A 282,977-nucleotide genomic window follows, 5' to 3' on the forward strand; every position below is an offset into this window, starting at 1 on the left:
TTATAGGGAAGTGAAGGCCTGACGACCTTTCTCTTTGCCTGTTCCCATTTTACAGGTGGTAAAAGAAGGTCCGAGATTGGCGACCTAACCAAGCGCACAGGCAGACTTCTTGGCAGAGTAGTGCTTGAAGCTGGCTTCCCAGATCCAAGCTGAACACACTCTCAGTTTCATTTTTGGTTTTACCCCAGAGGCACACACAGCGGGAACTGCTTTCCACATGTCCCAAGGAGGAGGACTATATCCGCAAACACTTTCCCTGAGGCACAATTTCAAGCTGAGAGCTGGAAATGGCTGGGGCAGCTAATTTTTCACCCTCTCCATTTAACTGCTGCAAGACAAGTAGAAGTTCAGGAAGTGAAGCAAGGGCTTTGAATGATTGGGAAAGCTTGGCCTGCTGCCATTTGTCCACAGGGAAGGACTCTGGCTCAGTCACAGAGCACCTGCTATGCAGGCAGAAGGTCGCAGGTTCAATTCCCAGCAACATCTCCAGGCAGCACTGGGGAAATAATTATATTTGAAACTGTGGCAAGCCACTGCCTGTCAGAATAGGTGTACCAGTGGTCTGGTTCGGTATGGGAAACAGACAGCATCACAGGTATAAAAAGTGATTTATAATACAATTTGGAAAAACCAAGCAAGAAGTCTCAGTGAGATCTGTGGCAGCCAACTGAAAGGAACTATCCAGTTTTATTTCTGATGGAGCGTGAAACAGGATGTAATCCAGGATATCTCATCTAACATTTCATATAGAATGGAATACAATTGTATACATAGAATTGTAGATTTGGGAGGGACCACAAGGGTCATCCAGTCCAACTCCCTGCAATGCAGGAATCACAGCTAAAGATTCCCTGACAGATGGCCCCCCAACCTCTGATTAAAAACCTCCAGTGAAGGAGAGTCCACAACCTTCTGAGGGCGTCCATTCCACTGTCAAACAACCCTTACTGTAAGAGAGGTCTTCCTAGTGTCTAGTCACAATCTTCTTTCTTGTTAATTGAATCCCTTGGTTTGGGTCCTGCCCTCTGGAGCAGAAGAAAACAAGCTCGCTCCATCTTCCATGTGACAGCCCTTCAGATGTTGGGAGATAGCTCTCATTTCACCTCTCAGGCTTCTCTTCTCCAGGCTAAACATGTCCAAGTCAACCCTTCCTCATAAGGCTGGGTTTCCAGACCCTTGATCATCTTGGTTGCCCTCCTATGTACAGATGTTTGAGATGTTTGGAGAAACTGTCACACAAACTGTGGCGTTCATATGCACACAGACACACAAACATTTTATATGTGGCCTTAAATTCTTCGCTTTGTTTTTCAAAATATGTTCTCATTGCTTTGGGAGGCTCCTGAGGTCTTGTGTCTATTGTTTCTCATATGCCTGGGGACCTTCTCACTTGTTTTTGTTGGCTCAGTGTAAGGCAAGCTTCCTGTGTTCCTTTGTCATGTAGATATCAAAGGAATGGCAGTCCCTGCCTGAAGGACATAAGCAGAGCCTGCTGGATCAGACAGGTGGCCCATCTAGTCCAGCATCCTGTTCTCACAGGGGCCATCCAGATGTTTATGGGAAACCCATAAGGCTAAGCAGCACAGGAGCACCAGAGCCCTCTACCCTCCTGTGGTTGCCAGCAAGTGGTATACGGAAGCAATACTAGAGCATAGCCTTCTGGCTACTAGCCATTGATAGCCTCCTCCTCCATGAATTTGTCCAATCCTCTTTAAAGCCTTCCAAGGTGGTAGCCATCACTGCCTCCTTCTATACTTTAGCTCTGTGGTATCTTACAATATTCAGTTTTATTAGATATCCATGAGTTCTGGTGTTATGGAGAGAGGAAGAACAACTCCAGCTGCACCGTGCATGATTTTATAAAGCTCTATCATGCCACCTCTTTGCTCACCTTTTCTCCAAGCTATAAAATCCCAAACTCTGCAACATTTCCCCTTAGGGGAGTTGCTCCATCCCTTCCATCCTAGCCAGTGTGGTGTAGTGGTTAAGAGCAGTAGTCTCGTAATCTGGGGAATCGGATTCGCGTCTCCGCTCCTCCACATGCAGCTGCTGGGTGACCTTGGGCCAGTCACACTTCTCTGAAGTCTCTCATCCCCACTCACCTCACAGAGTGTTTGTTGTGGGGGAGGAAAGGAAAGGAGATTGTTGGCCGCTTTGAGACTCCTTCGGGTAGTGATGAAGCGGGATATCAAATCCAAACTCTTCTTCTTTGATCATTTTTGTTTGCCCTTTCCTGAACTTTTTCTAACTCTGCAACATCCTTTTGGAAGTGAGGTGTCCAGAGCTGTGCATAGTATTCTATGTGCTGTCACACCATATAGTTGCATAACGGCATTATGATGTCAGCAGTTTTGTTTTCGATTCCTTTCCAAAGATCCCCTACCATGGGATTTGCCTTGATAGGAAAGCTGGCCATCCCAGAGCAAGAGACGGGACTTTCCAAATGGGCAGACAGGAATGCTTGGCTGCTCAGGCCTCAGGTCCACAACCTTTCAGTAAGCCAGGTGGCCAATGAATGCCTGGAGGCGGGGGTGTCTTCCAACTGGGCTTGCAAGTTACACAGCCAAATATTGCAGGATGCGAAGGACATTTTCCAACAGAAGGTAAAGTGGTCCCCAAATCAGACCTGAATGCAAATCCTAGGAGACAGACAGACAGACAGAAGAATGACACTCATCTAACCATTCAGAAGCAGAAGAGGCTTTGCTAGGAACATAAAACTTCTCAGGGCAGAAGCCTCTAGATGAGGGGTCAGCAACCTTTTTCAGCCGTGGGCCGGTCCACCATCCCTCAGACCATGTGGGGGCCCGGACTATATTTTGAAAAAAACCAAACTGAATGAATTCCTATGCCCCACAAATAACCCAGAGATTGATTTAAAATAAAAGGACACATTCTAATCATGTAAAAACACGCTGATTCCCAGACCATCCATGGGCCGGATTGAGAAGGTGATTGGGCCGCATCCGGCCCCCGGGCCTTAGGTTGCTGACCCCTGCTCTAGACATCAATGTACATAAGCACTTCCATTATATGCTAATTCATACGTACAGAACCAAAGTTTAGAATTTAAATGTCAAAGAAGGCAAGCAGGCTAATTCTCCCTCCAGCTTAATTCTTCAATTAATTTGCACCCCAGATTAGTTCCTCTTAGGTGCCCCAAACCCTCTCAATTAGTTTCCCAACAGATCCTGTTCCAAATGAATTCAATTGCTGTTGCCCCCAGTAACCATTAATTATCGTTCATTAGTCCTATTCATTCCCACCCCCACCCCAATATTTCAAGAAAAAGTCACCTTGAAGCAATTCATTTCCCAAACTAAAACCCTACCCAGTAAACCTCTCCCCCCAATCTAAAAGCAAGTTCCTTTGACTTTCCCAGCCAAAAACAGTCAGGGCACTTACAAAAAAGATGTAAGATACAACCCTCTTAAGCCCATTCCTAGCAATGTTCCTGAGAAGCAGTTCTGACCTGGATATTAAGACGGGCATGGATCAAAGTGATCACCTGGCATGGCCCCCACGCTTTGAGAATCTCAGCAGCAGAGGCCACTGAGGTTTCCCTCTGAGCTTCTCCACAGATACTGGTAAATCCAATTAGAGGGCCATAAGTGGGAGCTGTAGGCATCCCCCTTCTCCCCTCCAGCAATCAAGGTGCTGGAGACCCACATTGCTTTGCAAAGGGGAGTTTAGTGCAATGCAGTCCGAGGAGATTTGGTGTCACTGCAGAGTTCTGCTCAGGCGCGGTTGTCTGGCTTGCCAGGAGGGGGGACACAGCAGATGCCAAAAACAGGATTAATTTCAGCAGCAGCGGCAGCAGCAGCAACATGCTTAAAAGTGCAGTTCAGGACTCCTAATCTGCACACACAGTCCTGGCTGGGTTTCATCATTCCTGCGAGGCTACAACAGCAGCCTTCCCCAACCTGGTACCCTCCAGATGTTCTGGACTCCAATTCCCATCAGACCCAACTGTAGGATGGCGGGGCTGATAGGGGAGGCGAAGCAACCCCATCAAAACATTAAAACACCCTCAGTTAAAATGTGCACCAAAATAAGCCTGTCCAAACAGCACAACAGGTAAGACAACAATTTAAGCAGGTCGTTTAAGCCAGAAAACCAAAGGGATGTTTACCTAAACAGGTGCATCTTCAGGGGTCGGCGGAATGCCAATACTGATGGGGACTTTTCTATTTCAGCAAGGAAAGCATTCTGCATAATTAGTGCCACCACATTTTTGCAACTGCTTTTACCTTCTAGTGGGCAACATTTCCAGGTTGATGAGCCCCATCTGCCCCTCATTAAACTGAGGACCAAATTCTTTTACAGTGGCACCCTGGGTTAAGTACTTAATTCATTCCGGAGGTCCGTTCTTAACCTGAAACTGTTCTTAACCTGAAGCACCACTTTAGCTAACGGGGCCTCCTGCTGCCGCCGCGCCGCTGGAGCACGATTTCTGTTCTCATCCTGAAGCAAAGTTCTTAACCTGAAGCACTATTTCTGAGTTAGCGGAGTTTGTATCCTGAAGCGTATGTAACCTGAGGTACCACTGTACTCCTTTTTTATTTCTTCGTTTATTTTTTCCCCTCCCCCTCTTTCTTTCTGAATATTGCTTTATAGATGTATAAATAATGTTTATGTGTATATGTATGAAATTTGTTCTGTATTTCTTTTCTTATTTTATATTCTTTTTTTGTATTCATTAAAATTATTTCTAAAAATATAAACAAACAAACAAACAAACAAACTGAGGACCAAATCAGTTTTCTCTCCAATCTCTAACTAAGGCCCCTGTACCTTTGTGTATCAGGTTCACCAGTTCTTGAAATATTGAGGATACATGCGGGAAGTGCCGCATGGTGGAGCCACTACATGTCCATTGTTATCGTCACAACAACCCTGTGAGGTAGGTTAGGTTGAGAGAATGTGACTGGCCCAAGGTCATCTAGTGAGTGTCATGGCCAAACGGGGATTTGAACCCTGGTCTCCCCAGTCCAGGTTCAGCACTCTAACCACTACATCTCTGGTTCCTGCCCCTGACTCCACCCCCCAAGTGGTCTCAGTCCCACTGTGCCAAACACAATGCAATGCAAGCTCCCCTTTCTGAAGATCACAAACCCATCATGGCTTTCACAAAAAGAGTTGTCATCATCTGATATTTCTTTCTTCCCCCACCCCCACCGAAAAAGAAAGACAAGAAAGTAGTTTTCTTGGCGTTCCTTCCCTATCAGATCCAGGCAGATTTTATGAAATGTCTCAGCTCAGCAAGGATACACTTGGATCGTCTCCTTATGGAAAAAATACCCCTTTGTTTGCTGGCAAACTGAGGAGGGATTGAATGGACAGACAGAAAGGATTTAATTTTATTATTTTCTGTCCTCGGGCACTTCAGAATTTAGCACTGACAGTAAAAATAATAAAACCATTGTATGTTTTTATCAGAGGTATTAGTAAATAGATGGGCAATTGCCAGCAATCGCCATTCCAGACAATGTTCATTTAGCAAGATAAGAAAAAGAAGCCTAGGAACTGCTCACTTTACAATCGCTCATAGTTGACCTGGTGTGGCCTTGAATGTACTGGCTGGATCCTAACAGAAAGGGCATCAAGATAGCTGATACCATGAGCCAGTGTGATGGTAGCAGTTAGGGCAGGGTAGTCCAACACGTCAAGTCGCATGTGGCCCTCAAGGCCTTTTTTTGGCACCCCTCAACAACAATGGTGGCCCTATCTGCCTTCTCCAGTAGCAGGGGCAGCTGAGCAAAGGTTCTCCCTGTTACTCACCACTGCTTAGCAGGGTCCAGGGTGTCCCAGCCCAGCTGGTGGAACAGCAGTCCCAGCTTTGACCTCAAAGCTACCTTGCCAATGATCCGTCTCTGCAAACATCCTGCAAGGTGCCAGTGGAGTAATTGAGCTCCACCAGGTGCCGCCCGGAAGGGACGCACATCACATTCCCCGGCGGAACTGATGCTCTGATAACGTGCAACAAAGAACACAGCTTGTACTTTTCTAAAGTTGGCACGAGTGATTCCTCCAAGTTTTTCTCGGGCTTGCTATCTTGCAAACTCAAGAATCCCTCTCCTCTCTCAGTCCATGACTTTGGAGCCTGGACTTTGGAGCCTTACAGAGATGTCAAGTTGAACAGTGGGTTTGACAGCCACAGTTATCCCTGGACCAGAAAAGTTTGGCCATATTGTTCATGCATTGGCTACTTCAAGGCTGGATTACTGCAATGTGCTCTACGTGGGGCTTCCCTTGCGCTTGATCTGGAAACTGCAGTTAGTGCAGAATGCTGCAACGTGATTGCTGATAGGACTGAGATCTGTGCTCAGAGATCTGCACTGGTTGGCAGTTTGCTACTGGGCCAAGTTCAAGGTCTTATAATTAGTGTATAAAGCCCTTAATAACTTGGGACCAGTTTACCTATGAGATCTCCTTACCCCAAATATGCCCCCTCAACCGCTTCTACTGATGGAACTGGCCCTGTTGCAGGTGCCACATAATACTCTTCCTGTTTTTGTAACAACTCAATCATTCTCAAGCTTTGGAACTCCTTGCCACTTGATGTCAGGCAGGCACCTTCACTGGACACTTCTTGGCACCTGCTAAAAACATTTCTGTATAGCAAGCCAACTGAGATACTCAGAAATTTGGTGCGACTTTTAATCTTCCTTTCTTTTAGTCTATTGTTATTTTAACTTTTTGGAAGGCTTTAATCATTGATGTTGATTCTTCTTCTCTAAAATTATATTATTGGTTTATCCTTTTTGGAAACTGCTTCGAGGTTTTGTGTTGTTTTACAATAAGCAGTGCGTAAATTTTATGAATATAAAATAAAATAAAATAAATGCTCAGAAACAAAAGCTTCAGGAAGCGACTGTCTGGAGTGAGCAGAACTCCTCGGGGCCCTTCTACCATTTGCAAGCCATTCAGGTCTGAATCTAAAAAGAGAGAAACTGGATTAGACTAAGGATTTGATGCCCTTTTCTGGGATCCTGGTTGCAATACAGTGCCTGGGAGAGATGCACCAGTAGAGGGCAAAAAGCCACACACACACACACTGTGTGTTCCAGCATTGACTTTTCAGAGGTGGACAATACCTGTCCATGGAGGTTCCATTGATCTGCAGCTTGGCTCCCTCCAGATGTTTCAAAGCAGAATGCCCATCAGACCCAGCCAGAGACGGCGTATAGCAGCCTCCAGATGTTTTGTGCTGCATGCTGGCTGGGGCTCATAGGAGCTGAAGTTGAAAACAGCTGGAGGGCAATGCATTGAGGGAGGCTGCTATAGATAATCCCTTCTCCATGACTGTGTCCATTTCTAATCAGACCACAAGAACATGCATGTGTAGTCAAGGCTGGTAGGCTTGCCAGCTTTTAAAATGTCGGACCAGGACCTAGGAAGCTAGGGTTCAAATTCCTGCTCATTGGGTGACTTCAAGGCCAGTCACTGCCTCTCAGCCTAGCCTACCTCACAAGGTTGTTGTGGGGATTAAATGAGAAGGGGTGAGCTATGTGACCACCTTGAGGTCCTTGGAGAAAAAGGTGGGATATAAAGGTGACATATAAATGCAACAAACAAACAAACAACGCCCCCCCCCCCCGGCTCCAGGATTGGGGGAGCAGATGTGCCCAACCTTGGCACTGAAACTTGTGGGTGTCTTGTTCCTTCCGCCCTCCCTCTCTGAAACTGCATCGGTTTATCCTTCCATCCAGCTGCATCCACCAAGGCCAGTCTGGGCCTTTGTGGCAAGCCTTTGAAGAGCATCCTCAAATCCCGCTGCCCAGATATTTGGTCCATCAAGAGTTAAGAGGAGGGTGTCGCAGGGGAGGCTGAGTGTCGACCCCCGCCCTCCTGGGCTGCTGCTGCTTCTGCTCTCCCCCTGGAGTTTCATTTTGCTGGTTTCTCTCTCTCTCTCTCTCTCTCTCTCTCTCTCTCTCCCCGCTCTCTCTCTCTCCCCCCCCCCCCCCGGCTTGGCTCTTTCCCCCTTTTCTTTCTTCCTGCCTCTCTTCCTGCAGAGGAGGCTCCGTCCCTTCTTAGTACACAGTCGGACAGAATCACGCACACACACCCCGGAATAAACTAAGGGCAGCTTAACCAGATTGTGCCAAAGGGGAGGGGAGGGGGGAGGGGTGGTCCTTTGCTCTTCCTGTAACCACTGACGCTGATTCCTCTGCAGGGGAAAATCCAGAGGCGGTTTCTCCGAGCCACCCCGCCCGCCCGCCCGCGTGCTCTCTCTCTCTCTCTCTCTCTCAGGAGGGGGGGAATAGCAGCGCCCTCCCGCTTCCCCGCTTGCCTGCTGGAGAGCTGCCTCACTCCTCCTAGACAACTTTCTGCATGACTGTCTCTAAGGTAAGGACCTGCCTTCCCTTGCCTCGGCTGTCATCCAGAGGCGGTGGTCAGGGTGGGGTGGGGGCTCTCTCCGTCAGTTCAGCGCCCGTTGCTGGGGTCCTCTCGGCGGCTGCCTGCCCGGGATGGGGGTCCCTAGCAGAGGCGCCTTCCCGGCTGCAGACCGGCCTCCAGGTCCAGTCCTTTTCGCAGAGCTGGCATTGGGTGCCTCGTGATTTTCTGCAGCTCCCTTTTTCGCGAGGTTTTTTTTTTAAAAAAATTGCAAAATCAGGAAGGGTCTTTGGCCAGTTTTTCAAGGAAAGGCCCCCGAGTGTGAGCAAGCAAGGTGGTGTCGCTTGGGCTTCCTTACATCAGCAGAGCTTTGCGAGCGCCTTTGCACAGGGGGAGATTGTGCAGTAGATATACTGCATTTTTAACCCTTTCGGAAGCAGCCAGCGTGCCCGCTCCACAGTGGCGGCAGCTGTTGCCCGGTGTGGTACGTGCGTTTTTGCCGTGTGCAAGACTTCTTTGCTGCTCTCTCCGTTTGGCTTCCCGTGGTTGCTGTGACACGTCCCGCTTTGGCTTCGCATTAGCCCAGCAAGGGAAGGGAAAGCTCCCAGCTCTCCAAGTTCTGCTTCTGACGGAGATCCAGAGCGTTTTTCCCATTCCTGGGAGGGCGTTTTTGTAATATAAAAAGTCTTCTGGGTAGGGTGCTTGGGGAGCCCTACAGGTGGCTGTTGGGGAAGGAAGTCTAATGGGGGGGGGGCATGGAAGAGGGAGGGCAAGGGAGTTTGCCCTGGGATGGAGCAGCCTCTCACAGTTTAAACTAGCCTTGCCCAATCCTCCTGCTTCATTGGCACAAGTGTAAAACCTGCTCAGTTTTACATGCCAGTCAAACGATTAACTGCAGATACTTGGAGGTGAGTTCAAAATCCAGCCTTCCTGAGTTATAACCAGGGAGTCCCCCTGACCTCAGTTGATCAAAACTGCAAAATGGGATCATTCAGGGTTCTTATGACCTACGCAAGGATTGTATATCAGCACATTGAGTCCCAAAATATCTTAAGCAGTAACCAGTAGTTTCAAGGATGGTTCTGAGTTACTTTTAAATGTGTTTTATGTTGCTGTACGCTATCTTGATGTTTTGTGAGAGATCAGTATAGAAATAGTTCTATAAATAAAGACGAATAGTGCATCCCTCAAAATCTGAGGGTTCTTGGAGTCAGTTCCCTTAACCTGGAAGAGTTTGCCCACACGTGCGGAATGAGAAAGCAGGGAAGGGAATTTGAAGGGAGATGACCCAGAGGTCCCTGCTTTCTGGAGAGACTTTGCAAGGCTATACCATACAAAGGAGCCAGTTTTACTGTTTCAGTCTTGGGGATTTTTTATCACTTTCTTTGAGAGCGTGTGGTCTCTCCTCTCTGTTTATCAGGCTGAAAATTCCCTTTTCCTCACAAGTGAAAAGTTTTGCTTGGTGCATCGGTCTGACTGTTTACTGGGGTCTGTGGCTTCTGTTCCAACGTGATATGAGAGAGGCCAGGTTAGCTGGGGAATTAGACAAAGCTCTCTCAAATTTGACAGCCTTTACAGTGTCAGCAACCCTCCGGCCTTGTGCTAACTCTAGGAACACCTACTGAATTTAGTAGTTTTGTAGTCTTGTCTTCCGTTTTGCAGAGCTCTGCCCTTGCAAGTTGAGGGCCCTGCAAAGCAGTACCCAGCAAGGGACTAAAAAGCAGCTGTTGGAAGTTAAAATCAGCTACTAGCCTGCCACGTGCTCTGGAAAAGTGTTTTGCACATGCACAGAGGCCTCTGTAGCTCAGGAAGAGGGAACCTATCCCTTTTCACTCCTTTGCATTTCTACCCACACAGCATCACCGATTCTCAAGGTGTGACACACTGCTGAATGTCTCAGCTGGGCAATACTTTTTGTTGCCGCGAGACACAGTGCAAGTGGGCAGGTATTGTAGAACAGGGGAAGCAGTCATCTGTGATCCCATCATGTCCAGGTTCCTTCAGCATCTTTTCTGTATATGAGAGACAAGGAGAACCTGGATGTTGGGGGTGCCTGAGTCATATGTTCTGCCCACGCCCTGCTTCTTTTAATCTAAGTAGGGAACCTGCGGCACACCCTGCTGGCCAGCCTCAGTCTGGTGCCCTCCAGATATTTGGAACTACAACTCCCAACAGCCCCAGCCATCATGGGTCCTGTGGCCGATTGGGGCTGTAGTCCAAAACATCTGGAGGGCACCACCTATGGGGAGGTGGTGCCATGCCTGCCATTGCAGACATTTTATGCTGCTGCTGCACTATCCATTCAATGAGGTTTCTGCAGGTGAACTTCCTGGGCAGCTGAGCTCAACGTTTCACGGTCCTGTAATGAAGCAACTTAGACTTCTCTGCAAATGAAGGCCTTGTTTCCTTTCCAGCGAGGCTTGCATATACAATACAGTAGGTCTGCAGCTTACACAGGGGTTACAATTTGGAGATCATACCTGAAGCCAAAATTGCATATAGTCAAAACCTACTGGGTTCAATGGCAGGTGGGATTGCCAAAGTCATTTTCGTTTTCATTTTGCTACTCTCATAAAATTAAATGCATGCAAATTGCAGGCATAGTGTACCAATATTAACCCCCTCAGGAGAAATTTAACAGTTTGGCTTCTAAGTATTTACTTTTTTCATTTCTTTTTTTAAAGAGTTTACCCTGCCCATATTCTTTTCTTTCTTTATTTCAAAAAATGCTTTGTAAGCATTAACTACTTCCTCTCTGGTCAGATTATCTGTGGGCATATTTTCTTGTTCTTCGGGCCCAAAGGTGATCCTTGCATTTTCCACAATCTCGTTACTCCTCACATCTAATCCAAATGTTAAAATGTAAGAACTGAAGCTTTTTCTGAAGTGTGATGAAAGCATTTGCTTTAATCCACACATCTTTATCTTCTATGCTTTGGTGTCTGTTAAATTCCTTAAGCTGAGCAAATTATTATCTTTCACTTCCTTGGGTTAATTTTGACAGTTACCGCCGGTCTGGTCATATGCATGTTTACTTGGGAGCAAGTCCCACTGCTACATTCTTAAGGGGCTAAAAAGGACTGCACTTCTGTAGTCAAATGGGTGTGTAGTTTAGTATCAGGCACACACCTTGGAATCTTTATTTTCACTTTAAAAAACCACCAAGTTTCTAGCCCTTATGATTGAGGACAAAGCTTGAAAATGGGTGAGCAGTATCCAGAGAAGTCAAAGAATCTAGAAAGAAGCTAAGCAGGTATTTTGGTGGGTTCTGGAGTGGGGAAGCCTTTTAACACTTTATAAAGCTCTTTCCTCCTCCCTAGCAGAAAACACCTGAGAGGTGACCACACCGAGTTAAAACTGTTAAGATGTCACCTATGATTAATCCTACCTTGACCTGGTACTGATAGCACACAGATGCTAAAAATAGGAGGGCAACCTAGAATCTCTCAACAGAGAGGGTACTTCTATTGATGAAGCTCATTAGAAGAAATCTCCCAAGTTAAAAATGGAAACAGCCCTGGGAGATTGTCACCTAAACTGGCGGTGGGTGTGGGTGTTTGATGTGAGCGGGGTTTACAAGAAGAGCAAAACAGCCAGATTATTAGTAAAAACAGTTAAAACATTCAAAAAAACTTAGACCAGCAATAAACTAAAAACACACCCGTGTTCTAAATATCTGGGTTGTCTAAACAAAAATGCTTTCAGTAGGTGCTGAAAAGAGTACAGTGAAGGCACCTACCTAATGTCAAGAGGCAGGGAGTTCCAAAGTGTAGGTGCTCCACATTGATTTCTTGCAATGGAGAAAGGGTAGGGAAGGGAATCTCATACCCTCCAACATTTTTCTGATGACAATAGGAACGTTCTATTTAATAATAATTATAGTTTTATTTATAACCCGCTCATCTGCCCCAGCCACTCTGGGCAGCTTCCAACATTTGTTAAATATTAAAAACTTCCCTATACAGGGCTGCCTTCATGTGTCTTTTAAAGGTTGTATAGTTACTTATCTCCTTGGCTCGGGTGTCACATATCTCCATACCCTCCAACATTTCTCTGCTGAAAATAGGGACATCCCAAGAAGACGTGGGACATTCCAGGATCAAATCAGAAACTAGGACAGCTTCTGTAAAACCCCTGTCCTAGACTTTGCCTTTTCAGTGCTGGGGTTCAGCCACTGGTACAGATGAAACTGGCTTCCGATTGGCCACTGCAAGAACAGGATGATGAACTAGCTAGGACTCCTTTGGCCTGATCCTGCATTCAGGCCAGTGGCGTAGCGTGGGGGTGCAGGGGGGGCCGGCCGCACCGGGTGCAACATCTGGGGGTTAGGGTTAGGGGGCACAAATCCACGGGTTAGGGGGCGCAAATTACTTGCCTTGCCCTGGGTGCTGACAACCCACGCTATGCCACTGATTCAGGCTCTTCTAATATTCTTGTTTTGGGGGAAAGGGGCACCAATTGCTCTTCCCCAGTCAGCAAAATGAGCCAGCTCACGAGCTGCAGGGAGACCCACCCAGGGATGATGTCCTACAAAGCAGAGTAGGAATGGTGATTTATCAGAAATAGGAAGAAGGTTATCAGCAGTGCTCTACCTGGTTTGATACTGGGGTGGGGGCAGGGGAAAAGCATCCCATATGGGTAGGAAATGCATCCAGAGAAGCTGGATGTGTTACCTAAAATGTGCCCCACTAGTGGCATTAATCCATCAATGTTTAACTACTCATTGATCCATTAAAACTGCACCGTCAAAAGACCTAAATGGCATCCCAGTCTTTGGAACGCCAGCTTTCCCCTTTCCTCTTCTTATTTTGTAAGATGGGCATGTATGGAGAAAGGCGTTTTTCCAGTGCGTAGTTAAACTGTGGAACTCACTGCCACAGGAGGCAGTGATGACCACCAATCTAGATGGCTTTAAGAGGATTAAAAAAATTCATGGAGGAGAGGGCTATTGATGGCTGCCATCCATGATAGCTATGCTCTGCCTCTGCAATTGGAGGCAGTGATGCTTCTGAAAACCAGTTGCTGGAAACCACAGGAGGGGAGGGTGATTTTGTGCTTGAATCCTGCTTGTGGGTCTCCCAGAGGAGGCATCTGGTTGGCCACTGTGAGAAGAGGATGCTTGACTAGATGGGCCACTGGCCTGATCCAGTAGGCTCTTCTTATGTTCTTGTAGTGGGGAACCATGGTTTGCTCACTGACCCAAAGCTGTCAATGGGAAGGACCATGGCTCATTGGTAGAGCATCTGCTTGCATGCAAAAGATCCTGGGTTCAAACTCCTGCACTTCCAGGGAAGGCTGGGAGAAACCCCTGTCTGAAATCCCAGAGAGCTGCTGCCAGTCAGTGTAGACAATACTGAGCTAGATGGACCGATGATCTATCACACCCTATATATTGCAGTGAGCAGAACAGTGGAATGGGAAGCAATGGGGTTACTTTTCGTTCTTTTACAGGGGGGGGGGACACCCAAATACACAAGACTGAGGCAGAAATGTATGGAGCGCCTTCTGGGCAAATTAACATAGCTGGCAGAGGTATGTGTGGATGAATCAGTTTCTCTGAGTTTCTTCTTTTTCCAGTTCATTTCACACCATTTCTGTATTAACAAACTTTTTAAGACAGTGTTTTTATATGCATTTCTCCACCCTACGCATTTTTGCAAGCAATGTACTTTCCTCCCCCCCATAAATACTTGCATTTTTTGTGCAAACTTTCTTCTAAAGACAGTTCCCCTGATCTGCCACTCCCTAACACTTTCAGAAGTCTGTAGGAGAAGTGAGGTCCAGCCTTTTGCTTATTTGCATAAGGGGTGCACCATATATTGAATCTCTCTTTCAGAAGGAAGGAGAGGCAGTCAGTCCTTCAGGACAAGCAAAGCAGCCTGCATAACAGCTCTGAAAACTCAGTCGTCCTGCACCCATCTCAGAGCCCACCCATTACTCCACCCCTCTGCTTACTTCCCTGATTCCTCCTGGCAGCTTGCTTGCACTTCTGGCTTTGCGACTGGGTGTAGTGAGATATCTTATAAATAGAAAAGTCAGTTAAAGTAAAGGTAAAGGAACCCCTGACCATTAGGTCCAGTCGTGGCCGACTCTGGGGTTGCAGCGCTCATCTCGCTTTATTGGCTGAGGGAGCCGGCGTACAGCTTCTGGGTCATGTGGCCAGCAGGACTAAGCCGCTTCTGGTGAACCAGAGCAGCGCACGGAAACACCGTTTACCTTCCCGCCAGAGTGATACCTATTTATCTACTTGCACTTTGATATGCTTTCAAACTGCTAGGTGGGCAGGAGCAGGGACCGAGCAACGGGAGCTCACCCCGTCGCGGGGATTCGAACCGCCAACCTTCTGATCGGCAAGTCCTAGGCTCTGTGGTTTAACCCACAGTGCCACCCACGTCCCAGAAAAGTCAGTTACCATACAGTAAATTGCAGCTGGTGCTTCTATAAAGCTCTACATCTGTGCCAGCTTTGGAAAGTTTGCATCCTAAGCTTTGGATGGGCAATTGAACTTCTCTGGCTGATATTTCTAACAACTAGCCCAGACTCCAGTTCCCATCAGCCCCAGCATCATATGGTCCAAAACATCTGGAAGGCACCAGGAGGGTAGAATAGTCACTTCTCCAGAGTTTTCCTAGCTACGTTCTCACATTTGCATCACATCTTCCGTACCTGGCTTTTATAGTCCATTGTCGTGGCTGCCAAGAGGAGTTTGAGAGGATTGGGTGCACATCACCTGTGCCTTGTAGACTGAAAAACCAGAGAAAGGCAGCTTGGGGTTATTAGGGCATCCCAGCAGACCTAATATGGGCATGGCCAGATTTGCACACAGCACCCCTTCTGTACAAAATAGTACACTCTTCTTCTTCTTACTTGCCCGTCATATATCCGTACATATCTCAGTTGTCTGAGGGGATGGCTCTGAGCTTGGGGGGCCTGGTACAGTTCTCCACTCGTTGCCCCTCTTTCATCAGTCCTGACTGACCCATTGTAACTTGTACTTGTCAAATAATAGGCACAGTGTCTCCCTCCCATTCGGGCTGATCAGGCCTTTTCCTACACAGCCTTTGGGCATGGGGGTGGGGTGGACAAAGATCTCTGGGGAATCCTGCACCTTTCAAGTATGTTGAGAAGGATATACTCCAAGGACCTCTCCAGACTAGTGGGTGGTTTTTTTTTGGGGGGGGGGTGCAATCCGCAGCATGTCATTGTTGACGTTCTTCCTCCTTCCTTGGAGGTTTTTAAACAGAAGTTGGTCATCTGTCATAGATTCTTTAGCTGAGATTCCTGCATTGGAGGGGGCTGGACTAGATGGCCCTTGGGGTCTCTTCCAACTGCAATTCTATGATTGAATAAGAGGCATCTGGGGTGGGTTTATACAGGATCATCCACACATCAATCCACTTTACTGATAGCTGTGTGAATCTTTCCCCATTTTTACCACGTTGTTGTCATCTTGCACTGTAGTGTAACAAAAGTGGGACAACAGACAAACCGCAGAACATTTGTAGCATATAAATTTATAGATTGGAACTCTGGAACTAGACGATCAGATAATGTTGATAGTCTTTACTTGGATTTCGTTATTTCAACTCATGACATGAGCAACTATTTATTCTACATGCCTATTTTATAGTTTTGCTTTTCATATGTTAATTTTCATCTGTTGTTATAATTGCTCTTTGTTTTATATACATTATAAAATGAAACAATAATGATAATAATTACTCCTCCTCCCTGCCCTCTCCCCCCACCCCCGTTACAGGATTTTAGCAGGGAACTATGGGATGTGCACTGAACAGAAACAAAGCTGTGTGTCTGCCCTGAATCTTTTGCAGGCACAACTAGTATTGAAAGCAGGATTGTGTTCTCACATCCTCAATACTGTCATGAGCACAAATCATCATTGAATGCACTATAAAAAGGATGCCAGGAGGAGAGGCCCTGATTCAGCGGGCGTTTGTTCCTCCTTACACCTTCCTGAGTGGAATATTTCACAGAAAATGATGCTGTTTCTTTCTCTCCCTCAGTCTGTCCAGACTTTGTTATAAGCTGCTTTGTGTAGAAATGGTGGGGAGGGAGGGAAGACAACACCAACTGGGGACGAACAGGTCTTTCTAATCCTCAAGTGAAGAGAACAGAAGATGGATTCAGACTAGCAGGTGTCAGTTTCTAGCTCCTGCACATAACTAATGCAAGCTAAGGGTACATTCCATGCAGGAAACTGCATGAATTCATGTGTTGTCATGGGTAATGGGCATGCATGTACATCTCTCCCAGTGCGTCTTCCAAGCCTCTAAATTGCTGGTAGAGTTTCTGTGTATCTGTTGTTTTCTGCTCAGCTGCCCACGGAAAGGGAGAAAGGCTGGCCCAGTTAGATTCCCCAGGTGTTTGGGGAGGGTTCTCGAGGGACCGACCCCCATAAACGTAACTCTGTCCTGCTTATTTTCTCCTTCTTTAAAGTGGCTTGTAAATGGAACGTAGTGATGGGCCTTTGTTGAGCTGAAGTGTTTCATTTCTCAAGCAATTTTGAATGCACATGTTCTGCTGTGAAACTGACGATGAGTGGATGTGAAGTTCCACTAACATCAGCCTTCCTTTACCTACTGCCTTCCAGATGTGTTGGACTTCAACTCCCTTCAGCCCCAGCCAACATGCCTGGGAGTTGTAGTCCAACATAACTGGAAGGCGGCCGGTGGGGGGTGGGGTGGATTCCTGCCCTAAAAGTACAGTGCAAGTGTATTCATTAAATGAGGAATAATTTGTGGATGTACCATGAACAGCGATCCGGCCTCCAGCTCTCTGTTGCCAGCCCCAAACAAACGCTTTGCATGATCAGAGTTGCAGCAGCTGTAAGCTGATGTATGAGTGGCAGATGTGATAAGAGCCTATGAAGTTCCCGGCTGGATCAGGCCATTGGGGGCTCATCTGGTCCAGCATCCTGTTTTCACAGTGATCAACCAGATGCCCCAATGGGAAGCCTTCAAGTGGGACCTGAACCCAAGAGCCCTCTCCTCTCTGTGGTTTCCAGCTAGTGGCATTCAGACGCATTGCTGCCTCCAACCAAGCAGGCAGAGCACAATAGCCATTGATAACCTTTTCTTCCATAAATTGGTCCAATCTGCTTTTAAACCCATCACTTCCTCCTGTGGGAGAGGGCTCCGTATAACGGTGTACTACTGCGTGAAGATGTCCTTTCTTCTATATCTCCTGAATCTCCCAACGTTCATCTTCATTGGATACCCACGAGATCCAGTGTCATGAAAGAAGGAGGAGAACTTTTCTCTAGCTACTTCCTCCATGCCATGCATAATTTCATATGTGTCTATCATGTCACCTCTTACTTACCTTCCCTCTAAAATAAAAAAAAGGCCCAAACTGCAACCTTTCCTCTTAGGGGAGATTCCATCTCCTTGATCTTTCGGTTGCCCTTTTCTGAACTTTTCCAAACTCAACAATATCCTTTTTGAGGTGAGGCGACCAGAACTGTACACAGTATCCCAAATAGCAACCCAGTCAGATGGGTGGGTTATAAGAAATATTATTATTATTATTAATCATTTTTATTAAAATTTCTGTTTTGCAATTTAGAATACTCATTTAAACATCCTTAAAATATCAATGACTTCTCTTCTTCTCCTTCCATTTTGCATATCATGAATCCCTGCATATTTTACATAAAGTAAACCGTTCAGCATTCCATTATTACATCCATCAAAACTTATTTACACTGTGGAATTTATCTTAATGCTGCCAACATTTTCAAGTGTACACAATTTCCCTCCATATATTCAATAAACATTTTCCAGTCTTTTCTAAACGTATGTATGGGTGGGTAATAATAATAATAATAATAATAATAATAATAATAATAATGTCACTACATAGCATTGTATAATAGCATTCAGATACTGGCAGTTTTATTTTCAATTCCTTTTGTAAATATCCCCAGCATGGAATTTGACTTTTTCACTGGGTGGACATCTTCATCGAGCTATGGACTATGACCCCAAGGCCTTGTTCCTGACTTGGGGCTGGGAATCCCATTTCTCCCATTTTTATTTTGGTAGTTGCCGCTTCTGACACACCTATTTTGAAGGAAGCTCCCCAGCAAGTCTGTTGGCCATCTCTATCCTGTTGCCCCGGCAGCGATTCTGCTTGCCAGACTGAGTCTTTCTGAGGGATCTTTGGAGCAGCAGATCGCTGGCGCAGTTTGTCAAACCGCTTCTATTTAAAAAGAGAAAGGAAGGGAGAAGCTCCTCAAAGGAAAAGGCCATTTTTCTTCCTGCTCACACTGCCTGGTGCTCAGCTGCTAAACGTATCAAGGCAGAAGTTGTTCTGGGTTCAGCATGGGGCTCACCAGCCCTAAGCTGGGCCTCTAGAAGATTCTTCTTATCCGTGGTCCACTGTTGACACTTGAGCTGAATAATGGCCGTCTCCTGTTGAGGCACACAATAAATACACAAACAGAAGCAAACTTGGATGTTAAATTTGGGAGAGGCAGTGCTTGGCTGAAATCGCAGAGCTGTTTGTATAGTGCAGTCATTCACAGGCTGGGTTCCGTTCAGCCGGAAAAGATGCCCTTTGTAATACTAGCCAATGTTTTAACTGTACAGAGCGAATATCGGTAGAGACCAGGATAAGGCGGGTCTGTACTCAGCCTCTTTGTCTGCAATACAGTTGCCAGCATCTGTGAAGCAGGGGGTTGGCCGAGCATGCAAAATGCTAGCTTCTTCTGTTACCAGACCATTGGCTTATCTGTCCTGTATGGCCACACTCACAAGCATTTAAAGCGCTATGGTACCACTCCAAACAGCCATGGCTTTGTCCACTAATTGTGGGAGCTGTAGTTTGTTAAGGGTGCTGTTAGGACGCCCCTGTTCCCCCCAAAAAACTACAATTCCCAGAGTCAGAGGAGCCACTCCTAAGGCCTGAGGTCCCTTCACCTCCCCCCAATAAAATATTTTAGGGGACTGGCTCCCCCTCAAAGTTGATGAGCATTGCCCTTCAAATAGGGTGCCTGTGTGCCGCATCTTGTGATTGATTATACAGGATGGGCCTTACCTGCCTCCCCCCTATGTTATTTATGTTTGACACCCCTGCCCACAGTGGTTTAACAATCAATCCTTCTTTCCATGGAACTCTGGGAATTGTAGCTTGGGGGGGGGAACTGGGGTGCCCTAAGAACTCTCAGCACCCTTAACAAACCACAGCACCCAGAATTCTTTGAGAGAAGCCATGATTGTTTCATAGGATATCATAGTGCTTTAAATGTAGGGTTTAAATGTGGCCTAAATGCAGTATGTCCTGGCTGGGGCTGATGGGAGTTGTAGTCAAAAACATCTGGAGGGCACCAGATTGGGGAAGGCTGAAATATCCAGATTTGCAGAGGGGTCTCTAGGGTCATTCCTACCAGCTGTTACCTGAAGGCTAAATCAGGGCTTTCTACTTGCAAAGTGCAAGTGGAACTTAAACCCACAATAAACAGTGATAGCCATTAACCTGGTAAAGGTAAAGGTAAAGAGACCCCTGACCATTAGGTCCAGTCATGACCGACTCTGGGGTTGTGGTACTCATCTCGCTTTGTTGGATGAGGGAGCCGGCATACAGCTTCCGGGTCATGTGGCCAGCAGGATTAAGCCGCTTCTGGCGAACCAGAGCAGCGCACAGAAACGCTGTTTACCTTCCCGCCGGAGCGGTAACTATTTATCTACTTGCACTTTGACGTAATTTTGAACTGCTAGGTTGGCAGGAGCAGGGACCAAGCAACAGGAGCTCACCCTGTCGCAGGGATTCGAACCTCGACCTTATGATCAGCAAGTCCTAGGCTCTGTGGTTTAACCCACAGCTCCACCCGCAATCCCACAGGCCTCTGGCTGACTCCTGTGAGAACAGTGTGCTGGACTGGATGGGCCACTGGCCTGACCCAGCACACACTTCTAATGTTCTTAAAGCAAGTGCTCTGTCCTTAACTGTGGCTCCTTCTCAGAAGCAGGGGACCCAGTTTGTGTCTGTACATCAGGCCACTCTCTGGACCTCCTGGCGCATCTCTTGCAAATGCATCATCAGCCTTGCTGCTGAAGGCAAAATTAAATCAATGAGTAGTTGATGTGCATTTGTGTGCGTGCGCATGAGGTGTGTTGCCATAGGAACTGGGTTGCAGAGCACCCTAATTAACTCTGTCATGAACCTCATGCAACAAGGTTAGGAGGGCAGTTGCTGCAGGGGGGTGGGCAGGAGATACATGAGTCTGCAGCACGAATGGGGGGGGGGAATAGCCTTGCCCAGATAGGTCTTGTGGGAGGGGGAGATTCCTGGCCTTCTGCTGCTCACTGTTCTTGCTAGAAATAATGCTCTGTCTTTGATGTCTTTATTTTCCCACATTTCTTCCAACACGGAACTCGAAGCAGCGTATACATTTCTATATTTCCATTTTTGCATTTCAGTTTCCCCCTATTTATTGCATTCCTGCCCCACTTTTTCCTCCTGTGAGTTCATTTGCCGTTCTCTTCCTCCCACCCTCATTCTATGCTCACAAGAACCCTGTGAGGTAGAATAGGGTGAGAAGGGTCAGCTGGCTCAAAATATCATCACCCAGGGAGCTTCACGGCTCCCATTGGGATTTGAACCAGGGCCCCAGAGTCCAGCACTCAAACCACCATTTAAAAGGGGAGGGGGAATGGAAATGAAAATTGCAAGAAAGGAGATTCTGACTAAACATTAGGAAGAACTTCCTGGCGGTAAGAACTGCTGGATTTCCGAAAGGCAGAGCTTTGTCCTGGATCTTCGGCAAGTCAATTGAAATTGTCTATTTTTGGGGTTTCCTAAAAAAACAACTCAATACCTTTCGGGGTGTCCTGGTTTTTACTTTTTTGAAATATGGCATCCCCTAAGTGGAATGGACTCCCTCAGAAGGTGGTGGACTCCACTTCATTGGAGGGTTTTCCACAGAGGTTGGTCCCTCCCAATTCTACAATTCTGTGATGCAGGCCTGTTTGCTCATTTCCAATGGGCCCTGCATGGACTGCATGTCTTCAGGGTGAAGCTGGAGAATGCCTGCCAGGATGTTTGTTTCGCAAGCCCTGCAGCAGAGCTGGCTGCGTCTGCCCGTAGACTGGCAATGGAAGTGGCACCCACACCCTGAGCCCGTCTCATAGCCAGCTTGGCACAGGAAGTGGGGAATCTGTCCACTGGGTGCCAGCAGAGTGATGGAACCAGCCTCATCAAAATGGGCATCAGTGCCTTGGTGTATTAAGAAAACAATAGAAACATCTGCCCCCTCAAAAGAAGGGGGGAAAGCCCAATATGCAGTTGTCCTTTTCGAGTTCCTAAACAGGGCTGCTTCTTCCCCATCCCACCACAATCTTCGTATTACATTAAGGACTGGAATATCTTGAGTTGGAAAGTAAGCCTATTTGGCTACATCCAAATGCATCTGTAAGAATGTCGATGCAGCACATTCCTGTATGTTCAGGGATCGTTCCAGCCCTGCATGCACACCATTCATTTAAATCACACGGCTTTAAGGAGGATATTGACAAGCCGGAACATGTGCAGAGGCGGGTGACCAAGATGATCAAGGGTCTGGAAGCCAAGCCTTGTGAGGAACGGTGGAGGGACTTGGGGATGTTTGGCTTGAGAGAAGAGAATGATCTCCGTCTTCAAATATCCAAAGGGTTGTCACATGGAAGATGGAGCAAGTTTGTTGCCTACTGCTACAAATGGTGGGACCTGAACCAATGGGTTCAAATGACAAGAGAGGAAATTCTGACAGAACGTTCTGACAGAGCCATTTGTCAGTCAAATGGAGTACCTTGGAAGGTGGTGCACTCTCCCTCACTGGAGGTTGTTAAGCAGAGATTGAATGGCCATCTGCATTGCAGGGGGTTGCACTAGATGATACCAGATGCAGGAAACCACAGTGAGGGGAGAGAGGTCTTGTGTTTGAATCTCGCACACATCATGTTGGCCACTGTAAGAACAGGATGCTGGACTTGATGGGCCATTGGCCTGATCCAGCACACTCTTCTTATGTTCTTAGTTTTTAAAAATCCCGGAAAAGGTTCTCAAGTAGCTTACGAATATCCATGAGAGAGAGCCTACCCTCAATCTATTTGAGATTGCTTGTCTCAAGATGATACGTACCCAGTACTAATATTTGCCTTCTAATATTACCTCTGGAGTGAAACATTGAAGAGGGAACTGGGTAACTTACAAAGCAGAATAACAAACCAGAGCCAGCCTCCTGCAATGAGGATCTTGTTGTTTTCTTTTAATATTTAAATGGTTGCAGATCATGAAAGAAACACACATCAGCCTGCCCAAAGGACTTTGCACCCTTATAAACCTGCATAGTTCCCCTCTGCCAAAAGAAACAGAAAATTGAATTTCACGAAGACAGGATAACTACAGTAGTCAGTACTGTATCAGCCCATGACCGGGGAGGCTAGTTCCTTAGGCCCATGAAGGCCCATGAATGGTATCTGACATTTGCCCAGGAATCGGGGCCTCTCTCTCTCTCAGGCTGAAGGAGGAGGGAGGGAGCTTGAGAATAATATTTTCCACCATCTCTGTCTCAAGCTGTATACATGTTTTATTGTACAAAAGGCAGAAGGATTACAGTGAACTGCTGGAGGTGAAAATGCCTGTCAGAATTTGAAAAGCTGGTCTGACTGCATCAAGTTCATAAATTTTGTAGAATTAGTTAAACTAAACAGTTTTAATTGGGTTTTGAACAAATGTTGAATTAATTGTTTGAAATTTCATTGTGTTTTTATCTTCCTTAGTGTGTCATGCAAAATGCTGTTCTGAATACTGCTATTTGTAGAGTAGGGGAAACTAGGGAACCCAACGGGCGGTGATCCGAAAGTTTGCTCCTTCTGAATCTATTGCCCTTTAGTTCTGTGTAGACCCTGAATTCCAGCCTGATGAGAGAAAGAAATCCCCCCTCTGCACTGTTCATGACTATGGACCTCTTTAGTTGTATTTTTTCCTAATCTAAAAAGGCGCCACGCTTAGATTAGCCTTTGCCAACCTGGTGCCTTCCAGATGTTTTGGACTACATGTCTCCCGAGCCCCAGCCTGCATGACCATGCGCTTATCTGCCCCAGCATCATGTGACTGGTAGGATGATAGCCAGCGTTCAAAACTCCTATTGTTCTAGGTGCATTTTGTGACAGGGAATTTCATTAGGGTGAGCAGTTTCTGAGCTCTGGGTGCAATACTGCACCTAAGATTTCAGATTAAAACTGCAGAGTGGAAGGAAAGTAGGACCTTTTTCTACCTCCCCACTTCCAGCTCCTCTCTGAAGACTGGAGAAGAACCCCTCTTAAGAATATTAGGGGGTTGGGCAGGGGAAAGACTAGACCATGTGAAAAATGAACATAATATTTTAGCTGCAGTTCATTCATTTTCAGCTTTGAATTCTTGTTATAAAAAGGTGCGCTTGTTCCGTTGTTTCTCTCATAACCTAGGTTTAAGGTGCCATTTAGCTCCTAGCTTTCATATCTCAGTTTCTAACACAGATTATAGTGCAAAATATCTGGAGGACATGAGCTTTGCTTAACCAATAGTTTGCTGGACCCTGGGGGTCGACATCTTCTGCTTGCTCTGCCCTAGAATTGCTGTCGGGTCACCCTGAAACCTTCGCAATCTGTTTTCACAGGTTGATCTTTCAAAAGACATCACAGCTGCACGGGGGGGCGGTCTTTTCTTTTTCCTTGTGGGGTGGTGTGCATGATGCTGGTGGCCTCAGGGCTCTGTCTGGGGGCAGGGCGGGTTTCTACAGCAGATAGAGGGGGCAGTTGCATCAGGTCCACCCAGAGAGTCGGTTGCCTTTGCCCAGGCATCTCCCATCTGTCGTTCAAGGTCGCAGCATCAGATGGTGGAGACGCGGGCATTGTTGCGCAGACTGCAGAGCCAGCTTGGCGTGGGTAGAGTCACGTCGGCTTCCTGCCGACAGAGCATCTGGCTGTCTGTCACATCAGGAATGGTGGGGTTTCCTCCCCCTCCTCCTCTGCTGGGGCACTGGAGGCTGCCAAAGGATGCTTAATTGCTAAAAGGAGATACATTGCAGCTCAGCGCTGTCTGGAAACAACAGAATACTCCACCCTGCAATCTCTGCTGTGTGATGACTTTCTCTGCTTACTCTGTGGTATTGGAGAAAGACCTTTGAAGCTCTCTACAAGGCCCTTTTTCATCCATTCATATCCTCCAGAGTTCAAAGACCCTGGTAAGCCCAGGAACTGGAACCCCACTGCCCCAGACCAGGCAGGTATAGCCAACCTGTGTCCTGCAGATGTCATTGGACCACAACTTTCACCACCCCTGACCATTCATTGCCCATGGTGGTTGTTGGGGCTGATGGGAGAGAGGCTCCTTCCAGAGGACCTGTTTATTGAGCATCCATCCTGATTTGCTTGTGGGAAGATTAGAAGATACTGTAGCCAGCAAATTTCATCCCATACTTTCCAATGCATTGACCTGCCCCATTGCTTAGTGAAAAAAAGTCGGATATTTTGAGGAAGACTTCAGTGTAGATGTTGATCCCTGTGACATGCTTAAGCAACTTTAGCTGTGATTCCTGCATTGCAGGGGGTTGGACTTAATGACCCTTGGGATCCCTTTGTTGATCACACCTTCCAGCTCTACAGTTCTATGTTTCTATAAGTGCCAGCTGGCAAGCTATGTTTTGTTTTGTTTTGTTTTGTTTTGTTTTGTTTTGTTGTTTTGTTTTGGAGGGGGACAAATCCAGTAGCCCTGAGCTGTGTCTCTTTCCACACTAGCCCTCCATTACTCATCTCTCTTAAATGGCAGTCACAACCTGAATTCAATAAACGCAGATAAGCCATCGGTTTGCATCCACCTCCCCTGGGCTTTTGCTGCTGCTTCCCTCTCCGCTCCATCAGCCCTCGCCCCACCCCCAATGGCGATGAGATAATCCTTCTGGAACGTCTGCCCTGCCCGCCATGTCAAGCCAAGTGAAACAACAACAACAACACACACACTTTTTATTTGATTTCTTACCCCCCCACACACACCGCCTTCCCTGTTCCCTGATCAGCTTATAACATAAGCATGGGACAAAAGCAGGCTGGAAGGAGCTTTTCACAATCAGTATGAATGCAAGTCCCGTCACCCAGTGAGCGATGGACAAAGTGGGCAACAATCTGCCCTGCCTGGCAATGGGAGAGGACCCATGACTTCTTGCTGGCTCCAAATCTAGCCAGAGGGAAAATGTCTCCATGGGAGAGCTGTGCCAATTTGGGGAGGAGGGCCAGTTATTGGCCTGGAAGGTGGCAGTTTTGCGGTGAATTTCTCCCTCAAACATAAGGCAAATTGGAAGACTTTGCTCCGAAACCTGGCTGGCTGGCTGGCATGCATGCCCCTTTGCTCTTCCACTTCACGCAGTTTCATGGGAATGGAGAATCGCCCTTTTCCCACCCTGAGAATATTATCCTTTGTCCACACGGGTTGGTGAGAATTCCTGTTGCTTGCCAGCTGAGGCCTTTGTATACTTAGGTCTTTTCAAACCAGGTTTTTTGATCTCTCTTCAGCGCAGCCACAGTGAAGTGAGGCTGACAGAATTCAGAGCATCCCAAAGCCAGGCGTGTTTGGTGCCTCGCCCAATACAAAAGGTCAAAGTGACTTGGATTTGTGAAGCTAACCTGTGCGCTACTTTTTCCCATTGATGACAGCAAAATTTGACAGGGTTGGGGGGGGATAATAGCTTGCCTTTCATAGCCTCTTTTTCGATATTTAGTTCCTTATGTACACCAGTGTGGTTTAGTGGTTAGCACACCAGACTAGGACCTGGGAGAGATCAGGGTTTGATTCCCCACTTGGCCATGAAGTTCACTAGATGACCTTGGGCCAGGCACTGCCTTTTTTTCAGGAGTACGTGCAGGAGCCAGGCCCTGTGACCAGCAGGACTTTGCAGGACTGGGGCCTTCCTAAGTTTGTTCTGAAGAGGCAAGGTGCGGCCACACAGGTGAGGCCAATTGGTAACTCACAGCACCTGGTGGCAAGAGCTGGGAAGGGATATAAGGTCAGCATTTCCCTTCATCTCTTTGCCACAGCAACACGTTCCCTGCCTTGGGCTCCTTGACCCTCAGACCCTTGACTTCATGACTCCTTGCTTCCTGACCCTTGGGCCCTTGGCTACTTGACTCCCGGTTCTCTGACCCTCAGACTCTGGGCTTCCTGACTCCTGGCTTCATGGTCTCCCATTCCTGCTCCCACCTCACCATCTTGCCCCCGGTCCCGACATCCCCAGCCGGGACTTCAATTGCCCGTGAACCGGACTGTGACACTTTTGGCCTGACCTACCTCACAGGGTTGTGAGAATTAGGTGAGAAGGGGAAGGACAATGGACACTGTAGTGGCCTCCTTGGAGAAAAGGGTGGGATACAAATGCAATAAACATGAATAAGGTATAAAATGAATAAGGTTCTAGAATAAGGGCAACCACTTCAGTAGGGTTGGACAACATCTTTGTCCTGTCAGTATGGTCAGAGAAGGTGCAGAGAATACAGCCAGGCTTGACAGCGACTGAGGGGAGTTGTAATCCAATATACCAGGAGACCAACAGGTTAAGAACAGAAGAAAAGTCTGCTGGATCAGGCCAGTTGTCCATGTAATCTAGCATCCTGTTCTCACAGTGGCCAACCAGAGGCCTGTGCGAAGCCCTCAAGAAGATTCGAGCCCAAGAAGCCTCTCCCCTCCTGTGGTTTCCAGCAACTGGTATTCAGAATCATACTGCCTCCAACTGTGGAAACAGAACAGTAGCCCTCAATATTTCCTGCATGAATTTGTCCAATCTTTTTTAAAGCCATCCAAGCAGCTGGCAGCCATCATTGCCTCCTGTGGGAGTGAGTTCCACAGATTAACTATGCACCACTGTGTAAAGGCTTTCCTTTCTCCATTCTGAATCTTCCACCATTCAGCTTCATTTATGTCCACAAGTTCTAGTTTTACGAGAGAGGGGTGCAGAAACTGTTCTCCATCCACAGAGCCAGTGTGGTGTAGTGGTTAAGAGTGGTAGTCTTGTAATCTGGGGAACCAGGTTCGCATCTCCGCTCCTCCACATGCAGCTGCTGGGTGACCTTGGGCCAGTCACACTTCTCTGAAGTCTCTCAGCCCCACTCACCTCACAGAGTGTTTGTTGTGGGGGAGGAAGGGAAAGGAGATTGTAAGCCGCTTTGAGACTCCTTAAGCTAGTGATAAAGCGGGATATCAAATCCAAACTCTCACGTTCTCTATGCCACACATATATATTTTTTTTAAATTAATACTTTTATTTTGCTTTAAACAAATACAGATAAATATAAACAACTAAAATTACAAAAGAAAAATCAATAATGACGATGATGATGATGATGATGATAATGAAAAAAAGCTAAAAAAACTGCAAAAAATATCAAAGTACATGGCACAGAACATAAGCCATTATGGGAAAGAAAAAAGGAAAAGGAAAGAAGGAGGAGGAGGGGAGAGAAAAAAAGGGGGGAAAGAAGAAAAAAAGAGGAAGATGAGCCAAAACACATGAAGGCTCATCTATTGTATGCTTCCGTCAAGGTCACAACAGATCATTATTCTTATCAATTCTCTCTATCTGCATTCCATAGAATCCCTCATCTTGGTATCAGGGAACATTTCCCTATGCCATGCATAATTTTATAAACTTCCATCATGACAACTCTTACTCACAAGCTTTTCTCTGAGCAAAAATATGTCCCAAACGCTGCAGGCTTTCCTCAGGGGGGAGTCACTCCATTCCCTTGATCGTTTTGGTTGTCCTTTTCAGAACCTTTTCTAACTCTGCAATATCCTTTTTGAGGTGAAGTGAGACAAATGGCCATGCTTGGCTGGGACTGAAGGGAGTTGTGGTCCAATATATCAGGGAAAGGCTGGTTTAACCTCCAGCCCAGTTCTGAACTGGCTTCAAGATGGAGTGGATATTGTCTGCTTCCATGTTAGGACTCATTAGTGCTGCTGAGCTACTCATAGAATCATAAATTGTAGGCTCGGAAGGGACTCAAAGGGTTATCTAGTTCAACCGCCTGCAATGCAGGAGTCACAACTAAAGAATTTTGGCAGCCCACTGCAAATGTCTTCAGCCCCAGCAGTTTCACATGGCAATTAATGTAGTTCTCTGTCCCCCATCAAAATTTGGAAATGTCCTTTGCACAAGATGCAAATATATATATTTGTTCATAAGTCCCATTCAGCCATGTCAATGTAACATTTCTTCCTGTTACTACTTCTTCTTTTTTTAAAAGTGGCTAATTAGTTTCTTCCTGTTCATTTGCCTTGCTGTGGTCTTCCTGACTTGCTGCTAATTAGTCAGTTTCTCTTCCTTGCTCAGGATAGGGGACCTTAATTACTGGTTTCCTCTTTGCAGCCAGAACAATTGCTTGCTAATTCAATATATTCTATTTTGTAAAATTGCACTCATTTAAGGGGGGGGGGACACTGTTGCAAGGAAGAAGCAAATAATTAAAGCTAACACCCCACCCCCATGGAACAGGAACTGACTAATTAAGGGAAATTCGGAAATGCCGCAACAATTGCATAAGAAGCAACTAAATATCTAACTTAATGGAAAGGGGTAAGCAGAGACCTACTAATTAAAGCCCTGAAAAGTCTCAATAGCAATTTGGGCAGATAATTGTGTTTGAATTAAAATAATACAATCACCACTATCCAGGTCAGGAAAGTGATGAAAAGTCAATGTGGGAAAAGAGGGATGTGCAGGGATTGGTAGAGATGGCTACTTCAGATGACAACCTTGAGTTAGGTTAAGAAGAAATGTCACTAGATCCAGGGGCAGTCCACATTTATATTGGTCTATTCTGACCTCTTTTTCTGAATGGTGACATGGACCATTCACAACGTAAAGATATTCTTCACAACTGTGAGCAGGGCAGGGGGGTGGGGTAAGTGAAGACAAATACCGGTATATATATTGTTGTTCGCTCCTGCTCCTGGTCAGGCTGCAGGGAAAAAGCAACTTGGATCCTGGAATTCATTCTGATTGTGCAGATAAAATATGACTGATAGAATTCTATAGGATGTGGTGTTAGTGTGCGAAAACAGTCAAGATCCAGTGATCCCCAGGCATGCATCTCCAGATGACAGAGATGTGAGGTGCCATCCTGGTGCCCAGGCATCTTCACTTGTTTGCAAGGGGTCAATAGTCAGGTGCAAAATCCACCTGGTGCCTGGCTAATTTCGAACACTGGTTTTCACTATACTGTGGTCTATTAAGAAGCGTTTGGATTTGATACCCCACTTTATCACTACCCAAAAGAGTCTCAAAGCGGCTAACATTCTCCTTTCCCTCCCCCACCCCACAACAAACACTCTGTGAGGTGAGTGGGGCTGAGAGACTTCAGAGAAGTGTGACTAGCCCAAGGTCACCCAGCAGCTGCATGTGGAGGAGCGGAGACACGACCCCGGTTCACCAGATTACAAGTCTACCACTCTTAACCACTACACCACACTGGCTCTCCACAGCTGCAGGGGCAGGAGGCAAAAAACCTGGCTTTAGCCCTAGCCAGCAGCACTCCCTTGGCCAGAAGAAAGGTGGGCTTCTTTCCACTGGAAGCAGTTGAGCTGCCTGCAGCTGCACCCGCATCCTCGTAAGGAGCAATATCTTTGACACGCAATAGAGCAATGCACAATTAATAATAATAATAATAATAATAATAATAATAATAATAATAATAATTTATACCCCGCCCATCTGGCTGGGTTCCCGCAGCCACCCTGGGCAGCTCTCAACAGAATATCAACAACAACCATAAAAAAGCGATAAAATGTCAAACATTTAAAACTTCCCTAAACAGGGCTGCCTTCAGATGTCTTCTAAAAGTCAGATAGTTGTTTATTTCCTTGACATCTAATGGGAGGGCGTTCCACAAGGTGGGCGCCACTACCAAGAAGGCCCTCTGCCTGGTTCCCTGTAGCTTCCCTTCTTGCAATAAAACAAGATATGCCTTGAAACAGCTGTATAGAAGGCAATTAATAAATCAGTGATCATGGTGATAATGACAGTAGTAAGCATCTGAAGCAGCATGATCTTAAACTGTCAGTTACACCCTCAGGATGGAGTAGCACCCTCTTACACCAGGACAGCAAAATGGAACAGGAAAAGAAAATCCCCTGCTCTTGTGACCCCCATGTGCAAGTGGGACTCTGCCAGCACAAAGGAGGGAATCAGGTAGAGCTAGAATGTGTGGGAGACAGAGTGGGTTTCTGACTGCCTCCTCCCGAAGGTGACCAAATGCTACGCTGTTCTATTCTGAGTGATGGCCACAACAATCTGAGGGTTTTAGCTCAATCAGGAGGTTCATGGCATACTTTGAGGGCCCAGCGAAGCAGAGTCAGGTGAGACAGAGGACAGAGCCCAGATTTCTGTGAGGCTGAGCAAGGTTAGGCCAGGCACAGTCCAGCTTCTTCTGATGAAGCAAAGTAACTACTGTAAAGCAAGGCAGGTATTTAGGATGCAGGTAGCACCCTGGACAGCTCCAGAAAGAGCTCAAGCCCAAGACTCCTAAGAGCAAGTCTCAAATATTGCTTCAGCAACGCACACTCCCAGATCAAGCCTTAAACAGAGCTGAAGTTACCCTCTGGTCAGCTAAAGAGATGTGGCCTGCTTCAATACCTGCTGACTCTTAAGGATGCAGAGGAGCAGGAATTCCACTAGGGTTTCTGTGCTTGGCTCCTTGGGAATCTCTTGTGCTGGAGCTACTGGGGCCACGGAGGACATCCAGGGCCATGTCTGATGGCCATACACTCTCCCAGTTTGATACCTCCTCTTCATCCACAGCCTCTTCTTCTGAAGATGGTGAGTTGGACTGCAGGGCTATGGCATATAACCTCATTGGAGGTTTTTAGAAAGAGGTCAGAGATTCTTCAGATGTGATTTCTGCATTGTGGGGCAGGGGCTCTTGTGCTTGGGTCCTGCTGGCAGGTTTCCTGCAGGCATCTCATTGGCCATGTGAGAATAAGATGCTGAACTACCTGGGCCACTGGCCTGGTCCAGCAGGCTTTCTAGATGTTCTTAAGGCATCTTCCTTTTTCTCACTGGCACCTCTAGTCTAACAGGGGTTTAAAACAATGCAAAAACCTGCCAGCTCATTTGCCCAAAGCTGAAAATGGGGTGAGCTTAGATGCAATGAGAAAATATTCTTTCCCCAGCTACGTACAAATTGGTCAATTCCAGGATTGATTTGGTACCTGCCTGTGGCTTTATTAACTCACAAAAGCATGATAAATTTTCCGTTCCTCTCCATTTTGTAAGATGTACAGCTTTTAAAGCCGGAAGGAGGGCTTCATAAGCTGTGCTTTCTGCAAGTCTGCATGCCTGAGCTAGAGAGAGACACGTGCTGTTCTGAGGTTGCTAATGGTTCCAGTTCTGGTGGTTCTTTCTGCCAGAATTGCTTCCCAACCTGTTTGAAAAGGGAAGTGGGTGGCAGTGGTGCACAATTACAACACTGAAGTAGTTGCTGAAAAGCTGTCTCTCACCCAGGATAATAATGCAGTAGGATTGAGAGCGATTTCTGCCTGCTGGGAGGCAGAGCTGGCTCCGCAGGCTCCTTAAGAGCTTGCAGGCTTTGGCTTCGCTTCCCTGCCAATAAATCTGATTCAGCTAATGTGACATTTCCCTACAAAATGGCATTTGACAAGGTAGGGTGGGGCTCATTCAACACAGCATATATTGGTTGGACTGTTCATGTCTTGGGCAAGTGCTTCTCCATGGGCCCTGGTCACTTACTGGGTCTACCTTCCTACCACCATTATCTCCACCTCCTCCTCTTCTTCCTCATCACTGCTGTCGCTTGCTTGTCAGGCAGGCAGATGATCAAGGAGTGAACAAGCAGCGGCACCTCTTGCTCATATGATCTGGGCTAAGCCTGGTTGTCAAAAAGAAAGCTTTTGATTGGCCTGGCCCCCGAGCAGCCCTGGTCCCACAGTCTTTGTGCCATTCCCATTTTTTTATTAAATAACCTCTGTTGTTGTTTGGTTGGAGGGAGGTTTTGTAGGGGTTGCAGCCTGCTTTGTATGTGTGTGTTATTTTTTGCGATGGTGCAGGCGTTTTGCCTGCCACTCAAGGAGTGTCTCTGGGTATTGTCAGTTTTTCTTCTCTGAAATGGTTACTTTGTGGTGCCCACGACATTTTCTTAGGTTTCCAAATATGTGCCTAGGCCTAAAAAGTTTGCTGTAGTAGGAAGCCATGCCAGCATCTGTGCTGTTGCAGCAGTTCTTCTAATCTAGAGGTCCATGTGCCAAGATTTGTCTGTACTTGCAGCCTGCTTTAATTGGAAGCACAAGGCATTGATTGGTCCCAATTATTTTCGGTGGTGTTTGGAAGGTCTCTCCTTCCAGGGAACACTGGAGAGAAGCTGGATACTCTTTAGAACATGAATTCCCCTGTTCCACACCCAGGGAATACCATTATACACAGGATGCCATTGGTATAAGAAAGAACCAAGGAAAGAAAATGCCGTCAGGCTGAACACAGAGGCTGTCCCCTGCTGAGGATGCAAAAAGCATCCTCTGTGCTTTAAAAAGCAGCTTCTGCTCCCAAGAGCTTGCAATGGACCTGAACCCTAGAGGGGCCTTTTGGGGTTTCATCAGTGCAAGGGCTTTTCACAAGGGGGATTATATATATATATATAAAACAACAACCAAAAACTCACAGGGTTTTATGAACTCACTAAGCTGTTTGGCAGCTGGGTCCAGACAATGAAATATAGACAGTTGCCCAGCTTTGGACCAGGAGAGCATCTGTGCCTTAAGTTAATGAGCCTTAGCCATGTCTTGTCTTAAGGCTGTAGTTCGGTCTGAATGACCCACTGTCTCCAACCCCCAACCCTATAATCCAGTTAATAGAATTGGGTGGCTAGGAAAATGCCCAACAAGTGTGCATTCTCCCCTACTTTGCAATGCCAATAATCACAGAATCATATGATTGTAGAGTTGGAAGGGATCACAAGGGTCATCTAGTCCAACTCCCTGCAATGCAGGAATATTTTGTCCAACATGGGGCTTGAACCCATGACTGAGAGATTAAGAGTCTCATGCTCTACTGTCTGAGATGTACCAGGGGCATCATCAACACTCAGGATTAGCTGTCACCATCTAGTTCTCTGTAATTTTCTGTATTTTCTTGCCTTAATGTGTGTATATACTGCTGTTTTAGGCTTTTTAAATGCTTTAGTAACCTGTTGTTTGCCTTTTGGACTGTACACTGCTTTTGGAAATATTAAGCAATTTGTAAATGCCTACACGCACACACAGGGGACGCGGGTGGCGCTGTGGGTTAAACCACAGAGCCTAGGACTTGCCGATCAGAAGGTTGGTGGTTCGAATCCCCGCAATGGGGTGAGTTCCTGTTGCTCGGTCCCTGCTCCTGCCAACCTAGCAGTTCAAAAGCACGTCAAAGTGCAAGTAGATAAATAGGTACCGCTCCGGCGGGAAGGTAAACGGTGTTTCCATGCGCTGCTCTGGTTTGCCAGAAGCGGCTTAGTCATGCTGGCCACATGCCCGGAAGCTGTACCTGGCCAATAAAGCGAGATGAGCGCCGCAACCCCAGAGTCGGCCACGACTAGACCTAATGGTCAGGGGTCCCTTAACTTTTACACACACACTAAGAGAGAGATGAGAAATGATAGATGATAGATAGATGATTGAGATACATCTCCAGAAAGAGCTGCCTGTCTTCCACTCCAGCAGTGGTCTAGTGGAACAGGGACTTATTTCATAGCATGGGCCATGATGTCATCTCCTGAGATGCTCCTTGCCAATCTTCTGCATGCCAAGTGAATGAACATTTCTTAAAGAGAAACCCATCAGATAGGCTCAGCAGAGAAAGAGGCAGGTTACATCAGAAGGAATGGCTCAGGGCTCAAATGGCAATGACCACTTTTTGTTTTAAAAATCCCATTGTCCCTTTATGACGACCAACCAGAATGTCCCAAGCATTGGGGTCTGCCAAAACGCAAACGATAAAACAATCAAAACTTCTAAAATCAATTCCAGGACAGACACAGACCGGGCAAGATCTCTCTTCTTCTTGCTGGTCTTCAGTAGGTGCCAAAAATACAAAGGGAGCCTGTGTGGTGTAGTGGTTAGAGTGTTGGACCTCAATTTCCCCACTTAGCCATAAAGCTCAGTGGGTGTGACCTTGGGCCAGTCACTGCCTCTCAGCCAAACCTACCTCACAGGGTTGTTGTGGGCATTAAACAAGGAGGGGGAGGAACCATGCATGCCACCTTGAGTCCCTTAGAGAAAAAGGCGGGATATAAATGTTGTTTAGTCGTTTAGTCGTGTCCGACTCTTCATGACCCCATGGACCAGAGCACGCCAGGCACTCCTGTCTTCCACTGCCTCCCGCAATTTGGTCAGACTCATGTTTGTAGCTTCAAGACACTGTCCAACCATCTCGTTAATATTTAATGGGAGGAAATCGCAAAGGCTAGGAGGTGCCATAACACTAAAAAAAACACTATGGCATTTTGTCCAGGACAGGTACTATCTGTGCTGTGTGAGTATTTAAGACCTCAGTGGCTGTAGTGTTGTGAATGTTACCCCAGAAACAACTGTGGGACAGCATGCCTCACCCCATCCCTCTCGGTCACTCTCTGCTGAACATCACAGCGAACGTGACTTTTGCAAGGGAGAGTTATTGACCACCCCTACTGCCTCCATTGGCTAAATGGGTCAATCGATATCTCCCAATGTCACTCAGAGACGAGGCTGACCTTCCTCTTGAATGGAAAGTGGCTGGGATCCATTTCCATGGCCTGCGCGGGAGATGCCTCCAAACTTGTCAAGCCCTCTCCTCTGCAGACCCAGACAGACCTCTCAGACTCAAACGCCCCCCTTGGTTCAACGGAGCCGGGCTCTGCTTTCAGTCCCCCCCCCCCTTGCCTTAGGAATCGTATTGCACACCCTTTGCTTGCCTTGCAAGGAAGGCCTGCCCATTGCTGGGGCCGCCCTTGTGGGAAAGCACTCTGTCTGGCGCAATGAATAATTGAAGTGGTATAGATTCCTTAAAGTGCTTTTCTGGAGGGTGGGGAGGCATTTGTGGCGAGGTGGCAGCCGCCTGGCTCTTTCTGCCTGAAAGGTTTCGGTGGAGAGCACCGTAGTGCTTCGTGCTGTCTGTCCCACGGGCTGCAAGGTGAGCTGCCTGCCTGTTTAAAACGGGCAGATGCTCCGAGTTTCTTTTTTAAGTTGCCTTCCCAGACAAATCCAGCAGTTGCAGTGTGTCCCCAGGGCTATGGTTCTGTCAATATCCAAAGCCCCCCCCCCCCCCCGACTAGTGTGTTATTGTGGGTTTCTTGTACAACATGTTCCTGACACAATAACAGTGCATTAGCGGTGGATTTATTCTGCTTTATTAGTTGATCTCTGATGTTTCCCCAGTGATGCTACCATGTCATTGCTGTCTGGAAGGGCTATCAAAAGTCAGCCAACCCCCACCCACCCTCAGAAAATGTTCGGTATGCAAAGTTTCATATAATTGTAGAATTATAGAGCTGGAAGGGACCCTGAGGATCTAGGGTCCAATCCAGTGCAGGAATATGCAGTTGTCCCTCCACGCTTGAGACAGCAACGCTTCTGAATCCCAGGCGCTGGAAGATGGGAGATAATTGTGTTTGAATCCAGTGTTTGTGCCCAGCAGCATAGCAATGCTTTCAGCTTCTCCTGCTGTCCTGCAGCGCCCGTGTCGCCCAGCAACCCCCCTGCAGCCCAGCAACCCCCAGGCCACCCCACGGTCCCCTGTGGCACCTGGTGCACCCCTCCCCTCCGAGGCCTTCCTACGCTACTGCTTGCTCCTTTCCCACAGGCATCTGGTTGGCCACTGTGAGAAAAGGATGCTAGACTCAATGGGCCATGGGCCTGGTTCAGCAGGGCTTGTCATACGTTCTTAAGGGGAATCAGGCCTGCTGGGACAACTCCCAACAGCTGCATCTCTTGCCAAGCTGAACAGAAGAAGCTGCCTTGGACAGAGTCAGATCCTTGCATCAGCCAACTGCTCATTGTCTCCATGTTCAAAGCTCTCCAGAAAAGAAAAACTTCTCTCTCTCTCAAACGTGTGGTGTATTCACAGTCCTCCCCATTGCCCTCTCCACCTTCCTCTGGTCATCCAGAAGGCTGAAGAATGCAGTGTGTGCAACAATATAATCTGCGCCAGCATTTCCTTGTTGGCAAGAAGGAAATGGTAAGAAAGCATCAGCTGGAGAGAGAGAGAATAAGTGGTGTAAGGCCACAAACATCCCTTAATTAACATTCCTGAGTTCTGAGGTGTTTCTTCGGAGACAAAGCACGCTGGACTCTTTCTCTCTCTCTTTGGTCCAAGCCAAAAATGAGCCAGGATCCCAGAAAAGAAAGCCTTGCGATGTGCCTTCGATGTGGAAAGCGGCTGTTTCTCTTGGGAAATGGAGAAGGGGCAAAAAGGACAGAAGCGACTCCCAAGCTCACCAGAAAGTCTGCCTGGAAAACTCAGTGCAAGGAGGCAAGGGATAAATTGTACTATCATGCCACCTCCAGAACGTCCACATATTATCAGAAATATGTTTATTGGGACTGAAAAGCCCCCAAAGCCGACCAGGCACCAGATGGCAATTCTTAAAATATAAATGGGTGTTGATATAATCTCATTCCATTGAAAGAATCCATGGAAACCTTCTCTGTTGGGGTTGTGGGGAAGTTGGGGGCCTTGAAGTGAAACAACAAAATCTTATAAAAGGGAGTAAGATTACACTATGAGCTGTGAGTGGAGATAGATGACGCTGAGTCTGTTCTAGTTGTGGGAGCTTAGGTTGCCTCCAAACTGGCACTGTTTTGCAGGAAACACTCAAGCACATACCAGAAATGTGGGGGGTGTACAATCAAAGTGGGGTGGCACAAATCCATTTCTTTAAACAATCCAATTCTTCAAAAAGCCCAGACTTTTTGCAGAGAACAGTGATGGAGCAATGCACTGAAAAGTCTGGGATGAACAGGTGATTGATGAGAAGACTTATAAAGAAATCGGAATGAATGCCCATCGTCATAAATCAAATCAAGAGGAATGCTCAATAAAGATAGGACATTGTCTAATCTCAACGTAAGCTTTTGTGAAAGCAAATCAAGATGAACGATGCCCAAGAAACAGGCTGTCGAAAGAAACCCTCAGCAAAATGATCTTTGAGGTGGCTCTCTTACCTTTCCCCCTACCATATACCGTATTTTTCGCTCTATAAGACACACCAGACCACAAGACGCACCTAGTTTTTGGAGGAGGAAAACAAGGAAAAAAATATTCTGAATCTCAGAAGCCAGAACAGCTGCACAGTGAAAGCAGCAATCCCTCTTGCTGTTCTGGCTTCTGGTATAGCTGTGCAGCATGCATTCGCTCCATAAGACGCACACACATTTCCCCTTACTTTTTAGGAGTGAAAAAGTGAGTCTTATAGAGCAAAAAATACAGTATTTCACCCTGTACATAGATCAGCCTTCTCCAGCCTGGTGCCTTCCAGATGTTTTAGACTACAATTCCCAGACACCATGACTGAGGAATGCTGCTAAAGAGTAAACAGCTTGCTCTGGGTGTGTGCAACTGCCACATTCTGTACTGAGTGCCAAAATACATTTCTCATCGTTTGTAAGTTTCTAGTCCTTAATGACACTGGGAAAATGAGCTGGAGAAAGTGTGGACAATGCCTGTTGAGCTCTTGGGGCTGTGCAGACTTGATTCTGTTCAGCTTCTTGACCTTTCTAATATTTAGCAGAAATAAGCTATGCATAATTTTTTTGCTTCATATGCATAAACTCTTCAGGTTGCACAATCAGAGGCTTTTCTTGGCGTGCATTTTGGACGTGCAGAAAGTGAATCAGTCCAGCCCTGCCTCACAAGTGGCCAAGAATCCTGGTGGGGAGGTGGCAACAGGCAGAACTGGAAGGCTTCTATGGAGTTCTGCCTTCAGGCTCTTTGCCGTACATTCATATTTTTCTTATATAACGGGGTGGCACTGGAGAGAACAGCTTAGAAATCTGCCAGCGTGATGGAGCTCCTTTGTCCTCAGGCCCCTGCTGACTCACTGATGACAACTGACTTAAATGTCCTACTTCATAAAACTCCTCTGTGTCAAGTAAGGACAGCTTCTTCCCAGGATGGTCTTCCTGATGCATGGTGTGATTTTGGAAATGTTTGCAGCTGAAACATAGCCGGCAAGGAAGCTCCCACTTTTGCATCCTTCTAGCCACCAGAGAGTGCCTCAGAATCTCAGTTACTTTGGAACAGAATTTGAGATTTTTTAATTTAAAAAATGCAGCCCTGACACGCCCAAGGGCATGTAAAGAAACAAAGTACAGCTCCCATATTTGCAAAGAAAGGAGCATTTTAGCAGATGCAACTTGCTGTGGATGGGTAAGAAATGTGATTGGGTTGCTTTGTTCTATAATTTCCAGCCTTCCTTTCCAAATTAAGCTATTTTTATGATGATTTGCAACAGTGGATACAAGCCCTGTATTGTTTCCAGCAACTGGAAGACTCAAGACCAGACCTTATATTCTGTGGCTTCCCAGACTGCACCCTGACCCCAGCTGCTGGTAAAAAAGGAGTTCCAGGAATTGCTTACTCACAAGTAGGCAACATACTCAAGAGTGGCATGACAACTCTGGGCTGGAAGGTGCATGTCGTGCCATCACTCTGGCACCTGCGTTCTTGAAGCTCCAAGGCTTCTTCAGCAGATTTCCTGCTAGAGGGATCTCCCAGGGGATCCTCAGCAACTGGTCCAAGTGGAAGCTCTATCTGCTCCCCAAGGCCTTTGACCTGTAGAGTGTCTGGTTTGTCCTCCATGGACTCAACAATACACGTGGAAAGAGATCTTAGTAGATCACAAGCTTAACTGGAGTCAACATTGTGGTGCAACAGCAAAGAAAACTAATGCAATTCTAGGCTGCATCATCAGAATAGTGACCAGATCAAGGGAAGTCATGGTTTCATTCTATTCTGCCTTGGTTAGACCACACCTGCAGTAATAGGTCCAGTTCTATGCACCACAATTTAAGAAGGATATTGACAAGCTGGAACATGTATAGAAGAGGGCAACCAAGATGATCAAGAGTCTGAAAACTCAGTCTTATGAAGAACTGTTGAGGGAGTTGGGTATGCTTCACTTGCGCAAGAGAAGATTGAGATTGATATGGGAACCATTTTCAAATCTCTGAAGGGCTGTCACATGGAAAATAGGGCAAGCTGCTCCAGAGGGTAGGACCCAAACCAATGGACTCAAAGGTGGTGAACTCTCCTTTATTGGAGGTTGAGATTCTTTAGCTGTGATTCCTGCATTGCAGGGGTTACTCTTGTGGTCCTTTCTAACTCTACAATTCTATTACTTGGTGTCTGGCATCAGGTCAGGTCGAGGCATGACAGGCAGGTGGCAAACCGTGAATGGCCTGGGCAGAGCCATGTTCCATTCACTTTGGGAGTGCAACAGTTTTACAAGGCAATGTGGATGAAGTTGCTGAATGATGAGCAACTTGTGTTCATTACCCCTTCTCCTCATGATAAGTTGCTTGTTTTCTGGGCAAGGAGGGGGCCTGTGTTGGCTCCAGAGTTCTTGTAATATAGGCCAGGTGTTTCAGCACCATGGAGAGCTCTGAGGGAGCCACTTGGCTCCAGCAGGGCCTAGAGGACCAGAGCCTCTGCCTCCCATCTGTTGCTCCTAAACTCCACCTACTTTGTGAGATTAGCAATCCTTAATGAACCAACCCTCTGGTCTACAGATGGGCATTTTTTCTGTGCTTCCTGGCCTTCCACCTGGCACGTATCCTGTGTCATGGACTAGACTAAGAGACCAATGGATTCAAATGACAAGAAAGGAGATTCTAACTCAACATGAGGAAGAACTTCCTGACGTTAAGTGCTGTTTAATAGTGGAACAAGCTCCCTCAGAAAGCAATGGACTCTCTTTCAATTGAAGCTTTTAGATAGAGCTTCAGTAACCACCTGTCAGGAATTATTTAGCTGTGATTCCTGTATTGCTCCTGAGTTGGAGGAGAGTTGCAGTCCCAACTCTACAATTCTGTGATTTTGTAAACATGAAGAAGCTGCTGATCTGGAGTCAGGTGTTTCCATAGCTCTTTGGGCAGCTGACCTTCCTCCCAAAAAACACAGACACACATATTCACACTCCAAGGACTTAACTGGATGGAGGTGGGCATTGGAATCCCTGGTGTTACATTGCCAATGTGACTTTCTTCAAGAGTCTCTACCACCACCTCTGCCACCACCCAGTTAGTTTTAGAAACTTGATTCCTGCCACCAAAGAGCTGGGAAAACTGTGAGTCAGCTCAGACCTTTGAGCACGGAAAGCTGAACAAAACAGGCTGTCAGAATTTGAGCTACTTCATATGCAAGGCAAAGGAGGAAGCAGAGGAAATGGCTTTTGATATTATAATTTTTCTGAATGTGGATAAGACAGGCTTGGAATGCGCACCATTCATGAGGCTGGATTCAGCAAAATCAGGGGATAAATAGTGCTACATTACAATGGACTTAAGATCTTTGACATGCAGTTAGCCTGCTCCTAGACACAGTAGTTTATAAAAATGGTAAAGATTTGACTCAGAAATATCACTATGGTGTAGAACTGGCTCTGCTCCCTTACACTATCGGTAATTCAACGAAATCTTTCTTTGTTGACTTCATCAGGCGAGTGATAAATGGATAGAAGAAGAGAGCAATATATTCTCCCTTGTCACTTCCCAAGTGATGTTGCATAAATTAATATGTTTCTGCATATCCATAATAAACAAATGCAGAAGGCATGGAAGTCTGCCAGTCTTTCAGATGCCACAAGGCTCTATTGTTTAAACTCCATGTGGATTATCATTATTTTGAAAGTACCTAACAGTCTCCTAAGAGGTCATTAGTGATTTTAATTTTAAAAGTGATTAAAGTGCAATGACTGCCTAAGTCCTCTGTTGTGAGTGTACAAGCAGTGTGTACTCTGGACTACCCCCTCGCCCCCCAAAAAACCTTATTTTTGTTGTTGTTGCCAAGATCCTGAGAATTTTCTGAAAAACCTAAATTGTGAACCCAAATATTTTGCAGGTTAGAAGCAAATCAGTACAGATTGTCTTATCTTTCCTCATTTATCCTGGAGTCTCCTGGAGTCTTGGCAAGGCAAGACTGAAGCTGCCATCAATCTCTTCCACCTCCTCTCGCTTCTGACCTTTGGGTTTCAAGCTTACCTCTTCCCCCATATGGACTAGGAACTTGCTGAGTTCTATACTGATCATACTGACTTTGGGGGTTTCACAAAGCAGTAGCAGCACTTGAAAGCACAGCCATTGTGTGGGTTTGTGCATGGACTTGGATGGAGGCTGCTCTTCCTTTCGGCAATTCTTTTTACCAGGGTGTGTGTGTGTGTGTGTGTGTGTGTGTGTGTTGGAATCATGAGTCACTCCCCAAAGTCTTGGAAACTGCTGGCTCGATGTGTGAGAGCCTCTGTCCTGAGACTCTCACATGACGCCAAGAACCCTTTTTGTGCAGGATGAACTTTCTTCCCATTCAGCCCCTAAAAGAGCCATTCATCTCTGGGTGCTCCAAGGGACTGAGTCTCCTGCTGTTTCTGCCATACTGAGCAGCCTTCCAGGGAACCCGGTGCAAAAGTCACATCCAGCTGCAGCTGCAATCTTGCCTTTCCCAGCTTATGGCAGGCGCAGAAGCTTCAGAGTTGTTTACAGGAAATACAGAGGGGCGCGGAAGGGTCCCCTCTCCCCAACCCCCTCCCTCCCCTTTCTCCCTGCTCTGACAAATTCACATGGGTTGCTTATGGATGACTTCCGCTCTTTAGAATGGAAATCTGGGAGAGAGCTTGGCTGGGTTACCAAGTGCGTGGCTGTGTATGTGTAGATGAGAACACACATAATAAAAAGAGGGAATGAACTACAGGCTCCTTGCTATCAGCTTTGTAGGTCAAGTGGGTGCATTGGCCAGAATTCTGAATATATATATTCAGAATACATACGCGGGTGGCACTGTGATGCGAACCACTGAGCTTTGGGCTTGCCGATTGGAAGGTCGGTGGTTCGAATCCCCGCGCCGGGGTGAGCTCCCATTGTTTGGTCCTAGCTCCTGCCAATCTAGCAGTTCGAAAGCACGTCAAAGTGCAAGTAGATAAATAGGTACCGCTCTGGCGGGAAGGTAAACGGCATTTCTGTGCACTGCTCTGGTTTCGCCAGAAGCGGCTTAGTCATGCTGGCCACATGACCCAGAAAAACTGCCTGCAGACAAACGGACAAACGTCGGCTCCTTCAGCCAGCAAAGCGAGATGAGCGCTGCAACCCCAGTGTCGTTCATGACTGGACTTAACTGTCAGGGGTCCTTTACCTTTATATATATATATATAATTGTGAATTCCACTCCCCACCCCATACCAACTGCCTTGAGGTACATCTTTGCGAGAAGAAAAGTCTATGGAGTAAACCCTTCACAAACCCAGAACCGAGTCTGTAAGATGGTTAGACGGCATCTTGTACGCCTCCTCCTGACAATGCCTGCAGACAAGTTGGTGCCAAACGTATTGCTCTGCTTTCCTTTGGACCGCATCAGCGAGGCTGAGAGGGAGATCTTGTTGTCTGGGTAGCCCAGGACCTCCATACGTACTGCCCAGCCTTTCACTCCATTGTTTCTCAAGACAGACTGATGCCAGTAACAGTTACACTTTGCTTTGAATTTTGTTTGGTTGCTTGTCTCTAGCATTTTTGTTTTATCCTGCTATGGCTGTATGCTAATGCAATAAAGGTTTGATTGATTGAGTTACACCCCACCCCAATCTCATTGACAGCCGAACAGATCTTGCTTCCCCATTGGATCCAGCAAAGAGCAAGCATGTCTCTGCATCTCCTGCTTCCAGCTCACTCCCTCACACCACTTTGGCTATTATTCCCACTGCTAGTTATATAAGGGTGGTGATGGTGGGAGAAATACCCTCCCATTAGCCTGGATGGTACTATCCCCTAATTTTAGCCCTTGCAACCTAGCTGACTATTTTGGGGTGCTGAAGAGGACTCTGAAGTAGCCAGTTAAGATTTTACATTGTCTTACAAAGAGTAAACTCCCTCCCTCCATGCATCTGGTGGGCTTGTTGTTCTTGGCAGACATGCAGGCTTGCTCTCTGGTGGGCAGCCGAGCTGTGAGTTTCAGCAGGATGTGAAGTCTGGTTTATTCTCTCCAGAGGCCGGGATCTGGCTGACACTAGATTCCCATAGACCAGAGGTTGGGAACCTCAAGCTCTGGGGGCCAAATGCAGCACTTCAGGACTCCCTATCCGGCCCAGGCTTCCCAGGCCATGCCCCCCACAGGCCCTGTGCTGCACACTCCTTGGGGGCATTTGATTTGACTGGGGAGTGTCCTTGAACTCTGATACAATCCCCCTTGCTTGACTGGATGAAGGCTGCAGAGATCTGTGCAGGGCTGAAATAGAAGAGTCCCACCTGTTGCTTGAGCTCCTTTTTGCCTCCAGCCACACCCACTATTGACTCTGGCATGTGGCCCCTAGGAAGGAATGTGTCCCTTGGCTCCACACCCCTGAGACAGGCTGTGGTCTGACCTTTATGGTATTACCGTATTTTTTGTTCCATAAGACACACCTGACCATAAGACGCACCTAGTTTTTAGAGGAGGAAAACAAGGAAAAAAAATCTGAACGAAACAGTGGATGTATGATTTTTGTGGTTCATGCTGTGACCACAGACATGTGATTTGACAGTGAGTTTGGAGTAGCCCAATGCAAAAATCCTGAGGATCCATGTGGATCCGTGCTTTGTAACCACGTTTTTGCGCCATTGCGGCTCCAGGCAACAGTGGGTGGGTGATTTTTTGGTGCAGGCTATAGCCATGGACATGCTATGTGATCTTATGGTGAATTTGAGGTGACCCAATGTAAAAATCCTGAGGATCCATGGGCTTTTACCTCCCCCTCCCAGGCAGCCTCCTTTATTGCTAGCGTCCCTTATCTCCCTCCCCGATCGCTTACTAATCAGCTGCTTCCTTTCAACACCCCCTTCCCTCTTGTTTGCCTTAGTGCCTTTTCCTTAGCTGGAGCAGTTTTTTTGCTCCTCCTTTTCTTCTAATTTCTCTCCTCATTGCTTAAGCCTTCCTGTCTCCTCTCTTTGCAAGTTTGCTATCTTTACCTCCTCCCTCCCAGGCAGCATCCTTTATTGCTAGTGTCCCGTATCTTGCTCCTGTTCGCTTGCCAATCAGCGGCTTTGTTTCAACACCCACTTCCCTCTTTCAAAAAAAAAGAAGCAGCATGATCTGCATTTTGCCCCTGGGCAATTCAGCTCCAGGGACCACACATTCGCACCATAAGACGCACAGACATTTCCCCTTACTTTTTAGGAAGAAAAAAGTGCGTCTTATGGAGTGAAAAATATGGCATTATGGGTGTCTAGGTGCCAAAACGGGGGGTGTACTTCTGTATCTTGTTGGGTCTCCCTTTCTGTTTTAAGTGTGGGAGCCTGAGGCACCCCTCATAAAAGGTGACATTGCTATAACCCCCCCCCAAAAAAACCCTCTACGTTTTCCCCTTTGCAGATGTCATGGCGGCCGCAGTATCGCAGCTCCAAGTTTCGAAACGTCTATGGCAAAGTGGCCAACCGAGAGCACTGCTTTGACGGGATCCCAATCACCAAGAATGTCCATGACAACCACTTCTGTGCGGTGAATACGAAGTTCCTTGCCATAGTAACGGAAAGTGCCGGAGGGGGCTCCTTTCTTGTCATTCCACTGGAACAAGTAAGCGACTCTTTGTTTGATTATGATCAGCAGCGTCACATGCCACCACAATCTCCGAGCGCTGAGAGACTCTAGGGTTTCCAAAAGCTTACCACGGTCCTGTTTCCTTGGAAGGAAGGTCAGAGGAGATTGTGGGGTCTTCAAGATAGTTGATTTCATTTACTCATATATACAACCTTAGCATCAGATGGAGGGGCTCACGGAATTAACACCTCAACAGATCTTGCTTCTCCTTGAGTTGCAGCTTTGGATCCAGCACTGAACAAGCAGGTCTCTGTGTATCCAGCTTCCAGCCTACTTCCAGTTTAGCTCTCTCACACCTCACTGGTTAGTGTTCTCCTAGCTAGTAGCTAGGTGAGGGAGTGGAAAAAAGGCACATCCGCTTCCCCTCTGGCACACAGCAGCCTCTTTGGTTATGCTAATCCATTTAACTAGTTAGCCACAATCTTTGCCAAACAAAAGGAATGGTTTGCCAACTTTGCTTCCATATATTCTACCCCCACAAGTATAGGATCCCATGAATTGGAAGGGATTTAGGGCATCATCCAGACCAGACATAGACAAACTCCGGCCCTCCAGATGTTTGGGACTACAATCCCCATCATCCCTAGCTAGCAGGACCAGTGGTCAGGGATGATGGGAATTGTAGTCCCAAACATCTGGAGGGTTGAAGTTTGCCTATGCCTGATTCCCCCCCCCCCCGCATGCATATCATCATCATCATCATCATCATCATCATTATTGCTCAACAAGCTTATGTTAACCCCAGTTTATTGTCCTTCCAACATGGGGGAGGGACTTTCTTTGTTTTGCCTTCTGTTCTCCAGCTGCTGCCAACGGCAGCTCAAATGGAGAATCTTTCTGCATGGGAAAAAGTGGAACCAGCATCTTGAAAACGTAAAACATTGGGGAGGGGGAATGTTTCACCCCCACATTTTCCTGCAAATGATTGCATGTGTTGACTTTGCCCTGTGGGATTTCCCTAAGATGCTTCCGTGGATTTTAAAAATTAAACATGAAAGTCTGGGTTATAAAATTTTAAACACCGAGTAATTTTAAACCGACTTCCTGGAAATGGGCCTCAGGGAGGATGCAGGGGCACCTGTCAGTCACGTTTATTTATGGTCCAAGGCTCTCAGGCAATGCTATAATAATTGCTATAGGGTTCAGGGTGTGGCTACATCTTAGATGGATAGAAATGGGCTTGATTCCCTTTCCACGGAAAGGTGTTGGAGAGAGATTGATGCTGTGAACCAGCACTGCATTCACCCACAATCAATAGTGTGTGTATGTGTGAGAGAGAGACACGGGGGCGGGGGGGGGAGAGAGAAAGAGAGAGAGATCCCTAACCCCAGAGCTGATAATCCCATCAGACTCTACTGGCTGGTCTGAATCTATAAACAGCCAAATATAGCCCTGGTGGGGATGTTCTTTATCTCATTTCAGCTGGGATTGTGCACCTTTCCAGGTGCCCTGCTTATCAAACATGCATCCTGACCTGTTTGCAAAACATTTCCAGGGAAATTTGATGATGTCAGCTATTCATTGAGCATATAGCCTCATTTGTTTGAACAGAGATTACACAATGTTACATTGACAGTGCATTTCCCCATCACTTCCCCTATCATAAAACATTGTGTGTGTGTGTGTGTGTGTGTGTGTGTGAGAGAGAGAGAGAGAGAGAGAGAGAGAGAGAGAAAGAGAATGGCTTTGTTGCCCCAGAGTGCCAAATCAGCTTTACAACCTAAATTTGCTGGAGACCAGGGTTCAAATCATTACTTGGCCATGAAACTCACTGAGTGACCTTTGGGGGTTGTTGTGGGGATTCAAGAAAAAGGAGAAGAAAACCCTGTGCTCCACCTTTAGCATCTTGGAGAAAAAGGTGAGCTTTCAATGCAATCAATCAATCAATCAATCAATAGAGCCCTCTGTTGCACAGAGTTTTTGCCAGTGCAACTGCTGTTGTGCAACATTAAAGCTCACCCTTCCACTTGTGTTAGCAGACAGAGAATTCTGGATTAAGTTCATGTTCTGGAAGCACCCAACATCTTTGCCACGGCATTAGCAATCAGTTATCCACCTGGTCTTCCATTGTCTGTGACCAACAGCCATCACAATGTAATACACAAAAACAATACAGTCCAAGAGTTGGGGTCCTCCAGATGGCCTTTCTCTTCAGATTTCATCCTGTTTTACATGCACAAAGTTTCGGTGGCAGTTAGATCATATCCAGCCTTCAGAGAGTATTTGTTCCGATTTGTTTGCAGGGAGGTTATATGGCAACAAACATTTGTCCTGCATTCATTCTGATTTCCTTGCAGGTGTTTATGCCTTGTCAATGGCCATTCATTCAACCTGCATTTTTCAAAGCATTTCCCTAGCCATAAAAATCTTTTGTGTGGATTAGAACACCTTATTCCACTTTAAACCTGGAAACCAGAAGTTCCAATATGTGACTGAATCACTCCCACAGAACACAGAGTCTGGAGGTGACCTATGTTAAACATGTCACATTTCAGAAATGCAAATGGTTAAAACATGGAATTGTAAAGCTTTCCTCCCAATTTGTTTAGGGCTTAGAACAATCCTCCTGGCAGTCAACATGGATTTGCATAAAAAGCAGTCCATAACTTTCTCACTGCTGGTGTATGTGAAGCTACCCCACAGGCAGCAAACCAATCTACATTCATAGAGTCATAGAATTGTAGAGCTGGAAGGAACACAAAGGGTCAGCCAGTTCAAGCCCCTGCACTGCAGAAAGTAGCCAGCAGCCATCTAATTTTGAAATCAGCTGAATGTCCACCTAAATAATTCTGGGATGAATGCATTACTTTAAATCAGCCATGCTAGCTAGGGCCTGATGAGCATTCTAGTCCAGGGGTAGGCAAACTAAGGCCCAGGGGCCGGATCTGGCCCAATCGCCTTCTAAATCTGGCCCACGGACCGTCCAGGAATCAGTGTCTTTTTACATGAGTAGAATGTGTGCTTTTATTTAAAATGCATCTCTAGGTTATTTGTGGGGCTTGCTTGGTGTTTTTACATGAGTAGAATATGTGCTTTTATTTAAAATGCATCTATGGGTTATTTGTGGGCCATAGGAATTGGTTCATTTCCCCCCAAAAAATATAGTCCAGCCCACCACATGGTCTGAGGGACGGTGGACTGAAAAAGGTTGCTGACCCCTGTTCTAGTCCAATGCATCTGGAGGGCACCAGGTTGAAGAAGGCTGGTGTCCTCTGTCCCTGCAGCCCCTGCCTGCATGAACTTTTAATTCCACCTGAGACAGATTTGAAATTGGATTGTGCTTGCCCACCACTGTCCATAAAATCATACTGATGGGCTGCCAGACTCTGCCCCTAACCCCACCCACCCATGTACAGGGAGTGGCCTTATGTGCATCTGTGAAATGGTGGAGGGAACAAGGTATTTGAACTCACTTGGAGAAGGGCCATAGTTCTGTGCAAAGTCCCAGATTCAATCATTGGTACTTCTAGGTAGGGCTAGGAATGTCTTGTGCCTCGAACCCCAAACAGCCATTGCCCGTCTGTGTAGACGGTACTGAGCTATTTGGAGCAACGGGCCTGACTTGGTATATACAATGCAGCTTCCTAGGTTTCTAGTTGCTGGAGCTAGATAAAATCAGGGGCACACCTTGCTGCATTTGCATAATTAACAGGTGGGTTGGGAGAACAAAGAAGGATTGGATTAGTTTCTTTGCAATCAGCTGGAGTCTTTTGAAATGAACAGACCCCTAATTAATATGCTTCTATATTTAGCAGAAATAAATTGAGGTAGCCTAGAAACTACCGAGAGCAGCAGCTTCAGCTCAGGAGTCTAAAGTCCTTGCTGCGATATTCCGGCGAGCTTTTATTAAAATGTCTTTCTTCCCCCTCATCCAGTACATTGCCTTCTCTCGGGGGACATATGTTCCCCTGCTGGCAGATCAGAAATCTTAGCTACTTATGATAAAAACCTGCTTCCCTGTTCTTACTGGAAGCCAGAAAAACTCCCACTCAGCAGACTGCAAGGCAGCTATGGAGGAAAAAAGCCCCACATGAGAAGTTTGGGGGAGAAGATGCGAGCTGCAAGAGACCTACCGATTCCTTAACCTAGACATGGCCAGGATCAAGAGCGAGAAGAAGGGAGATTGGGAATCTAATGCAGTAGATTGCTGAGCTTTTCAGTTTTCAGGCAGGATCCACTTTCATAGCCGGAAATTCAGGTTGCAGAATGTTAGGTGATTGGGAGGCTAAACGTTAGAATGTAAGAGAAGCCTGCTGGGTCAGGTCAAAGGGAGCCCAATTAGTCCAACATCCTGTTCTCACAGTGGCCAACCAAATTTGCCTGTGGGAAACCCACAAGCAGGATCTGAGCATAGCCCTGTTTAGGGAAGTTTTTAAAACTGATGTTGTAATGTATTTTTAACCTTCTGTTGGAAGCTGCCCAGAGTGGCTGGGGAAACCCAGTCAGATGGGCAGGGTAGAAATAATAAATTGTTGTTGGTTGTTGTTGTTGGTGGTGGTGGACCATAAAGAAGGCTGATTGCCGAAGAATTGATGCTTTTAAATTCTGGTGCTGGAGGAGACTCTTGAGAGTCCCATGGACTGCAAAAAGATCAAACGTATCCATTCTTAAGGAAATCAGCCCTGAGTGCTCACTGGAAGGACAGATCCTGAAGCTGAGGCTCCAATACTTTGGCCACCTCATGAGAAGAGAAGACTCCCTGGAAAAGACCCTGATGTTGGGAAAGATGGAGGGCACAAGGAGAAGGGAACGACAGAGGACCAGATGGTTGGACAGTGTTCTCGAAGCTACCAGCATGAGTTTGACCAAACTGCAGGAGGCAGTGGAAGACAGGAGTGCCTAGCGTGCTCTGGTCCATGGGGTCACGAAGAGTTGGACACGACTAAACGACTACACAACAACAACAACAAGGTTTCCGGCAACTGATATTCAGAAGCATTCAGGAGGCAGAGCATAGCCATCATGGCCAATAGCCACTGAAAGTCTTTTCCATGAATCTGTGCAATCCTCTTTTGAAGCCATCCAAGTTGCTAGCTACCACTGCTTCCTGCAGAAGTGAGTTCCATACTTTAACCCTGCAGAGATTTCCTGCAACAAACCTGACTCCCCCTCCCTCCAATTGGCATTTGGGAAAGTGATGCAAAACTGCAGTGAAGTGTGGAATGGCACTTGCTTTGATGCAACCTCATCTAACCTGCCCCGCAAGCAGACCAGAACGAATGCTGATGAAATAGTCGGTGTCATCTCATCTCCCTGCAAAGAAAGCAGTGTGTGCATCCCCATTTACCAGCATCCATGGCGCTCCCACCACTGGTTTGGGAAGTGAATTAGCATGACATTAGCTGCAGTCCATATCTACCTTGTATCTATCCTGTCCTTTCTTGTAAAATGCTATGTTTTCCCCACCCCGAACCCCCCCAGCTTTGATCTGAATTGAGGAAAAGAATGGCCTCTCTGCATGTTAGGTTGGTAAAGTGTACACAGCCCAATTGCGGTTGAATGCTCAGTGAGTCTCAACTGCCCAACAGCAGCAATAAGGAAACAAATTTGCTCACCTGTATTAGACTGCTGAAATTAGGGGTGAACAGGAGTGGAGTTCTGTCTTAAAGGGTATGAGGTCAGTTCAGTTCTGATCAGCAAAAGAGACTTCTCCTGTACAGAAAGTGCTAGGAGGCATCCCTGTTCTTTAATTCTATCTGTAAGCCTTTTTGTACCTGGTTCAGGGTTGTACCATCGTGGAGTGCTGGGCTAAAACAAAGCAGATCAGACAAGCGCTTCGGCTAAGAGCATGAGAAGACATTCGCTATGAATTTCCCAAGGAGTAAAGGATGTATGAGGAGAAAATACTCTCCTGGGTTGTAACTGTTTAAGCCCAGAGGGATTTCATTAGAACATAAGAAGAGTCTGCAGGATTGGACCAGTGGCCCATCTCGTCCAGCATCCTGTTCTCATGGCGGCCAAGCAGGGACTTGTGGGAAACCAGGAAGCAGGATTCGAGCACAAGAGCCCTCTCTCCCCTCCTTTGGTTTCCAGCAACTGGTAGTCAGAAGCATTGTTACCTCCAACTTTGGAGATAGAGCGTTGGCATCCTGGCAAGTAGCCATCAATAACCCTCTCCTCCATGAATTTATCCAATCCTCTTCTAAAGGCAACTAGATTGGTGGTCATCCCTGCCACCTGAGATTTGGATCCTTTGCCTAGAATCAGATGGAAAAGACACTTCAGTGAAATTATCCGGTGGGAACTCAAGACACCATCTTCCCTAAGAGAAGGCTAAAAAACCAGAAGTCACTGTTCTGTCTTCTGATGGCGGCACTGAAATTAGCAAGCTGCATCAGTGGTGAGGAAACGAGGCCAGCGAGAAAGAGAGAGGCAGTGTACTCGTTGAGATCTCGTAACTTGAGATTTCAGGCAGGCAGCAGAGTGGGGGCAGCAGTGGCAGGGAAGTGTAAGCAGGGTGCCCCCTCAAGCTCAGCAGTGCCCCCTCCATTTCCTAAGAATAAAGGCCCATTTCATTCCCCCAATTAGCTCCCCCGATGAACCTCTTCCTAAGCTGCCGTCTTTAATTGGGTTGACTACAGATGGAGGGAAGTACAATCAGCGTTCTAATTGTGAGACGCAGCTTGATTCCGATTAATATTCCAAAAACAAGGTACATGAGCTGCAATCGGGAGTGACTCTCCTGTCTCTTTGCCACTGAATCTCAAATCCAGAGTCATTAATATAGCACTTTAGCATCTTTTGTTGTTAACCCCTTGTGGTCAGAACAGAGCATCCATCTTGATCATCAAGATGTCCCACATCTCTGGTTTAGGAGCATAATTTTTTTCCTAATCACCTGTTGGCTGAAATGCATTTTTTCATACTTGCCAATATCATCTCCGGGGGGTTGATGTGGACTGGGTTAATGAAGGTGCTTGACTGGACACACTGAGCAAGCATCTTTGACTATTTGTACATGGAGACGGCATCACACAATGCTCATGCAGATCTCCATAGGGATCCAAGCACAAAAGAACCAAACTTGTCGGCCCTTCGCTTTAAAAGCAAACTATAGGTTCACTGTGCAATTTGTTGCCCCAATGCAGAGTTTGGTTCTAGGCTACATTCCCAGAAAGTGTACCATTTAGGGGTTCTGGAGCAGTGCTTGTAAACACTTAGAACCGTAGTATTGTAGAGCTGGAAGGGATCCCAAGGGTCATCTAGTCCAACCCCCTGCAATGCAGGAATCTCAGCTAAAGCATCCATGACAATCCAGTATCCTGTTTTCACAGGCGTCAGCCAGATGCCACAGATTTAGAGGGCATCTCATACCTGGAGAAGAATGTTTCTTTTGATTCAGCCTTTGACCTTTCTATCTCCTCAGAAGTCACAGGACCAGAGGAGTCCATAATGCCAGCACCTTTCCAGTCTTAAGACATTATAGACACCAGCTCAGATGCCATAATAGATGCAGGTAATTCCTTTGTAGCAGGACAGCCAATCAAAAGAGGCATGATAATAGCCGTCGATTGTACAAGTCCTTCTTTGATGTGTTTATTTGTTCGATGGCTTCATCAGGGTTGCCTTACATCCTGGACATTACCATGATTTCAAAGGCAGAAGTGACGTCCAGAGAGAATTTCTGAAAGGTGGCGCTTTGTCCTGTATCTTAGGCAAGTCAATTCAAAAATCATATTTCTGTAAAAATAAAAAGCCAAATAATTTCAGGTTTTCCTTAAAAAGACTCAGCAATTTTGGGGTCTTCCTGAAAAGAGCTCAACAACTTTCAAGGTGTCCTGGCGTAACTTTTTAAAATATGGCAACCCTAGCTTCATGCTTGAATTTTCATTTTGTGGTTAACACCAGGAAAGTCTAATGGTGGAAAGTGTTCTACTGGTGCCCAGCTGAGTCACTGGAGAAGAGATGGCTTTGCGTGCAGACTATGTTCTTGGCTTGAGGCGAGCTAATTACGTTGCATCGTGGTGGGGAAAATAGGGGGGAGGGAAGGGCTGTTGCTGAGAGGCAGGTCAGCTGCTTTGCATGCAGAAGGTCCCAGGACCAATCCCCAACAGCATCTCAGGGACTGAACCTGGGAGTGTCCCCTCCCTGAAATCCTGGGCAGCCACATGTCTAGTCAGCGTGGACATTACATAGCTAGATGAACTGGTGGTTTCTGTATAAATCAGCTCCCTCTGTTTCTGATGTGTATCCTATCAGCTTTAACATGCTTGCTCCTTGCCTCTGAACAAAACCTCCAGCCCCTCTTTTCAGAGACACGTTGGTTCACTGCTTGGCTCACGTGCCCTGAAGGTCTTAATTGCCCCACAAATTCAGATCCTGGAATCAGCATTTTGGAGCCATGGAGAGATTTGAAAGGATCCTGCAATTATCTATGTACTCTCTGTGGACTGTTTGACCTCTTCCATCCTGTTTTAATGTGTAGGCAGTGCTATTAATAACACACCCAGATGGGATTATATTTGCAGCAAGCTGAGTCAAATTTGGTGCAACGAAGAAGTCGTGTGCCCCCCTTCCAGTCTTGAACATTCCGTATCTCACTTTTTAAACAGTTTTTTAAAAAAATGCATTTTATATCCCACCTTTTTCCTCCCACCTTTTTCCTCCAAGGAACTCAGGATAGCATACGTGGTTCTCCCCTTCCTCATTTAATCCCCACAACGACCCTGGGAGGTAGGCTACGCTGAGAGGCAGTGACTGGCCCAAAGTCACTCAGCAAGCTTCATGGCTGAGTGGGGATTTGAACCCCAGTCTAACGCTCTAACCACTATGCCACACTAACATGATACAAACTGCTTTACGCATGGCATTCAAGCAGCAGGTGCTACTCTTGCCCTGACTGCAAAAGCAAAGTGGAAGTTGTCAGTTGACCCCCATGTCAGAAGGCCAGACAAACTGAAATGAGTCTGTTAGCCGTGGTTACTGAATTGTGGAGGGTTAGACTAGTTGCCCCTTCAGCTCCCTTCTAAGTCCATGGTTCTATGAGTCATGTCACCGCTGAAAGGTGCAGCAGTTCTTCTTTAGTCTCACAGATAAGAAAAACAAAGATAAGAACTGCAAAGTTGGAAGAGACCCCCAAGGATCATCTCGTCCAACCTACTTCATTGAAGAAGAAGAAGAAAAAGAAGAGTTTGGATTTGATATCCTGCTTTATCACTACCCAAAGGAGTCTCAAAGCGACTAACATTCTCCTTTTCCCTTCCTCCCCCACAACAAACACTCTGTGAGGTGAGTGGGGCTGAGAGACTTCAAAGAAGTGTGACTGGCCCAAGGTCACCCAACAGCTGCATATGGAGGAGCAGAGATGTGAACCCAGTTCCCCAGATTACGAGACTACCGCTCTTAACCACTACACCACACTGGCTCTCAGGAATATGCAGCTGTCCCATATGGGGATCAAACCTGCAACCTTTTCAGCACTACTCTCTAACCAACAGAGCTATCCAGGCTGTCAAAGGCGAGAAGGACTGGGGAAATTAGGATATTTTAGGCAGCAGCATCCAAAGAGAAACAGGGTCTGCCTTGAGCATGTAGGCTGAATGACTGACAAGTGGGGATCCGTTTGGATGATTGACGTCCACCCACGCAAGCAGCTCAGCGCTAGGATCTGGAGGCAGAGGGGCATTTTTTGACCACATTTTGTAGTGTGTAAAATGTGCCATCTGGGTAAGAGAGGAGGATTGCTTTAACTTCGCAAGGTATGGCTTGCCTGCGCCAAGTGATGTCAAAGATAATTTTGTGTGCGTCCAATGAGGGTTTCCATAGCAACATTTAGCATTTAGACGGATGGAGTGGGTACCCAGAATGGTTGTCATTATGGAAAGAAAGAGAAGAAGAAAACCTGGCTGCTAAGTGAGAGCATTTTGTTTTTAACTATTTTAGTCTCCTTCCCATAGAAAGGGGGGGGGACCCTAACCTGTGGTTAATGTGATGTACGAACCATCACTGAAGAAACATAATGCCTTACAGGGGGTCACTAATGTCTTTGGCCCCAAGGTCACATTTGGAATTTGGAGAGTGGCCATGGGCACCACCCTCTCCAATTCCTTCTCCAACACAGCACCCTCACCAGGTCATGTTCTCTCGCAGATTCAAAGAGAGGAAGCACAATCCACAGACTCAGCTTCTCTAAGAAGCCTGGGCAGAAGTTAGAGCCAACAGAGTTTCCTTGGTTTTACATGAGATTATTCTCCCCTCCTAAGAGGCAACATGATAGCTATCTTCAGATACACGGAAGCTTGTTTTCTGCTTCTCCAAAAGAGAAGATCTAAGCCAACAGATTCAAATGACAAGGAAAAGAGATTCTGACTAAACATTCGGAAGAATTTCCAGAGGGTGCAAGCTGTTCAGCGGTGGAATGGATGACCTCAGAAGGAGGTGGACTCTCCTTAGTCAGAGGTTTTTAGGTAGAGATTAGGTGGTCATCTGTCAAGGATTCTTTAGCTGTGATTCCTGCATTGCGGATGCGGGTGGCACTGTGGGTTAAACCACAGAGCCTAGGACTTGCCGATCAGAAGGTCGGCGGTTCAAATCCCCGTGACAGAGTGAGCTCCCGTTGCTTGGTCCCTGCTCCTGCCAACCTAGCAGTTCAGAAGCACATCAAAGTGCAAGTAGATAAATAGGTACCGCTCCGGCGGGAAGGTAAACGGCGTTTCCGTGTGCTGCTCTGGTTCGCCAGCAGCGGCTTAGTCATGCTGGCCACATGACCCAGAAGCTGTACGCTGGCTCCCTCGGCCAGTAAAGCGAGATGAGCACCGCAACCCCAGAGTCGGCCACGACTGGACCTAATGGTCAGGGGTCCCTTTACCTTACCTGCATTGCAGGGGGTTGGACTAGATGACCCTCGGGACCCCTTCCAATTCTATAGTTCTATGATCTTCCTGAGATATCATGTGACCCAGAGCCTTGGGCCTCTGGCTGTGTCAGGATGGCCAAGTGGGTTTCCTGGTGGGGGGGGGCAGGGATGCCACTCCATTGTGCTGGGATGGGCATGACCTTTCCCGTAGGGCAAGGAAGGCTCTTCCTCTGCTCTTCCTGCTGGAGCCGTTCCTGTAATTTGACAAAGGCCAATTGTTCCCAGCACAGCTGCTGAAGAAATGAAGCTCTATCTCCTATCGCTGCTGTGGCTCCATAGAAAAAGAGGCTACAAGTTTAGAAGATGTCTTACATACACTGCTCCCCTCAATCACTAAATTCCGGGGGGGGGGGGGGAATGATTTTAAAGTCTTTTTGAAAGGCTAAAGTGCTCTTCACCAACTTGGTGCCTGCCAGATGTTTAGGGCTACAATTCCTATCAGCCCCAGATGGATGGGAGTTCCAGCCCAAAGCATCCAGGGGGGTATTTTACACTTGAAACCAAAGTTCCACATTTGAACTTCTCCGAATTTTGCAACAGAGTTCTCCAGCCAACCATGGTGTTCAAAGGTGTATATACGTAAGAATATATGCAAGAAATCCATATATTCATGGAAATAGCATGCAAAGTTGCATTATATTAGGAGCCAATCCTTTGTAAAAATGTGTGCATCCATCCAAATTGCACAAAACATGCACATTGGGAGAAGTTTGCTGATGAATTTTCATAAGGACCTCTTTTTTAAAAAAGGGAGGAGGGGAAACAGATGTGGAGAAGCAGAAAACTGAATTTCAGATTTGCAGGGAAAAAAGAGAAACTGCAAAAATCTGAAATGGAGAGCTCAGACCAATTCCTAACCCTAGCCCACTCCCTTTTAAATATCCCATATCAAGACCCCTCTCCTTTTAATCATATTTACTGAGAGAGGCTTGGGCACAAGTGTCCAAGTTTAGCAACACACAAACACCAACCCAGCTTGACATTCCAAGAGGAAGAACTGCATGTCCAGGAAAGCAAGAAATAAAAATGGTCTGAAATGCAGCAAGGGGATGTGGCTAGTGAAGACACACCCTCTTTCCTTCTCACGCCCTGTCTCTGTAGCGTCCGCACAATCGAAGGGCTTGTTCTGCACGAAATGGTCCAAAGCGATCCCTCCTGGGTGTGCCAAGGAAGTCAGCCTGATATGTTCCATGAGCTTCAGTTTCCGTCGCCTGCTGCCATTGGCCTCCTTCTGTTGCTGCTATGGTCCTAAGAGAATAGGAGAAGAGAAACAGAACATAGGAAGATCCCTGCTCCATCAGGCCTCTGGGGACCATCCAGTCCAGCATCTTTTTCTCACAGTGCCGGCCGGGTGCCTCAATGGGGAGCCCATAAGCAGTGGCAGAGGAACCCTCTCTGACACCCGGGGTGGGACGCCGAGGAGTGGGATGAACTGCCCGGTGATGCACGTGTGACATCCATATGGACTGCGCATGTGCGGCAGCCCGTGCACTCCGTACAGGATGCCACACATGCACAGTCCGTACAGGCTGCTGCTCATGCACACCATCCATATGGGCTGCCGCTTGCATGGTGACCGTATGGGCTGCTGCGCGAGTGGCATCCCATATGGACTGTGCATGTGCTGCATCCTGTATGGAGTGCACACACACAGCAGCCAGTACGGACGTCCGTATGGGTGGCGCACGAGAGCGGCAGCCCCCACACTGACTGCATGCGCCCTCGGCCACTCTACAGCTGGGGGGAGGCAGGGGGCATGTTCCATGAGCTTCAGTTTCCATTGCCTGCTGTTTAGTCTGAATACCACACAATATTTTATTCATTTAGATATACATTTGTTCTCTTTACTTATTCTGTCTGAAAGCACGACCAGCATTTTTAAATGGGCACAAACTGCTTCAGAAACATTCCCTGGAATGGAATGATGTCGTAGACAGCAACCAATCTATGCTGTACACAGCCAACCTTGGCTGAAAATTTGCTGAGCTGCTTTTCTCTACACTTGACAGGTTGGGGTCCTGCCCACTTGTCAGGGTTGTCCCATCCCGGGGGGAGCGAAAGGGCTGGTCATCTAGGCCAAGAAGCTTGCCTGTTTGCCCCCATTTGCAGCCTGATGCAACAAACCCACTTTTCTTTTTTAAGGACTATCTGTGGTTCGGAAGGGGACAGGGAAATAAATGCACTGGAAAGTGTGGGGTGAAGGAATTATTAACAAGAAGATGGATCAGAATGAATGTCCAATATACACCTCTTCATAAGCTTTGTACAGGCAAACCAGGTTGGATACCCAGTAAACTAGCCTGGAGGATCCCTTTGTGTTTTCTTTGGCCCTGATTCTGCTGCTCTCTGCAAGGAGAAGCTTAGACTCCTCAGTCAACTACTTCCTCCTGTGTCCCTTTGCCAGGCTCTGCAGTAAAGCTTCCTTCCAAGGCAGTAGCAAGGCAGCTGCAGAGCATCTTGAGAAGTGGGAGGGAAGGAACAGATGGATGTAGGCTGCTGCTCTCCTTTCTGATGGACAACAGTCATGAAAGAGCAAAAAGGTCTCCCCCCTTTGCAGCTGCACTTGGAGCCCAGTGGATGTCTAGAAAATAATGCGCCGAATTTCAGGGCTGCTGGAAGCCAGGTGGCAATGGTTTGCTGCTTTCCGGCAAAGGTTCCCTCTGGCCCTACCGATCTGGTACTGCAGGAAAGAGGCTTGCAGGAGACTCTGGTGTTTGAATCAGGGATCAGAGCCTCCAAATATACAATGCTGCAGTCTGAAAGCAGCGTACTAACTACAAGACAAATGATGAATGACTGCAGAGCATCTGCTTTGCATGCTGAAAGTGGGAGATCTCTGACTAAACCCCACTGCTAGTCAGCACAGAAACTACATGGTAGACAATGCTGAGCTGATGTACCAAAGGATCTATAATAACAATAATAACAATAATAACAATTTATTATTTATACCCCGCCCATCTGGCTGGGCCTCCCCAGCCACTCTGGGCGGCTTCCATAGAAACCAAAAATACAGTAAAATATCACACGTTAAAAACTTCCCTGAATAGGGCTGCCTTAAGATGTCTTCTGAATGTCAGGTAGTTGTTTATCGCTTTGACATCTGCTGGAAGGGCGTTCCACAGGGCGGGCGCCACTACCGAGAAGGCCCTCTGCCTGGTTCCCTGTAGCTTTGCTTCTCGCAATGAGGGAACCGTCAGAAGCCCTCGGCGCTGGACCTCAGTCCAGGCAGAATGATGGGGGTGGAGACGCTCCTTCAGGTATACTGGACCGAGGCCGTTTAGGGCTTTAAAGGTCAGCACCAACACTTTGAATTGTGCTCGGAAACGTACTGGGAGCCAATGTAGGTCTTTCAAGACCGGTGTTATATGGTCTCGGCGGCCGCCCCCAGTCACCAGTCTAGCTGCCGCATTCTGGATTAGTTGTAGTTTCCAAGTCACCTTCAAAGGTAGCCCCACGTAGAGTGCATTGCAGTAGTCCAAGCAGGAGACTATTCAGTAGAATATCATTTCCTCTATCCTTAAGCAATCATAAGAACATAAGAAAAGTAGCCCATCTCGTCCAGCATCCTGTTCTCACAGTGGCCAACCAAACGTCTGTGCGAAACCCACAAGCAGAATGTGAGCGCAAGAGGTCTCTCCCCTCCTGAAGTTTCCAGCAACGGGTGTTGAAAAGCATTGCTGCATCTGATCATGGAAGCAGAGCATATAACCATCCTGGCTAGCAGCCATGGACAGCCCTCTCCTCCTTGCATTTATCTAATCTTCCTGTAAAGCCATTTAGGTTAGTGGCCATCGCTTCTTCCTGTGGGAGTGAGTTCCATCGTTTAGCCATGCGCTGCACAAAGAAGGACTTTCTTTGATGTGCCCTGAAATCTCCCAGCAATGCATCATCATCACTGGATGTCTGCAAGTTCTAGTATTAAATTAATAAGCAAACTTCAATACAAAGTGCTTGGTTTTCTCTCGTGGGGCTTCCATTCGTGGGTCATCATCTCCTACCCCTAATAAAATGGAATTAGCTTGTTAAGGGAGTGAGCAACAGAGGGGAAAGAAGGTCACGGAAATATTGCCAAATGTTTTCCTGCAACGATGCAGTCAAAGGAACTTGTTTAATCCTTTAAAAGCAAGCTGAATTCTGCACCAGGGAGCCAATGTCTCATGTCCACTGCACCCTTGGGGACCCGTGGTGTCCACACTGGCCTGCCCTTGTCATTCTGGAGTGACTCCCAAACCAAAACATCTCTGAGATAAATGAGCATTTTCAAGAGGTTGGGGGCCCTCTTGGCCAGAGCTTGTACTTAGGTTGCTTGGCAGCAGACCTGACAGGCCACATGGTAGACGGGCTAATCTCTCCCCCCTTATCTCTGCTCCCCCATCTGCCAGGCATGTCCTCCTCTGTGACCTTGAATGCCTCATTTTAGGGGAAGGGAGTGGGAAGGGGTGCAGAGAATGAAAAGCGCAGACAAGCTCAGCTAGCAACTGTTTTAGCCTTTGCTGGGCTCTGCTGCATTTTCCTGCACTAGAGCAGGCATAGGCAAACTCCAGCCCTCCAGATGTCTGGGACTACAATTCCCATCATCCCTGACCACTGGTCCTATTAGCTAGGGATGATGGGAATTGTAGTCCCAAACATCTGGAGGGCCGGAGTTTGCCTATGCCTGCACTAGAGTGAAAAATGAGGCCAGCCGTCAGCCTCTCTCTCTTTTCACCAGCAAGGCTGCAAACTGGCAGTAATGCTTCTGAACACCAGTTGCCGGAAGCTGCAGGAGGGGAGAGTTGCTGTTGCACTCAGGGCCTGCTTGCATGTTTCCCAATGTCATGTCTGGTTGACCAATGTCATGTCTGGTTGACCACTGTGAGAACGGGATGCTGGGCTAGACAGTCTCTTGTGATAGAAGAACCTCCATGCCCAGGGACACTCTACCTCTAAATACCAAATAATGGGGAACAACAATTGGGAGAGTGGTTGTTGCGCTCAGGTCCTGCATCCAATCAGGGGCATCTGGCTGGCCACTGTGAGAAGATGCTGGACTAGTTGGTCCACTGGACTGATCTAGCTGCAAGGCTTTTCTGATCTGTGTAAGGCTTTTGCATTTCCCACAGCTGTAAGCTGGTTGAAAAGGCTGCATTCCCATGCAGCTTAAGAAAGGCAATCGCACATTTCTTCTCTTCATTCCAGCTTGCCTGGTTTCTTAGGCTTGCTGGTGAAACTCATGCTTGATTCTTTGTGACTAGGCTTGGATACCCAAGAGCAAAATCCAAGGGTGAAGGGATGGCGCTGATGCATTCCCAAGACCAGGCTCCCCCAAGATTTAGACAGCAGTGGGCCCCCACCATTTCCATGCATGTGGTGGAAGGGAGGAACCAGCTATTTACTAATTTACTAACTCAAAGTTTAGCCCTTAATTCAGTTTTGTGGCTGCAAGCAGGCCAGGTCACCTTTCCAGGCAGTTTATCACCTTTCTGGTGAGAGTGATGAATCCACGACTTTTGTGGTGACGAAGACTGCATTTCACACTAGAGACAATAACAGTAGGTTAGATTTTCTCCTGATCTTATTTTTGCAAAGATGCTTTCCTGGAAAGGCTTGATGGACCTTGACCTGCAGGTGACTTTCCCCCTTGTCTTTTAAAATAATTTTTAAAAGCAATCTAAAAACAGGACTGTCATTCAGGATTATATGAAAACATGACTGACCTTTTCTTGAACAGGATAGCTCAGTCAGTACAGCATAAGAATCTTAATCTCAGGGTTGTGGGTTCAAGTCCCACACTGGGCAAAAGATTCCTGCATTGCAGGGGTTGGACTAGATGACCCTTGTGGTCCCTTCCAACTCCTATGATTCCATGATGCTATGATTCAGGAACGGTAGCTGTTCAGTGGCCAGATATATCCTGTCAAAAGAGCTGGTGATTGTAAGGGTGCCTGATGGCACCCTCTGCTGGTTAAAACCTTGCTTAAACTACCCTCTCAAAAAATGTTTCTCTGTATACATTGATTCAGGCAAATAATCCAGTTTAATGTGGATTAAATATCTCTTTCTCAGCTTTTGAAAATAAAGCTTGGGCTTGCTTTGAAATTGCTGTCACTCCCAGAAATGTTAATAAATATTCTTTTAAAAACAAGGATGTTAGAATGATGTTGGACAGAAAGAAATTAAGTGGTTACCAGCTGTAATGTAAAGGCTGAGAAATAAGCTATAATAAGTTATAATAAGTTATAATAAGTTACAATAAGGATTTGCTGAGCTAATAATTTGAACTGGAATACAAAAAGGGGAGGTGAGAGGAGGTCTGGGAAACAAGTTAATAGAAAATAAATAATGGAAATTGTATTTGTTTTTAATTGTTTTCAATTTTGTATTCTTGTATTTTTGTTATTTTTTGTGTTTCTTTTGTTTTTGTATTATTTTGGAAATGTTAATAAATATTCTTTAAAAAAAGAAAAGAAATTGCTGTCACTCCAGCCTGCATAGGACTTTTCAGGACAGATAAAATAAAGTCTTTATTCACACAGCACACAGTTGGTTAGAGCATGGTGCTGATAACACCAAGGTTGCAAGTTCAATCCCCGTATGGGACAGCTGCATATTCCTGCATTGCAGGGGGTTGGGCTAGATGATCCTCAGGGTCCCTTCTGACTCTATGATTCTATGTCTATGGAATTTGCTTCCACAGGAGGCAGTGGTGGTTACCAGCTTGGATGGCTTTAAAACAGAGGATTAGATAAAAACTCATGGAGGAGAAAGCAGTTGACGGCTACTAGGGATGCGGGTGGCTCTGTGGTCCAAACCACAGAGCCTAGGGCTTGCTGATCAGAAGGTCGGCAGTTTGAATCCCCGCGACGGGGTGAGCTCCTGTTCCTCGGTCCCTGCTCCTGCCAACCTAGCAGTTCAAAAGCACGTCAAAGTGCAAGTAGATAAATCGGTACCACCCTGGCAGGAAGGTAAATGGCATTTCTGTGCGCTGCTCTGGTTTCTCCAGAAGCGACTTAGTCATGCTGGCCACATGAACTGGAAGCTGTACGCTGGCTCCCTCAGCCAATAAAGCGAGATGAGAGTTGCAACCCCAGAGTCGTCCGTGACTGGACCTAATGGTCAGGGGTCTTTACCTTTACCTTTTAGCCAGGATGGCTATGCTCTCCCTTCACTGTTGGAAGCAGTGATGTTTCTGAATACCAGTTGATGGTATTCCAAGAGGGGGAATTTGTCCTGTTTGGGGACTTTCCATTCATGCATCTGGTTGGCCATTGTGAGAAGAGGAATTGTTCTCTCTCGCTTGCTTCTGTAGGGAGATTTGAGGACCCGAGCCCTGAAGAAGAGCAGAATTTAGTTCTGCAAGTGGATTAAATCTTCCAGATGCCCCAGTGGGAATCCCACAAACTCAGCGGGGGGTGGGAGGAGAGGCTTCCCTCCCTTACCTTCACAAATGGAAGTCAGAAGCATTGCAATGGGACTGGATGGGACAATAAATAGGAGGGAGAGAGAGCCATGCAATGCTGGGGAGGAGAGAGTATTCCCCATGCTCCTTGCTCCAGAATAGCTTCCTCATTTAATACCTGGCCACTGCACCACTGCTGTCACCAACTGGGCTTCAAGAGGTTTATCTTGATGCACAGCAAGCCCCTGATTATGCATTTCCAGGGAGCTCGAGCATGGCCAGGTGTAGCCCATTTTGTGGTTGCAAGAGGCAGTGTGGCGTAGTGGTTAGAGCATCGGACTAGGACCCTGGAGACCAGGGTCCTAATCCCCACTTGGCCCTGGAGTCCTTGGGGGCCAGCCACTGCCATCCCTCAGCCTAGCCTACCTTACAGGGTTCTTGTGCAGATGAAATGAGGAGAAGCCACCTTTAACTCCTTGGAGGAAAAGGTGGGATATGAATGCAGTGAATAAAACAAAGTCTAGCTGTCTTAGGGGAGAATATGCATCTGTGCTGCAACAGCAGCAGGGTGGGGAATATCAGGCCAGGGAGCAAAATGCCCCCAGAGCTCTCCACCTGGCCCTCCAAATTTTCCCAAGCCACACCCCCTCTTTGCAGGCCTTGCCCCTCACCAGCCTCACGTCACACTTTCCGCAAGTGCTTTTGCCTGGCTGGAATTTGCCCTTCACTTCTGAGGGTTCCCTTTGCTTGCCTGGAAGCATGAGGGGGTAACAGTGTGTCTAGAAACTGGCTTATGGCACAAAGGTAACATAGACATCAGTTGCTCCGCCCACTTTTGCCTCTGGTCCCACCCACAACTGCCATGCGCCCCCCCCCCCGAAGGTTGCCTAGTACGGAATGTGGCCCTTGGGTCCACAAGGCTTTCCCATCCCTGTGCTAGAGGCAGGGCCAGATTTAGGTTTGATGAGGCCCTAAGCTACTGAAGGTAATGGGGTCCTTTATATGTCCACCTGTCCTTTGTCAACAACAAATTGGCACTGTTTTTTGTGTTGAATATACGCTATATGGTAATTTATGGACCTAATAGGTATCTAAAGCCATTTGTTTTCTACCTTATATTTTGGAAATGTACATCCAGGTGTGTTTTTTTCCTTTACATTTTTTTAGGGGCCCCAAGAGAGTGGGGCCCTAAGCTATAGCTTGTTTAGCTTATACGTAAAACCGGCACTGGCTAGAGGGAGGGTTTTGTTTTTATTTATCGAAAAGGAGAATTGTGGGAAGTCATGTGGTGTCGCCGGGAGGGGAGAGACTATTCAGAATCCTTCCCCCCTTCCACCCACACACCTGGTCTGGTTTCATCTCCCTGCCTGTCTGCTCTCTGCCATCAGAACAGCACACTTCTGTGTATTTATAGATGGCATGGCGCCCATCCCTGGACGAGGGGAGCTAGGGAACTTTGAAGCGGTGAGATGTGAAGCGATGAAAGGGGAGCCGCATTAAATGAGCCTCCCAGTGAAGCAGTGTCAAAACAGGATCCCTGGCACACAGTAGAAGACCTGCAAGTCTGCCACTATCTCTAGCGAACCTTTGAAGCTCTTGACATTGACTGAACTTCAAAGCAGCCCTATCATTGCAAGAAGACCACCTCTTCCAAATCACAAACCGGCCGCTCCTTTCACCGTGACCTTGTTTGTGCCTCAGCCAACCCAACAACCTCACCTAGACTTTGTGGAAATGACCGAAAAAGAGCCCGCTCAGACACAGGACTTTAAACATTTCCAGACTTGTGGCACATCGTCTGGATGAGACCCCAGTAATAACGACAACATGAATGCTTCTAAACCGAGTACTTCCAGTGCCTTATTTGGGTCACAGATGACTCCCTGTTAACGGCAGGCGGCGGTCTTGAAACATTTGTACTTGCATTGCTGAAAAGTTGCTGATCCCAGATTCTTGCTCTGTTTTTGCAGACTGGCCGGATTGAACCAAACTACCCCAAAGTGTGCGGCCATCAGGGGAACGTGCTCGACATCAAGTGGAACCCTTTTATTGAAAACGTCATTGCATCCTGCTCTGAAGACACCTCGGTAAGTAGAAAGCAGCAGAATGTGCTGCCTGTTTCAGGGGAGGGGGGTTCAAAAGGATTAGTGGAGACCCTTCAGACTGGTAGAACTTCTGCAGGCGTTTTCTGCAACACGTAATTGATGCAACAAGAGTGCTTTAGTGGTGGACTCACACTGGACCGCCCATAGGTTCCGCAGCATTGCTGTGTGTGGAGGGGACCACGACAAAAGCTGGACATTAGAACGTCAGAAGAGGCTGCAGGATGAGACCAGAGGCCCATCCAGTCCAGCGTCCTGTTCTCACGGCATCCTGTTCCCAATGGGAAACCCACAAGCAGGACCTGAGCACAAGGGTACCCTGCCCCGCTGTGGTTTCCAGCAACTGGTATTCAGAGGTATCGCTGCCTCCACATACAGAGGAGGAGCCATCCTGGCCAGAAGCCATTGATAGTCCTCTCTGCCATGAATTTGTCTTATTCTCTTTTAAAGCCATCTACGTTGGTGACCATCATTGTCTCCTATGAGACTGAGCTCCATAGTTGTTGGTTGGTTAGATATTGAATTTATATACCGCCCTATACCCAGAGGGACATGGGTGGCGCTGTGGGTAAAACCTCAGTGCCTAGGACTTGCCGATCGTATGGTCGGCGGTTCGAATCCCCGCGGCGGGGTGAGCTCCCGTCGTTCGGTCCCAGCTCCTGCCCACCTAGCAGTTTGAAAGCATGTCAAAGTGCAAGTAGATAAATAGGGACTGCTTTATAGCGGGAGGGTAAACGGCGTTTCCGTGTGCTGCGCTGGTGCTGGCTTGCCAGCTGCAGCTTCGTCACGCTGGCCACGTGACCCGGAAGTGTCTTCGGACGGCGCCGGCTCACGGCCTCTAGAGCGAGATGGGCACGCAACCCTAGAGTCAGACACGACTGGCCCGTACGGGCAGGGGTACCTATACCCCTATACCTATACTCGGAGGTCTCAGGGTGGTTCGCAGAACAAAATCAAAATATAAAACCACAAAATATATAATCAAAATAAAAACAACAACCCAATAATCACCACCCCCACTTCCTTTTACCTGTCCTGAATCTTCCCACATTCAGCTTCATTGGATGTCCACAAGTTCTCATGTTATGAGAGAGGGAAAACAACTTTTCTCTATCTATTTTCTTTAGGCTATGCATAATTTTATAAATCTCTATGATATCAATTTTTCCTTGCCTTTTCTCTTAACTTGAAAGGCCCAGAGGTTGCACCCTTTAACAAACGACAGCTCCCAAAATTCCTTGGGTGTTTAAAGCGGTATCACAGTGCGTTAAATGTACAATGTGGAGGCTCGTCTACATTTCCTCTTCTCCCACTGCTTTTCCCTAGTGAAAACGGCTCTTTAGTGCTCATTTGGAACAAATGGCAATTCGGGTTTCCCCCAGATTGCCATTTTTCCCCGATCTATTGCTAAAGAGGGAGTTTTCCTTTGGAAGGGAGTGGCCAGTGATACTTCTTTTTTTAAAGAAAGGCAGCGCTAGGAAAGGATAGACTATTTCTACATTGACATATAGCTCTCACCACCAACTTTGCCTTTCAGAAGTCTCTCCCCCCCCCCGCCCCCCGGCACCCCAAATTCTCACCCCAAGCTCTAAGCGAGGTTTCTGTGGGGGCAGCTCATCCCATTCCATCCCTCCCTCTCTGCCTGCCTTCCTATCTGAGCTGCCTCTGCAGTTCTGGAGTCTCCTCTTGACCTTCTCAAGGTCACCTGCATCGCTGCAGCAGAGAGAAGAAGGTGGGGCTCAGAGCAAGTGGCTGGTGCAGCAGGCAAGCTGGAGTGTCTTGTGCCAAAGCAGGTTTTCAGTGCTTGAGAGCGAGAGGGAAAGAGGAGGAGGCAGAGGCAGAGGCAGAGGCAGAGGCTAGCAACCAGCCCAGTCTGCAATACAAGGGAGCTCCAGGGTACTTTGCTATGGCAGGAACAACCCTCCCTGCCCCACACTTTCTCTCTCAGTGGGGTGGATGCATGCCAGGACAGGGTCAGCAAAGCCTTCTGTCTGTGCACAGAAAACTTGCATCGTGGAGGGGTGGAGCCGTCAAGGGAACATTTGCATGAAGGAGTCAAAGAAGATGCTGTTGGGGTGAAGGACCCAGGGGGATTGTCTTCTCTGCATTTCTCCTGAGGGGCTGATAAGCTGTCCAGGCAGGAGGATTTTTAGAGGAGGGGCATTTCTTTAAAAAGCCATTGCCAGGTCTGATCTCCAATTTGAGATATGCAGCCAATGCATCTGAAAATGCCTCTTTATCCCACCAGCCTTTGACAGACAAAAGTATCTTGTTTTGTGTGAGCCACCTCTCTGGCTAAGTCTATCCTGTTCTCTTTTGGTTGGAGCAGTTTTACTTGTTTTGCTTGCTTATAGAAATGATTCCCTTGCTTTGATATCTGCCTATGATATTGTTGTCGCTCACCTGGGACCTTCTATCCACTTGTGCTGTGTTAAGTTTTGTGGGCCGTGTTTTGTGGAACTCCTTTCCGCATGGGGCCACTCTTTGCCTTGTTACCAGCCAGATGCATCTTTCTTGTCCCTGTATCTGAGAATCAGAAGTATACTGCTTCTAAATGTGGAGGCTTCGTCCGCCTCCGTTATGTTTGTCGGACATAGAGGCACTTGCAAAAAGGTCCACAGCATTGCAAAAAGGTCCACAGATGTTAAAGACTGCTTCACATTTTCATGCAAATCTTCAGCCGCTGTCGGGGGCTCTGCCTCTCCCGCCCTCTCGTTTCATGATGTCATGCATCTCCGTCAGCAGAAAGTGCTTTTTATAGCCTGGTGGCTGCTGCAGTTGGGAAGCCATACAGCTGCAAGGAAGCGCATCCCCTCCACAACAGCAGCTCCTGCTTCTCCTCCAAAGACCTCAGGGACTGCAGATCTTGTATCAGGCATACAAAAATATGGACCCACGTACCTACGGGACCGCCTCTCCTGGTATGCCCCGTGGAGGACCTTAAGGTCCACAAATGATAACAGTTTGGAGGTCCCAAGTCGCAAGGTCTCAACTAGGGCCAGGGCCTTTTCAGTACTGGCCCCAACTTGGTGGAATGCTCTGTCACAAGAAACTAAGGCCCTGCGGGACTTGACATCTTTCCGCAGGGCCTACAAGACAGAGCTGTTCCACCTGGCCTTTGGTTTGGACTCAGTCTGACCCTTATGTTTTCCCTCCCCTTACGGTTTTGATCCATGGGCTACTTTTAAAATGAGGCTGCATTATAAATTGCATTTTAACCTGTATTTTAAATTGGTTCCCCCCCCCTATTATGTTTTTATTGTAATTTTACTGGTGTTAGCCACCCTGAGCCCGGCTCTGGCCAGGGAGGGCTGGGTATAAATAAAAATTATTATTATTATTATTATTATTATTATTATTATTATTATTATTATTATATTAAGGAGCTCTGTCCTTAATCTGCAAGTTGACAACAACTCCATTCAGCTTCATACTGGTAACAGAAGCTGGTGTGGTGGAAACGCTAAAGAAGGGCGAATGCCAAGATTCAACAGCTTCTCCAGGTAGAGCTGACGAAGACCCCTGCCTAAAATCCTGGACAGCCGCTGCTGCCAGTGAGGGCAGACATTCCTGAGCCAGCTTCCTATACTTATGTGTGTTAAGGGGACAGTGGTGGCTCAGCGACAGAGCCCCTGTCTTGCAGGCAGAAGGCCCCCCCAGTTGAATCTCCAATGGTATCTCCATGTAGGGCTTGCCTGAAATGTTGGAATGCCTTCCCATCAGATGTCAAGGAGATAAACAACTACAATACTTGAATAAGCCATTTGAAGGCAGCCCTGTATCAGGAAGTTTTTAATGTTTGACGTTTTATTATGTTTTTATATGTACCGGAAGCTGCAACCCAGCCAGATGGGCTAATAATAATAATAATAATAATAATAATAATAATAATAATAATGCCACTGCCAGTCAGTGCTGACAATGCTTAGCAGGTTTTTGGGTTCCCATGCTTCTAACAAGGCTGTGATGCTTTATGGTTTCCATTTTTCATTCTTTGTTTATGTTTGTTTACTATGCTTGCCATTTTTGGTTAATAATAATAGTAATAAAGTATGGTGTGAGTGTGGCCCATGGGTCCTGAGACATTTTTAAAACATCTTTACTGTAGCAGAACGTTTCAGGTGTGTGTGTCTACTGTATAACAAACCTACTTCATCCAGGCAAGCCGCTGAGTTGACAAAGACACCCTCCTCACAGCATCCTTTTGCTCTCCTGTCCTTCAAGGTTCGGATATGGGAAATTCCAGACAGAGGACTGAAGCGCAACATGATGGAGGCGGTCCTGGAGTTGTACGGGCACAGCCGGCGTGTCGGCCTTGTTGAGTGGCACCCGACCACCAATAACATCCTGTTCAGTGCCGGCTATGACTATAAGGTGAGCTGGGCAAAGACGCCCTCATGCATGAGATCCAGTGTGGTGTGTAGTGGTGCATTGGTCTAGGACCTGGGAGACCAGGGTTCGAATCTCCACTCTGCCTTGAAGCTCACTGGATGCCCTTGGGCCAGTCACTGCTTCTCAGCCTTACCTACCTCACAGGATTGTTGTTGGGACAACAACCATGGAGAAAAAGGTGGGGTATGAACGCAACAGTAAGCAAAACCTTGCAGCCAGTGGTGGGAAGGCTGACCTTTGTTTTGCATTCCTGTCCTTGTTAGGTTCTCATCTGGAACCTGGACATCGGTGAGCCGGTGAAGATGATTGACTGCCACACCGACGTCATTCTCTGCATGTCCTTCAACACAGACGGGAGTTTGCTGGCCACCACTTGCAAAGACAAGAAGCTCCGTGTCATTGAGCCGCGCTCCGGCAAAGTCCTCCAGGCAAGGAGCTTCTTATAAGGGTCAAAAGAGAGAGGCGTTGGCAGAGAGCCATCATCCAATATCCTGACTGTTGTTTTTTAAATCAGCCGCAGAAAGGGGTGCGCATGCCCAGTTTTTATCAGGACAACAACTCTGGGAGGAGGGGGTGCAGGATGTAGCCATGGCAGTCAGGTGCTGTTGCTGTTGCGGTTGCTCGAGAGTAACCAGGCAGGACTCCGACCTGTCTTTTACAGGCTTTATTTTGGTGCAAACTATTTACAGTGAAGAGCATTGTAAGTTCATGTCTGGCTCAATCGCTAGCAGAATCTGGGAGTGGTCGGTCCTTGTACCTCTCCCAACATAACAGTCGCATGACCTCCAGCCTTCTCCGCCCCTCCCTGCGCCGAAACCTACTGCGCAGAATAGGCACTGGCAAAGGGGTACTTCCCTCCTCTCTGGTTTACCCAAGCTTGGTGTTGAGGTTCTCCCAAGCATCCCCTGGTTCCTGCACCTCCTCTCAACTGGAGGTGGGGCTTTCCTCCTCGCCGGAGGAGGAACTGCTTCGCAAGATTTTCGGAGGCTCCCTGTAACACAACTGCCCTTCACCAGCCTGGATTACATTAAAAGAGAATTAGGCAGATCCAAAGAGGATCAGGCTGTCCGTGCCTACTGCTAGCCACAATGGCTTTGCTCTGCCTCTGCGGTCAGAAGCGGCATGACTCTGAACACAATTGCTGGGAGGTTGCTTTGGTGCTGAGGCCCTGACTGCAGACTGGCTTTGTACTGGGACATCTGGTTGGCCGCAGCTGGACATCTGGGCTACTGGTCTGATCCAGCCATCCAGACTCTTCTTATGCTTTTATGTTATTTGTTTGCATTTATTTATTTATTTCATAAAATTTATGCACCACTTGATGGCAAAAAAAGAACCTTCAAAGTAGAGCAGTTTACAAAACAGAAAGAGCAATAAAATTATCAACAAGAGGAATCAGCAACAATTTAAGACCTTTGAAAAGTTAAACCAACAATGAAACTAGAAACAGATTAAAACTTCCATCAGCTTTCCTATTTTTCCAGTCTGAATGCCCCACCAAAACAACAGTTATGCCTGCAGTGTGGATAGCAGCTTGGGGGGGGGGGAATTTAGATTAAAGAAAATGCATAGGGGTGTAAGAAACTGCTCAGAAACAGAGGGGCTCCCCTGAGCAGCTTTTAGGTTGTTGCTTTTTAAGCTAATAAATTACAGATTACAATTAATTCATGTCCTGTATGTTTTGCAACCTCCACCTAAATTGCAACATCGTTGGTGTAAAAATTGCCTCCTCTCCTACGGCAGGACAAGCAAGTTGGTCCCTGTCTTTGTTGGATACGTTTTTGTTAGTAAGAATGCACAGCTCCTTCTTCCGACAATTAAGTTTCCAAAAGCAATCTTTTTATAAGCATGTGCCTATCTCCTAAGAAAGCAGCCTTTTTCCAAATTTTTTTTAAAAACTTCTTGATCTCTTGGTTAGAATATTTCCCACCCCCACCCCCCAAATGTCAACATGCAAATTTTGACTTCAGATAAGCACAATTTCAACAGAGGGAACAGAAAGAATTCACTGTCTGCCATGTTTTTACGTCTAGCTTTAATCTTTTATTAATCACAAGTTGCATTGGATGAAATGAAAAGTGAGGCTTTTGAGTGGCGTATTTGAAAGAATGGTAAGCCAGCCTTTCCCAACCTGGTGCCCTCCTGATGTTTTGGACTACGACTCCCATAAGCCCCAACTGTCTCAGCTGGAATGGATGGGGATTGTGGTCTGAAACATCTGGAGCACAGCAGGGGAAGCTGCCTTAATCAATTTCCTACAGAAGTCTAGTGTCCAGATCAAAGGAAGTGATAGTACCGCTCTAATCTGCCTTGGTCAGACCAAGCCTGGAGTCCTGTGTCCAGTTCTGGGCACTACAACTTAAGACAGATATTGAAAAGATGACCAAGGGTCTGGAAACCAAGTCTTATGAGGAATGGTTGAGGTAATTGGGTGTGTTTAGCCTGGAGAAGAGAAGATGGAGAGAGGATCTGACAGCCATCTTCAAATATCTAAAGTCTTGTCACTTGGCAGATGGAGCAAGCTTGCTTTCTGCTGCTCCAGAGGGCAGGACCCCAACCAATGAATTCAAATTACAGAAAAGGAGAGTCCTACATCAGGAAGAACTTTCTGACTTTAAGTGCCATTCAACAGTAGAATGGACTCCCACGGAAGGTGGTGGGCTCTCATTCACTGGAAGTTTTTAAGCTGCAGTTGGATGGTCATCTGTCAGGGATCTGTGATTCCTGCATTGAAGGGGGTTGGACTAGACTTTTGTACTAGACTTCCAACTCTGCAATTCTATGATTGATTTGAAGAGGGGAGCTGGAGGTTGCCAGGAGTGTAGCTGCCTGGCTGGGTAAATCTTGGTTGTCTTTCCAGGAGGCGAATTGTAAGAACCATCGCGTGAACCGAGTTGTCTTTTTAGGAAACATGAAGCGGCTTCTAACGACTGGAGTCTCGCGATGGAACACGAGGCAGATTGCCCTCTGGGATCAGGTCAGGCCATGATATTTATTTACTTGTTCTGGAGGGTGGTAATGCAAGAACAGGCCTTTTCAGTGGTGGTTCCCTGTTTGCAGAATGCTCTCCTCAGGAAGGCTCGCCTGGCACCCTCATTATATATTTTAGGTGCCAGGCAAAAACTTTCCACTATAAGCAGGCCTTTGGCCTTGAACTATCTGTGACCTTTTTGATGTCAGAGGGATGTTTTTGGTTTTAATATATCTGTGTGGGGTTTTTTGTTTTGTTTCAGTTGTAAGTCGCTTTGTAATTTGCCACGGGCAAGAGAAAGCAACTAACAAATATAATACATAATTATATGGTTTTAAAAATATTATTTTTTCAATCATCCCTTTTTGGGACCAAGCCCTGAGAGAAGAAACCTTTATTTATTTATATCCCAACTTCCCTCCAAGGTTCTCAAGGTGGCATACATATTTCTCCTCCCCATTTTATCCTCACAACAACCCTGGGAGGTAGGTTAGGCTGAGAGGCAATGACTGGCCCAAAGTTGTAGTTGAAAAGCATATTGAGGGCACCAGATTAGGGAAGGCTGGCCACAGCTTTTTTAAAGGACACCTTTCTTCACATTTGTAATAACATTCCTAGTGTCAAGGTTATAAATGCAGCAGGTTTGAAAGCTATTTTTATTTTTTTAAAAAAACAACAACAAGTATATCTTTGATTTCTGCAGGAAGATCTCGCCATGCCCTTAATAGAGGAGGAGATTGACGGGCTGTCTGGACTCCTCTTCCCTTTCTACGATGCTGATACCCACATGCTGTACCTGGCTGGCAAGGTGAGTGGGCACAAAAGGCTTATGGCATGGGAGAGTGGGCTTTGGCTACAGAATCCCAAAGTTTCTGTATCTTGCCATTAGGTACGCACTATGAACCAACGTATATCTGGAGTCACTTCATAGTCACTCCCTTGGACTAAAAAAATTAACAAACCATTTCCCTCAAAGTAGTTTTTTAAAAGGCATTCATCAGTTCATCTAGATGCTTAGCCAAAGCAATTTGTGTTGCTGTAGATTTAAATCTACAGTCAAACCTTGGCTCCCGAACACCTCAATTTTGAAACGTTTCAGCTCCCAAACACTGAAAACCCAGAAGTAAATGCTCTGGTTTTTGAACATTTTTCAGAAGCCAAACGTCCAATGCGGCTTCTGCAGGGAGCTCCTGCAACCAATCGGAAGCCGCGCCTCGGTTGTCGAACATTTCGGAAGCCAAACGGGCTTCCGGAATGGATTATGTTCAACAACTGAGGTTTGACTGTATAAAGAGAAGATTGAGAGGTGATTTGGCAGCCAACTTCAAATATCTGAAGAGTTGTCAGATATTATAATTATTATTACTATTACTACTACTATTTTACTAATATTAAGATGGAGCAAGCTTGTTTGCTGCTGCTCCAGAAAGTAGGACCTGAACTGATAGAGTCAAATTGCAAGAAAGGAGATTGCAACTCAACATTAGGAAGCACTTTCTGACAGTAAGAACTGTTTGACATTAGAATGGACTCCCTCGGAAGATGGTGGATTCTCCTTCGCTGGTGGTTTCTAAAGAGAGTCTTTAGTTGTGATTCCTGCATTGCAGGGGTTGAACGAGATGACCATAGGGGTCCCTTCCAACTGTACACTTTTTTAATTCTAAATTTTGGTCTTTTAGGGCTGAGATCCTGAGCATGCATACTCAGAAAAAAGGTTTTAATGAAATTAATATGCCTTGTTTCCATTCAGATGTATGAAGGACATTCTCCATTTCCCGGCAGACCTAAAACCAGCCTCCTTCTTTTCAGTGGATGTAGCTGAATCTGGGCTGACTGGAAATGGATCCATCCCAATTTGAGCACTGTGGAGATTATAGAATGTTAATTGGGGCTCCAGCTATGCGATTGTCCTTCAACCTTCAGTCCTTCTGCTAGAAAATGGGGATAAAGGCAGAATACCTCACAGGGTTGTTGTAAGCAAAAACAAGACAGCACCCAGAATCATAGAATGGCAGAATTAGAAGGGACCCTGAGGTTCATCTAGTCCAATCCCCTGACAGCGGGCCATCCATGCTTTTAAGGGTGGGCCAAGTCAGAGTTCCTGTGACAACCACCCCAACCTGGGGCCCTCCAGATGTTTTGTACTACAACTCCCCACAGCGCCTACTGGCACCACTATGTTAAACTGAGGCTGATCGGAGTTGTAGGCCAAGAAACCTGGAAGGCACCAGGTTGGAGAAGGCTCTGCTATGACCTAAACTGTGCAGTGCTCTCTCCTCCCACCCCAATATTCACAAAAGTCCCACTGATTCACACCTCTCTCTTTCTCTCTCCCCCTAGGGAGATGGGAATATCCGCTACTATGAAATCAGTACAGAAAAGCCATACCTCACTTACCTCATGGAATTCCGTTCTCCGGCTCCACAAAAAGGCCTTGGTAAGGGGTGGTTACTGTCTGCGCTACAGCCTCAAAGGGAGGCAGCGTCTTTCCTTGGACTAGTCAGTGGCTACTAGCCACAATGGCTGTGCTCTGTCTCCACAATTGGAGACAGGCTCTGCATCGGGGCATGTGGTTGACCACTGTGAGAACCAAATATTGGACTATTTTTGTACTGTACAGTGGTACCTCAGTTACATACGCTTCAGGTTACATACGCTTCAGGTTACAGACTCCCCTAACCCAGAAATATTACCTCGGGTTAAGAACTTTGCTTCAGGATGTGAACAGAAATTGTGTTCCGGCAGCGCGGCGGCAGCAGGAGGCCCCATTAGCTAAAGTGGTGCTTCAGGTTAAGAACAGCTTCAGGTTAAGTACGGACCTCTGGAACAAATTAAGTACTTAACCTGAGGTACCACTGTACTCTTTTTGGCACCTGCTATAAACATTCCTTTTAGACAAGCCTGCCCAGAGGCTTAGGAAGCTGAGGCAACTCTGATCTGTTTCAGTATTTTTACTTCGGATTTTTAAAAAGTCGGGTTGTACATTTTTCTTGATTTTTTTCTTTTTGTAAACCGCTTTGAGAGGTTTTTTTTACAACCAAGCGGCTTGTGGATTTTTATGAAATAAATCAATGGGACATCGGCCTGATCCAGCAAGGCTCTTCTGGTGCTCTTGTGAAACCTCCAGACCTGGAGGCAGTCTATCTGGATACCTAGGTTCTTAGGGTTATTTGGCCACGGTGCGAATAGGATGCTGGACTTGATGGGCTATTGGCCTGATCCAGAAGCTTCTTCTTATGTTATTTCATCTGCTCTGCCCCAGCATAGTCACAGACTCCCACACCTCCCCTAACCACTCTGCCCCTTTCTTCGGCCTCCTCCTGCAGGTCTGCTGCCTTCCTGACGCTCTCCCCAGTCCTTTCCCTCCCTGCCTTTCCAACATCTTGGCATGCTCAGTCCCAGACTTCCTTCCCTCACTCCAAATAAAGTTCTGGCAGCCCTTGGTTCCAGTGCATGGTCTTCCCTTCAGGCCAAACCGACCCTTCCTCTTCCGCTGTGTGTGACAGTTGTGCGCCGAGCCCTTTCCCCTCTGGAGACGGAATGTTTATGAACATTCCCAGGACACTGGATCAGAGGGCCAGTAGCTGAGGACAGTGGCTGGCCCACTTTATAGAAACAGAGGTTGGTGCAAGGAGCAGGGGGGTTACCCAGCGGGGGGGGGGGGGGAGCAGCAGGAAGATCTCTGAGGAGATAAAAAAAAGGAAACTGAGAAAATCGTGCGGAACTGCTGTGTCACTCAGATGCCATGATAAAGGGTCACCTTGCAACGTCTCCAAGGATTTGATTTTCTTTGTTATGTACAGGACAACAAGCATCACTTCTTCCTATTCCTTGTGTTTGTAGGAGTGATGCCAAAGCATGGCCTGGATGTCTCTGCCTGCGAGGTGTTCCGGTTCTATAAGCTCATCACGTTAAAAGGGCTGATTGAGCCCATCTCCATGATCGTGCCAAGGAGGGTGAGTAATCTGGCCCTCACAGGAAGCAGGTTTGCTCTCTAAGGCTGCCTAGATGCCATACACAGGAATTCACCACACACCTCAAGAACCCTGTATTATTATTATTATTATTATTATTATTATTATTCACCCAAATTTGTGGGTGCCCAGCTCCTTCATGGGGAATTTTGTGGGCAACCCAGAGCCCCAGGGAGTTGGCACCTATGCTCAGTTGCCTTTCCCTATGTTTTGGTGTTGTAAAGGAAGATCGCAATTCTGTCCCATTATTTTCGCACAGGTCAATTCCCCTCACTCGTAGTCATTTTTCTCCACACTCCACAAACCCAAATGCCTTCTATTAAGCCTCTCCTGCCTTGATTACCTCTCCTTTCAGACCACAAACACACAGAGCTTCCTGCTGCATGGGCTGTTTTTCTGGAGCAGTGTGGAGCCAGATCTTCGGGGCAAAAGGGCTGTGCTTGAGAATGCTCTAATGCAGCCTTCATCCCAAACTGCAATCCGGCAAATGGGGTTAACCTGCTATGTTGCAATGCTTATGGCTTTGCTTGGCTCAGTGAATGAGCCCAAAGTTTGTGCTGCTCCTGAGATAAATGTCCGCTCCTCGTTATTTTGGATGGGGGGAGTATGTTGAGTAGTTTAATTACTGCCATAGCATCAAAAATCTTTTTGATTTTTTTTTGGGGGGGAGGGCAAAATGGAATTTAGTGGCTCACAGATGGGGTTAATATTATAAAGCAATAGTTACCAAAGTGGGCGGTACCACCCTTGGGGGGGGGCAATGAGGCCCCAAGAGGCAAGGGTGCAGAAGGGGGGCACTGGAAGTGGGGCCCTCCAAACACATTGATTGCTAATTTATGGTTGACAGGGCTAGAACCTGGAACAAAAAAACTTCCTTGTTTTGTATTTAAGGTTTTACTGCTTCTATCACTTTTATTTTTTTTTAAAGATATTTATTAGAATTTCAAATAGTACATAAAAACGAGGGAAAAAATAAAAGAAAAAGAAAAGAAAAAAATCAGCATTTACAATCCATATTTTCAATACCTTTTTTCCAGAACTTCCCCTCGCCTCCCCTTCTTGTATTCCCTGTCCAAAAATTTGTTCAACATGTTCTTCTCCCTAAATTTTTAACTTTAGTTTGTTGTTATATTAAATTCACTTTATATATCAACTTTTAGCATATATACGTCAATCATTATACTTGAAAACTTTTTCTAAGATCGGCCCAGTTCCCTTTCCACGAATTCCCCATTTCAATACTAGTGAGAACACAGAAAGAAAAAGAGATAGAATAAATCAGAATATTTTAGTACACCTTTTGGATTTCCAAACCTCACCCTCCCTTCCCCGGTTTCGATCCCCAAACCATTGTCCATTAGTCCATCTATTTATCAGCCCGGCAGCCTCACGTCTGAGGCCCTTAAATCTCTCTCAGTCCCTCTCTGCCAGTTTCTTTGAAAGTCTTTTATATTAAACACCAAGTCTCGGAGGGGCACTATCCCTATAATGTCCATGTTCCTTCCAGCCGGATCTCCATATTTAAAAGTTAAGCCCAAATCTTGATTCTCAATCCTTCTAAGTCCAAATAGCCGAAAGGTTCCATCTTCCACCTTGATCAGATTTGTAAACCATAGATCTTCAGATCTCCACAAAAGGAGATCCTTCCATTCCTCATTTTCCAATTCAAAGCCAGTTTTTGTCATCCAGTTCTTATTTTCTTTTATGTCCATCTTGACAGGCCTCCGGCTCTCCTTTGCCTTCTGCAACATTGCAGCCCCTCCTTCCTGCTCCTCCTGCTCAAGTTTCTTTTCTTGTTCAGCTGCCTGGATTTTGTACATCAAGTCCTTTTCCAGCTCAGTAGATTCCTTTACTGTTGGCTTCAAAGTTGTAGCACTTGTAGACAAAACATGACCTTGTTCTTGTAACTTACACAACTTTCTCACGAGAAACCTAACCTCATCCAGGTCAGCTAGTATTTTTCGACCTATTTCCATTTTTGTAATGTCCCTGAACCCCCACTAGAGGGATTCTGGTTATTCAGTATTCCTTTCACTTCCAACCCAAAAGCCAAGTTAGTTTGTTTCAAATCTTCTTTATTTTCAACAATTTGTAACTCTATTGTATCAAATGTAACCAGCAAACACATCGGAAACAAAGTTCTCTATTTTTTCCGACTTTGACAGCTAGTTTGACAGCTGTCAAAATCTTCTATGTCTCCTCCGCAGGCTCCTCTCGCAGATCGCTCCCGGTCCCGAGATGAGTGGCACTTTAACTCAGAAAATTAGCTCTTCTCCTCCAGCACAATTACTTATACTATCAATCCGTGGAATTAATAACTTTTATCAGATAAAGAAAAGACTCTTCTCTCGACCTTAGTAGTCAAAATCCTTGCTTTAAATTGTATACAATAGGGGGGAGACGGACTTCCTTTTTGCACCTCCCCCACTCGTACCGAATCCAAGAAAGTTTTTAATCCAATTTCCAAGTTACTCACGGGTTGTTTTTTGATTTAGTCCAAATTTTCCAAAGAAGAAGTTAGCGCTCTCCGTCGAATGGCATGCGGCTTCGCTCGGCAGGGGAAGCAGAAGACTCACAGCACCGCGCCGCTCCCCGTCCCCCACTCCACAGCCTTTAAAAAGGCTCCTTCACGGGTCGGGGAGGGCGCAAACAGTGCCCGCCGAGTCACCAGGTCCACGGGCTTCCGTGCCCGTGGTTTTTGAGGGTCCCCGCGTCGCCAGCGCGGCAGGACCCGACCCCTGTCGAGCAGATTCCCTCCGGAGCTCGGAGGAAATCCGCCATTAGGTTATGGCGCCAACCCGGAAGTCCCTATCACTTTTAAATTGGGGTGAGGGGACTGATGATGAAATGATAATAATAATAATAAATAATAATAGTAATAATCATAATCATAATCATAATACCATGCCCATCTGGCTGGGTTTCCCCAGCCACTTTGGGCAGCTTACAATTATGGAACCAAGGGGGTGGGTGCCAAAAATGGTTCGGGTACCCCTATTAAATGATTGTTTGCAACTGGGTCATTGCCGGTGTGTATGCTACTTATTGAATTTTTCTTGGGAAAGATAAATCTAGATTATATTTGATGGGGGGGATACAGGTTGGTATGTTGATGCCAACAGCATTATGTGTTTGCTATCTGCCTCAGGGCATCCGTCCCAGAACACCACCACCGCTCTGGAAGTCCTTTACTACTTATTTCAAATATGCTGTTTCTCTTCCTTCTGCATTCTAGTCGGAAACATACCAGGAAGATATTTACCCAATGACTCCGGGAACAGAGCCTGCTCTCACTCCGGATGAATGGCTGAGTGGAACGAACCGGGGTAAATGCACTAGCTCTGCAATTTTGTGATGTGCAACCTGGTGGAAAATCACACACCACCTAGGTTAAAAAAAAAAAAGTTTTAAAGTGGTCAGAAATTTGACTTCAAGCAAAACATGGCTAACACTGCTTGAAATCCCTAATATTTCCAAGTATTGAAGTCTGGGCATTTGCCATTTCAACATCTGGAAATGGTGAAGACTGATCTGTTACTAAGTGATGCTCTTTTGTTTCTCTCCCCGGTGAAATCAACTGAAATGCTGGACCTGTCCCATTTCCCTGCCATATTAAAATATAGAATGAGGAATGTGATTGTTAAAGCAATTGAGAATCTAACCAAGGAGCCAGTCTGTTCCAAGCCTTATAGAGCTAGGCAGATCTCTGTAGGACCCATTTTGTCACCTGGGCACACCTGACGTTCAAACTGCAGTGCCAGTTTCAGACCAGCAGTCCTGGTGGCACTAAAGCTCAACAGAGGGCAGGCTCTTTTGGAAAGCTGGCATTGTGGCAGAGTAACAAAGGTGCCTGGGTTCCCCCACCTTGAGAACCCTGACATTTGCAGTAGCTTTGATTGCACCTCTGAGATTATGGGCTGCTTCACTGGCACTCCAATGCAACCTCTTGGATTGCATGTGATGTTCAGCAGGAGTTTCACAGGAGCTGCAGAGTAAAATGCAGCTTCACAAAGTTCCAGCACATTGTCCCAAATACAGAACGCAAATGTTTGGTCATTTAGCTAAAATAGGTAAAGGTAAAGGGACCCCTGACCATTAGATCCAGTCGTGGCCGATTCTGGGGTTGCGGCACTCATCTCGCTTTATTGGCCAAGGGAGCCGGCGTACAGCTTCCAGGTCATGTGGCCAGCATGACTTAGCCTCTTGTGGTGAACCAGAGCAGCGCACGGAAACGCCGTTTACCTTCCCGCTGGAGCGGTACCTATTTATCTACTTGCACTTTGACGTGCTTTTGAACTGCTAGGTTGGCAGGAGCAGGGACCGAGCAACGGGAGCTCACCCCATCGTGGGGATTCGAACCACCGACCTTCTGATTGGCAAGTCCTAGGCTCTGTGGTTTAACCCACAGCACCACCCGCGTCCTGGTTTTAGCTAAAATAGTGGACATTATTTGCTCGTTTCCAAAAAGTGTCTCTCTGGCCCAGTTCATTTTGTTTTAGAATTTGTTGTCTCTTGTTTTCTTTCTTTCTTAGATCCCATATTGATGTCTTTAAAGGAAGGCTATAAGAAAGCATCGAAAGTAGTTTTTAAGGCACCGATGAGAGAGAAGAAGAGTGTTGTTGTGAATGGGATCGACCTCTTAGAAAACGTGCCCCCCAGAACAGAGAATGAGGTAAGGAAAAAACAGCTATCCTCTGTCCAGATTGAGAGTTGTCATCATTAGGCCTGGGGAATGTAGCAATATGTTGCCCAGAACCAGTATGAGGGACAGACCATGATGGTGGCTTCGCTTGGAGGTAGAGCACAGCTTGCTCGCTTGCAAGCCAGAAAAGCATCGGGGCTCCCTCAGCTGCGGGGGGGAGGGGGGCACTTTAACAGGCTTTTCTCTCCCTCTCTCATAATACTAGAACCCAGTGTGGTCATTCACAGAAGCTGAATGTTGGTAGGATTCAGTATATAAGAAAATACTTATATACACAAACCACACAGTTGAAACTGTGGAATTTGCTGCCACAGGAGATAGTGAGAACCAGCTTTAAAAGAGATAAATTCATGGAGGACATACCTATCAACAACTACTAGTCACAATGGCTATTTACTCCTCTTATCAGAGGCAGGATGCATCTGATTCTGCAGATCATAAGTACAGTGGCGTAGCGTGGGTTGTCAGCACCCGGGGCAAGGCAAGTAATTTGCGCCCCCTAACCCGTGGATTTGCGCCCCCTAACCCTAACCCCCAGATGTTGCGCCCGGTGCGGCCGGCCCCCCCTGCACCCCCTACGCTACGCCACTGCATAAGTAGGAAAGTACTGTTGCATTCATGTCCTGCTTCCAGGCTTCCCATATGAATCTAGCTGGCAATTGTGGGAAAAGGATGCTGAACGATATGAACCTTCGGTCTGAGCCAGCAGGGCTTTTTTTGTACATGGCCCCCACAAACACTTGCCGGCTATGATATACCAAAGTACCATAATTTTTCGAGAGTCAATATGGTGCATTGGTCAGAGTGTCAGAAAAACAGGGTTCAAATCCCCACTCAGCCAGGAAGCTCGCTAGGTGACCTTGGGCCAGTCGCTGCCTCTCAGCCTAGCCTACCTCACAGGGTTGTTGTGGGGATTAAATGAGGAGGGGGAGAACCATGTACACCACCTTGAGCTGCTTGGATGAAAAGACAGGATAATTAGTAGTAGTAGTATTAATACCCCACCCATCTGGCTGGGTTTCCTCAGCCACTCTGGGCGGCTTCCAACAAAATATTAAAATTCAATAGTCTATTAAACATTAAAAGCTTCCCTAAACAAGGCTGCCTTCAGATGTCTTCTAAAAGTCTGGTAGTTGTTTTTCTCTTTGACATCTGGTGGGAGGGTGTTCCACAGGGCGGGTGCCAATACCAAGAAGGCCCTCTGCCTGGTTCCCTGTAACCTCACTTCTTGCAATGAGGAAACCACCAGAAGGCCCTCGGCGCTGGACCTCAGTGTCCAGGCAGAACGATGGGGGTTCATAAATAAATGAAGCAACAGCACAATATGGAAGCCAACTCTTTCTCTCTCTTCCTCAACTTCAAGCTTCTCCGAATGTTCTTCCGGCAACAAGATGAGATCCGGCGGTTGAAAGCTGAGCTCTCGCAGAAGGACATCAAAATCCGACAGCTACAGCTGGAGCTGAAAAACTTGCGCAACAGCCCGAAGAACAATGAACTCTAAAGGACATTTTCTAAACAAACTCTTTGTTTATACCCACTCTTTTAATTTTACTGTATCCACTTAACACACGATATGAGCCAGAGACCCCCGTGGCCAGCCCCCAGGGAGCTCACCCGCTAACTGGAACTGTGTCCTTCTGTGGTCATTTCCTAGCACTAAAAGAAAGACGTGTTGTCTGTATGATGTTAACTGAGAAAACTACTGCATGAAACAAGCAAAGGGACCCATGTAGAGCCCCAGCTTCCCTTGGAGGAAGTAGAGGAGTCAATGCGTTTCCTGATGCCGGCAAGTCACGGGATTAGCTAAATGGGGCATCCGGTTTTCCATTCCATCCTTGAGCAGGAATGAAAAGGGAAAACTGCATGCCCCGCAGGAAGCAATGGCATTGATTAGTATTATTAATATTCTTTTTTTTCCTATGCAAAGTGTGACTGACAATGCACACTGGATACAAAACTGGAATTCAGGTCCATGAAACTGGAAGGTACATGGGAGAGCTGGGCATTAATTCATCCCCTTCTCCCGGGAAATTCCCCACAATGTGCCGCGCAAGCAAAAGAGCAGAACCCCCAGGATCCCTTTAATGCTGCAGCGGATGTTGGGGGTTAAGGTCATGCACAGCTTTCTCAGTATTCCTAAAAAAATGCCATTCCCCACCCCCCACCCCATAGCCACTGGCATCATTTGTACCGTGGGGCCAGCTCTGCTTCAGCCATAGCTCAGTGGCTTTTCTATGCATCAACCCCTTGGTTGGTTGTCCTATCGAAACAGGGGGCGTCGGCACCAGTTTATAAGGGATACCCGCTCTTTGTATCTCTGGTTCCTAACCATTAATCCCAAGCCTTCACATATTATAGAACTTTGTATTTTCTCCTAGCATCATAGAATTGGAAGGGACCCCCCGCCCCAAGAGTCATCTGGTCTAATCCCCTGCAATGCAGGAAGAATCCCTGGCAGATGGTCACCCAATCTGTTTAGCAACCTCCTATGAAGGAGAGTCCATCACCTTCTGAGGTGGTCCATTCCACTGTCTTAAACAGCTCTTGCTGTCAGATAGTGGTTATTAACACATGCCGTGACACAGGACTGCAAGGAAGGAGGAAATCTTGAAGGCAGGAGGTCCCACTGTGGATGGATGCTGAGGTTCAGGCTGCAAGATGCTTCAATCTGGCTGGATCCTGGCTAGCATCTTCTGATGCATTTGCTAGCTCAGTTCTCTGCTGCTGCCAGTGAAGCTCTGCCCTAGGCCGAACCATTGGAAACTGCTGTGAGGCAGAAAAGGGAGGGACCAGTCCCAAAACCTCACTTTTATATGCTGGGGGACGGTGAGGTGTTGCTGCTAGCACCACCCAAATGCAAGGTTGCCCAATGGGTGCTTGCTGCAAGAGGACTGTGAGTTACACAGCAACTGGGACCTTCAAGGTGCTGGCTGTCATGCCCCTGTTGAGATTTATAGTTCCCATGCAATTAGCCCCTTGCATCACTTAGCAATCTGCCTTGCCAGTTATTGCTGTTCAGGTTGGATTCCTACAGTCATCTGCTCCAAATTGGTCAATGGTTTGAAGAAAGAGCCCCAGGGAACTGGAGACGGATATTCTAGAAGGTAAATCTATCCTGAATTTGGCATCACAGGTAGAGCCTCCTGCCAATGGAGTGAGCCGAAAGCATTTCACTTCCTTAATGAAAATGGGACTTGCCACTGTGGGTTTTAGTGAATGATGGAGGGGAAATCCAAGTGGCAGTAAGATTGCTTCAGTATTTAGTTAGGGCATTCCCTTCCTTCTGAAGACAATTGCCTTGCTGAGAAATTAGGTAAGGGTAGTTTTCGCTTTGGAGTCCTGACCTCTAACATTCCACTGCAGGGGGTGAAGAGACAGGATCCCGTGACTGAAATTCCTTTGCCCCCAGTGCAACTATCCTGGAATAAGTTCACCATTGTGGTCTTGAGTGCAGGAACCCTGCAACGAGGAGCTATCATGTATCTGGACCCTAGAACAGGAGGATAAAAAATAGGTGAGCCATTATGTATGCAATATGGGGATAATGTGGGATGCGGGAGGCGCTGTGGGTTAAACCACTGAGCCTCTTGGGGTTGCCGCTCAAAAGGTCGCGGTTCGAATCCCCGCGACGGGGTGAGCTCCCGTTGCTCAGTCCTTGCTCCTGCCAACCTAGCAGTTCAAAAGCACTTCAAGTGCAAGTAGATAAATAGGTACCGCTCCGGCGGGAAGGTAAACAGCGTTTCCGTGCGCTGCTCTGGTTCGCCAGAAGCGGCTTAGTCATGCTGGCCACATCATCTCTCGGCCAGTAAAGCGAGATGAGTGTTGCAACCCCAGTCATCCACGACTGGACCTAATGGTCAGGGGTCCCTTTACCTTTACGGGGATAATATATTAGGGCCTACCTTATGATTGATTTCACAGAGTTTGAGGCAATTAGAACACTCAGAAAGTGCTACAGTATATAGAATTGCTATGTTTAAATACATACATACATACATACATACATACATACATACATACATACGAGATTTGACTTCTGGGGCCAGAACTGGTAAAAAAAAATATGACCTCTGAAAATGCCAACACCTGCAACTTGGTCCAAGATGATCCTCAGAGCTAGACTCAAGGTAGATCCAGTTCCGGGGTTCATATTCAAACATTTTTGATTGCTGGCCGCAAGAGCTCATGTGTCTACCAAGACTGTCTTGAAACCACCCCAAATTTGTCCATCACCACTGCCAACTGGATGTAGCAAATGTTCCGCAAGGGTGTTGTGGCCGTAGAATGAGCCGATCGAAAAGGGTGAGGCTTTAGGTTGTAATGCATCACCCACCTCAAGTTCCCTCTTGGATGCAGTGGCATCCAAGTCCTGCCGAATTCTTTCTGCATCTGTCGGCTGAAATCTAGACCCGAGTTGCTAGAGGTTCTGCACAGTGCTCATTCGTGTGTGTGCCCCCCACCACACACATGCTTTAACCGCCAAGCAGCATCCAAAAAGACAGGTGTGCTTTCTCTCCACCCGCCCCCCACATACTTCCCCATGTTCCCCCACCACGCCACCAATGTTTACATTGTGTTCTGTGCCTAACGCTGACCCCACTCTGCTCCATTTCAGTGTTCTTCTCACTCGCTTATTATTTATGCTGCCATAAAAATAGTGACAAAATAAAAAAAAAAATTACCAAGATACCAAAACCAAATTTGGTGGTAAAGTCTCCCTTTGCCTTCGGTGGGAAGCTGGTCCTGAGCGATGGTGCTGGGGCAGGGGAAAAGAATCGTGTAGGGATGATCATGATGAATCTCTAAAGCAGCATTTCCCAAACTTGGGTCTCCAGCTGTTTTTTGGACTACAATTCCCATCATCCCTGACTGCTGGTCCTGCTAGGTAGGGATGATGGGAGTTGTAGTCCAAAAAACAACAACAGCCAGAGTCCCAACTTTGGGAAACACTGCTCTAAAGCAACTTCTCTCTACACCTGGTGTCCTACAATTCCCATTGTTTCATGGCCGTGCTGTCTGGGAGTTGCAGTTCAAAACACCTGCAGGACAGCAGGCTAGAGAAGAGGCCTCTATAAAGTTTTGAATCCTCAAATACGACAGTCTTGTCGAATAAGGCTGGCTATTTCCTTTGCACACATTACATGCACACATGCACCAGGTCAAAATCCTATTTTGAGAAAGCTGCCTGAGTTAGGCGCCATAAAGTCAAACACCTTTATGGAGTCTCTTGTACCTTCGCAATACTCTAGGGATTACTTTACCTTGGCATGGAAAATGAATCTGCATCACCCTGCCGATTCAGACCGAAAAGGTCTGTCTCATGGAGATGGGTGCACACAATTGTTCTGCGGCATCTGGCACTTGAGAGGTATCATCCTTCTGTACGTGGGGGATCCTCTTAGTGCATTATTTCAAAAGAAATCACGACAGCCTAAGTGTTGCTAACAATGAATCAGAATGAGCTTCTTCAAAAAATGAAAACAGAAAAACACCCGTCTTTACAAGCGAGGAATGGATTCCGACGTGGCCCATTTTACAGCAATAAGCCACAGGGGGAAAAAATTGTATAAAAAGATTTATTGAAATTCATCAATGACAAACAAGACATAAAACTGAAAAAGTTTGGCTCTTTGGGGAGCAAGAGGGAAGGTTGCAATATTCCTTTTTTTTTTTGCTTTTGTCTTTTATACACAGGTGAGATATTGACTAGGAAATACAAGTCACTTCTAACTATCTTTTTAAAGAGGGATATGAAATTAAAACTGTACATTCAACTAGGAATGTTGCACAGTCAATTTAAATGACTTCGCAACATGGTAAGAAAATACAACTTTTGCAATTAGCATTCCGTGCTTGAGTGTACGAAAGGAAACCAGCCTAGGCTAGACATGCGGCATTGTCCGTCCCCCTCCCTCCAGTATTTAAAGGTTTGTAAAAATCTTCAAGAGTATTACAGAGCACAAGTGGAAACAGATTCTCATTCACTTATCATTAAGGAGGTGTTAATATATCTATATATATAATATTTTACAGACCAAAATAGTACACACCTTAGTTAAAAGGGTTCAAACATTTTCTTTTTTATTACAACTGTCAGATTCATTTCACCAGTTAACTCAGGAAATTAGGAACACTTTTTATATATTTTTTATATATATTTCAATGACTGCCGTTGACAGAGAACTTTTCCATATACCTGAAATAAAGAAAGGGCACAACTCAAGGGGAAGAATCCATGTCTGCCCGGCCATCTCCACATCAAGGAAGATTCCCCTCAGGGGGTGGTTTGTGCTCTAAAAAATAATAACAACAAGTATGGGGGAAACCCACAACGGAAGATTTGCAAAGTCACCACCCCAAACCAAATTAAATGGTGGTAAAGGGCCAGGAGTCAGGGAAAGAGATTACGTATTTGGTCACTATTTACAAACAGCGAAAGTAAAAAGATACCTACAGGAAGTGGAGGAAATAGTGTGTGTGTGTGTGTGTGTGTGTGTGTTTTCCTGGGAACGGCAGCCATTCACAAACAGGCAACAAAGAAAAACACTTTTATCAAGATGCTGCTTGCACCCCCGCTGCTGTGGCTGGAATGCTTTCACTGCAAAAAATTGCTGCATCCAGAAGAAGTAGAATAAAAAATGCTCAGAGAGTGGCAAAAGCCATTCTCAGGACCCCAAAGATCTCACTTTGCAGATCACCTTTGCATCACATGTGGAAATTTACTCGCTCGTCTTTTCAAAAACAAAACAAAACTCAAGTTGTGTCCAGAATGATCCACTCCAAGAAACAAATTTACCACTTGCTTTATATTTGTTATTGCATTAACAGGAACTAATAATGGGCACAAAAGGAAATTATTCAGGAACAAAAAGTAGAGTGGCAGGTTGTTGTTGTTGTTTTTAAAAAATGATATTTTAATTCCTTCGCCCACCCAATTATGCATGTCCCGCTCGATCCCACAGCAACGTTACACTCCGGGGAGGGGGGGGAGGGGTGAAATACAGGGTAGAAACAGTCAAATCACAGTAGGAAATTTATTCCCCACCCCCTCCCCACAACAGATTATTTTGAGTTTAATCATCTTCATCTTCTTCTCCTTCATCATCAGGTTCTCGTTTTCTCTTCTGTCCTTTTTCTTCTTCTGTGGAAAGAAATTAAAGGCCGTGTTATGGTTTTCCCAAGTGAGAGACCTAACGCCTCCCAGGCCCCATGGTTTTGGCACTTGTTCCATTGCAGGGATATTTTTGGCAAGCGCATTGAGCCAGTATGTTGAAGAAGCAGCACTGTAAAATTCTCCTTTCTGTGCCAGAGCATGGAATGACCTTGTTCCACATCAAATCCAGCACAGCTCAGGCCTGTGCTGGTCTTCGCATCTGAAGCAGGAAAACCTGAGCAGCAACTAGAGGGTCAGTCAGAGGGCAGACTGAGGGTGGGGGGCCCAACAAATCCCAAATGCCATCTACCAGCAGTGTCTCAGCAACCCACACTCAGATCCAGCCACTGAAGGGCCAAATAGTGATGCACAGACAGCTCTTCGTCTCAGGGCTTTCGCACCCTAAGGGTCCAGAACAGTTTACATAAACTGAACAAAATAATCAACAAACAAAAACATAGAACAGCTAACAACAATTCCATACAGGAAAGGCAAGTAAAAATTTCTATTTCATTTCCAAAGGCCAGGATAAATAAAACCAACCAAAGGCACCAAGCGTCGACACAGATAACACACCTTTATGGGAGGGGAGTGCCACAGTTTGGGTGCCACCAGAAAGAAGACACCATCGTCCTGTCTACCAAACGCTTATTATTAAAAAACAACTCTGCACCACATGAAGTATGTGCAAAGAATAAAAACATCTGCACAAAAATGATTTATCATTTATCAAACAGCCACAACCGGCAGGAGGAAGCCAGCAGCCTCTCTGCAGGGCTTGAGGGGGAAAATAGCACAGAAAGATCCGAAGTCAAGAATCTTGAAGGAATCTCTGTGAAAAGAGCCTCCATGTGAAATATCTCAAAATCTTATCACACTGCAGTCATGGATTTTCCTCCATGTGGCATTTTCTATCTCTTATTGGGCACAATGGCAGGAATGGGCTATTCAGACTCTAAGCTTGCATTGCTGTAACCCTTTGACCATTCACAAGGAGGTGATTATTTTTCCTGTTTCAGTTCTGCACTTACCAGCTTCTTCTTCCTCCTCTTCATCATCTACTTCACCATCGTTGAACCCTTCTTCATCCTCCTGTGGGAAAGAAAGCAGAAAATGCATGCTTTGTCCTTGTACAGAACTTTTTCAAGCTGGCAAAGCTATTGGGAAATACTGTAGAGATTTCAAAGGGGAGGGAAAGAATCCACAATGGTTCAGCAGTGAGAGACTCTCAGCTATATCCTCGCCCCTCCAAAATGACATTCTTACCTCATCTTCCCCGCTTACATCCTCCTCTTCTCCTTCCTCTTCTTCATCCTCATCTTCCTCATCTTCTACTACCTGAGCATCTTCGTCATATTCCTCTTCTGCAAAAAGCAAGCAAGGTCACAAGGTTGATTTGCTGCAAGGACCTACTGGGGAGCAGTGCGGGTCTGCTTGAGAGCAGTTTGCCATCAAGTCTTCCTGCAGCCTGACATGTGCAAGCTGAGTAGGAAAAGCATTTCCTGAGCATGGCGATAGTCGCGGTGGGGAAAGATGCCACCTGCTTGATTTCTGCCTGCCAGGCTCACGATAAAATTCACAGGAGCTCCAGCCAAGCAAAGCCAAGTGGCAGCCGGAGGTCCTTCTCGTGCCAAGAGTTGGTGTAATTGATGGGAGCTAGGAAAAGACCGTGATGCTGCGGAATCAGGCTTTCTGCTCTTGTGACCTGATGCACCACAGCACTCACTGTCATGGGATGTGGCAAACCTCAGGCTCTTGTGGTACTTGAATGGGGAGGGGAGAGGGGCTAAGATACAAGAATGATAAAGAGCTAAAGCAGGCGACGCCGCAGAAATTCAAAGGGAACATCTGAAAAAGCGATGTGCAGCTCACGAGGCTAAGGGGACTGAGGTAAATCTGGAGAATGAGGAGGAAAAGGTCTGTATCAGTGGCTATTCTCCATGACAGCTTAAGTGGAGCCTCTAAACGGCAGGTGTGAGCAACAACCAGCAAAAATGGATCATTGCCCTGACTTTCTGGGGAGCTTCCCAGAGGCATCTGCCTGCTGCTGTTGGACACAGACTAGTCAACTAGTTTCTGTCCAATCCAGAAAATCTGTTCTTATATTTTACCAACCTTTTTTGGGATAAAACTAGAGTGCTGTTAAAGTACTGAGCTGCAGCAAATTTTGCCGAAGGTTCTTAATATAGAAACAACACAAGGACATTTGTTTCTACTCTTGGGAAACTCCACTAACAAGACAGAGGTAAGGAACAAAGTGACCTACCATCTTCCTCCTCCTCATCGTCATCAAAGCCTTCCGCATTGCCCTCAGCATCTGAATCGGGGGCCTCTTTATCATCCCGGTCGTATCCGTCGAGATACGTGAGTTGCGGGAGGAGTTTGAAGACGTTGTCTCTGTAGTCGTTCAAGTTAGTTACCTCGCAATTGAAAAGATCTAAACTCTTCAGGTTTTCTAACTTTTCCTGAAAGGCAAATAAAGGGTTTTACCTATCAGAATCAAACCTTACCAAAGACTAAAGCTCACCAAGTATATATTAAAAATCAAATATGCTCCCAGAACAGGAAGGAAGGTCTTCTAGCTGACACATCAGGAGACACTTAGGAGATTTAAGCCACTGCAGAGACCAGGATGGGCTTGGTTGGGCCCTGGGAGGCTTGAGAAGGAAGGGTCCCAAATCTCTCAGACACATGGAAAGAGAAATAAACTTGCTGTGTCACCTGTGGCTGCCCTGAGAATTCAAAGCCTCACTCAAAGCAAGAGACCTTGCTTCCAAGCAATGTGCAACACCAACCCTTCAAGTGACCACCAGAGGGAGCTTTGGAAACAACTCTGCATGTCAATCAAGAGCAAAAGCGAGCAAAAAGGCGGCAGCAGTAGCCGCAGCCAGAAGATTTGCACCACTTCTGGAATTTTAAGAAGGCTCCCTCAGCTGTTGGGTTCAGAGGGTAGCAAACATTTTATTGGCTAATCAAATGATGGGAGGAAGGAGAACTTCAGCCCATCAGCTCTGGAATCAAGGGCCTGACATCTACTGCATCAAGGACCTGACACAACTCTACTGTTTTCTTGTTTTGTTTCTAACAAGCTTCATTTTGTGTTTGTTTTTAATTGTAAGCCCCCCTTGGGAGAAAAGCACCATATAAATGCAGCAAACAAAGTGCAGCAGCAGCAGGTGGAGAAGAAATTCTGATAGTGTGGTGATGTTTGGGGACTGTGAGGGTGAACTACTGCTCAGATCTGGTCTTGGCCATAAACAGCTCATGCAGCCACAGGCAACCCTCCCTCCCTGCACCCAAGTTACAGGGCCCTGGCAAGGATGACTGACAGAATGCACGGTGTTAAATCTCTTGCAATGCACCACACACTATTCCATCCCCTTCCCTGTGCCGCTAGCAGGCACACACACTCTACTGCTGAAGAGCCACCAGGAAACAAGAAAAGTAAATATGACAGGAGGATCCTGGAAGCAGCAATGGCAAAAAGCAGACCAGGAACACCACTGGATGGATGAGGAAGCAACCACTCATTGCTAGGCCTTCCTGAGAGACAAACTCTGATGGGGATGGGCTAGAGGGCCGCTGGAACAAAACTGGGTGGCAAAGAGGTCATGGGGTGTAAGGTTTGGGCACCCACAAGGCCAAGCAGGAGAGGAGAAACGGGCAGGAGGCACCCAAGAGGACTCCACCCATACACACAATTGTTTTGTTGCTGTTATTTATAGTCCCACCTTTCCGTCAAGGCAAAAATTGTCCCCCACAACACTTTGGTGAAGTGGGTTAGGCCAAGGACAGTGGATGGGCCCAAAGTCAACTTCATGGCTGAGTGGTAGTGATTTTGAGCCTGAGGTGCCTCAGTTCCAATCCAATACTCTGGTGACCACATCTGCGCCAGGGCCCCAAATGCAGCAGGCAAGGAAAGCCCCACCCCGAATCATAGGCATTAGTGTGGGCCATGGCATCAAAAATTGGCCTCAGGTGGCTCTCTGACAGCTTTGCACCGACTTACCAGAGGTTCTATTGTACTGAGATCCTTTATTTTGTTGCCACTTAGGTTTAGGTGTGTGAGGTTCGGACATTTTCCTGCCAATACTTCCAGTCCTCCTGAGATTCTATTGTCGCTTAACTCGAGCTGAGGGCAAAAATATATAAAAATGGTCCACACATTTTGCAGTTTTCAGGATTCAATCACATTTTAAAGTTTGGGGCTTTAAAATGGCTCTGTGGAATGGCTTGCACTGACCTGAATTGCCTGGGGCAGCATAGACAGCAGAGGTGGGGGGGTGCCTCTCTGTCTGGCCCTTTGAACTCTCCTCAGGCCACGCCTCTCAAAGGCCCTGTTTAACACCGGAAGGTTTTTGCCTGGCTGGAATGTGCCCTTGCAGAGGATGTGTATGAGTGTGTGTAGAAACAAGCCTACTATACAATACAGCTTTTGTTGCTCCACTCGCTTTTGCCTCTGGCCCCACCCACCACTGACATGTGGCCCTTGGAAAGTTTCCCAGAGAGGACTCTGACTATCAGGCTACAAAAGAAACCCAACCCTTGTTGTGGTGAGAGAAAATATAGCAGAGGACCTGAAGGACACAGAGAGAAGGGAAGCAGAGGAAGAGCTCCCACCAGTGAAAACACTGAAGGAACTATTAAGACATGTAGGAAAAGATCCAGGAGGACAGCATCATGGAGATCCAGGGCATAAGGAGGCAAGCCAGGAGCAAGGGGTGGGGGGAGTCAACTGTATCAAAGGCAGCAGAAAGTCAAGAGGAACGTAGCACCTTTAGATCTTGCAATTATTTTTGAGACTGTAGAGTCAGCGGTGTTCAGGGGGCAGAACCCAGACTGGAGGGTGTCAAGAGCAGAGGTGAGGCAATAGGAGTAAGCAGCATGTGCACCAGGAGTTTGAGGGTAAGAGGTGGAAGGGAGAGGGGGTGGTGCTTGGGAGAGTAAGGACGGGCCAAGGGAAACTGCAGGATGTTTAAGCATGATGGGGGAGAAGGGAAAAGCTGTATATGTGGAGGAGGGATAATGGTGCTGGAGAGGACAACTCCAAAGTGAGGAGATCACGGAAGCATATGCTAAGAGGGGTTACAGGGCAGTCAACTCATCAAGCAATAACGGAAAGCAAAGAGGGAGGTGCAGGATGAAGGGCAGCCGAAAGAGGAGAGGCGGCAAGTAATCAGAGCTGCTGGTTTCCATTTCAGCACTGAATAAGGAGGAAGAGTCTTGGGCAGGGAGCAAGAAGGGGGTGGGGTGGGACGTGCCCGAGGAGGGCATCAAAAGGAGGAAGACGGGAAGTGAAAATTCCTGCAGCTGGTGTGAATCAGAGAGGCAAAATGGTGCTGCTTGGGCAGGTAGACAGCAGATAAAGATGCAGAGGAGAATATGGGAGCTTCTAATGGACAAAGTTGGTCCACTCTTTAGTTCTCCACAGGTAACTCAGCTTCACAAGGCCATGGAGAGAGATATCAAATGGAGGGGATGAGGTAGGAGGGCTGAAAGGGGCAAAGAAAAACGCTGGGAAAGGGTTAAGGAAGTCAAGAGCAGATGAGACAGATGAAGCGAAGGTGCAAACTGCAGGAAACACAGGAGTGTGGCAGACATGAGGAAGAGGGGATACTGTCGGGAAGGCCACTGGATCAATAGATTGGAGGTCAGGGAAGGAGCACAAGGCAGAGCATGGTGGACAAGGTGCCGTGCTGAAAGGTAGCAGGGGATGAGTTGACAGAGGGAATTTTACAGCAGACACAGAGGAGCTCTTGGTGAAGGCAAGAGCAAAGGAGTGTCCGGGGCAGGGCAGGAGAGAATCAGCCGAGAGGCAAAGATGGATGGAAGAGGCAAAGAAGGAGGAGACGAGAAGCAGTAGGGTCAAGGGGGTTTATGCTGAAAAGATTAAGGAGGCGAGTCAGCAATGCCAGAGATGAAGTTTATGCATTAGGAACTCTCATTATGTAGAAATATGTGTTTTACTATTAATAACTTAAAATAAAATGCCACAATTTTGCTTTGCTCTTTTGCCACAAGGAAATCTAAACATCTGATGTAAAAGTTTCTCTTTGGCAAACTCATTCCATGCTTTAATAATAATGCCTTTCTTTTCTTTTTAAATAAAGACATCTACCCACCTTCTTAAGCTTGTTTAACTTTGGTAAGTTTGCAACTGAGGTGAGGCCTACGTTGATTGTACTTAAGAATTCGAGCTCTTCAAATTCATCTGTCAGACCTTCAATTTTGCCTTCATTTGATCTACAGTTGTCGAGAACAAGTTCTTTAACCTGCAGATAAAAATTAACAACAAAAATATTAAGTTAAATTATATTTTAGTTGCAACCACCACCTTAAGCGAACATACAAGCTGTTTTGAGGCAAACTGCAACAGCACTTCAAGAATTATTGGTCTGTTTACCATAAAAAGCTGCTAGGAAATCTCTCTCCATCTATTGAGCTAGTTTACACTGTAGATCAACAAATGACTTGGCCCATTGACTCTTCTTTTCCATTCACTCTATAGATTTCAGGATACTAGTTACCTTACGGAAGGAGACAACTCACTATTTATGTACACTATGGTATAAAAATGAATAGAGAGATTGAGAGAGCCAATAAGTGCTGTCGGCAGCCTGTTGGAGGTGGGCTCAAATCCTCGCTCAGCTGTGAAACAGGTGTCCTCGAACCAGTCACTCACTCGGCCTAGCCTACCTCACTGAGTTGTTGTGAGGATAAAATGGAGTTCATCTGCAAATATGCTGCTCTAAGCTCCATGAATGAAACACATCTTCCCACAGCTGAATTGCTCCCAGCCCTCTAATTACACCAGAGTAAAACTATGACCCTAAACACACCCAAATCAATAGGGCATGCTTACAAATAAACGTTATGCATTTTAATGTCGCATCTAAGCAAAAACTGTTTCTTTGTGAACAGCTGTACGTTTCTACAAAACTGCACCTTTAAATTTTTCCAGGAGTAACCGTTCTTAAGGTCCTCAATCTAATATAGTATGAATCAATTGCAGGTGGTGGAAGAGAGGAACATCCTACTACCAGGAAAGAAGCAAGAGGCAGTGTTAGCATCACTCCAAAGCTTGAGTGTGCCCGATATCCTCATCATTCTGACATGCATCCTCAGCTGGTTTTGTTTGGCAGATTTGATATGGAGCTTTTTTATTCTTGTAACTTTAACAGTGCCTAGCCAGGCCCCTGTGTGACCTCAGTAAATAAGAATGCCCCCAAGATCAGCACACAGCTGATCAAGACTGTTGTCTATCTGACCATATGCTGCCAGCTTGTGCTCAAGATAACAAAGAAGGCTTAAGCAACTGATGTCGATAGCACGGTGTGTGTGTGTGTCTGTGGAATTAAGAGCCTCAGAGGAATACAGCATCTTTTAGCAAAGACAAGGAGGGGAGAGAAGAACCCTAAAGCAAAATGCACCTGCCACAGCTCCACTCCTTCCTCCACCTAAGCTAGGGAAGGGGAACCAGCTGCACCCCTCCAGATGTTGTTGGACCCCAGACCATTGGCCGTGCTGGTTGAGGCTGATGGGAGTTGGGAGACCAACAACATCTGGAGGGTGACAGTTGGTTCCCCCACCCGCCCTAGACTGACACAGTACCTACAGTGGTACCTCTGGTTAAGTACTTAATTCGTTCCGGAGGACTGTTCTTAACATGAAACTGTTCTTTTTTATATATATATAATAATTTTTATTAATTTTCCAACACAAATTAAAAACAAAACAGCTCACAAAACATAGACAAACAAAACATATAAACATGTATAATTTCAAAATCTCTTTTTCATAAACCTAACTTCCCAGACTTCCCCTTACCTCCCCTTTTCTGCATCCCTGTTTTAAAATTCCTTCAGCAACCCCTCACTTCAGTTAACTAATTATTTATTTTCTTTTTTTACCCTCTTCTCTTGCTTAATCAATTACAGCTGTAATTTTATTTTTTCCTTTCCCTTGACATTTTAGCACTCATTAATTTTACAACAATTCTTAAGATATACTTTAAATTTCTTCCAATCTTCTTCCACCGTCTCTTTTCCTTGGTCACGGATTCTGCCAGTCATCTCCGCCAGTCCCATGTAGTCAATCACCTTCGTCTGCCATTCTTCCAGCGTGGGTAATTCTTGTGTCTTCCAATACTTTGCTAAAAGAATCCTTGCTGCTGTGGTAGCATACAAAAAAAAACGTCCTATCCTTCCTTGACACCAATTGGCCGACCATGCCCAGGAGAAATGCCTCTGGTTTCTTATGGAAAGTACATTTAAGTACCTTCTTAATTTCATTATAGATCATTTCCCAGAAGACCTTAATCCTCGGGCAAGTCCACCAAAGGTGATAGAAAGTACCTTCAGTCACATTACATTTCCAGCATTTATTATTGGGCAAATGATAAATTTTTGCGAGCTTCACTGGGGTCATGTACCACCAACATGAAACTGTTCTTAACCTGAAGCACCATGCAACCTTAAGAAAGGGCAGGGACACCTGGGAGGGTGTGAGAAGGTGGCTGCTTTGTGTGCAGAAGGCGCTAGGTTCAGTCTCCAGTTGAAAGGCTCTCACAGAAATAGTAAACACCTACAGTGGTACCTCGGGTTAAGTACTTAATTCGTTTCGGAGGTCTGTTCTTAACCTGAAACTGTTCTTAACCTGAAGCACCACTTTAGCTAATGGGGCCTCCTGCTGCTGCCGCGCCGCCAGAGCACGATTTCTGTTCCCATCCTGAAGCAAAGTTCTTAACCCAAGGTACTATTTCTGGGTTAGCAGCGTCTGTAACTTGAAGCGTCTGTAACCCGAGGTACCACTGTATTAGAATCATAGAACTGTAGAGTTGGAAGGGGTGCAAAGGGTCATCTAGTCCAACACTTTCAATACAGGAATCTCTACTAAAGCAGCCATGGCATGCAGCCATCCAACCTCTGCTTAAAAACCTCCAAGGAAGAGAGTCCACCACGTCTCATGGGAGTCTGTTCAAACAGCTCTTACCAGTGCTTTTTTTCTATTAAAAAAAATGTTTAGGGGTACTCTCATTTTCCTACTCATATTGAAATACTGCCCCTCAACCTAGATTCACAAAATACTTAGGGGTATGTGTACCCCTGCGTCCCCCTAGGGAAAAAAGCACTGGCTCTTACTGTCAGAAAGTTCTTCCTGGTGTTTAGTTGAAATCTTTTTCTTGTAACTTGAAGTCATTGGTTCGGGTTCTACCGTCCAGAGCAAACAAGTTTGTGCCATCTTCCATTTGACATCCCTATTTGAAGATGGCTCTCATATCTCCTCTCCGTCTCCTCTTTACCAGGCTAAACTCCCTCAACCATTCCTCTTAAAGCTTGGTTTCCAGACGCTTAATCATCTTGGTTGCCCTCATTTGCACACGCTCCATCTTGTAAATATCCTTCTTATATTGTCGCACCCAGAAATGGACACTATACTCCAGGTGTGATCTGACATTAACATTCAAAGAGAGAAAAGCAGCCACGAGCTATGTCTGCAACTGTATCTTGATCCTCTATTATGCCTTACTACTTATATAAAAATGTATCTGCCATAACTATAAAAGATCCCGTTCTTCCATTATTATTATTATTATTATTATTATTATTATTATTATTATTCCCCCCACCTTTTCCCCCTGACAGGGACTCAAGGCAGCTTACAGCCATACTTTCACTTCCACAATAATTACTTGGAAAGGACAGTTAAGCACATGTACTGGGTTTTTTCAGGAGGGCCCATATCCAACCATGTGCAAATATCATTCTACGCACAAGAAATCTGCCATCAAATATAATTTAATTTTCTTCACCATTTAAGATATTTTATATTAATTGTTTAATAAATTTGCCCAAGATACTCACTTCTGGGCAACTTTCTGGGTGCCACGTGCCAGTGTTGGGTGGGGCTAGAGGCAAAAGTGGGCAGGGCAACAAGTATAAATTCTACCTTTGAACAGTAGGCTAGTTTCAACACACTCACACCCCCTCCCTGCCCTCCATCCAAGCAAGCAAGAGGCACGATCAGATGTCAGCCTCTTTCCAGCCAGGTAAAAGTGCTCAAGGGGGAGATGGAGCAGGAGTTGCCTAGAAGTGGGTATGTGGCTTTTTCATAGAGTGCCAAGGAACACAGACAGCCTGAGGTTTCCCACCCATTTTGATGGTTTAAAAGCCCCAGTGAAATTAGATGGCTGCTTAAAAAGTTTTTGTTTCTTTTATCATGTCCCCTTATCAGGGGTCCTTCTCCAAATGATACATTCTGTTCCTTAAAACTGCCCTCAGGTGGTTTTGTGCTAGCTGCATTGAGGGCAGCTGAAACAGACCTTTGCAACTTATTACAAAAGTGCACAGTGAGAAGAGCAGAGATCTCTAGTCAGCTTCTCTGCCTCCGCTTAAAGCACAGATCACCACACCCCTGCCCTGCTGACGAATCCTGGCACCCCACAGCTTTGCTCTTCACTGAACCCAAAACTGCTTTCCAAACTGGTTTCTCTGGATCTTCCTTGCAATATGCCCCTCAGCTTCCTCCATGAAGTTTGCTTTTGAAAATTGCTGCTACTTGTCCCAGGAAGATCCCTGTTGTTAGTGTTCTGCATCAACTAAGTGCTTCACATCGCAAAAGATCCTCCTTTTATAGCATGGGGAGGAAGGAAATATGGTACCACTCTCTAATACACACTCCTCCCTACATGAATGGCTTGCTGATAAGCCATCTGAATCCACCCACTGACCTTGCATACCTGAGCCCAGCTGTGGTCCTGCAGTGCATTTCAGCCTAACCTTCCATATCGCCATCGCCCAGGGCCCAACATCCTGGCTATGATCATGCATGAGAAGAGATTCGTTTTGGATTCAAAATGGCACTCTTTGCAATATATATATTTGGCCAGTGTAAGTATCTACACAAATAAATCAAACACCAGGGAGCTTTCTGTTCTTCCAGCCTCCTGGAATGGCCTTGTCTTTGACTGGCCCTCCTAGCTTACAGAAGCCCCAGCAACTGACAACCAGGGTAGTTCAGTTGGCAGAGCATCCGACTATGACTGAGAACTAAGTTCAAACCTGCCTCTATCTGCTCTCATTGGGGGCCCTCGTTCTATCTCTCTGTGTGTCTAACCCATCTCACAAAGGGGACAGGGAGGAACTAGGCTCCTTGCAAGAAGGGTGCAACAGCAATTTAATAAACAAAATGGCATTTATTGTAATTTCCAGAAGGGTAACAGGGTTAGTCTATTGCAGCAAAAACAGCCAGAGACCTTAGAAAGGAGCACATTTATTATGCCCTAGGTTTTTGTGGGCTCAGGTCCATGAAACCTTTTGCCATAATAACTGTGTGAGAATTTAAGGTGTGGTGAGCCTCTAGTCCAAAACAGGAGGACTACCTTCAATGGCTAATTCACAGATGTGGACTTCCCATAAAAGTCTTCTTAGGCACCCTCCCGCTTCTCCCAGCCCAAATTAGGGAGGGAGGAGGTGGGGAGACAAAAGAAATCTCCAACGGTCTTGGTGCAACCTCAAAGCTGCCTTCACAACCACAGAGGGGATCCTCTGTTACTGGACAATCCACAGCTGTTATTTTGGGATGCCTGTAGCTTCCTTAATTTATGTCGAGTAGGAGGCACTATGTCTCTGAATCCCAGTTGCTGGGGTTTACAAAGAGGGAGAGTGCTGCTGTTGCACTCTCATCCTGTTTTGAGGGCTTCCCATAGGTATTTAGTCAGTCACAGTGTGAGAACAGGGTGTTGGACTAGATAGGCCTTTGGCCTGAACTAGCAGGACTCTTCTTATGCCAAATTATGACTTAATTACAGATGGGATAGCTCAGCTGGTTGCTCTGGCACAGCTCTCATTCATGTCAAGGGATTTGTGCAGGTGTGCTATTTAGTACCAGACAGGGCACATAAAAGGGCATGTTGGGTTTTTTGAAAACATCATTGTGACCCATAAATAGTACCGTTAAATAGAACAATGGGTAGAAACCTAGGAGTCATCGAATAAGAGGTTAGCACACTGAGGTACAGGGTCCCTCACATGAAAAACACCAGGCCAGTGACTGAAAAAAAAGTTGAAAGAAAAACAATGCAGAACTAAGGTCAGGACCTGTTTGAAGGCCTCCCAGAGGCATCTAGTTGACCACTGTAAGAATAGGGTGCTGGATTACATGGACCTTCGGCCTGATCCAACAGCCAGGCTCATGTTGCTCAGATGTCAGGTAGTAGACCAGAGAAAAACATATGGGGTGTGGGTGGGTGACTATGAAGATGTCACCAGAATATAGTTCACCATTAGGCAGTTTATAAAGAGGAGATGGAGGTGTACCTCCTTCTTCTCCATACAAAGCCAGCAGGCTATTATTATAAAAAAATAGTGAATCCACCGTTTGCCTTTTCAGAGTCTAACCTCTGTTCAACAATTATAATGAACAAACATGTTCTGAAATTGCCTCTGTGGCATTCCCTCTGCAGGAACAGATACCTTCAGCACCGCTTACCTGGCTTGCAATGTGGAAATCACATCAGATAAAAACAAGCGGCAGCAGCAGCAGCAGCAGCAGCAGCAGCAGCAAAGAACTACATCTTGCAGGAATACTCTCCCTACAGAGTACCAAAGGAACCCCTCCCATCAAAGGCAGGCAGGCAGGCAGAGCCTCTGGGAGCCAGATGGCTGAAGAACTGCATTAAGCAAAGCCAGCACCTCCTTGCTGTCTCAGCAAAAGGAAGGTTATTGGAGAGAAACTGAACAGCAAGAGCATGTGGGCAAGGACTGAGCTCCCTGCTAAAGCACAGAAGTGCCTAGTACACATAATTGTATACTTAGGAGCCATCAACCACTCAACTGCCCTCCCTAGCAAGTGGCACTAGATCCTCCTTGTTGCACCAATATTTCCCCCCACCCTTTTCTCATCCTCTATTACAGCCAAGCTGGGGCTGAAGTCCAGCCAACTCTTCTCCACCAACCAGGCAACAGGCTCCCAGGATTTATCATACCAGATTTTGGGATGTGGAAAGAAAAGCGAAAAGCCACACAGCTGCAAGATCAGATATTTTAAAAACAACAAGGATAAAATGTCTCAACAAATAAAATATGCAGTGCAATTTTTTTAAATAGAGGTTGGATGGCAATCTGTCATGAATGCTTTCACTAAGACTCCTGCATTGCAGGGGGTTGGACTAGATGACCCTTGGGACCCCTTCCAATTCTACGAATCTACAATCATCCCCTATTTCCAGGCTCACTCTTCTTCAGGGGATCAACTACAACTGATCTCTTGGCACCCCTTCTTCTCAAAGTTTCCAGCTGGGGTACAGAAGACCTGCAACTAATTGTTGCAGTGTCCTCCTGTTCAGTGTCCCAGTCAGTCAATCATGCCCTTCTCCACAATACTCCATTCTGTTAACTCTCCACCCAGTTTTCAATCCCCCCTACCCACACTTAACAGTAAGGGAAAGGACTGGGAATCTTGTTTCTGTTGTTACACAGAGACATGCTGCTGCAAGCCCATCATAAGTAAAACACCAGGCCGAAAATCCTCTAGCCCAGTTCCAAATGAATGAGGGCAGGGGACTGCCTCTCCCCATGCACCTTGAAGATTACCCCCACCCCAGCCCTCCTCTCCAGTTGCAGGCTCAGGTAGGTGGGGCTCATCTTGCTGCCCAGGGTGAGTTAGATTTCTTGCTCCTTGATTTTGCCATGAAATAAATAGCTTAAAAATGGACTGCAATAGTCTTGCCCACTACACCTGTGTAAACTAACATCTGTTGTGAACCAACAGGATTGCCAGATCTGAAAAGTAACCGGCTATGTTACAGTGTAGGTAAGCATGCATGTAGTTTTTCCAATAAAGCCAACTCCTGTTTACAGAGACCCATGGAATATTGAGACAAGTGCAGAAACAAAAGGAAATTCTGCTAAATTAAACATTTCAGTTAAATGGGTCATATAGAATTGAAATTCACCAGGTCCAGGGCATAAGGAGTTAACATGAAAAACATCATATGGCAGCCTTCCCCAGCCTAGTGCCCTCCAAATATGTTAAACTACAATCCCCATCAGTCCCAGCCAGCACAGCACAGCTGTATTATGTTGGGCTGATGGGAGCTGTAGTCCAAAACATCTGGAGGGCACCGGGTTGGGAAAGACTGGCATATGATACACCAGGTTAAAACTATCAACTTTGCCCTGGACACAATCCACTGGGCTCTCCTGCTGTAGCTAAGCTCCCATTCATATAATCAAGGCAAGAGAAAAGAATCCCCAACAGAGGATTTGTTTGATTTTTAATGGACTCGGCTTGCATAATTTCAATCCTTGTAAAAAGAAAAAAAAATCACCAGCAGCAACCCAATAAACCATACAGACTATTCCAAATACATCACCCTCAACAAAAATTTTATTGGAAGTTAATTTGTCTTGCTTTGGACACATTTGTAACCTATTTCCAAGCAAGCGTCTTTAATAAAACAAATCCAAATGCTTGGCTAGAACTTCATGAATAGTAAATATTCAAATGTCTAGCAAAAACCTAATGAATAGTAAATGAACAAAAGGTAGTTAGGTATAAAGCCACTTTTATACATGTCTGGAATGCCACACTATAAATAAATTCACTATATTCCAATGAATCAGCTAGATTAACAATACTTGCTTTCATTGTAACTGAGACATTTTTAAATAGATGATTATCTTTTCCATGACAAAATGTACCTATCTAGAAGTAATCTGATATTATTTTAAGAAATTGCAGAATACTGTGAAATTCTCATGATAAAATTATGTGGTCCCATGGCTAAAATTCTAGTTTTAAGCTATCATTGTTGTGGAAGACAGTAGCCAAACCTTCTACAAGAAATCCTTTAAGCAGCAGGCTCTGCTAGGGGACATAAAGTCTGAAGAATTCCCCCACTTATTTCTCTTCAGCAATAACTGGGATACAGTGTAAATTAAAGTTTTGCAGCATTGCCTTCTCTTAAGGTGGGACTGTTGGCAATCAATTGCTTTTTCGAAAGGAAAGGAGCTCCACGGTTCTTGCTGGTAACTCAAATACAATAAAGTAAAAACCCAGAGCCAGTATTTTTGCCGCCAAAGAGAAAAGGAACCTTCCTGTCTCCCTAGGAAAGATGGCCTTGACTCTGCCTTCCCACATCTTCCACAATTCAAAGAAAATCCACTGACAACGGACGGTAGGAACGACTGTAGAATCTATAGCGCAGGAGCCCCAGACAGGCCCCCTCCCCAAATAGGATGGAAGGCCCTCGCTGCGTTTCGCCACAGCCCCCCCTTCCTCCCGACCCAAATATTGTCTCTGTCGGGAAGCACTTTAAAATGACTGGCTGATTCCAAAAAGCCCCCCCCCTTCCCGCCAACAGCAAGCAGATGGGAAATTCCTGGGCCCCCGAAAGCAAGATCGTCCTTCAAACTACACCCCGCCCCGCAATCACCTTGGGTGCAACTTCCGTAATGCTTGTGCAAACCTCCTTTTCCTGGCCGTTTTGCCCGTCTAAACGGCGCGCCTCTCCCCCTCCCGCGTCAGTGACACCAGTGACAAAATGGCAGCCCCTGGAAGCTGGCAGTCATGTTCGGCTCGCTCGCACGCACGCACGGCGGAGGGAGGCAGGCGGGCGGGCGGGCGGGCGGACGCCCCCTTTGGCTCCGAGGCGGCTAAGCGCCACCGTCCATCCCCCCACCCCGTCCGTTCCCGTGATCTGAGCCCAAGCGTGCGCATGGGGGGGGGAAGGAGGGCGCGGGGTGGGTGGAGGCGCTTCCTTGCTTCTCTCTCTCGCTCGCTCGCTCTGCTGCTCCCGCCGCCCGGGAAGGAAAAGGTAACCTTCTGCCCATGAATTATGCACCGCGCGCAGAGATTCCTGCGGGCGGGCGCCGCGATCCACAGACACTCCCCCGCCCAGCTTAAGACCGAGCATGTCCCCCAACCCCATATTTTTTTGTTTTGTTTTCTAGGCGTCCGTGCAGATTGCGTTCTCCTCCTGCTCCTCCTCGCGTGGATCCAGAGGGCTCCTCCGCTTCCCAGCCCAGCCTCTTCTCTCCTTTGCAGTTCGACGGGGGGAAAGATGGCGCCGTGTCCTACTTCGGAGTGAGTGTGTGTGGCCAGCGCCAGCGAGGAGACCCAAGTTAGGCAGAGGCTTTCCGCGGGGCGGAGGCAGAGAGAGAGAGAGACCGAGGAGTGCGCTCTTCCGACGGAGCTCCCGACCCACAAGCAAGGCGGATCCGGCGTCCCCACGAGCGCACACACAAAACACGCCCGCGGCCAGAGACGCGTCTGCCCGCACAAGCCTTAGTCAACACCCGCGACGGAGAGAGAGGGAGAAGCAGAACTGCGCCGGTGTGTGTGCCATAAAAAGCGCCCCCCCCCCCTTTCCAGACTTCTTTCTTTTAAAGTTTAAAGAGCACGTTACATAAATCTGCAGGTCAGGTTCTTGCGCTTGTCTAGGGGCCCGAAATCGCAGAGAGCTGCAGCTGCTGCTGCTTCCGAGGCAAGGGGTAGTAAGGGAGATGGGGGCGAAAGGAGGCAGGTGACAGATCCATTTCCCCCACTACCGCCACCAGCACGCTGGAACCAAACTGCGTTATGATTTTAAAACCTTACGTAAATGCCCCCACCCCCGCGTTAGCGGAGGAAAACATCTTTAAAGAGGGTGGGGTTGGGGAGGGGGGGGGGGACTTGCTTCCCCAGACACAGGCGAGTTCTTGCAAAAGAATGGGAGGGGGAGATGAGAGCTCGCACTCCGGTTCCGAAGCCATCGTCTTTACGCAGAGTAGAAGCCACCCAAATCTCTCCCCACGAAGACCAGCCTTCGAAACGGGCAACCTTAATTTCTCCTTGGGCGGCGGGGCGGGAAGGATGCAGCGCCTCAAGTTCTCTCCCCCCCCCCCCCCAGCCCCAACCTTACACAGGCTGAAGTGTTTTCTTCTGTTGCAAATAGGCACCAGGGGGAAAAACGGAGCCCTAGAAATCGCCCGGACGAGGCTGGGAGACTTTACAAAATGCAGCTCCAACCTCTTCCTCGCTCGGACAAAGTTTCAGCTTTATTTAGAGGCAGAAGCAGAACAACATCCCAAGTCCAGCCCCGAGGAAAAGGGGGGTAACTCAACCAGTCAGCAACCCCCGCTTCCTTTCGCCCGCCTTTTTGTGTATCTTGTGTTTGCGTGAGGATGGTGGCTCCATCAGGGGCTGCTTCGGCCGCCAGCTTCCTTGCCCTCTTCGCTATATCGGAGGGTTTAAGCCCCCCACCCATCTTCCAACCCTTGTATTGAATGCAAAGTCCCCCTACCCTCCCAAAAACTATGCCTGAGCTTCGCAACATCTGGGGAGGGGAGGATGAGAGGGAGAGAGAAAGGGCGCGTTCATGAGGACTACAAAGTTGCAAATATGGCTCCCCAGTCACCCTCGTCTGATCCGCTGCGAAGAGGCAATGAAAACTGGTGATCGCCCCCCAAGTCGCTCACAGACCCCCCCCCCCAACCTGCCCGGCTCCAGAACCTGATCCTAGCAAACTCCTCCAGTCCCCGCCGGAGCGCAGCGCCAACTCGACAAACCATTATTATGCCGAGGCTTTTGCGACGCGCTTTCCCGGGGCGCTATTTTCCCTGCCACCCGGGCAACCAAACACGAAGGAGACTTGCCTTGGAAACCGGGTGGTAATTTTTCTTACCCCCCCCCCCCGCCCCATCTTTGGTCAGACTCGAACGCGTGAGCTTTTGGGCACCCCCCCCCATGTGGGTACACACAGCCACGCGCGCGCGCACATACACACCGTGGGCACCTCAAGGGCAGCAAAAGCACCCACGACGGCAGCTGGCACAGACGGCGCCCACCTCTCCCCACGGCGAGCGTGCCCCCTTACTCCTGATGTATTGGCTCTCTTTTTTGCAAGCTGCCCCCCGTACCAACACCTTCTCACAAAGCCCCCCGCCCCACATTACAAAAATAAAATAAAAATCTCCTTGCACAGGCTTACGTCGGAGGGCGTCCTGTTCCGCAGCTCTAAGTGGATCCTTTTCTTCATGTCCATGTCCCTGATTCAGCAGGAGGCTCGCTCCGTCTCGCTGCGCTGCGCTCGGCTCCCTCTTTTGTATTGACACCAATGGAGCAAGCCAGGGACCCCCCCTCCCGCCCCCCCGACCAAAGCCAGCGCGCGAGGCAAGAGGGACTTTGAGCGCTCAACCAGCTCCGCTCGGAATCCCCCAACGCGGCCAACAAGCGCGCACACTAACCTGATAACTGCGGGGGCGGGCGCTTGCCGAAAAAAAAGCTCCTCCGTTACGGACGTGCGCGAGAGCCAACCGGAGTTCGGGGAGCGCACACGCGATCCAATGGGGAGCGACCAAGGGCGGCGGGGGCCAATGGGAGAGTGCGGCACGGTCGGCCAAGGAGGACAGCCCGGTTGGGAACCAGCGAGCTGAGGCGCAGTCGGGACTAGCCGCGGAAGGCGACGGGTGGAAGAGCTGCCGGAGGCTGGATTCGACGAGCGAGCAAGCGAGGAGGGGGCCTTTCCCGCGCCGGGGTGTGCGTGTGCGCGCATTTGCGAGGACGGTCGGGGAGGAGGACCAGCAATGGGGAGGGGCTGTTAAGCAGAAATGTGTGCGGTGGGGTCTGTATCAAAAAGTGGGTTACTGGTGGGTGGGTAGGAGCACTGCTGACCCTGAGATGAAAGGGGTGGGGATAGAAGGGAGGGACGGAGGGAGGGAAGAGGCTGGGGATGCGATGGGAGCGCTTAAAGGTTGTGGGGCTGTAGAAATGGGAAGGGCGAAGTTGTGGGTCTGCGTTAAGGGTTAGGAAATGAACGGATTCAGGGAGGGAGCGAGGTTAGTTTGGATTTGGAAGGAGGGCTGCCTGGGAGTCATTATGGGATGGGAAGAGGATATAAGTGATCTGGGAATTATTTAAAGCTTAGGAAGCATAGGTCGTAATTTCTAATGCATGAAGCCTGTACTTTAGAGCAGCGGATGCTCTGAAATTGAAAAGACGAGGCTAGATCCAGAATGGGGCTGGGAGTTGACAGGTGGGTTAGAATTTTTGGCAGGGGAAATAGTTCAGGGAGGTGTGTTGTGAAATGGGTTGCTCTGTTGAAAAGAGTTGAAGGAAATTAGATAGAAGACTGAGAGTTTCTTGAGGGGGGGATCATTGTGATGGGGAATGGCTGGACAAATCCTAGCTCCATATTGCCCTAGCATCTAGAAATGTGGCACTGTCTCCTAGAAATATAAACACTTCTTTTCCAGTTGTAGGGTGGGTGTGGCTCCTGAAATGAGAGGGCTGGCTTTGAATACAGGAGTCAAGTGGGAAATGAGTAGAAAGAAATCTTGCAAGAAAGTGACAGTGTTCCCCAAGATAACAATAATTGCTGTCAAATGTTGATAGTTTTCATGGAATAAAAACTATCTCAGAAATAAGAGGTGGGGGACACTTGTTCTTTCTGTCTGATGAGGATAGGAAAAGAAGCAATAGTAGTCAACTACAAAAAAGGTAGAGCATATGTTTAAAGATTAGGCGGTCCCCTTATATGAATAGTTCAGCAATGGTGTAAGCAAGGGAATGTGAGGAAAAGGCGGTGTTTTAAAGTTGCTGGTGGTATTATACAGTCAGCAGCACTGTTGGGTAAGCAGGAACTGTGCCTTGAAATGATGCAAGTAGGTCTAGGCAGAATTCCTATTGGGCAATGAGCAACAGTATTGGAAGGTGTTTGTTAAAGTTAGGGCTGAATGTAGGGCTGGTACTTCGAAATAAAATAATGCATGCCAGGACTGAGTTGTTTACATTGAGGGAGAATTTGGGGGCTGTCAAATGGGAACTGCTGCAAGAGAGCTGTATCTCAACTATGGTGTCTGATACAATAATTTTTGCAAGTTCCTTTCCCCTGCATTTCCAGCTAGGGACAAAAAGAAGGCAGAATCCATCAGAAGAAATTTTGAAGCAACAGAAGGGGTGTACTCCAATGTGACTGCATTTCCTCCCCTAATATCCAGGCTTGTTTGAAAAGAGGTGTGGTTGGTTTGGGAGGGTTGTCTTTTGTTGGCACCCTTGCTGTTGGCCTATCTTGTTACACTTCTGCTTTCCAAGCAGTGTCACACGTCTCTTCCCTTTCATTGCACCTCTTGTACTACTCCCCAGAGTGAAGAGGAGATCTTTTGGTAATCACTGGGGTATTTATAAAAGGAATGCTTGGTACTTGCAAGCTCACTTTCTTTGGAGGACTTCCAGGACTTCAAGCTGCAGGATCAGAAATAAAGTTCATGTGGGAATGCTATTTAAACAGGGTCATACTGTTATGTTAATTGCTCTTGTCACACTGACGAACCTTCAGGTATGGACTTGTGTCTCTTCTCCTTCCTCCCAAGGCTTGAAATCTTGCTCTTGGTCCTCCCAAGCAGCGAGGAGCCTAATCAAGCATGATAAACTAGGATGCTAAGTTGGATTTCTTCTTGAAATCTTCTTGAGTTTCATATGTTTAAAATACTATAATGGATTTTAGTGGAGGGCTGACTTTCTATATTTTCACATGTGATAATTCAGGGAAGATTGGCAGGATGCAATTCACCCTTCAGTGAAACCTCTAAAGAACCAAATAAGTTGCATCAGTGTTCTTAAGTTGGTCTCTGTGTTACCCTTTTAATTGTCAATATCAGCATATTCCAGTGGTAGAACTGTTTTAAAGTTCAATGGTTCAGTCATCATAAAGTGACTTTGGTATTCCAGCATTCTCCTTTTCAGGCAGTGCATCAGGAGAGGTCTGCTGAGCTGTTTGGCTATTTTAACTGGAACTGGCATAGTCAACAAGTCAAGGGATGGATTTTCTGTAAGACTTCCTAAAGATCAGTTGGCTATGGACCATATCTTTTATCTAGTCTTGTAGAGAGGTTAGGGGAAGGTCAGCTCGGAGGAAAAGAACATAAGCCACAAGGACATGTGGAGTTTGTTGGCATTTTTTAAAGCCCCATGAGTGAGCTTCAAGAACCATGAAATACACAGCACTTGAGCTCAAACATTTACTTTGCATTACATAGCGACAGTAAGAGAGGTGACAGCCATGATTCTGGGGCCAAATGATTAGATGACAAGCAACTGCTAATATTTCTGCCTAGCCTCAGTGCTTGGGAACCCAAGCTGTAGTGCACGAACACTCGCATTACTGCTGCTCTTTCTCAGTTTTCAGTATGCAACGTGCTTTATAGTCTTCAGCTGTTAGGACTAAAGATTCAAGTACCCACAAAATTTAAGTCTTAAAGGAGGATGGTATCTGGCATTGAATCTCTGAAAAATGTTAGCATAAATTAAGCACTTGCAGAGCTGTAGGCATTCTTGTCTTCCTCCCCGCCCCCGCTTTTCTGTTTTTGCAGGTATGGGGAAAACAGTGATCAGAAGATCACTGTTTTGCAAGCCTTGTACAATTTCATAAGGTTCTGCTGTTTTGCCTCTAAAACCAGCACTGCGAAATAACAGCTTTTTGTAAAAGTGTGATCACACCAAAGTTCAGTGAGAAATACAAATGGAAATGGTTGCTCTCTCCCTTGCTGCAGGAACCCATTATTCCAAAGGGAATTAAAAGCACATACTTCTTACTTTTTTTGGCACTCCTTCCCCCACTGGAACATAAGTGACTTCAAATGAAAGTGTATGTACTTTTTCACAACCGTTAATGCATTTCAGGCTGCTGCAAGAGGATAAAGGGAAGAGCTTGTTTTCTAAACTAAGCTGGACTGAGGCAACAGAATGGGTGACATAATGTGACATAGGGCAACTTTTCATGACAACTGTGCATTTTTTTCATAAAAAGCAAAAAAATGTACAGCATAGTGACCATTTTCAGATATGGAGCATTTGATATTGCACATGTGTGCATGTGCACAGCCAATTGAAGTACTTCTATTAGAGCATGGTGTAATCTATTTTCCTTTTTGTATTAAAGGAGAATTTTAAAATTGTGTTTTTAAATTAAGGGTTCTAAACAAAATATCTTAAGATTCTAATGCGATATAATTGGACTGAAAGACAAGAAATATATCAGTTTCCTGATTCCATCTGAAAGTTTAATATAATGCTCTTTTCAGATTCAGGGCAAATGACATGTTTTCTAACTTTTAGCAAGCAGCTTGTGGGTATAAACCTCTATCCTCTAGCTTCCATTTCAGTGGGGCGTGTGGAGGTCTTCTGGTTTGCTTTTGGTGAATGTACTCCTATCTGCTGTTGTATTAGGGCAGCCTTTACTATGCTGGTTGTTGGCTGATGGAAGCTATAGTCTAAAACAGTGTTTCCCATACTTGGGCCTCCAGCTGTTTGTTTTTTTGGACTACAATTCCCATCATCCCTCGTTAGCAGGACCAGTGGTCAGGGATGATGGGAATTGTAGTTCAAAAACAGCTAGAAACCGAAGTGTGGGAAACACTGGTCTAAAACATGGAGGGCACCAGGTTATTGTTCAGGCATTATCTGAGGCCCTTCTTTGTGTGCCTCAGTGGGAGGTCTGGAGGGTGGCAACACAAGAATGGGCATTTTCAGTGGTGGCTTTCATGGAATGCTTGTCCCAGAGAGGCTTGCCTGGCACCATCATTACATATATTTAGTCACCAGGCAAAAGCACTGCTTATTAATCAGGCCTTTAGCTTTTAACATGGCCTTTCTGCATGGGTGGTATGTTTTAATATGGGTTGTTTTATTTTTGTTTTTGCTGGTTTTAATGTATTTATGTATTTATTTTTTACTTAAAATATTGTATGTCGCTTTGAGTTGCTGTGATAAAAAAAGCAACTAAGTGTCAATAATAATAATAATAATAATAATAATAATAATAATAATAATAGACAAGCACCACTACTGCTTGTCACCCTTACTGGTGCTCATGGTGCAGCATCCTTTCTGTGATGGCAGCACTCTCACTTCAGAAAAGTCTGTTAAACCAGCTCAGTTTTTTATCACCAACTTTGGTGTTAACATGGAAGTGGCCTTTCAAGGAGGATGATCTGATGTTGTGTTTGCTGCTTTGTCTTTCTATTGTTATAGGGTTGTTGTTTAAGTATTACCATTGCTATATGCAATATAAGATGTCTAGAACAAAAATTTATTTCTACACAAAGAATTAAAGCTTTGTAAGATAACACTAAATACTTCATCAAACAAAAATCTATAACAGCATACTCCTGCAAATATTTACTCAAAAGTACCACTGTGTTTGTTAAAGGACTTTCTAATGTTTTTAGAATTGCAGACTAAGTATCTTGAAATACCTGTACTTGTTTATTAGCAGAGATGCATGTGTCATTCAGACTTCATTTAAAGTTGGTTTTTTTCTTCCCTCTTATTTTTACAATCCCAGTTAATTTTGAAAATTACACTATTTTCTGTATTTTATGAAGGCATTCTTTAATAAAAACTGTTATTGAAGAGGATAATTTGAAAGCTGTCATTATTTCAGTTGTAGTCAAAATATTACACATGAAACTATAGAATTATAGAATTATAAGGATAACCCAAAGGAAATTATGTTTAATATTGTTTGGTGAAATATTTCTATCCTGTCTCTTAGTTGAAGCCACTGTAAGAGTCTTAACATAATTTTGAAATGATAAAAAACTGAATAAAATCCAAAAGAGACTAGTGTTGTCAGCAACTATAAGAGAGAGTAAAATGATCAGCTGTATGCAACCTAGAAGCCATGACAGTGGGATAAGGTGAACTGACACCATCCACCTCTATGTTGCCACCCACCATACTGCATAAGGTAGAGCGCTCCCACCCTGACCTAAAGATCTTCATATCTTGTGGGAAATGCTGCTTCAAAAAGTAAAAACCAGGACACCCAAAAAGTTGTTGAACTTTTTTTTTACATAAACACAAAAAACCCCTTCATTACCTTACCTAAGATCCAGGACAAAGCATGCCCCCCTCTGAAATTCTGGTAATGTATGGGAAAATCAGGACATAAGGCAGCCCTAGGTTTAACAAGACAAGCTCTTTAACTGTGCCCATAAGCAAAGTGGCAGCTGGTGTAGCTGTTTAAGCACTAGCAGAATATGCCCTTTAACTTGTACAAGTTAGCCTAGCTGCTGGAATTTGAACCAAATGAAGTTTCCAAACAGCCTTCAAAGGCAGCTCCAGGTAGAAGGCATTGCAGTAATCTAAGATGGATGCTATCAGGAGTATGAATAACAAGCTAGGTTTTCTTTCTCCAAGGTGGTTTGCAGCTGTCATTCTAGCTCAAGCTCTTAAAATATTCTATGAGCTACAGAAGACACCAGGGCATCTGTCAGCAAAGGTGGATTAGCAAGAGCACACCCAGGCTATAAACCTGATGTTTTAAAGCAAGAATCTGTAATTTTTCAATTGGGCTGGGGTGTGGGATAGGGTTGGGCAGGCCTGGAGGCAAGTGTAGATGGAGCAATGTTAACTTTGCACAGTATGCGATATTCCTGCCACGTCAGGTTTGTAGACCCACAGACCACTCCATCAAGACAAGAAGTTGTTATAACAATTCAAGGAAATTCCAGCAAGACAAAGGCATTCAGAACCATGCAAGGCCAGGAAGGGGCAGATTGCAAAACAACAATGTTCTTTTCAAAGTCAAAAGCAGCATCAAAACAAAGTCACTGAAACCATAGACAATATAAGTTAGAGGGCTGCATTCAGCTCCATAGGCTTGAGGTTACCCATCTCTACTTCAGGAAATACAGCCTCATCCGTAACATGTCAAATTCCTATATCTATAGTTGTCTGGCCTGGGAGCTTCTTACCTGGCTTGAACTCAGTGTATTGGCCTTCATCCAGCCCATTATTGATTCAAGGACCTGTTGAGGGCATCAACCTGAACAGGATGAAACAGAATTGCGTGTCACAGGCATGTTGGTGACATTCCAAATCTTAGCACTTTAGTGTAGATGTCAGAACAGTGTAGAGGACAAGATAGAGCCCCACTTTACAGGTGCTATAGATCAGAGCAGCAGACCTCCAACCATCGCCTAAAACCAATCTGAACAGCCGTAAATGGTACTAGCCAACTAGTTCACAAGGCTACTGGTTGATGGTACTGAAAATCACCTAGAAGTCTGATAAACTACTACCTTACTCAAAATAGATGACTCTGCCCTGAAACAATGTGAGGCTGTGCAATAAACTTCACCTACCTTGAAAGCAACGTCCTAGACTTCTAGCGACCACTTCAGCCAGGCCAGTTGCGCAAATGATGCTGCAATGGATAGGAATGATTTAGGAGGTCAAATATGGCTAATCCTTCTGAATGTGAGGAAGGGGGCTCTGGGGAACAAGGGAGGACATAAGAGGAGGGAAATGGGAAGGGGGTGGGCAGTGTGCTGAAGGGGGTAGCTTTGGAAGGGAGATCTTGGATGAAGGGATGGGTGAGATGGGTTGGTGGTATGAGATGAAAGAAAGGGGGTTTGGGCAACCACTGCTTGTGTTTGGGGAGACAGGAATAGAGGTGAAATAAAGGATGGCAGTCAGTGAGAGGCTGGGGGTATAATGCCCTCCTGCACAGCCTTCCCCAGCATGATGCCCTCCACATGTTTCTGTACTTCCAATTCCCATTAGCCTCGGCAAGTATGGCCAAGAGTCAGGGATGATGGACGTTCCAGTCCAAAACATCTGGAGAGCACCAGCTTAGTGGAAGCATGGTAAGACAGTGTTGTGCATGAGGAAATATGTACCAGGGCGGGTGGCGTAAAGAGTGAAGATTAGCCAACCCATGGCATCTTCCAGGTGATGGAACTCCCAACTGCTCCGAGTCCCTGCCAGCAGGGCCAATGTTGGTCAGGTGGGAGTGAGAATCCAACAACATCTGAAGGGTACCAGGTTGGGGAGGAATAATTATAGAGAGGGCACAACGGGGCAGTGTTTTGTACGTGTGTGGCGAATTAAGTCAACTGGAGGGAGGGCGAAATTCCCTCCCCTCCGCCTTATCAGGGACGGGGGGGGGGGGGAACATGCGAGGCCTTCCAGGTGTTCGGACTCCCACCAGCAAACATCTGGGGAGCCGCCCTCCTCCTGCGGTATAAAAAAGGCCCTTTTAAAAGGGCGGGCGACGGTGGTGGGGTGTCCGTGAGGAGGAGGTGTCCGTAGGGGAGCGCACAGGAGCCCCGCTCCTTCTCAGCCTGTTGGGAGCCGAGATATTTGGGTTCTCTGAGGGGAAGGAAGGCGGCTGAGGGGGAAACGAAGAAGAGCCCGCGCCGCCGGGTTCCTTCCCTTCGCTCGAGGAGGAGGGGGGAGGGGCGGGCGAACGGGCGACGGTTGCTCTGGGGTTCCCGCTGCCGCCGCCGCCGTCTCCCGCCATGAGGAGCGCACGCCCGGAGGCCTAGTAGCCGCGCGCCTGTTGCGAGAATGGTGGGGCGGCGGCGGCGGCCCTGGCTCCTCCTCCCGCCGCCGCTTCTGCTGCGGGCCCTCCTCCTCCTCCTCCTCCTCGGCTTCCTGCTGCCGGGAGCACCGGCCCAGCGTGAGTGAGTTGAGGCAATGGCGAGCGCCGCCTTCGCTCGCTGCTTCTCTGGCCAAGCATGGAGGGGACTCCCCCCCCCCGCACCCTGAAGAGGGAAGGGGCGCCCCCCAAATCGGCCCCCTCACCAGCTCCTGGCGCCCCTGAGTATGGCCTGCTCCTGCTGACTCGAGGGGCTGCCTGGATGGGGTTAATAGCCACAACGAGGACTTTGGCACCTTAAAGTCTGATAGTTGTTATTATATCCGATTCTAGTCCTCCGCAGAGGGCACCTATCATTAGCTTCAGTGGGTCTGCTCTGAGACGGGCTAGCCTTGGCTATTACAACCCTTTATTATTAACAATCACGAGGTATTAGTTTTTAAGATGCTACAGGACTTGCTGCTCTATTTTTATTCCCCCGGGAAAGATGAGTAGGGTTACTCCTCTGGAAATGATTTCACTTTCTGATGTGCTTCTCACTCGGTGTAGGGTATGTGTGTATATATTGTCGGCATCCATCAGTCTCGAGATAAAATGGAGTGCACCTCCAGAGGTGAAGTCAAACCACTGTGATAGTAGCACTGAAGTGATATCCTCGAGGCACAAGCATGGGCGGTGTGTGTGGAGGTCCTGGGCTGTCCAAACAACAAGATCCCTCTCTGCCTCACTTAAGTGTTCCAAAGGAAAGCAGAGCAATACCTTTGGCATCAACTGTGCTGTACCAGTTGCTGGAAGGAAGCGAACAAAACACTATCCAACTGCCCTTGGATCGCCACTCTGGATTTGTGAAGGGTTTACTCCTTCAGCCTTTTCATGTCCCAAAGATGTCCCCAAAAGCAGCAGAGGTTTAGGATTCCTTCTGCTAGATAAGCTACCTTCCCAGGCTCATGAGCCTTGTATGCCTCCTTCCAGCAACTCCTGTAGCCAAGCTGGTGCCAAATGCATTGCTTTCCTTTGGACCACATCAGCGAGGCTGAGAGCGGGGTCTTGTTGTCTGGGCAGCCAGCTCAGGACCTCCATACACACTGCTTAGGCTTGCGCCCTGAGGAGGTCACTTCAGTGCGCCCAACACAGTGGTTTGACTTCACCTCTGGAGGCACACTCCATTGTGTCTGAAGACAGACGGATTCCAGCAATATCCATAATTCTCCTGAATAATCTTGACCACCTTACAAGGCCTAGAAAAGGGCAGGAATGATAGTTAGCATTTATATAAGTGGGAACCCAATGCCCAATTAATGTGAGTGTGCAGTTCTCTCTCTCTCGAGAGTGTTGGGCATTGGATTTCCACTTATATAAATGCTAGCTATCATTCCTGCGCTGGAATTATTTTACATTTTTAAATGTATGTTGTCAATCAGTATTATGTATGCAGGCTTCCTCTAAAGAAGTAAGCCTCTTTCTGTGGTCCCTATATCAGAGATAACTAGCCTGGCTTTGATTTCCACCCAGGTATTGCAGAGGATTTTTTTTGTGTGTGTGTGTGTGTTATTAACACCATGTAGTATCATTGCCACCTCCTAGAATTTATGGACTACTAGTTACTTGCTTCAGCAGTGCTGCAAAAAAGTTTAACAGAAGGAGCCACATCAATAGGGTGACTGTGATCAAGTATAGTCATTGGTACCAATTACTCTTAAGAGCATATATACCTTTGCCTTCCTGTTGTTATTTAAATGAAAGACTTTTTGTGTTGCAAACCACCTTACCAGTCAGCAAAAGGCAAGTGATTAAGAGAGACAGGGACAGAATATAAACATTTTCAAAAATTTCAGGGAGCATAAGCAGTCATCCATTTGGCAATCCAAATTCATCTTGAAAGAAAGTAGGTTTTCACAATACTTTAGCAGAGAAGTCCTTCCCCCTGTGTGGTGTTGTTGCTTAGTCGTTTAGTCGTGTCGGACTCTTCATGACCCCATGGACCAGAGCACGCCAGGCACTCCTGTCGTGTGTTAGTAAAACACAATTCAGATGTTCAAGGGGTGAGAAGAGCCTCTCCTTCAGATATTCAAGAGCAAGCAGGCTTATAGTAGAGGAGATGGTTCACATCATTTAATTAATGGAAAACAGATAACTAATTTCTCTAAAGAATCCTGGGAACCATAGTTTGCTAAGGATGCTGGGAATTTTAGCTTTGTGATGGGTAAACTACAGCTCCCAGGATTCTTTGGGGGAAGTCATGTGCTATAAATATATGGCGTGTATGAAGTCACAGTCCAGTTCTGTGCTTAAGTTTTCTTTTAAGTATTTTTCAGCTCTTCACCTTTATGAATTGTAGCTAATAAGCTTTACACCAGGTGCCAAATATGTCTGCTTCCATAGCAGCTCTAAAGTTTTCCTACTATTGAAAGATGCTTGGCCAGAATAGATACAAGAGTCTCCAAAGAAGTACCATAACTGGACCTACAGTAGGAAAAAGCCTCTCTATATTCCCTAGTGTTTGAAATTGGTTGGTTTGACTATTATTACATAGTGGTCAAGAGCCTTAACAACAACAACAACAACAACAACAACAACAACAACAACAACAACAACAACAACAACAATAATGTTATTATTTGTACCCTGTCCATCTGACTGGGTTGCCCCAGCCACTCTGGGCAGCTTCCAGCATATAAGATGGAAAGTGAAGTACAGTAAAGGGAAAGGGGGAAATACAAAAAACCGAGGAATCTCTTTCTTCAAACTTTTTTTTTAAAGGGGGATACTCCCTCTGTCTTCCTATTGTAGTACATACTCAAACTTGGTGACATTGATTGGTTATACCATACATTCAGTTCTGCATATAGATAAATAGATACTGCCTATATATTTTTTTACTTTTTTGACATTTGTTAATTTAAGACTTTTTAAAAAAGAATTTGCCTCCCCTTTCAGCATATAAAATGACTTTCTAGACTAGAAAGATGGACAGGAAGGTTGAATGTCAAGTTGCAGCCGATCAGGCTGTTCATCCAACATTATTCATAGCAGTTTGTGAGAAATTTTCAAAGATGACAGCTAAGTACCAGTCAATTTTCTTGACAACCCAGGTCATCTTCGCTTTCTTCCATTTGCATTTGTCCCCCAGAGGCAGCAAAATATAAGGCAGCCACCAGAGACTTCCTGTTTTCTAAATTTGTGTGTGTGTGTGTGTGTGTGTGTGTAAGTTGACCTGGTTCCAGCATTACTAATCAGCTAACTCTTTTAATGATACCTTTTAAAGATACAAATGCTCTGCTTGAACTTTCTTTTTATCCATTTGGGCTTTCTATTTATTCTTACGGTGTTATGTCAGAGATGCTAAGCAGTCTGTCTGTTTTCCATTCACTGAGAAATTTAGAGCATTGTCTAGACAAGGGTAGTGTCAGATTTCTTTTGAAAAATTAGTTTTATGTTTTATTTATTGCATTTTAATAATTGTACACTGCTATAAATCCCCCCCAAAAAGGTAAATCAATTGCACATACACTTAAAATCAAGAGCATAATTTTCTTCCTTGGGGAAGATTAGAATTTTCTACTTTTGAGAATCTGTTCCTAAAATTCTCATGCATATTGCAATCCAGATATTTTCCTCCCAGAACAGAATAAATAGGAACCTGCTAACTTACTGTTCACATTAGAGAAGGAAACAGGAACACTTGCATCAATAAACACTCCATTCAGAGGCTCAATGTTTCTGCTATCTGTGATGGAAACTGGGCCTTAGCCTACCAAAGTATACTCAGAGTAGACCTACTCAAGAGTATGATTTGGTTGGATATACGTAATTCTCCCCTTCCCCCATCTTTTCCCTTCTTCATTGATGTGCACATGTGTGTGAGAGAGATGGAGGCAAGAAGAAGTTTTCTTTTTCTTCACTGAGAGTATTTTATGAACTTCACAGACAAAATAATCTAGATTTGATACCTATTTTGCTTTCATTGGCCTAAAACTTTTGAGCATATTTCATTACCTTTCAAAGTTCTAAATACCCTTTTATAATTTCGTGCATGCTGAATATGTTCACCATGTTTGTATGTGTCACCATGATGCGTATGTGTGAGTGTTTAGAGCCTGTTGCAGGATGGATGGTGGTTAACAGATTGAGGATGAATCCCGACAAGACAGAAGTACTGTTTTAGGGCGGACAGCGGGTGGGTGGGGGTGAGGGAATCCCTGGCCCTGAATGGGGTAACTGTGCCCCTGAAGGACCAGGTGCACAGCCTGGGACTCATAGCTGTCCATGGAGGCACAGGTCAATTCTTTGTCCAGGGCAGCTTTCTACCAGTTCCATCTGATATGCCAGCTGAGACCCTACCTGCCTGTGCACTGTCTTGCCAGAGTGGTACATGCTCTGGTTATCTGACTACTGCAATGCGCTGTATGTGAGGCTACCTTTGAAGGTGACTCGGAAACTACAACTAATCCAGAATGCAGCAGCTAAACTGGTGACTGGGAGTGGCCACTGGGACCATATAACACTGGTAAGAAATGATGTACACTGACTCCCAGTACATTTCTGAGCACAATTCAAAGTGTTTAAAGCCTTGTATACTTGAAGGAGCATCTGCATCCCCATCGTTCAGCCTGGACACTGAAGTCTACCTATGAGAGCCTTCTGACAGTTCCCTCACTACAAGAAGTGAAGTTACAGGGAACCAGGCAGAGGGCCTTCTCAGTAGTGACACCCTCCCTGTGGAGGGAGATAAAGAACTACACAACTTTTAGAAGACATCAGAAGGCAGCCCTGTATCAGGAAGTTTTTAATGTTTGGTGTTATATTATGTTTTTATATGAGTTGGAAGCCATCCAGAGTGGCTGGGGCAGCCCAGCCTAATGGGGTGGGGTAATTAATAATAATAAAGAAAAATTCAAAACGTAGCTGGGCATCAAACCACAATATCTGTGTAATCAATTCATATATTAAAATTATTTTCTAAAGTTTCTTTTGACAATATTGTTTCAAAATGTTGAATAAAATTCTAGTCCATCTCCTTGATTCTCTCTTGGTATCCCTCCATTTGAAAAATGTCACTTCCAGGTCATTTGAAAAAGGTCACTTCCAGTCTGCCTTTCTATTGTTTTTTTTTAAATAATAATAATAATCATTTGTGTTTGCTACCCTGGCTCCTTTGAGTGGGGGAGGGGGATATAAACAACAACATCCCAAAGACTTTGGACCACATATTAAAAATGATGTGTTTGGCCTCTTTGAGAGTACCAGCATTGTAAAATTAATCAAAATGTGGTGAAAACCATGGTGTTTAATTTTCTTTTCTTTTCTTTTCTTTTTAGGTGTGCATCATACTTTTGACAATATTAAAGAAATGCAGGTAACATTAATTTTAGTATTTGGGGAAATGTCTTTGGTCTGTCCATGAAGACTTTCTGGAAACTTCAAGTTATCTCAGGGTTTTGTCTGGGACCAGCTGATGGGTTGACATTACACTGTCAGCTTCACTTTGTCCTTTTTTTCTGGGCTCAATGCAAAACTCTGGCTTTGTCCTTTACAGCAAGAAAAAGCTGGTGGGGTCGGGGGAAGCACCTAAAGTGAACAAAAAAAAGGAGAACAGGTCCTGGTGCTCACTAGTACAAAACTTTATTTTATCTCAGTGCATTTCAGAGTGAAACACTCCTTCGGGAGATTTAAAAGCTTGCAAGGTCCTAAAATTCAGAAACATCTCACTTCTGGGTTGGCGCCTCCGGCAATGGCGGAGTTCCTCCGATCGGGAGGAATTTGCTCCGTGGAAATCAGGGTCTGACCGCCACGGCGAAGGCGGAGACCCACTAAAATCACAGGCGGGAGAAGCTTGTGAACGTGGGATTCGGCTGGCACCCTTTGCATCTCCCCTCCTCGCAGGGAAACCCAGTTTTGGGGATCCGGAGCGACGTGGGGTAAGTGACGCGGTGCTTCAAATTGACTGCTTTTTTCATGGCTGTTGCTGGAGAGCGCTGACTTTTTCCTGTGGACAATTTGACTCTAAACAACTACCCGTGAGTAGAACGGAAAATTGGATTTACAAACGTCTTAATTTGGTACCGAAACAGGAAGGTTTCAAACAGGAAGTCCGCCTTCCCCTTTTGTAAATAGATTGAAGCAAAGAAGCTGCAAGCTAAGGTCTTGGAAAGCCTTATGTAAAGGATTAAACTTCCATCGATTAAAATCATTAAACCCCCTTGGAAGCAGGAGAAGAGGGGGGAAATTTTGGATCGTATAAGCCTGCAGGAGAGAGCGATAAAAATTAAATTACCACTGCTCTGAACCTGGAAATGGGCTGCCAGTAGATTGACGTTTTGGGAGAGTTCATTGACTGTGAATAAAACGTATGTTGACAGTTAGTTAAATAAGAGAAATATATTGTTTCCATTGCCCTCTTCTGCATTTAAAAAGGAGGAAAAGTAACTTAAAATTGAAAGTAACTTTACTTTTGGAACTGTGCTTGAAAGGATTGATACAAGTGGAGACTGTTTTCCCTCTAGAGGAAGCTTTTGAAACTGTTACAAGAGTGGAGCTGGGGAATCTCCAGCTGCAGGATAAGAACTGTGAGAATCAGGGATTGACCTTGGACTATTTAAGAATGTCGACAGGAGAAGCCTTAGTGATTGCATTATGTAAGATAAAGCTATTCGTTGGAACAGCTTCACAAGAAGACGGATGTTATGACTACCAAAATTGATAACTTGGGATAAAAAGTGATTAATTTGGGACAAAAAGTGAGCACCAATACAGAAATTATTCAGGATTTGCTACAGGAATCTACTATAGCAGAACAAAATGTGGAGAAGGAGAAGGAGAAAGTTGTTGTTGTCAAACCTAAAGTAATACAAGTGGGAGCCTCAGCTTTACAGAAGCAAATTGAGGACTATAAGTTGAGGCCTTTTATGATTGAATCTAGAAAAAGTCAGATTTTGAGGATCGGAGCCTGGCCTGGACTGGAGAAGGAAAGCTGGAAATATCCCTCCATGCAGGGATTAACTGACTTTTAGGACATGGGCTTGGGTCAGGAGGAGACTGGAGTTCGGGGGGGGGGGGGCTTTGGATTTGGAGGAATCTTGAAACATGTCCTGAAATACTTTATGGATTTTAGCTGTAACTATGGAAATTTGGCTGACCTGTCGCGAAGGAATAAAAGTATTGTTAGGTCATAGTTTCCTTGAGATCTGCTCTATAGCATCAAAGAATATAAAGAAGATCTGCAGAAGGGACTTGGAAAAGAGTTAAGAGCCTCGGATATAAGATCTCCAGGTTGATGGCCTGTATGGAGTTGACGGAAGTGACTGGCAGAGTCCGAGACCGGGGAGAGGAGATGGTGGAAGAAGATTGGGAAATTGAAAGTCTATATATAGAAATATTGTAAAATTAATGAGTGATAGAAAAATGTTGGAATGAAATTTTATGGCCTTAGTAGAAATGTTATAAGGAGTTAAGCTTAAATAAGTATATTAGTTTTAACGGAAATAAGATTAAAAATATGTTAAGACATTTATATGATAGAAAATAGAGAAAGATGGAAAGGAATTGCTGAAACAATTAATAGAAGTGGAATACAAAAAGGGAGGAGAGAGGAGGTCGATGAAACAAGGGAATGAAAGATAGAGTATGGAAAAGGTATGATGTATGCTTTAAAATTGTTTTTGTTTTGTTTTGTTTAGCTTATTGTGTTTAGTTTAATGTGTTAAGGTTGTGTTTTGTATTGTTTATATATTGTATTGTATTGTTTTTTCTCTTTTTTGTTTTCTTTCTCTTGTCTTTTTTCTTTTCTTTCTTTTTTGTAAGCTTTAAAAGTAATAAATATTATTTTTTTAAAAAATAAAATTCAGAAACATCTCATTCTTAAAATCTGAACATTACAAAAACCAGCTTGATAATGTGGTATCAGAAAAGTGTATTCTATATATACATCTATGTATATACATCTATGTATGAATTACTTTTCAAGCTTCTAAGGAGAAGTTGGATCATTCTGAAATGCGTTGAACTACAATTCAGAGTTTTGTACCTATGAGCCTCAGAGCTTGTTCTCCCTTATGCTTTGATCTTTAAAGCCCTGAGCAATCTAGGAACTGAGTATTTTAGGAACCTACTCTTCCTGTACAGATATGCCTGGAAGCTTCCATGTCTGAGACCCTTCTCTCAATGAAATGTAGGCACAAGGACAATTTTGATGAGGTTGCCCAGATTGACTAACTGATGGGTAATTTGTTGCTCAAGTTGAGGCAAGTTTTTTAAAAAATCAAGTCCCCCCCCCCCAGTTCCAATCCTTAGAGGATGTGTTCCTTCTTAATAATTCCTGTTGTTTTGTTGTTGTAATTTATTTTGCCATTTTATGAGCAGCTGCACCTGCTGTAATTCCCTCTTCTATGCAACTATGAAAAGTGCAGGAGCCCTGACTTCTCTTTTTCCTGGGAACCCTAGTTCACGATGTGGCAGAGAGGTTGTCTGGGAGTGAAGGAAGGCACGGTGTCTGTGAGGCAAGGTAATTCAGATTGTCTTAGGGCTGTTGACGGCTCTCCCATGCCGTGGTGAGATTTTCCACAAGATGCCGTGCCTCTCCCTCTGAGGAAGTCTCCCTGGGGTTTTAATTGGGCAGGATCCTGACACCTGGCCATAGTTTTTATTTTCTTCCTGTGCTAAATATGTTGGTATCAATTACCGTACATCCTGGCACATGGGGCTTATTTGGACATATGCCAAATGATGGGAAATCTTGCTGTTGCAGTGAAGTAACAGTCATCTGGGAATGACTAGGGTTCTTACTTATTTTGCAGATCGCTCTGAACCCAACTATGACTGTGCAGATTTCATCAGAGACAGCAGACAATCTTCAAGCTCTAGGTAAGCACTCATCTTTTACTTTTCCACAACACCTTTGAAAATCCTTGCTACAGAATTATTTTGAAAGGTCCTTTTCAGAGAAGCCAGTCACTAGAAAAATGGATCGTTGTCTCTGTTTCCATGTTCTAAAACAAGGAACATCAATTCTAGGCAGAACAAGACCTATGACCCAATGCTGTGCAACACATGGGTTGTGGTTTGCTGCAGTGTAGAGTGGGCCTTAGAAACTGTTGCACTTATAGAGTAGGAGAAAGTGAGCAAGAGATGGGTCCATTTGTGGTTTACATGACCTCATTTTCTGCTTTACAGAACCCTCTCATATATTTGAAGTGGAAACAACAAACGAAGAAGAGAAGACTTTGAATAACCTTGTAGGCCTTTTGCAAGATATGGTGAAAAATATTCCAACAGCATCAGCGCAAGGACAAACACCAAAACCAACAGAAACCGCAACTATCGTAATATCCCACCCAGAGCCTTCCCACCCAGAGCCTTCTCCATCTGAAACAGTGGGCACAGTTTTGCTAAACCTGAATCCAAAGACTGAGGGAATACAAGTAGAGACGTTGGAAACAGTTGCCCTGACCAATGAAAATACCCCAACTACCTCAACAGCATTTTGGGACCTCCGAAATGACGCAGGTGCATCAGTCGTTTTACATTCTGATATAGTCACTCCGGAAGGAAATACTGAAGAACAAACTGAGACAAGTGTATTTTATTCTGCTGAAACTACTCCAGATCAATCACTGGTCAGTGTGTCATTTTTGTTGGAAACGGATACTACCACGCAAAAAGCTATGACTTTTGATCAGCTAACAAATGGAGCTTTGGCAAGTCTGGTGGAGTCTCTAAGGAACGTGAGAAAAATGCATGTGAAACTAACTCATACCAGTAATGAATCAAAACACGGTGAAACTGCTGTGACACAATCCCCAGAGAAGTCTGTAAGTGCAGAAATCTTGGAGTTGATTGACAGACTCATTGAAACCATTAAGAATGCACCTAGCGCAGTTATAGAAGATCCAGCTCTCAATACCTATCTTGGAAAAGCAGAGAGCTACCTAAAAAGTGCTCTGGAACTAGCGGGTGAAGCAGAGAAGAGGTTGGGAAAGGGAAAAGCAGAGGAGGTGGTGGAAGTAGTGATTCCTTCCACAGGGTCTGAGAATGTGACAGTGGTGATTCCTTCCATGGAGGCCGAGAATGTGACAGTGGTGATTCCTCCCTCAGAGTCCGAGAAGGTGACAGTGGTGACTCCTCACAAAGAGTCTGAAAAAGTGACGGTGGTGATTCCTCACACAGAGCCTGAAAAGAAGGTGGAAGCGCAGGGTCCTCCATTGGGCCAGGAGTGGGTGGAGACAGAGAATAAGGTGGAAGTAGTACTTCCGCCCTTGCCATCAGAAACTGTGCCCGTATCGACAGTGGCAGTTCAGTTGCCTGCATCTCCACCTGAGTCTGTAGCAGAAAAGGCAGAAGAGGCACAAATGGAAATGGGGAAGTTAAAAGCATTCATTAACTTGCTGTATGGTTTCAGTCCCCACCTAACTGCATATGCACAGAATTCGGCCAATAAAAAAGTTGGTGAGGACATTGTTGATAGAGCAATGGCAGTCCTTCATGCCATAAAAAGCATTTTCTGTGGAAATCCTGAAGGGCAAAGCAAACTGATGTTGCAGCAGTTGTTAAAGGAAGACATGGAGCTTGTGAGACAAGCCATGAAGGAAAAAAGAGTCTCTTAAGAAGACACATTTGTTTCTTGGTTAGGGTAGATATTTTTCATCCAAGTTATGTATCACTAGAGATCAGTTTTGTTGTTTGTAAGATCCATTTACATATATACATATATATCCATCGTTTGTAGCCCTTTCCAAATCTAGAATTAAATGCTTATTTTTAAATATTTTTGTTTTCATTTTTCATCCTCAGTTTGAATTGATATTCAGGATACTCACTGTGGAGTGTGAGTTTATATTTAAGATAATTTAAGTCACCAGTTAAGGTTTAATGTGAAAGGTTATTCAAGGGACCACCTGAGTTAAGGCACAAGATTATTACAGAAGCTGGTTTTCACCAGAGAAAGGAGTATATGTACTTCTTTTAAATGTCCTTTTCCCTCCCATGTCTAAAATAATGTTTTACAGTGCAATCCTGTGCATGTTTAATTGATTGCTTTTTAACATGTTTTTAAGCTGTTTCTATTCTAGTTGTAAGCCACCTTGAGTCCCAACAGGAGATAAGGCAGGTGATGATGATGATGATAATAATAATAATAATAATAATAATAATAGCAGCAGCAGCACAATATAAGGCACTTCTTGCCTTCAGAGGTCACCATAGCAGTGTGGTGGTGGTGTTATAAAAAGAGTTTTCTCAATGGATCAGACAAGGGCCATGTAGTCCAGCACCCTGATCTAGCATTGACCAGATACGCCAGGAAGCTCACAAGTGTTTTTGATGGTAATGACCATTTCTTGTTGCTTGCCCCTTGTGTTTGGAAGTGAGGTATTTTGCCTCTATAGATGTAGGTTCCATTTTTTAGCTTTACTAGCCAAGAGTCGCTGATAGATCCAGTCTGTGTGGATTGGCCTCATGGTTTCGTTTTGTTTCTAAATAATGTTGCTAGTGGTCTTTCAGCAAAAATCCCTGTAAGAACTGTGTGTTATATGAAGATGGTAGACAAGAGTGGAAGGAGAATATTAAAACTAACAAAATGTAGCGCAAAGGCAATAAAATTCCAGAAGAATTAAATATTCCTGGCAGTAATGGAAGAGCTATATGATCCCTCCCCCCAAAAAAAGTCTATGATCATGTGGAATTCTGATTGTTTAAATTCTTTCTCCTTTGTTACTCAAATGAATAGTGGAAACAAATAGATTTAAATAGGTTACAGTTTGTCCTACTACTTACAAAAGGTTTCATGGACAAGAAGAGGCTAGTCATTATGCTTTTGTTTCTGCATACAGCTAGTCATCAACACCTGTTTCTGGGTTGTTGCCTAAATTAGAGCAGCCTTCTCTGTCTTGTTCAGAGTGCAGTCTGACTTGACTGTTCATCAGCAAAGAAGATACTAAATTTTGCATCTCAACAAATGGCATTTTCAGTATTCAAGTATGTTTAAAAAGTATGTTTAAAAATACTTTTTTGTACCATAGGATCTCCTATGGTACACTAGGTTGCATCTTTTTTTATACTGAGTTAGAAAGTGCAAGAGATTCTGTAAACTGCTGGGAAGGGAAAGAAGTCTGAGGAGCTAGACAAAGAAGTCTCTGGGACAGACGTTGCAGGTAACACACAGCTTTTTTTGTCTACCCCTGAAGTGTGTGGCTTGACTAGCTTGCATGAGTCTTCTGGAGTTACTCATTTTTATGGTCTCTTTATGCTCTCTGCTTTGATGTATATCATCATGTGAATTGCTAGATAAATCTGAGGCAAGGATGTGTGTGCTGATGAATGAATTGTCCTTCCTCTGGGCAAGGAGGTTAAATTAAATGACCCTTTGGTCCCTACCCGTCCTGTGATTTGGGTGAGGTACATCATGAAAATCTCATTTCATGAAGTTTAAGGATGGTGGTTATTTTTGCCAAGGGAAGTGGATCATTACTTGGCCATGAGTGTTAATAGTCATGCTCAGCTGAAAGAGAACAAACTTATTTGAGACTTAAGTCAATGATACTGCATTAAATGGCATTCACGGTAACAGTCCTCCCCTGAATAATGTGATTTCCATCAAATTGCAGTCTGACAAAAAGAGAGCAGGGTGAAGGTGTGCACATATTTCTGCAGTGTTTTTCAGTGTGCACAGAGCTATAAATTTTATAGCCACAGCAATCTTCCAAGGTAGGTTACATTGAGGCTCAGACTGACTACTCAGTGCATTTCATCACAGTAAACCTGCTTCTCTCATGCCACAACAAATCAACATTTGCCATATTATACCACTGGTGGCTCTAATCTGGTTAAGTAAAATACACATAAACAATTTCTCCTTCAGGCTGGGCTTTACCTTCCAAAACAGGCAGCTTAGCTCTCTCACACATTATAGCATCTTTTCTGCATCAAAAAGAGAAAAATATAAGTAGCTTCCTTGCTGTTACCTGGTTTTGACATTCCCATAGCAACCCACCTCCAACTTTGGTGTCACAAGCTCACCCATCATCTGTTGCTTTACAAGCAGGATTCTGTTCAAAGATGAGTAAAAAGGCTGTGACATGAATGGGACATATTTTCCTGTGTGTTTCTGACAGCTAGAAAATAAAGGCACAGCATGACTCAGGTTGTGTGGACATGATCCAATCTTGCAAAGGTTAGGTACTTTAATTAATGTAAAGAAAAGACAGGTGTCATCACAATCAGCTGCATTTTAAATATAATGCAGCAATAAATAGCCAATCTCAAGCTGAGGATAATGCAGAAGAAAAATTTGTCATGAGATGAGAATCTTGATACTTAAACAAACAGGCAGAGGTTTAACCAAATTGGTTGGCTCAAATCTATGCAATAGGTAATAATACAGCTGCTTCTCTTAGCTATCACAGTACCAAGCAAGAAGATGGTGTATTTGTTTAGTTGCTCACAGATAAGGCACCAAATAGTGTGATGATTTGGCACTAGCGTCACTGTCACTGAAAGTAACAAAGGGTTCAGATCTGTAATGGAAGACTTGTGAAGTTCACCAAATGTGGCATCCACTTTTAAGTCCATGGGGCTTTAAGCACTCATGTGAGCAACTTGAGCTGAGCCAAGGAACTGGTGCAGCTTTTTTGGAACAGAAATTACATGAGTTCTAAATGGAATTCGTTGGTGGCTGTATTTTGGCTCAGTTGAAGTTTCTGAGTCACCTTCGAGGGCAGCCCCACGTAGAGTACATCCCAATAATTCAGTGTATAGCCTACCAGAGCATGGAGTAGAATGGCCAAATAATTGCTGTCCAAAAGGGGACATGGATGGCAAACCAGGCAGAGCTGGAAATAAGCCACCAAGGCCACCTGAGCCACTAGCGACAATGTTGCATCCAAGAATATCACCAACCTACTGGTCTGCTCCTTCCGAGAGAGTGCAGCCCATAGGACAATTCCCATGGCACTAAGCAATAGCTCCTCATAACAGCTTTCTGAAAAAAACTGCCTTGAAATTAGGAGCAGAACCACTGCAATACAGTGCCCCCAACCTCCACATCCCAGAGCCACTCCAGAAAGATACCATGGTCAGTGTATCAAAAGGTGTTAAGAGGCCAATGAGAATAAGCAGGATCCCGCTCTCCCCACCTCTCTTGATGAAAGTCATCAACCTGGTAAGCCTGATACGGACAGCTTAAACATAAAAAATTACAGACCTATCTCATTGCTGAACAATGATTATAATTTTTTTGCGGGAATAATGGCAGACAGACTCAAAAATTGCTTAAAAGATCTCATACATAAAGACCAAGCCGGATTCCTCCCAAATAGACAGTTAAAGGATAATGTCAGACATATTATAAATATCATAGAATATCTAGAAGTTAAAAATGAAATACCGGTGGCATTACTGTTTATAGACGCTGAAAAAGCGTTCGATAACGTTTCATGGCAGTTTTTGTTAAAGTCTATGGAGGAAATGGGGATAGAGGGCAACTTCATAAAAGGCATAAAGGTGATCTACTCTAACCAAACAGCTAAATTAATTGTTAACAACAATCTGACAGACACATTCAGCATTATGAAAGGAACAAGACAAGGTTGCCCTCTCTCCCCTTTACTATTCATAATGGTTCTAGAGGTCATAGCGAATAAGGTGAGATACACGCCAGAGATACGGGGCATTAAAGTTGGAACAAAGGAATATAAGTTGAAAGCTTATGCGGATGACCTAGTGTTATCGTTAGAAGAACCACAAATAAGCGTCGGTAAAGTTTTGGAACAATTAGATGAATTTGGCAAAGTATCAGGTTTCAAACTAAATAAAACAAAGACTAAAATGTTGGTGAAAAATACAGATAGGAATACACAAGAGAACATAGAACAGGAATGTGGAATTAAGATTTCAAAAAAAATCAAATACTTAGGTATTTGGTTAACTTCAAAAAATATCAATCTAATTAGCGATAATTATACACCTATGTGGAAAGAGATTAAAAAAGACCTGGATATATGGAATAGGCTAAAACTTTCATGGTCTGGAAGGATGGCGGCAATCAAAATGAATATCCTGCCATAAATGCTGTTCTTATTTCAAACCATCCCAGTAATTAGGGGCTCTGCGATCTTTAAAGAATGGCAAAAAAGTATTTCAAAATTTATATGGCAGGCAAAGAGGCCAAGAATTAAATTTCAAATACTAACAGATAGGAGAGAAAGAGGGGGCTTTGCCATACCAAACCTAAGATTATACTATGAGGCTTCCAGCCTGTGTTGGCTTAAAGAATGGATTACTCTGGAGAATTTAGATCTGTTAGATCTAGAAGGCTTTAACAATAGGCATGCTTACTTGTGGCTAAATAAAGGGAAGGTCCATAAAGGATTCTCCAATCATATTTTCAGAGGAGCACTGCTTGAAATTTGGAAAAAAATAAGAAACTTCTAGAAAAGAACACTCCTTGGTGGTTATCCCCAACAGATATCTTAACAATAAAAAAGGTAAACATGGAAGTGAAAAGGCTAACATATGAAGACATATTGATTAAAGCGGAAAAAGGTTGGAAGATCATGAATTGGGGATGAAATTAAAAGAAAAGACCAAAATTTATTTCAGTACGCGACAACGGCAGCTAGGATATTGATAGCTCAAAAATGGAAATCAGTTGAGATTCCCACGATTACAGATTGGCAAACAAAATTATTTGAATATGCAGAATTAGCAAGAATGACAAACAAAATCAGACATCAAAAAGAAACAAAGTTTACTGAAGAGTGGAGTAAATTTGTGACGTATATTGAAAGAAATTGTGGTAAATTAAAAATTACAGCAGGTCTAACATAATCCTTGTTATGCGTAAATTTTGGAAATGGAAACTGCAGGAGAAGAAAAAATGTAAGAAAACCGTAGCAGGATAGGAGGGAGGTCAAAATGTGTGTTAACGCAGTGTAAATAAGTGGATGATACTTAACAGTGATTGATAAGAGTGTTTACTGTTTATTTTTATATGCCCTTTTTTCTTCTGTTATATGTTTTTTGCTTGTGTGGAAATCTCAATAAAAAAGCAAATAAAAAGAAAAAAAAGGGAAAAAAAGAAAGTCATCAACCTGGTAAAATGAGACACAATCTTCTCAGTCTCTTGAGATAGGTATGAATTCCAGGGAAGCACTCCAGGTACAAATGAAGGGCTATAACTCACCTCAGAAGCAGATTTCAGAGTATGTTTAGTTTACTATTCTGTTTTTACCAGCATGTGGATGCCATTCATATTTTCTGCCTACTATACTTTCTGGCAATAAAATCTTTGCTGTCACTAGGGTGCAATATCTAATTGCTCACAAAACACTGAATGACTGTTCTCTTTAACTAACATGTTCCGCCATACCTGGGATGGTTCCTTCACATTACTTACAATGCAAAGTTCAGATCAGAAATCTTAACAACCAGCCCAAAGTTGACTGCAAAAAAATAATAATAAGAAATTAAAGGTCCTGCTGGTTTCCAATTTCTTAGCACCATGAACTTAGATGATGACACAAAGTGGCTCGAGTGGGTAGCCAAACAGTTTGAAAGTATCGCCGGGGAAGATAAAGAGATCGACCTGGAAGAATTCAAAGCTGCTCTCAAGGTGAAGGAGGCAAGTTTTGTCAAATGGGGTAGGAAACCCAATTGGGCTGAGGATTGTGACAATGCAATGATGTTTTTGCTTAGAACGGCCCCTGTGTGAGGAAATACTGTGAAGATATTTGGCTTCACCCCTTTTTGGGGAGGGAATTTGTGCATATAGATTTGTTCATGCGTACTTGGAGATGCTTAATTGGGAATGGTGTGCAGAAGAAGGGTGGCTGATGGAGACTAGGAGGTTATGGGCAGAGAAGGAGGGTGCTGAAGAGCAAAATCAGCAGGGCGGGGGGGGAGAATGCTGGCATCAGTAGGGACTGAAAAAGTAAGGGAATGTTGAAGATTGGGGGATTTGGGGTTAGGTCAGAGTGGGGGGCCCATTTTTCAGAACCTATTTTTAATAACCAGCCAGATCTCCCTTTATCTGAAAGTCCCCAGTTCACTAATATTTCAAGTACTCAATTGCTTCTATTCCCATAATATTGAAGTAAGGTCTAAATAAAGACTAGTGAGAAATTGGAGGGTGTGTGTGTGTGTGATTTCCACTCCTGGATTAACCCCCACCCCCCAGTTGACTTTGCAAACATTTTCGCCCTCTCCTATAGTCCTTTTTCGCTGAGCGTTTCTTTGCTTTGTTTGACTTGGATGGAAGCGGCACCATCAGTTTGGACGAGCTGCTGGAGGCCTTGAAGCTGCTGGTACATGGAAGTGAAACAGACAAACTCCGGTTCCTCTTCCAAGTTTATGATGTGGACGGTAAAATTCCAAAACAGCACCCTTGTTCACTTGCATTTTGTCAAAACAATATCACTGTTCTACTCAGCATTGGCACTTTAGGGCAATAACTACCAATGCTCCTGGCTTGGTCCATTCACATGGAATGGTAAATGACTACAGCAATGTTTTATTATCAGATCAGTAATGTTTTTGTAACAGACATAAATGTAGCTTTTATTTTGGTGCAGAACTTTATTTCTGTTTTAGTGCCAGTATAACTTGATTACATCTCACTGTATCTTGAAATAAGTCTTCAGAAATTGTATCAAATCGTGGGCTATGAAATATGTTGGAGCATTTACAAAGCTAGCCCAGCATGTCCAAATCCATTGTGTTGGTTGTTTCTTCAGTGCATAAAATAATGGTTATGAAAAAGTCCTCAGGGTTTTTTTTAGAGGCAAGAATATTCTTGTTAAAAGCGATTTCATATTTGTGTGTGTGAGTGTGTCGTTGTTGGGCTTGCCTTTGTCACTACTGCCCATTCACACCACTGCTTGCACACCTGGAAGCAACAGGTGAACAGGCAGCAACAGGAAGGAAAGGGAAGCAAGAAAACCAGAACCCCCCATGCCTCTCTGGGCCTCAGACAAGCTCTGCATGGGCCTGTGTTGTGGTAATCCAACCTAGAGGCTCCAACTGCCTTAAATCTTGCCTGTTGCAGATTTATTTGATGCCGACTGGAGATCCTCTTCCACTGTAGGCAGTGGGTCCATTGAACCTGAAGAATTGCGTACGGTCTTGGAGTCATGCCTGAAGGAGAGTTCAATATCTTTGCCAGAGAAGAAATTAGATGACCTCACGTTAGCCCTTTTCGAGTCGGCTGACTCTGACAACAGTGGGTCCATCACCTTCGAGGAGCTCAGGGAGGAACTGGAGCGCTTCCCAGAGGTCATGGAGAACTTAACCATAAGGTATTTTCTCTTCCACCTCCTAATCCAACTTTTCTCAACCCACCTAATGTCCTCCAGATGTTTTGGAGAAGTCCCACCACTCCCAGCATCATACAGTCATGCAGGCTGGGGTCCATGGGAGTTGTGGCATTAAAACAGCTGGAGAGCACCAGGTTGGGGAAGACTGTATCCTGTAACCCCAAATTACCCCCTGAAAATGCTGCTTCACTGTCCTCCAGCAGCAGTAAGGCGGCACCGGGGCTCCCTCATCCTCAGTTCCGTCTTACAATTCCTTCTGCCACTTACAGGAGGATCCATCCCATCAAACCAACACTTATTTTTATTTTTTTTTATTTATTTACATCCTGCCTAATTTTCAAAAGAAACTTGAGGCAGGTAACAAATCCAGCCAACACAATGATATTGACATATATAAGAATCCCCGTTAAAACACCCAGCATGAGATTAAAACAGTAACACAAAACACCAAAACTACTGTAACATATTCCAAAACAGCTATCACAAACAAACATCAAAGAGAAATAAGAGAAAGACGGACATGTTATCTGAAGGCCTTCTTAAAACAGGAACTCTTTTTTTTTACCAGCTGCCTAAAATTATGCTGGGGCAGGGCCTGACACACCTCGCTTTTCTTAATTTCTCTAGTTTTAGGAAGTTGTGCACCCATCAGACCAAAAGCTTGGGCCAAAGAGCCTGGGAAATACCAGCAGCAGAAGCAGAAAGAAGGTGGTGGTGTCAGGTTTCAGTTGCCATCTCTGCAGCTGGGTGGCTGGGCTCATGAGAGTTGTAGCTGCAAGCAGCTGGAGGGCACCATGTTGGGGAAGGCTGCTTTGAACCATTGACTCAGCCTAGACAGGTCATTTTCATTGGCAGCCTAAGAAATATTTTCCCCTTTGACACCTTGAAATATTCTTGCCAGCAGCACCTGGGGTTTAGAAATAATTACCCACCCCTGCTTGCTTCCTAGGCGAAGAAACTCGCTCTGGGAGCCTCTTTGAAGGAAAGCTGCACCCTTTTCCCTCAGCTGCAGCTGCCTGCATTCTCTTGGGGATGAGCTGCATTCCCCTGCTATGTTTCAGCTCTGCGTAATTGGAACTCTTGAGCCTGCTGCCGCTGCTGTCAGCTGTCATTGCAGCGGAAATCTGCTGCGGCTTGCAACACTGGGGCAGAGAGGACTTCGGTTTCCTTAGCAGATGAAAAACAGCCAAAGCATCTTGTGGCACCCTAAAGATTAACGCATTTATTCCCGCAGAAGCTTTCATGGATGAGAGCCTGTTTCGTTGGATGTGCTTGGCTGTGGGTTCTGCCCAGCGAAAGATGCCGCGATAAATCGGTTCCCATCTTTTAAAGGTGCCCCAAGTCTCTCTCGCTGATTTGGTTGCAGGGAAAAAACTAGAGCAGCTGTCCCTCTGGAATTCACAAAGGATCAGTGGTCGGAAGGAGAAAACTCCCTTCGGAAAAAGAGAAGGGCTGTATCTTTGTCTCTAGCTGCTTCCATGTTGGAGCCCTCTAGCGCTGCTGGGGTGTTGCTTTTCTGCAATTAACCAGAACCAAAATAAAAACTTAGTTTAGAGCCATATTATCTAGCAGTAACCTTTCCAAGACGGGTCCTTTGCTTACTCATAAGCAAGTCCCATTTATCATGGATTTTCAGCATCACGATTTGAGTGTTTTGTACTTGCAGGTTCAGCCTGTTTTGTTGTTGGCTCCTGAGAGAGAGCCAGAGGGAAATTAGCAATGAATCGCCTCTCTGAGCTATAGCCTCCGTGTCAGTTTCTTTTTCCAAAGCAGTGCCATGCCTATCCGTGACCTGGTGCCAGATGTGGAATCATCGGAAGACAAACCAGACACCCCACAGGTCAATGACCTTGAGGAGCAGGCAGGTTCCCCTATAGGGGTCCTCTGGGTTGATACCTGCTTGGAACTGTAAGAGGAGAATGGCGGCACCAAAAGTTCCAGTTCCAAGCCAAAGTGCAATGGCATAGCATGCATCTATAGGCCCAGTGTGGGTAAGGAACCCTCTTGTAAGGCATCCATGAAACTCATTCAGTACCAGAAGTAGCTGCCAGGATGATGTCTAGGATGCCAAAGTATGTAAGGTCATCCTCTTGAGCCTTCTAGTTGCTGGAAGCAACACAGGTCTCTGGCTCCTTGCTCCTGAATCTAGTTCCTTCTCTTTATACCATGCCTAAACTCCCTGTCATGCTAAATGTTAGACTGCTGCCTGACCTGGCGCCTGGATCATATTTTGGACCTAAACTGCTTGACCTTGGTTTGCCAGACTGTAATACACCTGCAATCCTGCTTAAGCCAACTGGGACCCAACCGCAACTGAGTTGCACTAGAACATGGCAGTCCTGTGGCTATAGAGACCAATATGGGAGAGACATGTTTTGTTGCAACTGGGGCAGATGAAGGCATCTGGGTTTGCCGCTGCAGATGCACTGTGGCGTTTCTTCTCTCTGCACTCTTCCCAGCAGTCATTCCTCCTCTGGTCACTGCTTGAGGATATATGATCTGTCTCCAGGCACTGCAGTCGTCCACAAAGGATACCCACAAGGCAGTGTTGATGTTGCCAGCTTTCATGTCACATTTGCAGACATATTTGTAGCACAGAGCTGGTCTGCCAATGGACCTGGGGCCTGAAGCCAGCTCCCTGTAGAGCATGTTCTACCATCTTCCGTTCTGTGGATGGCAAATGACAAAATAGCAGTGAACGTCATGGTTAAAGAAATAGGAATGTGTGGAAGCTCACGAGCTGACTGATCACACACGTGGAAAAACTGAATCTGAAATATCTGCCTGAAATACAATAAAGCCTACATCTGGAAGCGAAGAATGTCAGTTCCAGAGAGGAGCCAAGGCAGAACCAACCTTTACCTATTGCTTTATTTGAGAATTCCAGAGGGCTTAGACAAAGTCCAGTGGACTTTTCTTTGCGTTGAGCATGTGGCAAGGACTAAGTCATGCCAAATCTGGGGTCTGCTGTCCAGTTCGGTGCTTTACTTGTCAAGCGATCCTTGGGCATCACACAATGGCTTCTCTAGTCTAAAAGAGGCACGACAGGCTGCAGCAAGAGGTTCTATCGAGCAGATCCTGCATCTTCTGAAATTTCCTTATGTGATAGCAGTCCTCTGGTACTCGAGTGAACCAGCAGGTGGCTCTGTGTGATCACTGAGGCTAGAAGCACATGCTGTTCACAGAAGCCAGACCCCCCCCCCGAGCTATCATGCTCCAGTATCTGAATACATATTGCCTCACCCAAGGCAGAAACATCCACCCATTGGCCATTCTTCAAGTCAGCCCACATATTCTTGTTCCCAGTAAGCCACAGTTCAGCTGCACTGTGTAACAAAGCTTTAGAACAGCAGCCACAGACAACTCGTGCAAGTGAGCCAAGCCACATGCTATGTGGGAAAGTACATTTCCCTCTGTGCTTTTCCAGTTCACCTGCCAATCTGCCCCTGGGAGAAACTACAGTGGTACCTCGGGTTAAGAACTTAATTCGTTCTGGAGGTCCGTTCTTAACCTGAAACTTCTTAACCTGAAGTACCACTTTAGCTAATGGGGCCTCCCACTGCCGCCAAGCCACTGCCACGCAATTTCTGTTCTCATCCTGAAGCAAAGTTCTTAACCTGAGGTAATATTTCTGGGTTAGCAGAGGCTGTAACCTGAAGCGTCTGTAAGCCGAGGTACCACTGTATTTTCTAACCCCCAAATGGCAATCCGTCATGCTGGGAGGTTGAAGAAAACAACTCAGTAACAGTGGTTGTGTTACACCATATGTTGAAAGCACATGACTTTCCCCAAAGAATTCTGGGAACTGTAGTTTGTTAAGGATGCTGGGAAGTATAGCTTCTGAGGGGGTAAACTACAGTTCTTGGAATTCTTGGGGTGGAGGGAGTCATGTGCTTGTAAACAGAGGGGAGAATGTTCTTAGATGTCCCCTCTAAAGAGCCTGTGGGAAAGCAAAAGGTTGTGGCAGAAGTAAGATTATGTGAACATTAATTTTGCCCACCCAATATCAGGTCTATTTCTTGGTATATTTAGGAACCTAGAAGAGCCTGTTGGATCAGGCCAGGGGCCTGTCTGGTCCAGCATCCTGATTCTCACAGCGATCAACCAGATGCCTGTGGGAAACCTGCAGGCAGGATCCGAGCACAAGAGCCCTCTCTCCTCCTGTGGTTTCCAGTCCTGCCCTCTGTCCCTTCCTTTATCCCACCAGCCCCAATAGGCAGCAGCTGCTGCTGCTGCTGCTGAGCTCAGGGTTATGCAAGCTATGTAGCCCAAACAGGTCTACTGAGAACCCCAAGGTTTGTAGACACTGAAAAATATTTACAAAGAAAACCTAAGAGGCCCCCGCCAAAAAAGAAAGAAAGAAAGAAAACTCAGTTCAGTTAAGGTTTCACTTGTGGTTTATAGAGTCCTGAGAGCTCTATTTGCATTCATGGGTTGAAAGCAAGGCTTACGTTCTAGTGAGCGATTAAAAGAGCAACTGTTTGCAGTATGATATGTGCATCGGGGAGAGATGCTCTCCTGAAACTTTTGTGAACTGCTGAGTATGGCTAAGCTGGAAGGTGTATGCTTCATTAGGGCGTGTTGAATTTTCAAGCTTTCAAATTCCAAAAATAACTTGGGAACTCAAAAGATGTTTTGCTTAAATCAATATAATTCAGTTTTGCTTGGTAAGTAAGATGTGTGAAAAATTGCCTTAAAAACAAAGATTGCCAAGTACTTATATGTTATATATTATTATTAGTAGTAGTAGTAGTAGTATTCAATATTATTTATTTATTTATTTATTTATTTATTTATTTATTTATTTAGCATTACCTGACATTTTCAGAAGGCAGGCTTAAAATTATTGAGTTTTCAGATAGCAGTTTGTGCTTATTCATCAGACGTAGACTTACCAAGCTGCATGTTGTCCAGTCACATCAATAATAGCAGATTCATATTCTTCACACCCCAAACCATATTTTTAAGACCGCTTGCTGAAAAAATTTGCAAAAATTAAGTTTCACCCCCTAAAATCAGGGAGAGGGCCTTCTTGGTAGTGGCACCTGCCCTGTGGAACAACTTGCTATCAGATGTTAAGGAAATAAACAACTACCTGACTTTTAGAAAACATCTGAAGGCAGCCCTGTTTAGGAAGGTTTTTAATCTTTGATGTATTTATTGTGTTTTTAATATTCTATTGGAAGCCGCCCAGAGTGGCTGGGGAAACTCAACCAGATGGGCAGGGTATAAATATATTATTATTATTATTATTATTATTATTATTATTATTATTATTATTATTATTTTATATGGCATGCTTCATGGTCTCTTTTCTCTGGGTCTTTCTCTCCCCTCTCGCAGTGCTGCAAGCTGGTTAAAGCCCCCCACTGCGCTCAGGAAGAGCCACGCGCCACGCTACCTGCGCCCAGCCTATTGGCATAACAACAGGAGCAAGCTTCTCTTCCTGGGCGGCTACCTGTGTGTGAACATCATCCTCTTCACCTTTGCGGCCTTGAAGCATGTTGACTCTGGCCCCTGGATCATGTTGGCCAAAGGCTGCGGTCAGTGCCTGAACTTCAACTGTGCATTTATAGTGGTGAGTAACGCGATGTATTCATTATGTAGTGAATGTCTTAAGCATACAGAAGTGGCCGTGGTGGGTCAGAGCAGAGGTCCGGCGAAAAGACGGCGCCAGAACAAGTTAATTCTCTCTGTTTGTATTCTATGCTGCTCCTCTAAGGCTAATAAAAACCCACAGGCTCCAATAAGTAACTCAGGTGGTGAGTATCAGCAAGATCTGAGCCACAGTAGGGCTACTGAGAAACAGGAAGGCAATATTGGCCATGCTGGGGAGAACCTCAAGTTTTACAAAAGTACAATAAGTCTTTAAAATATTTTTTCAACCCATTGAGGACTGAAGATACTCAATAAGTTGAGTGTTAGTTGGAAAAACAAAAGAAGAAAAGGTTTGGGAATGCAATGGAGTGTCTTGGAGAAGGGCATGGCTGGCTCGGCTACCATGATACTCCATTCCATACCACCACCACCTATGGTTCCTATGGAAAAGAACACTTTGTTGCAGGTCCCCTTATTGATTTCTGTCAAATCTCGCCTGTTGCTGCTTACGTGTGCTTTGAATGTTTGAAATAAACAGATTCGCCTAGTCCAGCATTCTGTGTCTGACAATGCCCAATTCACAAGCATCCTTGGCAGCCATCCTTGATTTTGTCCAGGCTCTGGAAGATGCTCATAGCCAAGAAGTGGAACACAAGCTTTGCATGCATAGCTTCAATTCCCTGGCATCTCTAAATGGCTGGGAAAGCACATGGGCTTTTTTTTCAGCTGGAACTCACCAGAACTGAGTTTTGTCACCTCTTTGGTGCATTGCGTCACCTCTGTAGCTTTGCGGCACTTTGGCATACCACTTTGTGTTGCACAATGGAGGCTGTGTGCGGGGGTGGCACAGCAATTGGTGTGGTGTAGGGTGGCAGTAGTGTGGTGGGTGCTCCCCTAAAATAAGCTTAACAAGTTCTGTCACCTCTTTTTCTAGAAAAAAAAAGCCCTGGAAGCTGTATCCCTGATGCTGCGAAGAGCCACAACCAGTTAGGCTATATAGCTAGAACAGGCTTCCTCAACCTCGGCCCTCCAGACATTTCAAGACTACAATTCCCATCATCCCTGACCACTGGTCCTGCAAGTTAGGGATCATGGGAGCTGTAGGCCAAAAACATCTGGAGGGCCAAAGTTGAGGAAGCCTGAGCTAGAAGGACTAAACTTTTGACTCACTATAAATCCATTTCATATGCTGGTGGAGCACTGTCCTTTTAGAAGCATGCCTGGTGCAAACATGTGGCTCTTCAACTAACTTCTACAGCTATTTTCTCCCCCCTTGAAGGTGCTGATGTTGCGCCGATGTTTGACCTGGTTACGGGCTACCTGGGTAGCCAGACTTCTGCCTCTAGACCAGAATGTCATTCTGCACCAGCTAATCGGCTATGCAGTAGCGGTTCTAACAGCAGTTCACACAGGGGCCCATGTAGCCAACTTTGGTAAGTGACAGTTTTCTAATTATTTATTTAAAATATTTTTATACAGCCTTTCAATCCTACCATGTGTCCTTTGAAGTAACAGGTAGGCCTGGGGGTGGGGGTGGCTCTCTGAACTTTCCACCTCCACCATAAGGACATAAGGAGAACAATGATTTTACCCACCCATGGGCTGCTCTCCTGTGTTTTCCCTGTGGTGCTTGCATCTTTTTTTAGGCTACAGAAAACCTGACATTTTTAGAGTCCAATAACACAATCTCCACAGGTGTAAATGACTTAGCACTAATCCCCCCTTTTTTAAAAAAAGAAGTGTGGTTTTTACACGTGCAGTGATGTCTATTGCCTTGCATATCCACATAGGCACACTTGAACTACTGCCTTTCCCCATGGTGTCATTTTATCAGTATGTTGCTTTCCCCCCCCTTAATCAGGATTTTAATTTGCGCTAAAACACCTATTTTTAAAAACTGAAATATTCACACGCAATAGTGCGTAAATCAGAAATGTGTGGGTTTTTTGCATACGTTAATGTATCATTGTGTGTTGTTTCTAAAGGCTGCCTGCTCTAGCATTTCTGGACGGTACCATTTTATCATCTCGTTCGCCCACCCCAATCTTCCAAGTTGCTCTAAAACTCTTTGAAACACCTGTTTAAGGTTTTTGAAGCAACTGTGCCATAGCAGTTAAATAAAAATGTGCTTTAGTGCATACCTGGACAGTTGTTTATAATCAAATTGTTTAAAGGTCTAGAAGATGCATGCTCTGGTTCTTCTCCAACATCTTGCTCCTTGCTCATATGCTTTGATGTGGGCAGAACGGATCAGGATGTTCACATACAAAAAGTGCTATCTGCTTGAAGAAAGTGTGTGCACTCCCTACATTCCCTGCCTACACAAACAGACATACTGTCTGCTCCAACATGCCAGGGGCTTATGGGAGTTGTAGTCCAACTATCATCTGGATGATACAAGGTTAGCAAAGGCTGTCTTAGAGCTTCATGGTTCATATCATAATAATATGTCATCATCATAATAATTTATTATTTATACCCCGCCCATCTGGCGGGATTTCCCCAGCCACTCTGGGTGGCTTCCAATAAAATATACAGTAATGCATCAAACATTAAAACATTAAAAGCTTCCCTAAACAGGGCTGCCTTCAGATGTCTTCTAAAAGTCTGGTAGTTGTTGTTCTCTTTGACATCGGGTGGGAGGGTGTTCCACAGGGCGGGTGCCACTACCGAGAAGGCCCTCTGCCTGGTTCCCTGTAACTTGGCTTCTCACAGTGAGGGAACTGCCAGAAGGCCCTCGCCACCGGACCTCAGTGTCTGGGCAGAACGATGGAGGAGGAGCCGCTCCTTCAGATATACTGGACCGAGGCCGTTTAGGGCTTTAAAGGTCAGCACCAACACTGAATTGTGCTCGGAAATGTACAGAATGCCGTTATTGCGGTGCTAGAATTCTCTTAGTGGAGGTCTTTCTCTCTCCCCTATAGTTAGAATGTCTCAGATCAAAGGCACTTATCAGCTTTGGGAATACCTCTTCACCACCCGGCCTGGGATTGGCTGGATTTATGGAACTGCCTCCCTCACAGGCCTCATGCTGCAGCTCCTCATCGCCCTTATGCTGGTGTGCTCTAGTACTTTCGTCCGCAAGGGTGGCCATTTTGAGGTGACGTGCTTGACTTCCTCCTCCTTCCTGTTGCTTACGTCATTTGCCTTGTGAGTCAAGTAACTCCCAAGTGTCAGTGATCTCTTTTGAGCTTTGCTTATTTTAAATTATCGATGTGCTCTTCGTCCAGTTTTAACTTCAGGCTCATCCACATTTCCAGTTGTCCAGTGGAAACTTCAATCCACAGAAAAAAATGATTGACATTTGAACCGATTCAGCGGGACACAGTGGGTTTTCCTGGGGAAAGTGGTGGGGCAAGCAGAAGTGTAGACAAGCCCTTAATCGTTCAAAACACCGCCTTGCTCTCTTGAATAAGTAAGATGCCCTTCTTTGTCACCAGCAGGTCTTCTACTGGACTCACCTTTCTTACATCTTCATTTGGGCTTTGCTAATTGTCCACGGTCCTAATTTTTGGAAGTGGTTTGTGGTACCTGGATTTCTTTTCCTCTTAGAGAAGATCTTCGGTGTTGCCATGTCACACGTTGGAGGACTGTACATAGTGGAAATCAACCTCTTGCCCTCAAAGGTTTGCTTCCCAAACAATGATGAATTAAAAGGGGAAATGTGTGAAAATACCTAATTTTCCGGAAAGAGTAGAAGTGGAAGTGAGGTGGCTTGAGCATCTGATTTGATTTCCCCGAGCTTACAAAGCATTCTGATTTGTTTCAGGGAGGTTATAGGATGTTGTATCAATCCCAGAGTTTTCCATGCATTTTTAACATCAAATTCCTTACCCCAGAAATTCATAGCATCCTAGAATTGCAGAGTTGGAATGGACTCCATGGGAAATCTAGTCCAACCCTCTGCAAAGCAGGAATCACAGCTAAAGAATCCCTGACAGGTGGCCATCCACCCTCTGTTTAAAATCCTCAAATGAAGGAGAGTTCACCACCTTCCAAGGTAGTACATTTCACTGTCAAACAGCTATTACCATCAGAAAGTTATTTCTAAGGTTTAATCAGAATCTCATTTATGGTCAGGTTGTACTTTGCAGAGCAGGAGAAAACAAGCTTGCTCCATCTTTCATGTGAATGCCTGTTCAGATATTTGAAGAAGGCACTCATATCACCTCTCATCCTTCTCTTCTCCAGGCTAAACATACCTAAATCCCTCAATTGTTCCTCATAATAACAATCATTCTGAATAGAATTATTTTTGAATGGATTTGCTGTGCAAGAGCACCAAATCCACTGGAAGGCTGTATGCGTACCATACATTTAAAGCACATGACTTCTCCCAGAGAATCCTGGCAATTGCAGTTTACTCCTCACAGAGCTACAGTTCCCAGCACCCTTTACAAACTACAGCTCCCAGGATTCTTTGAGGGGGAGTAATGGACTTGGAATGCCTAGATCATGCGCAGCCTCATTGTGCAACCTGAATTTGCTGACATGCGACAGAATCCCAACCCGCTAAATAGTGATCAACTAGAATCCTCCTATGAGCTGGGCATTGTGCTTCCAGGTCATATGCAAACAAGTTGTTCCCTTAGTGATGGCATTTCCCCTCTTCACATGTGCCCTATCTTTCTCTTTTGGATCCAGGTGACTCATTTGGTGATCAAGAGACCTCCGTTTTTCCACTACAAACCTGGTGACTACGTGTACCTGAATATCCCAGTCATAGCCAAGTATGAATGGCATCCATTCACCATCAGCAGTGCTCCAGAGCAACCAGGTAGATCTCAAGCCAGCCGGAAAGCAGCCTGGGCTGGGGTTTAAAGGCAAGGGCATCAAACAGCCCACACCAACCTGGCGCCCTGCAGGTGTCGTGCACTCAGGTCCTGCATGCATGTTTCCCATTGAGGCACCTGGTTGGCCACTGTGAGGAGAAAGCATTGGACTAGATGGATCCAGCAGCTTGATCCAGCAGCCAGGCTATTCTTGTGTTCTTCTTCTTCTTATTATTATTTAATGAATTTATATGCTGCCCTATACCCAGGGGTCTCAGGGCAGTTCACAGAATAAAATCAAGATATAAAACCACACAATACCTAATAAAAATAAAAACAGCAACCCAGTACCCTTCCACACACAAAAAACTCCCACATTTTAAAAGGGCATAGGATGTAAATCGGATCAACCAAATGCCTGGTTAAAAAGGAACGTTTTTGCCTGGTGCCTAAAGGTGTATAATGAAGGTGAACTTCCCTGGGGAGAGCATTCCACAGATGGGGAGCCACTGCAGAGAAGGCCCTGTTCTTGTGTTGCCACCCTCTGGACCTCTTGAGGAGGAGGGCCTCAGAAGAAGATCTTAGGGTCTGGGTAGGTTCATATGGAAAGAGGTGGTCCTTGAGGTATTGCGGTCCTGAGCCATTTAAGGCTTTATAGGTTAAAACCAGCACTTATGCCAAGTCCTCCTATCAGTCCCAACCAGCACTGCCAGAAGCTATAGTCGAAAACATCTGGAGGGTATCAGGTTGGCGAAGGATGGTGTAAAAACCTTGATATGTAATTCATCTGGTCCCATTGTCTGTCATGCCAGGAAGATAGAGTCCCATGCTATTGTCCCAGAGCAGGGCTGTACAGATCTACTGAAGCAACCCACATCAATGCTGCAATAGGTTTCTCTCTGCAGAAATATTGATAAAGTCACTTCTCTCCCTAATCCCCTTCTTGTGAGCCAGGCTTCATATTCCCATTGGTTTGTATGTGTTATGAAATTAACGTTGGTCCTGTTCCTACTCTTTTCAAAATCAAGTTTCCAATATTCCAAAAGGCTTGCAAAGCTTCGATCAGGCTCAGGACGTTTCAGGTATAATCCCTTTCCTGGTGTCTCCAGCCCACTCAAACCTTGACATCTCATCCTTGAGGCTGCTGTAAGTAAGTGGTGAGTTCCTGCCTCTTAATTTGGGAAAGGTGGCCTTGATCCACTTCCTGCTATGAGGTGGGTTACCTCCTGGCTCTTGGCTCAGTTTAATGAGGACGGCTAAGGATGCTTATGTTTCTCACTGGGTAACCTTCTGCTTTCTCTCCAAAGGGACCATCTGGCTGCATATACGGTCCCTGGGACAGTGGACCAACAGGCTATATGAATACTTCTGGAATCAACAGGAGTGTCATGACCACAGGTCCGAATGGCTACACAGAAAGGCAAAGGCAAAGAAGAAGAACAGGTCCCAGAAATGGGTGCAGGTTTGCGATTAAAACAACAACAACTCAGTAACCATGACTGTGGTGTCTTCAGTGGCATTTAAAAAATCTTAATGGGTTGATTCTAAGTTAAATTCTGTGGCATTGCACTGGATGAACATGGTACTGGGGGGTTATGGAGTGGGGGGGTAGAGGCAAAGCTGAGGCTCTGGGCATGCTTGGACTTTAATTGCATAGAGAAATCATTTCCGTGGAGCAAGGTCTTTTGTGGGGAGGGGGGGTTACAATTTGTGTAGGCAGAATACTGAGCACAACCCATCACTGACTCACCCAGCCCTTGTCAACTTGTGGACAGCAACACAGAGCTGAAGCAAAGCCAAGAGGGCCGCAGGTCAGATCCTGCAGCTCACCATGAACTTTTGTTCCAGAAATGTCTCTTTGGCTCCTCTGACCTGGACCAGCCTGTGGCCAGCAGTTCCGATGAGATGGTTGAGATCTTATCTTATATGCCCATCAGGCATCCCAGCTGGGAGACTGCGAGTGTCGGAGCAGCCAGCCAGTGCAAGGAGGGGAACACACAACCCAGAAGAGGAAAGGTCTGGCTTCTCCTGGCAAATATGTGTACATTCCATCCTTGATAGATCTGCCCCTCTCCCCCACAGAAAGGCATACTTCAGCTCTTGCTATGTGGCAAGGAATCCAGAGGCTGTGTGGAAGGGTTTAGTTTCCTTCAGGAGTGAGGCTACAGGAGGCTTAGGTGATTCCTTGAATCTTGACAAATGTGCAAGGAGAACAGAGCAGAAGCAAACAGACTCCTAAGACAGACATGGAAAATTTTCACCAGTTCCCCTGTGCTTCCAGGCCAGCATCATATAGCACTAAACTCATAGCTCTATTCCTCTGTTTCTGAATGAAAAAAGTTCAACTTCTTTCATCTCTCCTTGCAGAGTGCTGGTTTCAGACTTACAGGTAAATTGGCCTCTTAAGAAAACTTGCATTAGGGAACACTGTGAACTGGCAGGGTATATTGGTGTGCTTTTTCTGTATATATATATAAAATTTGTTTCCTTATTCTTTGTTAAATAATTAAAAAAAAAATAAAAAGAGAAAGGAAAAAAATGAGAAAGCAAAAGAAACAATAATTTACAGTGCAACCCACCCCTAAATAGGGCTCTTTTTTCTAATGGGATATGGTGGACCTTTCGCTAACAAGAACATATTCGTTAACAGATTCCTGGCAGGCTTAGTGAGAATCAGAGACTCTGTAACATCAAGGTAAGATCTGCTGCTGCTCTATGAAATGCCTTGAGCACCCACAAGCAGGCCAGGTTCTGTACAGAGTTTAGAAGCATCTCTTCCCCAGAGACATTGGGGGTGGGGGTGCAGGAGGGAGCAACCAGGTATCAGGAGAAAGCTCAGGGTGTATCAAGTAGCTGAGTACAGAAGTCAAAGTTTGTAAGGCTTAATAAACGGGCAGGCAGGCACTTGAAGAAAAAAGAGGTGGGAATGTGCCCTGGGCAGAGACAGAAGCATATTAGCACCTCCAACACCACAGTTTCTCTTAGCGTGTGTCAGGTGATGCTAAGCTAAAATGTGGGAGAGGGCTTTGGGACAACGTTCCCCCTCTTAAAAAGATGTCTCCTCACTTTTGATGCAGTTTAAATCTCTCTCTCAGAGGGAGAGGAAAGCGAAAGCTTTGCTTGCCCTCCGTTCTGTCACGTAGCCAAATCTAAATAGGCTATATCTGGTGTTGCGGTGACATCATGTTTGTTACACAATCCCTGATGGGCTGGGATCATGCAGAGAAGAAGCCCTTCCAAGAGAAAAGCTGGCAGCAAGACAGCAACCAACAGGAAAAGCGATGGCCGCAAAGAGGTGTCCCAGAAGGGAGGGACAGTGGCAGCTAGTGGCAATGGCAGGGGTAGCGAATCCCTAGGCAAGCCAGGCCCCAAATGCAGGCCAGGGTTCTGAACTCCCACAGTTGTGAATTCTTCCTTATCACTAAGAAGATTATTCACTGAAAGCTCAGTTAACTCTGCAGTCACCAAGGATAAATCATAACATAACAAGCCAGATTTACCACGAACAGGATCAAATCAGTGCCGTGCCGTTACCTCCCCAGTGTTACATCGATGGTCCTTATGGGACTCCCACTCGAAGGATCTTCACATCAGAGCATGCCGTTCTGATAGGAGCAGGAATTGGGATTACACCCTTTGCCTCCATTTTGCAAAGCATCATGTTCAGGTTGGTCTGCTGCAGATTAGAATCAATTCTTTTGTCAAAGTTGCAGAACCTGCATTTTTTTCCCCTTTCCAAAAACTAGTTTTAGAATGTGCAATCTTTTATTTGATCAACATCTTCTGCAAGGGTGAGGAAACCTTTTCAGTCTGAGAGCTATATTCTCACATGGGTACCTCCTGAGGGTCAGGGCAAAAGCAGGTGTGTCTGTACCCTTGTACAGCAGACTAAATTCCAGCCACAAAAATGCCAGAGGTCATTACAGATGATGCATCTCTACAGTCTTCATTCAGGTAAGCAAGAGGGATTATCGCAGGTCAAGGACACATTCCAGCCTTCCCTAAACATTCAGGAAGTGTAGCTCTGGGGAGGAAGTGTGGCTTACTGAGAATCTTCATGGATACGGTAAATAGAGAGATCTGCCTTTGGTTCTTGGAGGTCTGCATTCCACCCCAAACCCTCTCCCAGCCTGAGGTTTCCCACCCCTGGTCTACTGTCAAAAAGGCAGTATGATTCCAAACCTTGTCTACTTCTTGTAAACCAATACACAGAACTTTTAAAAATGGTTGCAACTTTTTAAAAAATCGCTATTGAACTTTCCAAGTAATAAGCAACAGCCATTCCTGGTTGTATTTGTTAATGCCAGCTGCTAAGAAAGGCTGGCGATTCTCTGCTCACCTCAAAAGATACCCTATAATTTTTCTTTCTTTCTTTCTAGACACCGTATGCGAAAGCAAACCTCTTCTAGCCAGGAAAACATGAAACTCCTGAAGGTGAGGTGGCGTCCTCAGCTGTGGCTTGGACGTTTGTGCAGAAAAGCATTTTTTGCTACAAAAACAATGAACAGCAGTAGCAGTAAGTAAAACCTTCTTGTCTTTAGGTTGACTTTATCTGGATCAACAGAGACCAAAAATCATTTGAATGGTTTGTAAGCCTGCTGACCCAGCTGGAAATCAATCAGGCTGAAGAAGACCCTAGCAGTAGGTGACCATTTTTTGTCCTTGTCTTTCTTTAACCGTGACCCAAACTGAACACCATCCTCAAGAGGATGAACCAGAATGATGCCACCTGAGGCTTCCAAACTTAAACTGTGGGTTGGATATATTTTGATGGGAAAACTGGACTTAATTCACACATGAACCATCCTAAACCCCCCCCCCAGCATCCTTTATCCCTCCCTCCCTCCCTCTCCCCCCCCCTCTCTCTCTCTCTCTCTCACACACACACACACACACACACACAGACACCTTCTCTTAGTGGGGTACCAGAAAACCTGAACTGGCTCAAAACACAGAATTTCTCCAGGCTTTTCCTTGTTGAAATGTAAAAAAAACACACATGCAAAATACCATGTTTCAGTTGACCTCTCAATATGATTTCAAAGAAATGTGTGATGGATCATTGAGGGGTGGGGGCTGTGCAAGGTATGCCCACTGCCTGCCACCACCAATGCTCCTGGCAGCCATGCCACCAGCATGTTCAGCATGCATGAGAAGGTGGCACTCTGTGTGTGTACCAATGAACCAGCACAGAATTTCTCCACATGCGGTAAGATCCTAGGCCAACCAGAGTGGTGCATCTAGTTATCTCCTGCTTTGACTACTGCAATGCACTCTACGTTTGAAGGTGAACCAGAAACAACAGTTAATCTGGAACGTGGCAGCTAGACTGGTGACTGGGAGCGGCTGCCGAGACCATATAACACCGCTCTTGAAAGAACTACATTGGCTCCCAGTACATTTCCAAGCACAATTCAAAGTGTTGGTGCTGACCTTTAAAGCCCTAAAGGGCCTCGATCCAGTATACCTGAAGGAGCGTCTCCACCCTCATTGTTTAGCCTGGACACTGAGGTCCAGCTCTGAGCGCCTTCTGGCAGTTCCCTCACTGCAAGAAGTGAGGTTACAGGGAACTTGGCGGATGGCCTTCTCAGCAGTGGTGCCTGCCCTGTGGAACGCCCTCCCACCAGATGTCAAGGAAATAAACAACTACCTGACTTTTAGAAGACATCTGAAGGCAGCCCTGTTTAGGGAAGTTTTTAATGTTTGATGTTTTATCGTGTTTTAAATATTCTGTTGGGAGCTGCGCAGAGTGGCTGGGGAAACCCAGCCAGATGGGCGGGGTTATTATTATTATTATTATTATTATTATTATTATTATTATTACCACCAGGACCTCGCCCACCTCTTATGTGGAGGAGCTTTATGCACATATATGTTGCCCTGCCTGTGTAGAGCCACATCTCATGAGGGCCAAAGATGGGAAGGGGCTATAGCTCAGTAGAAGAGCCCCTGCTTTGTAGTCCCTGGTGGCATCTCCAGGTAGGGCTGGGAGAGGTTTCCTGAAGCCCTGGAGAGCCACTGCTGCCAGTCAGTGTAGACAATACTGAGCTATATGGACCCAAGGTTCTCAGTCCGTATAAAGCAGTTTCCTCTGTTCCTATGCAGCTGGTGGGTAGAGGTAAGGGTCACAAACTCCTGAACCCCCCGCTTCAGATATCTTTCCATGTTCCTTCTAATGTGCAGACCGCTTCTTGGAGATGCACTTGTACATGACCTCTGCGCTTGGCAAGAATGACATGAAGGCTATCGGCCTGCAGATGGCGTTAGATCTCCTAGCCAAAAAGGAGAAGAAAGACTCCATCACGGGCCTCAAGACAAGAACCCAGCCAGGGCGCCCAGATTGGAACAAGGTAGACTTCACAAAGCTACTTTTAACATAATTTACAACACCTCCCCCCCCCAAAAAAAACCCCGGTGCCCCATGTACGTATTTAAGCTGCAGCTCCCATCAGTCCCTGACACCAAAACAGCTGAATGGCACAAGGCTGGTAAGACTGATTCCCAAGCATCCTTGTGGCTGTGGTGTGAGCTGCTTTTAAAGAACAGATTCTAAGTCAGTATTTCAGCCTGCTCAGTGGGTTCCCTTCGGCCAGGCAGCCTCAGCCTAACTGACCCCACAGAATTGTTGTGAAAATAAAATGGAGGCGGGCGGAACCTTTGGAGGAAGGGCAGAATAAAAATGCATTTTTTTTATTTAAAAAATGCATTTGAGATGTATTGGGGGAGCCCAAGGCGAGGCCAGCACCTTCTTCTGAAGCTTGAAAAGAGAGTTGTTAGATTTCTGTCTTGTATCTCTTTCCGGTACCCCCAGCTCTTTCAGAAACTAGCGAAAGAAAACAAAGGGAAGGTCCATGTCTTCTTCTGCGGCTCTCCAGCTCTTGCCAAGGTCATCAAAGCTCATTGCGAACAGTTCAACTTCCAGTTCTTCAAGGAGCACTTTTGAGCAGCATCCCTGGGCCATCCTGGACTGCGATGTTAAGGCTGCAAGCTATGCATGAGTTAAGTAGGCAATGTGATTTGTGGAAGAAAACATTTGTGGAATAGTTCACCAAGACCCCCAGCTATTTTCAAGTGGTCCTTAGAAATGTTTTTGATAACTGTTGTCCTAGGGATACTTTGTGAATCAACCCTTCCTCTCTGTGTTTGAATGTTCCAAACTACACATTGTGGTTAATCATGTAATTTGCCATTGAATAAAAAGACATTTCTTTCCGAAATAGCCAGCGTGAAAGGCAGTTGTCTGGATTGGGAGGGAGGTCAGCATGGGGAGGGGAGGGGGCTTGAACACTTTGTTCCCTGCTGTGGTCCCAATCTGGATCCCTCTACACACACACACACACACCGGGTTCTGGCCCTTTCTCTTCTCTCTTGCAACTGTATGCAAGAAGGAGGAGAAGGGAACGTCTCCTGCAGAGTCACCATTGCAATGGGAAAGGACAGTGGGGAAAGCTCAGCTGAGCAGACTCCTTCGAGGCAGAAGAACATGTTCAGTTCAGGGTGAGGAACAGCAGTGGCACTGGCTCGGGATGCTTTTGCCAGCTGCATAGCACAACCCACCCCAGAATTCCTTGCAATGCCACAGAAGACACTCCCAGCTCACACATGCATGCCTGGCTCATTTGAGCGTGCGCACCCCCCCCCCAATATTGCCACTCTAAGGCCCTGCTCTCTGTGTCTCAAAATCTGCTTTATGATGCCTGCAGGGCCAGCAGCACATTGTACCCATTTCTTGAGCAGATTTTGAGAAGCCCCTGCCCCCTGCTTTCCTGGAGTAGGCTGCATTTCCACCACCGTCAAAGAGTAGTTGAGAAGAGCTCCATCAACTTGGTGCCACGGGCTCCCTATTTCCTATCCTTTCCTGGGAGAGAAAATATCCCCCTTCCTTCTTCCAGGAAGCGCTCCTCCAAGGGGCAGGCGATGATTCCAGCTGCTACCTGCTATCCCAGGCAGGCTTGGACTGGCAAAAGGAATGAAGAAATGCCAGAGGAGGAGGTGGAGGAGGGCAGTGTCTGTTTGTTGAGGCCTGGAAAGCAGGAGCTGCCTAGGGGCGAGCCAGGACAACCTTTCTTCTTCCTCCTCCTCCTCCTCCTCCTCTACCAGTGTTTGACAAACATAGCTGCCCTCATTTTAAGTTAATAAACAAGAGATTCTTGCTCAGTGAGTGTAATCCTTGTAATAAACAAAAATCTGCCCTTATTCCCTTATGGGGGACACAAGAGCCTTTACAGAGTCCTTTGTAGGTTCTCCATCGGTTGGAGAAAATAACAGAGGCCAACCAGAGAATACTGAGAAGCAAAGCAGCTCGTAAGCCTGATCTTTATTGAACTGTTGCAACAGGGTGCCCCCTTCACACGCAGGAGGAGGAGGAGGACCCAGAACAAAGGTGTGCCTGCCCTTATATAGACATTTTAAATTGTCTGCCCTGGAGTCCAAGGCAACCCCCAGATACATCATACCTACATCACAGAAAGGGCAGTCTACAACAGAAATGTGAGCGTGTTGTTTATCTCCTGTCTGGCAGACCTGTTAATGGTCACTTGATTGGATACCCTGGGGAGCCTGGCCAGTCTTTTGTAATGACAAATACTTAGTTCCTGAGCCAGGTCACAGGCTCACCCTATTCATACACAGACATACCCTTAAGACAGGATTTGTGAATGAAAAGACAATGGGGAGGCTTTTCCATTTCCTTCGACCTTGCAGAGAAATATTTGAGGTCAATTTGGGAGTCAAAATGGTTTCAGGGCTGTTTTCCTGTGCTGCTTCAGACATGTGGTTTATATATTTATGTATGTGTTTGCTTGGTACATTTATGAACATTTATTATACAAGATCTTAACTTTTTTTATTTCATCCTGAAGCCACTGTCTCGTGTGGGCTTGGCTGGCAATGGTGCCCCCACCACCCAAGCTGCTTTCTGGGCAGGTTAGTTCCACATTTCCCCCACCACCACCCAAAAACAATTTCATCTTTCCAGCTTATCTGCTTCTATTTGCCCAGCACTGGCATCACATACTGGGTAAGACACTGGGAGGCAAATCGGGAAAGTGCCTGGTTCAAGTCTTTCCTTAGCTGTGACAGCACCAAGTGGCCTGGGCCAAACCACCCCTCCCACCTTGCAGCCTCAGCCTTCCTTTCTGTAATACAGGGGAAATAGAGATGGATAGCAAGTGATGGCAGCAAGGTACTGGATGTGAAACGCTTTGAACATTTGAAAGTGCCATATAAATGCAAAATACTTTTTAAATAGACTTTTTAAGCGCAAATGCCCCCTAAAGTGGTTCACAACCATTTACAATACAAATCCATGAATCCCAAAATAAAATAAACATTTAAAGTATTCAAAGTGCACATTACCAGCATAATATACAATTAAAATTTACTAATCAGCCCCCCTCAAAATACTGTATTTTTGAAAAACCGAGGTTTTAAGAGCTGTTTAAAATCAAATTATTATTTCCCTGTGCCCCTTCCCACCTGCTCAAAATGTAAAAATGTTCAAAGTGTGTTTTAGCCCCCCCTACATTTTTAAGCGCACTTCCTTCCTCTGCCAACATTAATTTTCTTCGCCACCAGAGGGAGCCAGCACCTCACCATTCAAAATATCCCTCCTTGAGAGAGAATTCATGTGACTCAGTCAGCAGATGTATGAGTAATTGGAAGGAGATTTCGCTTCCAACCACTCACTTAATATAAAGCGTGCAATCCAGGGATTTTCACAGCTACTTTCACAGCATAAGAAGCAATTCTTCTGCAGAAGCAGATTGTGATTCCCCACCCCACCCCCAAAAAAGCAGGGGGTGCAGAAAAGTGCCTTATTCCAGGTCAGACAGTCCATCTTGTCTGCCACTTTTACCTGTTCTTCCCATATTCCCATTGCAAGCAGCTGCCAGGGCTGGACTTTGATGGGTGCTGCTAGTACAAATCAGATTCGGTCCAGCTGTGCCAAACTTTCCAAGGTAGTACCAACATCTCCATTTGTGAGCACAGAACAAAGCGGGAGCCTTCTCTGCTTTTTGGTCAAGTTAGCCAACCTTGACCACAGTCTCTTCCGGCCAAGGGATCCATCCTGCCCTGCCTTCTTAGTTCAGAGGCCTCATATACCATGGCAGAAAAACCACATAGGAGGTCCCACATGTGGGTCATAGGAGTAGTCAGGAAGGCACCCCCCAATCAACTAAATAAAGAAAATACTTAACTAAAAGTAGAAATTGTAGAAAGATTTTTCTGGACACGGGGTCAAAAGAAAGTATAGTCGTATCATGGAAGTCCAATGGAATCTGTTCCGGAAGTCCGTTCAACTTCCAAAACCAAAGTGCAGCTTCTGATTGGCTGCAGGAAGCTCCTGCAGCCAATCACAAGCTGCGGAAGCCCCATTGGACGTCTGGGTTCCAAAGAACGTTCACAAACCAGAACACACACTCACGGGTTTGCGGCATTCGGGAGCCAAAACGTCCAAGTACCAAGGCGTTTGGGATCCAAGGTCCAACTGTAATTTAAAACAACTGTTGTTAAGACATTTCATTCTGAATCTGCGAGATAGAGCCAGACAGAGGACGCTGGCAGGTGGGTGTCCTGCCCCCTTCTAACATAAATCCCAGCTACGCCCATGGGACTGGCAGCTGTTTGTTCTGTAATTAAATTGGTGTTAGAGTTAGATTCAATATCCCCCACTAAGAATCCTGTGACTCTGGAGGTAAGAAGAGGTTCAATGGCCTTGACAAACTTAACTTGGATTTCACAATCTCTTTGGGAGAATGGTCCTTTGCATCACCAAAAAGATGGTCAAGTACAGGTGATGTGTTGCCACAGAAACTGAATAGCTGGAGATTCTTCTGGAAGGGGAAGCATATTTTTCTTCTTCCCTCAATCCCCTTTCTGGAGGCGATGTCATCAAGATGCCTCCTGTTTGCAGGGCAGCCTTGAAACTGGGCCTGAGAGACACACAACAAGAGGCTTGACTTGCTCTTGATAAGAAACCTTGCTCGCCCCCAAGAAACCTAATGGGAGCAGGATCCACTGGAGTGTTGACACTGTGAACCTTCCATCCTATGCTGAGCTTGTATAAATGGGTATATAAACTTCAAATCACAGAAATCTGCGTTTCTGTCCAGAAGTCTGTTGGGTCGTATGCAAAGCCTACCTCACCTGTGGCCTTGCTGGCTGCTAGCTGTAGGAGAGAGAGAAAAGGGGGAGCTTGCAAGAGAATGCAAAACCCACAGACATTTTACAGGGTCCAGACCTCGCCGTTTCCATGCAGACTTCTCTGCAGGCTGCCTTTCATTGCAAAGAAAATAGTGGGCGGCTGGGCAAAGGGGTGGTGGAGGAGAGCTGGCCTAATCTTTGCTTTCGCTTGCTTTTTTAAAAAAAGAATTAAATAAAAATAAAACGAAGGCATCCACCCACCATATTCAGGAGAGCAACTCAGCAACATGGGCACAGAAAGCAGGGGCTCGGGGACTTTGGCTTCTCTGGCTGAGGTTCTCTCTTTATTATCAATTGCCCACAAGGGACCGATTGCATCCCTACACAAATACTCCTGCTAAACCACATTTCCCGGCAGATTTATATGCCGTTTTTATGATGGGCCTGTGCAATATGCTGACTCCTCTGTTTGCAGGGAGGGGGCAGAAAATCATTCGGAGGAGACATTTATTTTATGGCAAAATCAGCCATGAGTAAAAAAAAGGGGGGGGTTGCATGGGTACATGTATATCGAATAAACTGAAAATGAAAAGCGTGCAAGGGGGAATGTGGTACAACCCGAACCTGCCCATCATGCTCCATTTGCCACACCAAGGGATACATGACTTCTGCTAATGGGCACATCCTTGTTGGTTCGCAGTAGCTCTGCTTGGCAGGGCCTCCTTGGAGTGGAATGAAGGTGGAATATCTACTGACAACCAGAGAGAGAGAGATGGGCTTTTTAAGAACATAAGGAAAGCCCTGGTGGATTGGTCCAAACGCCCATTATTGTAACTCGCTCTACATGGGGCTGCCCTTGAAGCTGTCCCAGAAACTCCAGCGGGTGCAGAATGCTGCGGCGAGACTCCTTACGGGGTCCTCACTGCGGGATCACATTCACCCAGTGCTATACCACCTGCACTGGCTCCCGGTGGAGTACAGGATCAGGTTTAAGGTGCTGGTTTTAACCTTTAAAGCCCTATACAGTCTAGGAACCTGGTACCTACAGGACCACCTCTCCTGGTATGTCCCACGGAGGACCTTACGGTCTTCAAACAAAAACATCTTGGAGGTCCCAGGCCACAGGGAGGTTAGGCTGGCCTCAACCAGAGCCAGGGCTTTTTCGGCTGTGGCCCCGATCTGGTGGAACGCTCTGCCACAAGAGACTAGGGCCCTGCGGGACTTGACATCCTTCCGCAGGGCCTGCAAGACAGAGCTGTTCCACCAGGCCTTTGGCCAAGGCACAGTCTGACCCCCTCCTTTGGTAATCCTCATAGAACTCTAGCCCAATGGTTGCCATTAATTTGATTTTGAATTGATTTTAGAATGAATTGATTTTAGAATGAATTGATTTTAGAATGCATTTCAATTAATTTGATTGTGATTTTATGTAAGCTGTGTTACTTTTATTGTTGTTAGCTGCTCTGAGCCCGGCTTCGGCTGGGGAGGGCGGGATATAAATTATTATTATTATTATTATTATTATTATTATTATTATTATTATTATTATTTAGTTCAGCATCCTGTTCTTTCAGTGGCCAACCAGATGCCCCAATGGGAAGCCTGCAGGAAGGACCTGAGCACAAGGGCACTCTCCCCTTTGTGCTCCTCTGCAACTGGTGTTCAGAAACAGACTACCGCCAACAGTAGAGGGAGAACATAGCCATGATGGCTAGCAGCCAATGAGAGCCCTCTCCTTCACAAATACATATGTCCAATCATCTTTTAAAGCCATCCAGGTTGGTGGTCATCACTGCCTCCTGTGGCAGTGAGTTCCATAGTTTAACTGCATGAAGAATTACTTCCTTTTGTCTGTCCTGAATCTTTCACTAGTTTTTATTATTTGGTATCTTTTTTTAAAGTTATTGACATTAATACATTACAGTGGTACCTCGGGCTACATACGCTTCAGGTTACATACGCTTCAGGTTATAGACTCCGCTAACCCAGAAATAGTACCTCAGGTTAAGAACTGTGCTTCAGGATGAGAACAGAAATTGTGCTCTAGCAGCGTGGCGGCAGCAGCAGGAGGCCCCATTAGCTAAAGTGGTGCCACTGTATATTCATCGCACTGCCTGTTCTTCCATCATCATCATCATCAGGTGTTTTTTCTTTCTTTTTTTTAGAAAAATGAAAAATAAACTCAAATGACTTACAATGCAATGCAAAAATTAAAACCAGTACAAAACTAAAATAAAATAAAAGCCTAAAAAACATTCATATACACTCCCTGTCCATCCTAAAGGAGGCTGCAGTATTTAAAACTCTCCACGTTAAAGGCCAAAGGCTTGGCTGAAAAGAAATGTTTTCACCTAGCACCCAAAATGTTCAGCGGTGGGTCCCTGAGAGATGAAATACTGAGGGATGTACAGTCATGTGTGAACAAGAATCTTCAGGAAACCTAGCTAACGAAAGCTTTTTGCCCTGGTGATGGCCATGGGCAGAGGAGCCGACCTTGCTACTCTCCTCAGGACACACCTGGGGCCACTGTGGACCGCAGTGGATTCATTTGTTTCTGCCTGCAACAATCCTACCTGTTTTCCAGGGCTCTGTGCAGGCAGATAAATGCCTGAAACGGGCTGGCATTTCTGAAGGCTCTCCACGTACATCTGGCTCCAGTGACGCATCCGTCTTCTTCGATTGCTTCCCATTTTTGCTCACAGGGGAGCCCTGCTCTGTTCCTGGGTGTGTGTGTGTGTGTGTGTGTGTGTGTGTGTGTGTGTGTGTGTGATGGGATTCTACATGCATGGATTGGTCTGTCCCTTTCATCTCCAGAAGAACTGAAAAGTCCTTCCGCTCAACACACCGCACAGCAGCAGCAAGACGGAAAGGAGCAGTAAGAGGCCTTTTCCTTGCCGAACAAAATAGTGTTACATGCCACACCAATCGCCAAGTGGTAGGAGACTCCAGGGGTTCCAGACTCTTACTGAGGGTTCTGTTTCCTTGGAATGATGGAGACTGTCGTGTCTTTAGGAAATATGGGCTGGATGTAGACACATCAAAAATGTGTTTCAGGAAAACGCGTTGCAAACCTCAATGTGGGAAATCACCTTGGCGAAAGACGGGACTCCACAGCGCCATCTGGTGTCACCGTGTTATAACGCATATAAAGCAGTTTTTCTTTACTAATGTAGCTGAGTCCCCAGTTTTGTTTACATATATATACAACCTGAGAATAAGATGGAGGGGGCTCCCAGTGTTAACACCCCTACAGATCTTGCTTCTTCTTTAGTTGCAGTTTTGGATCCAGCACAAAGCAAAGCATGTCTCTTGTGTATCCAGTTTCCAGCCTGCTTCCAGCTCGGCTCACATACTCTGCCTCTCCTACCTACTATGGTTCTCCTACCTAACAGCTAGGTTCATGGAGTCACAATGCCATTTACCTTTCCCACTTTCTTAGTTAATGCTGTTGTTGTTTTGTTGTTTATTGTATTATTTTATAAATTGGCTATAAAATCTAAAATACATTTTTTAAAAAAGGTCACTTAAGTGGAAAACCCGCTCTTTAGTGCTAAATCAGATCAAACATCAGTCCGGATAAAATCCAAATTGCCATTTGCTCCAATCTAAAGCTAAGGAGCAGGGAAAGGAGTGGGGCAAGGGGGAAACTGCTTGAACCCGTGCCTAGAAACCGTGAGACAAGAGGAAATGTGAATGAGCCCTGACTGGAAGCAGAGACACGTTTGCAGGCACAAACAGTATTGGAAGCTTATACAGTGGTACCTCAGGTTACATACGCTTCAGGTTACATACGCTTCAGGTTACAGACTCCGCTAACCCAGAAATAGTACCTCGGGTTAAGAACTTTGCTTCAGGATGAGAACAGAAATCGTGCTCCGGTGGCGCGGCAGCAGCAGGAGGCCCCATTAGCTAAAGTGGTGCTTCAGGTTAAGACCAGTTTCAGGTTAAAAACGGACCTCCGGAATGAATTAAGTACTTAACCAGAGGTACCACTGTAACCATTCCAATATCACAATTCATGAGCACAAATAATCATGAATGCACAATGAACAGTACATCTTGGGTCCCCATGTCTGGTCTTTACTGAGCATTTGTTTTGATTTTTTTGCAAGACAACAATCATTCACCCAACCTTCATCCTGCTTCGCTTGTAGGGTGTTCTTACAACTTCCTGCTAGCAGTTTGTTCTTCCCACACTTTCCAGTTCATTTCACTATCTCTTTCCAAACCGTAACAAGACGGACTCTTTTTAAAAGCGGCTCTGGGCCCATCTATATCTCAGCTTAATGTAGGTTATGAAGCCCTTGTGCCCCCCTTTAATTCCCCCTCATCCATGCGGCGTTCTCCTCCAGCTACGCCGCTTCCCTGAATCTGGAGATTCCTGATGTAATCAATGTTGCTCCCCTATTTGGATTTTCACTAGGGTGGCAGAGCGCTTTAATCTGTAATTGCACAAACCTAAATTCCATGATACACACTTGAATCCTGCAAAATAAGAAGAGCCTGGAGGCACCATAACATTTGCTCTCCAGTCCTAACAGAAGCTTCGTGGTGAAATATCTGCATACAGAGGTCCCAGGTTCTATCACAGCCTCTCCAGGTAAGGCTGCCAGGAGATAGGTAAAGGTAAAGGGACCCCTGACCATTAGGTCCAGTCACAGATGACTCTGGGGTTGCAGCGCTCATCTCGCTTTACTGGCTGAGGGAGCCGGCCTACAGCTTCCGGGTCATGTGGCCAGCATGACTAAGCCGCTTCTGGCGAACCAGAGCAGCGCACGGAAACGCTGTTTACCTTCCCGCCGGAGCGGTACCTATTTATCTACTTGCACTTTGATGTGCTTTCAAACTGCTAGGTAAAGGGACCCCTGACCATTAAGTCAAGTCATGGCCGACTCTGGGGTTGCGGAGCTTATCTCACTTTATTGGCCGAGGGAGCTGGTGTACAGCTTCTGGGTCATGTTACCTATTTATCTACTTGCACTTTGACGTGCTTTCGAACTGCTAGGTTGGCAAGAGCAGGGACCGAGCAACGGGAGCTCACCCCGTCACGGGGATTCGAACCGCCAACCTTCTGATTGGCAAGACCTGGGCTCTGTGATATTCCTGCCTGAAACCCTGGAGAGCCCCTGCCAGTCAGTGTAGACGAGACTGAGCTAAATGGACCAAGGATTTGACCCGGGATAAAGCACTTTCCTTTGTTCCTACTTGCCTAAAGTTAAGCTGAGATTTCAACCGGGGCTGTCCAGCTCATCGCCCCTGGTCTTTGTCACACCATTCTACACATGCTATAGACATATTTAACCATTTACATATCCAGCCCTGAGTATTTACGGTGTGCACAAACTTCTAACAATTTCCAGATCTCCAGGAGGGAGCAGTGGGAGGTGGGATCTGTCTCCATCCATCAGTCATATTTTGCCGGTGGGCCAGGAGGCACTCCCTGACAGGCTGTTGTGATGTGAGGAAGATGTGAGTTGTCGCTCCACAGACACAGCTGGGGGCAGATGAAGGCAGTGAGCTAAGTGGCTGATGCATAATTGATGCTAATTGATCTGCCGGCCTCCAAAGGGCCGCAGATGCAATGCAAGGCCAGGCAGCAGCCAGGCAGAGCAGCAGGGTCTGGCCTCACCTCCCTGCTCTGCAGCTGCAGCTCCCAGCCTTCTGAGCATGCTCCAGAGAGGGCCTGCAAAAGAGCATTGTGCCATAGCTTCTTTTTGGGGGGAGTTGTTCAGACAAGCTGCCGTGCTTTATTTAAGAATACAGAAAGCTGCCTTCTACCAAGTCAGACCACTTGCCCGTCTATTTCTAATTTTGCATTTAGATTCCACCTTTTTTCTTTCCTCCAAGGAGCATACATGGTTCTCCCCCACCTCACTTTAAAAAAAATAATATTAAATTTTCCATTTTAACAATCCAATGAAAACCACATTAAAACATTCCAAATTATCATACAATCAAAAAAGCCAAACAATCATGCCAAATTATGTATCTTTGGGTGGCTTCCCATGCTCTGAAGTTCAGGGAGTGGTGATCTAATAGTGTACTGCATCCCTTAATTAGTCCAATAGTCCCAATGAATATTTCTGATGTTGATCCTTCATTTATTTTTAACAGCCTCTGAGTTCGTTTAACAAGCGGGTTAGTCCTTTGTAGTTCTGTGTGAAATATTTTAATTTTCTTCTTCATTTTCCTGTTGTAATCCAGTGTTCTCATCTACTTTCACTCCTCCACCTCATTTAATCCCCACAACAACCCTGTGAGGTAGGTTTGGGTGACAGGTAGGGACTGACCCAAGAGCTTCCTGGCCGAGTGGGGATTCGAACCCTGGTCTTTCCCAGGTCCTCGTCACTCTAACCACTATGTCACATCTAGCTCAACACTGATTTCAGCCAAGGAGTCCTACCTGGAGATGCTGCCCAGGGGTTGAACCTGGCACCTCCCACACACAAAGCAGATGCTAAGCCACCAAGCTATGACCCTTCCCTGTCATTTATGAAGCTTTATTTCCCTTGAGAAAATGTCACCCTCCAAATGGGAATGAAGGACACACACAGCGTCTTCATCTGCAGCTTAGGAGAGAGGAACCGCACTTCTCGTGTCAGAAGCTCTCACGGGCTGGAGGGAGTCTACTTGGTGAGAGGCTTTATGTGTTGGACTCAGCTGGCAGAGACAACTGGGCACCTGCAACTCCCATTAGCTCCAGACAGCACAGCTGGTGCATCCAGATGCTCTGAGGGCTGAGGTGTGTTTGTGTGTGGAATGGATGGAGAAATCCATATCACATGCAAAAAAAGACTTTGCCTGGAGACAAATGGTCTGTGTTTACTTTCAGAGAGTTGAGAGTCCTTTGAAAGAGGGATCCTTCTACAGTGGTACCTCAGGTTACATACGCTTCAGGTTACATACGCTTCAGGTTACAGACTCTGCTAACCCAGAAATAGTGCTTCAGGTTAAGAACTTTGCTTCAGGATAAGAACAGAAATCGTGCTCCGACGGCATGACGGCAGCAGGAGGCCCCCATTAGCTAAAGTGGTGCTTCAGGTTAAGAATGGACCTCTGGAACGAATTAAGTACTTAATCCGAGGAACCACTGTACAGTGGTGCCCCGCAAGACGGAAAACTCGCTAGACGAAAGAGTTTTCTGTTTTGGAGGTGCTTTGCAAAACGAATTTCCTATGGGCTTGCTTTGCAAGACGAAAATGTCTTGCGAGTTCCTGCGGGTTTTTTTCCCTCCCCCCCCCCTTTTTCTAAGCCGCTAAGCCGCTTATCCGCTTATCTGCTAAGCCGCTAAGCCGCTAAAAGCCGCTAAGCCGCTAATAGCGCTAATCCGCTAAGCCGTCAATGGGCTTGCTTCGCAAGACGAAAAAACCGCTAGACGAAGAGAATCGCAGAACGGATTCTTTTCGTCTTGCGAGGCACCACTGTACTTAGATGTGGGTAGACTAAGCCAGGCAGGTCCGACAGGTTTCTGTAAGGCTTCAAAGGCCTGTAAAACTTGCTGGACCAGATAACAACAGCAGAAAAGGGGAAAGGCATTCCTGCAGGATGGACAATGCAGTGGCATAGCGTGGGTTGTCAGCACCCGGGGCAAGGCAAGTAATTTGTGCCACCTAACCCGTGGATTTTAGGTAGGGGCAGAGAGCTGCGAGTGCAAGCGCACCCCCCCAGATGTTGCGCCCGGTGCGGCCATCCCCCCCCTGCACCCCCCACGCTATGCCACTGGGACAATGATGCCTTTGTTCATCTTACCACTTTTGACTCTTAAAAAAAGAACAACGATTGTCTCTACTTTCCGCATCGCAATTTCCACGCATGCCTGGACGGTGACCCATTGCTGCTGCAATCCCATTTAGCACACCTCTTCCCCATTAACCTTGGCAGAGCAGCGCAGCAAAACAGCAGCTGGAACTCTCTGGAGAGCCAGCTAATGTACAAGGAAGGCAAAGGGCAATGGTTTTAACTGGGCCGCCTTTAACATTAACCTGAAGTCTTGGCTTTAAAACTTTTGCCTGGAATCACGTAGCTGTGCAGTTTCAGTTGACGGCACCTGACTCAGGGTGCTAGCATAGCTCTCGTTTCCTGTAAGGTGCCAAGGGGGCAGGATCAAACCAGGGCCTCCAGCAGCCAGCCTTTGGTGCCTCTCCACTTGCACCACCGGCAACCCTTTGGGAGGTATTTGTAATTTAGAGAAAAAGGGGACAAAGAGGAAACATAATAGAACTGTAACAAAAACTCCCTTTCTCCTAACTCCTAGAACTCATGGACTTCAAGTGAAGTTGAACACTGGAAAACTGGGGGCAGATCAAATAAAGGACATGCAGCACATTTGTGGAACTCCACCCCACCCCACCCCACCCCACCCCACCGAGGGCCACCAACTTGGATGGCTTTAAAAGAGAATTGGAAAAATTTATGGAGGATAATAATACTGATGATGATGATAAATTATTTATACCCCACCCATCTGGCTGGGTTTCCCCAGCCACTCTGGGCAGCTCCCAACAGAATACAGTGGTACCTCTAGATGCGAACAGCATCCGTTCCGGAGCACCGTACGCATCTAGAAGCAAACGTAACCAGCGACGGCACGTCTGCGCACGAACACATCGCTTTTCACCGCTTCTGTGCATGCGTGTGACGTCATTTTGAGCATCTGCGCATGCGCAATCATCAAAACCCGGAAGTAACGCACTCTGTTACTTCCAGGTTGCCGCGGAGCGCAACTCGAACACGCTCATCCTGAAGCACATTCAACCTGAGGTATGATTGTATTAATAATAACAAAGCAATAAAACTTCAGACATTAAAAACGTGCCTAAACAGGGCTGCCTTCAGATGTCTTCTAAAAGTCAGATCGTTGTTTATTTCCTTGACAACTGATGGGAGGCCATTCCATAGCCACTACCAAGAAGGCCCCCTGCCTGGTTCCCTGTAACTTCTTGCAGTGAGGGAACTACCAGAAGGCCCTTGGAGCTGGACATCGGTGTCTGGGCTGAACGATGAGGGTGGAGACGTTCCTTCAGGTATACTGGGCCGAGGCCGTTTAGGGCTTTAAAGGATGGGGCTATTGATGGCTACTAGCCATGATAGATAGGTTCTGCCTCAACAGCTGGAGGCAGTGATGCTCCTGAATACCAGATGCCAGGATCTTCAGGTGAGCAGAAGGCTGTCATGTACTCATTTCCAGCTTGCAGGCTTCTGGTTGGCTACTCTGAGAAAGGACCCCAGGTTTTGGACACCCCGCTCCCCACTTTCTCTTCCTGTCCAGGCCTCTTTTACAAGGTAAGGAAGCCATAAAGAAGGGACTGTGAATGCCTTAGACTTGACGGAAGGTCTCCCCTTCCTTTTTGGGACACCCATCCAGACTGGCTTCAGGTGTTGGGATTTTTGGGTGGTTTCCCTGGGCTCTGCCAACGTCCCAGAGGCACTGTGCCCGTGCACTCTCTGCGGATCAGCTGTGGGTGAGATGCATTTAGGCTCCCTCTTCCACATCATTAGGGCGCACTGTGTGCAGCATTATGACGGATGAATGGCTTCAATTATCTGAGAAGCGACACAATGGCCCCATAAGAAATGCATGTTGCGGGTGGCGCTGCTCTGCTCCAAAGCCCCGGTGCTCTCCGCATCATATTTTATTGATAAATCAAAACAGCCAGGCTAATAATAGCCGCTCTGAAGGACGGCTTCATTCTGAGCTGCCAAACCCACCCCCAGGAATCAGCTTTGAGCCCAAGCAGTGGCATGGTCAGATTTCTAAATTTGCAATTTATATCTTCTCAGCATAGACCAATAATAGTTTCTGGGGATTTTTTTTGCCCTTGAACCTAGACATTCAACCCAAAGCACCAAATAATGCATTGGTTATGGGACTCCAACATCAGTTTCACATCAGAATTGTGTATATGCGGGATGGTAGATGATGGATGGGCAAAGGACTCAGTTTGGACCACATCTGAGAAAGAACTCTAATGAAGGGATCGAGAGATCTCAGAGGAAAGCGACGAGCAGAGGCAACAGAGATCAAATGTCAATTTTTCTTCCCCTTTGGCTAATGTACTTTCTTTGCCCGCTCCATTAACTGTAAGATAGAGACATAATACAGGCTATTTAATTGAGCCTGTCAGAAAGCATTGACTTTGTCAGGTAATTCCATTATTCTCTGCTTTTCACCAATTCCAGAGAAGAGAGTTATCAAACGGTGCACAGAAAACTGCAGAGAACATCGGCTATTAGTTCACCTACTCTGACATGCCCTAACCTGGGGCTCTCCATCAGCCCCACCCACCATTAGCAGACCTACCTGGGGCTACCTGGGAGTGGTAGCCCAAAACATCTGGAGGGCACTAGGTTGACAAAAGACAGATCTGAAACTGAGCTTTATGAGGAACAGGAGGAGGAGGTGGGCAGGAATGTTTAGCCTGAAGAAGAGAAGGCTAAGAGGATGGCTGAGAGCCATCCTCCAATATCTGAAAGGCCCTCCTCACGTGGAAGATGGAGCAAGCTTGTTTTCTGCTGCTCCAGAGGGGAAGATCCAAATCGGTGGGTCAAATGACAAGAAGGGAGAGTCCAACTAAACATTAGGAAGAACTTCCCAGCGGTAAGAACAGTCAAAAGGACGATCGGGGAAGGTGGTGGACTCTCCTTCACTGTTTGTTTTTCAGCAGAGTTTGGATGGCCATCTGCCAGGGATCCTTTCGCTTTGATTCCTGCATTGCTGGGGATGGACTTGATGACCCTTGAGGTCCCCTCCAACGCTACAATTCTACAATTCTAAAGGACTCTCTAGACATTCTTTTTATTCTGCATCCATGTGTCAGGAGTCCAGGTTCCCAGCTTGATAACACAGTAAGCGTAGGTAATTAAAAAGGAGAATTTATTGCAAAAACAAACAGATAGCTCCAGACAGCTCTAACAAAGCCTCTGGCAGTATTACTCAAGATGACCCTTCTGAAGATTCCTTCCAGTGTCTACAGAATATATTGAACCAACGTCTCTTGCATCTCTTGTTTTGCTTCCTGTCTAAAAACCCTCCCATTCGCCAACTGTGTGAACTTATTGGATCTGTTCCAACCTCTTCCTGTTCTGAGCTATCTCTGAGTCTATTTGCTTGTGTTTGTGCTTCCAGCGAGCTTTGGCTGTGTTCTAGCCTGCTCTCAATTACTGCCTTATCAGCTTGCGCGTCAAGGTCAGGAAGAGCCAAATTCTGCAGCTGCCAGCTCTCCCCTGTCTGACTAATATCTAAGCTTCTCTGTTCCTGGCTGCTTTCTGCTGTTGGCTGCAAACTTTCGCTAGGAGCTGGCTCATTCCTGACACTACGATTATTGCTGCTCATGACGGCACAAGGCACAGTTATCCACAATCCCACTTCCAATACTGCTTGTGCCTGCAAATGTTTTGGGGCAGGCCCACTCCTTCACATCCAACCATCCCATCCCATCACCTCCTGCGGAAATCCCTTTTCCTACCACAAGTTTTCCAAGTTTTTTTGTTTTGCCCTGCTTTTGTTACATTATAGCACTGGCACACAGCCCACACCCTCCCCTGGGGCTTCCTGGATTCACCTTGTTGGCCTCTGTAGGTCTCAAGGTGCTGACCAACCTGGAGTCACCTGGATCCTCTTGCACGAGAGCCGAGTAGGAACTCTGCAGTCGTTGCCTGGAAAGACCCTTTGCAGGAGCCTAGAGAACAAATATTCCAGGCAGCTGGGTTGGTTTTTTGTTTTTTGTTTTTTTTTGTGCTAGGCATAGTCCGTGGGAAGATAATAGGGGTTCAAATGTGTGACAGGGAGTGGGGGCTGCAGCGGGAGGGGGAAGCCAGAGCCGCTCATCTCAGTCGGTGTGCAGAGTGCGTGGGAGTCCATAATTACGCTTCTCTTTATGTGTCAGAGAAATTACAAACAACATGAAACATTTATGTCTTTGCTGACCATGATTCCCCTTGAATTTCAGAGCTCGGCGTGGGCGGCTTGGGGGTGGAATTCCAAGCAGCCAGATCTGCTGCAGATGCAATACTCAAAGCCACTTCCTAACTGTGGATGCAGGTGGAACACATTTCCCCAAACCTTCCCCAACCTGGTGCCCTCCATCCAGTGTCGTAGCAAGGGGGAGGGCCTGGGGGACAGTTGCAAAATTGTTAGGGGGTGCAAAATTCTGGCACCCGGTGCGGCCTCCATACAGCTGCACGCTTCCGTCACTAGGCTATGTTGAAAATGGCTTCGCCATGCAAATCAGGAAGTGACCTCTCCAGACAGTGGAAAGACTCTTCTGTTCTCATCTCTGTGGCCACAATCTCCAAAGTAACACAGGCAATTGGGCAATTGAATGTGCATGCCCATACGCCATCCGTTTCCCATTCTCCTATCCACCCCTCCGCACGGCCCCGGACACTGGCAACCCATGCTATGCCACTGCCTCCAGCTCTTTTGGATTACAACTGCCTGCCTCTTCCCGACTGGAGTTGGGTGGGCCCGCATCTGGCCTGCAACCAACGAGGTACAAAATGGGGACATGGGTTGAGGGTCCCCTGACAGGTGTCGCTTCTACTGTCATGTAACGGTGCTGGAGGTGGAGAGCTCTGGATTTGATCACAGCAGAGTGGAAGGTGGTGGCAGCATTGGGGGATTTGAACCAAGCACTCAAGCATCTTTTGTCCTGCGTCCCCAAGGCAGATCAGTTTGCAGGAGGAAGAAGCTTACGACTTGATCGGTCCTGCCTGGCAGCAGAACCCATTCAGTGACCAGAAAGATGGGACTGCAGTTCATCCTCCTAGCTGCACCAGCTGCACTTAGGAATCAATGAGTGCCTGGCTGGCTCTAGGGGTGCCTTCAGATTGTCCACCACACAACAGAAAATCCATGTCGCTCTGCAGCAGAGCGACAGCCCTTCCAGGCAGTCCTTTGACTAGAGAAGCTAATTTGTCTCTGGCTTTTGTAGGTTCGACTTTCTTCATTTTATTGATGTGCCCTGTTTTTGAAACGTTGTTTCATTGTTGGCACCCACCTGTCCTGGGAGTCAATGCGGGAGTACACCTTTGGGGGTGAAGTCAAATCACTGGAGAGTTATGGCGCTTGCTGTGGCTATAGAGACAACAGCTGGAGCAAGCCTGGACAGTGTGTTTGCAGCTGCTATCTCCCCCAATAATTTTTATTGTTTTTCATGTAAATACATATCCCATATTTTTCTGTCTATAAGACGCCCCCATGTATAAGACGCCCCCTATTTTTGGGAACATTTAAGGAAATGGGGGGAGATGTATCCGTGTATAAGATGCCCCATAATTTTGGACATTATATTTTAGGGGGGAAACCTAGACTTATACATGGAAAAATACGGTAACTACAGTAGCTTCATTTTCCAACAAGCCCTTTAAGTGGGGATTATTATCATTTTTATCCCAGTCTGTACTGGACTTGAAATTGCCTTTAAATATAATTTTATTGTTTATGTTTTCTGATTCTTAAATCACTTCTGGTTATGCTTTATAGGCAGTGATTCATAAATTAAATTAAACAAACAAACACTTCTCTTCCCAATGATTTCTGCAATCCCCTTTTCAAGCATCGGAGAAGCAACAGGCTGTCCTTGGATTTCATGTCAATCTTGCTATTAGGACTGTAAATCAGAAATTAGAAAAGGCAGCTCTTGGCAGAAAGGTCCTGTTTACCTGGTGCAGCCCTCCGTGCCAACTTCCCCCTCCCATCAATTGCAGCTTTGTTCCCATGTGCTGTGAGCCTGTGTGGTCGAGTAGGCATGCCAGGTTGAATTGGAAGGGCCTGGGTTCAAATCCTGACTCGGCAGCAAAGCTTCCATGGTGGCCTTGGGAAGCCACCCTACCATAGAAAGAAACGGTTGCCCACCCCAGGCTAGGGGGAGCAGGGATCTGTCTCCCAACAAGGCAGCTCCCCGGTTGATTTGCTTCATTTTGTCAGACTGCCTGTAACGTAGCAACGGCTAATTGTGGGCTGGTGGCAAAGTGCAAAGCTTCCTTGCATGAAAATTTTATTGCAATCAAATTGGGTTTGTCCTTCTGCCAACTCATTCCTGGATGTGCAGCTAGCTACGTCTCTCTCTTCCCCTGCCCACCCCTAACCTGCCCCCTGCTGCAGCCAATTTTTTCAAAGAAGGCTCTATAAAAGGAGGCCATGGAGTCCGCTTTAAATGCCATTATGAAATTCTGCAAAAGATCTCAAGATCTGCTTGAAACAAGCAGGAAAGACCCATAGCAGAGCATCTTCCTTGAATGCAGAAGGCTCCAGGTTCAACCTGAATCATCATCATCATCATCAATAATAATTTATTTATACTGTTGCCAGTCAGTGTGGACAATACTGAGCTAGATGGACCAATGGTCTGACTCAGTGGACACTGAGGTCCAGCTCCGAGGGCCTTCTGGTGGTTCCCTCATTGCGAGAAACCAAGTTATAGGGAACCAGGCAGAGTGGCACCCGCCCTGTGGAACACCCTCCCACCAGATGTCAAAGAGAAGAACAACTACCAGACTTTTAGAAGACATCTCAAGGCAGCCCTGTTTAGGGAAGCTTTTAATGTTTTAATGTTTGATACATTACTATATTTTAATATTTTGTTGGAAGCAGCCCAGAGCAGCTGGGGAAACCCAGCCAGATGGGTGGGGTATAAATAATAAATTATTATTAATATATTATATTATTATGATATGAACCATGAAGCTCTAAGACAGCCTTCGTTAACTTTGTATCATCCAGATGAGAGTTGGACTATAACTCCCATAACCCCCTGGCATGTTGGAGCAGACAGTATGTCTGTTTGTGTAGGCAGGGAATGTAGGGAGTGCACACACTTTCTTCAAGCAGATAGCACTTTTTGTATGTGAACATCCTGATCCGTTCTGCCCACATCAAAGCATGTGAGCAAGGAGCAAGATGTTGGAGAAGGACCAGAACATGCATCTTTTAGACCTTTAAACAATTCGATGCATTACTGTATTTTAATATTTTGTTGGAAGCCGCCAAGAGCGGCTGGGGAAACCCAGCCAGATGGTCAGGGTATAAATAATAAATTATTATTATTATTATTATTATTATTATTATTATTATTAGTGCAAGGCAGCTCTCTGTGTTCCTTCACTGGTGTCAGTGAAGCTAACTCTTTACTCAAAGAAACCAAAACAAACAAGCCTAGTGATCCCAGCAACTCTTCTCAGTACGTCATGCCCCCATGAAGCAGTTGCAAGGACTGAAGGTCCCCTCACCACTTTCCAAGTCTCCTCCTCCCCTGGTTCCTTCCCTAGAAGCCTGAGACTCCACCATCTTGTCTGTCTCTGCTCTGCCCTCTTCATACCTCTGTGGGTGCTGGGAGGCCAGGGGGGAGGGGAGTTGGTCACAGCAGGAGGGGGAGACCCCCTGGCTTCTTCAGCAGCCTGCCTCAACTCCCTCTTCTCCAGCCTCTGCTTCTGTCTCTGCTTCTGGGCTTCTCTCTGCCCCAGCCTCTTCCTGCTCGCTAAACCCTGTTACCTCTTCAGCTTCCGACACCTCCTCCCCCCAGGCTTCTCCCTCTGACCACTCATCGTTGCCCCACCACCAGTCCCCTGGCTCTGAGCCTTCTTTATCTGGAAGGTCCCATGTAATCTAGGACCCAGTGAGGACAGGACTCCAGTACAGCAAGACGGAAATACAATCCAGGCTGAAGCAGCAGCTGAAACACTCTTGTTAAAAAGGCAGCATGATGGCAGAAACCCTCCTGTCCCTATTGTCTGTGAGCTGGTGCAGCCCAGCCAAAGCTATTCCTTTGTTCGCCTGAAACTTAAATACATAATGAATTTCTCAATAAATCATATTCATTACCAGTGTGATCTCACATGACATATTCTATTACTAAGTGGTCCTGCTACATAGATATTATTCACTCAAGTGATCAATCACTGTCACCAAATTACAGGTTGCAGGGAATGAAATTAGCAAAATGAACTATGGATGTAAAATTCATTTGAAATTCAATTTAGAGGCTATATTAGCTTTCACTTAGCCTATCCAACAGTTTGAACGAGCTATTTTCCCTATTTTTATTATTATTTTTTTTCAAAAAGAAATGTCTTTAACTTTTGAAGCAAAAAATTGTTATTTGCTTTTTTGGCTTATCCTTCTGTTCAGCATATTCTTGTATTTATGCTTGGAAGGCATTGGTTTAAGCTGGCAAGTTTGAATGAAGCAAAAAGGATGTCTAGCCTTTGCGTATCTTCATTATTCTGGTGCTTTGGAAGGGGAAGGAAGTCTGGGTCGGGGTCAAAAGAAGACAGTGCCACCTTTTTCCTGGATCATTGTGAGGCTGTTCTCCTGACCCAAGTGACCTTGCACTTTCCATGTCGAAACTTCAGTGTTTGCCAACACTCTAGGGCAACCTTCTGTGTTCAACAGGGGTCAATAATTGCTTATGGACTATGCATACTGTCACCAGATCCTGCATGACAGCGTTGTATTTTGCAGAATCTTGTACAGTATACCATTTCCCCAAAAATGAATTAAAAGGCTTTTTTAATAGAGTGGAGGCTAAGCTGTCCAGCACTTCTCCAAATGAGATTGTCAGGTATCTCCTGCCAGTTCTCCTCATATGCATAATGGGTACAGTGGAACCTAGGTTGTCGAACGTAATCTGTTCCAGAAGACCGTTCGACTTCCAAAATGTTCGACAACTGAGGCGCAATGGGCTGTGAGCAAGTTCAATGGGAAAAATTGAGAAACGTGACTTGGAAGCCGTTTGACTTCCGAGACATGTTCGAAAACGGAAGCAATTACTTCCCGGTTTTTGGCATTCAGGTTCTGAATCATTCGGCTTCCAAGATGCTCGAAAACAGAGGTTCCGCTGTACAGTGGTACCTCGAGTTACATACACTTCAGGTTACATACGCTTCAGGTTACAGACTCCGCTAACCCAGAAATATTACCTCGGGTTAAGAACTTTGCTTCAGGATGAGAACAGAAATCGTGCTCCGGTGACGCGGTGGCAGCAGGAGGCCCCATTAGCTAAATTGGTGCTTCAGGTTAAGAACAGTTTCAGGTTAAGTACGGACCTCAGGAACGAATTAAGTTCTTAACCCGAGGTACCACTGTACCAGGGGTAAACCAGGGGATCCAGTCCCCTTTCCACCATTGGGGCTCCAAGAAGGGATCTTCTAAGAATCTCACCAGCCTTGCTGATTCCTTGTGAGTAAACATGGACAATGTGTATAGGGGAAAGGCCAGGATTGATGATGATGGCCATGAGGAGGATGGTTTTATTTTCCTGTCTAGTTGGAATCTTCCTTCCTCTAATTTGAATCCATTGGTTTGGATCCCGCCCTCTAGAGCAGCAGAAAACAAGCTTGCTCCATCTTCCATGTGACAATCATCCAGATATTTGACAATGGCTATCATATCACCTCTCAGTCTTCCCTTCTCCAGTCCGAACATACAATCAAGTGGATGCCCAGTGTGCAGATTTAACAGCAATGGAACCAAAATATATTTCACAGGGCTGAGAGCATCAATAATTTTTTCTTGGGGCTTCACTTCAAAAAGCCATCTGCCTCTCTTGGACCATCAACGCAGGGCAAGCTAGCTGGTTGGCCGGTTCATCTTAGAACACCAGGGATTGATTAGCTGTCTCCTTGACTTAAGTTTTGCTTCCTTGCCAACGATCCCTGTCAAATTGCGAAAGACAGTGTTGAATAAATGCAGGCCACTTAAAAGCTCCTGTCTGATGCTGGTGAGCTGGTACCTTCCACTGTCTCCGGTTATTACACGATTAGCCATGCTGTTTGAAAGGAACATCATAATATTTCACTGAAGATCAATCCGGCCCTTCATCACTGCGCTTCTCTGCTCATTTGAATTAAGTCAGACTCCCCCCAGCCTGGCACCCTGCGGTGCTTCAGACTATGACTCCCATCAGCCCCTGTCAACACATTGTGGAATGCTGGGTCGGATGGGAACATGGCTGTGCTGGCAGGGGCTGATGGGAGTTGTAGTCGTTTTGGAGGGTGCCAGGGGGCAGCTTCACTGGATGGAGCCTGAGTGATGTGTGATGATCATATAAAGTTTTATCAGTTGGAGAGACAAAGAGACAGTACAGCGATGACCATAAGCACATAAGAACAGCCTGCTGGATCAGGCCAATGGCTCATCTAGTCCAGCATCCTGTTCTCACAGTGGCCAACCAGGTGTCCCAATGGGAAGCCAGCAAACAGGATCTCTGCCCATGGAGGCAAAGCATAGTCATGCTGGCTGTTGTTGTTGTTTAGTCATTTAGTCGTGTCCGACTCTTCGTGACCCCATGGACCAGAGCATGCCAGGCACTCCAGTCTTCCACTGCCTCCCGCAGTTTGGTCAAACTCATGCTGGTAGCTTTGAGAGCACTGTCCAGCCATCTCGTCCTCTGTCATCCCCTTCTCCTTGTGCCCTCAATCCTTCCCAACATCAGGGTCTTTCCCAGGGAGTCTTCTCTTCTCATGAGGTGGCCAAAGTATTGGAGCCTCAGCTTCACGATCTGTCCTTCCAGTGAGCACTCAGGGCTGATTTCCTTCAGAATGGAGAGGTTTGATCTTCTTGCAGTCCATGGGACTCAAGAGTCTCCTCCAGCACCAGAATTCAAAAGCATCAATTCTTTGGCGATCAGCCTTCTTTATGGTCCAGCTCTCACTTCCATACATCACTACTGGGAAAACCATAGCTTTAACTATACGGACCTTTGTTGGCAAGGGCTAGTAGCCTTCAAAGTCCTCTTTTCCATTAATTTGTGCAATCCTCTTTTAAAGCCATCTAGATTGGTGGCCATCACTGCCTTCTGCAGCAGAGAGTTCCATAGTTTAATGTGCTGCGTGGAAAATGACTTTCTTTTATCTGTCTGGAAGTTTTGAATACTCAGCCACAGGAGGGGAGAGTTGCTCTTGTGTTCGGGTCCTGCTTGTGGGTTTCCTACAGGTATCTGGTTGGCCACTGTGAGGACAAGATGGGTAAGCAGGCTCTTATGCTCTCATCTGTGTCCCTGGCCCAGAGTTGACATGTGCAAAACAGTGGCCCTGAATGTGTGGCGCGTGCTCATGTTCTCAGGTAGGATAATAGCCAGCCTCTGAGAATAAACCACAGGCAATAGCTATTACAGTGTCCAGTTGGCTGTTAGTAGGATCGTGCTCATATCCTCCAAGGCTGGATCTAGAGACATCAAAAAAATGTTTCAGGAAAACGTGTTGTAAACTTCATAATGGGAAATCACATTGCAGAAAGACAGAACTCCACAGCGCCATCTGGTGTCAGAGTCTTAGAATGCATTTTAAACTTTTTTTTTTTTTTTTTAAACCCACTTATGTAGCTCAGTTCCAAGTCTCCCTATTTTCCAGGGACAGCCCCAAATTTACAGAAGCTGTCCCAGTTCCTGATTTGATGCTGGAATGCCCCACTTTTCTTTAGGATGCCCCTATTTTCATTTGAGGGCATGGAGTTATGTGACCCCTGAGCCACGGAGATAAGTAATTATACAACCTTTAGAAGACATCCAAAGGCAGCCCTCTAAAGGGAAGTTTTAAAATGCATTGTGTGTGTGTGTGTGTGTGTGTGTGTGTGTGTGTGTGTGTGTATTGGAAGCCACCTAGAGTGACTGGGGCAACCCAATCAGATAATAAAGTAATAATAATAATAATAATAATAATAATAATAATAGGATGTCCCTATTTTCAATGGAGAAATGTTGGAGGGTGGGCTCTTGACCGGGCATGGCATGACAAACGGAAGGCTCTTCTTTAGTGCCTGCCCCTGGCACAGCCAGCATGCAGCATGTCGCCATTTATTATGTTCTGCCTTTGCAGTCCAGCCCGGGAGGGCAAAAGGGGATTCGGCATGGTATTTCTGTGTTTATTGCCGGAATAAAATATTAACTGCTCTATTATTCCTTTTATTGCTTGGCCTTGAAAGTCAGATTTTTTTTCCAGGCCAATCAATGGAGAGGCAGAGGCTCTTTATGGCAGCAGAATCAATTAGCAAGTCTGAAGTGTGCGGTGCCAGCCGGGAGAACCCAACAGGACTGGGCTTGGCTCCAAGCAGGCCTCTGCTCCGGAGCTGACTCCAGAGGGGGGCGAGTGTGGGGTGTCTCTGCATTCCCTCCCTACGGCAGCTACAAAACGCATTGAACTTTCAAAACGCAGATTTCCCTTTCAGACCCTCCAAGGAGGAGGAAGCATTATCTGCCATGCAACTCTTGGCATTGTGCTGGGCAAGATGGCTTCCTCTGGGGGTCTCCAGCAGAACAAGAGCCAGTCTCCAGGATATTCATTGGTTTGGAAATGAATTGTCATCCCTCATTCAGCAGCTGTTGCCTCCCCATTTCCCCCTATGGCTAGGACAGCCAGGAGCCACCTTCCGTGGGAAGCAGACACAGGATTGCCTCTTCAGAGGTCAGTTGCCTGGAAGCAAAACTCCTGCAACATGGAGAGAAAGGGGAGCCTGTCATTCCCTTCAGATGGCATCTCTCCTGCTTCCTGGGTGTGCTCAGTGCCAGTCCTGCTTGCCAACTGCTGCGAATCAGCTTCTTAGTGAGGCTCCCTTCCTTTCCTCTTCAGTGGTTTCAGTTGTTCAAGGATATGGGGTCTTCACTGAGCAGTCGGACAATCTTTTGAGAAAAAGTTTATTTCTGCCTTCCCCCAACCTGGGGATCTCCACTTATTTTGGACTAGAACTCCCATCAGCCTCAGCCAGCATGGTCATTTAAAAAAATTAATAAATGTATTTTTATTAAAGATTTTCTTGGTTTACAAAAGTATGTGCAATCTCTCTCTCTCTCTCTCTCTTTTCCAAGTAACATTTTTTACAGATCAGTTTCAATTGTTGAGACATTAGGAAGAAGAGGGGGGGAAAGGTGGAGGGGCGGGAAAGGTGAGTGGGGGTGGGGTCGGGTGGTGATGTTTCTGTTATACTTAATATATGTGGGGTTTTGTGTCAGCGTCGCTTAGGCAGGTTCTCTGCTATTCACTTCAAAGAACCCACCTACTTCCAGCAGCCTGAAACACCATAACCAGACACTGGAGAGACCTGTCAGGAGAAAGCATGGACCAATGGTACCAAATAGTATGGTAAACAGCCTTACTAGAAAAATTAACCAATAAACTGAAACTGACACGGGGACAAACAGAAGAAGACGCCTTTATGGCTCCCCTTTATCACATACACAGCCCAACAAAACAATGACAAAAATCCACCAACAGCATACAAATCAATATGGCTAACCTGATCCAAAACACCCACCCACCCCACTCACACATGAAAACAAAGGTCACCACAGCCAGTGGCGTAGCGTGGGGGGGTGCACGGGGGGCCTGCCGCACTGGGCGCAACATCTGGGGGTTAGGGTTAGGGGGCGCAAATCCACAGGTTAGGGGGTGCAAATTACTTGCCTTGCCCCGGGTGCTGACAACCCACGCTACGCCACTGACCACAGCCATTCATAAACAAACAACCACCCCCTAGGCCAGCATGGTCATTTGAGGCTGAGGATGTTGGAAGCTGCTCTAGAAATTGGTGGTCTGGAAGTGACTGAAGTCAAAGTTTCCTCTTTGTCACGCCACAAACCCTCCTGCTGACACACAGAGTCAGCGGCTGGCAGCTGTTGACAACAGACCTTGCCTAAACCTTGTTGCTTCTTCAGGGTTCTTGGCAACTGGGTCTTATGTTTTGTTCCCTAGCTTGGGTCTCCAGCTGTTTTTGGACTACAGCTCCCATCACCCCTAGCTAGCAAGGTCAGGGATGATGTGAACTGTAGTCTGAAAACAGCTGGAGACCCAAGTTTCGGAAATGATGCCCTATAGTCTGTGTTGTCACAGAACTGATGCTGCAAAGACTCTCGCTGTCTCTGCGTAAATTTAATCTGCACTTGTGAAATATATGCAAATTGGTGATGTGTAAGCGGGCAGGGCAGAGTTGTGGGCATCTTTCAGCTGCTGAATAATGGTGCCAGAAGTGGGCTGGATTGCATCCCAGTGATCCTTTGTGTTTTCCTGGAGTGGGGTGATCGTTGGCTGATACCCCAGCTGGGCGTAATCCATGGCAGTCAATTGATGACAACTTGATCAGCCTCTGGCAGCAGGTTGCCCAGGAAACCTGGAGGCTGCTTTGAGGGGGGGCGGGGTTTAGTTGCAAGTTGTTGAGCAGCAGAGCTTGGGGAAGTGGTGGGGGGGGTCAGTGCCAGGAAAACAGCTGATACCCCTTCTCTGCTTTGCCAAACCAAGGGCAGGGACAGATGGCAACGAAGCCTGGGCTCTAGCGCATTTCCTATGGCACAGAAACACCCTCTCTCTGCAAAGAGGCCTCCGACCATCTCTCTGGCAATGGGGACCTTTTTAAGAAGATCCTGCTGCAAATCTGCACATCACCAAGTGATTTGTAGGTTTGGCCATCATTGCTTAGTGTAGCAGCTTATTCCACTAGCCACAGGAGAATATCAAGAAAACAATATCATCTCCAGCTAGCTGGCTACAACCAAAACTTATTATCTATGTATATCCCAACCCCTCCCCACCTCTTGTACAAATAAATACAGTGGTACCTCGGGTTAAGAACTTAATTTGTTCTGGAGGTCCGTTCTTAACCTGAAACTGTTCTTAACCTGAGGTACCACTTTAGCTAATGGGGCCTCCCGCTGTTGCTGCGCCGCCGCCGCACAATTTCTGTTATCATCCTGAAGCAAAGTTCTTAACCCGAGGTACTATTTCTGGGTTGGCGGAGTCTGTAACCTGAAGCATCTGTAACCCAAGGTACCACTGTATTTTGGGTGCTGCCTCAGAGATAAGAGCCAGTTTACACATTGTGAAAACTGTTATGTAGTGAAGTTTCACCCTGGGCCAGCAGGGGGATACTGTAGATAGTTTTCACTCAGGTCTGTAGATAGTTTTCACTCAGGTCCACGTCAGTTATTTTAAGCGGGAAACTCTGGGTTGTTGTTGCTACAGTGTTGACAGCCGGCTGCCTATAAAAGCAGGCCGGCTGAGCTGTTTGCTAGTCAGTTCTATTCCAGCTTACAAAATAAAGAGCTGCTTTGGAGAAATCGCTGTGTCGTCTGCTATGTCAACCCACAACTTAACAAAAACCAAGCCAACAGAGTTCTGGATGCTCCCACCACAGTCGTACCTCGGTTGTCAAACGCCTTGGTACTCCCGAAGGCTGCAAATACAGAAGTGAGTGTTCCGGTTTGTGAACGTTTTTCGGAAGCTGAACATCCAGCGTGGTTTCCGTGGCTTCCGATTGAGTGCAGGAAGCTCCTGCAGCCAATCAGAAGCTGTGCCTTGGTTTTTGAACTGTTCTGGGAGTCAGACGGACTCCTGGAATGGATTAAGTTTGACAACCAAGGTACCACTGGATAAGCTTGCAGGTAGTGGTGGTGAACCCTGCTGGATCCATCCAAAGGCCTATCCAATCCAAAATCCTGTTCTGATAGTAAGCAACTGGTGAGTTGTTAGGAACATACAGTAATATGAACCTGGCTGCTGGATCAGGTCCAAGGGGGTACATGAAGTCCAGGATCCTGTTCTCACAGTGCCCAACCAGATGCAGGACCTGAGCACAGGAGCACTTCTCCCCTCCTGCAGTTTCCAGCAGAGCAGAGCCATTGTGGCAAGTAGCCATTGAGAGCCTTCTCCTCCATGAATTGGTCCACTCCTTTCTCTCCCCACCCCTTATCCTTCCATTGAGATGGGAAGAGTAAGAAGTTACTTTTAACACATTGTTAGGAGCACAGTAACTGCTCCCAAATACCATGTTTGTTTTTCCCTCTCTCCCCTCTCCTTTCAGATATACTGCTTTTGTACAGTGGTACTACAGAGCCTAGGACTTGCCGATCAGAAGGTTGGCGGTTCGAATCCCCGTGACGGGGTGAGCTCCCGTTGTTTGGTCCCTGCTCCTGCCAACTTAGCAGTTCAAAAGCACATCAAAGTGCAAGTAGATAAATAGGTACCGCTCCGGCGGGAAGGTAAACAGCTTTTCCGTGCACTGCTCTGGTTCGCCAGAAGCGGCTTAGTCATGCCAGCCACATGACCCGGAAGCTGTACACCAGCTCCCTCGGCCAATAAAGCAAGATGAGCGCTGCAACCCCCAGAGTCAGCCACGACTGGACCTAATGGTCAGGGGTCCCTTTACCTTTACCTTACCTTGGTTTGCAACTGCTTTGGATTACAACCGTTTTGGATTACAACCACGTCAAACCCGGAAGTGTGTGTCCCTTTTTTTTATTACAACCAATTTTGGGGGGAAGGCCCCATTGGCGAAAGCACACCTTGGGTTACAACCTGCTTTGGTTTACAATCAGACCTCCAAAATGGATTATGGTTGTAAACCAAAATATCACTGTACTTGTAAATCTATTATTTTTATTACGTTGCTTTGTTCGATATATATGTGTGTTCATTCTTAATCAGCATTATAATTTCCCTGCTTTCTGCTTTGCTTGAGGCATAACATGAAGGTTAATAACAAATACCAGAGTCGGATGGATTGAAAGAAAGACCGTGCTGCTGCTGCTGTTGCTACATGTCACAAACCAGCAGTTAAAAACTCTTGCAGAATCCCAGGCTGGCTAGGCTGGCAATTAGGTAGCAAAAGACGGGGCATTAGCTCTGCCCTTCATTCATCCGCTGACTGAATTAGAATACAAAAATGGGAGGCGTGAGGAGGTCAAGGAAATAAGTGAATGTAAGTAAGTGATTTAAAGGTTTGACTTGTTTTTTATTTCTTTTTTCTTGTTTCTGTTTTTTGATGATGTTTTTCTATATGTATTGTTTTTTTTCTTTGATTGTTATATATATATATATTTTTCCTATTTTTTTTCTGTAACCTTTAAAATCTTAATAAAAATTTATATACAAAAAAAAAAAAAAAGGAAAGGCAGAGACTGACAGGAGGGTCTCTCACAGCTTTACCGCAGAAATAATAATCTACAGCACCAGAAAGACACCTTCACTGCGCTCAACCGCGGCCGTGGGTGCCATGCAGCGTGCATGGCCCTGGCACCGAAATCTGTGGGTGGTCGGGCACCCAGGGCCCCAGGGATTTGACGCCTTTGTTGCTTGGTTGTGACAAGAAGCTGCCAGATGGAGTCAGCGCCCCCCAGAATGTAGGTCCGCCATTGAACCCACCCAGTCCTGGCATTTGCGAGCAGGAGGCGTGGCCGCCCAAGCGGGGGAGGAGCGTATTGCTTCGCCCGCGGACGCGCTGAGGTTTTTTTTCTGGGGGGTGTGGCTATGCAAACGAAGTGGCTTCCCGCGAGGGCTGCCGGGAAAACAGCTGACTGCTCCCGCGTGAGCGAGCCGCGGCAGAAGAAGCAGGTGAGGATCGCCTTCCCGGGCAGGGGGAGGGGGCTGGATCTGAGCTTTGCTCCGGCAGATCCTCGGGCTCCAGAAAGCGGAAGGAAGTGGCTGCGGGCTGCAATGGCCCGCTGGCCCGTGGCGGACCTATGGGGGGCCCTGAAGTTCGAACTGGGCTGGGGGGCCCTTAAGCAATGAGGTCTCCGCTCTGACCTTCTGCAGATCGCTGCATTTTTATTTGTTTTAATTAACTACTACATCTTAGATTTGATTAAAATGGCTGTTCTGGGTTATCTCACTCGCCCAAGTCACTGGGGTGAATGAAAATACCCGGTGCCTTATAGTTTTTTTTCAAGCCCCACGTTGGGCAAAAAGTTCCTGCCTTGTTGGGATTGGGACAGATGACTCTCGGGTCCCTTCCAACTTGACCATTCTATGATTCTACCATTCTTTTTTCTACTTTTTCAAGCTACTTTTTCACATCCTGATAGTTGCAAAGTCATTTTCTGGAGACAATATGCAGAAAGAATTTAAGCGCTCTTCGGCAGAATGGCCAACTTACCGCCTTTACGACATCTGTGCTACTGTCGAAATAGATACCACCCGAAATGAATGGATTTGAGTCATGTGACTCAAATCGGGTCAGCTGGACCCAGTTTTTAAAAGCAATGTGGACTCAAGTCGCTTCTGGGGCTCCTTCGGGATTCTGGACCCTGCAGCTCAAGCTCCACTCATTTTATAAAAGATCTGCTCCTGCGACTTTACCTGGGAGGGAGGTCAGCTTCTATAACCAAGCACTTCTGTTTCCTTATTACTTCATACACGCGGACCAAGGCTTTCTCAACCTCTCTCTGCCTCTCCCCTTATGCACTGCATTCTCACAACAGCCCTGTGAGGTGGGTTAGGCTGAGAGAGGCAACCACTCCCCCATACAACAAGGTCACCTAGGGAGCTTAAGGACTGGTTTTTGGGAGAGGGAGCAGGATCTGAACTCTGGTCACTCCCAAGTCCTAGTCCTCATTAAATTGTGAGTTAGGCCCCCCAAGGTTAAATTGTGACTGGACCCCCAAGGTTGTCAGCAGGCAGAATGGGACGGGGGTTTGAACCCCCTGGGCTGGTTCCCTTTATAACTTTTTCTGCAGAGAGCTGATGAACGTGCGATCAGCTCTCTTGCGATGCTCAGGCTCAGGGTCCAGCAGATCCGACTTGGTTCCAGGCACCCAAAGGAAGGACTTTTTTTTTAATGCAACACAGTAGTGGCTTACGGAACTCCTTGCCACAATACATGGTGACGGCCACTGCCTTAGGAGGCTTTGAAATGCACAGAGAAGGGGAGATCTGCCGTTACGTACCCTGACTGCTCAGTGAGACTTGCATGCTCAGGGACAGTCTATCTCCAAGTACTTGTTACCTTTATGGCCTGCTTAAGGCTCCCTGGAAGCCCCTGGATGGCGGATGTGTGGAAAGGAGGGCAGTGGGCTGTGTGGATTTTTGGCCTGATAAACCTGCTGGGCTTTAACTGCAGCTTGAACTGAAGCCCAAAAAAGAGCCCTCCTCCACCGGGATTAGAGCCCTGCCTAGCTGCCTTTTTGCTCTTGCCTCTGGCAACCTGCCTCTCCTCATGTCATGCGTGGGCCAATTGCACCACCCAACCCGTTTCATCTTGCTGCAGAGGAATTTGCCACCCTCAGATGAGAGATTATAAAGCGGCCTCTTCTTCCAGGCTTCAGGGTGCCAGGAGAGAGATTGTCTTCCTCGTTTTCAGAACCGCCGACAAAAATCCAAATACCCCTTCGAAGTAAAGGGAGCAGGTTTTTAATCCCTAAAGAATGCTCTTTCATGAGAACACAGGAAGAGCCCTGAGGCTCTTTGGGTGAGACCCAAGAGGGCCCACCTAGCCCACCATCCAGTTCTACCAGGGGCCCCTGTAAAGGTAAAGGGACCCCTGACCATTAGGCCCAGTCGTGACAGACTCTGGGGTTGCGGCGCTCATCTCACTTTACTGGCTGAGGGAGCCGGCGTACAGCTTCCAGGTCATATGGCCAGCATGACTAAGCCGCTTCTGGTGAACCAGAGCAGCGCACGGAAATGCCATTTACCTTCCCACTGGAGCGGTACCTATTTATCTACTTGCACTTTGTGCTTTCGAACTGCTAGGTTGGCAGGAGCAGGGATTGGACAACGGGAGCTCACCCCGTCGCGGGGATTCGAACTGCCGACCTTCTGATTGGCAAGTCCTAGGCTCTGTGGTTTAACCCACAGTGCCACCTGCATCCCTAGGGGCCCCTGAGAACCTTATAAATCCAGATAGACTGCCCCTGCACCTAGAGGCTCCATAAGAAGAGCCTGGCCCAAAGGGACTCAGCTCATCCAGCCTTCTGTTCTCACAGTTGGCAGGCCATATGCTCATTATGGGAAGCCCACAAGCGGGATCTGAGTGTAAGGGCTGCACATTCCCCTTCTGCAGTTTCCAGCTGCTGGGATTCAGATGCGTAGACACCTACAACACAAAGAGGTGCCCTGCCAGGCCTCAGATTTCCCTCTAAGTTACGTTGTCCTTCCTTTCACCTAGTACCAGGCATACTCAGACCAATTGTGGCTGATCAGTGGGGTTGGGGTTGCGCTCTGCACTCACTTGATGTTACTCTCATTTCTTTGCATGGCCGTCACTTGCACCAGGAGTTGGGCATGCATAGGGGGCATCTCCCAAAGTCCTCTGTGGTGCCTGGGCAGTGGCACCCCCGGCAGCATGAGAAGTCACCCTCTAAAACTGCCGCTGCCTCTCTGCTTTCCAGAGCCGTTTCCTCCCGTGACCCAGCGGCTGGCGAGACCTCGAGATGCAGGCCGAGTCCCTCTTGCACAGTGGCTACTTTCACCCCACCCTCCGCTTGTGGCAGGCGACGGCCGCTAGCTTCCGCGCAGCCAACCTCATCTACCCCATCTTTGTGACGTGAGTCTCTCAGCCATTTCCTAACTGGGGTGTCCGGCTTGGGTTAGTTGGTCCCTGCTGGGTCTGAGCCAGTTGGGTCTTTTCTGACGTCCTCAACTCCCGCCTGGCACCTTCCTGGTACACCTTTAGGGGCCAGGCGAAAATGTTCCTCTTTAACCAGGCCTTTGGCTGACAGGCATCTGATGCCCTTTTAAATCTGTTGCGTGGAGGGGGATTATTGGTTTGCTTTTCTTCTTATTTTTATCGTGCAGTTTGTGTTTTCGTGTTGCAATTTGGTGTTGTGAACCGCCCTGAGACCTGCGGGCATTGGGCAGTATACAAATTTAATAAGTAATAATAATAATAACTATTAATTTTAGCATTTGGTCATCCCACAGGGCAGGACAGTATCCTTAACTCCATATTTGTAGGGTGGTCAGGGGCTGAGGGACCACAGCTTGCCTACAGCCACCTTGTGAGCTTGTGACGGGGGCTGGGGATGGGATAACAGCTCAGTTTGGCCCTTCCTGATCCCTGGCTATTAGCCACAGTTCTGACTGATCCCTGGGGTTCTCTTCTATTCTGCCTTTCAGCAAACTGCAGCCCCGCCTTCTCTTGGGGCACAAAGCCTCCCAACCTAGAAAACCTCCTATTCCTGGTTTTGGGAGTGGTTGGCAGCCCTCTGTTTTCCTGGGGGCTGCAGGCTTCCCATAACGATGGCACTGTCAGGTGACGGCAAAGGAATGTCCCTTGGCGCTGAGCCTGTCTCTGGCTGTGCTTGGTCTGCCGACCTTGCTGCCAGGATCCTCTCCAGCTCCCACTTCCCCTGTTTAACTTTTTCAGGGACAGCCCAGATGCCGTGGAGCCCATTGCCAGCCTGCCTGGTCAAGCCCGGTGAGTGAACACTTCAAAATATAGGGAACTGCCTTACGCTGAGCCAACCCTGGATCTGCCTGGCCCAGCATTGTTGATTCTTGAGAGGGTCTTGGGGAGAAGCTGGGGGCAGCGGGTGGGGAGGCAGCTCCCCAGTCCTACCCGGAAGCCCCATTACAGAGGTCCTGGGGGTGCGGTGCTGAAGTTGGCACTTTCTGTATAAAAACCTCGGTTCATTTTTTCTTCCCCATATTGCCTGCCTGAGTCAATGCAGCTCAAACCCCAGCAGAAGGACAGGAATGTGCTTGTGTTTCCAGCTGCCTTTGCCCCAGACTTCTCTGGGTCCCGTGCGATAAGGGCTCCCGATGGGCAGAGCCAGAAGCTGATGCTTGCCTCCACCCCACCGTGCCTTCCCGAGATAAAAGCTCTTTTGTTGCGGTTGCAACTTGGAGATGAGAGATAACAAGGTCCACCCCAAGGCCCCGGCCCACTCGTTGGGCTGGGGGGACAGAGTGCTGTGCCCGGCCTGGCCTTCTCATGGCTTGGGAGCCTTTGCTGCTCTGTGCGGCTGTGGCTTTGACCTGAGAAAGTTTCTCCAAGGGAAGCAGCTGGTCTGACCAGGGGCGGGATTTTTGTAATCTGGTGTCCTGAGGGAGGACAAAATATTGTGCCTTCCCTTTCTTATTTTCATACAATAATTCCTTTTGGTAGAGTTGCGTTTCTCCTCAGTAAGTCCCCTTATAAACATAGGTTTTACTGTTATTTTGATGGTGGTTTTGCGCCCCCTTGGCGTATGTGGAGAACTGCCCTAAACCTGACACTGGCCTGAGGAGGAAGGGATATTTCCTATAGTGGTTCTGTGTACCTTGAGTGGGGGGAAACACAGCAGTGTAATGCAATGGAATTGGCCTGCTTAAGCCAACAGACAACTTCTCTGCTTCTGCAGTTTCATCTTCTTGAAAACCTAATACAAACTATTTTCAAAAAGAAGAAGAAGAGAGAATGCATGGGGCTTTCAATCATTGCGTGACACAACTTGCAGCTTCAGGAGCTGTGTTCCAGTGATGCCACTGTCTGAGGAGCGGGGAGCAGTGAACAGGGGCCCAGGGCTGCCATCCTCTCCCGCTTGCCAGGCTTCCAGTCTGGTTGCCCCCTGGTGCAGTGGGCGCTCTTACCTGTTGACCTGGCATGCCTGATGAAAAACTAAGTGGAACGTCCACGTCCCGAGGCAGCATACTTTAAAACTGCCAGGTGGTGGAGGCAAATAACTGGGGTGGAGGGGGCTTCTGCCAGAACCAGACAGAGGACTAGAGGGAGCTGCTTGGGGCTGATCCAGCAGCCGCACTTTCCTTACTAAGGCAGTGTGCTTGATCTATGCCATTTGCTGAGATGTGGGGTCCCTCCGGGGGTGGGGGGCAGCAGCTTCTCAGTGCCTATGTGACCCTATCGCTTTACTCATCAACCTCCTTTGGTCTCTCTATCTCTCTCTGCCCCCCCCCCCCAGTTATGGGGTCAACAGGCTGGAGGAGATGCTACGTCCCCTTGTGGCTGATGGTCTGAAGTCCATTCTGATTTTTGGGGTCCCAAGCCGAGCCGTCAAGGTGGGTAAAGGGGGTGGAGGCACCCTGGCGGTTTCAGTCATATGTTAAATTAGATTAGCCTCCATCCACAAATCCTGCACCTGGCTGCTGAGCCCCAGCCCCACTTACCATGTTGCTGGCTGCAGTTTAACCAACTTCCTCCTGCCTGCCCCCCTCCCCTCCCCCGCCGCAGGACGAGCGTGGATCTGCGGCCGATGCTAAGGACACCCCCGTGATCCAGGCCATTGCCACGATCCGTGCCTTGTTCCCTGAGCTGCTGATCGCCTGCGACATCTGCCTCTGCCCTTACACCTCCCACGGGCACTGTGGTAAGTGCTGCCAGAGGGGAGCAGGAGCAGGACCCCCTCTTCTTGTCATAGGGGAGAGGGAAAGCCCCTCAAATTCTGCCATGTGTATTGCATTAAATCGGGGTTTCCCAAATCTGGGTCTCCAGGTTTTTTTTGTGGGATGTAAGGGAAGCAAGATCTGTTCAGTGCATTGATGCTGTGCCTCTTGCAGGCCTCCTCAGGCTCCTCCCGCCCTTTTTTATCTCTCTTGAAATATGGCTGCTATTACGTCACTATAGCACACTTTTTAAACAATGCATGGGTGAAGCAAGGTTTTCCTGGTTTGCTTCTGGTGTTTGCTTCCAAGAGTCCTCGTGAACACCAGTGGAATTTGGGGGACAGTGTGTGTGTGTGTTGGGGGGTGGAATAGGGAGAAATTGGACCCCCAGAATCTTGACCGCTGCCCTTGCCCTTTCAGGCATTCTTCGGGAAGATGGCACCCTCCAGAATGAGACCAGCTGCCAGAGGCTGGCTGAGGTGGCTCTGGCCTATGCCAAGGCAGGTGAGAGCACAGTTGGCTGCCGAGCCCCATCAGCGGCACTGCGCAGGTGCCACAGGAATGACACTCCAGACGGACGTGAGACTGAAAGACAGGTGTCTTTGCTGCAGGAAGTGGCAGCGGCTGCTTAGCTGAGGGAGTGTAAAAGTTGGGTTAGGGCAACACTCTTGAGGGGAGGCAACTCTTGGTTATGACATTAAGCAGAACCTCCAGGTTCAGAGGCAGCCTACCTTGGAATGGCAGCTGTTTGGGGGCTGTTGCTAGGTGAGGAAAGAGGCCTTTGCCCTGATTGAGCATGGCTCCTCTGACGTTGCTTGGGCTGGGTGGCTCCTTTTGTGTGGTAGGTGGGCCCCTGGGGAAGCTGGCGGCCAAGGGAGTCCGTCTGTCAGGGCTGGAGTCAGATGCAAGTCAGCAAGAAAGGATGCAAATTTCTGATGCCAATGAAGTTAACTCTTTATTCTAGGAGATGGCATACAGTAAACCTTTCCCAGCAGGTCTTGCCCCTATAGAGCAGGTGCCAGGACGGAAGGTCCCTGCCTTCTACCACTTTTAAGGCTTCTCCTCTCGCAGAAATTTCCCAAGCAGTCTCAGACTGTGTTTACACACCTCTGGCCTCTGTTCTGCCCTCCTGCATGCTATTGGAGACCAGCAGGAGGGGAGCTTGTTGCAGCAGGAGAGGGAGACTCCCTGGGTTCTTCAGCACCTCTTGATGCCCCTCCTCTGCTTCAGCCTCAGAGTCTGAACTGCTCCCTGTCACCGTTTCTCCCTGCTCACCAAACCCTGTTTCCCCCTCAGCATCTGACACCTTCTCCCACCAATCTTCTCCCTCCAACCTCTCCTCTATGTCCCACCACCAATCCCCCGGCTCTGAGCCTTCCTCCTCTGGGGGTTCCCTTGGGGGTTCCCTGGCTGGTGCCTCCCACCACTCCTCTTTGCCAGCCTGTCCCTGGCGGTGGTCCACCCTCAGCTCCCCTGAGCCACCACCCGTCTTCCTCCTCCAGGATGCCATATCGTGGCCCCCTCGGACATGATGGACGGGCGCATTGGCGCCATCAAGCAGGCCTTGGTCTCCAACGACTTGGGCAACAAGGTGAGCCAGGGACGAGCCCGCACCCTCCCTTGGCAGACCTCCTCACAGAGCCCTCCAGGGTCCTGGTGCCTTTACTAGGCCGACCAGAGGCCCTCTGAGGTTGCCATGGCAACGACTTTATCTTGATGGGCCTGCAGGGCCACAGATTAGGGGTGGAGGGGAATGGATGTGATTCCCTCCCTGTGCGCCTTCAGGAGATATTGTGAGGGGCCTGGCAGGCAGGGGGCAGGAGATCCTGTGTGGGTTTTTTTAAAAAGCCCTTTAGACAGCAAACCTCCCTCACCTTTCCTCCGTGTCGGCTGCAGGTATCCGTCCTGAGCTACAGCGCCAAGTTTGCTTCCTGCTTCTACGGCCCCTTCAGGTGAGAAAATGAGAAGAGCCGTGAGGCTGGGTCAGGCCAATGGCTAGTCCAGCATCTAGTCCAGCATCCTGTTTTCACAGTGACTGAAACCCACAAGCTGTATTTGAACACCAGGGCGTACTCCCTTCCCATGGTTTCCAGAAACTTGGATTCAGAAGCATGGCTGCCTCGAGCTACCCCTCCTCCACGAGTTTGTCTAATCTTCTTTTAAAGCTATCCATTTTGGTGGCCCTGGCTGCCTCCTGCAGGAGGGAGTTCCATAGATTAACTACGGAACTTTCCTTTTTCCGTCCTGAATCTTCCAATGTTCAGCTTCGCTGGAAGTCCACCCATTCTAGCGCAAGGAGAGAGGGAGGAGAGAGAGGGAGAAATAACCTCCCTCTGTCCACACCAGGACATGGCAAAGTTCTGCCATGTCACCTCTTTCCTGTTTTTTCTCCAAACTAAAAAGTCCCCAAGGCTGCGGCCTTTCCTCTTAGGGGAGGCGCTTCATCCCCTTGATTGTTTTGGCTGACCGTTTTCTCAGCCTTCTCCAGATCTGCAATATCCATTTTGAGGCGAGGCGACATACACTGTATCAGCCCTTGGGAGGGGAGGGGAGGGCAAATTGCAGGGGTTTGTGGCCCAGCAGGTGTTTCTGGGCTGCAAGTCCCACCCGCCCTGGCCTTGGCTATTCTTTCTGGGGCTAATGGGAGGTGTGTTTCAGTGTACATCTGGTAAACCAAAGGCTGCCCGCAATCACTACTTGGAGGTCTCACGGGTGATTTCACAGGCTCGATCCTTTTTTGTCCTTCTTTCTGATTCCATGCAGAGATGCAGCCCAGTCCAAGCCTGCTTTTGGAGACCGGCGGTGTTACCAGCTCCCTCCAGGGTCGCGGGGCTTGGCCTTGCGGGCTGTGGTGAGTCACCCCCCCCCCATTCCCTGAAAGGGAACAGACCCCCACAGGAGGAGCCGAATGCTTCTCCCTTGGAAGTTTTTAAGCAGAGATCGGGTGGCCATTGCACAGGGTTGGACCCTTTGGGGTCCTTTCCACTTCCCATTGTACGATTCTGTGCAAAATCACTAGCTGTGATTCCTTTATTTCAGGGGGTTGGACTAGATGAATCTTCGGGGGGGGGGGCAAAGACTCTACAGTTTTGTGGTTCTTACCATCTTAGCTTCCAGCTGTGAACACCAGGGGGAAGGCACTACTGGGGGTGGAAGAGGAGAAGGAGGCTGCTGGTGGGATGAACCCAGACTTCCCTTCAACTCAACACAGCGATCCTCTTAGTGGATTTAGTGCGTCTGAGAAACAGGGATTAAGGCTGAGCCTGCTGCTTAGGGGGCTCTACCTTGGCTCCAGCGACCTCCAGGCCTCTCTGCGCGTCCTTCGTTCCTCCTTGCCCTGCCCCAGTTCCTCAGGAACAGCCCACCCCGCCTCAAGGTGCTGCGGCAAAACCAGACTCTTGCTGGGCTCCGAAGTGGCCTGTCCCTGGCTCCTGCCTCGGTGGTGGGCTGTGCTCTTGAGCTGTTATCAAGTCCGAGGTTCGACTGAAGTTCCCCCAGAGAGCGCCTGGAAGGCGGCCAGAGCGAGCCACCCTTGGGCAGCTTGATCTGCATGCAGAATCCGCTTTGGAGGGCAGCGGCTTGGCTTTCTTCTCCCGTGGCCTCTCTCCCACCCCAGTGATCAAATGGTAGCAAATAAAAAGCTCCTTGGACTGTAGCCCCTGAAGCTGACCTGCATCAGAGCCGCAGCACGGATGGCTCCAGGGTCTGGCCTGGTTTGAAGCCATTGCCAGCGAGGCCTCCATTCTCGCTCCTTATGCCTGTCTGCCAGAGCCTGCGGGATGAGGCCAGTGGCCCCTATACCCCAGCACCCTGTTCTCACAGGGGCCAACCAGGTACCTGTGCGAAAACCTGCAAGCAGGATCCGAGCACAAGAGCCCTCTCCCCTCACTGTGGTTTCCAGGAACTAGTACCATCTCATCCAACCCCCTGCAATGCAGATGGCCATCCAACCTGTGCTTAAAAACCACCTGTGAAGGAGAGTTCACCACCTTCCAAGGCTGTCCATTCAGCTGTTAAACGGCTCTGTTTTTTCTCCATCAGACGCTGCCTTCTTGTTGTTTGAACCCATTGGTTCAGGCCCTACCTTCTGGGGCAGCAGAAAACAAGCTAGCTCCATTTTCTTTGTGACGGCCCTTCAGATATTTGAAGGTGGCTCTCGTATCTCTTCTCAGACTCCTCTTTACCAGGCTAAACATCACCACCATCCCTCAATAGGCTTTGTTTCCAGACCCTTGTTCATTTTGGTTGCCCTCCTCTTCACATTCTCCAGCTTGTCTATCCACCTTAAAGCCATGTGCTTTTAAGTCATGTGATTTAAATGTATAGTTTGTATGCAGGGCTGGAATGAACCGTGAGCATATAGGAATGAGCTAGATCGGCATCCTTGAAATGTAGCCAAATAAGCTTACTTTCCAATTCAACATATTCTAAGCCTAAACGTAATATGAAGCATGGGGGGTGGGGAGGAAACTGCCTTATTTGGAAACTCAAAAGGAGCTTTTCCCATGCCTGTTGGGTTGGAATAAACGACAGACGAGTAGCAGGTGTCATCTGGGAGGCATCCTCTCGAGCATGTCTCGAGGAGTCTCTTTTATTGAATATTACAGCATTGCCACATATGTGCTTGTTGCTGATTGGTCAACACAAATACAATACAAGGGTTGCATATAGGCATTAATCATCAATAAACCAAAGGCTGGGGAAGGGAACACAGAATTGGGCAGGCGTGAAAGCCTCCTTGTTAAACTATTACTAGTGATTAATATGGCAAGACTTAAACAATTACTCGGTGATTAATATACAGCATTCATTTGTAAATGTGGTCAACCAAGCACTAAGAACAGGTCAGACTAAGAACGAGTCAGAATGCAATGTTTTCTGATGTGCAGAAACAAAACTTTCCTTCACATGCCAGGTACAGTTTTGTAAAATTCTGTCATGTTGCCTCTTCCTTGCCTTTGCTCGAAACTCAGAAGTCCCCTACATTGCAACCTGTTGATTGCTCGACCCCTCGATCATTTTGGTTTCCCTTTTCTGAACCTTTTCCAACTCCGTCTGTTGTGTGCCTTTTCTCTGTATGTGGCCATCCCCTGCCAGGACCGAGATGTGCGGGAGGGAGCAGACATGCTGATGGTCAAGCCAGGAATGCCTTACCTTGATCTTGTGCGGGAGGTGAAGGAAAAGGTAAGCTCCCTGCTCCCCGGAATGTGTGGGAGGGGAGACACCCACCCCCACTGGGTGGGCCTTGGCACCATCTTGGCTGAGCAAAGGGGAAAGGCATCTGTCTCGGCTGATGTGCACCTGTGTTTTTACAGCATCCAAACCACCCGCTGGCCGTCTACCACGTCTCTGGAGAGTTTGCCATGTTGTGGCATGGAGCGCAAGCTGGGGCCTTTGACCTGAAGGCTGTGGTGATGGAGGCCATGGCTGCATTCAGAAGAGCAGGTGAGAGAGGGAGGGGAATGGGTGTGTGTGTGGAGGGGGCTGCTGTGTCACAGGGAAAGACATGCCCTGTGGCAAAAGGGGTACTTTCCCTGGCCTCCTTCCCAGTTCTCGAAACCTTTCATGGGATGCCCTTAAGAGCTTTCCATCAGATGGGGTTACAGTAAGTACTGAAATCAGGAATGCTAGGCAGATGGGTTCCATTGATTCTGCTCCATATTGATACAGAGCAGACCGCAATGTACAGTAAGCAGAGTAAAAACTTAAAACATGTTGCAGGATTCCAAATAACTCAGAGGCAAAGAACTTCATCCAGCAGAGTTTACTACTGAGGGCAAATCAGCATAACAGTCACAAATCCATACATCTTCGGCACAGTCTATAAGAAATCCAGTTGCAGCAAACCTAACTTAAACTTACAATAAGACCTTAATACTTGGCATACTATGTACAGAACACCAAACCAGAAGGAAAGAGAGACAGAAAATGAAACCCAGGCTCCTTCTGGCTTTATTATTATATTCAGCATGACCTTGAGTGAAAGAGTTAACAGAACCAGTTTAAATCAGTTGCTCAGCTTCTCTGAAGAAATAACCCAAACATCAGGAACCTTCTGCCTGTTTGTAGGCAGAATAGAAGCTTGTTTGTTAGCTGGAAACTTCCAGCTTGTATCACACAGAGAGGCTTGTAGAACCCTCTTGAATCAGTTGGAACAGGAAAGATCTCTACACTGTAAACCAATACTTTCTGTACCACAAAATGCAAAACTGACAATAAGAAGGGCCCTGCAGCTGGATCAGGCCAAAGGTTCATCCTTGATCCAACCACATGCCTGCTCGGTGGGACGCCCACAAGCACAACACAGCCTGTGCAGCAGCAATTTTGCCCCTCGTGGGACCGCCCCTGCCCCTGCAGCAGGTGGGACTCAGAGACATGCCATTGTGGCTACTAGCCACTGATAGATCGCCTTCTCCTCCACAACTTTTCTGATCCTCTCTTAAAGCCATCCAATTTGGTGGCCATTGCTGGCTCCTGGGGGAGCGCATTCCAGAGTTTGGCCCTGCCTTGTGCGATGAAGCGCATTCTCTTATCTGTCCCCAATCTTCCAATTTGGATTGAAGCAGCTTCATTGGATTTCCACAAGCAGCATGAGGAGGATGGAGAGAGGTGATGAAAGAGACTAAAAGCAGATGAATTAATAGGGACTGCCTTCAGACCTTTGGGAGGCAAGCAGAATAAATTGAGGGAAGGCATTTGCAAATAAACTGTGGGTCCTTTTTTAAAGAAGGAAACTATTCTCTTTCCAGGGGCTGATATCATCATCACCTACTATGTGCCTCAGCTGCTCCAGTGGCTGAAGGAAGAACAGGCCTGAGCCATCGCTTTCCTGGGAACAAAGATGGCCGGAATAAGAATCCCAGAAGTGTCTTGAAACTTGTGGAACGGACCATGCAGATGGTTGGGGGGAGGCAACTATAGTATCAACCCCCCTCACATGCTTTTACTCTAAGGGTGCCCATCTCCAAGAGCTGTTTCAACTGACTCCATGGTCCCTTAGCATTCCAGGCCTGGAGCTAGGATTTCTTTTAATTCTCAACCAAGACACCTTTTTAAATATATGTGTTTTTTTAAAAAAAATGTTGCGAGAAACGAATAGTTGAACCTAAATCAAGTTATATATTCAGTAAAGTGATTTACGGCTTGGGAAAGTACGCTTTGGTGAAAGATCCCCCAAAGAGGTGCCCTGGAGCTCTGGGAGGCAATGGGGCAGAGGGGAATGCTTGTTGGTGCTGCAAGGACCCCGGGACGCTGTCCCAGCTGCTTCTCCAAATTAATGCCATGGGGTAGGGGTGTTGTCATGCCATCCCACAGCTGTAAGTGGGGGCGAGAACCAACCACTACTCCCCAAGCCTCTCCCAAAAGCCATGATGCATACCCACACCTTCCCAGCAGCCTCAGCTTTTGTAGCTGGAGTCAGTCAGGACCCCCACCCTCCTGGGCCAGATGGAGACAGGCAGCAAGGCAACAGAGAGCGCAGATCCTCTGGGACTCAACCAAGATGGCATCTTCTTTAACTTGATGCAGGGCAGGTGAAATTCACAGGCAGATCTTTACCTGTGTGCTTCCTTCCCATTCTGGAAATTGCAACATACCTATACCTTGTGGAGCTCTTTAGGGTGCAGGAGCCCCACCAGGAAAAAAGCAAAACAAGAAGCTAGCCTGGTTTACAGTCTCTGCCCTCTCCTGATTTGCACAGGTGACAGTCACTAGCTGCTCAGAAAGAGTGGGGAGGAAATCCCTGGCCTCCTGTGCTTTGGCATAACAGGAGGTTGTGCCACTTCCCGACTGAATGCTTCTCTTCTCCATCGCCCACATCTTGCTGCTTTTATCAGCACAGGAGCCAGACCTGCTGACATGCATGGCAACCATCCTGATTTTGACCCGTGAAGCTGGGAAGTAATCATCAGTACACCTCTTGGAGCATAAATAAACTTTCTTACGTTTCCTGGAAAGAAATGGTTACCTGGTGGTGGAGGAGGAGGGGGTAATATTAGAACGAAATACATAGGCTACAGAAGGGGGTTGAGGGGGGACAAGCAGGGCGTGCTGCCAAGCTGGTGTTTTTAAAACGAATGTCCTCTTCAGCGTGCAAGTATGTGTTGGAGGTGTTTCAGCCATTTTAGCCCTTGCCTTGCTCTCTCTGTGGTCTGTGTTGTAGAGAGAGTGTACAAGGCGGCTGGCATGAAATTGGTTTGATATAAAGCAAGGTAGTAATGGCACGGGGGAAACTAGACGGAAGTTCAGGCAGGACGACCCCAGCAGCAGTTTCTAAGAAGGCCGCCTTGGATGATAAACACAAGTTTGTGCCCGGCCAACTTTGAAGTGCTGAGCAAGCCAGAGAGCCTCACTGCAGAGAGAATGTGAAGGCAGGAGGACCCTGTTGCCATTGGGATGGGGGGTGGGGGTAAAAACATATCATTGTGGAATGCTGCGACTCCCAACACCCACCAGTCCTCTACATTAGAACTTAGCAAATTTGTAGGAGGAGGGTTTTTAATGTTAAAAAGATCTATTTTGAATGGCAAAAGAGGCTGAGCCAGGGGCATAATGGTCTCTGGCTTAAGCCACATTCGCATGTGCACATGACATGACAGTCCTTAAAGCAGTTGTTCTCGAACTTTATCTGGGCCACACTTTCAGAATAAAAATTTGCTTGCACCATACCCAATTTTGTATTGATAAGACATACACTGGAAAACAGAAAGAACGCCTAGCTATGCTTGATTTTGGAAAAAAAAATAAATCCAAACAGTATTCTGCAAATAAAGCATTTTGATACCACACTGCACTGCAATGTTTCCTTGATTGTTCTTGAATCTTCCTGCCACACTTGCCACCCTCTGCTGCTGCACAGGCGCTGTATCCTGCAGAAGAGGGGAAATGCAACTCTGCACTTCCTCAGGAACCCACCGTCTCAATTACTTGACATGTTCTGGGCATGAAATAAGTATTCAAGTTACTTTGTTTACTTTCTCTGGAAACTGAACTTTTTAAATAAAATGAAATATGGTTTTGGCAGCTGGGTGACATAAGGCACTCCAAAGTGTGTGTTGGGGAGGAGCTGCACCTGTTGAATTTCTGGCTGCCTCACTACTGGACTTTAACAAAGCTCTGCTCCAGCCTCAGGCTGATCGTTCAAAAGCACTTTTCCGGAGCCAAGTCTTCATTCACAAAGCGGTGATGGGGGGGGGGCTGCAAATGACCCTCACCGCCTGTCCTGCTGCTGCTGCAATCAGTGCAGCGCCCAGAAAGCGGGCAAAGTGAGGGCGTAGGTATTTACTGAGCACGCGCATTCCCCCTGAGTTGCGCTTGCGCACTCAGTCGAGGTGAAGCTACGGAGAAGAGGTAAGGTGGCCGCTGTCTTCCCTTCCTCCCCCACCCCCCCTGCCCCGCCTGAGCTCTGCGCGACTCCGGGAGCGCCTCTCCGGCCACGAACACGCGCAGCCAGAGCCCCATGCAAGGAAGTTGGGTGCGGGGAGCAGTTAGGGCTACGTTGGGCCATGGCCCCTCCCCTCTCTGTTTTTTTAATTGCAAAGCAGCTTCAAAGCCTGGAAATAAATAGCCAAAGTAGCGTGTAGTAAAATAAGATGAAATATAAAATCCAAAAATTTACAAGCTCTGTAAAACCAAAGACAATGAGGACAACTGTAGTTATTATTTTGAAAACTAGCTGGATCACAGTTTTGGAGAAGACTGTTTTTAATGTCTCCAATCTCCAAAACACTCGGTTCTCGTTTGGTTGCAGATAAGACCTCGAGAAGAGGCTGGTCTCTGGTGCATCGCACCCTATAAGGACAACAGAGGATATTGCTGGATCAGGCCGATGGCCCATTTAGTCTAGTACCCTACTTTCACAGCGGCCAACCAGATGTGGGAAACGAGGAAGGAGCAGTGGCGTAGCGTGGGTTGCCAGCACCCGGGGCAAGGCAAGTAATTTGTGCCCCCCTGCACCCCCCACGCTACGCCACTGGGAAGGAGGACCTCAGCACAAGAGCAAGGCTGTGGTTCCCAGCAACTGGCAGAGTCCCAAATACTCCCTCTTAGCAATGGCCTCTTGAGGAGTAAAGTTACTCTCTCGGATATATTGGGGGGGGGGGTAACTGGGTCCCAAATTGTTTAGGGCTCTAAATGCTAAAAGCAAAATTAGAATAGGCAGCCAGTGCAGCTTGCCTGGCAGAGAAGTTACATGGTGCCCCAGGCTGCACCCAGATGCTTAACCTTCTGGGTTAAGTTTGAGAGAAGCTAGGGGGCCCCCTCACCAGTCCACACACACAGAGCTCATTGCATTAATCCTCTCCAGAGTGCCAGGATGGCAAGACATAGGCCAAGGGCTCCTTCCTGGTCCAGGAACAGCTGCAGCAGCTTTGCCAACCACAGCTGGCCCAAAGGCGCTCATAGCCACCTGGGCCTCTAGTGGCAAAGGGTGGACCCAGGAACACCCCCAGGCTATGCACCTGTGCCTTTGGAGGGAGGAGTGCAACCCTGTTTGGAGCAGGCAATACACCTACCAACTCACCACTGCACTCAGACTTTCCCGCAGCAAACATCAGGCAGGTGGCACAACGGGCAGCAGGGAGGGCAGGCGATTCCCAGTCCCACTCCCTGGTACCCACTGCCAGGAAGGGGATCCTGTCGGCATCCCCCTCCTCCCCCCACCCCAGCAGTGCCTCCTTCATCCCACCCCTACCTGCCCACCCCATCCCCTCCAAGGGAGGTTGTTTCCTGGTGTGATACCCAGGAGAGGTAAGAGCAGGAATGCCCCTTTTGCCTAGCCACTAACTCATCCTGCCCATCCAGATGGATGGATGCTTGAGGTGCTGAGAGCACGTTACATGCTGAGAAGCTTTGTAAGCCGCTTTGAGAGCCTCTTGGGGCTCTGAAGCAGAATATAACAAGAATTCCAGATAATGCCCTTTAATCCTAGATAAGGGTGAAGAGAGAATTATACACTCCAAGAGCAAAGCCAGAGAGCTAAATGACCCCAGCCAGCACCACCTGCTTTGAGGTCTCCAGTGAAGGGTGGCAGGCATGAAACCAACTGCCCACCCGTCCCCAGCCAGGGTGGCCAATGACTTCTTATCCTGCACCCCCACCCCCGCCACGGGAAGGGCACAACCTGAAAGGGATCCTGGCAGTGCCTGGAGGGTGAGGGGAGCTGGCCTGGGTGGTTCCTTGTGCAACATCACCCTTTTTTGTTCATGTAGGAAGGCCAGCCAAGCCATGCCCACACCCAGTTCCACCTCTTCTGTGCCCCATCTGGCTCTCACCTTCCTGCCCAACTGGTTCAGCTGCCTTTTTCTACTCCTGCTGCCTCACAAGCAGGAAGAGGGGCAGTCAGGCACCAGGCAACGGGGGTGTGTGTGTGTGTGTGTGAGTCTCTTAAAGCAGGGGAAATGGGCAGCAGAAAAGAGAAAGGGATCTGCTGGTAGAGTTTTGTTTGGCAGCGGATCTGCAATTGTGGGTTTCTGGACACACACCTGAACTCATTTTTTAACCTTGCAAATATCAAGTATCCTTCCGCCACCCCCCACTCCTGTCCAGCTGCTGGCCATATCTAGGAGTGCATTTTTGTTTGAAAGGCTTGTGAGCTCGATTCTGGCACCAAAAGCAAATTCTCAGGCTGAGAACATGCTGGATTTTAGGTGGGTCTCTCCCACTCCCCACCTCACCCTGCCTGCCTGCCCATTTCTTGAACAGATAGGTAGCCGTGTTGGTCTGCCATAGTCAAAACAAAATAAAAAAAATCCTTCCAGTAGCACCTTAAAGACCAACTAAGTTAAAGACCAACTAAGTCATTTCTTGAAGCGTGTCTTTCAGATGCTCCTCGTCAATGTCTGATCAGGGTACGCAGCCAAAGTTATGTTCCTGCCCTCTCTGCTTTCATTGTTTCAGGCTTTTGTAACTTCATTAAGTGTTTCATCAGCTGGTGATTTATTTATTTTTTAAGCCTGGGCCATGTTGGAAGCCTTTGCAGAAAAGCACAATGAAAACAGTTGAAAGCACTCAAAAGTCTCCCTCCTTCAGCCACTGCTTTGCAGTACATCGTCTGCGGCCGTCTGGGATTAGTCATTAACCTGTTGCTAATTCTGCCTCCTGAAAGCAAGCTGGTCAAAGGTGGCCGCTCTCATTTTCATTCTCCGGCCTTGGACGTCCGAGCAGCAAGTCCACCCCTCCAAGTGAAAGTCCCCCTTGCACGGCAGCCAGATTGGCAGATGACAAGATTTTCCTGCCAGAGAAAAGGCCTCCTCTGCCAGAGCTTGGAGACAGAAACCAGTTTGCAGATCTGCCAGGACAGAGCCTGCAAGGTCATGCTGGCTGGAGGCTGCTGTGCTTCCCTCTCGGGACCTTGCTTGCGTTGGGGGGCCATGAACCAAACTGCGCCAGGCAAGATTTTGCCCGTGATAAGATGTGTTGACGCCTAGTTCCCCTCTCTCGTTCCCCTCTCTTTCTAGGCTAGCGCTGACACCATGCTGAAGCTTCGGCTCTTGACATGGGACGTGAAGGACACCCTCCTTCGCCTCCGTGTCCCCGTGGGTGAGAGCTACTCTGCTGAGGCCCGGGCCTGTGGCGTCCAGGTACAGGCCGAAGCCCTCACCCAGTCTTTCCGCCAAGCCTACAGGGCCCAAAGCCTGCATTTCCCCAACTATGGCTCAGACAGAGGCCTCAGCTCCAAGCAGTGGTGGATGGATGTTGTCATGGAGACGTTCCGGCTCTCCGGTGTCCACGGCGAGGAGATCATCCGGCCCATTGCAGAAAAACTCTACCGGGATTACAGCAGCGCCCGCAACTGGGAGTTGCTCCCAGGCGCCAGGGACACTCTGCAGCAGTGCCAGAGGATGGGGGTCCCCATGGCTGTCATCTCCAACTTTGACCAGAGGCTGCAGGAAGTGCTGACCCGCTGTGGCCTCCGCCAGCACTTCGACTTTGTCCTGACCTCGGATGAAGTGGGGTTTGCCAAGCCGGACAAGCGGATTTTCCTGGAGGCGCTCCGCATCACAGGGGTGTCTCCTCAGCTGGCAGCTCACGTGGGGGACGACTATGTGAACGACTACAAGGCAGCGAGGGAGGCAGGGATGCACAGTTTTCTGTATAAATCAGGTTGCCAGCCTCTCGAGAAGGATGCGGAAGTGCCCAATGCCCACATCCTACCCTCACTGATGCACCTCCCATCCCTTATAGAGAAGGGATAAGAAGAGGAGTTTTGTCAGGGTTCAGCTAAATCACACCTGGTGTCCCTCCTAGACTGCAGCACTTCAGTTGGCAGGTGGAAGGTGAGAGAAGGAGGAAACATTTTATGTTCTTCTACATTAAAAATAGTAATAATTAAATTAATAATCTAATTTAATTTTTAAAATAAATAAAAAGAAAGGAGGTAGCAGGATCAAGGAGAAAGATCCTGGGCCTGCCCCCTGTCACCCACAAGTTATTTATGCATGTAATTACTTTTGAGTCAGTTTGTGGCCCAAAAAAGGACCTCTCCCAAGTTTAAAAACTTGAGCTTAAATTATTTAGCACAATTTCATAACAAACAGATAATAAAACATCCCTGGCTTAAATGCCTAAAGTATTTGGTTGTTTATTTATATACTTCTGTTTGTATGTGCCTTTTAAAAATAAATAAAAATGCTGTTAGAATGCATATCCTTGTGCCCCTGTTATATAGCCTTGGGAACAAATTAAATGTGCAAGTGGAGGCCAGGCTTCTTTTAAAAGGCGGCCTATTTCTGTTATGTGATGCAGTAGAGAAAGACTGGTGGATGCTTTAGTTGTGATTCTTGTATTGCTGGGGGTTGGACTAGATGACCGTTGGGTCCCTTTCAAATTCTACCCTTCTATTACAGTATTCTAGGATCTCCCATTTTATTGCCCCGTGCGGTGTGTTTGCCACAGTCTGACAGAAAAACAAGAATCCTATGCAACATTCTGCATGGTTCAGCTTCCTAAGAATAACAGATTTTAAGAAAAAAACCAAGTTTCTAGCCCTCATGGTCACAAAGGTATGCTAGAAAGTATGTGGGAAGAGAACGGGCTTGCCAAAATCACCGAACGTGCTGGTGTCGGTTGGAGGAAGACTGAATGAGATTCTTAGCAAACTGGACTGAGGTTCCCAGCAAAAATGGGGGGGAAATGTGCAAAACGGTAGCTTTAAATTATGCAGCCTTAAATTCACAATTCTAGTATTTAAACAGTAGCTTTACATTCATAATTATAACATTCGGTGGTGACAAAAAAGCAGCAACATGCTCCATCCATTGTGTAATTTGCACAGGTTGCAGAATTCTGTTTTCCTAGTCAGATAATTTTTTTTAATCGCCGGCTCTGTCCCTTTCCCTTCAGGGACTAGTACAGTACAATTGTCTTTTCTGACTGGACTCGTGGTGGCACAGTGCTAAGGCTAAATAACAGTGAGAATGGCCATCTTGGAGCAGGTAGAATGTCCCTCCCAAACCAAGCCTTTCAGCCCTTGTCACTGACTCCTTCATGGCCTCCTCTGGTAAGATACTTAGCTGCAAACTGCAGCTCCCATCTGCTCTGAACGCAGAGCCAGAGACAGCCCGTGAGCTGCCCCAGAGCAAAGCCCTCTCGCTTCCTGGCACAAGTTGGCATCGTCCTGCCAGAACCACAGTGCTCATCTTGCTGGAATATAAGGTGATCCAGCCCCGCTCAGCTTTAGGAAATAACAACCTTGGTGAAGATGACTGCAATCTTGCAGTGTTGGCTCTCCTCACATCAGAGAGAGGCTCTGATCTGCCACAGCCAAGGCTGGGTAGATGGGGCCGGCGAAGGCTTCGTGGTGCATGTGCAGAATGGCACAGGAATCCGGGTCAAAAAACAGCACCTCTCCAGCATCCAAGTCCACCAAGACTCCGATCTCAGCTGGGCACTTGAGCATCTCCACTGCCTGGTGTCGGCTGTTGTGGGAAAACTGGAACTCAGTGCCATAGCGGGAGAAAACCCAGGAGGAAGCGTTGCAACCCAGGCGGGCTTCGGGCCCAGCCCCCTTGCGCTCCAGGGAGCCATAGGAGATGCCCAGCTTGTAAGCACCGCTTTTGGCCACCCGGACTCTCCAGGCATGGACCCCCGAACAGAACGATTCCTCGGCCAAGGCGTTGGGCCAGTGGTCAAACCGCGCCGGGCCACCGGAGTCGGGCCTGCTGTTTTTCTTGGGGCTGAAGGTCAGCGTTCTCTTGTCCTCCGAGAGCTGCAAGAGGGGGCTGACTGTTTTCTCATCCACATGGACGTCATCTGTTCTGGGTGGAGAAACAAACTGGTCACCACACACTCGGTAGAAAGGTGTTGAGAACGTAGCTGACTGAAAGGCAGCAAAAGCAAACCTGGAAGGCTGGTGGAGGTGGCCTGGATAATGACCCCCACCCCACAAGGGAAAGACACTGACCTGAGGCCCGACAAAGAACAGCTAAGGCCCATAGCCGGCTCACTAATGGGCTCTGGAGGCACCATGGGTTAAAGTCCAGCTTTTCTGACTCCTGGGGCTTCAGGATTCCTTCAGCTTCCTCTGTCCTAAACCAACACAACAGAAGCAACTGGGGTCAGTTTTAACGTACCACTTTTCAATTCATTCCCAGTAAAATACACTGTTACGTATGATATATATCAGTATCCTTAGCTCTTTAGGGTACAGTGGTACCTTGGGTTACATACTCTTCAGGTTACAGACGCTTCAGGATACAGACTCCGCTAACCCAGGAATAGTACCTCGGGTTAAGAACTTTGCTTCAGGATGAGAACAGAAATCGTGCTCCAGCGGTGCGGCAACAGCAGGAGGCCCCATTAGCTAAAGTGGTGCTTCAGGTTAAGAACAGTTTCAGGCTAAGAACGGACCTTCGGAATGAATTAAGTACTTAACCCGAGATACAACTGTATTTATTTTTATTTTATTTATTAAATTTGTAGACCGCCTTCTACCCGTAGATCTCAGGGCGGTTCACAACATATAATTACAATATAAAAAACACAAAACACATGATAAAAATAGGAACAGAAAGGAGGCAAACAATAGCTTTCCCACCAGGCCTGTGGACAAAAGCCTTGCCCAAAGGAATAGAACAGAAAGAAACACAAACTTACACACACACACACACACACACCGGAAGGAGGCAATGAGGAATGTGCTTTTAATAGCACAAAATACATTTACAGCATTTTTTAAAAAACACATCAGAAGCAGAAAGCCCACTAGGGAGGCAGATGACCCACTGGGTAGGAAGGAAATTAAAGGGCTGACAGAGGAGGATATTGAGATAGCAGAAAGGCAAAGAGATGCAAGAGAGGACATCCTAGACAAATTAAAAACAAATAAACCATTCAATCTAGACAGATTCCATCTGAAGAGTTCTTAAACAACTCAGAGTGTGAAACTGCTGTTGAGCCTAACAATATAAAACATTTCTTTTAAAGATATCCCAAAAAAGTGCAGGCCAGTTGACACCAGTTCTGGTATCATTATCAGTGGCAGCATTAGGAAGCATAGGGAAGAACAGGTCTTGCCGAAGGTAAATCAGCATGGCTTCTGCACAAGTAAGTCCTGTAGAGTTATTTCAGAGTGTTGGTGGGAATCTAGACAGCGGTATCAAAACCACCAGATGTGCCTGAGCAAACAGCTATCCTGAAACAGGAGGACAGTTCTTACATCTCGGCAGTTAGTTAAAGAACAAGAAGCAGAGAGTAGGAATAAAAGGCCAGTTACAGGAAACCAGGCAAAGGGCCTTCTCGGTAGTGGTGTCTGCCCAGCAGAATACCTTCCCATCAGATGTCAATAAGATAAATAACTATATGAATTTTAGAAGGCATCTGAAGGTAGTCCTGTACAGGGAAGTTTTTAATGGTTGATGTTTTATTATGATGTTAATATTTTGTTGAGACTGGATGAAGCCCCTTTGGTTAGGCTCCTCAGGCCTGTTGCCATGTTCCTATGTTCCTATTTATTGCTTTTTTTGAGGTGGGGGGAGGCAGAAGTAGGAATCAAAGATGTCTTCACTCACCTCTCAAAGATTTCCTCCTCTGCCTGCTAGAAACAAAGAGAGAGAGAAAGTTACCCAAAAGACCTCTATGAAAACAGAACATTACCACTGCTAAATAGATGGAGGTCCATTTGACGTCATGGATGGGAACCCCAGGGTAAGAGTGGAAAGGGGCCCTGGCTCAGCTCCAGGGTCCCTGCAGTAAAAAGGGGGGAGCTCAAGTTGCGGGTGTGCAGGAGAAAGAGCCTCCCTGGCCTGAGAGACCCTGGAGAAGGGCTACCAGACAGAGCCCACCGGACCTGGCCTGGTACAGTCAAACCTTAGTTGTTGAACATAATCCATTCCGTAAGCCTGTTTGGCTTCCAAAATGTTCGACAACCGAGGCGTGGCTTCTGATTGGTTGCAGGAGCTTCCTGCACTCAAGTGGAAGCCACATCGGCCATTCGGCTTCCAAAAGACGTTCAGAAAGTGGAGCGTTTACTTCTGAGTTTTCGGCATTCGGGAGTCGAAACGTTCCAAAACAGAGACGTTTGGGAGCCGAGGTTTGACTGTACAATGTAGCTTCCTATAAATTGAAGCATGGCACAAAATAAATCACAAAATAAATTTATTTTGTGATTATATTGTTAGTTGTGATTATGTTAAAAATGATGTAAAACTCAATAAAAAATGTTTTTTTAAAAAAAAAAAAACCTGAAGCATGGCAGCTTTTTAATTTTTTAAGAAAAGCCCAACATGATGACATTTTTGCTTTATTTTTAGCTCTTTCAATTTGACCACAATCTCAAGACGAGTTTCAATATAAGCAGGCAGGAAGCCAGAGACTGATTATGATTGCCCTTTCCTTAACCACAGATGACTTCACTTCTTCCACCCATCCCACCCACTTTTCCCATAGCCAGACAGGGGGGCTGCCCTGCCAACCTCAGCCTGTCCGCCAGCCCCTGCCTGCCTGTCTTCTTTCTCCCATCCAGTCTAGCAGTGGGTGGCAGGGGCCCCTGCCTGCCAGCTCCCTTCTCTGCCTTTGTGCTGATTCTTCGGACCTCAGCAGGGAACAGAAGCATGGAGGGGAGGGGGCAAAACTAGAGCGAGCTGGCTCCTCCTCCTCGCTCTGGCTCCACCTACTATTAACTCTGGCTCCGCCCACTGTGGGGCTCCCTGCTTTCTGCCCTTCCATTTCTGTCAGGCATCAGCCACCACTGGCCTTAGCTATGGTTGGCCATCATACCGTGCTTAACCATAGGTAAGGTGAAGCAGGGCTTGCTCTTAACCAGGGTCTAGAACCAGATTTTAAAAGCACTTCACAGCCAACCTTGGTTCATTTGGATATGGTAGGTGGGCTAAGTGTAGCCAACTGAAGCTGCCATGGGGGAAATCACCTACAACCAACCCAGGGTCTGTGTGTGTGTGTGTGTGTGTGTGTGTGTGTGTGTGAATGAATGTGTGTGTCACCCTTCAGTTTCATCGTACTCCCATAGCCTGAAATCATTGTCAGAAACTATTTTGGTGATTTCCCCCCTCAATTTTCATGCTTTATCTTTTTGCAAACTGCTTTGAAGTTGTTTTTGCAATAATTTTATTTATGAAATAAACCAAATAAACAAAAAAGCGGGAAGGGACTTTTTGATGGGCATCCAAGGTTTAATTCTATCACTGTTGAAATCGTCTCTGGGGAAATATTTATTTTTGGAGGTATGCATTTGTTAAGCTCTTTCATCTTTTATAATTCAACACAATCTTTAAAATAAAGAAACAGGCTTTACAATTGATTTCTGCTGTGATACTGCATTTTTAAGGGCATGCCTGTGTAATTGTCATTTTGTTGGAGCTTCCCAAAATTTGTGAGTTGCTTATGCCTCTTGACTACGAGCCAAAGAATGGAGGATAAATGTTTATATCTCTGTCCGTTTCACAGCTCACCATAACTGAGAGAAGAGACTAAACCTAGCACATGCAAACTGCGAGGTGAGGGTGAGCCTCACTTGGGACCAATCGCCAATGCTTACCACCAGGCCACCATCATCTGTGCTGGTGATCATGGTCACCATGTAAGTCCGGAGGGCGTCCAGTTTCCGTAGTGATTCATTCCAGTGGACCTGCTGGGTGAGGATGTTCTGGTGGGCACGCTCCTCCTCTGAATGGGCCACATCCAGCAGCCGCTGCTCCTCGCTATCACACACACTCCTCACAAGGTTCAGGCGCTGGATCAGGACCTCCCGGGCACTGCTGGCCACAGTCTGAGAAAGGGGGACAAGGTGAAATGGGAATCTGCACGACACAAGGGTGGGACACCAGCCCACCCAAGCCCCGTGTGGGGAGCAGCACTACAATTCCCATCATCACCAATCATAGAATTGTTGCGTTGTAAGGGACCAAGCGGGTCATCTAGTCCAACCCATGCAATGTAGTAATCTTTGGCCCAATGTGGGACTCGAATCCACAACCCTGAGATTAACGGGTCATCTAGTCCAACCCATGCAATGTAGTAATCTTTGGCCCAATGTGGGACTCGAATCCACAACCCTGAGATTAACTGTCTCATGCTCTACTGACTGAGTAGTACCAGGTCTTCTCTTTGGACTGGGTCTTTCCCGACCACCTGCTTTCTGACACCCCACTTTTAAACTGGAGATGCCATTGGGGAAGGGGCCTGGGAAATGTCTGCATGTTAAGCCAGACAGACTTTCCCATGGACCAAAATGGGCTGGAGAGCGTCAGGGCAGAGCTCCCCGAAAATGAAACTTCCCACAAGGGAGTCATAGGCCACAAAGGCTGTGGTTATGCAGAGACAATGGGCTGCAGGAACTTCTTTCCTTTTCGTAAGCCTGCTGGTGGTTCACTGACGCATTTCAAACATACAGAAGAAGATAAGCCCTGCCTTTGCTCACTGCTAAGGGCCGGCCCACTCATGAGGCAAGGTGAAGCAGCCACCTCAGGCGGCAAGATCCACAGGGGCAGATTTTAAAAAATTGATATCAAATATCTTTGTACCAAAAAGCTACCGTATTTTTTGCTCTATAAGATGCACTTTTCCCCTCCTAACAAGTAAGGTGAACTGTGTGTGCATCTTATGGGGCGAATGCAGGCGGGAGGCTCTGCTCAGTGCTCCCTTTAAAGAGCCGCATGGAGCATGTGTGTGGCTCTTCAGGGCTTTTCCCCGAGGAGGGAGAAGGGCAGCCCTTCTCCCTCCTCGGGGAAAAGCCCCCAAGAGCTGCACACACACTCCACGTGCTCTTTAAAGGGAGCGCGGCTCTTGGGGGAGCCTTAGCCGCACGCAGTCTCTCCCGGCCCGGGGATGAAGGCTCCCCTTGACCGGAGGAGGCTGCGCGCGGCTATCCCATAAGCCAGGACAGCAAGCGGGATCACTGCGCAGCAGTCCCGCTTGCTGTCCTGGCTTCTGGGATTCAGAATTTTTTTTCTTCTTGTTTTCCTCTTCCAAAAACTAGGTGCGTTTTATGGTCTGGTGCGTCTTATAGAGCGAAAAATATGGTAATCTAAATAAAAACACAGACCAGAAAGGAGAGAGAGAAACAGACAGGAAGACAGAGAAAGGAAAAAGGGAAAGGGGAGGGAAAGGCCTGGGGAAAAGAAAAAAAGAGAACTTCCGAATCTTCATCTGTCATCTATATATGAAAAATATCCAACGTATCCACTCCAAGATTACACCCAACAAATCCACTTTCTACAAACCAACCTTACTAGTCTTCAAAACCAAATATCATGAGCTCTTTTTCATGCAAAAAGTCTGTAAGATGTTTTGAGTCTTTAGTAAATGTTGACAAGGACTTTTCTCTGATTAAAAATTGTAGATTTCACCATCTCAGCTAAATCCAGTAATTTTAGCAACCACTCATACATGGTTCATGACGTAGAACTTCACTCCCCCTTTCTTCTCTGGTGGGGTGTGTGTGTGCATCATTTTGCGGTCTGCCTCAGGGGCCATAAAATGTCTTGGTCCAGCCCTGCTGCTAAGGATTCCTGCATCTGCTCTTGAGCTTAAGCGCCAAGCAAGGTCCACGAGGACAGCAAGGGGAATCCCAGCAACCAGCTTTGGCTGGGTGACACCCCCACCCCCAAAACGAGACAAGGAGCCCCCCACAGATTCCTGTTTGAGGGGGGAAAGCTGCCAACTCTTCAGACTTCACCTGCTTCATTGTCTCCAGGCTCCGGCAGAAATCAAACATAAATTCCTGCCCCACATATGCCTCGAATCATCTGGTCCCCATGCCAGAGGCAGGTTTCATCCCCTAAGTCACAGGGTAGGAAGGGGCTCCCTAAGAAGAGCCCCCCCTCAACTCTCCAAGTCCCACCTGTTAACCAAGGTTAGGGACAGGTTGAATCTGCCTGAGACGGTTGCTATCTTTTTCCTAGCAGGGCTCCCAAGCCTTTTAACAGCTGCACCACATTAAATAATAATTCCAATAATATCCAAGACTATGTCTCAAGGCAACTCATTGATATTTAAAACAGTACAACGCCCCCCCCCCACCCCACCGCCACACACACACAGCGGGAGAAAATGGGTTTTAAAACAAACTCAGTACGAACACCTGAGATAGAGAGACTGTTTCGTCCAGCAGGAAAAGCCAGTTGGAGTGAAAATATATCCCATGGTTTCCGGAAAGTGCAGAGAGCTGGCGTATCTCAACAGGAATGCTGTTTCACAGAACGGGACAGCTACACCGAAAGCGCTACTCTGAGTCACTGTACAGCAGGTAACTGGAGTGCTGTTTTTTTTGGGGGGGGGGGAACAGACAAACTTGAAGGAGGAACTTTCTCACAGATCACCTGTATTTCAAGTATCCTGATCCTGACCTGTATAGGGCCTGTTAGCACCAAAGCCTTCAACATGTCCTGATTGATAGCCAGTGCAGACCTCACAAATGAGGGTCATAGCTTGCCAGAATACCCAACACATGGAGCAATCCAGCAGGTGCAGTTTGCAGATGGAAATCCAACAGGCAGAGGTTCAAGCTAGACCTAGTGTATTTCTGCCTTGTTGCGAAAGGCACAAGAGCCCCACCAGATTGCACCTGCGAAAAACGGCTCCTGGACCAGAGAGGGATATCACACAGCAGCCTCTGCCAACCTTGGGTCCTCCGATGTTGCTGGACTACAACCCACATCATCCCTGATGTAGCTCACTGCTGGCTGTGGATGATGGAGGCTGTAGTCCAGGAATATCTGGGAACTCCAAGTTGGGGGAGGCTGTTATGGATGGGGCAGGAGACCCCAAAGTTATGTGCACTAGGGGGTTAATAATTCAGCTGCAAATTCTCCCCAGACCACGTTATTACCACAACACGTTTCTTCTTCTCTGGCAACACCTCTGTGGCAAATTTGGCAATTGCGGCACTCTGGAGCTGAAGCTTTTCACACTCGTCCACTATTTTGTTCTGAAACAAATAAACAAAAAAAATGAGTAGGGGAAAAGAAGGATGCTGAAATCTCCTCCCTCCCCATACACTGGTGCTTTCAGTGTGAAAGTGAATAAACTATGCCTCTGAGAATGTGCAGAGTGCACCCCCCATCCAGCTCACCCCAAAACAGGACTGGGGAGTTCCAGGAAGGAGTTTCATAGAATCATAGAGTTGGAAGAGACCACAAGGGCCATCGAGTCCAACCCCCTGCCAAGCAGGAAAGTTTCTTGGCCAACTTTACACTGAAAACCAGGCTGGCACTAGCTCTAAAATACAAAACTCCACTGGGACTCAAAACTCTGAAATGGTGTCCCTGGGCCTCTTCCTGCATGCCCAAAATCCCCATTTGCTGACATTTGGGAGGTGGGGATGCAATGCAAAGGGAATGCACTTTGCATATGCTCAGATGCACTCTTAATAATTCTACAAATACCCGGCAGGGAAATTCGACTGGGGATGTGTGTGGAGAGGGAGAGGGCTTTACCACAGTACCCCTAAGAGAGCCGCCCCGTCCCCAGCAGCACCCTCCCCGTCGAGGCTCACCCTCCTCTCGGCTGCCTCCTCGGCCAACGGGCGCACCCGGTGGTCCCGGCAGCCGCCCTGGACGGGGCACTGGGCGCAGACGAGCCGCCTCTCGGTGCAACAGAACCAAGCCAGGTCTAGGGCATGCTCCGGGCAGACGCCTCCAGCTTGGGGGCGCCCCTCACCGGGGCTTGTGGTCTCCCCGAGGTGGCGGCGTTCCCCCGCTCCCGGCGCCTGAGCCATGGCGGAGAGGGAGGAAGGACCGAGGGCGCGCCGGGCCAGGCACCTGTTGCGGCAGCGGCTCAGGTGGGCGGGCCGCGCCGTCGGAGCCTCCCTGCCCTGGGGATGCCCCGCCCGCAGCAGCAGCAAACAGCAGCGACGGGGAGAGCCCCTTCCGCCTCCATCCGGCCAGAGCCTCCACGGGCAGGGGCAGTCTACCCGCGCAATATCCGCTTGCTGCTAAGGAGCTAACTGGCTGTTCGACGGGTGCGGAGAGACGGCGGCGAGGGGCAGAAAGGCACCAAGCGGCTTGGCTCGACCCGGCAAAGCAGCAGTTCCAAGGAATAGCCGGTCGTGTGGCTCAGGTGCTGAACTGCCATGGGCTAGACTAGAACTCAGCCACCGGAGTCGAGTTGGGACGGGAGGGGTTGGGGAAGCAGGCAGAATAACAAGAGGGGTCCGAGCGTGTGCAAAGCGCCACCCTCTCTCTCCAGCGCTTGAACAAACCCTCCACTGTACACGTGCACTTTGCTTTTCAGAAAATGGGACCTGCTCCAGTGGTTTGTGGGGGGGGGGTATCTCCAGGAACGATGGCCGAGGGTCTCTCTGAGCATGTGAAGAGTCTCTGCCACTCTCCCCTGCAGGCGTATCACCTACCAATTCGTTTATCTTGATGCAAGAACCGCTGACTGTGTCTCAATGTTGTCCTGGGTTGAGGATCATCTCGCTGCTAATCCTAGTCAAAGCTCCTCACCAGGGAGGGAACCGCTCTGGAGACGGGGCTTTGCAACTGATTTTATGCCACAGAAGCACTATTAATTAATGAATAGCCCTACTAGTACTACTACTAATAATACTATGGTTTTATTATTGTTCCTGAGCATTTCACAGTGCCCTGACATTCATAAATTAAGCAGGCTAAACTTTCTCTGGCATGTGCCTCTGAGCATGGACAGAGTATTTTCCCAGTGTTATTACTGAGTAACCACAGGAGGCTTCTTCAGATTGGGCAGGAGAGATTTAATGGCTTTCAGGCTTTCAGGCTTTGGGGGGGGGGCTTCCTAGGGAAACTTAGCCCCATCCATCTCCCCAGCCACGCTTCTCAATTTAGACACTGACCCCTGGAAGTTCCAGGAGCCCCCAACCAGACCACCCAGCTGCAAAGGTGGGGAACTCCCCGGCGGGGAGGGTCTCTGCACCCGGCAGGGTGGGGTGAGGGGCTGGACCCAAGCCAGGTGGGCTCAGCCCCAGACAGGAGCAGATCTGAAGCAGCCCCAGAAGCAACTTGAGTCCATGTCACTTTTTAAAAAATAGGTCCGGTCAACCCAATTTGAGTCGCATGACTCAAATTAATTAATTTTGTGTGCTATCTCTTTTGACAATCCTGAAGTTGTGGAGTCAATAGTCACAGGTGTTGTAATCCATACCATGATCAACTCCCGCCCGGGAACCAATGTCCCCCCTGTGGAAGGACGTGTGGATCCAGAATTGGCCTCCACAGTCACTTACGGACTCACTGTTAAAACCGTGTTTATGGAAGACAATCTTACTCAGCTACGAGTGATCACCAAAGAAGAAGAAGTAGAAGTTGGCTGTTCTGCTGAAGAATGCCTAAATTCTTTCTGCGCATTGTCTCCACAAAATGACCTTGCAAGAAAGCTCTCGGGATGTGAATCTGTTGCTCGAAAAAACAGAAAAATATTAATCACAGAACTGTAGAATGGTTTAGTTGGAAGGGACCCTGAGGGTCATCTAGCTTTTTGCCCAACATGGGGCTCAAACTCAATGCCCTGAGATGAAAAGTCTCATGCTTTACCGACAGAGCTAGCATTCTGCAGATCGGACAGGAGTCGGTGCTTTCTTTGCTCCCTTAGCCAGGCATGGCGTGCCCCTGGAAGATCTGGAGTCTCCCCACTCTCTGCTGTATACCTGAAGGATCGTCTCTACCCCTATCGTTCAACCCGGACACTGAGGTCCAGCTCTGAGGGCCTTCTGGCAGTGCCCTCCCTGCGAGAAGTGAGGTTACAGGGAAGCAGGCAGAGGGCCTTCTCAGTAGTGGAGCCCGCCCTGTGGAACGCCCTCCCATCAGATGTCAAGGAAATAAATAATGATCTGACTTTTAGAAGACATCTGAAGACAGCCCTGTTTAGGGAAGCTTTTAATGTTTGATGTTTTATTGCAGCATTATTATTATTATTATCATCATCATCATCATCATCATCATCATTATTTGTGCTGGGGAAACCCAGCCAGATGTGCAGGGTATGTATGTATAAATGATGGTGATAATAATAATAATAATTAATAATAATAATAATAATAATAATAATAATAATAATAATAATGTGTCCCTTCCCCGAGGCAACAGCACAGTCCTGAACCCATCAGGGGATGGGTTCCCTAGGCAGGAATGGTGGACCAGCCCTAAGCCAACTATAATGGATGTGATAGCTTTTCTATATATAATTATATTAATTATTTTTAATTTTACAACGGCTTGCGTTTCCTGCTGGTTTGTAGCCTTTTCCCCCCCAAACAGCAACAATGGAAGATAAGAGCAATGCTGTCACAGGTTTGGCATCTGCACTGGCATACTTCTGGAGCTAAGAGGCGGGAGGAGGCTGGGAAGGTGGCCAGCAGATGAGAGGGGCTTGATCAGAAGCTGCTGAGATGTGTGTAAACATAAGGCACTAAGTTCTTTCCTTTAATTCCTTCCCTGTCCTTCTGCCAGGCTAAGCGTTTTCGTCCGGTGAGTGCCTTTGAGATCATGGGGAAACTGCAGAGCAAAATTAGCCGAAACTCCTCCAAACGCAGGTAAGGGTGCGGGGGGGGGGGGGACGGGGGGACGGGACCAAAGTGGTGATTTGGTGGGATTGCATTTCCCTTTTGTGGATTTAGATGCTGGCTTTTCATCTCGCTCCTCTCCCAGCGGGGCAGCCTGGCATTTCTGTCTCCTAGCAGCAATCTTGCGAGGTTGCCTGATGACAGAGAGAGGAAGAGGGCTGGCCAGGCACAGCTCGCAGCTCGCGCAGCTGTCTTGGGCGTCCAGAGGGTCCCTGGTTCAATCCTTGCCAGCACCTCCAGCTAAAAGGAGCAGCAGGTGGTGGGAAGGACCCTCCCCTTCCTGAGACCCCAAAGAGGCTTGGAGGAGCCAGTTCTCACTGAGCCGCTCTGGCGCTCTGAGCCAGGAGTTTCTTAATTAAAGGCATCCTATGCAGGCAATGATTTTTTTAAAGTGTCTAACTCTCCAGTCCCCCTCTCTTTGCACCCCCTCAATAACTCTTCTCCTCATTGACCACCTTGTCATTTCCCTTATTAAGGTTTGCTCTCTCTCTCTCATCCTACCCCTCCCTGTCCCTATCTTCTTTAAATATAGCCTTTATTATTTGCAAGAATTGGCATAACACTTGTTTAAAATGTGGCATTAGGCCATCTCCCTTTTCTTTTTAATGTTTTTATTAAAAGATTTCCATGAGTATCAAAAGTACATTCAGTGTCTCTGCTTTCAAATCGTGGAGTCCTTCATGCAGGCCAGTGACATTCAATTTGAGACATTTTTTATTCCATTCCCTCCGTAGCCACCAAGTTCCTGGCTTGAACTTTGGACCCTTCTGGCCAGAACAGGCTCTGAAAAAGGAAACGACCTGAACAGAACACAAAACAACGGAGCAGTTCCTGGCTCCATTGCCCCTTGGTTATGAAATCTTTACCACAGTGGAAAGTGGTGGTTGCAGTGGGGTGCAAGGGGGCTCCTTTGCCATAAACCGGGATCTAGTGTTAAGGACGTGGGTGGTGCTGTGGGTTAAACCACAAAGCCTAGGACTTGCCGATCAGAAGGTTGGCGGTTCGAATCCCCGCAACGGGGTGAGCTCCTGTTTCTCGGTCCCTGCTCCTGCCAACCTAGCAGTTCAAAAGCACGTCAAAGTGCAAGTAGATAAACAGGTACCGCTCCAGCGGGAAGGTAAACGGCGTTTCCGTGCGCTGCTCTGGTTCACCAGAAGCGGCTTAGTCATGCTGGTCACATGACCCGGAAGCTGTACACCGGCTCCCTCGGCCAATAAAGCGAGATGAGCGCCGCAACCCCAGAATTGGCCATGACTGGACCTAATGGTCAGGGGTCCCTTTACCTTTAGTGTTAAGAAAACCCAGGTGGGTTTCAGTGCCTCATGTCTGTTTATGTTTGCCTTCTCCTTTGCAGGGCTGACAGGTATGAGGAAGAGCCCCCTCCTGCCAAGGTGGTTCAGCAGCCCTGTCCTGCTCACTGCGGTGCTGTGGCTTCAGTGGCGTCCCTCACAACTGACCTGTGCGTGTCAGGCGGCAAAGACAAGGTAGCTCGCAGGAGAGCACTAGCTGCAGCTGGCAGGAGCGCCTCACTGGTCCCAAATGGAAGAGAGTGTGAGGACTTCTTGGGTCCACCTCTCTCTCCCCCAACCTTCTCCCCACAATCCTGTGTCGCTGCCCCCCTGATTTCTTATGCCAGGTTCACAAAAGAAAAACCCGGGCAGAACATCGCCTCCCTCTGTGGCCACGTTGCGGCCCCTGGTGGTCTTTCAAGATGGCTGCCTTTAGGGGCAGGCAGTCCAGGGGAGCTGCTGGAGCACAGAGCTCAGTGGGCAGCATGCCATGGATGCTCCAAAGAGTCCACCTTCCCCTGGGAATCTGGAGCAACATTGAGGTCCATTTCTGAGGGCCTTCTGGTGGTTCCCTCACTGCTGGAAGTGAAGTTACAGGTAGCCAGGCAGAGGGCCTTCTCGGTAGTGGCACCCTCCTTGTGGAATGCCCTCCTGTCAGATGCCAAGGAGATGAGTAACTATATAACCTTTAGAAGACACCTGAAGGCAGTTCTGTATAAGGAAGTTTTTAATGTTTGATGTTTTATTGTGTTTTTAATATTTTGTTGGGAGTTGCCCAGAGTCAGATGAGCAGTGGCATATTATTATTATTATCATTATCATTATCATTATTATCATTATTATTATTATTCTGCTTGGGTGGCTTTGTGTTAATGCTGGAGGCTCCGCTTCCTGTTTTTGTTTGAGGGGAAATTTGCTATCGTGGTGCAACTGCTATGCACTTGAGCGACTGAGATATGAGGTTTATTGTCCTCATACAGGTTTATTGTCCGTTGGCTAGAAATGGAGCATATAAACAAATGGTGCTGCAAACTCAATTTAAAAATGAGGCCTCTGAAAAGCTGAACCAGTTCCCTGTGTAGTGCTGGTTGAGATATATGGAGTCGCAGACAAGCTCAGTTTTGATAGGCCCTTCCAGTTTAAAATTGTGCTCCATTTTAACGCAAAGTTTTCCCGTCAGAGGAACGCCACATCCAGACCCATTACCTTTAAAGCACACCTATTCTACCTTAACAGCCATGGGGTCTGTAGCTTGTTAAGGGTGCTGAGAGTTGTTTTGAGACTCTTCACGGAGCTTCCGTTCCCAGCGCCCTTAACAAACTACCGTTCCCAGGAATCCTTGCGTACGTGGTGCTTTTTGCAGGAATCTGAAATATTGCATGAAAGCTTTCCCCCACGTTCTCTTTCTCCAGACTGTTGTTGTGTACAACTGGCGTTGTGGCACCCTGGTCAGGAGGTTCCTAGGTCACGAGCGAGAAGTTACAAAGGTAAACGCCAGATTTTGGCTGCAAAAATGTTTTCCTTCTGTCCGTCCCCTTGCAAGCATAGACAACAGAGACCAGGAACCCATCATGTACCATCAAGCGCTAAGTGACATGCAACCTTAAGAAAGGTCAGGGACACCTGGGAGGGTGTGAGAAGGTGGCTGCTTTGTGTGCAGAAGGCGCTAGGTTCAGTCTCCAGTTGAAAGGCTCTCACAGAAATAGTAAACAACTCCAGTGGTACCTCGGGTTAAGTACTTAATTCGTTCCGGAGGTCTGTTCTTAACCTGAAACTGTTCTTAACCTGTAGCACCACTTTAGCTAATGGGGCCTCTCATTGCTGCCGCGCTGCCAGAGCATGATTTCTGTTCTCATCCTGAAGCAAAGTTCTTAACCCGAGGTACTATTTCTGGGTTAGTGGAGTCTGTAACCTGAAGCGTATGTAACCTGAGGTACCACCGTATCTGACTTTTAGCAGACATCCGAAAGCAGCCCTGTTTAGAGAAGTTTTTTATGTGTTTTACTGTGGTTTTATAACTGTTGCAAGCCGCCCAGGATGGCTGGGGCAACCCAGTCAGATGGGCGGCATATAAATCATAAATTATTTTTATTTTATTTACGTATTATATTTGTATACAGCCCTATACCCGTAGATCTCAGGGCAGTTCACAACAAGAAATTACAATATACAAAACACAAAATGCATAAGGAAACAACAACAAAGATAACCCATTAATCCATCATCATCATCATCATCATCATCATCATGATGGGGGGACAGCCCTCTCCCTTCTTCTGCCAGAGACCTGAGAGAGTGGCCATTGCCAGTCAGAGTAGGCAGTGATGGGTGGAAGAACAGTCTGAGGCAGCTTCCATGTTTTTTGAACAACCTGTGTGGGAAAGGATGGTTGTCTGAATCCACTTCTCTTCTGTTCTGCCCCAGGTGACCTGCCTCCCGGCCTCCAACTGGCTCTTCAGTGCTTCCCGCGACAAGACGGCGCTGATGTGGGGGTTCCAGGGGGGCTCTGGGGCAGTCCAGGGCTTCTCAGGGCATGACCTGGTGGTCACTGGCTTGGCTGTCAGCCCAGGTGAGGCGGTGACTCCTGCTGGAGTAAGAAGTCGGTGTCTGGATTCCTGACAGGTTTCTTCACGGACTCTCTCTTTCCTTGTTAAGTTTTCCAACAGCTTTGCACAGGCTCCCGTGACAACACTGTCTGCACCTGGGACCTAGAGACAGGGGACTGTTTGCACAGAGCGTCCATTTCCAGGAATCTGGTAAGTGCCAGAAGACCTTGGAAGGGAGAAGTCCTACTATTTATTACAGATGCCAAAGGCACAAATCCCTCGCCCAGTTTTAAAGTGACCCCTTAACCATTTATAGCTAAGTGGAACTTCCATCTCTCTCTCTCTCTCTCTCTCTCTCTCTCTCTCTCTCTCGTGTGTGTGCAAAAATGGAGTTCAGTTTATACTAAGGTTACCAGATTTTTTTCAAAGAATCTGGGGACACTCTTTTTTTTTTTTTTTTTTAAATAACATTTATTTCTAAAACAAAGTTGTTTTTTAAAAAAATTAAGAAGTAATATTTTTTTCTGTGGTCTCCTCTGTCACACGGCCTTCCTCTGGGCCCTGGCCTGCTCTCTTGGAGCGCTAGCCCTCCCAGTGCTCTCCTACCTTTCCTCCTGAGTGGCAGCGGCATGGCAAGGTCAGGGCTCCCCTCTTTTTTCTCCTTTCTCTCTCTCCCTCTTCCTTCTCCTCTCCTCCTTCTCCCTGCGTCGGCTCCGGGGTTTTCCTGGCCCCAGAGTGCCACAGGGCAGTTGGCTGGGTGCTCTCGTTCCCAGCTCGATTTGGGTCACGGGGGTGTGTGTGTCTGTGGTTCCCCCAGTTGATGCATCAGGCGTCCCCGGTTCCCCCTTGGCAGTGGCAGTGGCAGTCTCAGCAGCCCGGAGCCAGCCTGGTAGCACAGTTGGCTCTGGCTGGCTTCAGGAGCTGCTCGCTGCCATGGCGCCCGCCATTTTGCCTCTCTGGAAGTCCCCATATGATGTGTCTTGTGCCGTTGAACCAATCATGCAACATTCATTCCCTACTAATAAATCTACAACACCTAAAATATAAATCCAGGGACATTAAATGAAATCTGGGCACATTCCAGGGACGGAATAATAATAATAATAATAATAATAATAATAATAATAATAATAATAATTTATTATTTATACCCCGCCCATCTGGGACTTTCCCTGGGAAATGGGGACATCTGGTAACCATAGTTTATACTAAAAATAAAATACCTGCACCAAATGAAGGAAACAGTGAAGTTGGTATATGAAGCCCTTCTTATAATTTTGAAGGAAATGTAAGCAATCCACTTTAAATTATTTAATTGCAATGCTTCAGCAGCCACCAATTTTTTAAAGGAAAGGTGTGGAGTGTTTATTCCTTATTGTAAATGGAGCCTTGCACTGTCTGCCCACTGAATGCAACGGCGCTTACTCTCAGGTAACTGGGTAAAGACTAGGCAGCCTTATACTGCAATCCAAATCATTTTTGCTCAGAGCTCGGTCCCACTGAGTTCAATAGGATTTACTCCTTGGTATGTTCCTGATCATTCTCACAGTTTCTTCTTCTTCTTCTTCTTCTTCTTCTTCTTCTTCTTCTTCTTCTTCTTTCCCGCCTTTTCCCCTGACAGGGACTCAAGGCAGCTTACAGTTAAAAAATTATTTCATTCCATTTATCTTTGGAAGGTGTTGTACACAATCCCTTCCCTCACACATTATTCCTTTACAACAATCCTGTGAGATAGGTTTGGCGGAAAGGTTGTAATTGGCTCAAGGTGACTGATGTAGATGTGTATATGACATCTATGTGTGCGGCGAGATCAAACGCCGGAGAAGCTTCCTGATGTAGAATATGGTGTCCCTATTTTCATCAGAGACATGTTGGAGATGATGATGTTTATTCCCTGTTTTTGGCTTTCTTACATAAGTCTGACTGGCTTTTGTCAGAAAGTGGTCTGGATGAAAGCTTGGTCCCGTTTCATGTGGGCTTCTCTGAAATTCTAAGGGCATTCTGAGCTGTGCTGATATTGCTGAGACCGCAAACTAGGTTGTTTTAAAAACAATAGATGCTCGTAAAATCCTCTGTTTTCTGTAATTTAACCTTGAAGGAGTAGGCTTTAGAACTTGGTTATCACTCTTCACTCCACACACTGATATGGGACTGCCTTTTTCCCCCAGGGGAGATTATTTTGTTTTGGGTTCAAGAAGCTGTACCTCTGTTTGATTCTTTCTTTTGTTATTATTTTTTAATAAGATTTTCATAATGTATTATAATAAAGAAAAACAAACTAATCTAAACAGAAACAAAGGAGGGAGAGAAAGGGGGGGGGAGAGAGGGAGAGATGAATGAAAGAAAGAAAGAAAGAAAGAAAGAAAGAAAGAAAGAAAACAAAGTTCTCTTTCACATGTAAATCTTAACTTGTCCCACACAGAGAAAGGTGATCCCTCCCAGCTCTCACCTGGGAGCTTCCCTTTCTTCTTCCATCCTGGGAGATTTTCCCTTCCCTGCCTCTCACACAGGGGGACCGCTTTCTGATATGGCTAGATTAGCTGCCCATTAATTGTTCTCTCCCACAGGTAACTCATCTGTGCTGGGTTCCTGGAGAGCCATATATAGTCCAAGCATCAGAGGATAAAACAATTAGGTATGTGAGCACATGGGAGTGGAGACCAAATTGTGCACAAATCCAGCATTTGTGGCTCTGAACCCAACTTTCTGAAAATTTTGCTTTTGAAATTTGAGCTGGTGGAGTTGTTCATCGGCAATGGATCCCTTGGAGCTGGTGGGTGTAGCAGACCTTGCAGCTCTTGCCAAAACTCCTGCTGGGGGGAGGGCTTTCACTGTGTACACCTGGTGGGGCTAAGCTTTCCTCTGTAGCATAGCTGAGCTCCAGGACTACCACAAGATGTAGTGATGGAAACAGTTTATTTGCTGCAGTGGAATACACACGAATAAAAAACATCTTTATAGCTGAACTTCTCCCCATCCAAAAGCTTTTTTTACCGGTAAAGGTAAAGGTAAAGGTAAAGGGACCTATGATCATTAGGTCCAGTCGTGACCGACTCTGGGGTTGCGGTGCTCATTTCGCTTTATTGGCCGAGGGAACAGGCGCACACCTTCCGGGTCATGTGGCCAGCATGACTAAGCCGCTTCTGGCGAACCAGAGCAGTGCACGGAAATGCTGTTTACCTTCTCGCCGGAGCAGTACCTATTTATCTACTTGCCTTTGATGTGCTTTCAAACTGCTAGGTTGGCAGGAGCAGGGACCGAGCAACGGGAGCTCACCCTGTCGCGGGGATTTGAACCGCCGACCTTCTGATCAGCAAGTCCTAGGCTCTGTGGTTTAACCCACAGCGCCAAACGCGTCCCTTTTTTTACCTGTAGCCATCGGTTAAAATCTGTTTTGATTTTTTTAATGCCATAGTTTATGTTTGTAATTAACAAAATCTTCCGTGTGTGTGCGTGTGATCCAAATCCCCAAGCATCCAACCGGCAAATCCCACTAGGGAACTACTGTAAACACTTTTGGGGTATCAATAACAAAGCTCATCTATTCTGACTAAGTCAAACTGAGCTGGTCCATAGGCTGCAAGGGTTGTTGTTGTTGTTGTTGTTGTTGTTGTTGTTGTTACATGCCCCAAACCTTTCACTGGCTTGTGCAAAAGTCTGGGTTTTTTTGCCAGAGGTTATACTGGGGAGGAAAGATAAATTTAAAATGACAATAAAATAGCAACCCAGTCATTTTAATCTGTTTTGGTACTGCTCAGGATTGTAGGGCAGTGGGCAGCCTCTAGCTAGACCTCTCGGGCCATTTTGGTGGGACAAAATGTCTTTGGGCCAGCCGGCCACCTTGAACCCTTTCACATGCCCATTGCTGCACCTTTTGTTTGTGGCAGGATCTGGGACAGCCGGGAGCTGCGTGTGGCCCACGCCTTCCCTGCCAAGCAACATATCCAGACGTCCTGTGATGTCAGTTCAGACGGGCGGTACTGTGTCAGCGGCAGCAGTGGCTCTGGCGGTGAAGGCTGTGAAGCTACGGTGAGGTCACCACCAGCTGTGGGCTGAGGCGGGAGTGCTGAGCAGTGGTGGGGAGCTTGAACCGCAGAACTGGAGAGGGGGAGACAGGACCCAAAGGGGCATCTTCCTAGCCCAGTCCCCCCCGAGCCTCCCTCTCTGGCTCCGTAAAGGGTCTCTCGATATGGCAAACTTCCAAAACAACCCACAATGTAGCCACCATTGCTTCCTCAAAGGTATCCTGCTCATTGGCGAGGATTCCGGTGTCAGGGTTTAAGCCAGATGCACAAAGAGTATACCGTATATTTTGCTCTATAAGACTCACTTTTTCCCTCCTAAAAAGTAAGTGGAAATGTGTGTGTGTCTTATGGAGTGAATGCAGGCTGCGCAGCTATCCCAGAAGCCAGAACAGCAAGAGGGATTGCTGCTTTCACTGCACAGCGATCCCTCTTGCTGTTCTGGCTTCTGAGATTCAGAATATATTTTTTCTTGTTTTTCTCCTCCAAAAACTAGGTGCGTCTTTTGGTCTGGTGCGTCTTATAGAGCAAAAAATACGGTAAATTTGTTGCTTAGCTTCCAATGGCCTGGACATTGTTTGTTTTAACACTTTCCCTCATCAGTGAAAAGAGAGGGAGAGAGTCCCCTCCCTTTGGCTTCCAAACCTAAAAAGACAGAGTGGGCGCCGTCGGTGGGAAAATGGCTTGGCAATGCCAGGCCAAAATGGGTGGCAAGGCTGAGTTTCCTCTGAGGGAGTTGTTGCTGCTGACCTGGTGATACTTTGCAATGTGCTGATGCCTTTTTCCTTTTGTTGTATTGTGTTTTACTCATTAAAAGCTGCCTCGCAGGGGAATGTCCCCACAGGGCACCTTAAACATCTAATTTTTAAAGGTAAATATTGCCCCTCTGATTGACGTTGGAGACCGAAGTGTGTTTTCACTCCAGCTTTGCAACAAGGGAAAGCTCAGTGGCAGAGACAGGAATGAGATTTGGGAGGGGTATGGCTTCACCACTTGCTCTTCCTTCCAGCTCTGGGACCTGCGGCAGGTGAAGTGCCGAGTGCGAGAGTTTTGGGGCCACTCCCAGACCACAGCATCCTGCATCTTCCTCCCTCGGGGCCTCGGGGCCTCCCCGGCCATTGCCACTTCGTCGCATGACTGCACAGTGAGAGTGTGGAGCCAGGACTCTGGAGGTAGAGCGCTCAGCTCCTCTTGCTGGGGGAGAATTGGCTGCAAGGGCTGCCTTGCTAGATCAGCAAAGCTTGAAGGAAGCAAACACATGTTCTTTCACAGACACTTCACTTAAAGAAGTGAAGGCCTGTAGTAATGGCAGGGTGGGGGGAAAAATCTGTAATTCACATTCTCTATCTGTTAAGTCCATCTATATCTGTGCTTTGATTTTTGAAGTTTCCTATCTTGGACGGATGAAAATACTCACTGGAAGGTGATGGGCAGAAGACAAAGACCCCTTTGTGAGGGGCAGGGTAGAGAGGATCTCACAGGGTGGGAGACTGAGGGAAGAGGGGGAAGCTGCCAGGTGAGAGACGGGAGAGCTCATTTTTCTGTATGTGGAATAAGGGTTAAGATATCATTGTGATAGAAGGCCTGGTATTTCTTTTATTTTTCTTCTTCTTTATTTTCTTCTGATGCTTATTCTTGCTTCTTTCCTATTTGCCTTCTTTAGATTAGTTTGGCTTTTATTGTACATACCTCATGTTACGTTTTTTCATGTTGCCTCCCGCGGCAACCTGGAAGTACCGGAAAGGGTTACTTCCAGGTTTTGCCACTCGCGCATGCACAGTAGCGCTAAATCACACTTTGTGCATGTGCACAAGCGCCAAATTGCACCACACACCTGGGCAGATATGGTGCTTCAGGTTGCGGGCCTTTCATGTTGTGAACGAGCCTCCAGAATGGATCCCGTTCGCAACCAGAGGTTGCTGTATAGTATGTTGTATAGTATGTTGAAAATTCTTAATAAAATTGATAAAAAGGAACCAACAACAACAACAAAAAAACCCCTAATGTGCAGACCGAGGGGGGTGTGTGTGTGTTCCAAACAAGGAACTTGAGGATTAGCACGAGGTATAGAGGAGGGTATGACTGAACCCTGCATAATTTCACCATGCACAACAATACACACTTTTATAATGCCCTCCCCTTACTTACCTTTTCTTGAAATGAAAAAGTCCCAAATGCTGCAAGCTTTCCTCACAGGGGAGTCTCTCAACCCCCTTGGTCTTTTGGGGCACACTTTTCTGTGCCTCCCCCAGTTCTAAAATATTCTTTGTAAGGTCAGGTGAGGTGACTAGAACTGGACACAGTATTCCTAGTGTGAAATTTTTTTTGGGGGGGGGGTTCCCTGACTGGCCAGCCTTGCAGCACCGCATCTCATTTCCATGCCGTGACAAGCTTCACCTGTTGAATTTCCACTTTTGGGGTGGCTGTTTGCACAGCCCACCCAAACATTTTATTTGGCATGTGAAGCAAAGCTGGCTTGACCCTCCACCAAGAGAGGACGAAGGCAGATATTCTCTCCCCAAACACCAGCTGACTGCCTCTTTCTTTCTTCTCCTAGCATGTGTGGCTACTGTCTACCTTGAAGGAGCCGGGGCTCTGCCTTCGCTGGCCGCCTTCGAGAGCGGCTCGCTCCTCTGCGCCAGCTCCAACTCTGGGATTCACTTGCTGAAGTTTAGCTCTGCAAAAGGAACCAACCTCCAAGAAGTGGCCAAGTTCTGAACCCCGGAAACCAGCTTCCATGTGGGGTGGGGGAGCAGCCTTCATGGGGCCATTTGGCTGAAAGCCTTCCGTGCTGCTGTGTCAGGGAAGAAGGAAGTGGCACATAGATGGGAGTGCCTAACCGGAAGACTTCACAGGAGCTGCAGCAATAGGACACAGGATCTGAGCCCTGCTAGCAAAACTGTAGCTCTGCTTAATGGGTTTAGCCACCCCCAGGTGTACAAATGAGAAAGGAATGGACAGTGGAGCTCATAAAGTGCCCTTCGCTCAGTATTGTGTGGGGAAGATGGACCAGATTTTGTAGAAGCACTTCGTGTTTGTGCACTTGTCATGTCCTGTATCTGAGCCAGTTTTTTAAATATATATATATATTTGTAATTCCAGTAGTTCTCAGGGCATCCACATAAGTGTTTATTCACACACACATACCCCAATTTTATTTTATTGTTGAAAAATCTCACTCTTCAGACCCCAAAATTTCCCAGAAGAGCTTATGGATCACAACAAACAAAACAGTCACTGCCCCTCAGGCTTACAATTCTTAAAGTCATGGCATAAAAGGAAAACAGATTTGGGAGGGAGGAGGAAAGAAGCAAGTTCAGGTTCTGAATGGCAAGTTCTTCTAATAACCCGCGAGCGTAGGGAAAGCTCAAGGGCAGGAGGCAGAGCCGCAAATTGCACCCTCCTCTTCCCTCCTGCAGACCATGCAAGCTGGCACCCATCTGTGGTGGCCACATGGCCCCTGCCTGCCTCCACCTCTCTGCAGCCTTGCCTGGACTCTGAGAAAGGAACGAGGCATGTGTGTGGCGGCGAGGAAATGCTTTCTTCCAAGGTCTTTCTGTGCGAGGTCGCTGCCGCAGTTTGCTGTTGCAGCAGCAGGAAAGCTCTTGTAAATGTTGACCTGCAAACTTCTGTGGCTCATGACCCCCAGCCACAGCTTGGTCTTTCCTCAGACCCTGGAGCTGCAGGGAGGCGGAGGCAGGTAAGTGACCACCCGAGATGGGAGATGCATTTGGCACCCATGGGTGTCTGCACGTCACTCCTAGGCAAGTGGCCCACACATGGAAGGAGAGGACACAGCAACTCAAGGCCGGGAGGAGTCCTTTGGGCTGGCAGTCCTTTGTTTCTAGCCCTCATGGTGGAAAAGGCTTAAAACAAGTGGGAAGGAGGTAGAAAGACCGAAGAGGCCGGAGGGGTGGCCTGAGCATAACTTCCAGGAAACTGAGGTGAGGGGCCCAGGCTGGAGGGTCCTGCAGTTTTGACACCACCACAAAATCACAGAAAAACACACAACCTGCCTGTTTCCACAGACTGCAGAATCCAGTGTTTTTGGTGGATTTTTAAATGTGCCCCTTTTTGTTCCTCTGGCTCACTTGCTTCTGTAGGGCAAAGTGTTCACTTAACCTGCTTAATCTTAAACTTCACCACTCACTTATAATGAGAGAGAGAGATGTGCTTATTTGCATATGCAAATGGCCACCTTACCCAAAGCAAGTGATCAGCCTTGCACTGCAGCTGATAGAAGGCAGCCAGCCAAGCCCAGCTCAGCACTGCAACCTCCAGCATCAGCGCTGCAATCCGAACATTAGGGCTGTGGACAGCAAGAGCCCCAAAACCATCAGGGCAGTGGCGCAGAAGAGTCCAGGGTAATGGTCCCACAAGAGGCGGCACGTTTCCCAGCATCTGGATACGGGGTGGGCGACAACAAGCTCCCTGGGGTCAGACCCTCGGGGCGCGGCAGCCTTGAGCAATTCCAGGGTCACAAGCACCGCAAAGGCCTCTTCTTCTTTGGCATTCCCTGGCAGCTTCCTGTGCCAGCAGAGACGGAAGCCGTCCAGCCAGACCTCCTGCACCTCCCTCATCCACGGGGGGAACTGCTGGACGATGTCCATGTTGACTGGAAGCCTGGGGACTCCTCCGCAGGGTAAGGGGACGCTCCCCCTGCAGAGCGGGCACTGGAAGCTCTGGCCTGACTTGAGGAAGACGCACAGCCTGGCCAGGCACTCCAAGCAGAAGGTGTGGGAGCAAGGCAGGAGGCGAGGGGCCCTGAAGACATTGTCGAAGGAGAGGTAGCAAATGGGACACTCCGCTGCAGATGACCCTTCTTCCACTGTTCGGCTTGCAGCGGTAGGAGAAGGGTCCGTCGCTTCCGCCTGCCCCTGGCCGGACCTGGAGCCACTTTCCACAGAGTCCAAAACCTCCATAGGGATAGACTTCCCCACCTCACAGGTCTGTGATTCCTGGCCTCCTTGCTGAGGGTGGCCTCACCAACCCTAGTTGGATGATGGGCTCAGATGAGAACCGGAGCCTCTGGAGTTTCTCATGCTGGTGGGACCCTGGCCACAAAAGTCCTCCAGGCTGCATGAAATCCTGCGGCCACTCCAGACTCAGAGGCCACCTCTGGGACCCTCTCGAGGGAGCTCTCAGCCCTCCTCCCAAGATGAGCTCCTGTGTATCTAGCCAGTGAGACTGGGCAACCAGCCTTGTGTTTGACACCTTCCCTCCCTCTGTGTGGGCAGCGAGTCCTACTGCTTGCTTAGCAACTGGGGCTGGGCAGGGCTGGCCAGCCTGGTCTGGTCTGGCAGGGCAACAGCAATGGGGGGAGGGTATCCCTTTGAATGCTGGTGCTCCCTGCATTTGTGTGTCCCTCCCAGCCATTCCACCTCTGCTGCCCAACCTGTTCTTAGCTACACACCTCCTTGAGTTATGTTTAATCTGCAAACAAAAGCTTTTGTTAAGTTGTGGGTGAACATATCAGACGACACAGCGATTCTTCAAACAGCTCGTGTTTATTCACAGGCCAGAACAGAACTGGGCTGAAGGGTTCAGCCAACCCGCTTTTATAGAGCTCCACTACAAAAGCAACAGTAACAACTTTCTGTAACTATCCAATCACTGAACGTCACTTTCAATTCCTTATTTGCCTATGTGGACCTGAGTGAAAACTATCTACAGTATCCCCCTGCTGGCCCAGGGTGAGAACTTCAGTACATAACACCTTTGTCCAAGAAGTGACTGCATGCCCTCCAAGTGTCCCGGTTTTCCAGGGACAGTTCCGGAATTACAAAAGCCATCCCAGCTTCTGATTTGATCCCAGAATGTCCCTATTTTCCCTGCCAGCGCTGCCACTGCCGAAATCCAGGAGGAGGAACTGGTGCTTGTCCCAAGGGATGGTGATGGCAGTGTTGGACTTTCTTTGCCAACCGAGTTTGTGCAGTGACTGGGGCGATGGAATAAAAACTTGCCCGCAATATCTTTGCTTACTTTATTTTTAAATAGTAATAAAACAGCTGCAACTCACCGCTCTACACCAGCCAGTACCGTACAAAGCATTTGGTCAACTTAAATACAGTTTTCAAAATAATCGATTACCCTATCACATTGCTCCATTCGGTGCAGTAGGTAAACTCCCCCTGCTAATTAGTTAAATGGTTAAGATACCTCAGGTGTGCTGCCATGCAGGTTATTATTGCAAACACACACCTCTGAGTAGCACCATTGACCACCTCAATATTAAGAAAACCTAACATGCAGCAGCGAGGGAGCATCCCATGACCTCTCCATGGTTGCTGCTGCTGGCCTCCTCCTTAGGCAGCTCGTAGTGGCTGCTGGAGAGCGGCCAAGGAGGAGAAGCTGCCCCTTTCTAAAATATACAAATTGGTATGTGCTTTTCCTGGATTATCTCATGAGGATCATCTAGTCCAACCCCCTGCACTGCAGGAATCTTTTGCCCAATGCAGGACTTAAAAACTATAAGGTATAGAGTATTTTTTTTCCACCCCAGTGACTTGGATGGGTGAGGAAATACAGGACACCCATTTTAATCAAAATTTGAGATGTGTTAGTTAATAAAAATATATATGTGGCGATCTGTCATGGAACAACGCCATTGAAGAAAGTCACAGGGGCAACCCAAATCTTGTTGTTGGATGTGAAGGGGCCCCAAAACTCCATGGCCTGACTCAGTAGAAAGCAGTTTCCTTTGCTCATATATTACTCTTGCAGTGGGACTTCTGCATTTTCTGGGATTGTGCCAGGTAAAGAGTCTGAGAGGTTTTCTCATGCCTTCTTTTTAAAACTTGAAATGATGGGGATTGAATTTGGGAACTTTAGCATGCAGAGCTGATGCTGTACTACAGAGCCAGCACCCCACCTAAATCCTAAAAGGGAGATTAAAATAAAATAAAATAAAGTCTCTTTAATATTTTGTGGCACCTGAGCTTTGTCATGTAGTAACACTTCATGAGAATTTTTTATATGAAACACACTGAGTACAAAGACTGCATTGTGTATGAACTCTTACATCTGGCAAGGAATGTAGAAGCATCATTATAGCTTTGAATCCATTTGCAATTGTAATTCATGGAAGTGACTTGCTGTGACAGCCGAGGTTATAAGTACCTTTTATGCTCTTAAAAACTGATTGCCTTTCATATCCCTAAATCTCTTTGCAGATTTTCCACAAGCATTTTATTCTCGCTCTAGGTGTGTGTGTGTTTGAGGCAAGTTCTTGACATGACACTGCAATCGCATATGTCGCCATAGAAACCACCTGTGGGACAATTTTGGGGGGATATTTTGGGGTGGTTTTTTTTAAAGTGATGTGGATGTAGTTGCATTTGATCTTGGAGACTGCTTTTGGTTAATGAACAATGAAGAGAAACAGCCTATAATTAAAACACCTTCACTGCGACATTTTAATGATGGCCAATTAAAATGATGGTTTAATTTTGGCTCACATTCATGTTAATTTCCTGTCCTATAAGGAAGGTCAGTGTGCTATTGGTTAAGACTGCAATCCTGCAGCCAGTGACCTAGGAGTAAGACTTACTGAACTTAAATGAGCTTAGTCTGGAGTAAATATGTGGAAGACTGTACTCTTGGTAAGATAACAAGGGAGAAATATTACCCTGCAGCAAAAATTACTGGGAAATTTTGGATGCCAGGCACACCAAATTTGTGCAAGCAACCTTCTCCAATGCAGTGCCCTCCTCTGATTTTATCCCATAATGTCCCACTTTCCCTTTTGATGTTCAAATTTGCATCAGAGAAATGAGGAGCAGGGACCGAGCAACGGGAGCTCACCCCGTCCCGGGGATTCGAACGCTGACCTTCTGATCGGCAAGTCTTAGGCTCTGTGGTTTAACCCACAGCGCCACCCGCGTCCTATCATGAAATAGGATGTTCCTATTTTCATCGAAGAAATGTTGGAGGGTATGCAGCTAGTAAGTGTACATTTGGATGAGGCTGCAAAGGGCGTGGAAGGGCCCAGTCACCGTGTTAACGCCCTTTTCTCCAACCTACGGGCTGAGGCCAAAGTCAGCCGCACTCAGAGTAGCCCCACTGACATTAACGGATGTGGCTGACTTGGCTCAACTCTGATTACCGCCCTATACATTTGCTGTTTTCAGTTCCACATCTTCAAAACGAAGTAAAATGACACTTTCCCCATTAATCTGCATATGCAAATCAGTGCTGAGAAGGACAGCATGCTTGCTGCCTGCACCCCACATTTCGGCTGGTCCCCGACCCTTTAAACCCCTCTTTCCCCCCAAGCTGGTTCTCCATCCATCCAATCCCTCCTCCTTTTGCACAGGTGAAAATGAAGCAGAGCATCACTTTGCGGGCTCCAAATCAAGGCGAGAGAGAGAGAGAGAGAAAAAACGCGCAGACCTCCGCGTTATCCGATTGGCTAAAGCGCCGCCAACCCCTCTCACGATTGGCCGGCTCTTCTACCCTAGGCCCGCCTCTCCCTCTCGCTCTCTTTCCTCCCCTCTTTTGCCCTGGCAGAGGCGGAGCAACTTGTGATTGGCCAAGCGGTTGGCGTGTTGTGATTGGGCTTCCGTGCCGAAGAGCCGGAGGGAAGGAGTAAAGAGCAATCCCGGCCTCCGTCCCTCCCATCCTTGCACACGTCAAATAGACGGGTGCCTTGGTTTGATTGACGGCGCGAGAGCTCTCGCTTGCGGCCCCGCCCCCTCATTCCTTGCCTGTGTGGCTTCTCGCGGGAAGTTGGAAGGGGGCGGTGTCTCCTTGCCGAGGCTGCTGCTGCTGCTCTCCGCGCGCGCTCATTCACTCTCTTTCTCTCCTGCTGAGTGGCTGCCAGGGCCGGGCTGCCCCAGAGGAGAACGGAGGGGAGCGGAAAAAAACCCTGTGTTTCAAGGACCCGTCCGCGCAGGTAAGAGGGTGAGGCGGTAGGGCAGCCAGTCAAAAGTGGGGTGCTGTGTTTGTGGGTGCGGCGCCCTTTTCTACCCTGGAAGAGCCAAATGGGGTGGGTGGGCTGGAAGAAGGAAAGGGGTGGGTCTCCCTCTTTTGCCTCCTGGGGAGGGGTGTCTCCTCATTTGGGGGTGTTTGGGGAGGAAGGTCTTCTCAGTATTTGGGGAGGGGGTTAGAGGAGGCCAGCAAGTCTAGGGAAGGATTGTGGGGTGTCTGTGGGTGGCTTGCTCTCTCCCAGTAACTTTCCTACCTTATGTATTCCTACCTGAGGGACAGTCCCCCCCTTTTTACTATAGGTGGAAGTTGAGGGGGGGTCCTCTTTCCATTCCCTCCCCTAAAATTATATATACAAATGAGAGAGAGAGAGAGGAGGTACCTTTTTCTGAGAAAAAGGGCTTTTGTTTTCTTGGAGGGGTGCTCTGCCCACCCCCTTCATAACAGACATGGTTAGGGTCTGGCCTTCCTTCTGAGACTGGGCTGGACCCATGGCTGCCCCCCAATGCACAACAAGCACAGCTGGCCTTTGTTGAGCTCTTCCCTTTCCTTGCCCCAGGAGTCAGAGGGTTTTTTTTGGGTGCTTCTGGATAACTCTTTTTCTTCCCCTCAGGAAACATGGTGGGTAACAGCTGTGTTAGTGTTGGCTGTGTCAATGTGCAGGTAGCCCTTTGCAAAGGGACTTTGGCAAAGGGAGGCAGGAGTCTGCCCCAAGAGCCTTACAATGTAAAAAAACAAAACAACCCTCAAAATATGTTTCTTTCAGTGCTCTGCCTGACTCTAGTGCTAGGGCACCCCAGCTTTCCTCAACCTGTTGCCCGTTAGCAGTCTTGGACTACAACTCCCATCAGATGCTGTGTCATACGGCTGTGCTGGAGTAGACTTTATGGCTGTGCTGGCTGACACTGATGGGAGTTGTAGTCTACAACAGTTGGACAGCACCAGGTTGTTGAAGACTCCTCTAGTTGTGATTGTTCTGAGAAGGTTATCAGTGGCTACTAGCCATGATGGCTATGCTGTGCCTCCAAGGTTGGAGGCACGAATGCTTCTGAATACAGTTGCTGGAAACCATAGAAGGGGACAGTGCTCATGTGCTCAGGTCTTGCTTGCTGGTTTCCCTTTGGGCCATCTGGTTGGTCACAGGATGCTGGACTAGAAAAGGCATCGGCCTGATCTAGCAAAACTCTTACATTCTTAAGATGACTGCAGAGATAACAGTTTTGGTGCTGGTAACAGCCAAAAACTTGCAGGAGAAGGAGATATGTCAGGGTTCAATATGTCTGAATGGGCAAATCCAGTGGCTAGCAAGATTTCCATCCACTGTGTCCTGGCCTTGTGTGATTCTAGCTGGAGGAACACTTTGAATTTTGGGGTTGCCTGGGACTTTATTTTTTTGGTAGTCTCAGTTGCACCCGTTGCACTGTCTTTGAGTCTTTTAGTGGATACTCTATCTGTTCCTTTCCTTTTCCATGTGAAGTTCACATTTCTTTGGCTGCAGTCTGAGAATCTAGATTCGAAATAGAGAGCAGAGCGCTTGGAATTTCACAGAAAAAAGATGTTGTCCACTTGGGATGTTGATGCTCGCATCATTGTTAAACAGTTGGGTTTGTTGCTGGTGCATTGTGTGGCCTAAAGGATGAAAATTTAGCAACCCTGAGAAAGGTAATTAGCAAAGCATATGGAAGAATTTATGGTGCATTAGTAAACTGGAGTGCAGATAATTTGCAAGCCTGACTTAACTAGGTATGAAGTGATGTGCACTTTCTGGGGGTTGTTAACTTGCAATCTCCAAGGTTGCCCACCTGGCCAAAAGAGCTGTGCCTTTGTGTTTGTTTCACTGCTGTGCAGGTGTAGTCTGGGCTTGGGATCAAGTTTGTGAATAGCTCTTTGTGTGGTGCCAGCACCTGCACTCTCAGGACCTAGGCAGCAAAGTGAACCGTGTGAAAAAATGGTGTTGCATGAGTTAGCTGGAGAGGAGCTGTTTGAAAAAACAAAGGCAGCTCTCCTGGTCTTAATTTAGCACCTATTACCAAAAACGATGCCAAGTATTCTTTGGGGAGCCGTGGGTGTCACAATGTGTGTGTGGGGGGGGATATGTGGTTTTATAAAGTGGTGCTGCTGTCATTTGACGTAACCAGTGTTGGAAATGCTGTGAATGGTCTGTATTGTAGGTGACGGCAAGGTGTGCTTAGGTCTTGCGTCTTTCCAGACTCGTATGGGGAAAGTATTTCCGTGTAGGAATAAGAATTCCTAGAACTGGTATAGTGTGGCATAGTCTCCATCAGCCTGCAGCCTTCCAGATGTTTTGGATGACAACTCCCATCAGATGCAGCTCAGCACATCCATATTCCCTTCAGATGCAGCATCATACAGCTATGCTGACTAGCAGTGTTAGAAACTCAGATAAATAAGCTAATTGCCAAATGGCACCTTAAACTTTAAAGTTATGGTCACCACAATGAAATGCCTAGGCACCTTTTTTCCTGTGGAATTTGTTATTATTTTTATACCACTTTGTATTTTAAAGAAGAAAATCTCGAAGCAAATAAAACAAATTCAAGCTTCAAGGAAAATATTTTAGACCCTTTTTAAAGTGACATTTTGCTTTCCCCATATTTATTTACCTAATTTATATAGCTGCCCCATAGGAAGCCAGTGTGGTGTAGTGGTTAGAGTGTTGGACTAGGATATTGGAGATCAGGTCTAAATCTCAATTCAGTCAGGAAGCTCACTGGCTGACCTTGGGCCAGTCACAGCCCCTTAACCTACCTCACAGGGTCATTATAGGGATTAACTGAGGGGGGGGGAACCACGTACTCCTCGGAGAAAAAGATGGGATATAAATGCAGTAAATAAGCTCTGCTTACCTAGGGTTGCCATATTTCAAAAAGTGAAAATCTGGACACAAAAGTTTTTGTTTTTATTTTATTTTGAGCCAAAGTTGCTTTTTTTCCTTTCCTTTTTCAAAATCTCAATTTCAAATTTCTGACTTCTGTACTTCGGCTATGTCTGGATGTACGGCAGCCTTAGCTGAAAGGGCCAGCTAGATGGAGATGTCTGTCGCCAGCCCAGCATCCAGAGATCCAGTTGCACCCATGCCCATTGCAAAATGTGCCTGGCGCCTAGCTAATTTCTAACATTGGTAATAACCAAGATGCTGACAGGGGAACCTTAAGAATCCCTAGTTGAAATCTTGCCTCTTGCATGTGCTTACTAGGTTTGAGAATAGTAATACCTACAGTAATTTTGTGCTCACATTTGATAATATACACAGAACACTTTGAACATGTTCAACTGCTATATAAATGCTAAGTACTATTAATAATGTGGCACCTATGTGTTGATGGCAGCGCATTATCATTCTGCACCAGAGAATCTCTGAATTTGGGCATTTGTGGCTTCTCAACACATGTGCACACAGCAAGACTAATCAGAGGCAGTATCATTAATATTTCTTACGCGAAATTGCCTTTGCAATTTGAGAGCCAGTGTGGTGTAGTGGTTGCAGTGTTAGACTATGACCTGGCAGACAAGAATACAAATCCCTGCTCAGCCATGAAGCTCACTGGGTGACCCTGGGCCAGTCACTGCCTCTCAGCCTCACCTACCTCACAGGGGGGTTGTGCGGATCAAATGAGGACTTGGAGAAAGAACCATGTATGCCACCTTGAGCTCCTTGGAGAAGAAGGTGGGATATAAATGCAGTCAATAAATTTGCTTAAGCAGTTTGCTCACATCTTGAGCGGCGCCCGAATACTTATCCTGGATGGTGAGAAGCACCGCCTGAGGAATTCAGGTCTCCTCTTCCTCCAGCCAAAATGGGTCAGTATTTCTGGAAATACTTGCTGCTGTGCTTTTCTTGCACAGCTGATTGATAAATGCAGGGCTTTGTCCTGGAGAGAACTGACAGCAAGCAGTCTATTCTCTTGTTGCTGGTTGATGCTGGCTTGAGAACTGAACAAAGCACTTTAAGAAATATATAAAATTTTGTGCTAGGTGTGATGTCGTTTGCCGTGATGCTAGAATCCTGGCCGAAAAAGACAATCTCCTTTAACTAGGCATGATGTGAACAGTGATTTGATGACTGATTTAGCCATTGATTGGCAGCAAATCATGCTTTTTATAGGATGAAGAAACAGCGCCACAATACCTGCATTATGATAAATGTGTTGTGATAGAATTGCACTGCCTTGTGGCACCCAACATTAACTCCAAGGTTCTCACCCCTGATGTTACAGCCCATCGTCCCCTATATTTCTGATTCAAGTCTTCCTGTGTTCACGTTGCAGCGCAGCCAAAACTACATCACCCTAACACAAGGGAGGCAGCACTGAAGACTCTGGTTAACCTCAAGGTTTCCATAATAAGGAAAGTCTATAAGGGGGAACTCCAAAACAGCAGCATATGGCAGGGTAGACAATGTGAAGCCCTCCAGGTTGTTTGGACAACAGCGCTCATCAGGCTCAAGCAGCACAGCCAATGGGCAAGGATGATGGGAGATGTAGTCCAAAATCTCTGGAGGGCAGGACCACCTATGGCATAAGGACTCCATGACATGGAACATTGGCTGACTGAGACGGGAAAATATGGGAACTGGGTGGGAGGGGGATGCAGTGGAGTAGGTTGGAAAAAGGAGGAGAGAAGTTACCTGGATATTAAAAGGATAAAATAGACCCCCTTTATTGTCTAGGTAGGTGAACTCTTCCAGAGGTGGAAGTGAGAGCTACCTATAGACATGAGTGGACAAATCTAAATATTTTAATATAGCTTGGGCTGGGCATAGGGGTCAACCTCACAACTCAGAGCCTCCCACCGACCAATAAGAACCAGCTCTTTTCCATGGGTATAGAATACTGACTGACTGTGGAGAGGAGCAGGGATGCAATGAGGCAACTGGGTCTCTGAACAAAATCATGACATGCTGCAACGTTTTGTTGCAGGATCCAGCTTCACTTCTGTTGCCCCAGTGTATGTGGTGCAGAGTCACTCCTTAGCAACCCTCCTTGTTCCCTCTACTGCACACAGACTCCATGACTGCCCTTTGACATTATTTATTGTTGTTGTTGCTGTTAGCATTATGATGATGATGCATTTATTTCCAAGGAGTTCAAGGTGGCATACATGGTTCTCCGCCTCCTCCTTTAATCCCCACAGCAACCCTGTGAGGTAGGTTAGGCTGAGAGGCAGTGACTGGCCCCCAAGATCAGCCAAGTATGGCTTTGAACCTTGGTCTCCTAGGTTCTAGTCCAGCACTCTGACCACTTCACCACACCAGATCTCATTCCGCCTCTCATTCTGACCTGGTTGCTTGTATTTGAGTCATCCCCCCTCCCAATAGTTCCAAAACTGCTTCTTTTCCCCTCTCACATCTTGATCCAATCCTTTTATGAGCCACACTCTCACTTCTGTTTCTTGGCCTCCTGTGACACCTGATTCCCTCTTACCATTGTGGACCGCTCTCACCATTCATCTCTTTGTCTGGCTAACATAGACTGTGAGCTCTCCTCCACCCTCCACTGCAAGGCTTGTGTGTGTCTTATGTACAGTGTCTAGCACACGGTGCTGTATAAATGTTAAACTGCGGCAGCACTAGAAGGTTAGCAAATGGGCTTCTTAGTCTTTTAATCTGCACTCCGTTTTCTGCCCTTGGCGTGAGATGCGAGACAAAATTAATGTACCGGCTTCGGTTTTTCAGGAGGAAAATACACACCAGTCGTGTTAACAGGTGTGTCTGGTGAAGCTTCAGTGGCTCCCTGATGTTTGCATTAATATTGCAGCCTCTGTGGACAAGCTGTAGGTTAGCTAAAGCACACAGCAGGGTTTAATAAGACGTGGTAGGAGAGAACTTTGCGCAAGCCATGGTGTTGTGCAGTTTATTTGCAGAGCTCAAAATTAGCCGAGGCCCTATAATGATTAGCAGCTGGCCGATAGCCCAGAAAGACGCACAGAGCCTGGATCTGGCAGCCCTTGGCAGTAATTTTCTGCAAGACAATTGTCCCTTAGCTCTTTTTATTATCGGATCGATTCTTTGACAATAGCACTTCTGTTTACAATGCTGATTCTATCAGGGTGCTTTCCGTAGTGTGGCCGGGTGTGACCTGGTTGCTCTCGTAGCTGCACATCTGTTTTCAAACCTGGCCACTTACCTTTCTCTTATTAGACTCCCCTTTCTCAACAGTCCCCACCCCCACCCCCTGCAACCTGTCTGAGCTGAATGGAGTGTGGAGCTGTGTCAGTTTGCTATGTTCCACATCCACTTGCAGGCAGACGTTCTCTAGGTCATCCACTCTGCTGCAAACAGTGTGCTGCCCCCTCTAATCAATTTGGAGTCCTCTAGGCGCTGGTGCAAACAAAGCCTTGCATGATGCAAAACAAGCAGAATGGTTGGCTGTACTGGACTGGATGAAGTGTCCATCAGGTTCAGCACTCTGCTTCCCAACAGTGTCTAGCTAAGGATACTCCTGGAGAACTCTCAAGGAGAGCATGATGGAGATAGGCACTAACTGTGAGTCCCTAATAAGGCTGGGCGATACCTGGTTTTCAACAGCATGATATATCACCAGCTAAATACCACGATATACTGATATATCTCCATGTCTGAAATAAGGATGGAACAATGTAGAGGCATTGGCTGGCTTACAGTTTTCCCCACACTGTGATTTTTGCACCGCGCGTGCACGCACAAACCCCCATGATTCACAATATATTGCCAGGTCAAAAACAATGAAACCGATATCACGTTTTGGGACGATACCCAGCCTTAGTCCCTAGCATCCATTGTGCAGGAGTGTACTACCTTGTATCTGGGAGTTCTGCCTTGCTATAGTGGCTAATTACTAGACTGCTCTTGTGCTTGAATCCTGCTTATTGGTTTCCTACAGGCAGCTGGTCTGCAACTGTGAGAACATGATGCTGGACTAGATGGGTCGTTGGCTTGGTTGTAAAAAAAACCCCTCAAAGCGGTTTACAAAAGATAAAATAATAAATCAAGACAAAATCACAACCCTGCTTTAGATTGATAAACTCACAGAGGAATCGGTTTGCTAGCTTCAGTTTTGTCCAGTAGCCAGTCAAGAGAACCTGTGACCAACCAGATGTTGTTTTTCAAGGTACCAGGTGTGTTTTGCTGCTAGAGGGCTGTGTTCGGTTGGCGGTCTCAAGTTGTGTCAACCTGTTCTGCAGTAACTCTTATTTTTGTAGTCATTATTATTTCTGCAGGAATAATAAGGTCAAACGAAAATCTGTGCAGAGAATGGAATTACAAACTAAGCCAAGTAGCAGAAATAATAAGTGATTACTTTTCTGGTGGATTTTCCTTTAGTGCAGTAAGCATGCCTAAGAATCTGTGCTAAAGATAGCCTTCCACAATCCTTTTGGATGGAGATAATACATATATTAATGATTGCAAGGATTATGTATGTGAGGAGCTGGGGGGGGGGAATACAGGGAAACCAAATAAATTGGATATACAGTGCGATCACAACTTATGCACATTTAACTTGTTCGATTGCAACCTTGCACGGTAGAAGGCCATCTGGTTGAAATTTTGCAAATTGGGAGACCTTAAGAGCTGTATTGTGTTGGGTGCAGAAAGAGCTTTTAAGCTCTCTGGAGGTTCTAAGGGGAAGTGCCCTCTCTACAGGTTAGATGGCTTCCAGTGGCTTCCTCTCCTCTCCTCTCCTCTCCTCTCCTCTCCTCTCCTCTCCTCTCCTCTAGAGGAAACGAACCAGCAACAGAAGGGGACAGTGCTGGTGCGGTAGACAATGTTGATAAGCCCTCTTCCTCAGCCTTCTGGAAGTTCCAATCCTTCTAAACAAAAACAGTTTTTGGCACCTAACCAAGCTCCCCAAAACAGCTTTAGCAAATAGCTTCTTGGTTATAATGCCTTAATGCTTCCGTTTCCCACTTCCCCTTTCTCCTTTCTGTTTAGTCCTATCCGGAAGTCTGTGTTATCCATCCTCCACATCTCAATCTATGGGACTAATCTCCTCCTGCTCTCTGCCCAGCATTGTCTTTGAATTGTAAGAAGCTTTTCTCCTTTTTAAGGCATAAATCTCCTCTTGATGTTACCTTCTCAGATGAGGATGCTTTTCCAAACAACATGTAAGGAGAATAAAATACGAAAACCATTTTCTTACCTCTGCGCTTTCCGCTCTCTTGCCAACAGAGAAGCGAAACCACTTTATTTCACAAGGAACAACTAGGCTTCATGGAATTGTAGAGTTGGGAGGGACCCCGAGGGTCATCTAGTTCAACCCCCTTCAATGCAGGAATCTTGATTAAAGCATCAAGGACAGATGGCCATCCAACCTCTGCTTGAACACCTCCAGTGAAGGAGAGTCCACAGCCTCCCGAGGGAGTTGGCTCCACTGTTGAACAGCTCTTACTGTTCTTCAGGTTAACTGTCTCTGAATTGTAATCAAGGGCTGAACCTGCCCTCTTTCCCTGCCACAGATATTAAGGGACACCAACTCGCCTGGTTAAGGATAGGTGATTCTGTGTAGATTTGTCATAATGAATGTGAATCTTGGCCAGACTGAACACTTTACGAATCTGCTTTCTTCCATGTAAGTATTCTCAGAGCCTTTGAAAGAAGTGGTAAAAAGCATCACTCTTCCAGCAATCTCCTTCATTCCCACATACAGTTCAAGGGATAATAATGTAACTACCTCCCCACCTCAAGACCCAAGAGGGTTAGGGGGAGAGAGCGAGTAGGGGGAGCTTAGAGGCTTCTTGGACATCAAAAAGAGACTTCAAAGGTGCTGTTGCACCTGCAGAATCCACAGTTGTGGCCTTGGGCTCTGGATCTGAAGCAAGCAAAGATCATGCATTAGTCAGCTCTTGCAGTTTCTCTTCATCTCTGTTCAACCAAGTGGCGACTGTTAGAAAGAGCTGCCTTGTTAGTGGAGCTTTGCTAGAGCCTTTCATTGAGGCTGGGTGACTTGTGGGAATTTGTTTGGGCCAGCCTTTATGGTGGCATGTCCTGCTGTCACACTTGCCCAAGCCCTGATTTTTAATTGTAGATGTTTGGGACACCTTCACACTTGGACAAAATTCATAACGCTAAACCTATTTGATATCTTACGAAACTGTATGCCGGAAGATCCAAGGCAGACAAAATTCATGCAGCACATACTTAAACTATGGAACTCACTTTCACAGGAGACAGTGATGGCCACCAACTTGGATGGCTTTGAAAGAGGATTAGACAAATTCACAGGAAGAGAAAGGCTATCACTGGCGACTAGCTATGATGGCTATGCTCTGCCCACAGCCATACTTCTGAATAGCAGTTGTTGGAAACCACTATAGGGGAGAGTGTTCTTGTGCTCAAATTTTGCCACAGGCATCATGCTGGTGAGAACCAGATGCCGAACCAGATGGGCAATCTGCAGCAGGCCCCAATTATATTCTTACAAGCGTGTGTTTCTGACTTCTGTATGCCTGGAGTTGCCACCTCACTATTATTAATATTAATTATTAGTATTTCTAATTATCAGGTAAGATTCAAACTCCTAATCTGCAGCAACCTCCTCTTTAGTATCCTGGGAATTCTTCACTGTGTTCTTGCCCCTCTAGCTACGGCAAACCCGAGAAGCTCACTGGCTAGTACTCAAAAGAAGCGCTAAGCTCCATTCCAACACAGATGCTGCCACAGCTTTTTATGAATTAAATAGTAACATGTCTGCGACGGGCTCGGACAGCTGGCTCTGGGCTTTAGTTGGGTTTGTGAAGCTGCCTTAGCAAGTGAGGAGAAGCGAACTCCCAGCCTGCCACGGGGGGCATGTCCTGTTGGTGCAATGATTAATGCACGATGGTGGATGCCAGCGCATCTTGAGTCCTGGGTGGCTGTGTAAAGTAGGTCAGCTATTTTTTAAGTCATGATTATTTTATCAATGTTCCTTTGTAAGGGGGGGGTGGAGGATAATGTGTGTGTTTGTTTGAAAATGGCAACTTCATTAGCGATCAGCACAACAGCAGCGCTGCTTAAATGGGTGCTTTCCTGTCTCTCAGTTTCCACCTGTGCTATCCAAGCATATATTTTATTTGTGGCATTTAAAGCCCACCTATTCCTCTTAGGGGTGCAAAGTGGCATACCTGTTTTCCACACCCATGCACCCCATAACAACACAGAGGCAGTGACTGGCTCAAGGTCACAAAGTGAGCCTCATGGCTGAGTAGGGGTTTGAACACTGGTCTCCCAGGTCCTAGTCCAGCACTCTAATTGTACAGTGGTACCTCGGGTTACATACGCCTCAGGTTACATACGCTTCAGGTTACAGACTCCGCTAACCCAGAAATATTACCACGGGTTAAGAACTTTGCTTCAGGATGAGAACAGAAATTGTGCAGCGGCGGCGCAGCGGCAGCAGGAGACCCCATTAGCTAAAGTGGTGCTTCAGGTTAAGAACAGTTTCAGGTTAAGAACAGACCTCCAGAACAAATGAAGTACTTAACCCGAGGTACCACTGTACACCACACTGGCTTTTCAGCATTGTCCTGTTGTGATTGCAAGCACTGGTCACACTGAGAAGCTTGGCACTTAAGTCTTAGAATCACAGAATCATTCTTGTAGAGTAGGAAGGGACTACGAGGGTCATCTAGCCCCACCCCCTGCAATGCAGGAATCTTTTGCCCAACGTGGGGCTCAAACCCACGACCTGGAGATTAAGAGTCTCATGCTCTGATTGAGCTATCCATCATGAGCCATCTTATGCCTGTTTACTCGGAAGCAGGCCCACACTGTGCACAGCATCAACCACAGCAAACATGGCCAATGGCTAGGGATGATGGGAGCTGGTAGTCCAACAACACCTGGAGGACCACAGGTCCCCCACACCTGGTGCGTAGGATTGCAGCCTTAACCTCCAAAAGCCTCTGAACAAGTCAGTATTTTTTATTATTTAGAGCCTCTGTATCTCACTCTTCAGCCGGAAGAGTGGCTCCTGGTATGATTTACATGCATAGTTGGTGAAAACAATACAGTCTCTACGCACCGGCTTAACAGACAGTCTAAAAGACACGGCATACAAGGTGAGAGGGACAGGGAGGGAAGAGGGGAAGAAAAGCAAACTCTGGTATCTGTCCTTAAAAGCTAAATGGTTCTTATAATCAGCAGGAATGGAAACAGTTCAGTGGCAAGAAGCCCAGCATGATTGAGCAGGCCTTTCAGGGGCACAGATGGAGGTCAGCCCTGCTTCCCATCCTTCCCATCGAAGGCAGCCTGGTGGGATGGCAGCTACCAGCTCCTTCCACCACAACCCTCTGCCTCCGATTTCGGGAGGCTTTCTCGCTGAATTTTCAGCAGGCAATTTCATTCTCTCACCCTGCCCTGAAACCTCCTCCTTCTGGGCTATGTTTAGAGGAGTGCCCCCCCCTCCATTTGAGGCAAAGGACTCATTAAAAATGCAGCGTTTTCTAGGCCACGAAGCTCGCTGTTTTACTCTGGAATTAGGCTTCTCAAAGCAAATCCTTTTATCTGTTCCAGCTCAGCAGAACAAGGAACGTTGGATGCTCTCATATTTTGGGAGTGCTCAGGACTCTCCCCCCCCCCTCTGCTTTTTCAGATGGCAATGAGATTTGCTCAGCTTGGAGATCAGCTGATGCCTTGTCAGGCTTGGTATTTAAACTAGACAGCAGCCTGGCATCTGACTGGCTTCCACACCTCCTGCTTCTGTCTGTCATGTGTGAACCTGGACACATTTCCTGTTTAATGGATGCACTGCTTAAGTGATTAATTCTCGGAAGTGATTGGGTATGTTTCCATTCGTTTTCTTTCCCCAGACTCTGGAGGAAACAGACTTTTCGGTTGTCTGCTCAAAACCTTATATTCAGGGCTCAGTGCAGAGTTCTACATTTTATTCAAGAGCTCTTGGTTCTTGTGGCTGTACCAGGGGGCTGAGGCATCTGCTTCATGGAGGAAGAGGGCTATCAATGGCTACTAGTGACAATCGCTATCCTCTGCCTCCACAGTTGGAGGCAGCAATGCTTCTGAATAGCAGTTGCTAGAAACCGCAGGAGAGAAGGGTGCTCTTCTGCTCAAATCCAAAATGAGCCACCTAGTCCACCATCCTGCCCTTGAGACTGACCTAGAAACTCCAGCGGGTGCAGAATGCCGCAGTGAGACTCCTTACGGGGTCCTCGCCGCAGGATCACATTCACCCGGTGCTATACCAGCTGCACTGGCTCCCGGTGGAGTACAGGATCAGGTTTAAGGTTTTGGTTTTAACCTTTAAAGCCCTATACGGCCTAGGACCCTCGTACCTACGGCACCGCCTCTCCTGGTATGTCCCACGGAGGACTTTATGGTCTTCAAACAAAAACATCTTGGCGGTCCCGGGCTTTCTCGGCTGTGGTCCCGATCTGTGGTCCCGATCTGGTGGAACGCTCTGTCACAAGAGACTAGGGCCCTGCGGGACCTGACATCTTTCTGCAGGACCTGCAAGACAGAGCTGTTCCACCAGGCCTTTGGCCAAGGCACAGTCTGACCCCCTCCTTTGGTAATCCTCACAGAACTCTAGCCCAATGGTTGCCATGAATTTTGAATTGATTTTTAAATGAATTGATTTTAGAATGTTGTGTTACTTTTATTGTTGTTAGCCTCTCTGAGCCCGGCTTTGGCTGGGGAGGGTGGGATATAAATAAATAAATATATATATATATATATTAATATATTATTATTATTATTATTATTATTATTATTATTATTATTATTATCATCCCATTCTCACAGTTGCCCACCAGGTGCCCATTATGAGAAAGCAGCACCCAAGCACAAGAACAACTCTCCCCTTGTGTGGTTTCCAGCAGCTGGTATTTAGACGCATTACTGCTTCCCAGCTGTGGAGGCAGAGCATAGCCATCATGCCTAGTAGCCATCAATAGCCATCTCCTCTATGAATTTGTCCAATCCTTTTTAAAAGCCCATTTAGGTTGGTAGCCATCACTGCGTCCTGTGGGAGGGAGTTCCATAGTTCAGCTATGCGCTGCATGAAGAAGGACTTCTTTTTATATGTGCCGAGTCTTCCAACTTTGGGGGAAGCTGTTTTGGTTGGGTTTTAAGTAGGCAGTGTTCGTCAGCTGTGAGGATCTAGCTCCACGAACTTTTATCGACTACGTTGTACAGAATTTGTTGGGAGTGTGCACACAAACAAACACCCTCTTTAACTCTGTTGGCGGCCTCTTTATTTTAATACGTAAGCTGCCTTGGAGGAATTCTAATCTGGAAAGGTAGGTGGCATAGGATTGTATTAGATCTGGACCACGAGTATTTGTACAGGGTTTTGCAGGAAATTCTGGAGATGGGCTTTATCGCTTATTTGAATGCATAATCCTGGGCTGCAGATGTAAACTCTCCCCCTGCCCCCACCTCCTCTGTTCTAGAAGACATTAATGGGCTGGCCTTTAGCCTCTGCTAGCTTTTAAGAAGTTAGGAAGGTATTAGCTCCTCCAGTTCTTCTTAATTGTGTTACACTTTGAAAAAAAAAGTGCATTCTTTAAGTCTTAACTGAGACCCCAAGTTTCCATTTTAAAAAGTAAGTCTCTAGTCCTAGGAAGGAAGTTGTGGGGGTTTTTTGTTAGTGCTTTTTATGGTGCATTCTTACTATATTTGTTTTTTGATGAATTTTCTGTTGGAATGGCAGGATATAAATATTCTAAATAATCCATTGTGTGCCCTTGCATGCTGGCACGGAGCTTGGTAGATTCTACATTTTACTTCCTAGAAATAGCCTAGATGCATTTTCATGGCTAACGTCATTACTGAGTGTTAGCTCACGCGTACTAATTTAAAGCAGGTTGTATTTCAGTTGATTGCTTGAACAACCAGATAACTCTGCTGTGCTATACTGCCCTGTTACAATTCTGGAGCCTTTCCAATCTGGGTTCAGGCCCAATTTTGAGACTGAGACAGCCTTGGACAGGTGGAGTGTACCGGTTTCTGCTGGACCCTTCAATAGCTTGTTTTTTAAATTGCTCTTCGGTTGGGTGTGTGGGTGTGTGGGTGTGTGTGCAATGGCCCTGAGAAATGGGGAAGCAAATTTTGGACCCACACTAGAAACTATAGCTGGTGCAAAATCTAGTTGCTTCATAGACCATTGCATTCCATATCTGTATCATTTGCAATGGCTTCCTGTTCGTTTCTGGGTTCTATTAAAGGCATTAGGACAAGGAAATTTGGAGCACCTGCTTCCTCCCACATTGTTGTGTGCGGCCCTTATTCACGTAATGTTTTACTTTGAAGATCAGTGGGGGGCACAGTGAGAGCCTGACCAGCCATGGGTGCCCTGCCCCCTCCACCAATCGTGAAGAAGTGCCTCCCATTTTGGGCATGTTCATGTCCATTTGGGGCAAGATATCACCCCAAATCTGTGCAACTTACCCAAAATGTGTTCCGATGGCAGTGCTGCTTCTCCAGTGTTGGGTGCAGCTAGGGCTCACAGCATTGGCAGGAGTAGGTAGGTGGCAGCACTTTTTGTTCCACTTCAAGTGGTAAAATGGGAAACACCGCTCCAGGGCACAGGAATGGGTCTTTTGCTTGTCCTTTTTTTAGAGCCTTGGTATTAGTTGCATCCATTTAAACTTTCCTGTAAGCCCTCTTCTGTGCTCTTATAAGAGCTAAAAGGGGAGGGGTATGTCATTTAAACAATTCTGCAGGTTTCTCCTCGTGCCTTAGCCTGGAATCCAAGCAGAATTAATGCTCCCTGAAAACTCATTGGCCATTTCATGAATTGCTCAAGAGCATGGGTAGGCAAATTAAGGCCCGGGGGCCGGATCAGGCCCAATCACCTTCTAAATCTGGCCTGCAGACGGTCCGGGAATCAGCGTTTTTTTACATGAGTAGAATGTGTGCTTTTATTGAAAATGCATCTCTGGGTTATTTGTGGGGCATAGGAATTCGTTCATTCCCTCCCCAAAATATAGTCTGGCCTCCCACAAGGTCTGAGGGACAGTGGACTGGCCCCCTGCTGAAAAAGTTTGCTGATCCCTGCTCAAGAGGAACAATAATGACAACTCCTTGGGGTTGATATGATTCAACCATTAAGGGATGACAAAGATTCTCTCCCCTAAGAACATAAGACGAGTATGCTGGATCAGACCAGCGGTCCATCCAGTCTTGTTCCTACAGTAGCCCACCGCAGTGTTAGAAATTAGCCAGGCGCAAGGCGCATTCTGCTTCTGGTGCTGGTCCAGTTGCGACTACATGGAGATTTCTGGGCACCAGGTTGGCAACCACAGTTCAAAAACCTCTTCCTTAGTCCATAGTTAATTCCATTTCCACTGTATATGTTTCTTTTCCTTGAGTACTCGGACAAGTAAATTGTTGTAAGAGCAAGCTACAGTCAAGCAATGTAGTTGAGACCATAGAATCGTAGTGCTGGAATCATCTGGCCCAAGCCCCCTGGTGAATAGACATCCCATTGGCAACCATAACCTAGATTTAAGCTGCCATTTGGCACCATGTCTGAGTTTCTGACACTGCCCACCAAATGCCAACTATGGGAAACCTACAGGAAGGATCAGAGGGCAGTGGCAACTGGCATGTAGAGGCATAATGGCTCCAACTTGGAGGCTGGACATAGCCATTGTGGCCAGTAGTCACTAATAGCCATATGGACCCTGAATTTGTGTCTCCTTCTAAAGTCATCCTGTGACTGCCTACTCTTGGAGAGAGTTCCTGAGTTCAACTGTGCAGAGCGTTCAGCGTCATTGGATAGCTCTGAGTTTTAGCATTATGAAAGAGATGAATTTTTGTTTTTGGCATTTCTATCATGTCTCCTTTGACTCTCAAAAGATCCCTTCCTCCTCCCTATTGGGCCCCTTTTTAAAGATCTTTGACATTTCTCTTCCAAATGGAGTGGTTTTAGGTTAGATGGAAAATGCAGGCGGGGGAAAAACAACTCCAGTTGCATTTTGCTGTACTGTATTAAAATTTAAAGTGCTTTTTGGGTTCTTACGGTTGGAAGGGTGCTAATTAATTCATGATTTCACTAACAGCTAAAGTGTTCGAAAAGTCAGCTTGTTTATAGTTTCTGAAATCTGTACGAAGTTGAGAGTCAATTGCAGCATGAAGTTGCAAGTGGGGAAAACTAGTTGAGGCTTTGGGGCACTTCAGTTTCTGACTTAAAATAAATACCGACCCGTGATTTGTTTTTAAAACTAAGTTTCTGGATTGTGGGGAAAGAAGGTTGCTGGAGAATGTCTCCTCCGAGAAAGTAAAGTAAAGGAGCTGGATTTCTGGAAAGTGTCAGCTGTTTCTGAGAATGATGTATGTGCAGCTTTTAAAGCCATTTCTAACACATCTTGGAATGCCTCGCTTAAGTGTGATATATGCGGTGAACTCTTCTCTTAAAAGCCTTGTGCAACGTGGCATTCACACCAGTAACAGGCACGACCTCCATTTCAACTCCAGCTGATTTCAGGCACTCAGACAAAAAGTCTTTTAATTATTGCTCTTTCTACCCTGGTGCTGGGGACATTTTGGACCTCCCGATGTTGCCGGACTACAGCTCCCATCATCCCTGACCATTAACTGTGCTTGCTAAGCCTGATGGGAGTTGTAGTCTGGCTGGTAGCATCTGCGGGTCCAGAGGTTCTCCACTCCTGCTCTGTACCAAATTGGGTTCCATGGTGGATGAAAGGTGAGCTATTAATGTATGGAAATACATTACATTCTTTGAAAACCAGCTCCCACTGATACGTTTAATGTTCTTATCGTAGCACTGTGTATATGTCGCCTTGTGATGTTTTATATGAAAGCATGGCTTTAAAATATTAAAATAAATAAAAGTTAGGTGGATTCGATCTGGCCCCAAGGGTAAGCAGTGACTAGTACCAACTTGGGCAAGCAAATTGGGGAGTAGTTTTTCCTATCACATGTCTGTGGTTCCTGCATCGCAGGGGGTTGGTCTAGATGACCCTTTGTGACCCTTCCAACTCTACCATTCTATTATCCTATGTCCAAATCCACCCAAGCCTGGTTAACTTGTCTTTCCACAAGTCTTGTCTACTCTTATGAGTTTCTGACCCCTGCCTTACAGCTGGTCAACCAGAGCTGAGTATTGTAACAGTGGAAACATATCGTATTAACTCTCCCAGCAATGCGTAGGAGCTACCTACTGTGGGCACTGGGGATCCAGATGGAATTTATCTTCAGATTTCGCCCTGAGTCTCCCATTGTTAACATGAGAATATAAAGAGCCTAGCTGAGGCATAAATGAAACCAGGGCTTACAAGATCAAGGAAAATGAATGTTCTTCTTGGTAGAGAAGCCATCTTTGCTGGATGAATATCCAAGCAATTATGAACTCTGCTTCTCCCTTTGATATATTTTTCATGGGTGTGAAAGCTACCTTCTACTTAGAAGATTTAATTGGATTCTGTCCATACAGACTGCTTGAAACTGAACTCTCTAGTTAAAAAGAAACATATCGTTGCCCGTGTAATAAAATAAAATAAAACCAATGTATTTCAAAGTAAGCTAAAACCAGTAACCTCCTGGCTTTATCTACAATGCTGTGATCTGATAAGTAGATCTTAATCTTTAGCTGCACAATTTATTGGGAACTTGGGTCCTTTGCAGGGCCTATTAAACGGACGGGACGTGTTCAGGAGATGTTCCTGGCGGATTAGGGGCAGAGTTTTTCCATGTCCTGTCCCTTGCCTTGTAGATAAAAGGCTTTCCCCCTCTCTCTTGCGAAGTTTCTTCCTTCTAACAGAAAAACACTGGGGACTGGACCAGCAGATTGAGTCACTCTTTGCTTCTGATGGCTTGAGCTTCACAAAGCGAATTGTGTTTCTTCTGGTCTGTGTGTGCGTATCTTCCGGCAAAGCAAATCCTAAATTGGATTAGACCCGAAATGCTGCCTTTCCCTTCATTTTCAGGGAGAAATAGAATAGGCAGAATCAAGCTGAACATGCTTTCCTTTCCCAGTCTGCCACCCAGCCATTAATGGAAACTGTCCAGGGTACCTGAAGCATTATTTGCTTGAAGACAGAGGGAGCCTAAAGGTTTTGATTCTAGTTGATTGGAGTCATCTAGCTTAGTATTGTCAACTCTGGCTGGCAGCAACTCTCTAGGGTTTCAGACAAGGTTCTCTTGCATTTCCCTACCTGGAGATGCCAGGGAACATTTTGCATGCAATGCAAGCACTCCAGGACTGAGCTCCCCACCCCAACCAAGAAAGGGGGGAGCCTTCAGGTGGGGAATATCTGTGGCCCTCCAGAGGTTTTCAGACTCCTATCATTCCCGGCCAACCAGACTAGTGGTCAGTAGTGCTGGAAGTTGGAGTCCATCACTATCTGGAGGGCCACAGATTAGCTATGGAATCCAGGTAATCTTGGCTTAAGGTGTCTTTTTTTGGGATGGTAGCAACTGATGATGTGTTTCTCTAGTGATGAATTTTTCACTGAAAGCTAAAGATGGTTGAAAGAATGGGAGCATGTTGGGGGAATGCTTTCTTATAGCAATGGAAAGAGAACTCTTTTTTTTTAAAGTAACATCAATCACAATTGTGTGTCTTTGGGGAAGATGTTATACTGCTGGGCTGTAATCATTAAAAACCCACATATCAGTGTTTACAGCAGCTGAAGCCTCTTTTTCCTTGGTTCTGTATCTTTGCTCCAAATTATATAAGAAATGCTGTAAAAAAATATACAAAAAACAAACCACCAAACACTTGGTTGTGAGGATTTTTTTTTTTTTTAAATGGCTGTAGCTTTTTCTTTTCTCCAGCCCTGGAAGAGAACCTTAACAATTTAATGGTGCCTGATGCACTAATAAAGATGCCTGCGTGGTTACGTTTAATCCTTTAAAGAGCAGAAAAGAACACTGAAGTTATCAGCATTCCAAAAGCAAGACACACAGACTTAAATATATGCAAAGCCTCAGAGAGGCTGGAGAAATGTACTGTGTTGCAGGAAGATCCTGACAGCCCCCTTGCATCTTTTTGCAAAGTGAGATCTGAATTATTAAAGCTGCCTTTGTTTATTAAATTGAGCCTCTAGCAAAAGGGTTAAACCAGAGAAATGGCACATAGACTTTGACTGTATTGGGCATCATTTTTAATAGGTGTTACACTTTTTGTGTGTGTGTCTATTACTACCTTAGGGATGTTTCAACAAGATGAGAAGAATGCATTTTGCATATTGGAAAATGGCAGCAATTTTGCCGCCTCGAGTGGGGCAAGATGGTGAAAAAAGACTAAAAAAAAAGAGGTTTTGTGAAAAATGTGCGCACACCCATCCAGGTTTTTGGAATGAGGGTAATAAGTGCAAAATGACATTACTGAAAGTTTGTTTTCCAGTTCTGTGCTACTTTAGATCATTGGGCTGCCTTCATTTTTCTGTAGTTTCAACACCGGAATGGAATTCTCTTTTTTGCAGTCCACTTTGTGACATACAATTTTTCCTCTCTGCTTTGCACACCCCACTTCAGTTTTTTTGCCCTTGTGCCTTGAGAAATATGCAGGTGATGGAAAATCTTGGCCATTGCAGGGGCAGAGGAAGGACCTCTCCTTTACTTGGGATCTGCAAACCAAACTTTTTCAGGCTTCATCTGTTCCTGTGCTCAGAAGTATAAGAGATGAGGTTAACTTGTTCCAAGAGCAGAGAGAGCTTGGCCCGACAGGCTTGTGTTAGTTTTTTCTTCGGTTTTTAAATCTCTCTTCCCCACCACCCACCCTTTTTTAAAAAAATAAAATAAAAATAAAAACTGTAGACTTTTGAGTGGAACTCTGTAACTGTTTATTTAAAGCAAGAATCCTTTAAATATGGTTGGGGGATTTGAATCCAGTGTCTCCCAAAACGTTTAATGAAAGCCCTGCCTTTTATGACACCACCGGGCAGCTGCTGGGATTAAATCTTCAATTAGGTAGGATTGCGGCAGGCCAAGCAGATTAAACTCCTTTGCAGCTGAAGCAGCTGCCTTGAGGAAATGACATTTATGCGCTTGATCCCTTTTTGAGTTCCCCGTGTCAAGCCTTGAAACATATCAGCGGGGCTGCCTTTGAGAGCAGAAGGGAGCCGCCGCTGCTGCGGAGGAGGAGGAGTTGCAGACAGCAAAACACACATTCAGGGGATCTTAACTATCTTTATTTTTATTCCCCCAGATGGTTACTGGAAACCTTCTTAAAAGCTTGGATTCAGAGATGTATTAGTGTTTAGAGGCCTCCTTTTGACTTAAGGTAAGATGTCTTAATCAAATCATCCTCTGGCCCTCTCCGTTTTTTGTCTGAACTCCCCCCCCCCCCCCAGCCAGACTGGACTGGAGATGCTCTGAAATCACATAGGATGGACCCTCCTGCTGCTTGGCATTTAAACAGTTAATGTTCATTCTGTGTTAATAAAACTTTCCAGCTGCTTAGGTCATGTGGAGAAGGAGCTTGTGGTGGAAGGAAGGGCAGGCTGATAATCCACAAGGAGTTATAGTAGTATGATGATACTGTTGAGTTGGGGGTCTGTTGTGCATATAATACAGAATCGCCTTGTTTGTTCAGTAAGCAGATTTGCAGCAGGGAGGGTGGTAGAGAAGCACGGTTTGCAAAACGACCCCCCCTTTAACACGTGCGGTCTAGGCTAGGTAAGCAGCAATTACAGGTATGCTGCAACATGCAGTTACTGATTTCCCTCTTGCGACCTGAGAGCCTTCCTGAACCAAACATGAATCTACTTGTTCAGGTTCGTAAGTGTTAACTGTCCAAAATCTCAATTTAATTGCTGCAAGGCTAGCAATGGGATTGCAAGGTAATGTTCCCTTTTAAAAGTTGAAAATTTCGTAGGGCCATGTGTATTAAAAGACCACCAAATTTAAACAAAATTAAACATAACAAAGCATGAAGATTCTTGAAAGCGTATGAGCTGTGATTACCATTTCTAGAGAATTAGTCGTCTTTGGCAGTTTTTTAACCACAGAGCTTAACTTGTGAGAACTGCTTATAATGGTGTGGAGGAACCTTCCCCACAAGAGTCTAGGAAGCATAATTAAAACACCTAGGCAGTGTGGTTTCAGATGTCAGTTCAATTCCCTTCCATGTTTATAGCTTAATAGGAGGATGGGGTTGGAAGCAAGAATTAAGACTGACAAAGAAACTCTTTAATCTAATGTCCCATATGATAGCCTTGTCATTTTCTGTTTAAAATCTCCCATGTGTTTATTTTTCTTTTCAAAATGGAATATTATCATTTTTTAACAGGGCATTTTAAATAGTGACCTTGTGCGGGCAGAATCTACACACTTTCTGTGCCGTGTGACGCTGTATAGCATTGCCAGATAACTTATGTTTTTAAATGTTCCAAATTCCTTATTTTCAAAAGGAGAAAAGTGTGATACATTTGTTCATCTTAACTTCTTGGCTAAAAAAGGAAGGTAATGAAGTTTTTCCCTGGAAAAACAGTAAATCATTGTTAGAATTAGAATTGTGGTGTTCTCCTGCATTCCATACCTGAACAATTCAGCCAGTATTTTGGAATTTTTCATCAGGTACTTGCTATGTTCTTTGCGGAAGAATCAGTTTGGGTTCAGACTTAGCATAGTTCCAAAACATCAACTGATCATGGGCTTCATATTAACCTGCAACAAACGAAGTTCCAGTATGTGTATTTAATCTGCAGACAAGCTCCCCCCTCCCTTCTGCTGTAGGTTTAAAATGCATCCTATAAGTGCATTTTGCAGCCTGCTTATGGAGCCTCAATTCTGAGGTGTCTTTTGTGGATGAAAGTGCTTGCTGATCTGAATTTCGAAGGTTGATGAAATTAAACTGCAGGAGGACTGATGGCAATCTACAGAGCTTTAATGTTATGGCATTATACATATTTAGAAGCGGATTGGATTGAATCCCACTGAGGGAAAGCAGCCTTATTCATAGACCCCTGTCCTGGGTATGCTTTTTTTAAATAAAAAAGCCTGATGGATATGCTCAACATTATGATGAACGTGTTGCTTGCTGAAAATCATTTTGCTGTCAAAAGGACCATATCAGAGACTTGATTGCCTTAAGTGTAGTCTTGCGGGGCTTCTTTGAGGGTGGGGGAAAGAGAGAGGGGAGGGGAGGGATGATTGCAAAATCGCAATGCTTTGTGTAAACTGTTCTTGCCTTCATGAATTATTCATTTAACCCCCACCCCAAAGCATCAGACTGCTTGCTATATTGCAGAATTTAATACATCTTAAGTGACACTGAATTTGTTAATATGGTGAAGGACGAGAACACGGGCTAGTTAAAAATATCTGTGCCCAGCATGCAGCAGCAGGAAAGAAGGGCTTGTTGACTTGAACTGAAAAGGGTATAAATATGTGGTATATATGTGTGTATGATATATCTGCATGCCTAATATTTTTGCCACAAGCAAAAGGGGATAGATTGGGCGTTGTTCTTGAAAGCTTTGAGCAGACAACTTGGATGGCTTTAAAAGAGGATTGGACATGGCTACCCATGACTACTAGCCACAATGCTCTGCATCTATGATCAGAGGGGTTGTGCCTCTCTGAATTCCACTTGCTGGGAACTGCAGGTGGACAGAGTGCTGTTTGACTCATGGCTTTCCAAAGGCATCTGGGTGGCCACTGTGAGAACAGGATGCTGGACTAGACGGGCCTCTTTTAGCCTCGTCTTAGGCAAGGCCAGTGCTTCAGTGAGGCGAGGTGAATAAATTTGCCTCAGGCGGCAGATCCCATCCCTGCTGTTGTGCTGTTGCCAGCTCTGCCAGGACTTTACCTGTGCCACAGATCCCTTCCCCTCACTGCTGCTGCTGAGCCCTAGCCGCTGGCATGGCAGCGTGAGCACAGCTGTGGGCAAGGGTGCAATTGTAGCTACAGGGCTGGCAGCAGGGAGGGAGCCCGGATCTACAGGGTGAGGGGGGCTGGCGGGGCATTTTTCCTGCACTGTGAAGGTACCCCAGGCTGTCCCTGGTCTTACGTCATTGTACAAGTGCTCGATGGATGGGGGGGTCAGCACTGTCCCCATCATTGTGGCCTTGGTCAGACCACACCTGGAATACAGTGTCCAGTTCTGGATGCCACAGTTTAAGGATATTGACAAGCTGGAACATGTGCAAATGAGGGTAAGAAGATCACAGGCTCGAAACCAAACCTTATGAGGAACAGTGGAAGGAGCTGGGTATGTTTAGCCTGGAGAAGAGGAGACTGAGAGGAGATAGGATACCCATTTTCAAATATTTCACATGGAAGAAGGAACAAGCTTGTTTTCTCCTACTCTGGAGGGTAGGACTCAACCCAATGGCTTCCAAGTTACAAGAAAGGAGATTTCAACGAAACATCAGGAAGAACTTTCTGACAGTAAGAGCTGTTTGACAGTGGAACAGGTTCCCTTGGGAGGTTGTGGACTCTCCTTCACTGGATGTTTTTAAACAGAGGCTGGATGGCCAGCTCTCCTGGGTGCTTTAGTTGAGATTCCTGCATTGCAAGGGGTTGGACTAGATGACCCTATATGATCCTGTGTTTTGAGAGTACCACACCCCCCATCCTTGATGTTGTGTCCAAGTGCTCGGAAATGGGTCTCCTTGCCTCTTGGGTGCCTTCACGTTGCAGCTGCTACAGTCAGTCCGAGGCTTCTCATGGCACGGGGTGCCATTCGCAGACTTCTGTGTCAAATGGGGCTTAGGAAACAAGCAGCAGTTGATGTGCCAACTTCCAGCTTGTCATTAGAATTGCCACTGGAGGGAAGGTTATCAAATGACGTTTCTTCTGCCCCCAAATGCATGGTGAAGAATCTTCACTGGATGTTTTTTGTTCTAGTTGCATTTCAGTGGTTAATCCACACTTTCCTGTGCACTGTGAAACCCATGCTTTGCTTAGGCTTGTGTGAAGGGATGTCTAAATCCCTTCTGATTGGCTCCAAAGCCCGGAACGTCCTGTGAGTGGGGCGGCCGGGTTGGCTCTTGACCTGTTTGATCCCATTTTGGAGTTCCGAGATTCCAGTCTTGGTGTCCCAATTAAAAATAGATTTATTGGAAGAATCTATTAGCATTGGTGGCATCAGTTTCTAAATAAGCTCGCCCACCTGTCACGAGAGCCGAGCAGACTGGTAACTGGGGAGTTGGCCTGGTTGGGGAGGCTGTTTCACCAGGGAAAGCTGTGCTTTGAGTCGGGTGGCCAAGGGGTGGGAGTCCAGCACAATCCTCCTTAAAAGGGAAGGATTTCGCAAAGATAGGAATCTAGGAAGCTGCCTTATTCCAAGTCATGCCAGTGATTCATCAGATCTGTCTTATACCCATGATTCCCATGTGAGCAGTACTGACCCACAGGGATCACCCAGAGAGGCATGAAAAAGCAAGCGAGTAGCAGTGGGGCTCTGGGGGTGTGACCCTCTGAGTGCATTGTTCACTTTTTTTCAGTTGACCAAGCTAGAACCTAGAGCGAAACACCTCCCTTGCTTCATATTTAAAGTTTTAGTGCTGTTGGCAATTTCCAAGCTACAGTATTTCCTTTGGTCGCATTTGTTTCCATTCACAATTCTGAGTTTGTTGCAATTCACAGCGAGGTCACAAGATAGGGGAGTGGAGGAATAACTAATTGAGCTACAAAATGACATTGAGCTGAAGCCAAGGTTTTAAGAGTTTTGGTTGCAGAAGGTGAATTTCTGAATGCTATCCCGCACTATGGTCGGCGGTTTAAGAAGCTCCGTGTTGCATTTCCAACATCATATTTGATGAAATGTGGTTTTTGTGTGGTCATCCGACTTCTCTTCAAGCAAAGAAATCAGCTGCCAATTACTAAGCATGGTGATTTAAGACTCCTGCTAAGTTACTTTAAACCAGATGTAGGGAAACCTTTATCACTTCAACAAGCCAATCCTGGACATTAAGAATTTACTGAAGTAGTTACTAAATGTGGTATCTAAGATTCTTGCTAAATAACTATCAGACTTGGAAATACTGGTATCTGATCAAGTTCATCAGTTTTGTTGAATTAAGTAAACCAAATACTTACAACTGGATTTTAAATAAATGTGCAATTAATTGTTACTGTTCTGAATGGTATTGTGTTATTATCTTCTTAATGGCTTGTGCCAAACACTATTATGAGTGATGTTTTTTATAGCGTAGGGCCGGAGCTGTTTATGGAACCAAGGGTGACAGGGTTGCCATTAACAGTTTGGGAACCACTGGTCTACACTAAAGGACAGCAGCTTTTCAAGATTTTGGGCAGGAAGCATTCTTACCCCTACCTGTTGATGCTGGAGATTGAACCTTTGCCACTGAGCTGCAGCCAGATGCAGAGGGGGAGAATAGATAGGTGCAGGTGAAACAGGATTGGCGATCTCTGAACAAGCACAGGCCAAGGAGTTAGCTGTGTGCCAAGAGTAAGTGTGTTGTATGGGGCAAAAGCAATTAGCAGTTGTCAGCCCCACCTGCCCTATAAATTTAAACCAGTATCATACCACTCTAAACAGCCATGGCTTCCCCCTATATAGAATCCTAGGAACTGTAGTTGGGTAAAGATGCTGAGAGTTGTTGTGAAGCCCCTGTTCCCCTCATAAGAGTGACAATTCTCAGAGTGGTTTAACAATCAGACCTCTTCCCCAGAAAACTCTCGAGAACTGTAGCTGTGGGAAGGGGGAACAGTGCCCTGCTAACAACTCTCAGCATAAGATAGTCCAGAGAATTGCAGAGCTGAGGCTCGTATCCGTGAGCTCAGCTTCCGTTTCCAGCAACCCCTCACTCTTCTTCTCACTTTCCTCATCCTACATTGTGGAATTCCTGCTTCTCTCCCTGCCACACTCTTAAAAAACTGTTGTTTCTTCTCCAGGCTTGCAGATCGACTCTTTGCAAACAGCTTAGAACACATCGCTCCTTTTCTTTCCTTCGGCATAAAAAAACAAGTCTAAGCAAGACTGTTCCAACATGTGTGCCTGGAAATTTCCACAGAGACTAACTCGTTGTCTTGCCTCATGGCTTTGGCTCAGCAGTTTCCCTGGGAAGGTGGGAGCCTGTCTGGATTTGCAGGGGCAGCGTCCAGGCTGACGCTCCTCCTGCAGTTCTTCTGGAAACTGCCACGCCGCTATATTTCTGGAATGAGAGAGATTCTTAGCACAAAGACCCTGAAAAGAGCAGTATTTGAATTGGGGTGGGGAATCCTGTCTTGGTAATGTAAGGCAGTGCTGCTTCTCTGAGATGAATGGAAGCTCTTGCCATTAGTCAGAGACTGGTGTGAGGACCGAAGTCTATCAGTTAATGGGGGCACCTAACAGTTCAGGCGCTTATAAGAATGGAGGCCCTGTTGTAATGCTGTAGAATTTCAAAGGAAACCAAATATAGCTGATGCTGTTAGGAAAGACCAAACATTTGCTATGATGGTGGTCCTATATGGAAAGACCAAAGGTTCGCCCACACATAGCTAGGGCGGTGATGGTTCCTAAAACCAAGGGGAGAGGAGGGAGGGAGAACCAACTGATGAAAAGCTCCCTTGACTGGAGGCTATTATTAACTTTCTGCATAGCAGCCTTTTGCAGGTTCATTGTCACTTGTCAGAAGGCAGGACACATTTTGAAAGCAACTCTGCTAATATTAACTCCCCAACCCCAATATCATTTCAAGGCTGGCTCTTCAAAGTGGTTTTTCCCCCCTGGTACATTATGAAATGAAAATATTTATGTATTTATGCTTTCTGAGTTGTCAGCAACTCTCCCTATACAGTTCTTTTTTCTTTTTCTTTTTCTTTTACAATCAGCATTTTTCTCTTTTGGAAAGGTCATCCAGGCCAGCATATTTATTCACACTTCCCTGAGGACTTGAAACTTATCTGCCCTGTTTTGGAAAACCTAATTTGTTTTGCTGGACCAAGCAAAGTTCAAGCCAAATCCTGCATCTTCTATAGGAGTTGCCATTGACTCCCAAGTGCAAGCAGGTAGTGGTGTTCCGCATTTCATTTATTTATACATACATAGCATATTTATTTGTACCACGCCCTTTCTGGGATAGAATCACAGATGGCCTAAAAATACTTTTAAAAATTAAAATAAAGCAGCTTCACAAATAACCTTAGTTAAAAACATATCAGATGCCATCGAACAATCTCATAGCAGCAGTAGCAGAAACTATACTGGAACTGCCAACGTTCTGTTTGGTAGACAGGACCTGGCTTCTCTCTCATAGGAACGTAAGGTGAGGTTGGCTGCTAGAACAGACCAATGGCCCATCTAGTCCAGCATCCTGTTCTCAGAGGCCAACCAGATGCCCCAATGGGAAACCCACAAGCAGGACCTGAGTTCAAGGGCCATCTCCTCTCCTGTGGTTTCCAGCAATTAGTATTCAGAAGCATTGCTGTCTCCAACTATGGAGGCAGAGCATAGCCATTGTGGCTAGCAGCAGCCTTTGATAGCCGTCTCCTCTGGGAATTTGCCCAGTCCTCTTTTAAAGCCGTCCAAATTGGTGGCCATTGCTGCCTCCTGCAGGAGTGAGTTCCATAGTTTAACTGTGAGTTGCGTGATGAAGTCCTTTCTTTTATCCTTTCTGAATCTTCAGCTTCACTGGATGTCTCTGAGGTGTTACTTGAGGAACCTTGCCTTTATCCACTTTCTCCATGCCGTGCATAATTTTACAAACTTCTGTTGTGTCTCCTCTTCTCAAACTAGCAAGTCCCAGTCACTGTAACCTTTCTTCATAGGGGAGTGACTTCATCCCCTGGATCATTTAGGTCTCCCTTTTCTGAACTTCCTTCTCCTTCTGCATGCCTCCTGCCACAGAGATCTGCCTGCGGCTCTGCGGTTTGAGCCTCGCCCACAACAATCTGAGCTCCAAAGGGCTTGTTCTCAGCAAGTGGTTAAACTTTAAACTGCTAAATTTTAATGCTCCCAGATTATTTTCAGCTGCACAGAGGAGCTGTTCCTGCAAAGTCTGGGTGTGTCAGCGGGCTGCTGCTCAGCTTACTCCAAGTTCTGTGCAACTAGTCATGGTGGTGCTAATGTAGAGTTCATGACTAAATCCTCCTTTTAACCAGTTGGCAGTTGATCAAGACTCCTCTCTCTCTCTCTGTGTGTGTGTGTGTGTGTGTGTGTGTGTGTGTGTGTATGTGTGTGTCTGTGTCCCAACCCTTGCTTCATTTCAAAGTTATTCCTGGAAGTAGTCCTTCGGCGTTTGCATAACTCCATGTGTGTCGCTCGTGGGCATATTTGCTAAATGGCGAGGCAAGCCTCTTTGCTAACTTTCTTAGCTGGAGGAGTTTTAATTAAAAAGCTGTACACAGTGATGGATATGGTGCGTGCACGATGGATAAACTCTTGTATAATTTCTGAGAAGTTTTCGGGCTCTCCTGCCAACAGGCGCATTTATAATTTCCCTCTTTCTTTCTTTTTTGCCCAAAGTAATATTTATGTGATCAAGATTACGGATGGAGACGTCCCGTTGTCTGTTCCAGCACATATTTTTGCATGTATTTTTGTTAGGCTAATGATGCTCTTACGGGGGACTATAGAGCGGTCGTTAGGCATTGGTTTCTGACGCGCTTGCAATCCCCTCCAAGCTTGCAAATCGATGAGCACTAAATACAGTGCAACACTTTGCCTCCTCCAGGGGAAAAGGGCAGCAGGCTTAGAAGTGATCAGGTTAGCTCTTTTTCTTTTTTGCCAGTAAGCAGTGGTAGTCAGAAGCAGTGTGCCAGTTGTTCTGGGAAGAGGCATCATACTGTGAGCAAGTGTGTTGGCACAAGCTCTCGAGTTCTTCCTCCCCTCTGCATCATTCAATATAGATAATCCAGAAGACAAATAAAACTACCTTCTTTCATTGACAGGAAACCTACCTTAGCTTGGCACTGATCTTGGCGGATGCAAGTGGGTGAGACGTGCAGTGTAATAGGGAGGGGCACGTCTGGATTTTGCTTTTTGCCAGTCCTAAGTTCAGTTCTACATACTGCCACATCAGTTTGCATTAAAAAAACACTCACAAAAATTCATCGGTGCCAATTTTCCCGAGTAGAATTTCCCTATCAACATTTCAGTGCAGGTTATCCTAATAATTTTTTTACATTCAGTTTTACCTAATAATTCACATTGATGCAAAGCAATTTCCACCCAAACATTTTTGCATGTTATTTTTGCTAATATTTGCATTTTGTGCGCAGTTTCCCCCCAATTTATTTGCACCTTTGAACTATATTGAATAAAAATTGAAAGTGAATTCTGAAGGATGGCTGTGTTTAGGTTTGCATAGTGTTTCAGAAAATGTGAATGCAGACTGAATTTGGGTTTTTTTCTCTCCCATCCCTACTATGTAACAGAAGCATTCAGTAACAAATAGCACTCAATCTCTTTCAAGTGGAGTTCCTACAGGTGTCAGAGATGCTGGAGAAGGGCCATACAGTAGCACAGAGCACCTGCTTTGCATGGAGAATGTCCCCAGTGTCTCCAGGTAGGGCTGGCAGAGCCCTTGCCTAAAAGTCTGGAGAGCTGCTGCCAGTCAGTGTAGACAATACTGAGCTAGATGGACTAGCAGCTTCCTGCGTTCTACTTTAACCTCGGCACCTTAACCTACGTGAACTCTTGCCTACTATATCATTCATGGAATTTCTGTACTCACCCTTCAACAGTGTGTGTATTTTTGTAAAATGCCCAAGAAACAAATGATCATGATTTCATTGCAATGATTTAAAATGGTTAGGAGGTTGGGAAGGCACACACACCAAAAAAATACAGCAGATGTCCATACCTTTCTCCACCCTTGAGGTGTCTGGATACTCAGTGGTCATCCAGGAATAACCGAATGCCTACCATCTGTTTCAGCACCTTGCCCTAAAAAGAGGATATTGGGATCCTTGCAAAATCTTCTGGGTCTAGAGATGTTTTTTTCAAGGCATGGCCTCCCAGTGCCCCCTGCTTCAAGGTACCTGAGACCCCACCATCCCTCCCATTTTAGCGGAGACTCCTGGACCAGATCTTATCCCACTCCATCCCTGCCTAGCGAAATAAAGCAAGCCACGATTTAGAAGGTTCTTTATATTGGCTGTAAATATGTATTTAGAATTCTTAAACAGCTACAGTATTTAAAAAGATCTGTGGGCTATGCTGCCTGGCAGAGAGAGACAGCTCTTGGATGCTCTGCCTTATTACTAATTTCTGGATGTATTGGCCTATAACGGATAGTGGTAATTATTTGCAGGTTCCAGCGGTATGAATTATAGCAGCTCTTTTTATTAAAATGACACTTCAGTCATGAAAAATAATCATTCCATTGCTGGTGGAAAATTGGGAACACTTTTAATTGTTCCCGAAACCTCTGCGATTACTGCAGAAGCAAATCTCACCGTAATGTAAAAATCAATAAAAATAATGCAATTTGTATCTGAGCGGAGTGCTTTAAGAATTCTTGATGCGCAGAGCACTTACACACGATCCAGCAGCCACGGGGCTCTGAATTAAGCGAAATCCATGGGCTTTGGAGGAAAAGGGGACCTGAATTGTATCAATTCTTACAGCAGTTATCTTTCTCATGCCTCTTATCTCCCCCCCCACCCAAAAAATACTTAAAAACAAACAAACAACCTCCCAGTGTGCAAACAGTGTAAAGAAGTCTGCAGAAAGAGATAATTAAATGCATTGGCATGAAACCGTGGATTATTTTTCTTTTAAAAGATTGGCTTGCTTAGGCTTCATAACCCTTCCTTCTCCAAAATCCTCACGATGGGTAACAGTGCCTAAAAGAAGGTTTTAAAACATCAGATTTGAAAATTAACCAGACCGTAATAACAAATTGACCGGGTGGTTTTAGCTCACCCGCTAAAAGTATTTTGGAGAGGATATTACAAATGCTTCTCCTACGGTATATTCTCAGGGATGCTTACAGCCCTGTAATGTAGCCCAATATTATCCCCATCCTTCTGGATGGCAGGAGGATGCAGTTGGGAGGCAAGCCTGTTCAAATGACCACTCCTTCCCTCCAACCTTTATGGAGTGGGACACAAGATTGCCCCCATCAGTACAATGTCAGAAAGTGTAGCGCTGCTTGTGTGTAGTGCCTCCCCGTTTTCTGAAATTGTACCAAATGTGCAGGTGTTGTGAGTGGGCCTGAAAGGTGCTTCCTTCTCTCCTGCTCCCTTCACCGACTACATGCAAGCAGTCCTCGGCTGCATCAATGGCAGTCTAGTGTCCAGATCAAGGGAAGTAATGGTTTCACTGTATTCCACCTTGGTCGGACCACATCTGGAATGTCGTGTCCCATTTTGTGTGCTGCAGTTTATTGACAAGCTGGAATGTGCACAGAGAAGGCTGACTGAAAGGGTCTGGGGTCTAGAAGGCAAGCCTTTCTGACAGTAAGGCCTGCTCCCTTGGAAGGTGGTGGATTCCTCTCCATTGGAGGTTTCTAAACACGGACTGTCATCTATCAGCACTTAGTTGTGATTCCTGCATTGCAGGCGGTTGGACTATATTAACCTTTCTGGTCACTTCTACTCAACAATCCTATGATTCTGTGCTTTGCCTCCTGGGCCACTCACAGGCTGCTGGTGCTGGCAAAGGGATCTGACTGTGATTTTATTGGTATAGCACACAGGTGATTTCAGGAAGTATCCAGCAAAGTACAACCGTACCTTGGTTCTCGAATGTAATCCGTTCCGGAAGTCGGTTCGACTTCTGAAATTTTCAAAAACCAAGGTGCGGTTTCTGATTGGCTGCAGGAGCTTCCTGCACTCAAACAGAATCCGTGTCGGACGTTCAGCTTCTGAAAAACATTCAAAAACCAGAACACTTACCTCCTGGTTTTCGTCATTTGAGAACCAAGGTCCGACTGTACCTCTGTTAGCACAAACATTTTCGTTTCTGTAGCAAAACTGCCTCTCCTCTCCCTGTGTGCCCCTCCTCAGATTTGTTGGTGGGACAACCTAGCACAGATTTTGAGGTTGTGCAGCAAGAGAGAAGGGGGCATTCCTTTGTGCTAACAGAACTACTTCTGTGGGATCCTGCCCTTCTTAATATCCACTTTATTATTTTATTAATGCATTGATATCCCACCACTGTCTCCAAGGAGCTCAAGGCTGTGTGCGTGGTTCTCCCCTTCCTCATTTAATCGCCACGACAACCCTGTGATGTAGGTCGACTGAGAGGCAGTGAATGGCCCAGGGTCACCCAGTGAGCTTTGTGGCCAAGGGGGGATTTGAACCTTGGTCTTAGTCCAGCCCTCTAATCGCTACAGCACAGTGACTCTCACCCTTGCACAGACGTGGGTGGGGGGGTAATGTGCCTTGGTGGCAGAGTACAGGATTTGTACAGAGAATGTTCCAGGCAAAATTGTCTACATTGCTAGCTGGGAAAGACTTTGCTCAAGACCCTGGGAGAGAGCAGATCCTGTTCTGACTCAGGAGGGATTTGCATACGAAAGGTCTGTAGCCTTCTCCACAGCATCTCCAGGTAGACCTGCCAAAGCCCCTTTTCTGAAACCCTGAAGAGCAGCCACCACTCAGTGTAGACCATGGGTAGGCAAACTAAGGCCTGGGGGCCAGATTCGGCCCAATTGCCTTCTAAATCCAGCCCGTGGACAGTCTGAGAATTAGCATGTTTTTACATGAGTAGAATGTGTGCTTTTATTTAAAATGCATCTCTGGGTTATTTGTGGAGCGTAGGAATTCATTTTTTTCTCCAAAATATAATCCGCCCCCCACAAGGTCTGAGGGACAGTGAACCGGCCCCCTGCTGAAAAAGTTTGCTGACCCCTGGTTGTAGACAGTACTGAGCTAGGTGAACAGAGATTCAGTAGAAGGCAGCTTCATCTGAATGTCATTTTTCAGCGGATTTCAGAGCAGCCCTTAACGCTGGAGGTTTGAAGGACCAGCTGCTCTTCAAGGAGTTTGTCTCCCCATCTCTCTCCAGTGGCAGTGCAGATTCCCACAATGGAGGTGACTCCACCCTGTAGTTTACTCATTCTTAGGAGGCTTCTGTAACCTCAGGCACAGGGGGCTGGTTATTGATTGCTTTTGATGCCTGTCTCTTCCTCCCCCCCCCCCAAACTCAAATGCAGCAGGGTGTGCTGCAGTATCATAGCTGAGCATCTTTTGAGCAGCCTGTAAACAAGCCTTTTGTTTCCAGAGATTTCCAGGCAACTTCAAGGTTAAGATATTGAGCTGCTAAGTAACTCCCACACATTCAATAAATGCCACCTGTAATATTCCTGGAGGGAGGCTGGAGCCTCCGGTAATGTATTCATTCCCCTTCCATTCAGTTTAAGTGACAGCTGTCATTGCAGGGTGCGTGTGCCCATCCCAAGCAAGCCCATTCGTTGAGGTTACCTGAGGCCACGATGCTAATCCCATCCCACCCCCACCCCTGGCTGTTGCTCCTTGAGTAATTCTTGGCACTTTGGCAGCTGCTGCAGAGAGAACGTGGTGGCCTTATTGTTTCCAAGTGACTAGATGTGCACGGAGGTGTTTAGAGCATGGGGTGAGCTTAACCAGAATGTAAGAAGAGCCTTGCTGGGTCAGGCCAGTAGCCCATCTAGTCCAGCATCCTGTTCTCATACTGGCCAACCAGATGCCCCAATGGGAAGCCCACAAGCAGGATTCGAGCACAAGAGCCCTCACCCCTCCTTTTGGTTTGCAGCAACTGGTATTCAGGGGCATTGCTGCCTCCCAGCTGTGGAGGCAGAGCATAGCCATCCTGGCTAGTAGCCATTGATTGCCTTCTCCCCCCTGAAATTACCCAGTCGTCTCTTAGAGCCATCCCAGTTGGTGGCCCCTGTGTGAGTCAGTTCCATCGTTTATACTACGTGAAGGGTTTTCTCTTCTTTGATCTGTCCTGAATCTTCATTCAGCTTCATTGGATATCCACGAGTTCCAGCGTTATGAGAGGAGAAAATCTTTTCCCTATCCACTTTCTCTGTGCAGTGCATATTTTTAACAAATTTCTTGCATGTTGCCTCTTGCCCTTTTCTCGTGCAAAAAGTCCCCAACGCTGCAACCTTTCTTCACAGGGAAGTTGCTCCACCCACTTGATCGTGTTGGCTGCCCTTTCCTGAACCTTTTCCAACTCTACAATATCCTTTTTGAGATGTGGTGAAAGGAATTTCTCCCATCAGCTGTTTAGATAAACCTGGAACGAAGCCAGCCTTGCCGCTTGCTGAAGAGGAACCTACATCAATGTGTAATGCCCTCGAGATGTTTTGATCTACCATTCCTGTCCCCCCAACTGCCCCACGGGTTGGGGGGGCTTGCATCTGAGCTCACTCGATGGGCCATTTTGGCAGGCGAATGGAACACCCTACTCCTCAGTCACATGATGTCATGGCGACGCCCCCTCGGGTTCCACCTTGAAAGGCAGGTGGCATGGTATACACTGAAGAAAGCACAGAATAAGCTTTATAAATAGCAATAATAGGTGCAGCTTTGCACCCCTTGGAGGGCAGTTAATGAGGTTTACCAAGGCGGCTGTTTGGGGACTTGCGCCTGGTCTATAAATAGGGGTGCAGCGAAGCTGACGAAGCAGTGCTAAGGTCTTTCATCTGTTGCGGAGACTTCCTTCATCAATCTCTGAAGCAACAATGTGGTGCTTTGCTGGCTTCAAGGGGGCCTCGTAATGCATTTGCAAGCAGCTGGCAGAGTTTGGCGTTCTTGTTTGTGCCATTAGCAAAAGGGGGTGGGGGGCTTAATAGTCTAATCCATCTGGAGAGCAAGTAGATTTATTAGGCTCCACACTAAATGGGCTCATAATTACGACAGCCATTTCCGCTCACTCCCATTTCCCACCCCCACCCCCCAGTACATGAACCAACATGGTTCAGAATCTCGCAGCAAGGAGAAAATTGCACATAATTTGCAGTTTTGACAAGGATTAGAACCTCCAGCCACATTTTATATGATTTGGCATTTTTTTTAATGACACATACAACAGAGCCATCATTTTCAAGACAGCCCTGTCAAATCTGGAACCATACTTGCTAACCAGATAACACTGATGCAGTCTTCTTTACTTGAACTTTGTTCTTTTAACCTATGTGCAACTGTACTCATTCTGTGTGCTTATAGTTTTGTTTTTCATCTTTTAATTTTCACCTGTCATTACCCTGTCCTCTTCTGTTTTCTATACGTTATAAAACAAAATAAGAAAAACTTACAAACATAAATAAATAAATAAATAAATAAATAAATAAATAAATAAATCTCACAGCATGTTAGATAGGCAGCAACTGAGTTCAAAGAAAGGAGTCTCCCATTTGTCTGAATACTTTGTGGCTCTGTCTGCACAGAGGTCCAGTGTTTTGAGTTGGGCACCCCCGATTTGCACTTTGTGTTTCTCAAGGTGACTGGATTCTAGCTGTGGTAGTTTGGAATTGTTCACGTTCAGTTTTAGCAATAGCTCAAACCACCCCTTGAGATCTAGACGCTGGGAAAAGAGCATTTCAATAGCATTGCAGATTTTTTTGATTTTTTTTAAGATGCCTCAGACCGGAGTTGGCAACATTTCACTGGCCCTGAATTTATACACCTCGGGCCTAATGTCTGTTGGAGTGCGATCTTAGTGCAGTGTTAATGTGTCCCATGCTGGCTCTGTGTGTGTGTGTGAATGAATGAATGGGCTTGAAATGGGCATTCGGCAGAGTGCTTTGACAGAGCAGGTGGAGGTTTGCCAGAGGAGCAAAATGGGTCTACCTGGGAGGAGGGAATTTTTCGCTGTGGAACAGGGTTGGGCAGTTTTGCATCTTACGCAGGCGCTCCGTTCCCAGGGTTCTGCATATATGTAAAAATTTGTATAATCAAACCTCTCATAGGCAAGCATCCCTCACCTTCTGGAGCCAGCCACTGAGTGGGCCTTGCCCCCCACCCCACCCCAGCAAGGCAGAGAGTTTAAAAGCTTTTTTTTTTTTTTTTTGCACAGGGTAGCCCTGGCACAAAAATAGCTTTTAAGCTTTCTGCCTCACTTGCGTTTAACTTGCAGAATTTCAGCCAGCCTTCCACCACATATGGTTGAAGGTGCGCAAGTTAAATGCATGTTAGAGGCGATCATACTGTACTCTCTGTTTTTGGCAAAGCAGTCTCAGTTCAGTCTTAGATCTATGGTCCCGTTTGCCAATCTTCTGCCGCCCAGATGTTTAGGACTACATCTCCTAGCAGCGCCAGCATCAACGGAGTGTGCTGGCTGGGGGAGCTGAGGAGAGTTGCAGTCCAAAACATCTGGAGGGCACCAGGTTGGGAAAGTGGCATGTTCCAGTTCAGTTTTCTGAGGTTAGTCCTTCCACACTGAGTGCCAGGCACAGCAGCCCTGGTCACATTTCTCTTCCTGCAGCCCCTTCTGTGCCCATCAGTCCATCCCCACAGCTTGCGAAAAGAGACCAGATGAGTTGATCTTCTTGGGTTTCTTAGCCTTTAGCAGAGGCAGCCATGAGGTTTGGAGAAAGCAAAGATTTTTCTGACAAATCAGCATATGACTTTAGGAAGCTGTGTGTATGGCTAGGTCACCAACAACTGAGTCTGGGTACATAGCAAAAAACAACAACACAACCCCACACACACACCAAAGGAAGAAGCCCGAATAAATGTCTTGCCTGCTGCTTGTTGATAACTTGTGATGTAGGGACTCAGTATTGAAATTCACAATGATTTCTATTAAGGGAAAAAATTCAATATTAGGTAGAGATCTGCTGATGTTTCACTTTTAAATTAGGTGCTCGAAGGGACCTCTTGCTAACGACTGCGTTGGATTGCCATCACAAAATTGCAGAACCGTTCCTGGGCACTCTGTCATTCTGCTAAACAACTTATGGGTGTTTCTTTCAAATGCTACACAGATGGAATATGGCTAACAGCCGTAATTAAATAGTAAATCTGTTCTAAAGAGTCAGCCAGCACAGAAAGCCCCTACATAGATTCAATTATCGTAACTCTGTTCATTTGTATTTGTATGGTATTATAACTTTTTTTCTTCCTCCACTGCACAAAGAAAATCAGTGCATTGTTTAAAATTCTGCTCTGGGTCTTTATCAAGTCAAGATGCATTTAAAATGCTAGCTGCAGAAAGATTAAAAGGCAGATTAATTGTAAATAAGCCATTAATTAGGCATTTGCATTCAAATCAGCGTTTTTTCCTTTCCAGAGAGAAACAGCTGAACACTATTTGGATATTTTAATGCTGCAGGAGTTCATGCGAAATCATTGCATAATCTTGCCTCCTGTCTCAAGCTCTGGGCAAAGCTGCCCTAAGACACTTTGGTACCTGAGGAGGACCCCAAAATAGTGCCCCCTCCCTATCAGGGAAGAAGGAGGCAGGGAAGAGCTACATCAGGAACAAGGGGACAGAAAAGTCTGCTGCTGGGGACGTTGGTCTCACCTTGCCTCATGGGTGGGTTGGTCCTTGCCCTAGGGCACTGCTTCCAGTTAGTGTGAACCAGGTGTGGGGAGTGTTTGGCCTGCCTGATGATGCTGAATTACGATTACTATCAGCCACACCAAATGAGGCCAAGGATGATGGGTTTTGTAATACAGCAACCCCCGGGAAGCCAAAGATTTCCCACCCCTGGTGTAGACAGTTCTACTGAGCTAGCATTTCTTTATTGCATTTATATCCCACCATGTCCTCCAAGGAGCTCAAGGGTGGTGTACAAGGTTCCCCCACTTCTCATTTAATCCCCACAACAACCCTGTGAGGTAGGTTGAAATAGCAGTGACCAACCTGAGAGCTTTGTGGGTAGGTGGGGATTTGAACCCTGATCTCCCAAGTCCTGGTGCAACACTCTAATCATGATGTTGCATTGGCTCTCTACGTGAGAAAACACACACACACACACACACACACGGGAAAAGGACAGGGAGGGAAGAGGAAAAATGCAAACTCAGACACCAATTCTTAAACAGCTATTCTTACAATGACCAGCTGGCACAGTTCAGGGGTAGGAGGTGCCTGATGGAGCTGGGCTTTCGGCAGAGCTGATGGAAGGAGCCCTGCATTGTGGTGCTTCCACGTTCCAGTTGCAAATAACTTGGGAGCATTTCTGTGTGCTGGGGTAAAATGAGTCCCTTTCTGTACTCGGTTGGTTTTTTTGTTTTTTTTAAAAGTATCCATGCATGTGCTAGTTGCTTGGTGAATCCCTTAATACTCAGGCTTGCTGAGAGCAGTGCAGATAGTGGGAGGATGAGGAAGGAAATGCTGCTTTGGATGGACCCTCCAAGTGCCAATCTCCCATTCCTAGGGCTTATAAAAACACTGCTTCTGCATGTATCTCGCCTTTGCCAAGCCCCCGGCTTGGTGGCCTCTGTGTTCATTTCAGAGCCAGGTTAGACTGGCCCAGATTCTTGAGTGTAAACAAGGGCCTTATCTAGGTGTAGCAGAAATCCCTGATCTTTGCGTTTAATGGCTGGTTTTTTTCCTTCTTGCATCTAAAAGAACATTGCGGTGAGGTGCCTGCAGAAACATAGACTCTTTTGGCTGTTCATTTTGGAAACATGCTTTAACGTCTCTTTATTTTTAGCCTTGAGAAGCTGCTCTGGTGTTTTGCACCACCTGAATTGCCTCCAGTGGATCACTGATAGGTAATAAGGGGAATGGAATCTTTTTGCCCGATTCATATAGCCCACTGTGATCAGTAGGGGAGCAGAAGAGCTTTACAAGGCGGAGAGCATCTAACATTCTACTCACAGTAGGCCTATTGAAGTTAACAGACCTAAGTTAGGAGCGAGACCCCATCAGCATGTAACATCTCTGCTCAGAGATCTGCACTGGTTACCTGTTTGCTACCAAGCCATGTTCAGGGTGTTACTATTAGTATACAAAGCCCTTAACTTGGAGCCGAGATCTCCTTACCCCAGATAGGCTCACTTGGCCACTCTGAAATGGGGAACTGTCACTGTTCCAGGTACCTCATAATATTGGTTCCACATTTGTAAGAAACCAATCTTGTTATTGTGGCAGCACAAAGACCTTGGAACTCCCTGCTTGTTGACATCAAGCGTCTTCATTGCACTCTTTCAGGAAAAACAACAAGTCTGCAAGTTGATTTTGCAAATGGAGGCTCTGGTTCGGCTATAACCAGGCACATCGCCCAAAGGCGAGTATCTCCTATTTCTAAGTTAATTTCTGGTAAATTCAGCATTAAAAAACCCAGAACCCTTGCACAGCTTTTGCTGACCAAACACCTTTGCCTACGATTCTGGCATGGCTGTGACGCACACACAACCCGGTGATGAACTCATAAATTCAGCTCCCTCGCTCTCTGTCTCTGATCTATGCTAAGGAGGGCAATTGCCTCCTTCTTTGAAGTGCTAATGTAATTCTGACAGTGGCCGCACATTGTACAAGCTGTTCACCATCTCATTTGCCATTAAGGATGCAGGTGAATGAGCCTTAAAAAAGAAAGGGGAAAAGCATGGTGAATTGGCACCGGCGTGGGATGGTGGCAATAAGCCTGGAGTTGTTGGATCTGGAACTACAGTAGATGAGAGCAGAAAGCCAGCTGCAGTAGTGAAACACGGAAGTGTGCTAGGGGCTCCTCTACCTCCCTGTGCCCCGGCATTGTAGCGGCCTTGTACCTGCAGACAGTTGGTCCATTGACTAGTGTCTCCTACTCTGAAGGCCAGCACCTGTCCTGCATTTCAGACAGGAAGCCTTTCCCAGCTGAACCTTGAGATGATGGAAGCTGAACCTGGGACCTTGTGTATGCAGCTACCCAGTGATGACAGTTTCTGCTAAAGAAGTCCTAGTTCTTCTCCTTGCTGTTCATTTATATAGCACCATCCATGCACATAACTCTGTACACAATTAGAATAAGACATTCTATCCTAAAGGACATGCAGTCTGCATAAGAACCTAAGAAGAGCCTGCTGGATCAGGCCAATGGCCCATCTAGGCCAGCATTCTGTTCTTGCCTCAATGGGAGGCCTCAATGGGAAGTCTGCAAGCCCTCTCCCCTCCTGTGGTTTCCAGCGACTGGCATTCAAAAGCATTTATGGCTCCAACTGTGGAGGCAGAATGTAGCCATCAGTAGCCCCCCTCTGCCATTTGTATAACCCTCTTTTAAAGCCATCTAGCTTGGTGGCCATCACTGCCTCCTGTGTGAGTGAGTTCCATAGGTTAGCTACGTGCTGTGTGAAGATGGGCTTTCTTGTTTATCTGTCTCGAACAGGGGTCAGCACCCTTTTTCAGCTGTGGGCCCTGGTCCACTGTCCCTCAGACCATGTGGTGGGCTGGACTATATTTAAAAAAAAATGAACAAATTCCTATGCCCCACAAATAACCCAGAGATGCATTTTCAATAAAAGCACACATTCTACTCATGTAAAAACACCAGGCAGGCCCCACAAATAATCCAGAGATGGCATTTTCAATAAAAGCACACATTCTACACATGTAAAAACACGCTGATTCCCGGACCGTCCGTGAGCTGGATTGAGAAGGCGGTTGGGCCGCATCCAGACCCTGGGCCTTAGGTTGCCTACCCCTGGTCTCAAACCTTCCAACATTCAGCTTCATTGGATGGGTCCACCGAGTTCTATGTCTAAAGCAGTTGATCTTGAGTTCCAGGGAAATGCACTGGCCACAGAACCATAGAGATGGAAGGGACCATGAGGGTCATCTAGCCCAACCCCCTGCAATGCATAAATCTTTTCCCCCAACGTGCGGCTCAAACCCACAGCCCTGAGATGAAGAGTTTTATGCTTTATCGGCTGAGCTAACCATGCTATCAATGCTTTCTGGGTTTTTTCTTCTTCTTGATTAAAGGCTGCTAATGCCTGGAACATATTAGGATAGTCTTGCCTGGCTGATGGGAACTATAGTCCAAAACATATGGAGGGTGCCAGATTGGGGAAGCCTGTTCAGAACCCTTCCAGGCTCCTCCAGGAAACCTAGAAGTCGTATTTCTTACTCCTTGAGTGTCTGAATTTTTTTTTTATAGGTGAGCATACAGTCACATGAATGTGGAAGTACATCCATTGCCCTTATATATTATAAATTAAAAGAGATGACTCTGAAAGTGCTATTCTGATGCCTGTCTCTCTGAGTGCTTTTCCTGTTCCTTCAGTTCTTCATCTGTGTTTACACTGCAAGGGTCTTAACTTATTTAGGGGTGGAGCGAAACCAGTGGAGAAACAGTGGGCTGTTTGTTGCCTGCGTGTAGCTGTTTCCTGCAAACAGAATAGTTAAAGAGGATCTGTTCTTCCTTCTCCTCCCTTGAGCGCCACACCACACACCTCCAAACAAGAAGATTTCTCATCTCTCAGCAGCAGCCATCACAGCTGGATGCTGGAAAACAAACAAAATCCCTGAAGCCCGGGCCTCTAAGTGGGATAAGTAACAAAACCAACAACCCAAGCAGTCTTCAATATTTTAAAAGCAAGCCCTGGGAAAGAAAGAGAAGGGCGGGGGGGGGGGGGAGAAGGGAGAACAGGCCAGCTTTAAAGGAGAAACCATGAGGGAATCAACTTAAGGAAGCTTTGTCAAAGTTTTTTCTGCTTCCCATCTCGCTTTTTTTTTATCTTCTTGTGTGAGCAACAGGGTTATAGAGAATTGCACTCAAGGCAAGATGTGTAGGCACATAACGATATATAGAAACCTGGCAGTGTTCTCTCCTATAATGTAGCTCATGTAACTAAATTCAAAATGTGTTTTATATTTTCTTTTCCTTCGCTGGAGGTGGGATGAGAGACAGCAGCAAATTTTTGAGTGTTTTTAATTTTGCAGAAAATGTGTTTATTTTTGTTGGCGTTTCTATAAGAGTGAAATTGGTGGTTTTTTTGTTTAAAGAATTAGATATACCCTGTATTCTTCAACAATATGGGACGTTTTCCTTGTTAAGTGTGAAACGGCTGGGTGGGAGCCAACACAGTGTGGAATTGTGAAATGAATGAAGGGTAAACCAAGGTCCCATCAACTTGAGACTGGCGAGATGTTACCTGTCCGATGGGGGCAGGTATATATCCACTAATGTCATAGCCCGAACTTCTCCTCTTCCTTTGAGGTGAAAGGATAGCATGTAGATGGTTGCTTTCATCACTTTCTGTCTTGGGTAGCAGGTGGTATCAAATCCGCCTCAGTGTCCTAGCTGGGACAGTGTAGAGTAGTGGTTAGAACACAAAGTGGGTGGTACTGCCCCCTGGCCCTGGCAGGCAATGGGGTTAGGGGGCAGTAAGAAGCAAGGGGATGGGAGTCGGGCTCTGGAGGTGTATATGACTATCCCGCTTTGTAAAGCTGGTATCACTGGAACAAGTTTATCAGTTTTGTTGAATTGATTATGCTAAGCAATTTTAATTGGGTTTTGAATAAATGTGCAATTAACTGTTACTATTTTGAATCCGATTGTTACTGTCTTCCTTAGTGGGCTGTGCGAACTGCTATTATAAATAATGCCTTTTACGGGGGAAGGGAGGGGCACTATGGAACCAAGGGGGCAGTGGCCTGAAAACGTTTGCGAACCACTGCCCTTGTTGGACTAGGAACTGGAAGACCAGAGTTCAAATCTCTGCATAGCCATGAAGCTATGACCTTGGGCCAAGCAAAGCATCTCAGTCTTACCTATCTCGCAGGGTTGTTGTGAGCATAAAATAGGGAGAATAATCTATCAGCTGCTTGGAGAGGGCAGGGGTCTGAGGTGCGATATAAATGTAATAGATAAAGCTCAGATTAGCAAGCAAGTGTAGGGCACACTGTTAGTGTTGTGAGCAAGATCCCAGCATAGCGGGCCACTGTGTGTTTGAAACGGGTCAGGTATTTCTTGCTGTGCTTTAGCAATGTGTGGACCAGCCCTAGCTTGGAAGTTTTCCGCAAGAGCCTCTGATGAGAGTTTATCTTACCCCTTCTATGTGCTCTGGATATCATCTTGCTCTGTGTAGGAATGGAAGCAACTCTGGGTCTTTCTAGGACAGCTGTGAGGCAGGCATGTGTGTGTACACGCGCGCGCACACACACACACACACACACACACAGCAAATTATGCAATGGTTAGCTTGCCTGAAGCAGTGCATTTTCTTCCAACACCTCCTTCGTCACCCTTTCCAAAATAGCTTGCCAAGTTGCGTCCCAAGTACGTATTTTATAGCTTGTGTTGAGTTGAAGATGTCCAATTGAACCTTAAGTACCTATTTAAGTCACTGAGACAGGCCAAATAAAGGGTCAAGTGGGGAGATGTAGTTGTTGCCACGGCAGAGCTCAAACAGGGCTCCGTCCAAAGGGGCTTTGGTTCCTTTCCCAATTCAAGGCCACCAGCACAAGAGTCCCTCTTGACCTGCCCAGCACCCTTGGTGTGAATTGGCAAAAGCGCAAGGCAGCTAAGTTCCACCACTCCACCCAGATGACTGCGGAAACTCAAGGCTGAAGAAACTATTTTCATTGCGGAAACTCATTGAGGACAATGGCGTTTCTGTCCAAGCAGCCTTCTCATTTGCCAAAGAGAGGGAGCTTTTCTGGGCATGCTAGCATTTGGTTCAGCCGGTTACAGTGTGTATAGGTGCTTTTCAAATTCCCTGTGCTTGAGGAACCTTTTCTGCCTTGATGCACCTGCCATCTTTGTTAGCCATGGAACATCTGCGCATTTCTCTTCCGCCGATAGCCAGCTGTGCTGTAGCGTTTAAGAGTCTCCTACTGGGACCTGGGAGAGACCAGGGTTCAAATCCCTACTCGGCCATGACGCTCACTAGGTGACCGTGGGCCATTCATTCACTCTTGCCCTAACCTACCTCGCAGGGTTGTTGTGAGGATAAAAGGGGGCGGGGAGCTATGTACACCACTTTGTGCTCCTTGGAGGAAAAGTGGGGTATAAATGCAGTAAATAAATACTGAATTTAGGGTCAGGTTCTAGGCTTCATGGACTACTTGTGCAGAAAACTGGACTCCCCCCCCCTCTCTTATCCCTCTCATGCATTTGCAAGGGAAGTTGGGTAGCAGCAGGCTGCCTCTTTCCTAGCTAAGCTTCCCTAACTAATTTCCTGTTAGGAACATAATAACTGCCCTGTTAGATCAGGCCAAGAACCCATCTAGTCCAACATCCTGCTCTCACAGTGGCCACTCAGATGCCCATGGAAAACCTGCAAGCAGGACTTGAGTTGTTTCCAGCAACTGGTATTCAGAAGTTTTGCTACCTCTGGCTGTGGAGGTAGGACATCATGGTTAGCAGTTGCTGATAGGCCTCTTCTCCTCCATGAATTTGCCTTTTCCTTTATTAAAGCCATCCGAGTGGGTGGCCATTCCTGTCTCCAGCAGGAACGCTATGTGGTAGCTCTGTTGGTTAGAGCGTGGTGCTCCTAACGCCAAGGTTGTGGGTTCAATCCCCATATGGGACAGCTGCATATTGGGGTTGGACTAGATGATCCGCAGGGTCCCTTCCAATTCTATGAATCTATGGAGGAGCGAGTTCCATAGTTTTCACTATGCACTGTGCCTTTGTTGTTCCTCTCCTTCAAAACGTTCAAAGTAAGTGACCTTATATGTGCTGGCTGTGGCTCCCCCTTGTCCTCCCCAAATATCAGGGAGGTGTCCAGATCCCCGCTGGCAAGTCCTCCGAATGTAGGGTTGCCATATTTCAAAAAGTAAATTCCTGACACTCGCAAAGTTGTTGAAAACACCAAAATTGTTGAGTTTTGGGGGGGAAACCTACCCCCAAAATTGTAGGTTTTAAGCTATTTCCGCTGCTTTTTCCATCATGTTGCAATACATCCGGGTTTTCCCTGACATTTTGCCCCAGATGCCATTTTTAAACCCCCAAACCAGGACATGTCAGGAGTTTTCCTGACGTATGGCAAGCCTATCAGAATGAAACTTCTGGCCTTTCTTTGTTTGTTTCAGGTATGGTGTGAATATGCGCTGCTTGGCGACCCGGGTCAACTATAAGACTTTGATCGTCATCTGCGTTCTGTTCACCCTGGTCACGGTCCTGCTGTGGAATAGATGCTCCAGCAACAGGGCAGCCCCACCCTTCCTGCGTAGCCCCAGCAGTGTCTTCCGAGCGGATGGACTGGAGAAGCGAGTGGCCGCTTCGGAGAGCAACAAGGATGTGAACGGCCCGGCCAAGCAGCAGCAGCAGCAGCAGAGCGAAGAGGCCTCCCCGCAAGAGCAGCAGAAGGCGCCCCCTGTGGTTGGGGGCTTCCACGGGAACAAGGCGCTGGGGCTGAAATACGAGGAGATCGACTGCCTGATCAACGATGAGCACACCATCAAAGGCAGGAGAGAAGGGAACGAGGTCTTTCTGCCCTTCTCCTGGGTGGAGAAGTACTTTGAGGTCTACGGGAAGGTCGCCCAGTACGATGGGTACGACAGGTTCGAGTTCTCCCACAGCTACTCCAAAGTGTACGCGCAGAGGGCGCCTTACCACCCGGATGGCGTCTTCATGTCTTTCGAGGGCTACAATGTGGAGGTCCGGGACAGAGTGAAGTGCATCAGTGGTGTCGAAGGTAGGTCTTTCGTTGCTCTTCTTCTTTTCAGGGGAGGAAGGGGAGCTTGTGACCCTATAGATACTGTTGTTAGACTGCAATTTCCATCATTCTTGATGATTGGCTCTGCTGGCTGGGGCTTATGGGAGATACTCCACAGTTACTACATAGTTACTACATATCTGTGAGTAGTAGAACCTGACTTTTCAGGACATGATTCAACTTGCCCACGGAATCCACATGATTCTGTTTGTATGCTTTCGGGTTGCTTTTCTGAAAACAAGCAAACAAAACAGATAATATCTATCTTTCCTATTACCTACAAGCATTCCTAGACGATAAAGCCTATCTTGCATTTTAGTAAACTATTTTAAATCATTTTCCAAATCTGTTGCCTTTGGGGGGAATGTCCTTTTCAGTGTAGCCTGTTATCTGTCCTTCTTATTATTATGAATCTCCTTTTGCTTACATTTCTCAAGGCAATTTGCAGACATATCTTAGGGACCTGGGAAGCTGCCTTATACTGAGCCCAGACCACTGGTGCATTTAGCTCAGTACGGCCTACACTGACTGGCAGCAGCTCTCCAGGGTTTAAGGGTTCTCTTTCCGCCCTACTTGGAAATGCCATCAAGAACTGAACATGGGGTTTTCTTTAGGCAAAGCAGATGCTCCTATCGCTAAGCTAGGGTTCTTACCAGTATCATAAAATGATATTGGAAACAGGTTTAAAAACTACACAGAATGAGCACCTGATCTTAAAAAGCTTGTTGAATCAAAAGGTTTTCAATTCCCCCCCCCCCCTGGAAATTAGAGATAGGGTGTGCCTCTTATATCTCATTAAGTGTACAGTGGCACATCAGGTTAAGTACTTAATTCGTTCTGGAGGTCTATTCTTAACCTGAAACACCACTCTAGCTAATGGGGCCTCCTGCTGCTGCCGCGCCGCCGGAGCACCATTTCTGTTCTCATCCTGAAGCAAAGTTCTTAACCCGAGGTACTATTTCTGGGTTAGTGGAGTCTGTAACCTGAAGCGTATGTAACCTGAGGTACCACTGTATAGCTAATAGATAGGATTTTACACTGGAAACCTCTTAGAAGCCAGCTTGGCAATTAAGTAGTATATAGTTTTTTTATTATCAATATTAATGTTTATAGCCATACATAACTAAAGAGTAACCGTTTCTAAAAAATATATATTCCTGGCCTGGTTGCCTGCAGGAGATTTCTTATTCACCCCAGGCGACTACTTGCAAGCCTAGTCTGGTGGGATCACTTTTTCAGCGGAGAGCCTCTCCTGTCAAGTAGATTGCAAGGCAGTGAAGGAGTTCATTTTAGGTTTCCTCCTGTCTCATTCCCACAATGTCATTGTGTTGTCTGGTGTCCTGTGACCTGGAGAATTTAATCATGTCATCTTTCTAAATTAACAGCTGCAAGCGAAGCTTTTATAGCAGGCGTAGGGCTGGTTCCTCTCTCCCGGATCCCGAGGCCTGCGCCTCTCGCAGAGACCCCTCTTCATTAATAAGCAAAGCATCTTTTAGCATTTGAGATATTACATAGTGCTCTTTAAATAGTTCCCCTGGCGCTTTTGCCCTTCAGGCAAACACATCCATCAAGTGACTATCACAGACACTTATCGGCATTATGAAGTGCGGATGATACGTGGAAATGCATTTTCTTTAATTTTGTTTCGGTAATCTTTCTGTCACGCTCGGTTTGAGGCATAACCGCTCTCCGAGCTAGACGCTGCTGTGTTAAGGGGAGAAGCCATTGTTAGGCCTAAGTCTGCAAGAGGGTCCAGCTGGTGGAGCTGACAGTGGGTGACACTAAATCTGCCTCGAGGGGAAAGGCCTTTGTACCTCTGCGGTAGACCACCTGCTCTGAAGGTCCCAGGTTCAGTCCCTGGCAGCATCTCCAGGTGGGGCTGGGGAGAGCCTCTCACCTGAAATCCTGGAGTGCTGCTGGTCAGTGTAGACAATACTACGCTGGATGAACTAGTGGCGACAGAAGGGAAAATTACTTTTAGATCAGTTGTCAGAGTCAGACTAAAAGTGCAAGCCCCACTGAGTGGAATGGGATTGACTCCTGAGTTGGCCTGTTTCGGGTTCCAGATTAATTGGCACTTACTTGCTATTTTATCAAGCAAGCTGGGCAGGATTCTTCCCACCGGACTTTATTTTATTATTATTTTTTGCATTTATATCCCACTTTTCCTCCAAGGAGCTCACAGCGCTGTACATAATTTTCTTCCTCCCCATTTTACCCTCACAACAACCCTGTGAGGTGGGTTCGGCTGAGATTGAGTGCCTGGCCAAGGTTATCCAGTGAGCTTTATGGCTGTGTGGGGATCTGATCCCTGGTCTCCCAGTTCCTATTCCAGGACTCTACTCCAGTACACACTGGCTTTCAAATAGACATTGGTTGTGGTGGGATTCAAGGCTATGCCTCCGAAGAGACTCTCAATATTAAACTTTTAAGCATCTATGTAGCCAGGTATGAAAAAGGCTGTGTTCATGGCTCTCCTGACTGCTCCTTCCCCAACCTTATACCCTCTGGAACTACAACTCCCATCAGCCCCAGGAAAGCATGGATGCAGTCCCATCAGCCTCAGCATCATACGACTGTGTTTGCTGGGGTTGATGGGAGATGTTGTCCAGGGCATCTGAAAGGCATGCGATGCCAACAGTAGCTGGTTCCATTGGCAAATGTCTCATGGCCCTAAAAATGTTGGCGGCCCCTGGAGTGTAAAGGGTTAGTCTAGTGGTTTCCAAAGTGGGTGGTACCCTCCAGGAGGTGGTGGTGGGATTCTCTAGGGGCTGCTCAGAGGCAAGGGGGTGATGGTGTGCGTGTGTGTGCGCATGTGCGCACTGGAGGTGTGATTGTCAACAAAATGAAAATCTGGTATCACCGGATCCAGTTCATCAGCTTTGTTGGATTAATTAAACTAAATGGTTTTAATTGGATTATGAATAAATGTGCAATTAATTGTGGGTTGTGCAGACCTCTATTCTGAGTAGTGTTTTTTATAGAGTAGGGTAGGGGGGCACAAGAGATGAGTTTCTGGAACCAGGTGGCCTGAGAAAATTGGGACCCACTTTGATAGAGGGAAAATAAATGGAGGCAGGACTAAACTGCAGGATCAACAGAATCCCACATGTTTTTACTTGGTAGTCTTCAATGGGGCTTATTCCCAGGAACGTTTGTACAGAACTGCGCAATTCTTAGGTACAGTTCTATATTCATTTGTGGATCGTGGAAACCACTGCTCTGAATTAAGCTTTTGGTAGGGTGAGGGGCACTGGGGCATAGAGCTGGACGATATATTGGTAAATTGTCTGAAACCAGTATGGCGTTCAGATCGTGATGTATTCCCAGCTCAAATTGCCTGCAGACAGCCAAAGGGGCAGGTGAACGGAGGAAGAAGCAGCTGAGATACATTCCAGAACATTGTGATAGACCAGCATGCCATGGTATTTAGCTGCTGATATATCAGTGTTGAAACCAGATATCGCTGGCCCTACTGGGGATGAGTTTATGGAGCCAAGGGGGCGGTGGCCCAAAAAACATTGTGAGCCACGGGGTTAGTCTGACCCCACAGGGCTCTTCTGCTGTGCTCACATTCCTATGCTGTGTCTTCTGCCCCTGTGTCACAGGCGTGCCACTCTCGACGCAGTGGGGGCCGCAGGGCTACTTCTACCCCATCCAGATTGCCCAATATGGGCTCAGCCACTACAGCAAGAACCTGACCGAGAAGCCTCCTCACGTGGAGGTGTATGAGATGGCTGAGGAGAAGGACCAAAACAGCCACACTGCAGACTGGACGGTACCCAAAGGCAGCTCTGTCACGATGGTGCTGGACAAGTCCAGGTTCACAAATGTCAAGCAATTTGTTGTCCCAGGTAGGTCAGTTCAAAGGGAGACGGTAGGTCTGGCCGGATCCTGCAGGGCTTTTCTCACATTCCCATGATATAGGGTGTGGCTTTATATAAACACACACATTCACTTCTCCTTTATTCCATTTCTTTTCATGCTGAAAGGTGTGTGTGGGGGGGAAACATTCCCCCCACCCGCCCAGAAAATTATTGATTATATGCAGCATTTCTTCTCTTTCCCCCACACCCAGAAAATTAATGATTATACGCAACATTTCTTCTCTTTCTCTCTCCCCCCCCCCCCCGTTTTCTTTGTATGAAGACAGCCTCATTAATTGGGGCATAATGTATTTCCCCCAACTAATCAATAGCCATTAGAATTAATGAGTCCATTACTTTAAAAGGCAACGAAGTAATTTTAGTCAGCGCCTTAGGCTGGGGTCTCTAAGGCGAAAGCAGTAAAAGTCTCCCTTCCCTTTGTAGTCAGTGGAGCATCCAGGAAGGCTGGATCTCTGAGGTGTGCTCCTCTCCCACTTCATCAGCTGCGGAGTAATCCTTGGGATCCTCAAAGACCAGTGTGGGAGCAGGATGCTGGACTTGGAGGCAGGGGGCTTTGATCCAGCCCAGCAACCAAGCTGGACTTGATGGGCCACTGGCTCTTCTTATGTTCTTATTTGCCAGAAACATCTAACTGGCTGTTGTGGGGAACAGGACTTTGAACTGGACAGCTCTGGCTTGCTCCAGGGTGCCCATACTTGCATTTGTAACTAATTAATAATGAACAGAATCAAAGTTGAAATGCTAATTTCATGCTATTGATTTGAATGTCCTTGGCAGTGCATGAGAACAGGCGTTGTGGCTGGCAAGCTGCTTTCTTGATGCTTATCTGTCAATACTCAGGGCAAAAGAAAGATCCGTCCCGTGTTGTAGTTTTGCTCCGTAACCAACCCCTTACCCTTTTTATTCCCTGTCAGAAAACTCCGAGGGCGCCTCTCTGCAGCTGGGGAACACGAGGGACTTCATTATTTCCTTCGACCTCAAGTTCATCACCAACGGGAGCATCTCGGTGGTCCTGGAGACCACAGAGAAGAACCAGCTGTTCCGTGTGCACTATGTCTCCAACACCCAGTTGATAGCTTTCAAGGATAGAGACATTTACTATGGCATCGGGCCCAGGACTAGCTGGAGCACAGTCACCCGAGACCTTGTGACCGACCTGAGGAAGGGGGTCGGCCTCTCCAACACGAAGGCCGTCAAGCAGACTAAGATCATGCCCAAGAGGGTGGTCCGCTTGGTGGTGAAAGGACACGGCTTCATCGACAACGTCACCATCTCGGCCACGGCCCACATGGCGGCCTTTTTCGCCGCTAGCGACTGGCTGGTGAGGAACCAGGATGAGAAGGGTGGTTGGCCGATCATGGTGACCCGGAAGCTGGGGGAAGGCTTCAAGTCCCTGGACCCCGGGTGGTACTCTGCCATGGCTCAGGGCCAGGCCATTTCCACCTTGGTTCGGGCCTACCTCTTGACGAAAGACCACACGTTCCTCAGTGCGGCTCTGCGGGCCACGGCGCCTTACAAGCTCTCCTCAGAGCAGCGTGGCGTGAAGGCCGTCTTCATGAACAAGCACGACTGGTACGAGGAGTACCCCACGTCGCCTAGCTCCTTTGTCCTGAACGGGTTCATGTATTCCCTCATTGGGCTGTACGACTTGAAGGAGACAGCAGGAGAGAAGCTGGGAAAGGAGGCCAAGCTCCTGTACGAGCGGGGCATGGAGTCCCTCAAGGCCATGCTCCCTCTCTACGACACGGGCTCAGGGACCATCTATGACCTCCGCCATTTCATGCTGGGGACAGCCCCGAACTTGGCCCGGTGGGACTATCACACTACCCACATTAACCAGCTCCAGCTCCTCAGCACCATCGACGAGACGCCCCTGTTCAAAGAGTTCGTCAAGAGGTGGAAGAGCTACCTGCGAGGAGGCAGGGCGAAGCACAATTGAGCCCAGCTCACAACCAAAATGGAGTTTCCCCCCCCGTCTGCGGTGCTTGGCAGCCGCCATCTTTGAAGCAGAGTGAAGGTGGTGCCCAAACCCTCTGTGTGTGTGTGTGTGTGTGTGTGTGCGTGTGTGTGTGCGTGCGTACTTGTGTTTTGTTTTTTTGAACAGACTCTATTTTCAAAGAAGTGATCCTTAAAACTCAACTTTTTTAAACGATTGCATTCCAGCAGATGAATCCTTTATAGAGGGGAGAGGTAAAATTACAAAGCAGGCATCTGATCAAAGGACAAAGTTTAGCAAACTTGTTTACGTTTCCACAGCGGTCCATTATGGTACTTGTGCATAATATGAAATGTTTTCTGGGGGGTGGCGGGAAATCACAAAAGCTATAATGGTTTTTATAGCCCAGTATTGGTCAGAAAAAAGTAGAATATGGCCTCTCTCTTTTTTTCTTTTTCTTTTTTTTAAAATGGATGGGTGCAGAAATGGGGTTTTCACTTGGGGGTGGAGTGGAAAACAGTATGCCATGCCAGAAATCTCTCTTAACTCTTATCCCAGAGAGTGGGTGACGTCATTATTTCATTCTACACATATTTCCCTTTGGTGGGAAATTTCAGAGCAGTTTGTGTTGAAATTCTGTATATTGCGAAATACTTCAAATGTCCAGTTTCTTTAAAGATGTACAAATGGGATTAAAAAAACAACAACACCACGCTATTAGTGGTGAGGATTCACTGGGAATTTCTGTGAAAACTCCGTGGCTACTCGGGAGAGCTGGTACAGGGGATGTCTGTGCCTCAGTACCACTCCCATTTCCTTGCACAGGGACCTCCCAGTGGGCAAGTTCGAATGTGTGTTTTTCTCACTCTGTTCCATAAGCGTCCGACCATTACAAGCAGGACCAGCTGTCAGCACAAAAACGTGGTCACCTTCTCTCAAACTGGTTCTGCTGTCACCTTTTCAAGCTTGGCCAATCCCTTTCCTTGCTTCCAGATGAGCTGAGACCTCTTCTGGTGAGAGCGGGAGGCTCTTTCCCTCCTGATCATTTACAGCAGGTGTGGGGGACCTTTGAACCTCTGGGTGCTGCCGAACTACAACTCCCATCAGCCGTAGCAAGCATGCCAGCGGCTCAGGGACAATGGAAGCTGTCGTTCAGCAACATCTGGATGGCCAAAGGTTCCCCACATCTGGTTTTTACAGGGTTTCTTTTCCATGTAAGCCATTCTGTCCCTTGGGGGGGGGAGGTTCAGGCCCTGTCCTTCTGGTGTTTGGGGTGCTACCCCCCCATCCCTAGTTGTGCTGGCTGGAAGTTGTCCCCCAAAACATCTGGAGGGCACCAAGCTGAAGAAAACTAGTCTAGGGTACTGTTGAAACCAGGTACAGTTCATGTGGGTGAGGGGGCTGGAAATAATCTTTTTTAAGTGGCATTATGTTTGAACACTGTGGAAGTTTTTCTGCAGCAACTTGCTCTTGAAACTGCTACTGGTGGTGGGAGGGGAGGGTTGTTTTTTTTTAATGGTTTATTTTGTTTTGGGGAAGTGAAATGAGTATGTATTTATATTTGTCTGTCTGTAAGTCATTCCACTTCTGCCGGCACCGTGGTCAACAGCACTTGATTCGAAAAATTCATTTTTTTTCATTGGGATCACAGATATTCATTTGGCATTTTTTCACCATTGTAAAAACTGGCCAGGGGCACAGTCTGCTGGGAAGCTGCACTTGAGAGAGATGGAGATAGATGCCTTTTTCTCCATGGACCAGCCTTCTCTTTCCAATACTACTGTATCTTCCAGGCTTGTTCAGTGGAGCTTCCATTAAGGTGAGCTCTTGGAGGCTCAGGAAGAGCGCTAATGAGGTGGTGGCTCGATTCTGGCTTGGAAATCCCCTTCCCAGGCTTAGAAACTATGTCTCTCGCAAATGTCTTGCGCTGTGTTGTATACCCTGCCTTTGGCAAACCACACTCCCGGTTTCCAGTTGCTGAGAAGTTGGTAGTTGGAGAAATCCAAGCAGGGGACCCTGCAGATTAGGGAGGTCTAATCCAGACCAGAGGTAGCCATTATTGAACTCCAGTTCCCATCAGCCCCAGCCAGCATGGCCCAATGGCCAGTGATGATGGGAGTCAGAGTCCCAACAACACTCAGAGGGCACCACGTTGGCTACACCTGAATCCAGAGGGGCCATGACTTACCAACCCTGCTGTGGCTTTTCATTTCAGTAGGCACAATTGCTGCTGGTAGATGCTTTGGCAGGCTGCCTGAACTTGCCCAGAATCCCGTGTCATTGGCAGCTTGCCCCTCTGTTCCTAATGCCGCGCTTAGATATTCAAATCCCACACTTGTGCATTTCAAGGAAACCAGGCGTTTCAGCTTGGTCATTTTTCTTTGCTCGCCTTGCAGTGTATACAGAAGCACGGAAGCCTGCACTGTCATTTTACTGGGGAAAGATGTGGGCCGTGGTACTCTCAGATGTTCTGGGCTATAACTCTCCCCCCCCCCCAAAAAAAAATCTGCATGGCACCAGGTTGGTGAAGCTTGCCCTGAGGCACGCTGGTCTGTTGGTACATTAGAAGAACATTTGAATTCCTAGGTGCTGGCAACACAGTTTTAAGAGCCAGGGCTCCTACATAGGTCGTCCTCCACTTCCACAGATCTTGGTAAAAAGCAGTTTTGAGGGCCCCCGGGTTCTTCCAGAGCAAAAGTTTGGGTACTGCTGTTTCTGACTGTATGTGTTTCTGAGGGGGAGTGGGACTGGAGCATATGCAAACCACCAAGAGAAAAATAGGGGCATCTGAGGAGTCAGGAGTTAAGTGGGGAGGGAGTAAATTCAAGTCCCAGAAGAGAGAAGCCTTAAAATTCCAGTTCTCTTTGAGAGCCTTGCTTTCTGTGCTGATAGCCAGCATATTGAACTGTACTCCCCAAGCCAGTCGCCTCCAGATGTTTTGGACTACAGACAGCCTCAGCATCATATGACTGCGCTGGCCGGTGCTGATGGGAGTTGTAGTCCCTAACCTCTGGAGAGCACCAAGTTGTGGAAGGGCTGGTCTGTGTTGCGATGATACCAAAGTAGGTCGATTCCGAGACCTCCTTCCTCTCTAGCAATTGCTTCTGGATGTGAGAGTGCAACTCAAACCGTGGCCAGCCAGATTTGGAGCAGCCAGCGCAGACATCTTCAGGGTAC

At 46.7% G+C, this 282,977-nt stretch overlaps 9 protein-coding genes and 5 long non-coding RNA genes across 22 annotated transcripts; 10 read left to right on the forward strand and 4 right to left on the reverse strand.

Moving 5' to 3' along the window:
* Positions 1–8,048: 8,048 nt before the first annotated feature.
* Positions 8,049–85,325, forward strand: CORO2B (coronin 2B). Its single transcript, XM_081839097.1, has 12 exons — positions 8,049–8,349; positions 44,933–45,133; positions 65,364–65,480; positions 69,720–69,869; positions 70,151–70,315; positions 72,748–72,864; positions 73,562–73,666; positions 75,199–75,295; positions 76,702–76,814; positions 80,068–80,158; positions 81,365–81,504; positions 82,898–85,325. The coding sequence occupies exons 1-12, from the start codon at positions 8,335–8,337 to the stop codon at positions 83,033–83,035; spliced, it is 1,449 nt and encodes a 482-aa protein (XP_081695223.1). The 5' UTR covers positions 8,049–8,334; the 3' UTR covers positions 83,036–85,325.
* LOC309329013 lies at positions 50,723–52,779 on the reverse strand. Its single transcript, XR_014151016.1, has 3 exons — positions 52,472–52,779; positions 51,217–51,354; positions 50,723–50,905 (listed from the first exon to the last, which is right to left on the reverse strand). It is a non-coding gene; the product is annotated as an uncharacterized lncRNA (long non-coding RNA).
* LOC309328986 lies at positions 70,322–71,766 on the forward strand. The gene is made up of 2 exons (XR_014150988.1): positions 70,322–70,486; positions 70,904–71,766. It is a non-coding gene; the product is annotated as an uncharacterized lncRNA (long non-coding RNA).
* A 1,767-nt stretch (positions 85,326–87,092) lies between the features above and the next one.
* ANP32A (acidic nuclear phosphoprotein 32 family member A) lies at positions 87,093–113,497 on the reverse strand. 2 transcript variants are annotated; one of them, XM_081839307.1, is made up of 7 exons: positions 113,425–113,497; positions 94,810–94,959; positions 92,697–92,819; positions 90,954–91,152; positions 89,954–90,051; positions 89,719–89,779; positions 87,093–88,675 (listed from the first exon to the last, which is right to left on the reverse strand). In XM_081839307.1, exons 1-7 carry the CDS (start codon positions 113,461–113,463, stop codon positions 88,608–88,610), a joined length of 738 nt encoding a protein of 245 aa, XP_081695433.1. In that variant the 5' UTR covers positions 113,464–113,497; the 3' UTR covers positions 87,093–88,607. The 2 variants fall into 2 exon arrangements, with proteins under 2 accessions (XP_081695433.1, XP_081695432.1); XM_081839306.1 differs by lacking the exon at positions 113,425–113,497 and adding an exon at positions 106,659–106,819.
* LOC309328943 lies at positions 104,126–105,100 on the forward strand. Its single transcript, XR_014150929.1, has 2 exons — positions 104,126–104,504; positions 104,641–105,100. It is a non-coding gene; the product is annotated as an uncharacterized lncRNA (long non-coding RNA).
* On the forward strand, positions 106,926–125,811 carry LOC309328794 (uncharacterized protein). Its single transcript, XM_081839175.1, has 4 exons — positions 106,926–107,204; positions 120,371–120,408; positions 123,845–123,911; positions 124,221–125,811. Exons 2-4 carry the CDS (start codon positions 120,403–120,405, stop codon positions 125,648–125,650), a joined length of 1,503 nt encoding a protein of 500 aa, XP_081695301.1. The 5' UTR covers positions 106,926–107,204; positions 120,371–120,402; the 3' UTR covers positions 125,651–125,811.
* Positions 125,812–126,263: 452 nt separating this feature from the next.
* Positions 126,264–150,940, forward strand: LOC309328675 (NADPH oxidase 5-like). 4 transcript variants are annotated; one of them, XM_081838891.1, is made up of 17 exons: positions 126,711–127,195; positions 131,538–131,661; positions 132,251–132,401; positions 133,123–133,333; positions 138,695–138,929; positions 140,229–140,382; positions 141,874–142,049; positions 142,393–142,575; positions 143,594–143,726; positions 145,029–145,183; positions 145,570–145,737; positions 146,372–146,416; positions 147,264–147,388; positions 148,101–148,155; positions 148,263–148,362; positions 149,905–150,071; positions 150,533–150,940. In XM_081838891.1, exons 2-17 carry the CDS (start codon positions 131,542–131,544, stop codon positions 150,662–150,664), a joined length of 2,310 nt encoding a protein of 769 aa, XP_081695017.1. In that variant the 5' UTR covers positions 126,711–127,195; positions 131,538–131,541; the 3' UTR covers positions 150,665–150,940. The 4 variants fall into 4 exon arrangements, with proteins under 4 accessions (XP_081695020.1, XP_081695017.1, XP_081695019.1 ...); XM_081838893.1 differs by having other exon boundaries at positions 131,538–131,652; XM_081838892.1 differs by lacking the exon at positions 126,711–127,195 and having other exon boundaries at positions 131,485–131,661.
* A 29,146-nt stretch (positions 150,941–180,086) lies between these two features.
* ALAD (aminolevulinate dehydratase) lies at positions 180,087–194,674 on the forward strand. The gene is made up of 12 exons (XM_081839251.1): positions 180,087–180,177; positions 182,952–183,106; positions 183,929–183,979; positions 185,463–185,559; positions 185,732–185,867; positions 186,304–186,387; positions 187,386–187,474; positions 187,780–187,835; positions 188,647–188,734; positions 190,981–191,067; positions 191,199–191,328; positions 192,633–194,674. The coding sequence occupies exons 2-12, from the start codon at positions 182,994–182,996 to the stop codon at positions 192,698–192,700; spliced, it is 999 nt and encodes a 332-aa protein (XP_081695377.1). The 5' UTR covers positions 180,087–180,177; positions 182,952–182,993; the 3' UTR covers positions 192,701–194,674.
* A 504-nt stretch (positions 194,675–195,178) lies between these two features.
* Positions 195,179–199,525, forward strand: HDHD3 (haloacid dehalogenase like hydrolase domain containing 3). Its single transcript, XM_081839311.1, has 2 exons — positions 195,179–195,231; positions 197,834–199,525. The coding sequence occupies exon 2, from the start codon at positions 198,354–198,356 to the stop codon at positions 199,074–199,076; it is 723 nt and encodes a 240-aa protein (XP_081695437.1). The 5' UTR covers positions 195,179–195,231; positions 197,834–198,353; the 3' UTR covers positions 199,077–199,525.
* On the reverse strand, positions 197,452–197,838 carry LOC309328994. Its single transcript, XR_014150996.1, has 2 exons — positions 197,675–197,838; positions 197,452–197,560 (listed from the first exon to the last, which is right to left on the reverse strand). It is a non-coding gene; the product is annotated as an uncharacterized lncRNA (long non-coding RNA).
* BSPRY (B-box and SPRY domain containing) lies at positions 199,210–209,087 on the reverse strand. Of its 2 annotated transcripts, none has more exons than XM_081839174.1 (6): positions 208,832–209,087; positions 208,166–208,264; positions 204,875–205,105; positions 202,890–202,912; positions 201,284–201,408; positions 199,210–201,132 (listed from the first exon to the last, which is right to left on the reverse strand). In XM_081839174.1, exons 1-6 carry the CDS (start codon positions 209,051–209,053, stop codon positions 200,612–200,614), a joined length of 1,221 nt encoding a protein of 406 aa, XP_081695300.1. In that variant the 5' UTR covers positions 209,054–209,087; the 3' UTR covers positions 199,210–200,611. The 2 variants fall into 2 exon arrangements, with proteins under 2 accessions (XP_081695300.1, XP_081695299.1); XM_081839173.1 differs by having other exon boundaries at positions 202,890–202,915; positions 208,832–209,086.
* LOC309329009 lies at positions 202,923–204,637 on the forward strand. The gene is made up of 2 exons (XR_014151011.1): positions 202,923–204,289; positions 204,328–204,637. It is a non-coding gene; the product is annotated as an uncharacterized lncRNA (long non-coding RNA).
* WDR31 (WD repeat domain 31) lies at positions 205,333–224,935 on the forward strand. Of its 2 annotated transcripts, none has more exons than XM_081839232.1 (10): positions 205,333–207,583; positions 211,761–211,843; positions 213,228–213,357; positions 214,575–214,649; positions 215,587–215,731; positions 215,818–215,918; positions 218,276–218,343; positions 219,596–219,737; positions 220,740–220,902; positions 222,288–224,935. In XM_081839232.1, the coding sequence occupies exons 2-10, from the start codon at positions 211,797–211,799 to the stop codon at positions 222,446–222,448; spliced, it is 1,032 nt and encodes a 343-aa protein (XP_081695358.1). In that variant the 5' UTR covers positions 205,333–207,583; positions 211,761–211,796; the 3' UTR covers positions 222,449–224,935. The 2 variants fall into 2 exon arrangements, with proteins under 2 accessions (XP_081695358.1, XP_081695357.1); XM_081839231.1 differs by lacking the exon at positions 205,333–207,583 and adding an exon at positions 209,184–209,394.
* A 3,550-nt stretch (positions 224,936–228,485) lies between these two features.
* On the forward strand, positions 228,486–282,292 carry GLCE (glucuronic acid epimerase). 3 transcript variants are annotated; one of them, XM_081838971.1, is made up of 6 exons: positions 228,486–228,623; positions 248,764–248,838; positions 262,562–262,731; positions 273,352–273,956; positions 277,586–277,831; positions 278,779–282,292. In XM_081838971.1, exons 4-6 carry the CDS (start codon positions 273,365–273,367, stop codon positions 279,801–279,803), a joined length of 1,863 nt encoding a protein of 620 aa, XP_081695097.1. In that variant the 5' UTR covers positions 228,486–228,623; positions 248,764–248,838; positions 262,562–262,731; positions 273,352–273,364; the 3' UTR covers positions 279,804–282,292. The 3 variants fall into 3 exon arrangements, with proteins under 3 accessions (XP_081695097.1, XP_081695096.1, XP_081695098.1); XM_081838970.1 differs by lacking the exon at positions 262,562–262,731; XM_081838972.1 differs by lacking the exons at positions 248,764–248,838; positions 262,562–262,731 and having other exon boundaries at positions 228,488–228,623.
* The last annotated feature ends 685 nt before the right edge of the window (positions 282,293–282,977 follow it).

The sequence above is a fragment of the Podarcis erhardii genome, assembly GCF_964252035.2.
Source record: "Podarcis erhardii genome assembly, chromosome: 14".
In the NCBI taxonomy this organism is placed as follows: domain Eukaryota; kingdom Metazoa; phylum Chordata; class Lepidosauria; order Squamata; family Lacertidae; genus Podarcis; species Podarcis erhardii.

What these genes read in the sequence shown, in the direction of transcription:
- WDR31 (XM_081839232.1), top strand. Translation starts at nt 211,797, where the DNA reads ATGGGGAAACTGCAGAGCAAAATTAGCCGAAACTCCTCCAAACGCAG. An exon ending in TGTCAGGCGGCAAAGACAAG is followed by an intron (nt 213,358 to 214,574) that starts GTAGCTCGCAGG and finishes CTCTTTCTCCAG; the next exon opens with ACTGTTGTTGTGTACAACTG. An exon ending in TCAGAGGATAAAACAATTAG is followed by an intron (nt 218,344 to 219,595) that starts GTATGTGAGCAC and finishes TGTTTGTGGCAG; the next exon opens with GATCTGGGACAGCCGGGAGC.
- BSPRY (XM_081839173.1), bottom strand. Translation starts at nt 209,053, where the DNA reads ATGGCTCAGGCGCCGGGAGCGGGGGAACGCCGCCACCTCGGGGAGACC. An exon ending in AGAAGAAGAAACGTGTTGTG is followed by an intron (nt 205,106 to 208,165) that starts GTAATAACGTGG and finishes CCCCTTTCTCAG; the next exon opens with ACTGTGGCCAGCAGTGCCCG. An exon ending in GAGGAGGAAATCTTTGAGAG is followed by an intron (nt 201,409 to 202,889) that starts GTGAGTGAAGAC and finishes GTGTTGGTTTAG; the next exon opens with GACAGAGGAAGCTGAAGGAA.
- ANP32A (XM_081839306.1), bottom strand. Translation starts at nt 106,712, where the DNA reads ATGGACATGAAGAAAAGGATCCACTTAGAGCTGCGGAACAGGACGCCC. An exon ending in CGATGAGGAGGAGGAAGATG is followed by an intron (nt 90,052 to 90,953) that starts GTAGGTCACTTT and finishes TGCTTTTTGCAG; the next exon opens with AAGAGGAATATGACGAAGAT. An exon ending in AGAGGAGGAAGAAGAAGCTG is followed by an intron (nt 88,676 to 89,718) that starts GTAAGTGCAGAA and finishes TTCTTTCCACAG; the next exon opens with AAGAAGAAAAAGGACAGAAG.
- ALAD (XM_081839251.1), top strand. Translation starts at nt 182,994, where the DNA reads ATGCAGGCCGAGTCCCTCTTGCACAGTGGCTACTTTCACCCCACCCTC. An exon ending in ATCTACCCCATCTTTGTGAC is followed by an intron (nt 183,107 to 183,928) that starts GTGAGTCTCTCA and finishes TAACTTTTTCAG; the next exon opens with GGACAGCCCAGATGCCGTGG. An exon ending in TCTGGCCTATGCCAAGGCAG is followed by an intron (nt 186,388 to 187,385) that starts GTGAGAGCACAG and finishes TTCCTCCTCCAG; the next exon opens with GATGCCATATCGTGGCCCCC.
- LOC309328675 (XM_081838891.1), top strand. Translation starts at nt 131,542, where the DNA reads ATGAACTTAGATGATGACACAAAGTGGCTCGAGTGGGTAGCCAAACAG. An exon ending in TCAACTGTGCATTTATAGTG is followed by an intron (nt 138,930 to 140,228) that starts GTGAGTAACGCG and finishes CCCCCCTTGAAG; the next exon opens with GTGCTGATGTTGCGCCGATG. An exon ending in GGTCCCAGAAATGGGTGCAG is followed by an intron (nt 145,184 to 145,569) that starts GTTTGCGATTAA and finishes CTTTTGTTCCAG; the next exon opens with AAATGTCTCTTTGGCTCCTC.
- HDHD3 (XM_081839311.1), top strand. Translation starts at nt 198,354, where the DNA reads ATGCTGAAGCTTCGGCTCTTGACATGGGACGTGAAGGACACCCTCCTT.
- GLCE (XM_081838971.1), top strand. Translation starts at nt 273,365, where the DNA reads ATGCGCTGCTTGGCGACCCGGGTCAACTATAAGACTTTGATCGTCATC. An exon ending in GTGCATCAGTGGTGTCGAAG is followed by an intron (nt 273,957 to 277,585) that starts GTAGGTCTTTCG and finishes CCTGTGTCACAG; the next exon opens with GCGTGCCACTCTCGACGCAG. An exon ending in CAAGCAATTTGTTGTCCCAG is followed by an intron (nt 277,832 to 278,778) that starts GTAGGTCAGTTC and finishes ATTCCCTGTCAG; the next exon opens with AAAACTCCGAGGGCGCCTCT.
- LOC309328794 (XM_081839175.1), top strand. An exon ending in AGACAATCTTCAAGCTCTAG is followed by an intron (nt 123,912 to 124,220) that starts GTAAGCACTCAT and finishes TCTGCTTTACAG; the next exon opens with AACCCTCTCATATATTTGAA.
- CORO2B (XM_081839097.1), top strand. An exon ending in GCTGAGTGGAACGAACCGGG is followed by an intron (nt 80,159 to 81,364) that starts GTAAATGCACTA and finishes TTTCTTTCTTAG; the next exon opens with ATCCCATATTGATGTCTTTA. An exon ending in CCCCCAGAACAGAGAATGAG is followed by an intron (nt 81,505 to 82,897) that starts GTAAGGAAAAAA and finishes CTCAACTTCAAG; the next exon opens with CTTCTCCGAATGTTCTTCCG.